Source organism: Somniosus microcephalus, unplaced genomic scaffold, assembly GCF_052327205.1.
Source record: "Somniosus microcephalus isolate GS21.2 unplaced genomic scaffold, FLI_Smic_1.0 unresolved_chr3, whole genome shotgun sequence".
Classification (NCBI taxonomy): Eukaryota; Metazoa; Chordata; class Chondrichthyes; order Squaliformes; family Somniosidae; genus Somniosus; species Somniosus microcephalus.
In genome coordinates this window covers 72,429,194-72,717,551 of record NW_028225181.1, presented here as the reverse complement: position 1 = coordinate 72,717,551, position 288,358 = coordinate 72,429,194, and the positions used below count along the sequence as shown (strand labels likewise).

Genomic DNA, 288,358 nt, shown 5'->3' with positions numbered 1-288,358 from the left:
CTTATATGTTTCAATAAGATCGCCTCTCATTCTTCTGAACTCCAATGAGTAGAGTCCCAATCTACTCAACCTCTCCTCATATGTCCATCCCGTCATCCCCGGGATTAACCGAGTGAACCTTCTTTGTACTGACTCGAGAGCAAGTATGTCCTTTCTTAAGTATGGACACCGAAACTGTACGCAGTGTTCCAGGTGCGGTCTCACCAATACATTGTACAACTGAAGCAATACCTCCCTATTTTTATATTCTATCCCCCTAGCAATGAAAGCCAACATTCCATTGGCCTTAGTCACTTGCTGCACCTGCATACTAACCTTTTGAGTTTCGTGCACCAGGACCCCCAGATCCCTTTGTGCTTCAGTACTTTCCAGTTTCTTGCCATTAAGATAATAACTTGCTCTACGATTTTTCCTGCCAAAGTGCATAACCTCACACTTTCCAGTATTGTATTCCATCTGCCAAATCTCTGCCCACTTACTTAGCCTGTCTATGTCCCCTTGCAGGTTTTTTATGTCCTCCTCACTCACTACTTTCCCTCCCATCTTGGTATCATCTGCAAACTTTGATATGTTACACTCGGTCCCCTCCTCCAAATCGTTAATATAGATTGTAAAGAGTTGGGGACCCAGCACTGACCCCTGCGGAACACCACTAGTTACTGATTGCCAGTCTGAGAATGAACCATTTATCCCAACTCTCTGCCTTCTGTTAGATAGCCAATCCTCTATCCATGCCAGAATATTACCCCAATCCCGTGGTTTTTTATCTTAAGCAATAATCTTTTGCGTGGCACCTTGTCAAATGCCTTTTGGAAGTCTGAATACACTACGTCCACTGGTTCCCCTTTATCCACCCTATACGTTACTTCCTCAAAGAACTCCAGCAAATTTGTCAAACATGACTTCCCCTTCATAAAACCATGCTGACTTTGTCCTATTAAATTATGATTATCCAAATGTCCTGTTACTGTCTCCTTAATAATGGACTCCAAAATTTTACCTACCACAGATGTTAGGCTAACCGGTCTATAGTTTCCAGCCTTCTGTCTACTGCACTTTTTAAATAAGGGTGTTACATTAGCAGTTTTCCAGTCTGCCGGTACCTTTGCCGAGTCCAGGGAGTTTTGGAAAATTATTACCAATGCATCCACAATCCCTACCGCCACTTCCCTCAAGACCCTAGGATGTAAGCCATCAGGTCCAGGTGATTTATCCGCCTTGAGTCCCATTATTTTACCGAGTACCACTTCCTTAGTGATTTTGATCGTGTTTAGCTCCTCCCCCCCCCTTTAGCCCCCTGTTTGTCCAGTGTTGGGATATTCTTAGTGTCTTCTACTGTAAAGACTGATATGGACTGGGGAGAAAGGTCAGAGAGAGTCCCATTGACTCAGATACACACTGGTCCTGGAGATGGACTGGGGAGAAAGTCCCATTGACTCCGATACACACTGGTCCTGGAGATGGATTTGAGTGAAAGGTCAGAGAGTCCCATTGACTCAGATACACACTGGTCCTGGAGATGGACTGGGGAGAAAGATCAGAGATTCCCATTGACTCAGATACACACTGGTCCTGGAGATGGACTGGGGAGAAAGGTCAGAGAGAGTCCCATTGACTCATACCCACTGGTCCTGGAGATGGACTGGGGAGAATGGTCAGAGAGAGGCCCATTGACTCAGATACACACCGGTGCTGGAGATGGACATACAAGAATGGATTAGGAAAAAAGGGTGGCTTTTGGCAGATACAAAGGACTAAAAGCAGTGGAAGCCCGAGAGGAGTACAGAAAGTGCAGGGGGATACTTAAAAAAAGAAATTAGGAGAGCGAAGAGGGGTCATGAAAAAACACTGGCGGGCAAAATAAAGGAAAATCCCAAGGTGTTTTGTTAGTATATTAAGGGCAAGAGGATAACCAGGGAAAGAGTCGAGCCCATTCGGGACCAAAGTGGCAATCTGTGTGCAGAGCCAGAAGATGTAGGTGAGGTTTTAAATAAATATTTTGCATCTGTGTTCACTATGGATAAGGACAATGCAGGCATAGAAATCAGGCAGGGGGGATTGTGATATACTTGAACAAATTAGTATTGAGAGGGAGGAGGTATTAGTGGTTTTAGCGGGCTTAAAAGTGGATAAACCCCCAGGCCCAGACGAGATGTATCCCAGCCTGCTGTGTGAGGCAAGGGAGGAGATTGCAGCGGCTCTGACACAAATTTTCAGAACCTCTCTGGCCACAGGGGAGGTGCCAGAGGACTGGAGAACAGCTAACGTAGTACCATTATTCAAGAAGGGTAGTAGTAGGGATAAATCAGGGAATTACAGGCCAGTGAGCCGAACATCAATGGTAGGGAAATTATTGGATAAAATTCTGAGGGACAGAATTAGTCTCCACTTGGAGAGGCAAGGATTAATAAAGGATAGTCAGCATGGCTTTGTCAGGGGGAGATCATGTCTAACCAATTTGATTAAATTTTTCGATGTGGGTGACTAGGTGTGTGGATGAGGGCAGTCCTGTTGATGTAGTCTACATGGACTTCAGTAAGGCTTTTGACAAAGTCCCACATGGGAGACTGGTCAAGAAGGTAAGACCCCATGGGATCCAGGGCAATTTGGCACATTGGATCCAAAATTGGCTTAGTGGCAGGAGGCAGAGGGTGATGGTCGAAGGTTGTTTTTGTGACTGGAAGCCTGTGTCCAGTGGTGTACCACAGGGTCTGGGTCCTTTGCTGTTTGTAGTGTACATTAAAGATTTAGATATGAATGTAGGAGGTATGATCAGTAAGTTCGCAGATGACACGAAAATTGGTGGAGTGGTAAATAGCGAGGAGGGAAGCCTCAGGCTACAGGAGAATATAGATGGTTTGTTGGGAAAGAGCAGGGGAAATATCCCCGGTGTCCTAGCCAATGTTTATCCCTCAATCAATGTAACAAAAGGATAATAGCAAAATACTGCGGATGCTGGAAATCTGAAATAACAACAGGAAATGCTGGAAACACTCAGCAGGCCAGGCAACATCCGTAGAGAGAGAAACAGAGTTAACAAAAAGATAGATTATCTGGTCATTATCACATTGCTGTTTGTGGGAGCTTGCTGTGCGCTATTTGCCGCATTTCCATTACAGCAGTGACTACACTTCAAAAGTACTTGATTGGCTGTAAAGCACTTTGGGGCATCCGGTGATGGTGAAAGGCGCTATAGAAATGCAAGTGTTTCTTTCTTCACTGGTCTCACCAGCGACCTCTTCTGGCTGATGGTTGATTGACAGACGATAGTCCGCGCATGCGCACAGGGAGCGACGGTTTGGACTGAGCCCGGCACAGCGACCCCTCCCGGTCACCAAGGGGGGGGAGGAAGGGAGGGGGGGGAGAAAGGGAGTGGGGAGCCAGCAGACCCTCTCCCCTCTGCCGGCGATGGCTCCGCTGAGCTCCGTGCCGCCCCACGCACTGACATGCTGAGCGCAGCGCCCCGGTGAGCCCGAGCCCCGCCCTTCCGAGGCCGGGCCTGAGACGGCCGATTGCGGCTGGCCAGGCCTGGTTGCCTTTGTAACTCTCCGCCTCCCGATCTCCGGGCCTGAGCGGCTTGAGATGGCTGATTGCGGCTGGCGAGCCCGGTTGCCGGAGTAACCCTCTCCGCTCCCCCTCCCGAGCCCCGCCCCCCCCCCTCCCGAGCCTGCTCGCTTCCCTCTGGCCGCGCTCTGTGTGGAAGTGCGCCGTGCAGCGCGAGGAGCTTGCAGTGAGCCCAGCCAGCCTTTACCAAGATGGCTGGCCGCTGGTTCGGAATCGGGCCCAGCGGGATGGCCGGTGCGTAGCTCGGGCGTGGCTGGGCAACAGACGCCCAGGCTTCGAGGCCTGCCTGGAAAAACGGTGAAAGGTAGGAAAATTATAGAGGTTAGAAAAAAGATTTACAAATGAATTAACTTTTTTAAACATTTTGTGTTTTAAAAGCGACTTTTTTTGGTGGAAATGTAGATTTGAAAAGAAACGAGCAGAAAGCGGGAAAAAGAAATGAAAAGTTTGGAATCACAATAGCGTCGACTCACCTCGGTTCAGAACGATAAGGCCCGCCCACACACGCACCGATTGGTCGACCGTCAGGTCACTGAAGCGTAGGATTGGTCAATCGTCCTGTCACTCGACTCTAGGGGGGCCCGCCCACACACGCCAGGAACCCGCCCCCGCCACGCCGCGATTGGTCGACCGTCAGGTCGCTGGACCATACGATTGGTCGACCTCGATGTAACTCAATGCTAATGAGCAGATAATGAGCGGAATTTTGAACGTTTTTTGGATACTGCGGGCGCAATTTTTGTCCGGCCAAAACGTAAATACGCTTACGACCGTTCCGGAATCGCAAGCTTTCTTTTGATGTAACGCACGTGTAGGTACGCTCTATAACTTTTAGAGTGTATAGCTCGACAGACAGACAGATAGACAGACAGATGTATCCTAGATAGATAGATAGTATAATATATACTAGCTGGGGGAGCCCGGCTTTGCCAGGGCTGTTTTGGGCCGGGCGGTTTAAATCGAGTGCGAGGCTTTGGGGCCTGTCTGTCCCTCTGTGAATCTGCTGCCGGACAACATTTTAAATCGAGTCCCAGGCTTTTGGGCCCTGTCTCTGTCCCTTTGTGAATCTGCTGCCGGGCAACATTTCTACCTTTTAATACCTTGAAAGATGAAAGTGAAAGTACTTATAAAACGTTTTTGGTAAATCTTATGTTATTTTTAAAAGAGATACTAACTTTTTCAAAGCTGGATGATCAAAGTAGTTTGAGCTGGAAGCTGAAGTAATGGTAGTGAAACAATGGCTGCCAGATCCCTGAGATGAAAATGATTAGTCCCGCCCACACACACACACACCCCGATTGGCCAACCATCAGGGGACCATACTGTAGGATTGGTCAATCGTGACGGCACAGGATTGGTCGAACCTTGACGTCAGTCAATCAATGCTAAGTAGCAGATAATTAGTTTAATTTTGAAGGTTTTTTGCATAAGGCGCGAACAATTTTCGTGCGACCGAAAAGTAAATACGCTTACGACCGTCCCGGAAGCGTAAGCTTTCTTCGGAGGTAACGCGCGCGTAGGTACGCTCTATAACTTTTGAGCGCATAGCCGGACAGACGCACACCCAAGGACAGACAGACAGATCGACTCGTGTGTATGTGTGTATGTATATATATCTCAAGAAAAGCAGTGGTCCTAGTACTGACCCCTGGGGAACACCACTGGATACCTTCCTCCAGTCTGAAAAACAACCGTTCACCACTACTCTGTTTCCTGTCACTTTGCCAATTCCGTATCCATGCTGCCACTGTCGCTTTTATTCCATGGGCTTCAAGTTTGCTGGCAAGCCTATTATGTGGCACTTGTCGAACGTCTTTTGGAAATCCATGTACAACATGTTAACCGCATTGCCCTCATTAACCCTCCCTGTTACCTCATCAAAAACCTCAATCAGAATCAGTGCGGCCGGGCCCGGCGGACGTGCGGCCAGGGCCCTGGCACCAGGAAACCCTGGGTGCAGCGCCTCCCCCATCCGAGCCGCCGCTTCCCGGTTTCTTCAGCCGGTTCCACCAAGTCCGACTCAGGCCAAAGGACAGGAGCCAGGCTCCCAGAATGGCCCGCAGCTCCAGGGAGCATGCGCACTCTCAGCGGGTAAATCAGCGAGTTGGATAGAGCAGTTTCTGGGGCGCGGTGAATTGTGGGTGCTGCGGCCGCCATTAGTCAGCAGCTGTCGGGAAGAGTTTTAATGCAGGCTGACGGAAGGTAGGTCCCTGGCCGCCTGTGTAGGTCTTTTTGTTGCTTCATTTTGAGCTGGAGTGGAGATGGAGGAGAAGCTGCTGGGTTTAACCCCCAGTACTTCTGAGCCCAGGAGGACCCAACAATTTCCAATGTGAGACTGTCAAGGAAGGTGGATTCTGGGGGAGATTAGGTTGTTACACAGACACTGTCCCTACAATGTAAAAGAGTATTGTTTTAGGAATAAGTATTTCTGTAGAGGCTTTTAATCCAGTTTACATCTGCAGATAACAACAGAAAATGCTGGAAAAACTCAGCAGGTCAGGCAACATCCATGGAGAGAAATTTGAGTTGACGTTTCGGGTTGGACCCTTCTTCAAAACTGGAAAGAAAAGAAACCAGATCGAAGGCAGGGCTGCGATCGGACAAAAGAATAAAAGAAACAAAAGAAGTAAGAGATTAGAAGCTAGACGAGATGGTAATAGGCTGGGATTAGGTGTAAAGTGTACTGGCAGGGCAAAAGATAGCTGCCAGGTGTGAGAGAGAAACAAAAGGAAAGGGGGGGGGGTGAAAGGAGTGGAACAATTACAAGAGAAAATGAAATGGGGGCCGAGTTTATGATCTGAAATTGTTGAACTCGATATTGAGTCCGGAAGGCTGCAGACTGCCTAATCGGAAGATGAGGTGCTGTTCCTCGAGTTTACGTTGAGCTTCCGTGGAACAATACAAGAGGCCAAGGACGGTGAGGTCCGAGTGGGAACGGAGCGGTGAATTAAAATGACAGTCGACCGGAAGCTCGGGGTCACCCTTGCGGACTGAACGGAGGTGTTCCGCAAAGCCCGACCTTGCCGTCCTTGGCCTCTTGTATTGTTCCACGGAAGCTCAACGTAAACTCGAGGAACAGCACCTCATCTTCCGATTAGGCAGTCTGCAGCCTTCCGGACTCAATATCGAGTTCAACAATTTCAGATCATAAGCTCGGCCCCCATTTCATTTTCTCTTGTAATTGTTCCACTCCTTTCCCCCCCCCCCACTTTCCTTTTGTTTCTCTCTCACACCTGGCAGCTATCTTTTGCCCTGCCAGTACACTTCACACCTAATCCCAGCCTATTACCATCTCGTCTAGCTTCTAATCTCTTTTACTTCTTTTGTTTCTTTTATTCTTTTGTCCGATCGCAGCCCTGCCTTCGATCTAGTTTCTTTTCTTTCCAGTTTTGAAGAAGGGTCCAACCCGAAACGTCAACTCAAATTTCTCTCCACGGATGTTGCCTGACCTGAGTTTTTCCAGCATTTTCTGTTGTTATTTCAGATTTCCAACATCTGCAGTATTTTGCTATCGTACATCTGCAGATTTGTTTTAATTCATTCTTGGGATGTGGGCGTCGCTCGCAAGACCAGAATATGTTGCCAATCCCCATTTTCCCGTTGAGAAGGTGATGGTGGGCCGCCGCCTTGAACCGCTGCAGTCTGTGTGATGAAGGTACTCCCACAATGCTGTTGTGTAAGGAGTTCCAGGATTTTCACCCAGTGATGATGTAGCAACAGCGATATATGTCCAAGTCAGGATGGTGTGTGACTGGGAGAACTTGGAGGTGATGGTGCTCCCATGCACCTTCTGCCTTTGTCCTTCTAGGTGCTGGAGGTTGCGGGTTTTGGAGGTTCTGTCAAAGTTCTGGTCAAGTTGCAGATGTATAAAGTCCATCACCTTCTCCCCCTCCCACTCCCACCTCTCTCTCTCTCTCTCTCTCTCCTCCCATAGAGGCCAGAGGCCCAGACCAGGTGGCAGATTCCCTTCACTGAGGGACATTAGTGAACCAGTCGGATTTTATGACAATCCAGCAGCTTTCATGGTCACTTTTTTCTAGTGCCGGCCCCACAAATAACCAGATTCATTGAGCTCAATTTCACAACCTGCCTCTTTAGTGGGTTCTCTCTCTCGCTCCCTGTTTTAAATTCATTTTACAGGGTATTAGAAGGGGAGGATTTGCAGACGGGAAACTCAAACCAAACATCACGTCAAGATCTGACAGTCACTCGATTCATCAGGGACTGAATATCATCGGCCTTTGAATATGGAAGCAAAAAGCACCGTTCACACCAGGGAGAGGCCGTTCACTTGCTCTGAGTGTGGGAAGGGATTCACTCAGTCATCCTACCTGCTGATACACCAGCGAGTTCACACTGGAGAGAGTCCTTTTAAATGCTCGGACTGTGGGAAGGGCTTCAAAAGTTCCGGGGAACTGATACGCCATCAACGTGTTCACACTGACGAGAGACCGTTCAGGTGCTCGCACTGCAGGACTGGGTTTAGGCACTCATCTGACCTCACTGTACACCAGCACACTCACACTGGGGAGAGGCCGTTCACCTGCTCCGTGTGTGGGAAGGGATTCACTCAGTCATCCCAGCTGCTGACACACCAGCGAGTTCACACTGGGGAGAGACCTTTTAAATGCTCGGACTGTGGGAAGTGCTTTAAAAGTTCCGGGCAACTGATATGCCATCAACGTGTTCACACTGGGGAGAAGCCGTTCAGCTGCTCCGTGTGTGGGAAGGGATTCGCTCAGTCATCCACCCTGCTGAGACACCAGCGCACTCACACTGGGGAGAGACCGTTCACCTGCTCCGTGTGTGGGAAGGGATTCACTCGTTCATCCAACCTGCTGACACACCAGCGAGGTCACAAGTGACTGCAGGGGTTGGATTCTGTTGTTGCTGCTGTTAATCACATCCAGGACTGAACCATGTTCATTTTGACAGGTGGGGATTGTTTCTGCTGATGTTAATAACCCCTGTAACTGGGCTGGAGTTTAATATTCTGGATAGATGTCCAATAAATCAACTTTGTTTTAAACACATTGTTGTAGATTTTTGTCTTTCCCACCTGAGTGTTTAGCATCACCTGGCTGCAGCTCAGAAAGGACAATCTGGGGGAGGATCGTACGGCGGGAACAAAACTCCAGCCTGGACACAGTCCTTCAGGGCCACACTGAGAGGGGCAAACGGCACTTTGGTCTTTCTTCTCTCTCTTCACTGACAGCAAAGTCCCCATGAGGGTTAATCTCGAGGCGTGTGAGAAACGTGTCCCAGCCGCTCTCTGCCATGGTTCAGAGCTCCTAGGCAAGGAACAGAAGGCTCCTTTAGGAATGTACCCCAGTGCTTTTTTTTAATGGCCTTATTAACCTGTGTTGCTACTTTTAGTGATTTGTGTATCTGTATCCCTGGATCCCTCTGCTCCTCCAGCCCATTTAGACTCTTAGGGGGAAATTCGGTGGTGCCCCCTTTGGGTCGCTAACATCACGGGCTAATTTTAACCCCCCAAAAAAGTTAGCGCCCCTGCGCATTAAATTCAGTGGTAGCGCCCCAAGCAGGAGGCGGGGTGCTACTGGAATCACTCCCCTCCCTCTTGGGGCGCTACCAGTGAATTTCCCAGTACTTCATGTAACAGTGCCACGCCCGTCGGCACACAGCACCGTGTCATAGCAGACCTCCCTCCCTGATTAACGGGGAGGAGCCTAGCACTGCGCACACCGGGGCCCTGCTGGACCACCGGGGAGTGGGGTGTCGGATCAAGAGGAGCGCCGGGCTGAGCGATCGCGGCTAACACCCCAAAGAAGAAAGGGGAAGGGGGCAAGTGCTGGCAGTCGGCCAAAATAAAAAGTTGCCGCCTGACACCTGCTCTTTAAGTGGTGCCGCCGCGGCTGCAGGAACAACCCCTGACCCTGTTGGACATATCGTCTGCCGATAGGTCAGGGGTCGCAACCCAAGGTTGCAGCCGGGGTGCTGCGCATGGCGATGACGTCACTGCCGGCGGTGCAGTGCCGCGGGGGCGCTACCGTCTACCGCCACTGCTAACCTCCCGCTGAATATCACAGAAGGCACAAAGCAACCCAATTTCACCCCCTTGTCCAAATAGTGAGTGGCCTCCTTATTCTTCCCACCAAAACACACCCTCTCACACTGATCTACAGTGAAATTCATTAACACACCACCTCACACTGATCTACAGTGAAATTCATTTGCCAATTACACGTCCATTCTGAAATTTATTAATATCTTGCATTTTGTCTTCCTCAGTATTAACTCTACCTCCCAATTTGGTGTCATCGACAAATTTTGAAATTGTTCTTCTGATTCCCAAGTCCAAATCGTTTATGAACAACAGTGATCCCAGCACCGATCCCTGTGGAACACCACTTCCCAACTTTTGCCAGTCTGAGTAGCTACTCCCAACCCCTACTCTCTGTTTTCTGTTTTGTGATCAGCTTGCTATCCATAAACCGTATGTAAGATCTACAAGATGACCCAGGTCAGGCTGTGTGCAGTGAAGGGCCCGGCAGCAGAATGGATGGAAAGATGGCTACAAAACAGAAATCAGAGGGTTGGAGTTAAGGGAAGTTTGTAGCGATCATTCCATCCATTCTGCTGCCTGGCCCTTGACTCCACACGGCCTGACCGTGGTCATCTTGTAGACCATACATACTGCAGACACAGTGTACCAGTGGTGGAGGGGGTGGATATTGAGTCCTGTGGCAGGGACGCTGATGAAGTGGATTTCTCTGTCCGCGAGTTTTGAGGCATCGCTAGTTGCATTTTTCACCTCTTTCCACCTTTAATAAAATCTTGCTGCCAGTTTATTAAAGCCATTAACAGCCGCTCGGGTGGGACACATCAATAAATGAGGCCTTGGAAGTTTCCCGTAGAATGACAGGCCTGAACCCAAGTTAGAAAACGTTTAGCAATTAAACCAGACTGGGCGGGGCCTGAGGTGCGAGTTAGTAACGGAAGATTGGTGGTCAGCGTACTTCACACCAGGGCTGAGGACCCGGGGACTCGGGTTTCTGTGTCATTTATTGATTAATTTAGTTTATTGCCCAATGTCAGTCAGGTAAGCTTGCTGTCTGGTGGAGGCAGGGGTCCCCAATGGAGAGCTCTCTATGCGGGGGTCCTTCCCGGCATCATTGGGGATCTGGGATGGAGACTGTTGCAGGGAGCTGTCGTGTGCAACAGTTTAAACTCCTTTCCAGACTCCAAGGCCAGATGTGGTTTCTGGGGCCTGGAGGAGTCCACGGGCCGTGTATATATTCAGTGTGAGAGGTTGCAGCCCCTGTGTAGTTACCTGAAGGGGCTGCTCCTCAACTCTTGGTTACACTTTAGCCTCACGCTACTAATCTTTGGCCGCCCGGTGCGGAGGGGGGTGGGAAAGTGGGAGGATCTTCTCCTGGACCTGCTCTTGGGCCTGGCGAAAACAGCAATTTGTAGTCCCAGGATGGGCGGGGCCCATGGGGGGTCACTCTGGCTGCCTGCCTCTCTCCCGTGGTCTTGTCCCTGCCCGGGTGGCCCTGGAGAGGGAGCAGGTGGTGTCCACCGGTTCACTTGATACCTTCCTCGACCGCTGGACACGGAAGGCATCAAGAGGCGATAATCGATTCTCACAATCACATTGTGATTTAATTATGAATTGTGTGTGTGTCACAAATACATTTCTTCTATTTTGATACAAAAGCTCTACTAGACATGTTAAACTACTAGTTATTTAATCAGGGCTGCAGCTGCTGAAAGGTTGACTGTACTGGGGTTTGTGGCCAGAGCTGGCAGACGTGTTGTTCTGAAGTCTGATGTCTCACACCTGAAGAGTCTATGTCGTGTTGTAATGACCTTTTTCTGTTGCCTGGTGTCAGAAATAGAAAGCAAAGGAAGATGATGCCCCACTCTGTTAATCAATTCTTTGACACATTTCCATTTCTTAATTTACAAAGATCACAACTCCATTAGTGAACAATGGATTGCCAGTCTGCCACTTTTTAGTGAGGCTTGAAAGGATTCGCTGTGAAGCTACACCTGCCCATCTGTCTGTGTGTCACTTGTGTTTGGATTGTGTTAGACAACAGTCCTAATATCTCACTTACATCCATTACAATCTTTGAAATGTTAGATTGTACTTGGAAGAAGTTGAGTTTGAATCTAACAATTTTGAAATTGGGAGCTTTTAATGATTTCTGTTTTTCACATAACTATAGTGATGTGATCAGTCAAAGCAAATTAAAAAATGGTGTTATTTACTGAACACAACTGAATAATTCTACAAGGATGCTATCGCAGTCTTCCTCAGTATTAACTACACCCCCCAATTTAGTGTCATCAGCAAATTTTGAAATTGTACTTCTGATTCCCAAGTGCAAATCATTCATATAAATGGTGAACAACAGTGGTCCCAGCTTCTGCCCGTCTGAGTAAATTCCTTTAACTCATCCCGTCACTATAACTGGACTTGTCTCCATTCCCGTGCTGAGGGGATTGCTGTACCAGACGGGAGGGGCAACATTTGGGGACTCTCGATTCTCCACCAATTCCTATTCCCCTTCTTTCTGGTGGATAATGGAGGTGCCACTTTGTGTAATGTGCAAGTCAGTAAGAATTGTCAGTGAGGATTAATCAGCACTTTCTAATTGGAGATGATAATCAATGGAATCTTTCAGACAATGAATTGTAGATTTTATAGCAAAGATTAATATACGATTGAAGTAAAAGTTCATAATTTTATTGTAAAATATTTCAGGAACACTCATCAGAAATTAAGGGGAAAGATCAGACAGCAGTACTTAAAGGGATACTGCAGCCCCGACAACTCAATCAACTATATATCCAGAATATTAAAAGCCAGCCCAGTTATAGGGGTTATTAACATCAGCAGAAACAAACCCCAACTGTCAGAATGAATATGGTTCAGTCCTGGATGTGATTAACAGCAGCAATAACAGCAGAATCGAACCTCTGCAGTCACTTGTGAACTTGCTGGTGTCTCAGCAGGTTCAAGGACTGATTGAATCCCTTCTCACACACTGAGCAGGTGAACGGCCTCTCCCCGGTGTCAACTCGCTGGTGTGTCAGCAGGTTGGATGACTGAGTGAATCTCTTCCGACACACGGAGCAGGTGAACGGCCTCACCCCAGTGTGAATGCGCTGGTGTCTCAGAAGGTCAGAGGAATTAGTGTATCCCTTCTCACACATGGGGCAGGTGAATGGCCTCGCTGCAGTGTGAATGTGCTGGTGTATCAGCAGGGTGGATGAATTAGTGAATCCCTTCTCACACACAGGGCAGGTGAATGGCCTCTCCCCAGTGTGAATGCGCTGGTGTCTCAGAAGGTCAGAGGAATTAGTGAATCCCTTCTCACACACGGAGCAGGTGAATGGCCTCTCCCCAGTGTGAATGCGCTGGTGTCTCAGCAGGGTGGATGAATTAGAGAATCCCTTCTCACACACAGGGCAGGTGAACGGTCTCTCCCCAGTGTGAATGCACTGGTGCTCAATGAGGTGAGATGACTGCCTGAACCTCTTCTCACAGTGAGAGCAACTGAATGGTCTCTCCTCAGTGTGAAGTCGCTGGTGTGTCAGAAGGTGGGATGACTGACTAAATCCCTTCCCACACTTGGAGTAGGTGAACGGCCTCTCCCCGGTGTGACTGCATCAATCAGTTTCCAGCCGGGATGGGGAGCTAAATCCCTTCCCACAGTCCCCACATTCCCACAGTTTCTCCGTGGTGTGGGTGTCCTTGTGTCTCTCCAGGTTGGACAATTGGTTGAAGCCTCATCCACACACACAACACATGTACGGTTTCTCCCCACTTTGAACGGTGTGATGTTTTTTCAGACTGTGTAACTGGTTAAAGCTCTTTCCACAGTCAGTGCACTGGAACACTCTCACTCGGGTGTGTATGTCTCGGTGCTTTTCCAGTCACACCGATCTTTGAAATCTTTTCCCACAGACAGAACAGGCAAACATTTCTCCTTCCACATTCAAAGGCCGATGATATTCCCTGTAAAAGCAGTTTACAAAAGACATCACTGTAAGTTCAGGATTAAAACCCGGAACAGATAATTCTAGTTTCTATGGAACATTCTCTCCTCTCTTAGTACATAGAATTACACAGATTGTACAGCACAGAAACAGGCCAATCAGCCCAACTGGTCCATGTGGTGTTTATGCTCCACACGAGCCTCCTCCCATCTCTCTTCATCTCACCCTATCAGCATCTCCTTCTATTCCTTTCTCCCATGTGTTTATCCAGCTTCCCCTTAAATACATCCATGCTCTTCGCCTCAACCACTCCCTGTGGCAGCAAGTTCCTCATTCTCAGCACCCTCTGGGTGAAGGAGTTTAATCTCAAAAGGACTTTCCTGGGCAGGCAATCAGCACTGCTGCCTCTTTTGTGCATTTCCTGGCGAGGCAAAACAGTTGATATTTTCTGATCAAAAAGAGCTGAGCTCGGCAGCATTAGTCCTGTTTTGCCTCCTTTGGAGACCAGGTGTACGAGCAGAGCGAGCGCAGCCTTCACAGCAACCGCAATAAAATTGTTACAGTTGTGAAGGAACTTTGTGTCAGTGCACTGGACCACAAACAAAGTATGTGTGTCGATTGTTGTCTTATTACCCTACTGTAAAGTGCCTTGAGATGTTTTAAAAGCTCTATATAAAGGTAAGTTGTTGTTGGTGTATAGAGAACCCTGTTGAAATTGAGTGAAATGATCAATAACCAAGGAAGATCATTTCTTTGTTTGGTTCTGTTAGTTTTCATAGAATCATTGAAAAGTACAGCACGAAGGAGGCCATTCGGCCCATCGTGCCTGTGCTGTCTCTTAGAAAGAGCACTCGTGCTTAGTCCCACATCCCTGCTTGTTGTCTGTAACCCTGTAAGATCCTCATCCTCAAGTACCCGCCCAACTCCCTTTTAAAATCATTGATGGAATCAGCTCATGACCTTTTCAGGTCGAGCGTTCCAGATCCCGACAACTCTCTGAGTTTTATTCAATTGTTACCACAGTTGTTTCTGTGGAGGTTTAATAATAAATGCATTTTGCTGTGAAAGCAATTAAAACACTCCTAGTATATAAATAGACAGATGCATCAACATATTAACATTGTGGGAGGGAGGGCAGTGCTCGCCAAGGCCCAATAAACAATGGAATTCTTCTTTCCTAACCCAATGCTCAGAAGATGAAGTCCCAGAGCTGCCTCTGGCTCGGTTCCACCTGCCCTATTCTGACAAGCTGAGGTGTTGGTCAGTGCACTGTGATTGCCCTGTGGGCAGAAAATGGCAAATCTAGAAATATGACCAAAATAACACATTTTAACCGCAAAGCTGTAAATCCCCGTCCCACACACTGTCCCTCCTCCCTGTGCTGAAATCCAAACCCATCGCACCATCTCCAACATTTCTTTTCTCCACTCCCAGTTTTCCCCCTCCCTCTACTCTGGTTGGGTTCAGTTCTACACCCGCTATGTGCAGAGTGAGAATAAAATCAATGAGTCAATGATTGTCTGTTCTGGTCACTGGTACTCTGAAATCTTCAGTTCTCCACCTGCTGTGTGCAGAGTGAGAATCAATGAGTCACTGGGACCCTGAAGCCCTGCCCACTCTCTGTTCGTGTACAAAGATGGCCACGCATGCGCCCTGCTGCAGGTAGAACCGGTCTGTCTTTCCTTCACCAAGATGGCGGCGCGTAACCCGGGCCTGTCACCGAGAAAAAGCCTCACCGCTGCCCTCCGGCGGAACACATTCGGCCTCTGGATCTCATTCGGGCCTGAGACCATTCTCCAACTTTATAAACCCTGAGGCGTGGCCTAACCGCAGTTTATTAACCTCCCGAACCCGCTCCCGCTGACCTGCAGCTCTGCACGGCGACCGCGCGGGGCTTTCTTTGTAAAGTCGGTGAGGGACACGTGACCCGAGCCCACTGCCTGAGTGATGTGAGCTTCCGACCAATAGGGAGCAAGCGGGGTGGGGCTGGAGGAGCGAGCCGGCGGCGGGTCCTCCAACCAATCGGGGAGCCCGAGGGGCAGGACTAGTGCCGGCTGATTGTCTGATCCGCAGGGCAGCGAGTTTCTCCAGTCCCTTGTTCAGGGCCCGGGGCCAGGGGAGGCTGTGGGCCTTTATTCCCCTCATTGGACACAAGGCTCTTTGGCTCACAACACACTGGCTCAGATTCTAATAGAGACCTTTTAATTTCATCCATAAAAGCAGATAAACCCCGTGCTTCTGTGGAACAAACTTTCTAATATTTGGGAGTAAAAGTACAAGTTTTTTTCCCTCTGGGGAATTTATTATTAGTTTCAGGAAACAGCAACCACTTGTCTTTATAAAGCACCTTTAATGTAGTAAAACATCCCAAGGCTCTTCACAGGAGCGTTATAAAACAAAATTTGACACCGAGCCACATAAGGAGATATTAGGGCAGATGACCAAAAGCTTGGTCAAAGAGCATCTTAAAGAAGGAGAGAGAGGTAGAGAGATGGAGAGGTTTAGGGAAGGAATTCCAGAGCTTAGGGCCCAGGCAGCTGAAGGCACGGCCACCAATGGTGGAGCGATTAAAATCGGGGATGCTCAAGAGGGCAGAATTAGAGAAGCGCAAATATCTCGGCGGGGGGGCAGGTTGTAGAGGCTGGAAGAGATTACAGAGATAGGGAGGGGTGAGGCCACGGAGGGATTTGAAAACAAGGCTGAGAATTTTAAGGATGAGACACTTGAGGAAAAGCAGGGAGTGGGGGAGGTTCAAGCCCTTATGGGACAGGGTCGTTAATTCTGTTCTGCGACAGTTACTGGGACAGACTGTATCTCCCCCTCTCCTCCACACAGGGATTTGTGGTAGTTAAAGGGACAGCGATTCTTCTTGTTCCGCGAGATTGTAATTAAAGTGACACTACTCTGAGATGGCTGTGAACTTTTAGTGCCGCCAGCCTTTCTAAAACATCTTCCTTTTTTTGAAGATCTGTGTGAACTTGCTGGTGACTCAGCAGGTTGGATGAACTCTGAAACCTCTTTGCACAGTCAGAACATTTAAAGGGTCTCTCATCAGTTCTGGGACAGGAGGGATCTGGTTAACAGTGATCACAATATCATTGGGTTTAAAGTAGTTATGGAAAGGGAAAAAGAAGAATCAATGGTGAAAATACCCAGCTGGAAGAGAGCCAATTTCAGTGATTTGAGAAGGGATCGAGCACAGGTGGACTGGAAACAAAGATTGTCCAGGAAAACAGTGAATGACCAATGGCAGGCCTTCAAGGCTGAGATAGTTCGGGTACAAACCAAGCATATTCCCATAAGGAGGAAAGATGGGCATCCAAAGCTAGAGCTCCCGATGACAAAGGATATCGAGTTTAGAATAAAACAGAGAAAGGAGGTTTACGACAAATGTCAGGTACAGAATACAGTCAAAAACCAGGAGAATACAGAGAGTGCGGGGGAAATTGAAACAGGATTTAAGGGCAAAGACAATATGAGAAAAGATTAGCGGGTAACATAAAAGAGAACACAAAAATCTTCTATAAACATATGAAAAGTAAAAGGATAGTTAAATGAATGGTGGGGCCGATTAGGGACCAAATAGAAGCACATCATACGGAGGCAGAGGGCATGGCTGAGGTATTGAATGAGCACTTAGCATCTGTCTCCACAAAAGAAGAGGATGAAGTTCATGTCGCAGTAGAGGAGGGGGGAGTAGAGAAATTGGATAAAAATGGATAGAAAGCAGGTGCTAAATAGGTTGTCATCACTCAAAGTTAACAAGTCACCCGGTCCGGATGGGATGCATCCTAGGTTGTTGAGGGAAGCTAGGGTGGAGATAGCAGAAGCTCCGACCACAATCTTTCAATCTCCCTCAGATATATGGGAGGGGTGCCAGAAGACTGGAGGATTGCAAATGTTATACCCTGTTTAAAAAAGGGGAGAGGGATAAACCTGGTAACTACAGGACAATCAGTCTAATGTCAGTGGTGGGTGAAAGACGAGAGACCATTGTCAAGGTCAAAATTAATTCTCACTTGGAGAAGCATGGGTTAATAAGGGGCAGCCAGTATGGATTTGTTAAAAGTAAATCGTGTCTGACTAACCTGATTGAGTTCTTTGATGAAGTAACTGAGGGCTGATGAAGGTAGTGCAGCAAATGTTGTATACATGGACTTTCTAAAGGCATTTGACAAAGTACCACATAAGAGACTTATTCGGATAATAGAAGCACAGGAAATTAAAGGGATGATGGTAATTTGGGTATATAATTGGCTGAGGGATAGGAGACAGTGAGCAGTGCTGAGGGATGTTTTTCTGACTGGAGGGAAATATGCAGGACCATTGCTTTTCTTGTTATATATAACTGACCTGGATTGGGTATAGGTGTACAATTTTGAAGTTTACAGATGATACAAAACTTGGCAACGTAGTAAATAGTGAGCATAGTAGTAGCAGACTTCAGGAGGACAGAGACAGACTGTGAAATGAGCAGACACAAGGCAGATGAAATTAAATGAGGATAAGTGTGAAGTGATGCACTTTGGGAGGAACAACAGGGAGAGGCCGTATAATCTAAATGGGACTATTTTGAGGGGGTGCAAGAGCAGAGGGACCTGGGGGTCCATATTCACAAATCTTTGAAAGTGCCACGGCAAGTTGGTGAGGCGATTCAGAAAGCGTATGGGGCACTTGGCTTTGTAAATAGGGCCATTGAATACAAAAACATGGAAGTTACACTAAACCTTTACAAATCACTAGTTAGGAACATAGGACAGGAGGAGGCCATTCAGTCCCTCGAGCCTGTTCTGCCATTCAATGTGATCATGGCTGATCTGCGATCTAACTCCATACACCCGCCTTTGGCCCATATCTCTTAATACCTTTGGGTAACAAAAACCTATCAATCTCAGATTGAAAATTAACAATTGATATCGCCTCAATTGTCGTTTGCAGAAGAGAGTTCCAAACTTACCACCCTTTGTGTGTAGAAGTGTTTCCTAATTTCACTCCTGCAAGGTCTGGCTCTAATTTTTAGATGATGCCCCCAGTCCGAGAATCCCCAACCAGCGGAAATAGTTTCTCTCTATCTACCCTCTGTTCCCCTTAATATCCTGAAAACTTCAATCAGATCACACATTAACCTTCTAAATTCCAGGGAATACAACCCTAATTTGTGTAATCCCTCCTCATAACTTAACCCTTGAAGTCCGGGCATCATTCTGGTAAACCTACGCTGCACTCCCTCCAAGGCCAATATATCCTTCCTAATGTGTGGTGCCCAGAACTGCTCACAGTGCTCCAGGTGTGGTCTAACCAGGGTATTGTACAGCTGCAGGGTTTTGGCCTCAGCTGGAGTATTGTGTACAGTTCTGGGCACCACACTTTAGGAAGGATGTCAAGGCCTTGGAGAGGATACAGAGGAGGTTGACCAGGATGGTACCAGGGATGAGGGACTTCAGTTATGTGGAGAGATTGGAGAAGCTGGGATTGTTCCCCTTAGAGCAGAGAAGGTTTAGAGGAGACCTAATAGAGGTGTTCAAAATGATGAGGGGTTTTGATCGAGCAAGTAGGGAGAAACTGTTCACTCTGGCAAGTGGGTCGGTAACCAAAGGTCACAGATTTAAAATAGTTGCTAAAAGAACTAGAGGGAAATGAGGAGAATTGTTTTCACACAGAGGGTTGTTAAGATCTGGAACGCACCATCTGAAAGGATGCTGGAATCAGGTTCCACAGGAACTTTCAAACAGTAATTGGACATGTCCTTGAAGAGGACTAGTTTGCAGAGTTTGGGGATAAAGCTGGGGTGTGGGACTAAATTGGACAGCTCTTTCAAAGAGCCGGCACAGACACGATGGGCCGAATCACCTCCTTCTGTGCTGTTAGATTCGATGATCAGTGTGAACACGCTGGTGTCTCTTAAGGCTCTTCGAGATTTTAAAGCTCTTCCCACAGTCAGAACATTTAAAGGGTCTCTCGTCAGTGTGAACTCGCTGGTGTATCAGCAGGTGGGATGACTGAGTGAATCCCTTCCCACACACGGAGCAGGTGAACGGCCTCTCACCAGTGTATAGGAGCCAATGTCTCTTCAGCTCCCTGGAGCTTTTAAAGCTTTTCCCACAGCCAGAACATTTAAAGGGGTTCTCTCCAGTGTGAACTCGCTGATGGGCCAGCAGGTTGGAGGACCGAGCGAATCCCTTCCCACACACGGATCAGGTGAACGGCCTCTCCCCAGCATGTAGGAGCCGGAGTCTCTTCAGCTCCCCAGGGCTTTTAGAGCTTTTCCCACAGTCAGAACATTTAAAGGGTCTCTCGTCAGTGTGAACTCGCTGGTGTATCAGCAGGTTGGAGGGCTGAGCGAATCCCTTCCCTCACACGGAGCAGGTGACTGGCATCTCCCTAGTGTGTAGGTGTTGGTGTCTCTTCAGCTCCAAGGAGCTTTTAAAGCTCTTCCCACAGTCAGAACATTTAAAGGGTCTCTCGTCAGTGTGAACAAGCTGGTGTGTCTGCAGGGTGGATGACTGAGTGAATCCCTTCCCACACATGAAGCAGGTGAACAGCCTCTCCCCAGTGTGAACTCACTGGTGTTGCTTGAGCTCCTCGGGGATTTTAAAGCTCTTCCCACAGTGAGAACATTTAAATGGCCTTTCATCAGGGTGAACAAGCTGGTGTGTCAGCAGGGTGGAGGACTGCAAGAATTCCTTCCCACACACGGAGCAGGTGAATGGCCTCTCCACAGTGTGGGGGCACTGGTGTCCCTTCAGATCCCGGGGCTTTTAAAGCTCTTCCCACAGTCAGAACCTGTAAATGGCCTCTCATCAGTGTGAACAAGCTGGTGTCGCTTCAGATGCCTGGGGCTTTTAAAGCTCTTCCCACAGTCAGGACATTGAAATGGTCTCTCCCCAGTGTGAACTCGCTGGTGTGTTTGCAGGTGGGAAGAATAAACAAATCCCTTTCCACACACGGAGCAGGTGAATGGACTGTCCCTGGTGTGACTGCGCCGTTGAACTTCCAATGCAGACGGGGAACTGACTTCCTTCCCACTGCCCCCGCCTTTACCCAGTTTCTCCCCAGTATGACGGTGCATGTGTCCCACCAGGTCAGGCGATTGGCTGAATCCGTGTCTACACGCTGAACACGTGCGGTTTGTCATCGCTGCTTTCTCCTTCCATGTGCAAAGGCCGATGATATTCAGGTCCTGATGAATCGAGTGACTCTGTCAGATTTTGACGTGATGTTTGGTCTGAGCTTCCCGCCTGTAACTGCTCCACTTCTATAACCCTGTAAATCGAGTTCAGAAAAGGATCAGAGGCAAACTGTTGTTTAATTTTCCCCTTTCCGAACCTAGGGGCAGTGAAGCTGATTTTCAGGCCCCAGCTGCTGCACAGGTTGGTTGAAAGGATCAGCAGTAATGGCGGCTGTAACACCCACAAGCCCCCGGCACTGCAGAAAGCGCTCTGTTGACTCTGTGTCCCGCGCATGTGCTCATGGCCCCCGTGCTCTCCCTCCTGCTCCACAATCGCCCGTCCCAATCGGTCCGCAATGCGCATGCTCAGCGCACAAAACCCCACGGTTGGAACATCAGGCACGCATGCGGAGCCGCAACATCTGGGATGCGTGCGCGGCTCAGGTGGGGGCGAGTCGGTGTTTCGCCTCAGCCGCCAGGGAGGTGCGCATGCGCAGGACAACCCAACATTCTTCCCATCAGCAATCACTCCCTCGTTTCTTTAATAAAAACAGAAAATGCTGGAAAAACTCAGCAGGTCAGGCAGCATCTGTGGAGAGAGAAACAGTTAACGTTTCAGGTCGATGACCTTTCGTCAGAACTACTTCTTCTTTAGTGTCAGCTGTGGCTCAGGTGGTAGCACTCTCGCCTCTGAGTCAGAAAGTTGTGGGTTCAAGTCGCACTCCAGAGATTTGAGCACAAAAATCTACGCTGGCACTGCAGTGCAGTACTGAGGGAGTGCTGCACTGTCAGAGGTGGCGTCTTTCAGATGAGACATTAAACTGAGGCCCTGTCTGCTCCCGCAGGTGGACGTCAACGATCCTATGGCACTATTTCAAGAAAGAAAGGCTTGCATTTATATAGTGCCTTTCATGACCACCAGACGCCTTGAAGTGCTTTACAACCAATGAAGTACTTTTGGAGTGTAGTCACTGTTGTAATGTGGGAAAGAGCAGGGAAATTATCCCCGGTGTCCCAGTCAATGATTATCCCTCAATCAATGTAACAAAATGGTAGATTATCTGGTCATTATCACATTGCTGTTTGTGGGAGCTTGTTGTGTGCTAATTGGCTGCCGCGTTTCCTACATTACAACAGTGACAGTACTTCATTGGCTGTAAAGCACTTTGGGACGTCCGGTGGTGGTGAAAGGCGCTATAGAAATGCAAGTGTTTCTTTCTTCACTGGTCTCACCAGCGACCTCTTCTGGCTGTTGGTTGATTGACAGCCGAGAGTCCACGCATGCGCACAGGGAGCGGCGGTTCGGGGCGAGTCCGGCATAGCGACCCCTCCCGGTCACCAAGGGCAACAACTGCGCATGCCCAGAGGACACCAACCCCCTCCCCCACTCGGAGCTGCGCCTGCGCACTCGGATCCTGCCGGACGGAGTTGGCGCGGGCCATTCCAGGGAAAGGCCTTGGTGTCAGTTCCAGAGTCGCGATCGGTGACGCAAAGTGAGTTTTCTCCGCTCCGATTGGGTGGAGAATCACGCGGGGTGGGGGGGTGGGGTGGATCGGGAGAGAATAAAGAGAAATAGAAAAACCTGAGAGTTCGCGAGGCCCCGGACCGAGCGCCGTCAGTTGGACGGAGCATGTGATCTCCTCGGGGACATGTGACCCGGGATTGACAGGAGCTTCTGACCAATAGGGAGCGAGCGGGGCTGGAGGAGCAAGCCGGTGGCGGGTCCTCCAACCAATCGGTGAGCCCGAGGGGCGGGACTAGCGCTGGCTGATTGTCTGATCCGCAGGGCAGCGAGTTTCTCCAGTCCCTTGTTCAGGGCCCGGGGCCAGGGGAGGCTGTGGGCCTTTATTCCCCTCATTGGACACAAGGCTCTTTGGCTCACAACACACTGGCTCAGGTTTTAATAGAGACTTTTTAAATTCATCAATAAAAGCAGATAAACCTCGTGCTTCTGTAGAACAAACTCTAATATTTTATAAAATCATAGAATGGTTACAGCACAGAAGGAGGCCATTCGGCCCGTCGAGCCCATGCCGGCTCTCTGCAAGATCACTTCAGCTAGTCCCACTCCCCGCCCTTTCCCCGTAAACCTGCAAATTTCTTTCCTTCAGGTACTCAAGGGGCCGAATGGCCAACTCATGCTCCTATCTTCTATGTATCTATTATCCGAGGCACAGGTAGGCCCCACAGCGGCGGTGGCGGCGGACCTGTGAGGAGCGGCGGTGCTGATATAAAGTGACGTGGTGGAGCAGGTAGGCCCCACAGCAGCGGACCTGTGAGGAGGGATGGTGCTGATATAAAGTGACGTGGTGGAGCAGGTAGGCCCCACAGCAGCGGACCTGTGAGGAGCGGTGGTGCTGATATAAAGTGAGGTGGTGGAGCAGGTAGGCCCCACAGCAGCGGACCTGTGAGGAGGGATGGTGCTGATATAAAGTGACGTGGTGGAGCAGGTAGGCCCCACAGCAGCGGACCTGTGAGGAGCGGCGGCGGTGATATAAAGAGCGAGGCGGCGGACTTTATAGGGTGTCTGTAATTCTTGTGACACTTCCTGTGTCCCTGATAACCATGTGTGCGGGAAGTGTATCCAGCTGCAGCTACTGACAGAACACATTGCAGTGCTGGAGCTGCGAGTGGATACATACTGGAGCACTCACAATGCTGAGGACATCGTGGATAGCACGTTTAGGGAGTTGGTCACACCGCAGGTAAAGGCTGCGCAGGCAGGAAGAGAATGGTTGACCACCAAGCAGAGTAGTAGTCGCAGGCAGGTAGTGCAGGGGTCCCCTGTGACCATCCCCCTCTCAAACAGATATACCACTTTGGATATTGTTGGGGAGGATGGCTTATCAGGGGAAGGCAGCAGCAGCCAACTTCCTGGCACCGTGGGTGGTTCTGCTGCACAGGACGGGAGGATAAAGAGTGGGAGAGCTTTAGTAATAAGGGATTCTATTGTAAGGGGAATAGATAGGCGTTTCTGCGGCTGCAAACGTGACTCCAGGATGGTATGTTGCCTTCCTGGTGCAAGGGTCAAGGATGTCTCAGAGCAGCTGCAGAACATTTTGGAAGGGGAGGGTGAACAGCCAATTGTCGTGGTGCATATAGGTACCAACGATATAGGTAAAAAAACAGGATGTGGTCCTAAAAGCTGAATATAGGGGGTTAGGAGGTAAATTAAAAAATAGGACCTCCAAGGTAGTAATCTCAGGATTGCTACCAGTGCCACGTGCTAGTCAGAGTAGAAATAGAAAGATATTTCAGATGACTACGTGGCTAGAGGAATGGTGCAAGGGGGAGGGATTCAAATTCCTGGGACATTGGAACCGGTTCTGGGGGAGGTGGGGCTAGTACAAACCGGACGGTTTGCACCTGGGCAGGACCGGGACCGATGTCCTAGGGGGAGTGTTTGCTAGTGCTCTGGGGGAGGGTTTAAACTAAAATGGCAGGGGGTTGGGAACCTGAGCAGGGAGACAGAGGAAAGGGAAACAAGGATAGAAGCAAAAGACAGGAAGGAGAAAAACAAAGGTGGCGGTCAGAGAAATCATGGGTTTAAATCAAACATAGCCACAGTAAATAATAATTCTAAAAGGTGTAAGAGTGTTAAAAAAATAAGCCTGAAGGCCTTGTGTCTTAATGCGAGGTGCATTCGTAATAAGGTGGATGAATTAGTTGCGCAAATAGAGGGAAACAGATATGATCTGATTGGGATTCCGGAAACATGGCTCCAGGGTGACCAAGGCTGGGAACTCAACATCCAGGGGTATTCAATATTCAGGAAAGATAGGCAAAAAGGAAAGGGAGGTGGGGTAGCATTGCTTTTTAAAGAGGAGATTAACACAATTGAAAGGAAGGATATTGGCTCTGATGATGTGGAATCTGTATGGGTAGAGCTGAGAAATACCAAGGGGCAGAAAACATTAGTGGGAGTGTTATACAGACCGCCAAACAATAATGCAAAGGTTGGGGATGGCATTAAATGGGAAATTAGAGATGCATGCAATAAGGGCACAGCAGTTATCATGGGTGACTTTAATCCACATATAGATTGGGCTAACCAAATTAGTAACCATATACTGTGGAGGAGGAATTCCTGGATGGTTTCCTGGACCAATATGTCGAGGAACCAACTAGAGATCAGGCCATCTTAGACTGGGTGTTATGTAATGAGAAAGGATTAATTAGCAATCTTGTTGTGCGAGGCCCCTTGAGTCAGAGCGATCATAATATGATAGAATTCTTTATTAAGATGGAGAGTGAAGTAGTTGACTCAGAGACTAGGGTCCTGAATTTAAATAAAGGAAACTACAATGGTATGAGGCGCGAGTTGGGTAGGATTGATTGGGGAATGTTACTCAAAGGCTTGATGGTGGATAGGCAATGGCAAATGTGGTAAACCACGTTCACTATCGTATCACTGTTAGTAGTTAGCACTGTTCACCACTGTTCGTTATAACTGTATCATTGACCACTATTGTATCACGGTACAAGGTCGCCTCTTGCCACACTGCTATACCTGGGATGACCACTGCCGACTCCGCCTTGGCTCCACCCACCAGGCCAGGTATAAAGGTGAGCGACTGGCTGGTATTCCTCCTGCTTGGATCGGATCACCCACGAGAGTGGGCTCTGTTATTTAGTCAATAAAAACCTTTAGTCACCTTCGTAACTCTTCGCCTTTTATTGGAGGAATTGATAGGTATATCAATTTTATTGACTAAATTTAATGATGTCCGACAACGAGTCACAACCGGCGGAGGAGCCACCAGCGCAGCTCCCAGGAGCACAGCCACACCAGCCAGCTTGGCTGCGAGCCCTCAGACCGCCGTACCTGGACCTGAACCCATGAGCAGCAAACTCAGCCGCAGACTTTAAACACTGGCTGGTCTGCTTCGAATCATACCTGAGAGAATCCAGCGTCCCTCAGGCATCCAAACTAAGTGTCCTGCAGGCACAACTGAGCCCGAGAGTATACACTCTCATCGAGGACATGACTACCTACGAGACCGCCATCAACCTGCTGAAACAGAAGTACCGGACCCCGGTAAACTACATGTACGCTAGGCACCTCCTAAGATCACGGCCGCAACAGCCAGGAGAATCAGTAGCCGAATTCTCACAGGCGCTATATGCACTCGCCAGGAACTGTGACTTTAAATCGGTGTCGGCAGCCGAAAATACTGAAGATAATATCCGCGACGCATTCCTGAAAGGCCTACGGTCCGAGTACTCACGGCAAAGACTGCTGGAAGCTAAAGACCTCAGCATGGAAAAAGCTGAAGCCCTCGCTATCTCCCTGGAAGTGGCCCACCAAGATCAGGAAGCATTCACCAGGTACTGCTCGCGACCCTGGGACTCGGGCCCGACCCCTACCACAGCACCCTTCCCAGCGCCGCCCCCGGGACCTACCTCTGCGTCGGCGTCCCGGACCCGACCGGCCCCGCCACCCCCGGCACTGGCCCCGACATCGGGCATCCGCGATCGGGCCGCCGGCTGTTTTTTTTGTGGCCAGGAGAAGCACCCGAGGTCGCGCTGCCCAGCCAAGAACTCCATATGCAAAACCTGCCTGAAGAAAGGCCACTTCTCCAAGGCCTGCAGGAGCGGATCCTCAGAGGCCAGCAGTGCCGCATGCGAACTATGGGGGCGGCCATCTTCGTTTAGGGCAACTGAGGCCAGCATCCCCACACATGAGTCATGGGGCGGCCATCTTTGTTTAGGGCAACTGAGGCCAGCATCCCCACACATGAGTCATGGGGGCGGCCATCTTTGATTAAGGCAACCGACCCCAATAGTGCCGCATGTGAGCTACGGGGGCAGCCATCTTCTCCGTCATTTTGCCCTACCTCGTGGGAGTCGCCATTTTACTCACCACGCCCGACCGCCTCGCCCGCAGATGACAACGACTCGCTCAGCTACACACTAGCTTCCGTCACCCTGGACCAAGCCCGCCCGCACCATCTGTCCAAGTCAATGATGGACATCAAAGTGAACGGCCACGCCACGACCTGCCTGTTCGACAGCGGAAGCACGGAGAGCTTCATCCACCCAGACACGGTGAGCCACTACTCCCTCTCTGTCCTACCAATGCGCAGCCGAATCTCGATGGCATCGAGGTCCCACGCCACGGACATCAGCAGCTACTGTGTCGTGACCCTGTCGGTTAAGGGCACGGAGTATAAGAACTTTAAACTCCTCGTCCTCCCCCATCTCTGCGCTGCCGTCCTACTAGGGCTGGACTTCCAATCCCACCTCCAAAGCGTAACCCTAGCATACGGTGGACCCCTCCCCCCACTCACAGTCAACAACCAGCAAACGTTAAACCGCCCACCGCGTAACACCTGCAGCCTCTCCACCCTCAAGGTCCTGCCACCCTCTCTGTTTGCTAACCTTACCCCTGACTGCAAACCCGTCGCTACCAAGAGCAGGCGGTATAGCGCCGGGGACAGAGCCTTCATTAGCTCTGAGGTGCGGCGCCTCCTGAAAGAGGGCATTATCGAGGGGAGCAGCAGCCCCTGGCGTGCCCAGGTCGTAGTCGTGAAGACCGGCGATAAAAACCGCCTGGTCATCGACTACAGCCAGACCATAAACAGATATACCCAGCTGGACGCATACCCCCTCCCCCGCATATCTGACATGGTCAATCAGATTGCACAGTATAATGTATTCTCGACCATCGACCTGAAGTCGGCCTACCACCAACTCCCTATCCACCCTGAGGACTGCCAGTATACCGCCTTCGAGGCGAATGGGCGCCTATACCACTTCCTTAGTGTCCCCTTCGGTGTCACTAATGGGGTCTCGGTCTTCCAAAGGGAGATGGACCAGATGGTTGACCAGAACAAACTGCAGGCTACATTCCCCTACCTAGATAACGTCACTATCTGCGGCCGCGACCGGCAGGAACATGACGCGAATCTGGAGAAATTCCTCCGTACGGCCCAACGGCTGAACCTCACCTACAATAAGGAAAAATGCGTGTTTAACACCACGCGCCTTGCCATCCTCGGCTGCGTAGTGGAGAACGGAATCATCGGCCCCGACCCACAAAGAATGCGCCCCCTCATGGAGCTACCCCTCCCCCACTGCCCTAAAGCACTTAGGAGAACCCTGGGGCTTTTCGCCTACTATGCCCAATGGGTACCCAATTACGCGGACAAAGCCAGACCCCTCCTGAAAGCCACTTCCTTCCCCCTCACGGAGGAGGCGTGCGCGGCCTTCTCCCTCATTAAGGGAGACATAGCCAAGGCCACGATGCATGCAGTGGACGAGTCCATCCCCTTCCAGGTGGAGAGCGACGCATCCGACTTCGCCTTAGCCACCACCCTAAACCAGGAGGGGAGGCCAGTGGCCTTCTTCTCAAGGACCCTACAGGGCCCCGAGATCCGACATTCGTCGGTCGAGAAAGAGGCCCAGGCGATCGTGGAGGCAGTACGGCGCTAGAGGCACTACCTGGCAGGCAAACGATTTACCCTCCTCACCGACCAGCGTTCGGTGGCTTTCATGTTTAATAACAAGCTGAAGGGCAAAATCAAGAATGACAAGATTTTGAGATGGAGAATCGAGCTCTCCACCTACGATTATGAGATCTTGTACCGGCCAGGCAAGCTGAACGAATCCCCTGATGCCCTTTCACGAATGACATGCACCAGCGCGCATATCGATAGGCTTCAGACCCTCCACGACCAGCTCTGCCACCCCGGGGTCACCAGACTCTACCATTTCATTAAGGCCCGCAACCTGACCTACTCCATCGAGGAGGTCAGGACCATGACCAGGAACTGCCAGACCTGTGCGGAGTGCAAACCGCACTTCTATACGCCGGACCGAGCAAGCCTGATCAAGGCCACCCGCCCCTTCGAGCGCCTGAGCATCGACTTTAAGGGGCCCCTCCCGTCCTCTGACCGTAATGTGTACTTCCTCAACATCGTTGATGAGTACTCCCGTTTCCCCTTTGCCTTCCCCTGCCCCGACATGACCAGTAGCACGGTCATTAAGTGCCTGAATGCCCTCTTCGCCTTGTTTGGGTTCCCGAACTATATACACAGCGACCGGGGCTCCTCCTTCATGAGCGAGGAACTCCGGCAATTCCTCCTAGAGAGAAGTATTGCAGCAAGCAGGACCACCAGCTACAACCCCAGAGGTAACGGTCAGGTGGAAAGAGAGAACGCGACGGTATGGAAGGCCGTCCTCTTAGCCTTAAAGTCTAAGGGCCTCCCAACCTCCCGCTGGCAAGAAGTCCGCCCGACAGCGCTGCACTCCATCCGGTCATTACTTTGCATGGCCACTAACACCACCCCCCATGAACGAATGTTCGTTTTCCCCAGGAAGTCGACTACGGGAACCACTCTACCAACCTGGCTGACCGCCCCGGGGCCGGTCTGGCTGCGGAAACACGTGAGGGCCCATAAAATGGACCCCCTGGTCGAGAGGGTGAACCTCCTGCACGCCAACCCCCAGTACGCCTACGTGGCGTACCCAGACGGGTGGGAGGACACTGTCTCCCTACGAGACCTCGCACCCTCAGCCGATCCGGAAACACCGCCACCACTCCCCCCAACCCCAGCCCAGGTAGACGGCATGCCGGAACCCCACGAGCTCTCGCCGACCACGCAAACACCAGCATCAACACCAGATAAGGCACCAGCACCGGATAAGGCAACACCACCGCTGCGTCGATCGGAGAGGCTTACGAAGCCTCCGGACAGACTGACCTACCAGAATTGGTGGTACACTTCACCCCGCCGGACTTAATTCTAAACAAGGGGTGAATGTGGTAAACCACGTTCACTATCGTATCACTGTTAGTAGTTAGCACTGTTCACCACTGTTCGTTATAACTGTATCACTGACCACTATTGTACCACACTGCTATACCTGGGATGACCACTGCCGACTCCGCCTTGGCTCCACCCACCAGGCCAGGTATAAAGGTGAGCGACTGGCTGGTATTCCTCCTGCTTGGATCGGATCACCCACGAGAGTGGGCTCTGTTATTTAGTCAATAAAAACCTTTAGCCATCTTCGTAACTCTTCGCCTTTTATTGGAGGAATTGATAGGTATATCAGCAAACATTCAAAGATCGCATGGATGAACTACAGAATTTGTTCATCCCTGTTTCGCATAAAAATAAAACAAAAAATGTGACTCAACCGTGGCTAACAATGGAAATTAGGGATAGCATAAGATCCAAGGAGAGGAGATATAAATTGGCCAGAAAAAGTATTAAAGCTGAGGATTGGGAGCAGTTTAAGATTCAGCAAAGGAGGACAAAGGGATTAATTAAGAGGGGGGAAATAGAGTATGTTAGTAAGCTTTCAGGGAACATAAAAACTAACTAGATATGTGAAGAGAAAAAGATTGGTGAAGTCAAGCATAGGTCCCTTGCAGTCAGAATCAGGGGAATTTATAATGGGGAACAAAGAAATGGATGGCCTATTGAATACACACTTTGGTTCTGTCTTCACAAAGGAGGACACAAATAACCTCCCAGAGATGTTGGAGTAACATAGGGTCTAATGAGAGGGAGGAATTGAAAGAAATCAGTATTTGTAGGGAAATGGTGTTAGGGAAATTGATGGGATTGAAGGCCGATAAATCCCCAGGGCCTGATAATTGACATCCTAGGGTACTTAAGGAAGTAGCCCTAGAAATAGTAGATGCATTGCTGGTCATCTTCCAAAATTCGATAGACTCTGGAACAGTTCCCATGGGTTGGAGGGGAGCTAATATTACCCCACTATTCAAAAAAGGTGGTAGAGAGAAAACGAGGAATTATATCGGTAGTGGGGAAAATGCTAGAGTCCATTATAAAAGATGTAATAGCAGAGCACTTGGAAAACAGTGACGGGATCGGACAAAGTCAACATGGATTTACAAAAGGTAAATCATGTTTAACTAATCTACTGGAATTTTTTGAGGATGTAACTTGTAGAATAGATAAGGGAGAACCAGTGAATGTGGTGAATTTGGACTTTCAGAAGGCTTTCGATAAGGTACCCTATAAGAGATTAGTGTGTAAAGTTAAGGCACATGGGATTGGGGGCAAGGTACTGACTTGGATAGAGAACTGGTTGGCAGACAGGAAGCAAAGAGTTGGAATAAACGGGTCTATTTCTGAGTGGCAGGCAGTGACTAGTGGGGTACCGCAGGGATCAGTCCTAGGACCCCAGCTATTCACAATATATATAAATGATCTAGATGAGGGAACTAGATGTAACATCTCCAAGTTTGCAGACGACACAAAGCAGGGTGTGCTGTGAGGAGGATGCCGAAAAACTCCAGTATGATTTGGACAGGTTGGGTGATTAGGCAGAAACATGGCAGATGCAGTATAATGTGGATAAATGCGAGGTTATCCACTTTGGTGGCAAAAACAGGAAGGCATATTATTATTTGAATAGCAATAGATTGAGAGAAGGGGAAGTGCAACGAGATCTGGGTGTCCTTGTGCACCACTCGCTGAAGGTAAGCATGCAGGTGCAGCAGGCGGTTAAGAAGGCAAATGGTATGTTGGCCTTCGTAGCGAGAGGGTTTGAGTACAGGAACAAGGATGTCTTGCTGCAGTTGTACAGGGCCTTGGTGAGACCACATCGTGAGTATTGTGTGCAGTTTTGTTCGCCTTATCTGAGGAAGGATGTTCTTGCCGTGGAAGGAGTTCAATGAAGATTCACCAGGCTGATACCTGGGATGGCAGGAATGACGTATGAGGAGAGATTGGGGTTGTACTCACTGGAGTTTAGAAGAATGAGAGGGGATCTCATTGAAACTTATAAAATTCTGACAGGACTGGACAAACTAGATGCAGGAAGGATGTCCCCGATGGTCGGGGAGTCCAGAACCTGGGGTCACAGTCTAAGGATACGGAGTAAGCCATTTAGGACAGAAATGAGGAGGAATTTCTTCACCCAGAGAGTGGTGAACCTGTGGAATTCTCTACCACAGAAGGCAGTAGAGGCCAATACATTAAATATATTCTAGAAGGAGTTGGATATATTTCTTACAGCTAAAGGGATCAAGGGGTATGGGGAGAAAGCAGGGACCGGGTACTGAATTTTGATGATCAGTCATGATCGCATTGAATGGCGGAGCAGGCTAGAGGGGCCGAATAGCCTACTCCTGCTCCTATCTTCTGTGTTTCTATGTTTGTATGTTTCTATGCTTCACTTTGAGCTGGAGTGGAGATGGAGGAGAAGCTGTTGGGTTTAACCCCCAGTACTTCTGAGCCCAGGAGGACCCAACAATTTCCAATGTGAGACTGTCAAGGGAGGTGGATTCTAGGGGAGATTAGATTGTTACACAGACACTGTCCGTACAATGTAAAGGAGTATTGTTTTAGGAACAAGTATTTCTGTATAGGCTTTTAATCCAGTTTACATCTACAGATTTGTTTTAATTCATTCTTGGGATGTGGGCGTAGCTCGCAAGAGCACCAAATATTGCCAATCCCCAGTTTCCTGTTGAGAAGGGGGTGGTGAGTCGCCTTCTTGAACTACTGCAGTCCGTGTGGTGAAGGTATTCCCACAATGCTGTTCGGTAAGGAGTTCCAGGATTATGACTCAGCAACGATGAATATATCTGAGTCAGGATGATGTGTGACTTGGAGGGGAACTTGGATGTGATGGTGCTCCCATACAACAGCTGCCCTTGTCCTTCTAGGTGGTGGACGTTGTGGGTTTTGGAGGTTTTATCAAAGTTCTGGTCGAGTTGCAGATGTATAAATTTCCTTTCCTTCGGCCCCTCCCCCTCCCCCTCCCACCTCTCTCTCTCTCTCCTCCCATAGAGGCCAGAGTCTTGTGTAGGCCCAGACCAGGTGGCAGATTCCCTTCCCTGAAGGACATTAGTGAACCAGTTGGGTTTTTATGGCAATCCGGCAGCTTTCATGGTCACTTTTTTCTTGTGCCGGCCCCACAAATGACCAGGTTCACTGAGCTCAATTTCACAACCTGCCTTTGTTTTCTTGTGGGTTGTCCCTCACGCTCCCTGTTTTAAATTAATTTTACAGGGCACTGGAAGGGGAGGATTTACAGATGGTAAGCTCAAACCAAACATCACTTCAAGATCTGACAGAGTCACTCGACTCATCGGATCTGAATATCACCGGCCTCTGAACATGGAAGGAAAAAGCACCGTTCACAGCGGGGAGAAACCGTACACGTGTTCTGTGTGTGGACGAAGCTTCAGCCAACCCTCTGACCTATCGAGACACAAGCGCATTCACACCGGGGAGAGGCCGTTCACCTGCTCTGAGTGTGGGAAGGGATTCACTGATTCATCCAACCTACAGAGACACAAGCGCATTCACACTGGGGAGAGGCCATTCACCTGCTCTGAGTGTGGGAAGGGATTCACTCAGTCATCTGACCTTCAGACACACCAGCGTGTTCACACCGGGGAGAGACCATTCACCTGCTCTGAGTGTGGGAAGGGATTCACTCGGTTATCCACCCTGCTGACACACCAGCGAGTTCACACTGGGGAGAGACCGTTCACCTGCTCTGAGTGTGGGAAGGGATTCACTGATTCATCCAACCTGCTGAGACACCAGCGAGTTCACACTGATGAGAGACCTTTTAACTGCTCGGACTGTGGGCAGTGCTTTAAAAGTTCCGGGGAACTGATACGCCATCAACGTGTTCACACTGACGAGAGACCGTTCAGGTGCTCTCACTGTGGGACTGGGTTCAGGCAGTCATCTGAGCTCACTGTACACCAGCGCACTCACACTGGGGAGAGACCGTTCACCTGCTCTGAGTGTGGGAAGGGATTCACTAATTCATCCCACCTGCTGACACACCAGCGAGTTCACACTGATGAGAGACCTTTTAACTGCTCGGACTGTGGGCAGTGCTTTAAAAGTTCCGGGGAACTGATACGCCATCAACGTGTTCACACTGACGAGAGACCATTCAGGTGCCCTCACTGTGGGACTGGGTTCAGGCGATCATCTGACCTCACTGTACACCTGCGCACTCACACTGGGGAGAGGCCGTTCACCTGCTCCGTGTGTGGGAAGGGATTCACTCAGTTATCCCACCTCCTGACACACCAGCGTGTTCACACCGGGGGGGGGGGGCCGTTCACCTGCCCTGAGTGTGGGAAGGGATTCACTAATTCATCCCAGCTGCTGACACACCAGCGAGTTCACACTAGGGAGAGGGCGTTCACCTGCTCTGAGTGTGGGAAGGGATTCACTTGGTTATCCACCCTGCTGACACACCAGCGAGTTCACACTGGGGAGAGGCCATTCACCTGCTCTGAGTGTGGGAAGGGATTCACTGAGTCATCCACCCTGCTGAGACACCAGCGAGTTCACAACTGACTGCAGGGGTTGGATTCTGTTGTTGTTGCTGCTGTTAATCACATCCACGACTGAACCATGTTCATTCTGACAGTTAGGGTTTGTTTCTGCTGATGTTAATAACACCTATAACTGGGCTGGAGTTTAATATTTTGGATAGATGTCAAATAAATCAACTTTGTTTTAAACACATTATTATAGATTTTCTTCTTTCCCACCTGAGTGTTTCGCATCACCTGGCTGGAGCTCAGAAAGGACAATCTTGGGGGGGATCGTACGGCGGGAACAGAACTCCAGCCTGGACACAGTCCTTCAGGGCCACACTGAGAGGGGCAAATGGCAGTTTGGTCTTTCTCGTCTCTCTTCACTGACAGCAAAGTCCCCATGAGGGTTAATCTCGAGACGTGTGAGAAATGTGTCCCAGCCACTCTCTGCCATGGTTCAGAGCTCCTACGCATGGAACTGAAGGCTCCTTTAGGAATGTACCCCAGTGCTTTTTTTTTAATGGCCTTTTTAACCTGTGTTGCTACTTTTAATGATTTGTGTATCTGTATCCCTGGATCCCTCTGCTCCTCCAGCCCATTTAGCACTGCGCACACCGGGGCCCTGCTGGACCACCGGGGAGTGGGGTGTCAGATCAAGAGGAGCGCCGGGCTGAGCGATCGCGGCCGACACCCCGAAGAAGAAAGGGGATTGCAGCCGGGGTGCTGCGCATGGCGATGACATCATTGCCGGCGGTGCAGTGCTGCGGGGTGCTACCGGCTACCGCCACCACTAACCTCCCACTGAATATCGCGGGAGGCACAAAGCAACCCAATTTCACCCCCTTGTTGTCCAAGTAGTGTGTGGCCTCCTTATTCTTCCCACCAAAACACACCACCTCACACTGATCTATAGTGAAATTCATTAACACACCACCTCACACTGATCTATAGTGAAATTAATTTGCCAATTACATGCCCATTCTGAAATTTATTAATGTCTTCTTGCATTTTGTCTTCCTCAGGATTAACTCTACCTCCCAATTTGGTGTCATCGACAAATTTTGAAATTGTACCTCTGATTCCTGAGTCCAAATCATTTCTGTAAATGGTGAACAAAACTGGTCCCAGCGCCGATCCCTGTGGAACACCACTTCCCACCTTTTGCCAGTCTGAGTAGCTACTCCCAACCCCTACTGTCTGTTTTCTGTTTTGTAACCAGCTTGCTATCCATAAACAGTCTGTAAGATCTACAAGATGACCCAGGTCAGGCCATGTGGAGTGAAGGGCCAGGCAGCAGAATGGATGGAAAGCTGGCTACAAAACAGAAATCAGAGGGTTGGAGTTAAGGGAAGTTTGTTGCGATCTTTCCATCCATTCTGCTGCCTGGCCCTTGACTCCACACGGCCTGGACGTGGTCATCTTGTAGACCGTACATACTGCAGACACAGTGCACCAGTGGTGGAGGGGGTGGATATTTAGCCCTGTGGCAGGAGCGCTGATGAAGTGGATTTCCCTGTCCATGAGTTTTGAGGCATCGCTAGTGGCATTTTTCACCTCTTTCCACCTTTAAAAAACAACCTTGCTGCCAGTTTATTAAAGCCATTAACAGCCGCTCGGGTGGGACACAACAATAAATGAGGCCTTGTTTCCCTCAGAATGACAGGCCTGAACCCGAGTTAGAAAACATTTAGTGATTAAACCAGACTGGGCGGGGCCTGAGGTGCGAGTTAGTAACGGAAAATTGGTGGCCAGCGTACTTCACACCAGGGCTGAGGACCCGGGGACTTGGGTTTCTGTATAATTTATTGATTAATTTTGTTTATTGCCCAATCTCAATCAGACGGGCGGGTCATCTTGCTGTCCAGCGGAGGCGAGGTTCCCCAGTGGAGGGCTCTCTACGCGGGAGTCCTTCACTGCACCATTGCAAGGCCAGATGTGTTTTTTGCAGCCTAGAGGAGTCCACGGGCCGTGTATATATTCAGTGTGAGAGGTTGCAGCCCCTGTGTAGTTACCTGAAGGGGCTGCTCCTCAACTCTTGGTTACACTTTAGCCCCACGCTCCTAATCTTTGGCCGCCCGGTGCGGAGGGGCGTGGGTAAGTCGCAGGATCTTCTCCTGGACCTGCTCTTGGGCCTGGTGAAAACAGCAATTTGTAGGTCCAGGATGGGCGGGGCCCATGGGGGGTCGCTCTGGCTGCCTGCCTCTCTCCCATGGTCTTGTCCCTGCCTGGGTGGCCCTGGAGAGGGAGCAGGCGGTGTTTTGACCGGTATGCTTGATGCCTTCCGTGACCGGTGGGTGCCTCAGGTTAAAGAGGGTATGATTAAGAAGTTTGCAGATGATACTAAACTCGGCTGTGTGGTTGATACTGAAGGAGGAAGCTGTAGACTGCAGGAAGATATCAATACATTGGTCAGGTGGGCAAAACAGTGGCAAATGGAATTCAATCCGGGGAAGTGTGAGGTAATGCATTTGGGGAGGACTAACAATGAAAGGGAATACACATTAAATGGTAGGACACTGAGTAGTGTAGAGGAACAAAGGGACCTTGGAGTGCATGTCCACAAATCCCTGAAGGTAGCAGGCCAGGTAGATAAGGTGGTTAAGAAGGCATACGGAATGCTTGCCTTTATTAGCCGTGGCATAGAATACAAGAGCAGGGAGGTTTATGCTTCAACTGTATAAAACACTAGTTAGGCCTCAGCTAGAGTACTGCGTGCAGTTCTGGTCACCACATTACAGGAAAGATGTGATTGCACTAGAGAATGTACAGGGGAGATTTACAAGGATTTTGCCAGGAGTAGAGAATCTTAGCTATGAGGAAAGACTGGATAGGCTGGGTCTGTTTTCCTTGGAACAGAGGAGGCTGAGGGGAGACCTTATGGAGGTGTATAAAATTATGAGGGACATAGATAAAGTGGATAGAAAGGACCTATTTCCATTAGCAGAGGGGTCAAAAACCAGGGGCCACAGATTTAAAGTAATTGGGGGAAGGTTTAGAGGGGCTTTGAGGGGAAATTTCTTCACCCAGAGGGTGGTGGGGGTCTGGAACTCACTGCCTGAAAGGGTGGTAGAGGCAGGAACCCTAACCACATTTAAAAAGTACTTGGATGTGCACTTGGGATGCTTTACCCTGCAGGGCTACGGACCAAGAGCTGGGAAGTGAGATTAGGCTGGATCGCTCTTTGTTGGCTGGCGCGGACACGATGGGCTGAAATGGCCTCCTTCCGTGCTGTAACTTTCTATGATTCTAAGTGGCAATAATCGATCCTCACAGTCACATTATGATTGAATTATTATTTGTGAGTGTCGCCTAAATGGCTTACCCCTTTTCCTTAGACTGTGACCCCTGGTTCTGGACTCCCCTGCCATCGGGAACATTCTTCCTGCATCTTGTCTGTCTAGACCTGTTAGAATTTTATAAGTTTCAATGAGATCCCCTCTCATTCTTCTAAACTCCAGCGAGTATAAGCCCAATTGACCCAATCTCTCCTCATACATCATTCCTGCTGTAAGAACATAAGAAGTAGGAGCAGGAGTCGGCCATACGGCCCCTCGGGCCTGCTCTGCCATTCAACAGGATCATGGCTGATCCGAATCTAGACTCACGTCCACTTCCCTGCCCGCTCCCCGTAACCCCTAATTCCCTTATCAGCTAGGAAACTGTCTATCTCCGTTTTAAATTTATTTAATGTCGCAGCTTCCACAGCTCTCTGAGGTAGTAAATTCCATAGATTTACTACCCTCTGAGTGAAGAAGTTTCTCCTCATCTCAGTTTTGAAAGGGCAGCCCCTTATTCTAAGATTATGCCCCCTAGTTCTAATCTCACCCATCAATGGAAACATCCTCCCCGCATCCACCTGATCAAGCCCCCTCACAATACTGTATGTTTCAATAAGATCGCCTCTCATTCTTCTGAACTGCAATGAGTAGAGGCCCAACCTACTCAACCTTTCCTCATAAGTCAACCCCCTCATCTTCGGAATCAACCGAGTGAACCTTCTCTGAACTGCCTCGAGAGCAAATATATATTTTCTTAAATATGGAAACCAAAACTGTACGCAGTATTCCAGGTGTGGCCTCACCAGTCTGTCAATATGCTTCTATTATGACCTCTTGATCTGTGGCCATAAAAACCTTCAGTCTCAGCCCTTATTATAGAATAATAGATGGAGTATATTCTTTGTGGCTTACACAGTACTGCTTGAGTAATTTGGACTTCTGCTTAAAGCCCAAATCATAAGGCAGTAGAATGTACCAGGACAGATGTGCGGGTTAGGTTGATTGGCTATGATAAATTGACCCTTAGTGTTAGGGGGATTAAATACGTAGGGTTACGGGGATAGGGTGGGATATGTGTTGGTGTAGGGGTTACGGGGATCGGGTGGGATATTTGTCGGTGCAGGCTCGATGGGCCGAAATGGCCTCTATCTGCACTGTGGGGTTTCTGTGATTCTGTGAACCCTACCGGATTATTAATTTCAATTAATTTTATTACTTTTCCTCAAGTGTGGGGCCCAGACTTGTCCACAACACTCCAGCTGAGGTGTAACCTGTGATTTATGAAGTTCCAGCATCATCTCTTTGCTTTTATATTCTATTCCTCTGTTTATAAACCCAAGTAACCGGTTATTGGTTGTTTAATATCTGTGGGGCACTGGGGCACTTGCCTTCATGGGTTTTGCTCCAGTTTGGTGTCACTGGGGCAACTCAGAGTCACCCCTACAGGTGGTGAACAATGGCCCAATCTCAATCGGATGACAAACATGAGGAGAAATGTTTTCACTCAGAGAGTTGTTGGGATCTGGAACGCTCAGGGAGTCGGTTAATGAACCCCGGGATCCCTGATAGCCAGCCAGGATCTTGTGCTGCTGCTGTGCCAGAAGAGAGAAGAGAGGAGAGGAGAGGTCTCTCTCTCTCTCTGTGTCCAGGAGGAGAGACCACATCTGTTGCTGCTGCAGCTACTATTGGGGTGCCAGAGGAGAGGAGAGACCAGGAGACCAGACCAGAGCTAACAACAAAGGGAAGCCATCCCATCACTGCTTCCCCAACTGGTCTCCATTACAGAAGAGGGAGAGAGGGGAGAAAAACGAACATCCTACATCTGTTCAGAAGGAGGGAGAGCCGTTGGAAAACTTCTACAGGTGGGTGTCTCATGGTGCACTCTCATAAAGACTTTGTATTTAAGTGGGGGGGAGGAAAGAAGAAGGAGAAGAAAACATCTAGGGGTGTGTGTGAGTGTGTGTGGCTCTTGTAAAAACTAGGCCACACACACCACTGGCAAACACCCCTCCCTATTGCTTGACCTGGGACAGCTGGAGCTGCCCAGGCGAAGTCATCATTTAATTATCACATCGTTAAGACCTGGTGGTGGACTGAGCCTGGGCATCTCCAGCTTTATTTTCCCAGGTGAAGACATCTTCTCCCCCCACAAGAAGACCATCAATAGAGACTTATTTTTCAGAGAGTGCACCCCTGCGAGCACCCACCCACCATCTTGAGTGGAGACCCAGCCCCTGCGGCCCCTGCGTCATCTGTATTCGGCAGGAGTTGCCTGTCCCTCGGGAGGGTACGACAAATGAGTCTGTCCCGCCTGCACCTCCTGGGGATGGGGAAGAGACCCTCCGCATGGGGGGACCGCGGATCTACCCGCGGAGGAAATAACAAAAGAACCGTTACATCTCGCCATGTCGGGCACGCTGGAGACTGGGGTGGGCGAGGCCAGTGAGGCTGGGCTCGTGCAGTACAGTCCAGACCACTCCCAGCCGCTGCTCGACGTGGCCAATGAATGTATTCAAGCTCCCCAGTCCGCTGGGTTGGTGGCTGATGGCGGTGAGGGGGAAGAACCCCTGACTCCGTCTCCGATGCTGTCGTCGGGGTTGTTGGTGGAAATGGGGATAGTGTTCTCCCTGGTTTCCCCGTGCACCGCAGTGCCTGTGGCAGAGGGGGGCACCGAACCACTGCTGCCTCCTGACCCGGCACCTCCGGAGGAGCCCAGGGAGGAATCCTCTGCTGCCGATCCTGGGGGTGGGATCGGGACAGAGGCAGGGCTGGCTGATGACGACCTCCCGGCGGAGAGCACCGGGGATGAGTCAGACTCCGTCACCAGTGAGGTGGCAGATACCCTCGTACCCCCCTCCGGGTACCCCCTCATCCCCGTTGTGGAACTCCAGGACTTTCTGGCTGCATGCCAGGGTCGCCCTGGCAAAATCCGGCTGGCCCTAGACAGATGGTCAGATCTGGCACTGCTAGTCGGCTCCGTCCGTGCCGCTGTCAAATCCATGGGCACGGACGAGAGAGCAGGGCCATGCGAGCAGCATCGCATCAACAAGTTCCTCGCTGGGCTGCTGAGGGAGTGGCAGTCGAATAGTGGCCACTCTCCCTCCTCCCATTAGGTTAAGTAGAGGTTGCACTATGCTCTTGTCATGAAGATAACCATCGCCAGCCTCAACATCAAAGGCAGCAGAGATGCACGCCGTAGATTTAATAACTTCTCGGTCCTCCGGGATGGGAGGTATGCAGTGTGCTTCCTGCAAGAAACCCACACCATTCCGGAGGACGAGGCCACATGGCTCCTGGAGTGGCAAGGAGGGGTCAGCATGAGTCACCTCTCCAACTATTCCAGTGGGGTAGCTATCTTGCTGGCCCCGCATTTTCAGCCAGAGATCTTGGGGGTCAAGGAATACGTGCCGGGCCGCTTGCTCCAGGTCACTGTTCACCTGGGGGGCATGCCGCTCCATCTAGTGAACATGTACGCCCCCGCGGACGGTGCGAAGCAAGTGCGATTCTTTGAAGAAGTGTCCGTTCTTCTGGGCTCCATCGACGTCAGCGAGTGCGTCATCCTTGGGGGGGGATTTTAATTGTACCCTCGAGGCGAGGAACCGTTCAGGTCCCCCATACAGCCTGGCGGTGATGGAGAAGTTGAGGGACCTGGTCGGGTCCTTCGACTTGGTGGACGTCTGGCGAAATCTCCATCCCGACTCCAGCACCTTCACTTATGTGAGGTCTGGAGGAGGAAGGTCCAGAATCGACCGCCTTTACATTTCCCGCGCGTACGTCTCCTGCATTCCGGCGGTTTCCATGCGGCCGGTGCCAGGCACGGACCACCACCTGGTGTGGGCGGAGCTCGTTCTGTTACACACACGGGGGGTGGCCCGCGTACTGGCATTTTAACAACCTGCTGCTGGAGGACGAGCGGTTCCGGGATTCGTTTCGTCAGTTCTGGGCCGACTGGAGAAGGAAGCGGGGGGGCTTCCCCTCCTTGAGGCTATGGTGAGACGTGGGCAAGGCTTACGTCCGTCTCTTCTGTCAGGAGTATGGGAGAGAGTCGACCAAGAGGCGGGAGGCCCAGGTCGGGCGGTTGGAGAGGGTGGTGCTCGACCTGGAGTCCCGTCTCGGTCAAGTCGTCGAGGACTCAGCCCTGCGGAAGGTGTACGAAGAGAAGAAGGGCACGCTGAAGGACCTGCAGCCCGTTGGGTCCCGAGGCGCGTATGTGAGGTCGTGGATCCAGATCCTCCGGGACCTGGACCGCGGCTCCCCCTTCTTCTACTCGCTGGAAAAAAGACGGGGGGTCCGTAAGCAGCTCTTGGGGCTGCTGGCCAATGACGGATCTCTTGTCCCGGATCCGGAGGGGATCAGCGTGGAGACCCGGGCCTATTACGGTACTCTGTTCTCTCCGGATCCATCCAGCGAGGATGCGCGCAGAGTTTTGTGGGAGGACCCACTGAAGGTTGGCCCGGAGGGCGCCGAAAAACTGGACGCTCCGCTAAGCTTGGCGGAGCTGACCGGTGCCCTCGGCCAGCTCTCGAGTGGAAAGTCCCCAGGGCTGGACGGGCTGACCGTGTAGTTCCACAGGGCATTCTGGGACATCCTGGGGGGCGACAATGCGTGGGTCCTGGGGGAAAGTCTGGCGACCGGGGAGATGCCCCTCTTGTGGTGCAGGGCCTGCTGCATAAGAGGGGCGATCTCCGCTTTTTAAAAACTGGCCCCCGGTCTCCCTCCTTAGAATGGATTATAAAATTTTTGCCAGGGCCATGTCCGCCTGCCTTGGCACCGTGCTGGCCCACATGATCCACCCCGACCAGTCCTACATGGTCCCGGGCCGGACTATCCACGATAACATCCATCTGGTTCGGGAACTGGTCCACCATTACCAGAGGGCTGGTCTGTCGGTTGCCTTCCTTTCCCTGGATCAGGAGAAGGCATTCAACAGGGTGGATCACGAGTATCTCTTCGGGACTCTGCGCGCATTCTGGTTTGGGATGCATTTTGTCACCTGGATCTGACTTCTGTACGCCGCCACGGAGTGTCTGATAAAAGTTAACGGGTCTTTGACGGCGACCCTTCGCTTCGGGAAGGGGGTGCGTTAGGGATGCCCCATGTCCGGTCAGTTATATGCCGTCTGCGTGGAGCCTTTCCGGCGTCTCTTGCCGAAGAGGTTGACGGGACTGGCTCTGCAAGGGCCGGGCGTGGAAGTCGTCCTCTCGGCGTACGCCGATGATGTGCTCCTCATGGTCACAGATCCTGCTGAGTTGCGGAGGATGCGAGAATGCCAGCAGATTTACTCGGATGCATTCTCCGCCAGGATCAACTGGGAGAAATGTTCTGGACTCCTGGTGGGCCAGTGGCGGGTGGACTCTCTGCCGGAGGAGTTCAGGCCCTTCGCCTGGAGCACCACGCACCTCCTCTACTTGGAAGTCTACCTCAGCCCCGCTGAGGATGCCTGGCCGGTGAACTGGCAGGAGCTGGTGGCCAAAGTCACTGCTCGCCTAGGACGCTGGACAGGACAGCTCCGAGTGTTGTCCTACAGGGGTCGAGCGCTGGTCATAAACCAGCTGGTGGCCACCATGTTGTGGTACCGGTTGGTCACTTTGATCCCGCCCCCTGCGTTTGTCGCCAAGATGCAGAAGAAGCTCATCGACTTCTTCTGGGACAAAGGGAAGCACTGGGTCTCTGCCGCGGTTCTGAGTCTCCCGCTTAGGGAGGGCGGTCAGGCGCTGGTGTGCCTTCGCACCCGGGTGGTGACTTTCCGTCTTCAGACCCTGCAGAGATACCTGTATGTCGAGAATCCTCCTCAATGGTGTGCGCTGGCGACGTATTTCTTCCGCCAGCTGCACGGCCTCAACTATGACATGCAGCTCCTGTTTGTGGAATTGGGCCGTACGCGTGCCCACCTGTGGGAGTTGCCTGTCTTCTACCAGGAACTGCTATGGGTCTGGAACAGCATCGCCTCCAGGCGGAGTTCTCCCCCGTCAGGAGTGGCGGCTCTCCTTCAGGAGCCGCTGCTCAGGAATCCGCACCTCCGTGACAGCTGGATCAGGCGGCTGGCAGAGGGCAGGGCTGTGCCTGGTAAGGTGACCAGGGTCGGGGACCTGCTCGATGGCGGAGGAGCGGGTTGGATGGTGCCGGAGGAGCTGGCGCAGCGCCTGTCCTGGGCCAATGTCCGGCTCGTGGCCAAAGCCATTGAGACACTGAAAGTGGCGCTGGGCCCCGATTCCAATCGGTGTATTGAGGAGGCTCAGGCACGTGGGGCGATCCTGTCCGAACTGACCCCCGTTCGGACGGAATTCCTAATCGGCGCGTGGCCCTGAAACCCCTCTCGGGAACCGGTGCCTCACAACTTGAGCCATCTCGAGGAAATGCCCTCCGTGCCGTTTAGTTCTGCGCGGAGGGGTTTCCTGTACGGGCTGCTCCTGCACACTCTCCACTTTGTCATCTTCGCCTGCCGTCCGGACACGCTTTAGCGTGCCATTTTGCCATCCGGCGGAGGTCCCAAATGGGGGGCTCTCTACGCGGGAGCCCTCCCTTTATCTGTTGGGGACTTGGCCTGGAGGGTGTTGCATGGAGCAGTCCCGTGCAATAAGATTTTAAGTAAGTTCACGGACTCCCAGGCCTCTTGCTATTTTTGCGGCCTAGAGGAGTCTGTGTTCCATGTTTATGTGGAATGTGAGAGGTTGCAGCCCCTGTTCCAATACTTGAAGGGGCTGCTCCTCGATTTTTGGCTGCATTTCAGTCCCACGCTCCTGATCTACGGCCACCCGGTGCGGAGGAGAGAGGGCAAGTCAGAGGACCTCCTTGTGGGACTGCTCCTGGGCCTGGCCAAAGTGGCCATAAACAGGTCCAGGCAGCGGGCAGTCGGGGGGGTCGTTCGGCCCAATTGCCTGCCTCTCTTCCACGGCTATGTTCGTGCCCGGGTGGCCCTGGAGATGGAGCACGCGGTGTCTGCCGGCATGCTTGAGACCTTCCGAGAGCGGTGGGCGCCGCGGGGACTGGAGTGCATCATCACCCTGGCCAATGTGATTTTAATTTAATTTGATTAGTTTTTTTAATTAATCCAGTGTTTTTAAGCTGCTTTACAGTCCATTTGTTCGGCTGGGAGAGGGGGTGGCTCCGCTCAGCGATGCAGAGAGCCCTGCAGATGGAGAAGAATGTCGACCAGATTCTGCTGGATCTGCACAAACTCTCCATTGGGAGCGCTGATCCTCAACTGTGTGAATTCCTGGAGACCCACTATCTGGATGAACAAGTGAAGATGATCAAGAAGCTTGGAGATCACATCATTAACTTGAAGAGACTGGGACCCCTGCCTTGTAGGCATGAGGCCTTGTGACTTTGTACAAAGAGCCGACACTTGAGCTCTGTGAATGTCATTAAAAAAAAACACAAAAAAAATGAACCAAAAAATAATAAGTAAAAACAAAAACTGCTGGTAGGCTGTGCCGCAAGGTTTATAAAGCTGGAGAATGGTCTCAGGCCCGAATGAGATCCAGCAGCCCGGTCTGTGTTCCACCGAACAGCAGCTGTGAGGCTTTTTCTCGGTGACAGGCCTGGGTTACGCGCCGCCATCTTGGTGGAGGAAGGACAGACCGGTTCCATCTGCAGCACGGCAAAAAAAGAAATAAATAAACTGTGGGTAGGCCGCGCCGCAGGGTTTATAAAGTTGGGGGAAAAAAAACTGCGGGTAGGCCGCGCCGCAGGGTTTATAAAGTTGGAGAACAGCCTCAGGCCCAAATGAGATCCAGCGGCCGAATGTGTTCCGTGGACGGCAGCGGTGAGGCTTTTTCTCGGTGACAGGCCCGGGTTACGCGCCACCATCTTGGTGACGGAAGGACAGACCGTTTCTACCTGCAGCAGGGCGCATGCGTGGCCATCTTTGTACAGGAGCAGAGAGTGGGCAGGGCTTCAGGGTCCCAGTGACCAGGAGAGACAATCATTGACTCATGATTTTATTCTCACTCTGCACACAGCAGGTGTAGAACTGAATCAACCAGAGTAGAGGGAGAGGGAAAACTGGGAGTGGAGGAAAGAAATGTTGGAGCTGGTGCGATGGGTTTAGATTTCAGCACAGGGAGGAGGGAGAGTGTGTGGGACGGGGATTTACAGCTTTGGGGTTAAAATGTGTTATTTTGGTCATATTTCTAGATTTGCCATTTTCTGTCCACAGGGCAATCGCAGTGCACTGACCAACACCTCAGCTTGTCAGAATAGGGCAGGTGGAACCGAGCCAGAGGCAGCTCTGGGACTTCATCTTCTGAGCATTGGGTTGGGAAAGAAGAATTCCATTGTTTATTGGGCCCTGGGCGAGCACTGCCCTCCCTCCCACAATTTTAATATTTTGATGCATCTGTCTATTTATATACTAGGAATGTTTTAATTACTTTCACAGCAAAATGCATTTATTATTAAACCTCCACAGAAACAACTGTGGTAACAATTGAATAAAACTCAGAGAGTTGTGGGGATCTGGAACGCTCGACCTGAAAAGGTCATGAGCTGATTCCATCAATGATTTTAAAAGGGAGTTGGGCGGGTACTTGAGGATGAGGATCTTACAGGGTTACGGACAACAAGCAGGGATGTGGGACTAAGCACGAGTGCTCTTTCTAAGAGCCAGCACAGGCACAATGGGCCGAATGGCCTCCTTCGTGCTGTACTTTTCAATGATTCTATGAAAACTAACAGAACCAAACAAAGAAATGATCTTTGATGAAGTTCTGATGAAGGGTCCCAGACCTGAAACGTTAACTCTGTTTCTCTCTCCACGGATGCTGCCTGGCCTGCTGAGTATTTCCAGCATTTTCTGTTGTTATTTCAGATTTCCAGCAACTGCAGTATTTTGCAATTATAAAGAAATGATCTTCCTTGGTTATTGATCATTTCACTAAGAGTTCTCTATACACCAACAACAACTTTTTAAAAATTCATTTATAGAATGTGGGTGTCGCTGGCTGGCTAGGCCTGCATTTAGTGCCCATCCCTAATTGCCCTTGAGAAGATGGTGGTGAGCCGCCTTCTTGAACCGCTGCAGTCCATATGGTGTAGGCACACCCACAATGCTGTTAGGAAGGGAGTTCCAGGATTTTGGCCCAGCGACAGTGAAGGAACGGCGATACAGGTCCAAGTCAGGATGGTGTGTGGCTTGGAGGGGAACTTGTAGGTGGTGATGTTCCCATGTGTCTGCTGCCCTTGTCCTTCTAAGTGGTAGAGGTCATGGGTTTGGAAGGTGCTGTTGAAGCAGCTTTGGCGAGTTGCTGCAGTGCATCTTGTAGATGGTACACACTGCAGCCACAGTGCGCCGGTGGTGGAGGGAGTGAATGTTGAAGGTGGTGGATGGAGTGCCAATCAAGCGGGCTGCTTTATCCTGAACAGTGTCGAGCTTCTTGAGTGTTGTTGGAGCTGCACTCATCCAGGCAAGTGGAGAGTATTCCGTCACACTCCTGACTTGTGCCTTGTAGATGGTGGAAAGGCTTTGGGGAGTCAGGAGGTGAGACACTCGCCACAGAATTCCCAGCCTCTGGCCTGCTCTTGTAGCCACAGTATTTATATGGCTGGTCCAGTTCAGTTTCTGATCAATGGTAACCCCCAGGATGTTGATAGTGGGGGATTCAGCGATGGTAATGCCATTGAATGTCAAGGGGAGATGGTTAGCGTCTCGCTTGTTGGAGATGGTCATTGCCTGGCACTTGTGTGGTGCGAATGTTACTTGCCACTTGTCAGCCCAAGTCTGAATGTTGTCCAGGTCTTGCTGCATATGGACACGGACTGCGTCAGTATCTGACGAGTCTCGAGTGGTGCTGAACAGTGTGCAATCATCAGCGAACATCCCCACTTCTGACCTTATGATGGAGGGAAGGTCATTGATGAAACAGCTGAAGATGGTTGGGCCTAGGACACTGCCCTGAGGAACTCCTGCAGTGATGTCATGTGATTGAGGTGAATGACCTCCAACAACCACAGCCAACTTCCTTTGTGCTAGGTATGATTCCAACCAATGGAGAGTTTTCCCCTTGATTCCCATTGACTTCAGTTTTGCTAGGGCTCCTTGATGCCACACTCGATCAAATGCTGCCTTGATGTCAAGGGCAGTCACTCTCACCTCACCTCTTGAGTTCAGCTCTTTTGCCCATGTTTGGACCAAGGCTGTAATGAGGACAGGAGCTGAGTGGCCCTGGCGGAACCCAAACTGGGCGTCAGTTAGCAGGTTATTGCTGAGTAAGTGCCGCTTGATGGCACTGTCGACGACACCTTTATATAGAGCTTTTAAAACATCTCAAGGCACTTTGCAGTAGGGTAATAAGACAACAATCGACACACATATTTTGTTTGTGGTCCAGTGCACTGACACAAAGTTCCTTCACAACTGTAACAATTTTATTGCTGTTGCTGTGAATGCTGTGCTCGCTCTGCTCGTACACCTGGTCTCCAAAGGAGGCAAAACAGGACTAATGCTGCCGAGCTCAGCTCTTTTTGATCAGAAAATGTCAACTGTTTCGCCTCGTCAGGAAATGCACAAAAGAGGCAGCAGTGCTCATTGGCTGCCCAGGAAAGTCCTATTTAGATTAAACTCCTTCACCCAGAGGGTGCTGAGAATGTGGAACTTGTTGCCACAGGGAGTAGTTGAGGCGAAGAGCATGGATGTATTTCAGGGGAAGCTGGATAAACACATGGGAGAAAGGAATAGAAGGAGATGCTGATAGGGTGAGATGAAGAGAGATGGGAGGAGGCTCGTGTGGAGCATAAACACCACATGGACCAGTTGGGCCGATTGGCCTGTTTCTGTGCTGTACAATCTGTGTAATTCTATGTAATAAGAGAGGAGAGAATGTTCCATAGAAACTAGAATTATCTGTTCCGAATTTTAATCCTGAACTTACAGTGATGTCTCTTGTAAACTGCTTTTACAGGGAATATCATCGGCCTTTGAATGTGGAAGGAGAAATGTTTGCCTGTTCTGTCTTTGGGAAAAGGTTTCAACGATCGGTGTGACTGGAAAAGCACCGAGACACACACACCCAAGTAAGAGTGTTCCAGTGCACTGACTGTGGAAAGAGCTTTAACCAGTTACACAGTCTGAAAAAACATCGCACCGTTCACAGCGGGGAGAAACCATACACATGTGTGTGTGGATGAGGCTTCAACCGATTGTCCAACCTGGAGAGACACAAGGACACCCACACCACGGAGAAACTGTGGGAATGTGGGGACTGTGGGAAGGGATTTAGCTCCCCATCCCGGCTGGAAACTCATCGATACAGTCACACCGGGGAGAGGCCGTTCACCTGCTCCAAGTGTGGGAAGGGATTCAATCAGTCATCCAACCTGCTGACACACCAGCGAGCTCACACTGGGGTGAGGCCGTTCACCTGCTCTGTGTGTGGGAAGAGATTCAATCAGTCATCCAACCTGCTGAGACACCAGCAAGTTCACAAGTGACTGCAGGGATTCGATTCTGCTGTTATTGCTGCTGTTAATCACATCCAGGACTGAACCATGTTCATTCTGACAGTTGGGGTTTGTTTCTGCTGATGTTAATAACCCCTATAACTGGGCTGGATTTTAATATTCTGGATATATAGCTGATTGAGTTGTCGGGGCTGCAGTGTCCATTTAAGTACTGCTGTCTGATCTTTCCCCTTAATTTCTGATGAGTGTTCCTGAAATATTTTACAATAAAATTATGAACTTTTACTTCAATCGTATATTAATCTTTGCTATAAAATCTACAATTCATTGTCTGAAAGATTCCATTGATTATCATCTCCAATTAGAAAGTGCTGATTAATCCTCGCTGATAACTTACTGACTTGCACATTACACACAGTGGCACCTCCATTATCCACCAGAAAGAAGGGGAATGGGAATTGGTGGAGAATCGAGAGTCCCCAAATGTTGCCCCTCCCGTCTGGTACAGCAATCCCCTCGGCACGGGAATAGAGACAAGTCCAGTTATAGTGACGGGATGACTTAAAGTTATTTACTCAGACAGGCGGAAGGTGGGAAGTGGTGTTCCATGGGGATTGGTGCTGGGACCACTGTTGTTCACCATTTACATAAATGATTTGGACTTGGGAATCAGAAGTACAATTTCAAAATTTGCTGATGACACTAAATTGGGGGGTGTAGTTAATACTGAGGAAGACTGCGATAGCATCCTTGTAGAATTATTCAGTTGTGTTCAGTAAATAGCACCATCTTTTAATTTGCTTTTACTGATCACATCACTATATAGTTATGTGAAAAACAGAAATCATTAAAAGCTCCCAATTTCAGAATTGTTAGATTCAAACTCAACTTCTTCCAAGTACAATCTAAAATTTCAAAAATTGTAATGGATGTAGGCGAGATATTAGGACTGTTGTCTAACACAATCCAAACACAGTGAGACACAGACAGATGGGCAGGTGTAGCTACACAGCGAATCCTTTCAAGCCTCACTAAAAAGTGGCAGACTGGCAATCCATTGTTCACTAATGGAGTTGTGATCTTTGTAAATTAAGAAATGGAAATGTGTCAGAGAGTTGATTAACAGAGTGAGACATCATCTTCCTTTGATTTCTAATTCTGACACCAGGCAACAGAAAAAGGTCATTACAACACGACAGAAACAGACTCTTCAGGTGTGAGACATCAGACTTCAGAACAACATGTCTGCCAGCTCTGGCCACAAACCCCAGTACAATTAACCTTTCAGCAGCTGCAGCCCGGATTAAATAACTAATAGTTTAACATGTCTAGTAGAGCTTTTGTATCAAAATAGAAGAAATGTATTTGTCACACACACACAATTAATAATTAAATCACAATGTGATTGTGAGGATCGATTATCGCCTCTTCATACCTTCCTCGACCGGTGGACACGGAAGGTATCAAGTGAACCGGTGGACACCGCCTGCTCCCTCTCCAGGGCCACCCGGGCAGTGACAAGACCATGGGAGAGAGGCAGGCAGCCAGAGTGACACCCCCCATGGGCCCCGCCCATCCTGAGTCTACAAATTGCTGTTTTCGCCAGGCCCAAGAGCAGGTCCAGGAGAAGATCCTCCCACTTACCCACCCCCTCTCCGCACCGGGCGGCCAAAGATTAGGGGTGTGGGGCTAAAGTGTAACCAAGAGTTGAGGAGCAGCCCCTTCAGGGAACTACACAGGGGCTGTAGCCTCTCACACTGAATATATACACGGCCCATGGACTCCTCTAGGCCACAGAAACCACATCTGGCCTTGGAGTCCAGAAAGGAGCTTAAAAACTGTTGCACACGACAGCTCCCTGCAACAGTCTCCACCCCAGATCCCCAATGGTGCTGGGAAGGACTCCCGCATAGAGAGCCCTCCACTGGGGAACCTCGCCTCAGTCAGAAAGCAAGATGACCCGCCAGTCTGATTGAGATTGGGCAATAAACAAAATTAATCAATAAATGACACAGAAACCCAAGTCCCCAGGTCCTCAGCCCTGGTGTGAAGTATGCTGGCCACCAATTTTCCGTTACTAGCTCGCACCTCAGGCCCCACCCAGTCTGGTTTAATTGCTAAATGTTTTCTAACTCGGGTTCAGGCCTGTCATTCTGAGGGAAACAAGGCCTCATTTATTGGTGTGTCCCACCTGAGCGGCTGTTAATGGCTTTAATAAACTGGCAGCAAGGTTGTTTTAAAGGTGGAAAGAGGTGAAAAACGCAACTAGCGATGCCTCAAAACTCACGGACAGAGAAATCCACTTCATCAGCGCCCCTGCCACAGGACTCAATATCCACCCCCTCCACCACTGGTGCACTGTGTCTGCAGTATGTACGGTCTACAAGATGACCACGGTCAGGCCGTGTGGAGTCAAGGGCCAGGCAGCAGAATGGATGGAAAGATCACTACAAACTTCCCTTATCTCCAACCCTCTGATTTCTGTTTTGTAGCCAGCTTTCCATCCATTCTGCTGCCTGGCCCTTCACTCCACACAGCCTGACCTTGGTCATCTTGTCGCTCTTACATACTGTTATGGATAGCAAGCTGGTCACAAAACAGAAAAGAGAGAGTAGGGGTTAAGAATAGCTACTCAGACGGGCAAAAGGTGGGAAGTGGTGTTCCACAGGGATCGGCGCTGGGATCACTACTGTTCACCATTTACATAAACGATTTGGACGCGTGAATCAGAAGAACAATTTCAAAGTTTGTCGATAACACCAAATTGGGAGGTAGAGTTAATAATGAGGAAGATAAAATGCAAGAAGACATTAATAAATTTCAGAATGGGTGTGTAATTGGCAAATGAATTTCACTGTAGATCAGTGTGAGGTGCTGTGTTAATGAATTTCACTGTAGATCAGTGTGAGGTGGTGTGTTAATGAATTTCACTATAGATCAGTGTGAGGTGGTGTGTTAATGAATTTCACTATAGGTCAGTGTGAGGTGGTGTGTTTTGGTGGGAAGAATAAGGAGGCCACTCACTACTTGGACAAGGGGGTGAAATTGGGTTGCTTTGTGCCTCCCGCGATATTCAGCAGGAGGTTAGCGGCGTAGGTAGTCGGTAGCTCCCCACGGCACTGCACCGCCGGCAATGACATCATCGCCAAGCACAGCACCCCGGCTGCAACCTTGGGTTACGACCCCTGACCTATCACCGGACTATATGTCCGACAGGGTCAGGGGTTGTTTCTGCAGCCGCGGCAATGCCACTTAAAGGGCAGGTGTCGGGCGGCAACTTTTTATTTTGGCCGACTGCCAGCACCTGCCCCCTTCCCCTTTCTTCTTCGGGGTGTCGGCCGCAATCGCACAGCCCGGCGCTCCTCTTGATCCGACACCCCACTCCCCAGTGGTCCAGCAGGGCCCCGGTGTGCGCAGTGCTGCGCCCCTCCCCTTTAATCAGGGCGGGAGGTCTGCTATGGCATGGTGCTACGTGCTGACGGGCATGGCGCTGTGACACGAAGCGCCCTGATATTCACCGGTAGCGCCTCAAGAGGGAGGGGAGCGCTTCCAGTAGCACCCTGCCTCCTGCCTGGGGCGCTACCACTGAATTTAATGCACAGGGACGCTTACTTTTTCAGGGCGCTAAAATTAGCCCCAGTGACGTTAGCGACCCAAAGGGGGCATCACCGAATTTCCCCCTAAGAGTCTAAATGGGCTGGAGGAGCAGAGGGATCCAGGGATATAGATACACAAATCACTAAAAGTAGCAACACAGGTTAATAAGGCCATTAAAATAAAAGCACTGGGGTACATTCCTAAAGGAGCATTCTGTTCCGTGCCTAGGAGCTCTGAACCATGGCTGAGAGTAGCTGGGACACGTTTCTCACATGCCTCGAGATTAACCCGCACGGCAACTTTGCTGTCAGTGAAGAGAGACAAGAAAAACCAAAGTGCCGTTTGCCCCTCTCAGTGTAGCCCTGAAGGACTGTGTCCAGGCTGGAGTTCTGTTCCTGCCATACGATCCTTCCCCACATTGTCCTTTGAGCTCCAGCCAGGTGATGCTAAACACTCAGGTGGGAAAGAAGAAAATCTACAACAATGTGTTTAAAACAAAGCTGGTTTATTTGAAATCTATCCAGAATATTAAACTGCAGCCCAGTTATAGGGGTTATTAACATCAGCAGAAACAAACCCCAACTGTCGGAATGAACATGGTCCAGTCCTGGATGTGATTAACAGCAGCAATAACAGCAGAATCCAACCACTGCAGTCACTTGTGAACTCGCTGGTGTTTCAGCAGGTTGGATGACTGAGTGAATCCATTCCCACACTCAAAGCAGGTGAACGTCCTCTCCCCAGTGTGAACTCGCTGGTGTTTCAGCAGGTTGGATGACTCAGTGAATCCCTTCCCGCACTCAAAGCAGGTGAACGGCCTCTCTCCAGTGTGAACACGCTGGTGTCTCAGTAGGTGAGATGAATTAGTGAATCCCTTCCCACACTCAGGACAGGTGAACGCCCTCTCCCCAGTGTGACTGCGCTGGTGTACAGTGAGCGCAGATGATCGCCTGAACCCAGTCCCGCAGTGAGAGCACCTGAACGGTCTCTCGTCAGTGTGAACACGTTGATGGTATGTCACTTCCCTGGAACTTTTAAAGCACTTCCCACAGTCTGGGCAATTAAAAGGTCTCTCATCAGTGTGAACTCGCTGGTGATTCAGCAGGTTGGATGAATTAGTGAATCCCTTCCCACACTCAGAGCAGGTGAATGGCCTCTCCCCAGTGTGAACATGCTGATGATTCAGCAGGCTGGATGAATCAGTGAATCCCTTCCCACATTCAAAGCAGGTGAACGGCCTCTCTCCAGTGTGAAGACGCTGGTGTCTCAGTAGGTGAGATGAATTAGCGAATCCCTTCCCACACTCCAAGCAGGTGAACGGTCTCTCTCCAGTGTGAACACGCTGGTGTCTCAGCAGGCTGGATGAATTAGTGAATCCCTTCCCACACTCAAAGCAGGTGACTGGTCTCTCCCCAGTGTGAACCCGCTGGTGTGTCAGCAGGCTGGATGACTGACTGAATCCCTTCCCACACTCAAAGCAGGTGAACGGTCTCTCCCCAGTGTGAACCCGCTGGTGTCTCAGTAGGGTGACTGACTGAGTGAATCCCTTCCCACACTCAGAGCAGGTGAATGGCCTCTCCCCGGTGTGAATGCGCTTGTGTCTCGATAAGCCAGAGGGTTGGCTGAAGCCTCGTCCACACACAGAACACGTGTACGGTTTCTCCCCGCTGTGAATGGTGCTTTTTGCTTCCATGTTCAGAGGCCGGTGAGATTCAGATCCGATGAGTCGACTGACTCTGTCAGATCTTGAAGTGATGTTTGGTTTGAGCTTACCGTCTGTAAATCCTCCCCTTCCAGTGCCCTGTAAAATTAACATAAAACAGGGAGCGTGAGAGACAACCCACAGGAAAACAAAGGCAGGTTGTGAAATTGAGCTCAATGAATCTGGTCAATTGTGGGGACGGCATTAGAAAAAAGTGACGATGAAAGCTGCCGGATTGTCATAAAAACCCAACTGGTTCACTAATGTCCTTCAGGAAGGGAATCCGCCACCTGGTCTGGGCCTACACAAGACTCTGGCCTCTATGGGAGGAGAGAGAGAGCGAGAGATGGAAGGGGGCGAAGGAAAGGAACTTTATACATCTGCAACTCGACCAGAACTTTGATAGAACCTCCAAAACCCGCAACCTCCACCACCTAGAAGGACAAGGGCAGCTGTTGTATGGGAGCACCATCACATCCAAGTTCCCCTCCAAGTCACGCATCATCCTGACTCAGATATATTCATCGTTGCTGGGTCATAATCCTGGAACTCCTTACCGAACAACATTGTGGGAATACCTTCACCACACGGACTGCAGTAGTTCAAGAAGGCGACTCACCACCCCCTTCTCAATGGGAAACTGGGGATTGGTAATATTTGCTGCTCTTGCGAGCTACGCCCACATCCCAAGAATGAATTAAAACAAATCTGAATATGTAAACTGGATTAAAAGCCTGTACAGAAATACTTGTTCCTAAAACAATACTCTTTTACATTGTACGGACAGTGTCTGTGTAACAACCTAATCTCCCCTAGAATCCACCTCCCTTGACAGTCTCACATAGGAAATTGTTGGGTCCTCCTGGGCTCAGAAGTACTGGGGGTTAAACCCAGCAGCTTCTCCTCCATCTCCACTCCAGCTCAAACTGAAACATAGAAACATACAAACATAGAAACACAGAAGATAGGAGCAGGAGTAGGCTATTCGGCCCCTCAAGCCTGCTCCGCCATTCAATGCGATCATGGCTGATCATCCAAATTCAGTACCCGGTCCCTGCTTTCTCCCCATATCCCTTGATCCCTTTAGCTTTAAGAAATATATCCAATTCCTTCTTGAATATATTTAATGTATTGGCCTCTACTGCCTTCTGTGGTAGAGAATTCCACAGGTTCACCACTCTCTGGGTGAAGAAATTCCTCCTAATTTCTGTCCTAAATGGCTTACACCGTATCCTTAGACTGTGACCCCTGGTTCTGGACTCCCCGACCATCAGAAACATCCTTCCTGCATCTAGTCTGTCCAGTCCTGTCAGAATTTTATAAGTTTCAATGAGATCCCCTCTCATTCTTGTAAACTCCAGCGAGTACAAGCCCAATCGTCCCAATCTCTCCTCATACATCATTCCTGCCATCCCAGGTATCAGCCTGGTGAATCTTCGTTGAACTCTTTCCACGGCAAGAACATCCTTCCTCAGATAAGGCGACCAAAACTGCACAATGCTCAAGATGTGGTCTCACCAAGGCCCTGTACAACTGCAGCAAGCCATCCTTGTTCCTGTACTCAAACCCTCTCGCTACGAAGGCCAACATACCATTTGCCTTCTTAACCGCCTGCTGCACCTGCATGCTTACCTTCAGCGACTGGTGCACAAGGACACCCAGGTCTCATTGCACTTCCCCCTTCTCCCAATCTATTGCCATTCAAATAATAATCTACCTTCCTGTTTTTGCCACCAAAGTGGATAACCTCACATTTATCCACGTTATATTGCATCTGCTATGCTTCTGCCCAATCACCCAACCTGTCCAAATCATCCTGTAGTTTCTCGGCATCCTCCTCACAGCACACACGCCCACCCAGCTTTGTGTCGTCTGCAAATTTGGAGATAGTACATCTAGTTCCCTTGTCTAGATCATTAATATATATTGTGAATAGCTGGGGTCCAAGGACCAATCTCTGCGGTACCCCACTAGTCACTGCCTGCCACTCGGCAAAAGACCCGTTTATTCCAACTCTTTGCTTTCTGTCTGCCAACCAGTTCTCTATCCAAGTCAATACCTTGCCCCCAATCCCAGGTGCCTTAACTTTACACACTAATCTCTTATGCGGGACCTTATCGAAAGCCTTCTGAAAGTCCAAATACACAACATCTACTGGTTCTCCCTTATCTATTTTACTAGTTACATCCTCAACAATGAAGCAACAAAAAGACCTACACAGGCGGCCAGGGACCTACCTTCCATCAGCCTGTAATAAAACTCTTCCCCACAGCCGCTGACTAATGGCGGCCGCAGCACCCACAATTCCCCGCGCCCCAGAAACCGCTCTATGCAACGCGCCGATTTCCCCGCTGAGAGTGCGCATGCTCCCCAGGGCCGTGGGTCATTCTGGGAGCCTGGCTCCGGTCCTTTGTCCCGAATCTGACTCAGTGGTACCAGCTGAAGAAACCGGGAAGCGGCGGCTCGGATGGGGGAGGCGCTGCACCCTGGGTTTCCTGGTGCCGGGGCCCTGGCCGCACGTCCGCCAGGCCCAGCCGCTCTGATTCTGATTGAGTTTTTGATGAGGTAACAGAGAGGGTTGATGAGGGCAATGTGGTTAACGTGGTGTACATGGATTTCCAAAAGGCGTTCGACAAGTGCCACATTATAGACTTGCCAGCAAAGTTGAAGTCCATGGAATAAAAGGGACAGTGGCAGCATGGATACAAAATTGGCAAAGTGACAGAAAACAGAGAGCAGTGGTGAACGGTTGTTTTTCGGACTGGAGGAAGGTATACAGTGGTATTCCCCAGGGGTCGGCACTAGGACCACTGCTTTACTTGATATATATTAATGACTTAGACTTGGGTGTACAGCGCACAATTTCAAAATTTGCAGATGACACAAAACTTGGAAGTAAAGTGACCAGTGAGGAGGATAGTGATAGACTTCAAGAAGACATAGACAGGCTGGTGGAATGGGCGGACACGTGGCAGATGAAATTTAACGCAGAAAAGTGCGAAGTGATACATTTTGGTAGGAAGAACCAAGTGAGTCAATATAAACTAAAGGGTACAATTCTAAAATGTGTGCATGAACAGAGAGACCTGGGGGTATGTGTGCACAAATCGTTTAAGGTGGCAGGGCAGGTTGAGAAAGTGGCAAAAAAAGCGTGCGGGATCCTGGGCTTAATAAATAGAGGCAGAGAGTCCAAAAGCAAGGACGTTATGATGAACCTTTATAAAACACTGGTTCGGCCTCAACTGGAGTATTGTGTCCAATTCTGGGCACTGCACTTTATGAAGGATGTGAAGGCCTCAGAGAGGGTGCAGAAAAGATTTACAAGAATGGTTCCAGGTATGAGGGACTTCAGTTAAGTGGATAGAGTGGAGAAGCTGGGGTGGTTCTCCTTAGAGCAGAGAGGTTGAGAGGAGATTTGATAGAGGTGTTCAAAATCACGAGGGGTCAGGAGAGTAGAGAGAGAGAGAAACTGTTCCCATTGGCGGAAGGGTCGAGAACCAGAGGACACAGATTTAAGGTGATTGGCAGAAGAACCAAACGCGACATGAGGAAAAGCTTTTTTACTCAGCGAGTGGTTAGGATCTGGAATGTACTGCCTGAGAGGAAGGTGGAGGCAGATTCAATCACCGCTTTCAAAAGGGAATTGGATTAAGTGCCTGAAGTAAAGAAATTTGCAGGGTTACGGGGAAAGGGCGGGGGAGTGGGACTAGCTGAAGTGGTCTTGCAGAGAGCCGGCACGGGCTCGACGGGCCGAATGGCCTCCTTCTGTGCTGTAACCATTCTCTGATTCTATAAAATATTAGAAAATTTGTTCCACAGAAGCACGAGGTTCATTTGCTTTTATTGATGAATTTAAAAAGTCTCTATTAAAACCTGAGCCAGTGTGTTGTGAGCCAAAGAGCCTTGTGTCCAATGAGGGGAATAAAGGCCCACAGCCTCCCCTGGCCCCGGGCCCTGAACAAGGGACTGGAGAAAGTCGCTGCCCTGTGGATCAGACAATCAGCCGGCGCTAGTCCTGCCCCTCGGGCTCCCCGATTGGTTGGAGGATCCGCCCCGCTCGCTCCCTAATGGTCGGAAGCTCCCGTCAATCAGGCCCTGGGCCCAGGTCACGTGTCCCCGAGGAGCGCACGTGCTCCGTCCAACTGACGCTGCTCGGTCCGGGGCCTCGCGGACTCAGGTTTTTCTGTTTCTCTTTATTCTCTCCCGATCCACCCCTCCCCCACCACCCCGCGCGATTCTCCACCCAATCGGAGCGGAGAAAACTCACTTTGCGCCACCGATCGCGACTCTGGACCCGACACCAAGGCCTTTCCCCGGAATGGCCCGCGCCGACTCCGTCCGGCAGGATCAGAGTGCGCAGGCGCAGCTCCGAGTGTGGGAGGGTGTTTGGTGTCCTCTGGGCATGCGCGGTTGTTGCCCTTGGTGACAGGGAGGGGTCGCTGTGCCGGACTCGGTCCAAACCGCCGCTCCATGTGCGCATGCGCGACTATCGTCTGTCAATCAACCATCAGCCAGAAGAGGTCGCTGGCGAGACCAGTGAAAGAAACACTTGCATTTCTATAGCACCTTTCACCACAACCGGACGTCCCAAAGTGCTTTACAGCCAATGAAGTACTTTTGAAGTGTAGTCACTGTTGTCATGTAGGAATGTGGCAGTCAAATAGCGCACAGCAAGCTCCCACAAACAGCAATGTGATAATGACCAGATAATCTATCTTTTTGTTAACTCTGTTTCTCTCTCTACGGATGTTGCCTGGCCTGCTGAGTGTTTCCAGCATTTCCTGTTGTTATTTCAGATTTCCAGCATCCGCAGTATTTTGCTATTATCCTTTTGTTACATTGATTGAGGGATAAACATTGACTAGGACACCGGGGATATTTCCCCTGCTCTTTCCCACATTACAACAGTGACTACACCTCAAAAGTACTTCATTGGCTGTAAAGCACTTCAAGACGTCTGCTGGTCATGAAAGCACGATATAAATGCAAGTCTTTCTTTCTCAAAATAGTGTCATGGGATCTTTTACATCCAGCTGAGAGCGCAGACCAGGCCTCAGTTTAATGTCTCATCCGAAAGACGCCACCTCTGACAGTGCCTCAGTACTGCACTGGAGTGTCAGCCTGAATTTTTGTGCTCAAGTCTCTGGAGTGGGACTTGAACCCACAACCTTGTGCCTCAGAGGCAAGAGTGCTACCATAGTCATAGATTAACACAGCACAGAAAGGGGCCCTTCGGCCCATCGTGTCCGCGCCGGCCATCAAGCCCTGTCTATTCTAATCCCATTTTCCAGCACTTGGTCCGTAGCCTTGTATGCTATGGCGTTTCAAGTGCTCATCTAAATGCTTCTTGAATGTTGTGAGGGTTCCTGCCTCTACCACCCTTTCAGGCAGTGAGTTCCAGGTTCCAACCACCCTCTGGGTGAAAAAGCTTTTCCTCAAATACCCTCTAAACCTCCTGCCCCTTAACTTGAAACTATGACCCCTGGTTATTGACCCCTCTACTAAGGGGAAAAGTTCCTTTCTATCTACCCTATCTATGCCCCTTATAATTTTGTACACCTCAACCTGGTCCCCCCTCAGCCTTCTCTGCTCTAAGGAAAACAACCCCAGCCTGTCCAGTCTCTCTTCATAGCTGAAGCGCTCCATCCCAGGTAACACCCTGGTGAATCTCCTCTGCACCCTCTCCAATGCAATCACATCCTTCCTATAGTGTGGCAACCAGAACTGCACACAGTATTCCAGCTGTGGCCTAACTAGCATTTTGTACAGCTCCATCATAACCTCCCTGCTCTGATATTCTATGCCTCAGCTAATGAAGGCAAGTACCCCATATGCCTTTTTAACCACCTTATCTAGCTGTCCTGCTGCCCTCAGGGATCTATGTACATGCACACCAAGGTCCCTCTGATCCTCTGTCCTTCCTAGGGTTCTACCATTCATTGTGTATTCCCTTGTTAGTCCTCCCAAAATGCATCACCTCACACATTTCAGGGTTAAATTCCATTTGCCACTGTTGTGCCCATCTAACCAACCCGGCTATATTCTCCTGTAGCCTGAGGCTTCCCTCCTTGCCACTCCACCAATTTTCATGTCATCTGCGAACTTACTGATCATACCTTCTACATTCATATCTAAATCATTGATGTACACTACAAACAGCAAAGGACCCAGACCCTGTGGTACACCACTGGACACAGGCTTCCAGTCACAAAAACAACCTTCGACCATCACCCTCTGCCTCCTGCCACTAAGCCAATTTTGGATCCAATGTGCCAAATTGCCCTGGATCCCATGGGCTCTTACCTTCTTGACCAGTCTCCCATGTGGGACTTTGTCAAAAGCCTTACTGAAGTCCATGTAGACTACATCAACTGGACTGCCCTCATCCACACACCTAGTCATCCCCATCGAAAAATTCAATCAAATTGGTTAGACATGATCTCCCCCTGACAAAACCATGCTGACTATCCTTGATTAATCCTTGCCTCTCCAAGTGGAGACTAATTCTGTCCCTCAGAAGTTTTTCCAATAATTTCCTTACCACTGATGTTCGTCTCACTGGCCTGTAATTCCCTGGTTTATCCCTACTACTACCCTTCTTGAATAATTGTACTACGTTAGCTGTTCTCCAGTCCTCTGGCACCTCCCCTGTGGCCAGAGAGGTTCTGAAAATTTGTGTCAGAGCCCCTGCAATCTCCTCCCTTGCCTCACACAGCAGCCTGGGATACATCTCGTCTGGGCCTGGGGGTTTATCCACTTTTAAGCCCGCTAAAACCACTAGTACCTCCTCCCTCTCAATACTAATTTGTTCAAGTATATCACAATCTCCCTGCCTGATTTCTATGCCTGCATCGTCCTTCTCCATAGTGAACACAGATGCAAAATATTAATTTAAAACCTCACCTACATCTTCTGGCTCTACACACAGATTGCCACTTTGGTCCCTAATGGGCTCTACTCTTTCCCTGGTTATCCTCTTGCCCTTAATATACTAATAAAACACCATGGGATTTTCCTTTATTTTGCCTGCCAGTGTTTTTTCATGACCCCTCTTCGTTCTCCTAATTTCTTTTTTAAGCACCCCCCTGCACTTTCTATACTCCTCTAGGGCTTCCTCTGTTTATAGTCCTTTGTATCTGCCAAAAGCCTCCCTTTGTTTCCTAAACCATTCTTGTATGTCCCTTGACATCCAGGGTTCCCTGGGCTTGTTGGTCCCACCCTTGACCTTTACGGGAACATGTTGGCGTTGTACTCTCTCTATTTCCTTTCTGAAAGACTCCCACTGCTCTGATGTGGATTTTCCTACAAGTAACTGATCCCAGTCCACTTGGGCCAGATCCTGCCTTATCATATTAAAATCGACCTTCCCCCAATTTAGAACCTTTATTTCTGGTCCATCTTTGTCCTTTTCCATAACTACTTTAAATCTCACCGAATTATGGTCACTGTCACCAAAATGCTTTCCTACTAATGCTTCTACCACATGCCCTGCTACATTCTCTCTAATTAAGTCCAGTACCGCCCCCTCTCTTGTAGGACTTTCTACATGTTGGCTGAAAAAGCTCTCCTGGATGCACTGTGAGAATTCCACACCCCCTAAGCCTTTCACACTCTGACTATCCCAGTTAATATTGGAGAAGTTGAAATCCCCAACAATTATGACCCTATTATTTCTACACTTCTCTGAGATTTGCCTACATATCTGTTCCTCTATCTCCCCCTTACTGTTTGGGGGCCTATAGTACACTCCCAGCAAAGTGCTTGCCCCCGTTTTGTCTTTAAGTTCTACCCATATGACCTCATTAGAGGAACCTGCTAAGGTATCATCCCTCCTTACAGCAGAAATTGACTCCTTGATTAATATTGCTAACCTGATTTTTGGTCAACTCTTGGAGAATTCACCTTTAATAAATCTCCGGGAGAAGGAGTCACTTCACTTGTACTGGTTCTTGGGGCCTGATCAACTTCCCCAGGAGCAGGGCCTTGACCCTGACTTTATTCATTTGTACTGGTTCCTGGGGCCTGATCACCTTCCCCAGGAGCAGGGCCTTGATTCTGCGGGTGTTTTATTGCACCGCTTGGTTTACTTGAGAAGAGCCCCATCAGGACGAGGGCGGGAGGGTCCGGGGGCGAGGGCGGGAGGGTCCGGGGGCGAGGGCGGGAGGGTCCGGGGGCGAGGGCCCGGGGGCGAGCGCGGGAGGGTCCGGGGGCGAGCGCGGGAGGGTCCGGGGGCGAGCGCGGGAGGGTCCGGGGGCGAGCGCGGGAGGGTCCGGGGGCGAGCGCGGGAGGGTCCGGGGGCGAGCGCGGGAGGGTCCGGGGGCGAGCGCGGGAGGGTCCGGGGGCGAGCGCGGGAGGGTCGGGGGGGTGAGTGCGGGAGGGTCGGGGGGGTGAGTGCGGGAGGGTCGGGGGGGTGAGTACCTGAGTCAATGGGACTCTCTGACCTTTCTCCCCAATCCATCTCCAGGACCAGTGTGTATCTGAGTCAATGGGACTCTCTCTGACCTTTCTCCCCAGTCCATCTCCAGGACCAGTGTGTATCTGAGTCAATGGGACTCTCTGACCTTTCTCCCCAGTCCATCTCCAGGACCAGTGTGTATCTGAGTCAATGAGACACTCTCTGAACTTTTTCCCCAGTCCATCTCCAGGAAAATTGGTGGGGTGGTAAATAGCGAGGAGAGTAGACTCAGTCTGCAGGATGATATAGATGGGTTGGTCAGATGGGCGGAACAGTGGGAAATGGAATTTAACCCTGAAATGTGTGAGGTGATGCATTTTGGAGGGAGAAACAAGGCAAGGGAATACACAATGAATGGTAAGACCCTAGGAAAGACAGAGGATCAGAGGGACCTTGGTGTGCATGTACATAGATCCCTGAAGGCAGCAGAACAGGTGGTTAAAAAGGCGTATGGGATACTTGCCTTCATTAGCCGAGGCATAGAATATAAGAGCAGGGAGGTTATGACGGAGCTGTACAAAACACTGGTTAAGCCACAGCTGGAATACGGTGTACAGTTCTGATCGCCACACTATAGGAAGGGTGTGATTGCTTTGGAGAGGGTGCAGAGGAGATTCACCAGGATGTTACCTGGGCTGGAATGCTTCAGCTATGAAGAAAGACTGGACAGGCTGGGGTTGTTTTCCTTGGAGCAGAGAAGGCTGAGAGGGGACCTGATTGAGGTGCACAAAATTATAAGGGGCATAGATAGGGTAGATAGAAAGGAACTTTTTCCCTTAGTAGAGGGGTCAATAACAAGGGGGAATAGATTCAAGGTAAGGGGCAGGAGGTTTATAGGGGATTTGAGGAAGAACTTTTCACCCAGAGGGTGGTTGGAATCTGGAACTCACTGCCTGAAAGGGTGGTAGAGGCAGGAACTCTCACAACATTCAAGAAGCATTTGGATGAGCACTTGAAATGCCATAGCATACAAGGCTACGGACCAAATGCTGGAAAATGGGATTAGATTAGACAGGGCATGATGGCCGGCGCGGACGCGATGGGCCGAAGGGCCTCTTTCTGTGCTGTATAACTCTATGACCAGTGTGTATCGGAGTCAATGAGACTCTCTCTGACCTTTCTCCCCAGTCCATCTCCAGGACCAGTGTGTATCGGAGTCAATGAGACTCTCGCTGACCTTTCTCCCCAGTCCATCTCCAGGACCAGTGTGTATCTGAGTCAATGGGACTCTCTCTGACCTTTCTCCCCAGTCCATCCCCAGGACCAGTGTGTACCTGAGTCAATGAGACCCTCTCTTACCTTTTTCCCCCAGTCGATCTCTGGAAGCTCTTTGAATCGGAAGGGTTCTCTCTGGTTGGTGCTCACAATCCTGTGCTGGTTCACCTGCTGGTGTTCCTCAGTCTACAATCCCTGTTTACTTCGAGCTGAGCACCTTCCTCAATCACACCATCATTCACCGGGAGATCTAATTGTGGCAAAGCAGAAAATAAGAACAATATTGAAAGCGTGAAATAATGTAATGTAGACTTTTAATCTGCTTACTAATAATTCAATTTCAAGGCCGAGTATTTGTTTGATTTTGTCCCTTTCCTCAGATCCCCAGTTCGAGGGCTGTGTGCTTAGTTTGGAGATTTTCCTCACTGTAAATTTCCGGCCTCCTGAGACTCCCCCATTTTCACTGCTCTGGGCGGAAATGCGCCATTTTCTGTGCGGAGTTACTAACCGGAGCGGTGACCCTGTGACCTTCCCTCGCTGTGATCTAAACTCGGGGCTGAGCAGCCGCTGTCGGGCCGGGTGCTGAATGGAGCCGAATTCCCACAGGCACAGAGCGGACCCTGTAACCCGGGCAACCAGCCTGTTACTGACCGCCCGGCCCAGCACACAGCAAACCCATGATCAGCAGGGGAGCGGCACTGCGCCTGCGCGGGAGGGCAGGGGAGCGGCACTGCGCCTGCGCGGGAGAGAGAAAGTGAGCGGCACTGCGCCTGCGCCGGAGTGAGAGAAAGGAAGCGGCACTGCGCCTGCGCGGGGGGCGAGGGAGCGGCACTGCGCCTGTGCGGGAGAGAGAACGGGAGCGGCACTGCGCCTGCGCGGGAGGGAGAACGGGAGCGGCACTGCGCCTGCGCCGTAGTGCAAGGAGCGGCACTGCGCATGCGCGGGAGAGCGATGTCACACGAACGCATCACTATCGCTCCCAGTGGTGGGAGGACTACATCGGAGCATATTGTCAGGAGGCGGCTATTCAGCCCCTCCAGCCTGTTCCACCAGCCAATTCCATTCACTCCACCTGATTTCAAGAAAGGGTTGAGCATACTCGATACAGCAAACACCTGACAACACCCCGAACTAGCCGCGCCTCTAGCCAAGCTGTTCCAGTACAGCTACAACACTGGCATCTATCCGACAATGTGGAAAACTGCCCAGGTATGTCCTGTCCACAAAAAGCAGGACAAATCCGACCCGGCCAATTACCGTCCCATCAGTCTACTCTCAATCATCAGCAAAGTGATCGAAGGTGTCGTCGACAGTGCTATCAAGCGGCACTTACTCAGCAATAACCTGCTAACTGATGCCCAGTTTGGGTTCCGCCAGGGCCACTCAGCTCCTGACCTCATTACAGCCTTGGTCCAAACATGGACAAAAGAGTTGAACTCAAGAGGTGAGGTGAGAGTGACTGCCCTTGACATCAAGGCAGCATTTGACCAAGTGTGGCATCAAGGAGCCCTAGCAAAACTGAAGTCAATGGGAATCAAGGGGAAAACTCTCCATTGGTTGGCATCATACCTAGCACAAAGGAAGTTGGCTGTGGTTGTTGGACGTAATTCATCTCAATCACATGACATCACTGCAGGAGTTCCTCAGGGCAGTGTCCTAGGCCCAACCATCTTCAGCTGTTTCATCAATGACCTTCCCTCCATCATAAGGTCAGAAATGGGGATGTTTGCTGATGATTGCACACTGTTCAGCACCATTCGAGACTCGTCAGATACTGATGCAGTCCATGTCCATATGCAGCAAGACTTGGACAACATTCAGACTTCGGCTGACAAGTGGCAAGTAACATTTGCACCACACAAGTGCCAGGCAATGACCATCTCCAACAAGCGAGACTCTAACCATCTCCCCTTGACATTCAATGGCATTACCATCACTGAATCCCCCACTATCAACATCCTGGGGGTTACCATTGATCAGAAACTGAACTGGACCAGCCATATAAAGACTGTGGCTACAAGAGCAGGCCAGAGGCTGGGAATTCTGCAGCGAGTGTCTCACCTCCTGACTCCCCAAAGCCTTTCCACCATCTACAAGGCACAAGTCAGGAGTGTGATGGAATACTCTCCACTTGCCTGGATGAGTGCAGCTCCAACAACACTGAAGAAGCTCAACACCATTCAGGATAAAGCAGCCCGCTTGATTGGCACTCCATCCAGCACCTTCAACATTCACTCCTTCCACCACCGGCGCACCGTGGCTGCAGTGTGTACCATCTACAAGATGCACTGCAGCAACGCGCCAAAGCTCCTTCAACAGCACCTTCCAAACCCGCGACCTCCACCACTTAGAAGGACAAGGGCAGCAGACGCATGGGAATATCACCACCTACAAGTTCCCCTCCAAGCCACACACCATCCTGACTTGGACCTGCATCGCCGGTCCTTCACTGTCGCTGGGCCAAAATCCTGGAACTCCCTTCCTAACAGCATTGTGGGTGTACCTACACCATATGGACTGCAGCGGTTCAAGAAGGCGGCTCACCACCATCTTCTCAAGGGCAATTAGGGATGGGCACTAAATGCAGGCCTAGCCAGCCAGCGACGCCCACATCCCATCAATGAATAAACATTTTTTTTTAATTAGCAGGGAAAAATATGTCTGGATCAATGTGTTTAATTCTCCCTATGGAATTATTGCCCCGATAAGAAATGGTGATCCCATCAAACGCTCATTCTCGGTTTTTAACATTCGTTTATTTTCGGCTCTCCCAACAGCGTGTTCAAAGATGGCTGCTCTCAGGTTACGATTCTGTTAGTTTTGCTTTTCTCTGAAGCCAGTCTCTCTCTATATTGAATAACTGATCTGATTTTCTGCTTATTGCAATCTCCCTGCAGTGTTTGTGGATCTAGATCTCTACATGATCGACAAAGTGTCTTGTTTATAACCAAAAATGGCTGAGGATCATTTCTGATCAGGAAACTCCCTGCTTAATTGCAGAGATTTAACATATTAAATTAATTCTGGGCTATCTGTGCTCCATAGGACAGAACAGGAACCAGCCCTTTCCTAGAAAGTGTGGGTGGCTCTGAAAAGCGCCTTTGGGTTATTAGATTGAATCTTCTTTTCCTCAACCATTTTCAAACTCGATTTCAAACACAAAGTGATGCAAAGCCGCTCCGCGCTCGGAATATATAGGCAACCCCAAAGCCCTATGCTAATGACGGATTGGTGAAGGCAATGATTGTGAATGGCTGGTTAGGAATTATGTCAATTTTCATTATTCTGCATCTTTCTGATTGGCTTTTTCATCTATCCAATCAGATTGTGTGTTTGCCACCAGCACGTCCTCTGCAGTCAGTAAGGTCATCCCAAGAGCAGAGGGAGAATCATCTGCCCATTCATCGATTCCCAGACCATTATATGCAATGCCCCAAGCACACCTTCTCAGACGGGACAACAACTTAGATGTACTCCACTGCTGCGGCAGTGAAGCTAGAACTGGGAGTCCATCTGTGAAAAGAGAGAGAGAGAGTGTTCAAACTGACCCCGTTCTGGTCTCTATAAGAACTCCCATTCTGGGTTGTTACACTGCAGAAAATCTCAATTAATAAACGGATTGACTCCCAAATGGAATTTAAAAAATTGGAAAGGCCTTGACAAGAGTACAAGATGATTGAAATCAGTGTCTCGTCCCTTAAACAAGCTTTTAATTCGTCGGCAGGCGCTGTAGACGAACGGGACTGAGAGCAAAGGGAAAGAGCGACCACGACCGTGTTTGTAGTTCTTATCAGTCGAGCCCAGAGGAAACGGCATCCGCTGGGGGAGCGGTGCTCGCATGGGCCCTTCCCATGGGTTTAAAAAGTGTGGGGGAGGCCGAGGCGAGGGTTGTATTTTAGCGCAAGATCAGTCTTCTTTTTAGCACACTTAAATCAGCCAAAATGTGATCGTTTCACAAATCACTTTTATCATTCATTCAATGGGCCTCATGGAGATGATGTTAATTATCATCCGAATTACTGATAAACCGAGTGTGTGACCCGCAGGCTGGAGTGGGAGTTCCTGAACAGGTTCACACATCGTCAGTTGAGATTTTATTTTCACCCAGAGGGTGGTGGGGGTCAGGAACTATTTGCCTGAATGGGTTGTAGAGGCAGAAACCCTCATCGCTTTTTAAAAAGTTCATGGTCATATCCAAGCAGTGCCGTAAACTGCAAGGCTGCGGACTAAGAGCTGTAAAGTGGGATTTGGCTTTATAGATTGTTTATGGCCGACACAGACACGATGGGCCGAATGGCCTCCTGCTATACTATACATCGCAGAGACAGAGAGCTAGAAAGACACACTCACATACTAGACCCTAACAAATACACAGTAACTCTCAGTCAGGTCCCAGAAAGTGACAGATATAGAGTAAAATCAACAACCACATAAATCCCAGAGCAGAAACTGACAGGTACTGAAATGCCGCTACCGACAAGGCTATGGCCGGCAGAGACGAAGGGTCGAATAGCCTCCTTCACTGCCGTAAATGTCTACGATTCAACAACTGAAGGCCATTCGACCCATCGTGCGTATGCTGATTTAAAACACCTCCACACCTAAATTTGATCTTGGAATTAAATATAGATCTTCACCGATCACAATGTAAATCATCAATCTATCCCCGCTCCCAGGTCACTGCTCCCTCTGTGAGGTGTTGGTTGGCTCTTAAAAGAGCCTTTGTGTTGTATTTGGTTGAAAGGGTCGAGTTGTTCAGCCGCCGAATCCATAGAGAGTGCGGCCCTGCCGTTTCAGAGCGTACACCACATCCATGGCAGTGACCGTCTTGCGCTTGGCGTACTCAGTGTAGGTGACCGCATCCCTGATCACATTCTCCAGGAAAACCTTCAGCACCCCGCGGGTCTCCTCGTAGATCAGCCCCAAGATCCGCTTGACACCGCCATGGCGAGCCAGGCGGCGGATGGCTGGTTTGGTGATGCCCTGGATGTTGTCACGGAGCACTTTACGGTGCCGCTTGGCTCCGCCTTTGCCCAGTCCTTTGCCTCATTTACCTCGTCCAGTCATGATGATTCTTCACTGAAATCATCGCTGAATGAGATTCCCTCGCCTTACAACATTACTTATGCAGCTTGAGCGGACCTGGCTGAGAAAGGCAGACTGTACGTGAGGCGGAAGTGAGGGGATTGAAAGAGAGGGAGCAGAGAGAGCAGGAAGGTAGAAGACAGATTCAGAGTGAGAGAGAAAGGGCTCTGAGCTACCAGCAACCTCTCCACATTGACGTTACAATCCTCTGTAAAAATCTTCACAAACGCTAAATACACATTCAGAGAAATCCTGATAATCAAGGATTTCTATAAAAACAATAAACGCTGTATATAATTAAAATTCAACAAATGGGGCATGCTGCCCTTCAAATCGATTGCAGAATCGTTACAGCACAGTAGGAGGCAATTCGGCCCATCGAGCCCATGTCGGCTCTCTGTAAGAACACTTCAGCTAATCCCACACACCTGCCCTTTCTCCGTAGCCCTGCATTTTTCCCCTACAGGTACTTATCCAATTCTCTGTTGAACGCTACGATTGAGTCCGCCTCCACCTCCCTCTCAGTCAGTTCATTCCAGACCCTGACCACTCGCTTCCCAGAAAAGCAACAGGCGGACAATATAATTAAAATTCTTTAAAAGAGGCACTCTGCACTTCAAATCTATTACAGATTCATTACAGCACATTGGCGGCCATTCGGCCCGTCTCATATCCGAGTCTCATCCCGGAAACAAGCTTTTAATTCCTCGGCAGGTGCTGGAAATAGACGCAGAGTCTGAGTGCAAAGGGAAATAAAGACCACAGACCGTGTTTGTAGTTTACTGGACAGGAAATTCAACAGCGGCGCTAAGGTCGATCGGGTCAGTGAACCTGCTTATCTGAGAATTCAAACCTAAATCTACAGCTGGAACTTCAAAAGTTCTCAAACACACTTGTTCAGTAAATAATTACAGTAAATTGAGTCTAAAGGGAGATGTGATTGTGCAGCTCTTTCAGAGAGATTGTGGGTAGCTCTTCAAAGAGCCGTTGTGTTTTGGGTTTGTTCTTTCAGGACAGCGTGGAGTTTTACTTGGAGCTGGTGTATTTGGTCACCGCCTTTGTCCCTTCCGACACGGCGTGCTTGGCCAGCTCCCCGGGCAGCAGCAGGCGCACGGCGGTCTGGAGCTCCCGGGAGCTGATGGTGAGCCGCTTGTTGGAATGGGCCAGGCGGGAAGCCTCACCCGTGATGCGCTCGAAAATATCGTTCACAAACGAGTTCATGATGCTCATGGCCTTGGAGGAGATGTCGGTGTCGGGGTGAACCTGCTTCATCACTTTGTAGATGTAGATGGAGTAACTCTCCTTCCTCGACCTTCTGCGCTTCTCGCCGCCCTTCACTGCCGGTTTAGTGACGGTTTTCTCGGCGCCCTTCTTGACCACTGTTTTCTTTTCCTCAACCATTCTCAAACTCGATTTCAACACAAAATGACGCAAATCCCGCTCCACGCTCAGAATAAATAGACTGCCCCACAGCCCTATGCTAATGAGGGATGGGTGAAGGCAATGATTGTGATTGGCTGGTTCACCAATAGGAATCCTTCACTCTCTGATTCCTCATTTGCATACGGCTAGCTATTAAATAGCGCGTCCGGGAGACTTTCTCCATCACAAACCCTCGCGTCCATTCACCAGGCCTGAAGCGGCGTCCAGGGGCATCGCCCCGAAAAAGGGGCCGAAGAAAGCGGCCACCAAGAAGCGGGCCAAAGGCGACAAGAAGCCCAGGAAGACCAGGAAGCAGAGTTACAGCATCTACATCTACAAGGTGCTGAAGCAGGTCCACCCCGACCCGACACCGGCATCTCCTCCAAGGCCATGAGTGTCATGAACTCGTTCGTCACCGACCTCTTCGAGTGCATCGCCTGCGAGGCCTCCCGCCTGATCCGTTACACCAAACGCCAGACCATCTCCTCCCGGGAGATCCAGACCGCCGTCCGCCTCCTGCTGCCCGGGGAACTGGCCAAGCACGCCGTCTCGGAGGGGACGAAAGCTGTCACCAAATACATCAGCTGCAAATAAAGCCTCTCGTTCCTCCCACCTTAAAAACTCAACCCAAAGGCTCTTTTCAGAGCCACTCACCAGATCCAGAAGGGACTATTTATTTTCATTTGACTAATGTCATTTGAAATATGGACAGCATAAAGAATGAAACTCTTTTAAAAAATGTTTTATCATCCTTTCTTTATTTAACCCTCACTTTCATTTTTTTGTCGTATGTTCAGATTTTGCTGGTGTGTTTTTGTAATACAGTATATCGTTAATTTAAAATAGATTGAAATTTAACAAATATATAACAAAATGATGCATTGTCACTGCCCTGTTTTGTACAAAGCACTCATTTATAAGCGGGTCGCTGAAAAGCTAAAGTGAAATTAAATCTGTCAATTCAGGAACCAGTAATTTTAAAGGATCAATTTGCCATAATTCACAATTTAATAATGAATTATTCAGTCTCACAGATGCCATTTTAATGATTATTCAGTCCCACAGACTCTCTCAAATGCCATAGTTTTAATTATTATTCAGTCCCAGATACCATAATTTTAACGATTATTATTCAACCCCACAGATGCAATAATTTAAAACAATAATGATTATTATTCAATCCCACAGATGCAATAATTTTAACAATAATGATTGTTATTCAATCCCACAGATGCAATAATTTAAACAATAATGATTATTATTCAAATCCACAGATGCAATAATTTAAACAATAACGATTATTATTCAATCCCACAGATGCAATGATTTTAACAATAATGATTATTATTCAGTCCCACAGATGCAATGATTTTAATAACTGGTTAATATTCAGTCCCACAGAGGGCCATCAGTTTAACAATAACGAGTCTGATTCACAGACGAGCTCTTATTCTATAAGCCGCCTTTTTCGTTGGTGTCCGAGGTTGGAGCGGATTGAAAAACGCGCCAATCAGAGGCGGAGATTTGCCGGGTTTTCAGCCATTCAGAAGGCGCGGCTGGGCTGGGCGGGGCCGGCGGCTGCTATAAAAGCCGCGGCCCGGAGCGGGGGGGAGCAGTTGGAGAACAGAGTTAGAGGGGAGTCCGCCCCTTGCCCCCCCCCTCCGGGGGAAGGACAGCCGCCGCCCGCCCGGGGAGAAGGGACAGCAGTCGGCCGGCACCTTGGGCAACAAGGGCTCGCCGGTGGGCGGGGCTATGACCTCACCCGCGCGCTGAGGAGGTTGAACAGCCGATCAGGAGCCACGTGACCCCGGCGCTGGCGGCGGCCTTTTAACACAGTGGGCGGGGCCCCGAGGCGTTGCGGGCTGCGATTGAGGAGCGCAGCTGTCAATCTACGAGTCGCAGCCAATAGACTAAACGGACTCAGTGAGGGACTTTAAGCGCGGGCTGCGTGGCCACAGTGCGCATGCTCGGTGCTGCTCGCAGTTCCCGGATGAGGCTCCGGTTTGAGGAAGGAGATAAAATGGCGGCGGGACTGAGGAGCGGCGGATGGTGCGGTGAGTGTGGATCAGAGAATCTCCGACATTTACAGCAAAGGGGGGCGGGGGAAGGGAGCGGGGGGGGCCGATTGCGCGCGCAGCAGGAGCTGAGACGCGGCGTCTATCTCTGGCTCGGCCGGCGGGCCTGGTTGCCAGGGTAACCGTGACGCTGACCAAGCCCCGCCCCCCGGCCGAGCCAGAGAGACGCAGCGTCTCAGCTGCTCCTGCTGCGCGTGCCCCCCCACGAGGGTCGCGGCCCCCCCCCCCCAGGTGAAAACCGCCGATTGCGGCTGTGCGAGAGGGCCGGGGGGGGGGGGGGGGGGGGCCGGTTGCCAGGGTGACGCTTGACGCTCAGCAAGCCCCGCCCCCCGGCCGAGCCAGAGAGAGACGCCGCGTCTCAGCTCCTGCTGCACGCGCACCCTAGCGGCGCTGGGCTGAGGCTCAGCCCTCCAGCCTTCGAGTGGGGCCGGGAGGTGCCTAGCTCGGGCGTGGGTGCGGAGGAGACGCCGAGGCTTCTAGGCCTACCTGGAAAAACGGGGAAAGGTAGGAAAATTTATGAGATTAGATAAGTTAATTACTTTCTAAATCATTTTTTTTTAAAACAATATGTGTTTCAAAAGCAACGTTTTTTTTTAAGACGCAGAAAGCGGGAAAAAGAAAGGAAAAGTTTGGAATCAAGATGGCGGCGACTCACCTCGGTTCAGAACGATAAGGCCCGCCCACACATGCACCGATTGACCCGGCCGCACGCGGCAGCAAGCCGCCGTACGATTGGTCGACCTCAAGGTCACTCTGTCGCTAATGAGCGGATAATGAGATGCTAATGAGCGGAACGTTGAAGGTTTTTGGGATACCGCGGGCGCGATTTTAGCCCAGCCGAAACGTAAATACGCTTAAAACCGTCTCGGAAGCGTAAGCTTTCTTTGGAGGTAACGCGCGCGTAGGTACGCCCTGTAACTTTCGAGCGCATAGCCCGACAGACGCACAGGCGATGACAGACAGAGTGACAGAATGACAGACAGACAGATGTACCGATTTATATATATAGATATAGAACGATAGATATATATATATATAATATATATATTAATCAAGAAAAGCAGTGGTCCTAGTACCGACCCCTGGGGAACACCACTGTATACCTTCGTCCAGTCTGAAAAACAACCGTTCACCACTACTCTCTGTTTCCTGTCACTTTGCCAATTTCGTATCCATGCTGCCACTGTCCCTATTATTCCATGGGCATCAACTTTGCTGGTAAGCCTAGTATGTGGCTCTTTGTCGAACGCCTTTTGGAAATCCATGTACACCACGTTAACCGCATTGCCCTCATCAACCCCCTCTGTTACCTCCTCAAAAAACTCAATCAGAATCAGAGCGGCCTGGCGGACGTGCGGCCAGGGCTCCGGCACCAGGAAACCCATGGTGCAGCGCCTCCCCCATCCGAGCCGCCGCTTCCCAGTTTCTTCAGCCGGTTCCACCAAGTCCGACTCGGGACAAATGACAGGAGCCAGGCTCCCAGAATGGCCCGGGGAGCATACGCACTCTCAGCGGGGAAATCAGCGCGTTGGATAGAGCGGTTTCTGGGGGACGGGGGATTGTGGGTGCTGCAGCCGCCATTAGTCAGTAGCTGTGGGGAAGAGTTTTATTGCAGGCTGACGGAAGGTAGGCCCCTGGCCGCCTGTGTCGGTCTTTTTGTTGCTTCAGTTTGAGCTGGAGTGGAGATGGAGGAGAAGCTGCTGGGTTTAACCCCCAGTACTTCTGAGCCCAGGAGGACCCAACAATTTCCAATGTGAGACTGTCAAGGGAGGTGGATTCTGGTGGAGATTAGGTTGTTAAACAGACACTGTCCCTACAATGTAAAAGAGTATTGTTTTAGGAACAAGTATTTCTGTAGAGGCTTTTAATCCAGTTTACATATACAGATTTGTTTTAATTCATTCTTGGGATGTGGGCGTCGCTCGCAAGACCAGAATATGTTGCCAATCCCCATCTTCCCATTGAGAAGGTGATGGTGGGCCGCCGCCTTGAACCGCTGTAGTCCGTGAGGTGAAGGTACTCCCACAATGCTGTTGTGTAAGGAGTTCCAGGATTTTCACCCAGTGATGATGTAGCAATGGCAATATATGTCCAAGTCAGGATGGTGTGTGACTTGGAGAACTTGGAGGTGATGGTGCTCCCATGCACCTTCTGCCTTTGTCCTTCTAGGTGCTGGAGGTTGCGGGTTTTGGAGGTTCTGTCAATGTTCTGGTCGAGTTGCAGATGTATAAAGTCCGTCTCCTTCGCCCCCTCCCACTCTCACCTCTCTCTCTCTCTCCTCCCATAGAGGCCAGAGGCCCAGACCAGGTGGCAGATTCCCTTCACTGAGGGACATTAGTGAACCAGTGGGATTTTATGGCAATCCGGCAGCTTTCATGGTCACTTTTTTCTAGTGCCGGCCCCGCAAATGACCAGATTCATTGAGCTGAATTTCACAACCTGCCTCTTTAATGGGTTCTCTCTCACGCTCCCTGTTTTAAATTCATTTTACAGGGTATTAGAAGGGGAGGATTTGCAGACGGGAAACTCAAACCACACATCACGTCAAGAGCTGACAGAGTCACTCGATTCATCAGGAACTGAATATCATCGGCCTTTGAATATGGAAGGAAGAAGCACTGTTCACAGCGGGGAGAAACCGTACACGTGTTCTGTGTGTGGACGAGGCTTCAGCCAATCATCTGGCCTATCGAGGCACAAGCACAGTCACACTGGGGAGAGGCCGTTCACCTGCTCTGAGTGTGGGAAGGGATTCACTAATTCACCCAACCCGCTGACAGACCAGCAAGTTCACACTGGAGAGAGGACGTTCACCTGCTCTGACTGTGGGAAGGGATTCACTCAGTCATCTGACCTTCAGACACATCAGCGAGTTCACACTAGGGAGAGGCCGTTCACCTGCTCCGAGTGTGGGAAGGGATTCACTCAGTCATCCCACCTGCTGACACACCAGCGAGTTCACACTGGGGAGAGGCCGTTCACATGCTCCGAGTGTGGGAAGGGATTCACTAATTCATCCAACCTGGTGACACACCAGCGAGTTCACACTGGGGAGAGACCTTTTAAATGCCTGGATTGTGGGAAGTGCTTTAAAGGTTCCGGGGAACTGAAACGCCATCAACGTGTTCACACTGGGGAGAGACCGTTCAGGTGCTCGCACTGCGGGACTGGGTTTAAGCAGTCATCTCAGCTCACTATACACCAGCGCACTCACACTGGGGAGAGACCGTTCAGGTGCTCTCAATGTGGGACTGGGTTCAGGCGATCATCTGAGCTCATTATACACCAGCGCACTCACACTGGGGAGAGACCATTCAGGTGCTCTCACTGTGGGACTGGGTTTAGTCGATCATTTGAGCTCACTGTGCACCAGCGCACTCACACTGGGGAGAGACCGTTCAGGTGCTCTCACTGTGGGACTGGGTTCAGTCGATCAACTGAGCTCACTGTGCACCAGCGCACTCACACTGGGGAGAGGCCGTTCACCTGCTCCGTGTGTGGGAAGGGATTCACTCGTTCATCCACCCTGCTGAGACACCGGCGAGTTCACACTGGGGAGAGGCCATTCACCTGTTCTGAGTGTGGGAAGGGATTCACTGAGTCATCCCACCTGCTGAGACACCAGCGAGTTCACACTGGGGAGAGACCGTTCACCTGCTCCGTGTGTGGGAAGGGATTCACTCAGTCATCTACCCTGCTGACACACCAGCGAGTTCACAAGTGACTGCAGGGGGTGGATTCTGTTGCTGCTGTTAATCACATCCAGGACTGAACCATGTTCATTCTGACAGGTGGAGATTGTTTCTGCTGATAAACTCCAGCCCAGTTCCTGGAGTTATTAATATTCTGGATAGATGTCAAATAAACCAGCTTTGTTGTTAATACATTATTGTAGATTTTCTTTCCCACCTGAGTGTTTAGCATCACCTAGCTGGAGCTCAGAAAGGACTATCTGGGGGAGGAGCGTATAGTGGGAACAGAACTCCAGCCTGGACACAGTCCTTCAGGGCCACACTTTCTTGCCTCTCTTCACTGACGACAAAGTTGCCGTGCGGGTTAATCTCGAGGCATGTGAGAAACGTGTCCCAGCCGCTCTCTGCCATGGTTCAGAGCTCCTAGACATGGAACAGAAGGCTCCTTTAGGAATGTACCCCAGTGCTTTTTTTTTTTTAATGGCCTTATTAACCTGTGTTGCTACTTTTTAGTGATTTGTGTATCTGTATCCCTGGATCCCTCTGCTCCTCCAGCCCATTTAGACTCGGGGAAATTCAGTGGCGCCCCCTTTGGGTCGCTAACGTCACCGGGGCTAATTTTAGCCCCCTGAAAAAGTTAGCGCCCATGCGCATTAAATTCAGTGGTAGCGCCCCAAGCAGGAGGCGGGGTGCTATTGGAAGCGCTCCCCTCCCTTTTGGGGAGCTACCAGTGAATTTCCTGGAACTTCGTGTAACAGCGCCATGCCCGTCGGCACATAGCACCGTGTCATAGCAGACCTCCCTCCCTGATTAACGGGGAGGAGCCTAGGACTGCGCACACCGTGGCCCTGCTGTACCACCGGGGAGCAGGGTGTCGGATCAAGAGGAACGCCGGGCTGAGCGATCGCGGCTGGCACCCCAAAGAAGAGAGGGGAAGGGGGCAGGTGCTGGCAGTCGGCCAAAATAAAAAGTTGCCGCCCAACACCTGCCCTTTAAGTGGCGCCGCCACGGCTGCAGGAATGACCCCTGACCCTGTCAGACATATCGTCCGGCTATAGGTCAGGGATCGCAACCCAAGGTTGCAGCCGGGGTGCTGAGCATGGCGATGACGTCATTGCCAGCGGTGCAGTGCCACGGGGCGCTACCATCTACTGCCACCGCTAACCTCCCGCTGAATATCACAGGAGGCACAAAGCAACCAAATTTCACCCCCTTGTCCAAGTAGTGTGTGGCCTCCTTATTCTTCCCACCAAAACACACCACCTCACACTGATCTACAGTGAAATTCATTAACACACCACCTCACGCTGATATATAGTGAAATTCATTAACACACGACCTCACACTGATCTATAGTGAAATTCATTTGCCAATTACACGCCCATTCTGAAATTTAATAATATCTTCTTGCATTTTGTCTTCCTCAGGATTAACTCTACCTCCCAATTTGCTGTCATCGACAAATTTTGAAATTGTTCTGATTCCCGAGTCCAAATCGTTTATGTAAATGGTGAACAAAACTGGTCCCAGCACCGATCCCTGTGGAACACCACTTCCCACCTTTTGCCAGTCTGAGTAGCTACTTTTAACCCCTACTCTCTGTTTTCTGTTTTGTGACCAGCTTGCTATCCATAAACGGTGTGTAAGATTGACACGATGACCCAGGTCAGGCTGTGTGGAGTGAAGGGCCAGGCAGCAGAATGGATGGAAAGCTGGCTACAAAACAGGAATCAGTGGGTTGGAGTTAAGGGAAGTTTGTTGTGATCTTTCCATCCATTCTGCCTGGCCCTTGACTCCACACGGCCTGACCGTGGTCATCTTGTAGACCGTACATACTGCAGACACAGTGCACCAGTGGTGGAGGGGGTGGATATTGAGTCCTGTGGCAGGGGCACTGATGAAGTGGATTTCTCTGTCCGTGAGTTTTGAGGCATCGCTAGTGGAGTTTTTCACCTCTTTCCACCTTTTAAAAAAAACCTTGCTGCCAGTTTATTAAAGCCATTAACAGCCGCTCAGGTGGGACACATCAATAAATGAGGCCTTGTAAGTTTCCCGTAGAATGACAGGCCTGAACCGAGTTAGAAAACATTTAGCAATTAAACCAGACTGGCTGGGGCCTGAAGTGCGCATTAGTAACGGACAATTGGTGGCCAGCGTACTTCACACCAGGGCTGAGGACCCGGGGACTCGGGTTTCTGTGTCATTTATTGATTAATTTAGTTTATTGCCCAATCTCAATCAGACTGGTGGGTCATCTTGCTGTCTGACGGAGGCGAGGGTCCCCAGTGGAGGGCTCTCTCTGCGGGAGTCCTTCCCAGCACCATTGGGGATCTGGGGTGGAGACTGTTGCAGGGAGCTGTCGTGTGCAACAGTTTTTAAGCTCCTTTCTGGACTCCAAGGCCAGATGTGGTTTCTGTGGCCTAGAGGAGTCCACGGGCCGTGTATATATTCAGTGTGAGAGGTTGCAGCCCCTGTGTAGTTACCTGAAGGGGCTGCTCCTCAACTCTTGGTTACACTTTAGTCCCACGCTCCTAATCTTTGGCCGCCCGGTGCGGAGGGGGGTGGGTAAGTGGGAGGATCTTCTCCTGACCTGCTCTTGGGCCTGGCGAAAACAGCAATTTGTCGGCCCAGGATGGGCGGGACCCATGGGGGGCGGGGTCACTCTGACTGCCTGCCTCTCTCCCATGGTCTTGTCCCTGCCCGGGTGGCCCTGGAGAGGGAGCAGGCGGTGTCCACCGGTTCACTTGATACCTTCCTCGACCGGTGGACACGGAAGGCATCAAGAGTCGATAATCGATTCTCACAATCACATTGTGATTTAATTATTAATTGTGTGTGTGTCAAATACATTTCTTCTATTTTGATACAAAAGTTCTACTAGACATGTTAAACTACTAGTTATTTAATCAGGGCTGCAGCTGCTGAAAGGTTGACTGTACTGGGGTTTGTGGCTGAGCTGGCAGACGTGTTGTTCTGAAGTCTGATGTCTCGCACCTGAAGAGTCTGTTTATGTCGTGTTGTAATGACCATTTTCTGTTGCCTGGTGTCAGAAATAGAAATCAAAGGAAGATGATGCCCCACTCTGTTAATCAACTCTTTGACACATTTCCATTTCTTAATTTACAAAGATCACAACTCCATTCGTGAACAATGGATTGCCAGTCTGCCACTTTTTAGTGAGGCTTGAAAGGATTCGCTGTGAAGCTACACCTGCCCATCTGTCTGTGTGTCACTGTGTTTGGATTGTGTTAGACAACAGTCCTAATATCTCACCTACATCCATTACAATGTTTGAAATGTTAGATTGTACTTGGAAGAAGTTGAGTTTGAATCTAACAATTCTGAAATTAGGAGCTTTTAATGATTTCTGTTTTTCACATAACTATATAGTGATGTGATCAGTAAAAGCAATTTAAAAGATGCTGCTATTTACTGAACACAACTGAATAATTCTACAAGGATGCTATCGCAGTCTTCCTCAGTATTAACTACATCCCCAATTTAGGGTCATCAGCAAATTTTGAAATTGTACTTCTGATTACCAAGTCCAAATCATTCATGTAAATGGTGAACAACAGTGGTCCCAGCACCAATCCCCGTGGAACACCACTTCCCACCTTCCGCCCGTCTGAGTATATACCTTTAACTCATCCCGTCACTATGATGTGCTATCAATTACTCATAAAAGACGGAGAGTTAGGAGAGTAACTAAAAGGCTTTTATTAACAAAGAACAGAGCATGTATTAACAAAGAACAGAGCATGCCTCTCGTGGTTGACTGGTTTCCAAGAAGGCAGGGGGCTGCAGAGCAGTCACCTTTATACCTGGGCATGTGGGTGGAGCCAGGGGCGGAGCCAGCTGAGGCATGCATAGATACTACAGTGTGCAACAACAACAACAACGGTGAACAACAATAACAGTGGTTTACCACATTCACCCCTTGTTTAAAATTGAGTCCGGCGGGGTGAAGTGTACTAAAGGTTCGTGTAAGTACGTCTATCAGGTGGCCTTGTATGCCGTCCTGATCATCGTGGTGGCGGCGGTGATGGTGCAGCATCCAACGTTGAATCTGGCGTCTCATTGAGTGGTTGGGTGGTCAATGACGGGTCCTGGGGCTGCGGCATGCCGTCTACAGGGGTTGGGTTGTGGGTCGTGGTGGATGGCAATGGTAGTGTTTCAGGGGCACCCGAAGGTGCGAGGTCTCGTTTGGAGACTGTGTCCTCCCGCCCGTCCAGGTATGCCACGTAAGCATACTGGGGGTTGGCGTGGAGGAGGCTCACCCTCTCGACCAGGGGGTCCGTTTTATGGGACCTCACGTGCTTCCGCAGTAGGACGGGTCCTGGAGACATCAGCCATGTCGGTAGCGAGGTCCCCGATGTGGACTTCCTGGGGAAAGTGAACATTTTTTCATGGGGGGTGGCATTGGTGGCCGTACAAAGCAGTGACCGAATGGAGTGGAGCGCCGCAGGGAGGACCTCCTTCCAGTGAGAGGTCGGAATGCCCTTAGATTTTAAGTTTAAGAGGACGGCCTTCCAAACCGTCGCGTTCTCTCTTTCCACCTGGCCGTTCCCCCCGGGGGTTGTAGCTGGTGGTTCTGCTTGTAGCAATACCTCTCGTGAGCAGGTACTGATGGAGTTCATCGCTCATAAAGGATGAGCCCCGGTCGCTATGGATATAGCTAGGTGATATACCTATCAATTCGTCCAATAAAAAGCGACGAGTTAGGAACGTAACTAAAGGTTTTTATTGACTAAATAACAGAGCCCACCCTCGTGGGTGATCGGGTCCAACAAGGAGGAATACCAGCCAGTCGACTACCTTTATACCTGGGCAGGTAGGTGGAGCCATGGGCGGAGTCGGAGGTGGTCAGCCCAGGTATAACAGCGCGACAAGAGGCGACCTCGTATCGTGATACAACAGTGATAACGGTGATAACAATACAACAGTGATAACTATAGTGTAACGATAAAAGTGGTTTACCACATTCACCCCTTGTTTAGATTTGAGTCCGGCGGGGTGAAGTGTACTACCAGTTCTGGTATGTCAGTCTGTCCGGAGGCCTCGTAAGCCTCTCCGATCGTCGCAGCGGCGGTGCTGCATTATCCGGTGTTAGTGCTGGTGTCTGCGTGGTCGGCGAAGGCTCGTGGGGTTCCGGCATGCCGTCTACCTGGGCTGGAATTGGGGGGGTGGTGGGGGGGGGTAAAGGTGGTGTCTCCGGAGTGCCCGAGGGTGCGAGGTCTCGTAAGGAGACAGTGTCCTCCCGCCCGTCTGGGTAAGCCACGTAGGCGTACTGGGGGTTGGCGTGCAGGAGGTTCACCCTTTCGACCAGGGGGTCTGTTTTATGGGCCCTCACGTGCTTTCGCAGCAAGACGGGCCCCGGAGAGGTCAGCCAGGTTGGTAGAGTGGTTCCCGTAGTCGACATCCTGGGGAAAACAAACATTCGTTCATGGGGGGTGGCGTTAACGGCAGTGCAAAGTAGTGACCGGATGGGGTGCAGCGCTGTCGGGAGGACTTCCTGCCAGCGGGAGGTTGGGAGGCCCTTAGACTTTAAGGCTAAGAGGACGGCCTTCCATACCGTCGCGTTCTCTCTTTCCACCTGGCCGTTCCCTTGGGGGTTGTAGCTGGTGGTCCTACTTGCTGCAATACCTCTCGCTAGTAGGAACTGACGGAGTTCCTCGCTCATGAAAGAGGAGCCCCGGTCACTATGTATATAGTTTGGGAACCCGAACAAGGCGAAGAGGTCGTTCAGGCATTTAATGACCGTGGTACTGGTCATGTCTGGGCAGGGGAAGGCAAAGGGGAAACGGGAGTACTCATCAACAATGTTGAGGAAGTACACATTACGGTCAGAGGACGGGAGGGGCCCCTTAAAGTCGATGCTCAGGCGCTCGAAGGGGCGGGTGGCCTTGATCAGGCTTGCTCTGTCCGGCCTAAAGAAGTGCGGTTTGCACTCGGCGCAGGTCTGGCAGTTCCTGGTTATGGTCCTGACCTCCTCGATGGAGTAGGGCAGGTTGCGGGCCTTAATGAAGTGGTAAAGTCTGGTGACCCCGGGGTGGCAGAGGTCGTTGTGGAGGGTCTGAAGTCTATCACTTTGCGCGCTGGCGCATGTAATTCGTGACAGAGCATCGGGGGGTTCGTTCAGCTTACCTGGCCGGTACAAGATATCATAATCGTAGGTGGAGAGCTCGATTCTCCACCTCAAGATCTTGTCATTCTTGATTTTGCCCCTCAGCTTGTTATTAAGCATAAAAGCGACCGAACGTTGGTCGGTAAGGAGGGTAAATCGTTTGCCTGCCAGGTAGTGCCTCCAGCGTCGTACCGCCTCCACAATCGCCTGGGCCTCCTTCTCGACCGACGAGTGTCGGATCTCAGGGCCCTGTAGGGTCCTTGAGAAGAAGGCCACCGGTCTCCCCTCCTGGTTAAGGGTGGCGGCTAGGGCGAAGTCGGATGCATCGCTCTCGACTTGGAAGGGGATGGACTCATCCACTGCGTGCATAGTGGCCTTGGCAATGTCTCCCTTAATGAGGGAGAAGGCTGCGCACGCTTCCTCCGTAAGGGGGAAGGATGTGGACTTCATGAGGGGTCTGGCTTTGTCCGCATAATTGGGCACCCATTGGGCATAGTAGGCGAAGAGCCCCAGGGTTTTCTTAAGTGCCTTAGGGCAGTGGGGGAGGGGTAGCTCCATGAGGGGGCGCATTCTTTCGGGGTCGGGGCCGATGAGTCCGTTCTCTACTACACAGCCAAGGATGGCAAGGCGCGAGGTGTTAAACACACATTTCTCCTTATTGTAGGTGAGGTTCAGCCGTTGGGCTGTACGGAGGAATTTCTCCAGATTCACGTCGTGGTCCTGCCGGTCGCGGCCGCAGATGGTGACGTTATCTAGGTAGGGGAATGTGGCCTGCAGTCCGTTCTGGTCAACCATCCGGTCCATCTCCCTTTGGAAGACCGAGACCCCGTTGGTGACACCGAAGGGGACCCTAAGGAAGTGGTATAGGCGCCCATTCGCCTCGAAGGCGGTGTACTGGCGGTCCTCGGGGTGGATAGGGAGTTGGTGGTAGGCCGACTTAAGGTCGATGGTCGAGAATACGCGGTATTGTGCAATCTGATTGACCATGTCAGATATGCGGGGAAGGGGGTATGCGTCCAGCTGGGTGTATCTGTTTATGGTCTGGCTGTAGTCGATGACCAGGCGATTTTTATCGCCGGTCTTAACGACCACGACCTGGGCACGCCAGGGGCTGTTGCTCCCCTCGATGATGCCCTCCTTCAGGAGACGCTGCACCTCAGAGCAAATGAAAGCTCTGTCCCCAGCGCTGTACTGCCTGCTCTTGGTAGCGACGGGTTTGCAGTCGGGGGTGAGGTTAGCGAACAGGGAAGGTGGCGGCACCTTGAGGGTGGATAGGCTGCAGGTGTTACGCGGTGGGCGGTTTAACCTTCGCTGGTTGTCGACTGTGAGTGGGGGGAGGGGTCCACCGTATGCTAGGGTTACACTTTGGAGGTGGGATTGGAAGTCCAGCCCTAGTAGGACGGCAGCGCAGAGCTGGGGGAGGACGAGGAGTTTAAAGTTTTTATACTCTGTACCCTTAACCGACAAGGTCACAGCACAGTAGCCGCTAATGTCCGTGGCGTGGGACATCGATGCCATCGAGATTCGGTTGCGCGTTGGCAGGACAGGGAGGGAGTAGTGGCTCACCGTGTCTGGGTGGATGAAGCTCTCCGTGCTTCCGCTGTCGAACAGGCAGGTCGTGGCGTGGCCATTTACTTTGATGTCCATCATCGACTTGGACAGGTGGTGTGGGCGGGCTTGATCCAGAGTGACGGAGGCTAGCGTGTAGGTAAGCGAGTCGTTGTCGTCTGCGGGTGAGGCGGTCGTCGGGTCCGGGGGCCCGGTGGCAGTCGGGCGTGGTGGGTAAAATGGCGTCTCCCACGAGGTAGGACAAAATGGCGGAGAAGATGGCTGCCCCCATAACTCACATGAGGCACTATTGGGGTCGGTTGCCTTGATCAAAGATGGCCGCCCCCATGACTCACGTGTGGGGATACTGGCCTCAGTTGCCGTGAAAGAAGATGGCCGCCCCCACAGTTCGCATGAGGCACTGCTGGCCTCTGAAGATCCGCTCCTGCAGGCCTTAGAGAAATGGCCTTTCTTCCTGCAGGTTGTGCAGGTAGAGTTCCTGGCTGGGCAGCGCGACCTCGGGTGCTTCTCCTGGCCGCAAAAGAAGCAGCCGGCGGCCCGATCGCGGGTGCCCGATGTCGGAGCCGGTACCGGGGGTGGCGGGCCCGGTCGGGTCCGGGACGCCGACGCTGAGGTAGGTCCCGGGGGCGGCGCTGCGGAGGGTATTGCGGTAGGGGTCGGGCCCGAGTCCCAGGGTCGCGAGCAGTACCTGGAAAACGCCTCCTGGTCCTGATGGGCCACCTCCAGGGAGAGAGCGAGGGCTTCAGCTTTGTCCAGGTCGAGGTCTTTAGCTTCAAGCAGTCTTTGCCGTGAGTAGTCGGACCGTAGGCCTTTCACAAAGGCATCGCGGATATTATCTTCCGTATTTTCAACAGCCGTCACCGCTTTAAAGTCACAGTTCCTGCCGAGTGCTCTTAGCGCCCGTAAAAATTCAGCTACAGACTCTCCTGGCTGTTGCGGGCGGGATCTTAGGAGGTGCCTGGTGTACATGTAATTTACCGGGCTGCGGTACTGCTGTTTCAGTAGGTTGATAGCGGCCTCGTACGTAGTCGTGTCCTGTATGAGTGCGTATACTCTCGGGCTCGCTTGGGCGTTCAGACGTCTTAGTTTGGATCTCTGCGGGGCGCCGGATTCTTCCAGGTAGGATTCGAAGCAGTCCAGCCAGTGTTTGAAGTTGAGGGCTGCGTTTGCTGCCTGTGGGTTTAGATCCAGGTACGGTGGTTTGAGGGCTTGCAGCCAAGCCGGCTGGTGTGGCTGTGCTTCTGGGAGGGCTTCTGGCTGGCCAGTAGTAGACATCTTTAAAATTTAGTCAATAAAATTGGTATACCTATCAATTCGTCCAATAAAAAGCGACGAGTTAGGAACGTAACTAAAGGTTTTTATTGACTAAATAACAGAGCCCACCCTCGTGGGTGATCGGGTCCAACAAGGAGGAATACCAGCCAGTCGACTACCTTTATACCTGGGCAGGTAGGTGGAGCCATGGGCGGAGTCGGAGGTGGTCAGCCCAGGTATAACAGCGCGACAAGAGGCGACCTCGTATCGTGATACAACAGTGATAACGGTGATAACAATACAACAGTGATAACTATAGTGTAACGATAAAAGTGGTTTACCACACTAGGGAAGCCGAACAAGGCGAAAAGGTCATTCAGACATTTAATGACCATGGTACTGGTCATGTCTGGGCAAGGGATGGGAAACGGGAGTACTCATCAATTATGTTGAGGAAGTACACGTTTCGGTCAGAGGAGGGGAGGGGCCCTTTAAAATCGACGCTAAGGGGCGAGTGGCCTTGATCAGGCTTGCTCTGTCTGGCCTATAAAAATGCGGTTTGCACTCGGCACAGATTTGGCAGTTCCTGGTCATGGTCCTGACCTCCTCGATGGAGTAGGGCAGGTTACGGGATTTGATGAAATGGAAGAAGCTGGTGACCCCCGGGTGGCAGAGGTCATTGTGGAGGGTCTGCAGTCTATCAACCTGCGCGTTGGCGCATGTACCACGTGATAGGGCATCTGGGGGCTCATTGAGTTTCCCGGGCCGGTACAAGATATCGTAATTGTAGGTGGAGAGTTCAATTCTCCACCTCAAGATCTTGTCGTTCTTGATTTTGCCCCTCTGCTTATTATTAAACATAAAAGCTACTGAACGCTGGTCAGTGAGCAGGGTAAATCGTTTTCCGGCCAGGTAATGCCTCCAATGTCGCACCGCTTCCACAATGGCCTGGGCCTCCTTTTCGACAGAGGAGTGTCGAATCTCGGGGCCCTGGAGGGTCCTTGAGAAAAAGGCCACGGGTCTCCCCGCCTGGTTAAGAGTTGCAGCTAGGGCGAAGTCGGATGCGTCGCTCTCCACTTGGAAAGGGATGGACTCATCCACTGCGTGCATTGTGGCCTTCGCAATATCTCTTTTTATGAGAGTGAAGGCTGCACATGCCTCTGCTGTCAGGGGGAAGGAGGTGGACTTGATGAGGGGTCTGGCTTTGTCCGCATAGTAGGGCACCCACTGAGCATAGTAAGAGAAAAACCCTAGGCATCTCTTCAGTGCTTTTTGGCAGTGGGGGAGGGGGAGCTCCTTAAGGGGGCGCATTCTGTCGGGGCCGATGACTCCGTTCTCCACGACGCAGCCAAGAATGGCGAGGCGCGTGGTGCGAAACATACATTTGTCCTTGTATGTTAGATTCAGCCGCTGGGCCGTACGGAGGAATTTCTCTAGGTTAACTTCATGGTCCTGCTGGTCGTGGCCGCAGATGGTGACGTTGTCTAGATAGGGGAAGGTGGCCTGCAGCGCGTTCTAGTCAACCATTCGGTCCATCTCCCTTTGGAAGACCGAAACCCCGTTGGTGACACCGAAGGGGACTCGGAGGAAGTGGTAGAGATGACCGTCAGCTTCAAAAGCTGTGTACTGGCGGTCCTCAGCCCTGATGGGGAGCTGGTGGTATGCCGACTTCAGATCAATCGTCAAGAACACCCGGTATTGTGCTATCTGATTGACCATGTCAGATATGCAGGGGAGTGGGTATGCATCTAACTGGGTGTAGTGATTGATTGTCTGGCTGTAGTCAATAACTAGGCGCTGTTTTTCGCCAGTCTTTACTACCACCACTTGTGCTCGCCATGGGCTAGTGCTACCCTCAATAATCCCTTCCTTCAGGAGTCTTGCTACTTCGGATTTAATGAAGCTCCTATCCCCGGCACTGTACCGCCTGCTTTTGGTAGCGATGGGTTTACAGTCGCGGGTGAGGTTAGCGAACAAGGGGGGGGGAGACTTTAAGTGTGGAGAGGCTGCAAATGGTGCGCGGCGGGCGATTTAAAAGCTGCTGGCTGCAGACTGAGAGTGGGGGGAGGGGTCCACCGTACGCTAATGTGACACTTTTAAGGTGGCACTGAAAATCCAACCCCAGTAGAACGGCAGCGCAGAGATGGGGCAGGACAAGAAGTTTAAAATTTTTGTATTCTGTGCCCCTTACTGAAAGGGTCACTACACAGTAGCCACCGACGTCTGCTGAATGGGATTTGGAAGCCATGGAGATCCGATGGCGCGTTGGCAGGACCGGGAGAGAGTAACTGTGCACCGTGTCGGGATGGATAAAGCTCTCCGTGCTCCCACTGTCGAAAAGGCAGGTAGTGGCGCGGCTGTTTACCATAATGTCCATCATGGACCTGGACAGTTGGTGAGGGAGAGATTGGTCCAGCGTCACGGAGGCCAGCGTATGGTCGAGCGAGTCGCTGTGGTTGTCAGACAAGGCGGTGGTTGAGTCCGGGTCACCCGCGATTGGAGTTGGAGGCATCCAAGATGGCGGACAAGATGGCTGCCCCCACGGTTCACACGCGGCGCTGCTGGCGTTAGCGGTTTTACCTTTGCAGGCGCTGACGTAGTGTCCTTTCTTCCCGTAGCCAGAGCAGGTAGCGTTTTTCGCCGGGCAGCGTGCTCTGGGGTGTTTTGCCTGGCCACAAAAGTAACATTTCAGGCCCTTGGACATCGCTGCAGCAGTTGGTGCCGGGGGTGGCGGTCCCATGACCCAAGGCTGCGGCGTCCACGGTGTGGAGCGGTTAGGGAAGAATGCGTCCATATTCCGGTGGGCCGCGTCTAGCGAGAGCGCGAGGGACACTGCCTTCTTCAGGTCGAATTCGCCCTTCTCCAACAGTCTCTGCCGGGAGTAGTCGGACTTGAGGCCCGCAACGAAAGCATCTCGGATAAGTCCCTCCGTGTGTGTCGCGGCCGATACCTCTTTACAATCGCAGGCTCGGCCGAGTATCTGTAGTGCCCGTAGGGATGCCTCCACCGATTCCCCGGACTGCTGTTTGCGGGATCTCAGGAGGTGTCTGGCATAAACCGTATTTACCGGGCGTGTGTATTGTCCTTTTAGCAGATCGATAGCCGCCGTGTAGGTAGTCGCGTCCTGGATGAGCGTGTAGACTTGGTGGCCCACCTTGGAGGCCAGGAGTTTTAGTTTGTTTCCATCTAGTGTCACGGCTGAGGCTTCCAGGTAAGCTTTGAAGCAACGCAGCCATTGTGCGAACTTGGTAGACGAACCCGCCTCTTGAGGGTCTAGGTCCAGGCATGTTGGTCTGAGGGCATGCAGCAGCGCCTGCTGCTCAGCGTTTGGTGCCGACATTTTGTCTTTGTTAATAAAATTGATGCGCTATCAATTACTGATAAACGACGGAGAGTAACTAAAAGGCTTTTATTAACAAAGAACAGAGCATGTATTAACAAAGAACAGAGCATGTATTAACAAAGAACAGAGCATGCCTCTCGTGGTTGACTGGTTTCCAAGAAGGCAGGGGGCTGCAGAGCAGTCACCTTTATACCTGGGCATGTGGGTGGAGCCAGGGGCGGAGCCAGCTGAGGCATGCATAGATACAACGGTGTGCAACAACAACAACAACGGTGAAAACAATAACAGTGGTTTACCACACACTATAACTGGACTTGCCTCCATTCCCGTGCCGAGGGGATTGCTGTACCAGATGGGAGGGGCAACATTTGGGGACTCTCGATTCTCCACCAATTCCCATTCCCCTTCTTTCTGGTGGATATTGGAGGTGCCACTTTGTGTAATGTGCAAGTGAGTAAGAGTTGTCAGCGAGGATTAATCAGCACTTTCTAATTGGAGATGATAATGGAATCTTTCAGACAATGAATTGTCGATTTTATAGCAAAGATTAATATACGATTGAATAAAAGTTCATAATTTTATTGTAAAATATTTCAGGAACACTCATCAGAAATTAAGGGGAAAGATCAGACAGCAGTACTTAAAGCAACACTGCAGCCCCGACAACTCAATCAGCTATATATCCAGAATATTAAAATCCAGCCCAGTTATAGGGGTTATTAACATCAGCAGAAACAAACCCCAACTGTCAGAATGAACATGGTTCCGTCCTGGATGTGATTAACAGCAGCAATAACAGCAGAATCGAACCTCTGCAGTCACTTGTGAACTTGCTGGTGTCTCAGCAGGTTGGATGACTGATTGAATCCCTTCTCACACACTGAGCAGGTGAACGGTCTCTCCCCGGTGTGAACTCGCTGGTGTGTCAGCAGGTTGGATTGTTAGTGAATCTCTTCCCACACACGGAGCAGGTGAATGGCCTCGCCCCACTGTGAGCTTGTTGATGTGTCAGCAGTTTGGATGACTGATTGAATCCCTTCCCACACACGGAGCAGGTGAATGGCCTCTCCCCAGTGTGAATGCGCTGGTGTCTCAGAAGGTCAGAGGAATTAGTGAATCCCTTCTCACACATGGGGCAGGTGAATGGCCTCTCTGCAGTGTGAATGTGCTGGTGTATCAGCAGGGTGGATGAGTTAGTGAATCCCTTCTCACACACAGGGCAGGTGAACGGTCTCTCCCCAGTGTGAATGCACTGGTGCTCAATGAGGTGAGATGACTGCCTGAACCCCTTCCCACAGTGAGAGCAACTGAATGGTCTCTCCTCAGTGTGAAGTCGCTGGTGTGTCAGAAGGTGGGATGACTGACTAAATCCCTTCCCACACTTGGAGCAGGTGAACAGCCTCTCCCCGGTGTGACTGCATTGATGAGTTTCCAGCCGGGACGGGGAGCTAAATCCCTTCCCACAGTTTCTCCGTGGTGTGGGTGTCCTTGTGTCTCTCAAGGTTGGACAATCGGTTGAAGCCTCATCCACACACACAACACATGTACGGTTTCTCCCCGCTGTGAACGGTGCGATGTTTTTTCAGACTGTGTAACTGGTTAAAGCTCTTTCCACAGTCAGTGCACAGGAACACTCTCACTCGGGTGTGTGTGTCTCGGTGCTTTTCCAGTCACACCGATCTTTGAAATCTTTTCCCACAGACAGAACAGGCAAACATTTCTCCTTCCACATTCAAAGGCCGATGATATTCCCTGTAAAAGTAGTTTACAAAAGACATCACTGTAAGTTCAGGATTAAAGTGCAGAACAGATAATTCTAGTTTCTATGGAACATTCTCTCCTCTTATTACATAGAATTACACAGATTGTACAGCACAGAAACAGGCCAATCTGCCCAACTGGTCCATGTGGTGTTTATGCTCCACACGAGCCTCCTCCCATCTCTCTTCATCTCACCCTATCAGCATCTCCTTCTATTCCTTTCTCCCATGTGTTTATCCAGCTTCCCCTTAAATACATCCATGCTCTTCACCTCAACCACTCCCTGTGGCAGCAAGTTCCACATTCGCAGCACCCTCTGGGTGAAGGAGTTTAATCTAAATAGGACTTTCCTGGGCAGCCAATGAGCACTGCTGCCTCTTGTGTGCATTTCCTGGCAAGGCGAAACAGTTGATATTTTCTGATCAAAAAGAGCTGAGCTCGGCAGCATTAGTCCTGTTTTGCCTCCTTTGGAGACCAGGTGTACGAGCAGAGCGAGCACAGCCTTCACAGCAACAGCAATAAAATTGTTACAGTTGTGAAGGAACTTTGTGTCAGTGCACTGGACCACAAACAAAATATTACCCTACTGTAAAGTGCCTTGAGATGTTTTAAAAGCTCTATATAAAGGTGTCGTCGACAGTGCCATCAAGCGGCACTTACTCAGCAATAACCTGCTAACTGATGCCCAGTTTGGGTTCCGCCAGGGCCACTCAGCTCCGGACCTCATTACAGCCTTGGTCCAAACATGGAGAAAAGAGCTGAACTCAAGAGGTGAGGTGAGAGTGACTGCCCTTGACATCAAGGCAGCATTTGATCGAGTGTGGCATCAAGGAGCCCTAGCAAAACTGAAGTCAATGGGAATCAAGGGGAAAACTCTCCATTGGTTGGAATCATACCTAGCACAAAGGAAGTTGGCTGTGGTTGTTGGAGATCATTCATCTCAATCACATGACATCATTGCAGGAGTTCCTCAGGGCAGTGTCCTAGGCCCAACCATCTTCAGCTGTTTCATAAATGACCTTCCCTCCATCATAAGGTTAGAAGTGGGGATGTTCGCTGATGATTGCACACTGTTCAGCACCATTCGAGATTCATCAGATACTGACGCAGTCCGTGTCCATATGCAGCAAGACCTGGACAACATTCAGACTTGGGCTGACAAGTGGCAAGTAACATTCGCACCACACAAGTACCAGGCAATGACCATCTCCAACAAGCGAGACTCTAACCATCTCCCCATGACATTCAATGGCATTACCATCGCTGAATCCCCCACTATCAACATCCTGGGGGTTACCATTGATCAGAAACTGAACTGGACCAGCCATATAAATACTGTGGCTACAAGAGCAGGCCAGAGGCTGGGAATTCTGCGGCAAGTGTCTCACCTCCTGACTCCCCAAAGCCTTTCCACCATCTACAAGGCACAAGTCAGGAGTGTGATGGAATACTCTCCACTTGCCTGGATGAGTGCAGCTCCAACAACACTCAAGAAGCTCGACACTGTTCAGGATAAAGCAGCCCGCTTGATTGGCACTCCATCCACCACCTTAAACATTCACTCCCTCCACCACCGGCGCACCGTGGCTGCAGTGTGTACCATCTACAAGATGCACTGCAGCAACTCGCCAAAGCTCCTTCAACAGCACCTTCCAAACCCGCAACCTCTACCACTTAGAAGGACAAGGGCAGCAGACACATGGGAACATCACCACCTACAAGTTCCCCTCCAAGCCACACACCATCCTGACTTGGACCAGTATCGCCGTTCCTTCACTGTCGCTGGGCCAAAATCCTGGCACTCCCTTCCTAACAGCATTGTGGGTGTACCTACACTATATGGACTGCAGTGGTTCAAGAAGGCGGCTCACCACCATCTTCTCAAGGGCAATTAGGGATGGGCACTAAAGGCAGGCCTAGCCAGCCAGCGACGCCCACATCCCATCAATGAATTTTTTAAAAAGTTGTTGTTGGTGTATAGAGAACTCTGTTGAAATTTAGTGAAATGATCAATAACCAAGGAAGATCATTTCTTTGGTTCTGTTAGCTTTCATAGAATCATTGAAAAGTACAGCATGAAGGAGGCCATTCGGCCCATCATGCCTGTGCTGGCTCTTAGAAAGAGCACTCGTGCTTAGTCCCACATCCCTGCTTGTCCGTAACCCTGTAAGATCCTCATCCTCAAGTACCCGCCCAACTCCCTTTTAAACTCATTGATGGAATCAGCTCATGACCTTTTCAGGTCGAGCGTTCCAGATCCCGACAACTCTGAGTTTTATTCAATTGTTACCACAGTTGCTTCTGTGAATGTTTAATAATAAATGCATTTTGCTGTGAAAGTAATTAAAACATTCCTAATATATAAATAGACAGATGCATCAAAATATTAACATTGTGGGAGGGAGGTCAGTGCTCGCCAGGGCCCAATAAACAATGGAATTCTTCTTTCCCAACCCAATGCTCAGAAGATGAAGTCCCAGAGCTGCCTCTGGCTTGGTTCCACCTGCCCTATTCTGACAAGCTGAGGTGTTGGTCAGTGCACTGTGATTGCCCTGTGGGCAGAAAATGGCAAATCTAGAAATATGACTAAAATAACAGATTTTAACTCCAAAGCTGTAAATCCCCGTCCCACACACTCTCCCTCCTCCCTGTGCTGACATCCAAACCCATCGCACCATCTCCAACATTTATTATCTCCACTCCCAATTTTCCCCCTCTCTCTACTCTGGTTGGGTTCAGTTCTCCACCCGCTGTGTGCAGAGTGAGAATAAAATCAATGAGTCAATGATTGTCTCTCCTGGTCACTGGGACCCTGAAACCTTCAGTTCTCCATCTGCTGTGTGCAGAGTGCGAATAAAATCAATGAGTCAATGATTGTCTCTCCTGGTCACTGGGACCCTGAAGCCCCGCCCACTCTTTGTACCTGTAGAAAGATGGCTGCGCATGCACCTTGTTGCAGCAGGAACCGGTCTGTCTTACCTCCACCAAGATGGCAGCGCCTAAGCCAGGCCTATCACCGAGAAAAAGCCTCACCGCTGCCGTCCGGTGGAACACATTCAGCCGCTGGATCTCATTCGGGCCTGAGACCATTTTCCAACTTTATAAACCCTGCAGTGCGGCCTACCCGCAGATTATTAATCTCCCGACCCCGCTCCCACCGACCTGCAACTCCGCCCAGCGACCGCGCAGAGCTTTCTCTGTAAAGCCGGTGAGGGACACGTGACCCGGGCCAGCGGCCTGATTGACGGGAGCTTCCAACCAATAGGGAGCGAGTGGGGTGGGGCTGGGGGAGCGAGCCAGCGGCAGGTCCGCCAACCAATCAGGGAGCCCGAGGGGCAGGACTAGCGCCGGCTGATCCACAGGACAGCGAGTTTCTCCAGTCCCTTGTTCAGGGCCCGGGGCCAGGGGAGGCTGTGGGCCTTTATTCCCCTCATTGGACACAAGGCTCTTTGGCTCACAACACACTGGCTCAGATTTTAAAAAACAGGTTTACAGGAAATGAGTGGAATCGACCCACCACAGTCACAATGTGGACACTCTGGTGTGTCAGCGGGTGGGATACACCAGGGAATCCCTTTCCACACACTGAGGTTGACTCTAATGATCAGGAGTCCCAGGGTTTCAGATACGAGACAGTCAAGGTCACAGGAACACAAATTGTCTCTCCAGGCTTTATTAAGAGCGCTGCATAACACAGATCAAGTGAAAATTCCCTCAATCTGGAGAATAGAAGTGCAGTGGATTCACGCGCGATCTTCTCGAGTCTGTTCCAACTGACAACGGCTTAACTGGCCTGTTCTTATACACAAGCTTGGTTACTGCTCAGGAAATGGGATTGTTTGGACCCGTCTGTTGACCGCCTCCTGAACTCCTGCTAATTCAGGGAATTTAGTCCATCTGTGACCAGACTATAACCACAAGCCCGTCTGGTTATCACACCTATACGGTCCGTGAGGTTATTATTAGATTCACACCCAGACATTGTGTCTTTACTTGTCTGGCACTACATCCCATAACATGGGTACAGGGGCTCAGTAATGTTTCATTCATCAGAAAAAAACAAAGTAGAACAACATACTAGTCAGCTTAACAGAATCTCATCATATTTAAGGGGCCAGAAATATAATAGTCACTAATAAATTCAGTAATCAATTCAGGAGACTTAAGCTGTTGTCAGTCGGAACAGACTCGATCATTAGAGTCAACCTAAGTGTGTGGAAAGGGATTCCATGGTGTATCCCACCCGCTGACACACCAGAGTGTCCACATTGTGTCTCAATTTCTCTGGTCCCCTCACTCACTCCAACCTACCTCCCTCTGAGCTTGCAGGATCCCGTTTGCTCTGATCCAACCCTAACATTGTCATTAAACCTGCTGACAAGGGTGGTGCTGTTGTTGTTTGGCGAACCAACCTCTACTGTGCGGAGGCTGATCACCAACTCTCTGACACCTCCTCCAGCTCCCCCTGGACCATGACCCCACTACCACATCAAGCCATTGTTTCCAGGACTGTCACTGACCTCGTCTCCTCTGGAGATCTTCCCTCCATGGCTGTCAACCTCATAGACCCCCAACCCTGCACAGCCCGCTTCTACTTCCTTCCCAAGATCCACAAACAGGGCTGCCCTAGTAGACCCATCGATTCAGCCTGTTTTTGCCCTGCGGAACTTATCTCTTCCTATCTCAACTCTATTTTTTCTCCCCTTGTCCAGTCTCTTCCTAACTACATTCATGGGAACTAGATGTAATATCTCCAAGTTTGCAGACGACACAAAGCTGGGTGGGCGAGTGTGCTGTGAGGAGGATGCTGAGAAACTCCAGTAAGGTCCCGCATAAGAGATTAGTGTGCAAAATTAAGGCACATGGGATTGGGGCAGGGTATTGACTTGGATAGAGAACTAGTTGGCAGACAGGAAGCAAAGAGTTGGAATAAACGGGTCGTTTTCTGAGTGGCAGGCAGTGACTAGTGGGGTACCGCAAGGATCGGTCCAAGGACCCCAGCTGTTCACAATATATATTAATGATCTGGACGAGGGAATTGGATGTAATATCTCCAAATTTGCAGATGACACAAAGCTGGGTGGGAGGGTATGCTGTGAGGAGGATGTCGTGAAACTCCAGTACGATTTGGACAGGTTGGGTGATTGGGCAGAAACATGGCAAATGCACTATGATGTGGATAAATGTGAGGTCATCCACTTTGGTGGAAAAAACAGGAAGGCAGACTATTATTTCAAAGGCAATAGATTGGGAGAAGGGGAAGTGCAAAGAGACCTGGGTGTTATTGTGCACCAATCGCTGAAGGTAAGCATGCAGGTGCAGCAGGCGGTTAAGAAGGCAAATGGTATGTTGGCCTTCATAGCGAGAGGGTTCGAGTACAGGAACAAGGATGTCTTGCTGCAGTTGTACAGGGCCTTGGTGAGCCCGCACCTTGAGTATTGTGTGCAGTTTTGGTCACCTTATCTGAGGAAGGACGTTCTTGCCATGCAGGGAGTGCAGCGAAGATTCACCAGGCTGATACCTGGGATGACAGGAATGACATATGAGGAGAGATTGTGTCGATTGGGCTTATACACACTGGAGTTTAGAAGATTGAGAGGGGATCTCATCGAAAGCTATAAAATTCTGTCAGGCCTGGACAGACTAGATGCAGGAAGGATGTTTCCGATGGCTGGGGAGTCCAGAACCAGGGGTCATAGTCTAAGGATAAGGGGTAAGCCATTTAGGACTGAAATGAGGAGGAATTTCTTCACCCAGAGAGTGGTGAACCTGTGGAATTCTCTGCCACAGAGGGCGGTGGAGGACAGTTCGTTAAATATATTCAAGAAGGAGTTGGATATATTTCTTAAGGCTAAAGGGATCAAGGGGCATGGGGAGAAGGCAGGGACAGGGTACTGAATTTGTTTGATCAGTCATGATCTCACTGAATGGCGGAGCAGGCTCGAGGGGCCGAATGGCCTACTCCTGCTCCTATCTTCTATTTTTCTATGTTTCTATGAGTTGGACAGGTTGGATGATTGGGCAGAAGCATGGCAGATGCAGTATAATGTGGATAAATGCGAGGTTATCCACTAAGGTGGCAAAAACAGGAAGGCAGATTATTATCTGAACGGCAATAGATTGGGAGAAGGGGAAGTGCAACAATCCAAATTCAGTATCCTGTCCCTGCCTTCTCCCCATATCCGTTGATCCCTTTAGCCTTAAGAAATATATCTAACTCCTTCTTGAATATATTTAATGAATTGGCCTCCACTGCCTTCTGTGGTAGAGAATTCCACAGGTTCACCACGCTCTGGGTGAAGAAATTCCTCCTCATCTCTGTCCTAAATAGCTTACCACTTATCCTTAGACTGTGATCCCTGGTTCTGGACTCCCCCGACATCGGGAACATCCTCCCTGCATCTAGTCTGTCTAGTCCTGTTAGAATTTTATAAGTTTCAATGAGATCCCCTCTCATTCTTCTAAACTCCAGCGAGTATAAGCCCAGTCGACCCAATCTCTCCTCATACGTCATTTCTGCCATCCCAGGTATCAGTCTGGTAAATCTTCACTGCACTCCCTCCATGGCAAGAACATCCTTCCTCAGATAAGGTGACCAAAACGGCACACAATACTCAAGGTGTGGTCTCACCAAGGCCATGTACAACTGCAGCAAGACATCCTTGTTCTCGAAACCTCTCGCTACGAAGGCCAACGTACTATTTGCCTTCTAAACTGCCTGCTGCACCTGCATGCTTACCTTCAGCAACTGGTGCACAAGGGCACCCAGGTCTCGTTGCACTTCCCCATCTCCCAATGTATTGCCATTCAGATAATCTGCCTTCCTGTTTTTGCCACCAAAGTGGATAACCTCACATTTATGCACATTATACTGCATTTGCCATGCATCTGCCCAATCACCCAACCTGTCCACATCGTACTGGAGTTTCTCTGCATCCTCCTCACAGCACACATGCCCACCCAGCTTTGTGTCATCTGCAAACTTGGAGATATTACATCTAGTCCCCTTGTCTAGATCATTAATATATATTGTGAATAGCTTGATTCCTGCGGTACCCCACGAGTCACTGCCTGCCACTCAGAAAAAGACCCATTTATTCCAACTCTTTGCTTCCTGTCTGCCAACCAGTTCTCTATCCAAGTCAGTACCTTGCCCCCAATCCCATGTGTTTTAACTTTACACGCTAACCTCTTATGTGGGACCTTATCGAAAGCCTTCTGAAAGTCCAAATACACCACATCCACTGGTTCTCCCTTATCTATTCTACCAGTTACATCCTCAAAAAATTCCAGTTGATTAGTCAAGCACGATTTACCTTATGTAAATCCATGTTGACTTTGTCTGATCCTGTCACTGTTTTCCAAGTGCTCTGCTATTACATCTTTTATAATGGACTCTAGCATTTTCCCCACTACTGATGTCAGGCTATAATTCCCTGTTTTCTCTCTAACACCTTTTTTGAATAGTAGGTGAAAGGTTATCGGGGATAGGCCAGGAAAGTGGAGTAATCAGATCAGCCATGATCTTATTGAATGGTGGAGCAGGCTCGAGGAGTCAAGAGGCCGACTCCTGCTCCTAATTCGTATGTAACCTGTGCAGCAGCTGGGGCCTGAAAATCAGCTTCACTGCCCCTGGGCTGGGAAAGGGGGACATGAGGCAACATTCTCCTTCTTACCCCTTTCTAAACTCCTTTTACAGGGTTTTAGAAGTGGAGCATTTACAGACAGGAAGCTCAGACCAAACATCACGTCAAGATCAAACAGAGTTGCTCGATTTATCAGGATCTGATTCAATTGCTCCTCCAATCTGCTGATACACCAGAGAGTTCACACTGATGAGAGACCTTTTAAATGTTCTGGGTGTGGGAAGAGCTTCAAAATCTACAAGTACCTGAAGTGACACCAGTGTCTACACACTGGGGAGAGAACATTCACTGGCCCCATGTGTGGGAAGGGATTTACTCAGTCATCTGCTCCGATGGTATTATGTCCGTGTGTAATTGAGACACGGACTGCAGGAGCTGGTTACAACAGGTGTTTACTGAGTGGAGACAAAACTGGAACTACTATGCAAAGTTACTTCACAGGCTTATATACAGGGATGGTCACTACTGGTACTGCAGTATACAGGGGCTGCAGAATATAGTTCCTTCTGCAAAGTACATACACTACAATTCCTCCCCTTTTAGCTAAACAGTACATAACATTCGATTAATAATTAAACAACATATTTACAATTACAGTTGCTAGATACATTAGCTGAAGTTAAGCAATTATAAGTTCAGTCTTTGAGGAGGCTTCCTGATTCTGTCCGGATAACGCCTTTTTGGGGTATCAGGTTCTTCTGGCAAAGTTGATTCGGAATCAACGTCGTTGTTTGGTTCGTCTGCTTCCAATATAACCGATTCTGAGGTAGTTGCAATTGGTACTTCGGTTTCATCACCAGGTGTATCGGATCGTGGTGTGGATTTGACGTTTTCCAGTGACTCTAGAATCTGGTCAGCATGGCGTCTTACAATGCTCTCTCCAACGTCCACGGTATACATTAGAGGTCCTTGCCGTGTGCAGATCGTTCCTGGCTGCCATTTCTCTGTGCGGTAGTCCCGGGCCAAAACTGGTTGACCTATCTTAAAACTCCTGGTCGGCCTTTCATTCATATTCTGAAACTGCCTGTTCTCCACATCTCTTCTGATGTTTGGCTTAACCAAATCCAAGCGGCATCATAGTCTTCGATTGAAGAACATCATGGCTGGAGTTTGATTGGTAACCGCATGTGTCGCATTCCGGTAGGCAAACAAGAAGTTATCCACCTTGTGTTGTAGGGGTATGTCTTCATTACACATTGCCTTGATAGCCTTCTTGAATGTTTGAACGAACCTCTCAGCCAATCCATTGGTGGCTGGATGATATGGGGCGGATGTGTAATGCTTAACACCATTGTTCTATAAGAACCTCTGGAACTCTTCAGACACAAACTGTGGTCCATTGTCGGAGCAAATCTGTTCAGGCAGCCCATTTCTGGCGAATATGGTTCGTAAGATTGTGATAGTTTTTTCTGTGGCGGTTGAGGACATTTTTATTACCTCTGGCCACTTTGAATGTGCATCCACCGCAATTAAAAACATAGAGTCCATAAGTGGACCAGCAAAATCAACGTGCACCCTTTGCCATGGAGATGAGGGCCACTCCCATGGATGTAGAGGGGCTTGTGGTGGGGCGTTTTGGACCTTCTGGCATCCTGTACAGCTCTTGGTCATCTCTTCGATTTCTCTATCGATTCCCGGCCACCACACAAATGCTCTGGCTAAGTTCTTCATTTTCACCCCTCCCAGATGACCCTCATGAAGCTCATTGAGCACTCTATCCTTCAATTTGGTTGGAATTACTACTCTGGATCCATACATCAAGGTTCCTCTGCACACTGACAGCTGTTCTCTTCTCAGCGAGAATGCTGGCAACAGTGGTTCGCCATGTGCTGGCCATCCCTTCACCGTTAAATCATAGACCCTGGAGAGTGTCGGGTCATTTCGTGTTTCCTTTTCTATGTTTGCATTCATCACAGGTAGACATTCGACTATGGTCGAGTGGAATATCTCCACAGGATTCACTGCAGGTGCTTCTTCCACCATCGGCAACGGTAGGTGCGACAATCCATCAGCATTCCCATGCTGTTTAGTTCCTTTGTACTCGATGTCATATTGGTGTGCCCCTAGGAAAAGGGACCACCTCTGTAGCCGTTGTGCTGTCATTATTGGGACGCCCTTCTGAGGGTTGAAAATGGAGACAAGAGGTTGATGATCAGTTAGTAGAGTAAATTTCTGACCGTGCAGGTAGTGATTGAACTTCTTCACCCCCCACACCAGGCTGAGGGCCTCTCTGTCAATCTGGGCATAGTTACGCTCAGCTGAAGTTAACGAGCGTGACGCAAAAGCTATCGGCCTCTCTGAACCATCAAGGAGTTTATGTGACAGTACCGCTCCAATGCCGTAGGGAGACACATCACACGCCAGTCTTATCGGTAGTGATGGGTTGTAGTGAGCCAATACTTCTCTTGAAGTGATTAGGTCTTTACTCTTCTGAAAGGCCCGCTTACATTCATTGCTCCATTTCCAAGCTACTCCAGTTTGTAGTAGGGCATTCAGTGGGTGCAGAATTGTGGACAAATTCGGCAAAAACTTATGGTAGTAATTCACCAATCCTAGGAATGACCTCAGTTGCAACACATTTTCAGGCGCTGGAGCCTTATCTACCGCTTCAATTTTGTCAGGGGACTTATGTAACCCCTCTTCGTCAATCACGTGGCCACAATACGATATCTGTTTCTTAAAAAACTCGCACTTAGGGCGATTGGCTCATAGCCCGTGTTCTCTTAGTCCAGTGAGCACCTGCTCTAGGTTGGCAAGGTGTTCACTGTCATTTTCACCTGTCACTAGGATGTCGTCCAAGTAACACTGGGTCCCCGGAATCCCTTGCAGGACTTGTTCCATCGCTCTTTGCCATATCGCCAGAGCTGATGCTACTCCGAATACCAGTCGATTATACTGGTAAAGACCTTTGTGAGTGTTTATCGTGAGATACTTCCTAGAGGATTCTTCAACCTCCATCTGCAAATATGCTTGTGCTAGGTCAATTTTTGTAAAACGCTTCCCTCCAGATAGTGAGGTGAAAATATCTTCTATCCTCGGAAGAGGATACTGTGTGAAGGACTGGGTTCACCATCACCTTGAAGTCCCCACAGATGCGAACCTTCCTTGGCTCCTCAGACTTATTGTTTAACGTTTTTTTCATGACAGGAATGATGGGTGTCACCCACTCGCTCCAGTCTACCTTAGATAACACGCCTGCATTCTCCAGATTCTCCAGCTCTGCCTCGACAGCTGGGCGAATTGCATATGGTGCCGGTCTTGCTTTGAAAAACTTGGGGATTGCATTCTCTTCTATTTTTATCGAGGCGGTTACACCTTTAAGAGTTCCCAGTTCTTGATGAAATACCTCTTTAGCGTTAGCTAAGATTTTTGACAATCGTCCAGGTGTGACGTCGTCATCCTTTTTACCAGCCACAGTCAGTGCCTGAATGGAGTGCCAGTCTAAACTTATCTTTCTGATCCATTCACGTCCCAATAACAGTGGTCCACCATCTTGCAGTATGTACAGATACAATTTCTGTATTTCTTTGCTGTTGTATTCGACAGGCACCCTTATTTTCCCTCTGGGGTATACTTTCTGCCCCGTATACGTCTTCAAGACAATGGATGTCTCTTTCAAGGGTATGTGTGAGAATAGCCGCTCGTAGTCTCGTCAATTCATGGCGGTCAGGGCTGATCCTGTATCCAATTCCATTTTGACTTGGGACCCTGCTATCGTGAGGGTGACCCAAATGGTTCGGTGATCCTCTTTCGCGATTACGTTGTGAAGTTTGAGACAGCTTAGTCTCTTGTTCCCGGATTCACTATCGCTCTTCTGGTCTTCGGAACTACTGTCCGTCATCTTTTGTACTTTCCTGTACTGTTCCTTAGTAGCCTTTTTGTTGTCGTTAGTCTTCTTTCCAGAGCTGCAAACTCATGCAATGTGTCCCATCTTCCCACATTGCCTGCATATTTTGTCCTTGGACCAGCAGTCCTTCTGGTCATGGGTTGTTCTGCCGCAGTGATAACATTTTTCAAATCCCCATGTCATTTCATGGGTGCCGTATTCCTGTGGCTTTTGCTGTATTTCCGCAGCTCCCCTTGCTGCTGCTTCGTACGATACTGCCAAGCTGAAAGCCTTATCCAGCATCAGCTCTTTCTCTGAGAGTAACCTCTTCTGGGTTCCTTCACTCAGGAGTCCACAGACAAATTTGTTCCGTAGAGTGTCTGTCAGTCCTGCTCCGAACTGGCAGTGCTTTGATAGCTTGCGTAGTTCCGTAAGGTAATCAGCATTGCTCTCATCTTTATGCTGATTTCGCCTGTGGAATTTAAATCTTTCTGCTATCAGCAGCAGTGTAGGATTTAGGTGTTCCTGTAGGATATCAACAATTTAGTTAAAACTCTTCGCCATCGGCTTGGCTGGAGTGATCAGGTTCCGCAATAGGCCGTACGTTCTTGCACCCATTAAGTTTAGGAGTACCGATGCCTTTTTCTCATCGGCTACTTTGTTTGCCTTGCAATATACTTCGACTCTTTCCACATACGTGGTCCAGTCTTCTATTGCATTATCGAAGGCAGTGATATTGCCAGTCTTTGGCATCTTGGAAATCTAAGATGGCGCCTCCCACACTTTGCCTTCTTCCCCGATTTAACAAAATGGCGCCTCCCGCGCTTTGCCTTCTTCCCCGCTGGATTAAGATGGCGCCTCCCGCGCTTTCTGTCTTCTCCGCTGCTGCTAGCGCTGTTGCTGGCATTTTTATGCCTTGATGGCGATGCCCTATGGTCTTCGCGCACTTCCCCCTGCGCTGCTGCTAACACCGCTCTCCACGGTCCCCGTGGCAAACTGCAGCTCCTCGCGGCTTTCTGCGCTTCTAATTTCTTTTATTTTCCCGTCGTCATAGCAAACCCTACAGGACACTTTCCTCCCTCTTCTCGGGTCTGTACGCTGCCCGGCTTCATAGCACCGGCCGCGCCCTGTGTGCTCCACCCTCTCGCTCTCTTTCCTCTTCCCGACAACGCTGCTCAGCCCCGTTGAAAAGCCAGCCGATTGAGCTCTAGTCTGCCACAGCCCAGGAAGGATCAGTGTACTACCTGCCACCAGCCCGATTAGCTGGAACACCATAGACAGGATAACCAAGCCCCGCTCTCGACAGCCTCTCCTGCAATCTTCAAATCCAATGAATCAGAGGCGGTTGCCCACGGTCGATGCTCGTTTCTTCTGTTTGTTTGTTTTTTTTCTTTCATTCCTTCTTCCTTCTGGCCTCGACCTCTGACAACTTCGCTTCAGGGATGGATCCCCATGAGGTGGTGCAGACTGTAGGTAAGTTCGGATCTGCTCGTCACCAGTATTATGTCCGTGTGTAATTGAGACACGGACTGCAGGAGCTGGTTACAACAGGTGTTTACTGAGTGGAGACAAAACTGGAACTACTATGCAAAGTTACTACACAGGCTTATATACAGGGGTGGTCACTACTGGTACTGCAGTATACAGAGGCTGCAGAATATAGTTCATTCTGCAAAGTACATATACTACAGATGGCATGCCAGCAAGATCACACTAGAGAGAGACCTTTATCCCGCTCCGTGTGTGGGCAGGGATTAATTGCACCCTCCGTGCTGCTGAGACACCAGCTTATCCACGCCAATGAGAGACCATTGACCTGCTCCGTGTTTTTGAAGCGATTTTCTCATTCTGCCACCCTCCTGAGACACCAGCTTGTTCACATTAAATGTTCTGACTGTGGGAAGAGCTTTAAAAGGTCCCAGGATCTGAAGAGACACCAGCTGGAGAGAGCAGGAGAGATTCTGTTCACCTGCTCAGTGTGTGGGACGGGATTCACTCGGCCCTCGAATCTGCTGGCACACCAGCGAGTTCACACTGGGGAGAGGCCGGTGAAACATTCCGACTGTGGGGAAAGCTTTAAAAGGTCCCAGGAGCTGAAGGGACACCAGCTGGAGAGAGCAGAAAAGAGGCCATTCACCTGCTCTGTGCGTGGGAAGGGATTCACTCAGTCATCCCACTTACTGACACACCAGCGAGTTCATACTGGGGAGAGACCATTCACCTGCACTGTGTGGGAAGCGATTCACTCAGTCATCAAGCCTGGTGAGACACCAGCGATATCACACTGGGGAGAGACCATTTAAATGTTCTGATTGTGGGAAGAGCTTTAAAAGCTCTGGGATCTGAAGGGACACCAGCGAGTTCACACTGATGAGAGACCGTTTACATGTTCTGTCTGTGGGAAGAGCTTTAAAAGCTCCAGGAATCTGAACAGACACCAGCGAGTTCACACCGGGGAGAGCCCGTTCACCTGCTCCGTGTGTGGGAAGGGATTCACTCGGTCATCCCACCTGCTGACACACCAGTGAGCTCACACTGATGAGAGACCATGTAAATGTTCTGACTGTGGTAAGAGCTTTAAATGGCGAAGGACCTGAAGAGACACCAGCGAGTTCACATTGTTCTATAGCGTCAGGGCTCTGTAGACAGCTGGGGTGACATGAACGTGGAATGGATGAATGTTTTATAAATTCTTGTACTGCTGTTTAATCTTTAAGACTGTTGTGCTGATGATTCCCTTCGATTGACTGTTCATAGTGTTACATAGAATGTACAGCACAGAAACAGGCCATTCGGCCCAACTGGTCCATGCCAGTGTTTATGCTCCACACCCACTCTACTTCAATTAACCCGATCAACATCTCCTCCCACTCCTTTCTCCCTCATGTGGTTTCCCCATAAATCCATCTATGCTGTTCACCTCAACTATTCCCTGTGGTAGCAAGTTCCACATTCTCACCATTCTCTGGGTAAAACAGTTTCTCCTGAATTCCCTCCTGGATTTATCAGTGACTATTACATTTATAGCTCTTTCAAAGAGCTGACACAGGCACGATGGGCTGACTGGCCTCCTTCTGTGCTGTATGATTCTAGGAGCCACTCCTAGAGTGGTGTGGTGCCCGCAGGGATCGCTTGGCAAGAAATTGGGAGGAGGTGGTGCACACGCAGACAGCACCCGATTTCGAGACGCTGTCCTTTTAAAATTGGTCCTCCACAGGCAAGGAGAGTCCCGGTCCCTTTAATGAAAATCACATTGAAAAGTAGAGTCCCTGTCCCTTTAAGAGCCCTCTGCCCACCGCTCCCACCTTTTTCTTAAAGTCTTTGAAATTAATAATAAAAGTTCATGCAGAAAAAATGTGTGTGTTGTCTGTATTTTAGTGAGTATCTGTGTCTGTGTGTCTGTCTGACTGTATGTGTGTGTGTGTCTGTGTAGAATAGCATCATAGAATGATACAGTACGGTATCTCCTCTTAATCTTCTCTGCTCCAAGAAGAACAACCCCAGCTTCTCCCGTCTCTCCATGTAACTCAAGTCCCTCATCCCTGGTCCCATTCTCGAAAATTTCTTCTGCACCCTCTCTAAGGCCTTGACATCCTTCCTAAAGTGTGGTGCCCAGCGGAAGCCTAGCCAGTGTTTTATAAAGGCTTAGCATAACTTCCTTGCTTTTGTACTCTATTCCTCTATTAATAAAGTCAAGGATCCTGTTTGCTTTTTAACAGCCTTCTCAACTTGTCCTGCCACCTTCTAAGATTTGTGTACATACCCCCCGAGGCCTCTCTGTTCCTGCACCCTCTTTAAAACTGGACCATTTAGTTTATATTGCCTCTCCTCATTCTTCCTACCAAAATGAATCACTTCACACTTCTCTACATTAAATTTAATCTGCCACGTTTCTGCCCATTTCACCAGTCTGGCTACATTCTCCTGAAGTCTGTTACTATCCTCATATAATTGCACAACTCTGTTTCTCGCTTCACGGATGCTGCCTGGCCTGCTGCGTATTTCCAGCATTTTCTGTTGTTATTTCTGTTACTATCCTCATTGTTTGCTACATTTAAGAGTTTTGTGTCCTCTGCAAACTTTGAAATTATGCCCAGTATTAAGTCCAGGTCACTGCTATATATCAAAAAAAGCAGTGGTCCGAATCAATGTTCACGTTAAGTTGCGCGGCCATGCAGCGGTCTGGAGGTCCCGCGCAGCCGGCTCACCGCCCTATAAATGGAAAAAACGCGCATGCACGGAAATTTGAATGGGCTGTGCAGCCCGTTAAAGGGGCCACGCACCTCAAAAAAAATAAAGGGAACATTGGTCCTAATACCGATCCCTGGGGAACATCACTGTTTACCTCCCTCCAGTCTGAAAAGAAACCGTTCACCACTACTCTCTGCTTTCTGTCCCTTGGCAGAAAATTGGGAGTGAGCGAGTGCGAACAGCACCTGATTTCTCGCCAAGCACGCACGGAAGCAGGGGATATGCCCTACTTTAAATGTCAGTCTCTTACATATACACATTATATAGAAAGGGAGACGCTGTCCCTTTAAAATCAGTCATCCACGGGGATGCAGTCCCTTTAATGAAAATCACATAGAAAAAGAGTGCCTGTCCCTTTAAGAGAACCCCCCACACCATATTTCTCTTAAAGTGCTTGAAATTAATAATTACAAATGCTGGAAATTAATATTTTAAAAATTAATTCAGGGAGAAAAAGTATTTTTACTCACAAGTGTTTGCTCCAGAGGGTTTTTGTTTCTGCTTCATCAATTTAAAAACGAACTGCTTTTTTAAAAGCTTATGCAAAACAAAATTAGTTTGAGCTGTAAAATGTGAAAGGAACATTAAAAATAAACTTTCCCAGGCTCACAGATCCTGACCAGGCCCCTTTACAAAATGGCTGCGGGCCAATCCGTCCAATGAGCCGGTTCCAGGTCCTGCCTCCTCCTTCACCGTGATTGGTTGGAGGACCAAAGCCCCTCAGTCGGTCCTCCAGCCTCAGCCTCCCCTCACTCATTGGTGGAGAGCTCAGTGTCAGTCAGTGCACGCTGGCAACGTCGTGACGTTGCAGGGTGGGCGGTTGGAGCAGGCGGGAAATTAAATTAATTTAAATGAAATCTCCTGTCAGCCTCCTCTGCCCCAATCAGCCGGCGCAAGTCCCGCCCCTCAGGCTCCCCGATTGGTTGGAGGACCCGCCGCCGGCTCGCTCCTCCAGCCCCGCCCCGCCCCGCTCGCCTCCTATTGGCCGGAAGCTCCCGTCAATCAGGCCCTGGGCCCGGGTCACGTGTCCCTGGAGCGCGCTCTGCTCGGGGCCCGGATCAGCAGACTCTCAGGTTTGGATTCCCCTTTATTCTCTACCCTCCTCTGATCTCAATCGGATCTGGGGGAAAACTCACTTTCCCTCACTGATTGCGGCTTTTCACCAACACCGACTTTACAAAGAAAGCCCCGCACCGCAGCCTGGAGCTCAGGGGCCCAGCGCGCAGGCGCGGGGGAGGATGATTGACAGGGGCACAGGGTGTGTGCTGAGCACGCGCGGTGCGGGCCGGGCGCCTGTGGAGCAGGAGGGGGCGGGGCCATGGGGCGCATGCGCAGTGTCAACCACAACGCAGCACGGCAGCCAGACTGCTTTCTGGAGCGTGGGGGCTTGTGGGTATTGCAGCCACCATTACTGTTGATTCTTTCAACCAACCTGTGCAGCAACTGGGACCTGAAAATCAGCTTCTCCGTCTCCGCCACGTCTGTTCTGACGATGCCACCTTCCATACCAGTGCTTATGACATGTCTTCCTTTTTCCTCAACCGAGGATTCCCCTCCACTGTGGTTGACTCGGCCATTGACAGTGTCCGTTCTATTTCCCGCACTTCTGCTCTCACCCCTTCCCCTCCCTCCCAGAAACACGATAGGGTTCCCCTTGTCCTCACCTTTCACCCCACCAGCCACCACATTCAACGGATCATCCTCCGCCATTTCCGCCACCTCCAACGTGATCCCGCCACCAAACACATCTTCCCCTCACCTCCCCTTTCAGCATTCCGAAGGGACCGCTCCCTCCGCGACATACTGGTCAACTCCTCAATCACCCCCAACAGCCCTTCTTCATCTGGCACCTTCCCATGCAAGCGCAGGAGATGCAACACATGCCCTTTTACCTCCTCCATTCCCACTGTCCAGTGCCCCAAACACCCCTTCCAGGTGAAACAGCGATTTACTTGTACTTCTTGCAATTTAATATACTGTATTCGCTGCTCACGATGCGGTCTCCTCTACATTGCGGAGACCAAACGCAGATTGGGCGACCGCTTTGCGGAACACCTCCGTTTAGTCTGTAAGGGTGACCCTGAGCTTCCGGTCGCCTGTCACTTTAATTCACCGCTTCACTCCCGCTCTGATCTCTCTGTCCTCGGCCTATTACATTGTTCCAATGAAGCTCAACGTAAGCTCGAGGAACAGCACCTCATCTTTCGATTGGGCACTTTACAGCCTGCCGGACTCAACATCGAGTTTAACAATTTCAGGTAATTATCCCTGCCCCCATTTTTCATGCAGTATGATTTTTGCCACTCCCATTTGCAACATTTTATCTTTCCTGCCTCTTACAAAAGTACAGGATGTTCTTTCAATTCCTTCCTCCCCTCCTAACCCCCCCCCACCCGTCTCTGCACCTGCTTAATATCTGTTACATCTCCAGCTTTTTCCAGTTCTGATGAAGGGTCTCAGACCTGAAACGTTAACTCTGTTTCTCTCTCCACGGATGCTGCCTGGCCTGCTGAGTATTTCCAGCATTTTCTGTTGCCCTCCTGTTCCGTTCTGGGCCCCACACCTCAGGAAGGATATACTGGCCTTGGAGGGACGCAGCACAGATTCACCAGAATGATACCGGAGCTGAAAGGGTTAAGTTATGAGGACAGGTTGCACAGACTGGGCTGGTATTCCCTCGAGTATAGGAGATTAAGGGGTGATCTAATGAGGTGTTTAAGATGACTAAAGGAGTTGATAGGGTCGAGAGAAACTAATTCCTCTGGTGGAGCTGTGGGGAGTCCAGAACAAGGGGGCACAACCTTCAAATTAGAGCTAAGCCCTTCAGGGGTGATGTCAAGAAGCACTTCTTCACACACAGGGTAGTGGAAATCTGGATCACACTCCCACAAAAAGCTGTTGAGGCTGGGGGTCAACTGAAAATATCAAATGGAGAATGATAAAATTTGTTGGTTATGGGTGGTGAGGCTTATGGAACCAAGGCGGGTAGATGGAGTGAGATACGGATTAGCCGTGATCTGATTGAATGGCGGAATAGGCTCGAGGGGCTGAATGGCCTCGTCCGGTTCCGAGGTTCCTTCCCCACCCTGTGCAGATTGTGAATCTCCATCACCTGTTGTAGAGGTGAGTAAAGGGGATTTAGTCCATCTGTGACCAGACCATAACCACAAGCCCGTCTGGGTATCACACCTATACGGTCCGTGAGGTTATTATTAGATTCACACCCAGACGTTGTGCCTTTACTTGTCGACCTATTCTATGTGATAACATGAACAGTCCACTGGCGCGCTCGAGGCCTTCCACAACCGGTGGGTACCGGAGGGACTGGCGTGCATCATCACCACCAAAAATAGAATTTTAATTTCATTTGTTAAGTTCCCTTTAAACTTTTTTTTGTTATGTTACAGGTTTTATTGGTTGTGCCCCTTTAAAAAGGGGGCACATGGTTGACTTTTAATAGGCAATTGCCTGTGATAAGGGAAAAAATAACATGAACAGTCAAATCAAGGGAATCATCAGCACAACAGCTTGAAAGATTAAACAATAGTACAGGAATTTATAAAACATTCATCCATTCCATGTTCATGTCACCCAGCTGTCTGCAGGGCCCTGCGCTACAGAACAGTGTGAACTCGCTGGTGTCTCAGCAGATCCCCAGAGCTTTTAAAGCTCTTGCCACAGTCAGAACATGTAAACGCTCTCTCATCAGTGTGAACTCGCTGGTGTTGCTTCAGATGCCCAGAGCATTTAAAGCTCTTCCCACAGTCAGAACATTGAAATGCTCTCTCATCAGTGTGAACAAGCTGGTGTCTCAGCAGTTTGGATGGATCAGTGAATCCGTTTCCACACACGGAGCAGGTGAACGGTCTCTTCCCAGTGTGAACTCGCTGGTGTGTGGTCAGAACCCCAGGGCTTTTAAAGCTCTTCCCACAGTCAGAACATTTAAAGGGTCTCTCATCAGTGTGAACTCGCTGGTGTCTGGTCAGAGACCCGGAGCATTTAAAACTCTTCCCACAGTTGGAACATTTAAACGCTCTCTCATCAGTGTGAACTCGTTGGTGTCTGGTCAGATTCCCTGAGCTTTTAAAGCTCTCCCCACAGTCGGAACATTTAAACGGCCTCTCATCAGTGTGAGCAAGCTGGTGTTGCTTCAGGTCCCCGGGGTATTTAAAGCTCTTCCCACAGTCAGAACATTTAAACGGCCTCGCCCAAGTGTGAACTCGGTGCTGTGTCTGCAGGATGGATGACTGAGTGGAATGTTTCCCACACTCACAGCAGGAGAAAGGCCTCTCTCCAGTGTGAACTTGCTCACATTGCAGCAGGTTGGATGACACAGTGAAACCCTTCCCACACACAGAGCAGATGAACAGTCTCTCTCCAGTGTGGGACCGCTGGTGTGTCATCAGATTCATGGAGCTTTTAAACCTCTTCCCACAGTCAGAACATTGAAACAGTCTCTCATCAGTGTGGACAAGCTGGTGTCTCAGCAGGTGGGATGTGCGAGTGTATTCCTTCCCAAACACGGAGCAGGTGAACGGACTGTCCCCAGGGTGACTGTGCGGATGAACTTCTGACGTTGACGGGGAACTGAATCCATTCCCACCATCCCCACCTTTACCCGGTTTCTCCCCGGTGTGACGGTGCACGTGTCTCGCCAGGTCAGGCGATTGGCTGAATCAGAGTCTACACACGGAACATGTGTGTGGTTTGTCTGCACTGCGATCGCTGCTCTCTCCTTCCATGTGCAATGGCCGATGATACTCAGGTCCTGATGAATCGAGCGACTCTGTCAGACCCTGACGTGATGTTTGGTCTGAGCTTCCTGTCTGTAAATGCTCCACTTCTAAAACCCTGCAAAAGGAGTGTAGAAAGGGGTAAGAGGGAGAATGTTGCCTCATGTCCCCCTTTTCCAGCCCAGGGGCAGTGAAGCTGATTTTCAGGCCCCAGCTGCTGCACAAGTTGGTTAGCCTACCATCAGTAGTAGGGAAAATGCTAAAGAGTATTATAAAGAATGTGATAACAGGACACTTAGAAAATATCAACGGGATCAGACAAAGTCAGCACGGATTTATGAAAGGGAAATCGTGTTTGACAAACCTACTGGAGCCTTTTGAGGATGTAACTGGTAGACTAGATAATGGAGAACCGGTGGATGTGGTGTATTTGGATTTTCAAAAGGCCTTTGATAAAGTCCCACGTAAAAAGAGGTTAGTGTGCAAAATTAAGGCAATGAGATTGCGGGTACTATACTGGCATGGATTGAAAATTGGTTGACAGACAGGAAACAGAGAGTAGGAATAAATGGGTCTTTTTCAGGGTGGCAGGCGGTGACTAGTGGGGTACCGCAGGGATCAGTGCTTGGGCCCCAGCTATTCACAATATATATCAATGATTTGGATGAGGGAACCAAATGTAATATTTCCAAGTTCGCTGATGACACGAAACTAGGTGGGTTTGTGAGTTGTGAGGAGGATGCAAAGAGGCTTCCAGGCGATTTAGACAAGTTGAGTGAGTGGGCAAATACATAGCAGATGCAGTAGAACGTGGATAAATGTGAAGTTATCCACTTCAGTAGGAAAAACAGAAAGGCAGAGTATTATTTAAATGGTGATAGATTGGGAAATGTTGATGTACAGAGGGACCTGGGTGTCCTTGTACACCAGTCACTGAAAGCAAACATGCAGGTACAGCAAGCAGTTAGGAAGGCAAATGGTATGTTGGCCTTCATTGCAAGAGGATTTGAGTACAGGAGCAAGGATGTCTTACTACAGTTATACAGGGCCGACTCCTGCTCCTATCTTCTATGTTTCTATGTATTCAATCTTTCCTTGCAGCTGAAATTCTCTAGTCCTGGCAACATCCTCCTAAATCTCCCGTCTCGAGCAGTCACATCTTTCCTGCAATGGGGACGACCAGAACTGAACGCGGTGGCCTAACTGGTGATTTTGTACAGTTCAAGCAGTCCCTGCTCTTACATGATACAGAGAGAGGCACTGCCCCTTTAAATACCTGGGGACACATGGAAACATAGAAGATAGGAGCAGGAGTAGGCCATTCGGCCCCTCGAGCCTGCTCCGCCATTCAACGAGATCATGGCTGATCATCCAAACTCAGCACCCTGTCCCTGCCTTCTCCCCATATCCCTTGATCCCTTTAGCCTTAAGAAATATATCCAACTCCTTCTTGAATATATTTAATGAATTGGCCTCTACTGCCTTCTGTGGTAGAGAATTCCACAGTTTCACCACTCTCTGGGTGAAGAAATTCCTCCTCATCTCTGTCCTAAATGGCTTACCCCTTATCCTTAGACTATGACCCCTGGTTCTGGACTCCCCGACCATCGGGAACATCCTTCCTGCATGTAGTCTGTGTAGTCCTGTTAGAATTTTATAAGTTTCAATGAGATCCCCTCTCATTCTTCTAAACTCCAGCAAGTACAAGCCCAATCGACCCAATCTCTCCTCATACGTGATTCCTGCCATCCCAGGTATCAGCCTGGTGAATCTTCGCTGCACTCCTTCCATGGCAAGAACATCCTTCCTCAGATAAGGCGACCAAAACTGCACACAATACTCAAGGTGACGTCTCACCAAGGCCCTGTACAACTGCAGCAAGACATCCTTGTTCCTGTACTCAAACCCTCTCACTACGAAAGCCAACATACCATTTGCCTTCTTAACCGCCTGCTGCACCTGCATGCTTACCTTCAGCGATTGGTGCACAAGGACACCCTGGTCTCATTGCACTTCCCCTTCTCCCAATCTATTGCCATTCAGATAATAATCTGCCTTCCTGTTTTTGACCCCAAAGTGGATAACCTCGCATTTATCCACGTTATATTGCATCTGCCATGCTTCTGCCCAATCACCCAACCTGTCCAAATCATACTGGAGTTTCTCGGCATCCTCCTCACAGCACACACGCCCACCCAGCTTTGTGTCATCTGCAAACTTGGAGATATTACATCTAGTTTCCTCGTCCAGATCATTAATATATATTGTGAATAGCTGGGGTCCAAGGACCGATCCCTGTGGTACCCCACTCATCACTGCCTGCCACTCGGAAAAAGAGCCGTTTATTCCAACTCTTTGCTTTCTGTCTGCCAACCAGTTCTCTATCCAAGTCAATACCTTTCCCCCAATCCCATGTGCCTTAATTTTACATGCTAATCTCTTATGTGGGACCTTATCGAAAGCCTTCTGAAAGTCCAAATACACCACATCCACTGGTTCTCCCTTATCTATTTCACCAGTTACATCCTCAAAAAATTCCAGTAGATTAGTCAAGCACGATTTACCTTTTGTAAATCCATGTTGACTTTGTCCGATCCGGTCACTGTTTTCCAAGTGCTCTGCTATTACATCTTATATAATGGACTCTAGCATTTTCCCCACGACCGATGTCAGGTTTACCGGTCTGTAATTCCCCGTTTTCTCTCTACCACCTTTTTTGAACAGTGGGGTAACATTAGCTACCCTCCAATCCATGGGTACTGTTCCAGAGTCTATCGAATTTTGGAAGATGACCAGCCATGCCTCTACTATTTCTAGGGCCACTTCCTTAAGTACCCTCAGATGTAGGTTATCTTCTGTGTTTTTATGTATTCAATCTTTCCTTGTAGCTGAAATTCTCTAGTCCTGGCAACATCCTCGTAAATCTCCCGTCTCGAGCAGTCACATCTTTCCTGCAATGGGGACGACCAGAACTGCACGCGGTGGCCTAACTGGTGTTTTTGTAAAGTTCAAGCAGTACCTCCCTGCTCTTACATGATGCAGAAAGAGAGAGGCACTGCCCCTTTAAATATCTGGGGGGGCACCCATTCCCCTTTAAATGGCCAAGCAATTTTTTTTTGTTGAAAAGGGGCCGCAGTCCCCTTTGACTCACCCCCCACCCTCTACAAATACTCACAAGAGAGAGAGGAGGAAGAAGAAGAATGCTGGTCTTTGTCACTTTAAAAGTGGCTGCCCACCAAAATGTTCACAGCACCAGGGCTCTTTGTTCTGGATAAAAGTCGAAAAGAGAAAAGGTTCACTTATTTTTAAATCAATGCAATTGATGAACAGCCTTGCAATAAAGGAATAAACACTCACAAGATTGTTTTTTTTTCTCCTCCTCCTCCCCTTTCGCAGCTCCTGCAGACAATGAAAGCAGGAAGCGGCCTGCAGCTCACCGAGCTCCCGCGCCGCCATTGGCTGGAGGACCGTCGCCCGCCCGGTCCTCCCAGCGTTGTCCGCGCTCCTGATTGGCGGGCACCTCGCGTCAATCACACCACCCCTCCGCTTACGAGCTGACGCCAGCACGCAACGCCCAAGGGTCGGTTGGATCGGCGCACGCAGCCCACCGAGGTCCCGCCCCCCTCCCGCGCCGCCATTGGTTGGAGGACCGTCAGCCCGCCCGGTCCTCCCAGCGCTTTCCGCGCTCCTGATTGGTGGGCGCCTCACGTCAATCAATCCCCTCCGATTACGCGCTGACGCCAGCACGCAACGCCAAGGGGTCGGTTGGATCGGCGCCGCCACCGCAAGGTAAAAAAAAGGCACCCCACACAACTGAGGAAAAACAAAAATAATAATAATCGCACTTTCGAGGGGAGGAGGGTTCGGGGAATTAATGAGTGTTTTCAATTTGTTTCGGAAATTTTTTTTTTGAAAATCTTCCCAACGGTGCGAGGCGGGCTGCGCATGCGCTCCAGCCAGCCTTTGACTCCCCCACGTGGGCCGGACACGCCCACTTGCCTTCCCCTGCACCAATCACAGCGCGGGCAGGCGCTTCTCTCAATCGTCCCCTGTCAATCACCCTCCCTTCCCCCTCGTGGTGTCGATTGACAGCGGTGTCAGCCAATGAGGTGCACGAAGGGGCGGGACCAGGGCTGACAGCAAGCCTGAACTAATTCAATTAAATACCTGCATGCAGCCAAAAAAAAACTTTTATTTAGTCAGCCAAAACAGCAAAGCAAATGAGGTTTGCCGAGTCAGCAAAGCAAGCAAAGTCTATTTAAGAAACATAGAAGATAGGAGCAGGAGTCGGCCATTCGGCCCCTCGAGCCTGCTCCACCATTCAATGAGGTCATGGCTGATCATCCAAATTCAGTACCCGGTCCCTGCCTTCTCCCCATATCCCTTGATCCCTTTAGCCTTAAGAAATATATCTAACTCCTTTTTGAATATATTTAATGAAATGGCCTGCACTGCCTTCTGTGGTAGAGAATTCCACAGGTTCACCACTCTCTGGGTGAAGAAATTCAGTCCCTCGAGCCTGCTCTGCCATTCAATGAGATCATGGCTGGTCTGCAGCCTCACTCCATATACCCGCCTTTGGCCCATATCCCTTAACACCTTTGGTTAACAAAAATCTATCAGTCTCCGATTTAAAATGAACGATTGATCTAGCATCAATTGCCGTTTGCGGAAGAGAGTTCGAAACCTCTACCACCCTTTGTGTGTAGAAGTGTTTCCTAATTTCACTCCTGAAAGGTCTGGCTCTAATTTTTAGACTATACCCCCTAGTCCTAGAATCCCCAACCAGCAGAAATAGTTTCTCTCTATCGCCCCTCTCTATTTCCCCTCAATATCTTGAAAACTTCCATCAGATCGCCCCTTAACCTTCTAAATTCTAGGGAATACAACCCTAGTTTGTGTAATCTCTCCTCATAACTTAACCCTTGGAGTCTTTGAAAGAGCTCTCCAATTATTCTCACTCCCCTCATATCCCTGCAAATTTTTCCCCTTAAAGTATCGATCCAATTCTCTTTTGAAAGTTACTATTGAATCTGCTTCCACCGCCCTTTCAGGCAGCGCATTCCAGATCACAACAACTCGCTGCGTAAAAAACGTTCTCCTCATCACCCCTCTGGTTCTTTTACCGATTATCTTAAATCTGTGTCCTCTGGTTACCGACCCTCCTGCCGCTGGAAACAGTTTCTCTTTATTTACTCTATCAAAACCCTTCATGATTTTGAACGCCTCTATTAAATCTCCCCTTAACCTTCTCTGCTCTAAGGATAACAATCCCAGCTTCCCCAGTCTTTCCACATAACTGAAGTCCCTCATTCCTGGAACTATTCTGGTAAATCTCCTCTGCACCCTCTCCAAGGCCTTGACATCCTTCATAAAGTGCGGGGCCCAGAATTGAACACAATACTCCAGCTGGGGACGAACCCAGTGATTTATAAAGGTTTAAGAACATAAGAAATAGGAGCAGGAGTCGGCCATTCGAACCTGCTCCGCCATTCAGTGAGATCATGGTTGATCTGCCTCAATTCTATTCACCGGCCCTATCGCCATATCCCTTGATGCCCTTACTAGTCAGAAATCTATCGACTTCTGTTTTGAATATACCCAATTTCTTCTAATCTCAGTCCTGAATGGCCTACCCTTTATCCTGAGGCTGTGGCCCCTGGTTCTACACTCCCCAGCCAAGGGAAACATTCTCCCAGCATCCACCCTATCAAGCCCTGTAATAATTTTGTATGTTTCAATGAGATCCCCTCTCATTCTTCTGAATTCAAGAGAATACAGGCCTAGTTTACTCAATCTCTTCTCATACGACAGTCCCGCCATCCCAGGAATCAATCTCGTGAACATTCGTTGCACTCCCTCTATGGCAAGTATATCCTTCCTTAGGTAAGGAGACCAAAATTGTACACAGTACTCCAGGTGTGGTCTCACCAAGGTCCTATATAATTGGACAAATGTAAGAAGTCACACAACACCAGGTTATAGTCCAACAGCTTTATTTGAAATCACAAGCTTTCGGAGTGCTGCTCCTTCTTCAGGTGAAGTGGAGAAATGCATAAAGACACAGCTTATATAGTCAGAGAATCATGTCAGATGTTTACAGGTAACCTTTCCAACTGCCATTTATCGCACCTCGGCAGAGAGATAATCACAGCAGTCAAAGGTGTGAATGGTGTCCAAACAGGTAGTCAGGTAGTTCTTTGATGTAATGTTTCCCTGACTACCTGATTTTAAAGCTCTTCCCACAGTGAGAACATTTAAATGGAATTTCATCAGTGTGAACAAGCTGATGTGTCAGCAGGGTGGAGGACTGCAAGAATCCCTTCCCACACACGGAGCAGGTGAATGGCCTCTCCACAGTGTGGAGGCACTGGTGTCCCTTCAGATCCCCGGGGCTTTTAAAGCTCTTCCCACAGTCAGAACATGTAAACGGCCTCTCATCGGTGTGAACAAGCTGGTGTCGCTTCAGTTCCCCGGGGCTTTTAAAGCTCTTCCCACAGTCAGGACATTGAAATGGTCTCTCCCCAGTGTGAACTCGCTGGTGTGATGAACAAACAAATCCCTTTCCACACACTGAGCAGGTGAATGGACTGTCCCTGGTGTGACTGCGCCGTTGAACTTCCAATGCAGACAGGGAACTGACTCCCTTCCCACCGTCCCCACCTTTACCCGGTTTCTCCCCGGTGTGACGGTGCACGTGTCTCACCAGGTCAGGCGATTGGCTGAATCCGTGTCTACACACTGAACACGTGCGGTTTGTCATCGCTGCTTTCTCCTTCCATGTGCAAAGGCCGATGATATTCAGGTCCTGATGAATCGAGCGACTCTGTCAGATTTTGACGTGATGTTTCGTCTGAGCTTCCCATCTGTAACTGCTCCACTTCTATAACCCTGTAAATCGAGTTCAGAAAAGGATCAGAGGCAAACCGTTGTTTAATTTTCCCCTTTCCGAACCTAGGGGCAGTGAAGCTGATTTTCAGGCCCCAGCTGCTGCACAGGTTGGTTGAAAGGATCAGCAGTAATGGCGGCTGTAATACCCACAAGCCCCCCGGCGCTGCAGAAAGCGCTCTGTTGACTCTGAGTCCTGCGCATGTGCTCATGGCCCACACGCTCTCCCTCCTGCTCTACAATCACCCGTCCCGATCGGTCCACGATGCGCATGCTCAGCGCACAAACCCCCGTGGTTGGAACATCGGGCGCGCTTACGAAGCCACAACATCTGGTACATGTGAGCGGCTCAGGTGGGGGCGAGTCGGTGTTTCACCTCAGCCATCAGGGAGGTGCGCATGCGCAGGACGACCCAACATTCTTCCTGTCAGCAATCACTCCCTCGTTTCTTTAACAAAAACAGAAAATGCTGGAAATACTCAGCAGGTCAGGCAGCGTCTGTGGAGAGAGAAACAGAGTTAACGTTTCAGGTCGATGACCTTTCGTCAGAACTGCTTGTTCTTTAGTGTTAGCCAGTGGTTCAGTGGGTAGCACTCCCGCCTCTGAGTCAGAAAGTTGTGGGTTCAAGTCCCACTCCAGATACTTGAGCACAAAAATCTAGGCTGACACTCCAATACAGTACTGAGGGAGTGCGGCACTGTTGGAGGTGCTGTTTTTTGGAGGAGACGTTAAACCGAGGCCCCATCTGCGCTCTCAGGTGGACGTCAACGATCCTATGGCACTATTTGAATAAGAGCAGGGGAGTTATCCCTGGTGTCCTAGCCAACGTGTTTATCCCTCAATCAACATAACAAAAAACACATTATCTGGTCATTATCAGATTGCTGTTTGTGGGAGCTTGCTGTGCGCTAATTGGCTGTTGCGTTTCCTACATTACAACAGTGATTCTACCTCATTGGCTGTAAAGCGCTTTGGGACGTCCAGTGGTGGTGAAAGGCGCTATAGAAATGCAAGTCTTTCTTACGTCATTGGTCTCACCAGCGCCCTCTTCTGGCTGATTGACAGCCGAGCATCCATGCATGCGCACACGGGGCGGCGGTTTGGGCCGAGTCCGGCACAGCGACCCCTCCCGGTCATGAAGGGCAACAACCACGCATGCCCAGAGGACACCAACCCCCCTCACCCACACGGGGCTGCGCCTGCGCACTCGGATCCTGCCGGACGGAGTCGGCGCGGGCCATTCCGGGGAAAGGCCTTGGTGTCGGTTCCAGAGTCGCGATCGGTGACGCAAAGTGAGTTTTCTCCGCTCCGATTGGGTGGAGAATTGCGCGGGGTGGGGTGGGGGGGTGGATCGGGAGAGAATAAAGAGAAATAGAAAAACCTGAGTCGGCAAGGCCCCGGACCGAGCGGCGGCAGTTGGACGGAGCACGTGATCTCCTCGGGGACACATGACCTGGGCTCGCGGCCTGATTGAAGGGAGCTTCCGGCCAATCGGGAGCGAGCGGGGCGGGGCTGGAGGAGCGAGCCGGCGGCGGGTCCTCCAACCAATCGGGGAGCTCGAGGGGCGGGACTAGCGCCGGCTGATTGTCTGATCCGCAGGGCAGCGAGTTTCTCCAGTCCCTTGTTCAGGGCCTGGGGCATGGGGAGGCTGTGGGCCTTTATTTCTCTCATTGGACACAAGGCTCTTTGGCCCACAACACACTGGCTCAGGTTTTAATGGAGACTTTTTAAATTCATCAATAAAAGCAGATAAACCCTGTGCTTCTGTGGAACAAACTTTCTAATATTTTATAGAATCATAGAATGGTTACAGCACAGAAGGAGGCCATTCAGCCTGTCGAGTCCGTGCCAGCTCTCTGCAAGACCACTTCAGCTAGTCCCACTCCCCGCCCTTTCCCCGTAACCCTGCAAATTTCTTTACTTCAGGCACTTATCCAATTCCCTTTTGAAAGCTGTGATTGAATCTGCCTCCACCACCCTTTCAGGCAGTGCATTCCAGATCCTAACCACTCGCTGCGTAAAAAAGTTTTTCCTCATGTCGCCTTTGGTTCTTCTGCCAATCACCTTAAATCTGTGTCCTCTGGTTCTCAACCCTTCCGCCAATGGGAACAGTTTCTCTCTCTCTACTCTCTCCTGACCCCTCGTGATTTTGAACACCTCCATCAAATCTCCTCTCAACCTCTCTGCTCTAAGGAGAACCACCCCAGCTTCTCCAGTCTATCCACCTAACTGAAGTCCCTCATACCTGGAACCATTCTTGTAAATCTTTTCTGCACCCTCTCTGAGGCCTTCACATCCTTCATAAAGTGCGGGGCCCAGAATTGGACACAATACTCCAGTTGAGGCCGAACCAGTGTTTTATAAAGGTTCATCATAACCTCCTTGCTTTTGGACTCTATGCCTCTATTTATTAAGCCCAGGATCCCGTATGCTTTTTTAACCACTTTCTCAACCTGCCCTGCCACCTTCAACGATTTGTGCACACATACCCCCAGGTCTCTCTGTTCATGCACACATTTTAGAATTGTACCCTTTAGTTTATATTGCCTCACTTGGTTCTTCCTACCAAAATGTATCACTTCGCACTTTTCTGCGTTAAATTTCATCTGCCATGTGTCCGCCCATTCCACCAGCCTGTCTATGTCTTCTTGAAGTCTATCACTATCCTCCTCACTGGTCACTATACTTCCAAGTTTTGTGTCATCTGCAAATTTTGAAATTGTGCCCTGTACACCCAAGTCTAAGTCATTAATATATATCAAGAAAAGCAGTGGTCCCAGTACCGACCCCTGGGGAACACCACTGTATACCTTCCTCCAGTCCGAAAAACAACCGTTCACCACTACTCTCTGTTTCCTGTCACTTTGCCAATTTCGTATCCATGCTGCCACTGTCCCTTTTATTCTATGGGCTTCAACTTTGCTGGCAAGTCTATAATGTGGCACTTGTCGAACGCCTTTTGGAAATCCATGTACACCACGTTAACCACATTGCCCTCATCAACCCTCTCTGTTACCTCATCAAAAACTCAATCAGAATCAGAGCGGCTGGGCCCGGCGGATGGGCGGCCAGGGCCCCGGCACCAGGAAACCCAGGGTGCAGCGCCTCTCCCATCCGAGCCGCCGCTTCCCGGTTTCTTCAGCTGTTTCCACCGAGCCCGACTCTGGACAAAGGACAGGAGCCAGGCTCCCAGAATGGCCCGCGGCCCTGGGGAGCATGCGCACTCTCAGCGGGGAAATCGGCGCGTTGCATAGAGCGGTTTCTGGGGCGCGGGGAATTGTGGGTGCTGCGGCCGCCATTAGTCAGCGGCTGTGGGGAAGAGTTTTATTACAGGCTGAAGGTAGGTCCCTGGCTGCCTGTGTAGGTCTTTTTGTTGCTTCATTGTTGAGGATGTAACTAGTATATAAAATAGATAAGGGAGAACCAGTGGATGTTGTGTATTTGGACTTTCAGAAGGCTTTCGATAAGGTCCCGCATAAGAGATTAGTGTGTAAAGTTAAGGCACCTGGGATTGGGGGCAAGGTATTGACTTGGATAGAGAACTGGTTGGCAGACAGAAAGCAAAGAGTTGGAATAAATGGGTCTTTTTCCGAGTGGCAGGCAGTGACTAGTGGGGTACCGCAGGGATTGGTCCTTGGACCCCAGCTATTCACAATATATACAGGTAGACTATCCTTTATCCAAAAACCTCGGGACCAGCCGTGTTTCGGTTTTTGGAAAATTTGGGATTTCAGAAGGTATTTTATAAGACTGGGAAATTTGTCGGGGGTGGGGGTCGGCGCGGGGGTCGGGGTCGGCGGGGGGGTCGGGGGTGGGGGTCGGCGGCGGGGGTCGGGGTCGTGCGCACGACTTACGCTGAACGAAAAACTTTCGGTTTTTAGAGGTTTTAGGTTTTCGGAAGTTCGGATAAAGGATAGTCTACCTGTATTAATGATCTAGACAAGGGAACTAGATGTAATATCTCCAAATTTGCAGACGACACAAAGCTGGGTGGGCGTGTGTGCTGTGAGGAGGATGCCGAGAAACTACAGGATGATTTGGACAGGTTGGGTGATTGGGCAGAAGCATGGCAGATGCAGTATAACGTGGATAAATGTGAGGTTATCCACATTGGTGGCAAAAACAGGAACGCAGATTATTATCTGAATGGCAATAGATTGGGAGAAGGGGAAGTGCAATGAGACCTGGGTGTCCTTGTGCACCAGTCGCTGAAGGTAAGCATGCAGGTGCAGCAGGCGGTTAAGAAGGCAAATGGTATGTTGGCCTTCGTAGCGAGAGGGTTTGAGTACAGGAACAAGGATGTCTTGCTGCAGTTGTACAGGGCCTTGGTGAGACCACAGCTTGAGTATTGTGTGCAGTTTTGGTCGCCTTATCTGAGGAAGGATGTTCTTGCCGTGGAAAGAGTTCAACGAAGATTCACCAGGCTGATACCTGGGATGGCAGGAATGACGTATGAGGAGAGATTGGGACGATTGGGCTTGTACTCGCTGGAGTTTACAAGAATGAGAGTGGATCTCATTGAAACTGATAAAATTCTGACAGGACTGGACAGACTAGATGCAGGAAGGATGTTCCCAATGGTCGGGGAGTCCAGAACCAGGGGTCGCAGTCTAAGGATATGGGGTAAGCCATTTAGGACAGAAATTAGGAGGAATTTCTTCACCCAGAGAGTGGTGAACCTGTGGAATTCTCTACCACAGAAGGCAGCAGAGGCCAATACATTAAATATATATTCAAGAAGGAATCGGATATATTTCTTAAATCTAAAGGGATCAAGGGATATGGGGAGAAAGCAGGGACCGGGTACTGAATTTGGATGATCAGCCATAATCGCATTGAATGGCGGAGCAGGCTTGAGGGGCCGAATAGCCTACTCCTGCTCCTATCTTCTGTGTTTCTATGTTTATATGTTTCTGTTTCAGTTTGAGCTGGAGTGGAGATGGAGGAGAAGCTGCTGGGTTTAACCCCCAGTACTTCTGACCCCAGGAGGACCCAACAATTTCCAATGTGAGACTGTCCAGGGAGGTGGATTCTAGGGGAGATTAGGTTGTTACACAGACACTGTCCGTACAATGTAAAAGCGTATTCTTTTAGGAACAAGTATTTCTGTACAGGCTTTTAATCCAGTTTACATCTACAGATTTGTTTTAATTCATTCTTTGGATGTGGGCGTCGTTTGCAAGAGCAGCAAATATTGCCAATCCCCAGTTTCCCGTTGAGAAGGGGGTGGTGAGTCGCCTTCTTGAACTACTGCAGTCCGTGTGGTGAAGGTATTCCCACAATGTTGTTCGGTAAGGAGTTCCAGGATTATGACCCAGCAACGATGAATATATCTGAGTCAGGATGATGTGTGACTTGGAGGGGAACTTGGATGTGATGGTGCTCCCATACAACAGCTGCCCTTGTCCTTCTAGGTGGTGGAGGTTGCGGGTTTTGGAGGTTCTATCAAAGTTCTGGTCGAGTTGCAGATGTATAAAGTTCCTTTCCTTCGCCCCCTCCCCTTCCCACTCCCACCTCTCCCTCTCTCTCTCTCTCTCTCTCTCTCTCTCTCCTCCCATAGAGGCCAGAGTTGTGTGTAGGCCCAGACCAGGTGGCGGATTCCCTTCCCGAAGGACATCAGTGAACCAGTTGGGTTTTTATGACAATCCGGCAGCTTTCATGGTCACTTTTTTCTAGTGCCGGCCCCACAATTGACCAGATTCATTGAGCTGAATTTCACAACCTCCCTTTGTTTTCCTGTGGGTTGTCTCTCACGCTCCCTGTTTTATGTTAATTTTACAGGGCAATGGAAGGGGAGGATTTACAGATGGTAAGCTCAAACCAAACATCACTTCAAGATCTGACAGTCACTCGACTCGCCGGATCTGAATCTCACCGGCCTCTGAACATGGAAGCAAAAAGCACCATTCACAGCGGGGAGAAACCGTACACGTGTTCTGTGTGTGGACGAGGCTTCAGCCAACCCTTTGGCCTAGCGAGACACAAGCGTATTCACACCGGGGAGAGGCCATTCACCTGCTCTGAGTGTGGGAAGGGATTCACTCAGTCATTCAGCCTGCTGAGACACCAGCGAGTTCACACTGGGGAGAGGCCATTCACCTGCTCTGAGTGTGGGAAGGGATTCACTCAGTCATCCAGCCTGCTGACACACCAGCGAGTTCACACTGGGGAGAGGCCATTCACCTGCTCTGAGTGTGGGAAGGGATTCACTCAGTCATCTGACCTTCTGACACACCAGCGTGTTCACACACGGGAGAGACCGTTCACCTGCTTTGAGTGTGGGAAGGGATTCACTAATTCATCCAGCCTGCTGAATCACCAGCGAGTTCACACTGGAGAGAGGCCGTTCACCTGCTCCGAGTGTGGGAAGGGATTCACTCAGTCATCCCACCTACTGAGACACCAGCGTATTCACACCGGGGAGAGGCCGTTCACCTGCTTTGAGTGTGGGAATGGATTCACTCAGTCATCCAACCTGCTGACACACCAGCGAGTTCACAAGTGACTGCAGGGGTTGGATTCTGCTGTTACTGCTGCTGTTAATCACATCCAGGACTGAACCATGTTCATTCTGACAGTTGGGGTTTGTTTCTGCTGATGTTAGTAACCCCTATAACTGGGCTGGAGTTTAATATTCTGGATAGATGTCAAATAAACCAGTTTTGTTTTAAACACATTATTGTAGATTTTCTTCTTTCCCACCTGAGTGTTTAGCATCACCTGGCTGGAGCTCAGAAAGGACAATCTGGGGGAGGATGGTACGGCGGGAACAGAACTCCAGCCTGGACACAGTCCTTCAGGGCCACACTGAGGGGCAAACGGTATTTTGGTTTTTCTTGTCTCTTCACTGACAGCAAAGTTGCCGTGCGGGTTAATCTCGAGGTGTGTGAGAAACGCGTCCCAGCTACTCTCAGCCATGGTTCCGAGCTCCTAGGCAAGGAACAGAAGGCTCCTTTAGGAATGTACCCCAGTGCTTTTATTTTAATGGCCTTATTAACCTGTGTTGCTACTTTTAGTGATTTGTGTATCTGTATCCCTGGATCCCTCTGTTCCTCCAGCCCATTTAGACTCTTGGGGGGAAATTCGGTGATGCCCTCTTTGGGTCGCTAACGTCACTGGGGCTAATTTTAGCGCCCTGAAAAAGTTAGCGCCCCTGTGCATTAAATTCAGTGGCAGCGCCCCAGGCAGGAGGCAAGGTGCTACTGGAAGCGCTCCCCTCCCTCTTGAGGCGCTAACAGTGAATTTCACGGCGCTTCATGCCACAGTGCCATGCCCGTCAGCACATAGCATCATGCCATAGCAGACCTCCCTCCCTGATTAAAGGGGAGGGGCGCAGCACTGCGCACACCTGGGCCCTGCTGGACCACCGGGGAGTGGGGTGTCGGATCAAGAGGAGCGCCGGGCTGTGCGATTGTGGCCGACACCCCGAAGAAGAAAGGGGAAGGGGGCAGGTGCTGGCAGTCGGCCAAAATAAAAAGTTGCCGCACGACACCTGCCCTTTAAGTGGCATCGCCGCGGCTGCAGAAACAACCCCTGACCCTGTCGGACATATCGCCCGGTGATAGGTCAGGGGTCGTAACCCAAGGTTGCAGCCGGGGTGCTGCGCTTGGCGATGATGTCATTGCCGGCGGTGCAGTGCCGCGGGGAGCTACCGACTACCTACGCCGCTAACCTCCTGCTGAATATCGCGGGAGGCACAAAGCAACCCAATTTCACCCCCTTGTGCAAGTAGTGAGTGGCCTCCTTATTCTTCCCACCAAAACACACAACCTCACACTGACCTACAGTGAAATTCATTAACACACCACCTCAAACTGATCTACAGTGACATTCATTAACACACCACCTCACACTGATCTATTGTGACATTCATTAACACACCACCTCACACTGACCTATAGTGAAATTCATTAACACACCACCTCACACTGATCTATAGTGAAATTCATTAAAACAGCCCCTCACACTGATCTACAGTGAAATTCATTTGCCAATTACACGCCCATTCTGAAATTTATTAATGTCTTCTTGCATTTTGCCTTCCTCAGTATTAACTCTACCTCCCAATTTGGTGTTATCGACAAACTTTGAAATTGTTCTTCTGATTCACACGTCCAAATCGTTTATGTAAATGGTGAACAATAGTGATCCCAGCGCCGATCACCACTTCCCACCTTTTGCCAGTCTGAGTAGCTATTCTTAACCCCTACTCTCTCTTTTCTGTTTTGTGACCAGCTTGCTCCATAACAGTATGTAAGATCGACAAGATGACCAAGGTCAGGCTGTGTGGAGGGAAGGGCCAGGCAGCAGAATGGATGGAAAGCTGGCTACGAAGCAGAAATCAGAGGGTTGGAGTTAAGGGAAGTTTGTAGCGATCTTTCCATCCATTCTGCTGCCTGGCCCTTGACTCCACACGGCCTGACCGTGGTCCTCTTGTAGACCGTACATACTGCAGACACAGTGCACCAGTGGTGGAGGGGATGAATATTGAGCCCTGTGGCAGGGGCGCTGATGAAGTGAATTTCTCAGTCCGTGAGTTTTGAGGCATCACTAGTGACGTTTTTCACCTCTTTCCACCTTTAAAAAAAACCTTGCTGCCAGTTTATTAAAGCCATTAACAGCCGCTCGGGTGGGACACACCAATAAATGAGGCCTTGTTTCCCTCAGAATGACAGGCCTGAACCCGAGTTAGAAAACATTTAGTAATTAAACCAGACTGGGTGGGGCCTGAGGTGCGAGCTCGTAACCGAAAATTGGTGGCCAGCGTACCTCACACCAGGGCTGAGGATCCGGGGACTCGGGTTTCTGTGTCATTTATTGATTAATTTTGTTTATTGCCCAATCTCAATCAGACTGGCAGGCCATCTTGCAGTCTGACGGAGCCGAGGGTCCCTAATGGAGGGCTCTCTATGCGGGAGTCCTTCCCAGCACCATTGGGGATCTGGGTTGGAGACTGTTGCAGGGAGCTGTCGTGTGCAACAGATTTTAAGTTCCTTTCCAGACTCCAAGGCCAGATGTGTTTTTTGCAGCCTAGAGGAGTCCATGGGCCGTGTATATATTCAGTGTGAGAGGTTGCAGCCCCTGTGTAGTTACCTGAAGGGGCTGCTCCTCAACTCTTGGTTACACTTTAGCCCCACGCTCCTAATCTTTGGCCGCCCGGTGCGGAGGGGGGTGGGTAAGTCAGAGGATCTTCTCCTGGACCTGCTCTTGGGCCTGGTGAAAACAGCAATTTGTAGACTCAGGATGGGCGGGTCCCATGGGGGGTCACTCTGGCTGCCTGCCTCTCTCCCATGGTCTTGTCCCTGCCCGGGTGGCCCTGGAGAGGGGGCAGGCGGTGTCCACCGGTTCACTTGATACCTTCCTCGACCGCTGGACACGGAAGGTATGAAGAGGCGATAATCGATCCTCACAATCACATTGTGATTTAATTATTAATTGTGTGTGTGTCACAAATACATTTCTTCTATTTTGATACAAAAGCTCTACTAGACATGTTAAACTACTAGTTATTTAATCCGGGCTGCAGCTGCTGAAAGGTTGACTGTACTGGGGTTTGTGGCCGAGCTGGCAGACATGTTGTTCTGAAGTCTGATGTCTCACACCTGAAGAGCCTGTTTCTGTCGTGTTGTAATGACCTTTTTCTGTTGCCTGGTGTCAGAAATAGAAATCAAAGGAAGATGATGCCCCACTCTGTTAATCAACTCTTTGACACATTTCCATTTCTTAATTTACAAAGATCACAACTTCATTAGTGAACAATGGATTGCCAGTCTGCCACTTTTTAGTGAGGCTTGAAAGGATTCGCTGTGAAGCTACACCTGCCCATTTGTCTGTGTGTCACTGTGTTTGGATTGTGTTAGACAACAGTCCTAATATCTCGCCTACATCCATTACAATGTTTGAAATGTTAGATTGTACTTGGAAGAAGTTGAGTTTGAATCTAACAATTCTGAAATTGGGAGCTTTTAATGATTTCTGTTTTTCACATAACTATATAGTGATGTGATCAGTCAAAGCAAATTAAAAAATGGTGTTATTTACTGAACACAACTGAATAATTCTACAAGGATGCTATCGCAGTCTTCCTCAGTATTAACTACACCCCCCAATTTAGTGTCATCAGCAAATTTTGAAATTGTACTTCTGATTCCCAAGTCCAAATCATTTAGGTAAATGGTGAACAACAGTGGTCCCAGCACCAATCCCCGTGGAACACCACTTCCCACCTTCCGCCCATCTGAGTAAATACCTTTAACTCATCCCGTCACTATAACTGGACTTGTCTCCATTCCCGTGCCGAGGGGATTGCTGTACCAGACGGGAGGGGCAACATTTGGGGACTCTCGATTCTCCACCAATTCCCATTCCCCTTCTTTCTGGTGGATAATGGAGGTGCCACTGTGTGTAATGTGCAAGTCAGTAAGAGTTGTCAGCGAGGATTAATCAGCACTTTCTAATTGGAGATGATAATCAATGGAATCTTTCAGACAATGAATTGTAGATTTTATAGCAAAGATTAATATACGATTGAAGTAAAAGTTCATAATTTTATTGTAAAATATTTCAGGAACACTCATCAGAAATTAAGGGGAAAGATCAGACAGCAGTACTTAAAGGGACACTGCAGCCCCGACAACTCAATCAGCTATATATCCAGAATATTAAAATCTACCCAGTTATAGGGGTTATTATCATCAGCAGAAACAAACCCCAACTGTCAGAATGAACATGGTTCAGTCCTGGATGTGATTAACAGCAGCAATAACAGCAGAATCCAACCTCTGCAGTCACTTGTGAACTTGCTGGTGTCTCAGCAGGTTGGATGACTGATTGAATCCCTTCTCACACACTGAGCAGGTGAACGGCCTCTCCCCGGTGTGAACTCGCTGGTGTGTCAGCAGGTTGGATGACTGAGTGAATCTCTTCCCACACACGGAGCAGGTGAACGGCCTCACCCCAGTGTGAATGCGCTGGTGTCTCAGAAGGTCAGAGGAATTAGTGAATCTCTTCTCACACACGGGTCAGGTGAACAGCCTCTCTGCAGTGTGAATGTGCTGGTGTATCAGCAGGGTGGATGAATTAGTGAATCCTTTCTCACACACAGGGCAGGGGAACGGTCTCTCCCCAGTGTGAATGCACTGGTGCTCAATAAGGTGAGATGACTGCCTGAACCTCTTCCCACAGTGAGAGCAACTGAATGGTCTCTCCTCAGTGTGAAGTCGCTGATGTGTCAGAAGGTGGGATGACTGACTAAATCCCTTCCCACACTTGGAGCAGGTGAACGGCCTCTCCCCGGTGTGACTGCATCGATGAGTTTCCAGCCGGGACGGGGAGCTAAATCCCTTCCCACAGTCCCCACATTCCCACAGTTTCTCCGTGGTGTGGGTGTCCTTGTGTCTCTCCAGGCTGGGCAATCGGTGGAAGCCTCATCCACACACACAACACATGTACGGTTTCTCCCTGCTGTGAACGGTGCGATGTTTTTTCAGACTGTGTAACTGGTTAAAGCTCTTTCCACAGTCAGTGCACAGGAACACTCTCACTCGGGTGTGTGTGTCTCGGTGCTTTTCCAGTCACACCGATCTTTGAAATCTTTTCCCACAGACAGAACAGCAAACATTTCTCCTTCCACATTCAAAGGCTGATGATATTCCCTGTAAAAGCAGTTTACAAAAGACATCACTGTAAGTTCAGGATTAAAATTCGGAACAGATAATTCTGGTTTCTATGGAACATTCTCTCCTCTCTTATTACATAGAATTACACAGATTGTACAGCACAGAAACAGGCCAATCGGCCCAACTGGTCCATGTGGTGTTTATGCTCCACACGAGCCTCCTCCCATCTCTCTTCATCTCACCCTATCAGCATCTCCTTCGATTCCTTTCTCCCATGTGTTTATCCAGCTTCCCCTTAAATACATCCATGCTCTTCGCCTCAACCACTCCCTGTGGCAGCAAGTCCCTCATTCTCAGCACCCTCTGGGTGAAGGAGTTTAATCTAAATAGGACTTCCCTGGGCAGCCAATGAGCACTGCTGTCTCTTTTGTGCATTTCCTGGCGAGGCGAAACAGTTGATTTTTTCTGATCAAAAAGAGCTGAGCTCGGAAGCATTAGTCCTGTTTTGCCTCCTTTGGAGACCAGGTGTACGAGCAGAGTGAGCACAGCCTTCACAGCAACTGCAATAAAATTGTTACAGTTGTGAAGGAACTTTGTGTCAGTGCACTGGACCACAAACAAAGTATGTGTGTCGATTATTGTCTTATTACCCTACTGTAAAGTGCCTTGAGATTGATTTAAAAGCTCTATATAAAGGTAAGTTGTTGTTGGTGTATAGAGAACGCTGTTGAAATTTAGTGAAATGATCAATAACCAAGGAAGATCATTTCTTTGTTTGGTTCTGTTAGTTTTCATAGAATCATTGAAAAGTACAGCACGAAGGAGGCCATTCGGCCCACCGTGCCTGTGCTGGCTCTTAGAAAGAGCACTCGTGCTTAGTCCCACATCCCTGCTTGTTGTCCGTAACCCTGTAAGATCCTCATCCTCAAGTACCCGCCCAACTCCCTTTTAAAATCATTGATGGAATCAGCTCATGACCTTTTCAGGTCGAGCGTTCCAGATCCCGACAACTCTCTGAGTTTTATTCAATTGTTACCACAATTGTTTCTGTGAATGTTTAATAATAAATGCATTTTGCTGTGAAAGTAATTAAAACATTCCTAGTATATAAATAGACAGATGCATCAAAATATTAAAATTGTGGGAGGGAGGGCAGTGCTCGCCAGGGCCCAATAAACAATGGAATTCTTCTTTCCCAACCCAATGCTCAGAAGATGAAGTCCCAGAGCTGCCTCTGGCTCGGTTCCACCTGCCCTATTCTGACAAGCTGAGGTGTTGGTCAGTGCACTGTGATTGCCCTGTGGGCAGAAAATGGCAAATCTAGAAATATGACCGAAATAACACATTTTAACCCCAAAGCTGTAAATCCCCGTCCCACACACTCTCCCTCCTCCCTGTGCTGAAATCCAAACCCATCGCATCATCTCCAACATTTCTTTCCTCCACTCCCAGTTTTCCCCCTCCCTCTGCTCTGGTTGGGTTCAGTTCTCCACCCGCTGTGTGCAGAGTGAGAATAAAATCAATGAGTCAATGATTGTCTCTCCTGTTCACTGGGACCCTGAAACCTTCAGTTCTCCACCCGCTGTGTGCAGAGTGAGAATAAAATCAATGAGTCAATGATTGTCTCTCCTGGTCACTGGGACCCTGAAGCCCCGCCCACTCTCTGTTCCTGTACAAAGATGGCCACGCACGTGCCCTGCTGCAGGTAGAACCGGCCTGTCTTTCCTTCACCAAGATGGCGGCGGGTAACCCGGGCCTGTCACCGAGAAAAAGCCTCACCGCTGCCGTCTGGCGGAACTCATTCGGCCGCTGGATCTCATTCGGGCCTGAGACCGTTCTCCAACTTTATAAACCCTGAGGTGCAGCCTACCCGCAGTTTATTAACCTCCCGAACCCGCTCCCGCTGACCTGCAGCTCTGCCAGGCGACCGCGCGGGGCTTTCTTTGTAAAGTTGGTGAGGGACACATGACCCGGGCCCACTGCCTGATTGATGTGAGCTTCCGACCAATAGGGAGCGAGCGGGGCGCGGCTGGAGGTGCGAGCCGGTGGCGGGTCCTCCAACCAATCGGGGAGCCCGAGGGGCAGGACTAGCGCCGGCTGATTGTCTGATCCACAGGACAGCGAGTTTCTCCAGTCCCTTGTTCAGGGCCCGGGGCCAGGGGAGGCTGTGGGCCTTTATTCCCCTCATTGGACACAAGGCTCTTTGGCTCACAACACACTGGCTCAGGTTTTAATAGAGACTTTTTAATTTCATCCATAAAAGCAGATAAACCCCGTGCTTCTGTGGAACAAACTTTCTAATATTTGGGAGTAAAAGTACAAGTTTTTTTCCCTCTGGAGAATTTATTATTAGTTTCAGGAAACAGCAACCACTTGTATTTATAAAGCGCCTTTAATGTAGTAAAACATCCCAAGGCTCTTCACAGGATCGTTATAAAACAAAATTTGACACCGAGCCACATAAGGAGATATTAGGGCAGATGACCAAAAGCTTGGTCAAAGAGCATCTTAAAGAAGGAGAGAGAGGTAGAGAGATGGAGAGGTTTAGGGAAGGAATTCCAGAGCTTAGGGCCCAGGCAGCTGAAGGCACGGCCATCAATGGTGGAGCGATTAAATTCGGGGATGCTCAAGAGGGCAGAATTAGAGAAGCGCAAATATCTCGGGGTGGGGGCGGTTTGTAGAGGCTGGAAGAGATTACAGAGATAGGGAGGGACGAGGCCACGGAGGGATTTGAAAGGGCTGAGAATTTAAGGATGAGACACTTGAGGAAAAGCAGGGAGTGGGGGTGGGTCAAGCCCTTATGGGACAGGGTCGCTATTTCTGTTCTGCGACAGTTACTGGGACAGACTGTATCTCCCCCTCTCCTCCACACAGGGATTTGTGGTAGTTAAAGGGACAGCGATTCTTCTTGTTCCGCGAGATTGTAATTAAAGGGACACTACTCTGAGATGGCTGTGAACTTTTAGTGCCACCAGCCTTTCTAAAACATCTTCCTTTTTTTGAAGATCTGTGTGAACTCGCTGGTGACTCAGCAGGTTGGATGAACTCTGAAACCTCTTTGCACAGTCAGAGCATTTAAAGGGTCTCTCATCGGTTCTGGGACAGGAGGGATCTGGTTAACAGTGATCACAATATCATTGGGTTTAAAGTAGTTATGGAAAGGGACAAAGAAGAATCAATGGTGAAAATACCCAGCTGGAAGAGAGCCAATTTCAGTGATTTGAGAAGGGATCGAGCACAGGTGGACTGGAAACAAAGATTGTCCAGGAAAACAGTGAATGACCAATGGCAGGCCTTCAAGGCTGAGATAGTTCGGGTACAAACCAAGCATATTCCCATAAGGAGGAAAGATGGGCATCCAAAGCTAGAGCTCCCGATGACAAAGTATATCGAGGTTAGAATAAAACAGAGAAAGGAGGTTTACGACAAATGTCAGGTACAGAATACAGTCAAAAACCAGGACAATACAGAGAGTGCGGGGGAAATTGAAACAGGATATAAGGGCAAAGAGAATATGAGAAAAGATTGGCGGGTAACATAAAAGAGAACCCAAAAATCTTCTATAAACATATGCAAAGTGAAAGGATAGTTAAATGAATGGTGGGGCCGATTAGGGACCAAATAGGAGCACATCATACGGAAGCAGAGGGCATGGCTGAGGTACTGAATGAGCACTTAGCATCTGTCTCCACAAAAGAAGAGGATGAAGTTCATGTCGCAGTAGAGGAGGGGGGAGTAGAGAAATTGGATAAAAATGGATAGAAAGGTGGTGCTAAATAGGTTGTCATCACTCAAAGTTAACAAGTCACCCGGTCCGGATGGGATGCATCCTAGGTTGTTGAGGGAAGCTAGGGTGGAGATAGCAGAAGCTCCGACCACAATCTTTCAATCTCCCTCAGATATATGGGAGGGGTGCCAGAGGACTGGAGGATTGCAAATGTTACACCCTGTTTAAAAAAGGGGAGAGGGATAAACCTGGTAACTACAGGCCAATCAGTCTAATGTCAGTGGTGGGTGAACGACTAGAGACCATTGTCAAGGTCAAAATTAATTCTCACTTGGAGAAGCATGGGTTAATAAGGGGCAGCCAGTATGGATTTGTTGAAGGTAAATCGTGTCTGACTAACCTGATTGAGTTCTTTGATGAAGTATCAGAGGGTTGATGAAGGTAGTGCAGCAGATGTTGTATACATGGACTTTCTAAAGGCATTTGACAAAGTACCACATAAGAGACTTATTCGGAAAATAGAAGCACAGGAAATTAAAGGGATGATGGTAATTTGGGTATATAATTGGCTGAGGGATAGGAGACAGTGAGCAGTGCTGAGGGATGTTTTTCTGACTGGAGGGAAATATGCAGTGGGTTCCCCCAGAGGTCGGGATTAGGACCATTGCTTTTCTTGTTATATATAAATGACCTGGATTGGGTTTAGGTGTACAATTTTGAAGTTTACGGATGACAAAACTTGGCAACGTAGTAAATAGTGAGCATAGTAGTAGCAGACTTCAGAAGGACAGAGACAGACTGTGAAATGAGCAGACACAAGGCAGGTGAAATTAAATGAGGATAAGTGTGAAGTGACGCACTTTGGGAGAAACAACAGGGAGAGGCCGTATAATCTAAATGGGACTATGTTGAGGGGGTGCAAGAGCAGAGGGACCTGGGGGTCTATATTCACAAATCTTTGAAAGTGCCACGGCAAGTTGGTGAGGCGGTTCAGAAAGTGTATGGGATACTTGGCTTTGTAAATAGGGCCATTGAATACAAAAACAAGGAAGTTACACTAAACCTTTACAAGTCACCAGTTAGGAACATAGGACAGGAGGAGGCCATTCAGTCCCTCGAGCCTGTTCTGCCATTCAATGTGATCATGGCTGATCTGCGATCTAACTCCATACACCCGCCTTTGGCCCATATCTCTTAATACCTTTGGGTAACAAAAACCTATCAATCTCAGATTGAAAATTAACAATTGATCTCGCATCAATTGCCGTTTGCAGAAGAGAGTTCCAAACTTCTACCACCCTTTGTGTGTAGAAGTGTTTCCTAATTTCACTCCTGAAAGGTCTGGTTCTAATTTTTAGACGATGCCCCCAGTCCGAGAATCCCCAACCAGCGGAAATAGTTTCTCTCTATCTACCCTCTGTTCCCCTTAATATCCTGAAAACTTCAATCAGATCACACCTTAACCTTCTAAATTCCAGGGAATACAACCCTAATTTGTGTAATCCCTCCTCGTAACTTAACCCTTGAAGTCTGGGTATCATTCTGGTAAACCTACGCTGCACTCCCTCCAAGGCCAATATATCCTTCCTAAGGTGTGGTGCCCGGAACTGCTCACAGTGCTCCAGGTGTGGTCTAACCAGGGTTTTGTACAGCTGCAGGGTTTTGGCCTCAGCTGGAGTATTGTGTTCAGTTCTGGGCACCACACTTTAGGAAGGATGTCAAGGCCTTGGAGAGGATACAGAGGAGGTTGACCAGGATGGTACCAGGGATGAGGGACTTCAGTTATGTGGCGAGATTGGAGAAGCTGGGATTGTTCCCCTTAGAGCAAAGAAGGTTAAGAGGAGACCTAATAGAGGGGTTCAAAATGATGAGGGGTTTTGATCGAGCAAGTAGTGAGAAACTGTTCACTCTGGCAAGTGGGTCGGTAACCAAAGGTCACAGATTTAAAATAGTTGCTAAAAGAACTAGAGGGAAATGAGGAGAATTGTTTTCACACAGAGGGTTGTTAAGATCTGGAATGCACCATCTGAAAGGATGCTGGAATCAGGTTCCACAGGAACTTTCAAACAATAATTGGACATGTCCTTGAAGAGGACTAGTTTGCAGAGTTCTGGGGATAAAGCTGGGGTGTGGGACTAAATTGGACAGCTCTTTCAAAGAGCCGGCACAGACACGATGGGCCGAATCACCTCCTTCTGTGCTGTTAGATTCTATGATCAGTGTGAACACGCTGGTGTCCCTTAAGGCTCTTCGAGATTTTAAAGCTCTTCCCACAGTCAGAACATTTAAAGGGTCTCTCGTCAGTGTGAACTCGCTGGTGTATCAGTAGGTGAGATGACTGAGTGAATCACTTCCCCCACACGGAGCAGGTGAACGGCCTCTCACCAGTGTATAGGAGCCGGTGTCTCTTCAGCTCCCTGGAGCTTTTAAATCTTTTCCCACAGCCAGAACATTTAAAGGGGTTCTCTCCAGTGTGAACTTGCTGATGGGCCAGCAGGTTGGAGGACCGAGCGAATCCCTTCCCACACATGGATCAGGTGAACGGCCTCTCCCCAGCGTGTAGGAGCCGGTGTCTCTTCAGCTCCCCAGGGCTTTTAAAGCTTTTCCCACAGTCAGAACATTTAAAGGGTCTCTCGTCAGTGTGAACTCGCTGGTGTATCAGCAGGTTGGAGGGCTGAGCGAATCCCTTCCCACACACGGAGCAGGTGAATGGCCTCTCCCCAGTGTTTAGGTGTTGTGTCTCTTCAGCTCCCAGGACCTTTTAAAACTCTTCCCACAGTCAGAACATTTAAAGGGTCTCACGTCATTGTGAACAAGCTGGTGTGTCTGCAGGGTGGATGACTGATGCGCTATCAATAACTCAAAAGACTGAGATTAAGCGAGTAATTAACAGGCTTTTATTAACAAGAGAATGAAGGTGTACCTCGAGTGGTCGACCGGTCCAGAATGTAGAGGGACTGTGGAGCAGTCACCTTTATACCTGGACTCGTGGGAGGAGCCAGCCGAGACATGTACAGGCATGTACACAGTGGAATACAAACAGTGGTTTACCACAATGACTGAGTGAATCCCTTCCCACACACGAAGCAGGTGAACGGCCTCTCCCCAGTGTGAACTTGCTGGTGTTGCTTGAGCTCCCGGGGGATTTTAAAGTTCTTCCCACAGTGAGAACATTTAAATGGCCTTTCATCAGTGAGAACAAGCTGATGTGTCAGCAGTGTGGAGGACTGCAAGAATCCCTTCCCACGCATGGAGCAGGTGAATGGCCTCTCCACAGTGTGGAGGCACTGGTGTCCCTTCAGATCCCGGGGCTTTTAAAGCTCTTCCCACAGTCAGAACCTGTAAACGGCCTCTCATCAGTGTGAACAAGCTGGTGTCGCTTCAGATGCCCGGGGCTTTTAAAGCTCTTCCCACAGTCAGGACATTGAAATGGTCTCTCCCCAGTGTGAACTCGCTGGTGTGTTTGCAGGTGGGATGAACAAACAAATCCCTTTCCACACACGGAGCAGGTGAATGGACTGTCCCTGGTGTGACTGCGCCGTTGAACTTCCAATGCAGATGGGGAACTGACTCCCTTCCCACTGTCCCCACCTTTACCCGGTTTCTCCCTGGTGTGACGTTGCACATGTCCCACCAGGTCAGGCGATCGGCTGAATCCGTGTCTACACACTGAACACGTGTGTGGTTTGTCATCGCTGCTTTCTCCTTCCATGTGCAAAGGCCGATGATATTCAGGTCCTGATGAATCGAGCGACCCTCAGATTTTGACGTGATGTTTGGTCTGAGCTTCCCGCCTGTAACTGCTCCACTTCTATAACCCTATAAATCGAGTTCAGAAAAGGATCAGAGGCAAACTGTTGTTTAATTTTCCCCTTTCCGAATCTAGGGGCAGTGAAGCTGATTTTCAGGCCCCCGGCACTGCAGAAAGCGCTCTGTTGACTGAGTCCTGTGCATGTGCTCATGGCCCCCGCGCTCTCCTGCTCTACAATCGCCCGTCCCGATCGGTCCACAACGCGCATGCTCAGGGCACAAAACCCCGCGGTTGGAACATCGGGCGCGCATGCGGAGCCGCAACAACTGGTATGCATGCGCGGCTCAGGTGGGAGCGAGTCAGTGTTTCGCCTCAGCCACCAGGGAGGTGCGCATGCGCAGGACAACCCAACATTCTTCCTGTCAGCAATCACTCCCTCGTTTCTTTAATAAAAACAGAAAATGCTGGAAATACTCAGCAGGTCAGGCAGCATCTGTGGAGAGAGAAACAGTGTTAACGTTTCAGGTCGATGACCTTTCATCAGAACTACTTCTTCTTTAGTGTCAGCTGTGGCTCAGGTGGTAGCACTCTCGCCTCTGAGTCAGAAAGTTGTGGGTTCAAGTCCCACTCCAGAGACTTGAGCACAAAAATCTACGCTGGCACTGCAGTGCAGTACTGAGGGAGTGCGGCACTGTCAGAGGTGGCGTCTTTCGGATGAGACGTTAAACTGAGGCCCCGTCTGCTCTCTGAGGTGGACGTCAACGATCCTATGGCACTATTTCAAGAAAGAAAGGCTTGCATTTATATCGTGCCTTTCATGACCACCAGACGTCTTGAAGTGCTTTACAACCAATGAAGTACTTTTGGAGTGTAGTCACTATTGTAATGTGGTAAAGAGCAGGGAAATTATCCCCGGCGTCCTAGTCAATGTTTATCCCTCAATCAATGAAACAAAATGATAGATTATCTGGTCATTATCACATTGCTGTTTGTGGGAGCTTGCTGCGCGCTAAGTGACTGCCGCGTTTCCTACATTACAACAGTGACTACACTTCAAAAATACTTCACTGGCTGTAAAGCACGTTGGGGCGTCCGGTGGTGGTGAAAGGTGCTATAGAAATGCAAGTCTTTCTTTCTTCACTGTTCTCACCAGCGACCTCTTCTGGCAGTTAGTTGGTTGATTGACAGCCGAGAGTCCGCGCATGCGCACACGGAGCGGCGGTTTGGGCCGAGTCTGGCACAGCAACCCCTCCCGGTCACCAAGGGTAATAACTGCGCATGCCCAGAGGACACCAACACCCCTCCCCCACTCGGAGCTGCACCTGCGCACTTGGATCCTGCCGGACGGAGTTGGCGCGGGGCATTCCGGGGAAAGGCCTTGGTGTCGGTTCCAGAGTCGCGATCGGTGACGCAAAGTGAGTTTTCTCCGCTCCGATTGGGTGGAGAATCGCGCGGGGTGGTGGGGAGCGGGGGATCGGGAGAGAGTAAAGAGAAATAGAAAAACCTGAGAGTCCGCGAGGCCCCAGACCGAGCGGCGTCAGTTGGACGGACCACGTGATCTCCTCGGGGACACGTCACCCGGGCCCGCGGCCTGATTGACGGGAGCTTCCGACCAATAGGGAGCGGGCGGGGCGGGGCTGGAGGGGCGAGCTGGCGGCGGGTCCTCCAACCAATCGGAGAGCCCGAGGGGCGGGACTAGCGCCGGCTGATTGTCTGATCCGCAGGGCAGCGAGTTTCTCCAGTCCCTTGTTCAGGGCCCGGGGCCAGAGGAGGCTGTGGGCCTTTATTCCCCTCATTGGACACAAGGCTCTTTGGCTCACAACACACTGGCTCAGCTTTTAATAGAGACTTTTTAAATTCAGCAATAAAAGCAGATAAACCTCGTGCTTCTGTGGAACAAACTTTCTAACATTTTATAGAATCATAGAATGGTTACAGCACAGAAGGAGGCCATTCGGCCTATTGAGCCCATGCCGGCTATCTGCAAGACCACTTCAGGGAGTCCCACTCCCCGCCCTTTCCCTGTAACCCTGCAAATTTCTTTCCTTCAGGTACTCGAGGGGCCGAATGGCCAACTCCTGCTCCTATCTTCTATGTATCTATAATCCGAGGCACAGGTAGGCCCCACAGCGGCGGTGGCGGCAGACCTGTGAGGAGCAGCGGTGGTGATATAAAGCGAGGTGGTGGAGCAGGTAGGCCCCACAGCAGTGGACCTGTGAGGAGCGGCGGCGGTGATATAAAGAGCGAGGCAGCGGAGTTTATTGGGTGTCTGTAGTTCTTGTGACACTTCCTGTGTCCCTGATAACTATGTGTGCGGGAAGTGTATCCAGCTGCAGCTACTGGCAGACCACATTGCGGCGCTGGAGCTGCGAGTGGATACATACTGGAGTATTCACGATGCTGAGGACATCATGGATAGCACGTTTAGGGAGTTGGTCACAGCGCAGGTAAAGGCTGCACAGGCAGGAAGAGAATGGGTGACCACCAGGCAGAGTAGCAGGTGCAGGCAGGTAGTGCAGGGGTCCCCTGTGGGCATCCCCCTCTCAAACAGATATACCACTTTGGATATTGTTGCGGAGGATGGCTTATCAGGGGAAGGCAGCAGCAGCCAATTTCCTGGCACCGTGGGTGGTTCTGCTGCACAGGACGGGAGGAAAATGAGTGGGAGAGCGATAGTAATAAGGGATTCTATTGTAAGGGGAATAGATAGTCGTTTCTGCGGCCGCAAACGTGACTCCAGGATGGTATGTTGCCTTCCTGGTGCAATGGTCAAGGATGTCTCAGAGTGGCTGCAAAACATTTTGGAAGGGGAGGGTGAACAGCCAATTGTCGTGGTGCATATAGGTACCAACGGTATAGGTAAAAAAATGGGATGAGGTCCTAAAAGCTGAATATAGGGGGTTAGGAGGTAAATTAATAAATAGGACCTCCAAGGTAGCAATCTCAGGATTGCTACCAGTGCCACGTGCTAGTCAGAGTAGAAATAGAAGGATATTTCAGATGACTACATGGCTAGAGGAATGGTGCAAGGGGGCGGGATTCAAATTCCTGGGACATTGGAACCGGTTCTGGGGTAGGTGGGGCTAGTACAAACCGGACGGTTTGCACCTGGGCAGGACTGGGACCGATGTCCTCGGGGGAGTGTTTGCTAGTGCTCTGGGGGAGGGTTTAAACTAAAATGGCAGGGGGTTGGGAACCTGAGCAGGGAGACAGAGGAAAGGGAAACAAGGATAGAAGCAAAAGACAGGAAGGAGAAAAACAAAAGTGGCAGTCAGAGAAATCATGGGTTTAAATCAAACATAGCCACAGTAAATAATAATTCTAAAAGGTGTAACAGTGTTAAAAAAACAAGCCTGAAGGCCTTGTGTCTTAATGCGAAGAGCATTCGTAATAAGGTGGATGAATTAGTTGCGCAAATAGAGGTAAACGGGTATGATATGATTGGGATTGCGGAAACATGGCTCCAGGGTGGCCAAGGCTGGGAACTCAACATCCAGGGGTATTCAATATTCAGGAAAGATAGGCAAAAAGGAAAAGGAGGTGGGGTAGCATTGCTTTTTAAAGAGGAAATTAACACAATTGAAAGGAAAGATATTAGCTCTGATGATGTGGAATCTGTATGGGTAGAGCTGAGAAATACCAAGGGGCAGAAAACGTTAGTGGGAGTGTTATACAGACCTCCAAACAGTAATGCGGAGGTTGGGGATGGCATTAAATGGGAAATTAGAGACGCGTGCAATAAGGGCACAGCAGTTATCATGGGTGACTTTAATCTACATATAGATTGGGCTAAACAAATTAGTAACCATACTCTGGAGGAGGAATTCCTGGAGTGTTTACGGGATGGTTTCCTGGACCAATATGTCGAGGAACCAACTAGAGATCAGGCCATCTTAGACTAGGTATTATGTAATGAGAAAGGATTAATTAGCAATCTTGTTGTGCGAGGCCCCTTGGGTCAGAGCGATCATAATATGATGGAATTATTCATTAAGATGGAGAGTGAAGTAGTTGACTCAGAGACTAGGGTCCTGAATTTAAATAAAGGAAACTACGATGGTATGAGGCGCGAGTTGGGTAGGATTGATTGGGGAATGTTACTCAAAGGCTTGATGGTAGATAGGCAATGGCAAACATTCAAAGATTGCATGGATGAACTACAGAATTTGATCATCGCTGTTTGGCATAAAAATAAAACAAAAAAGGTGACTCAACCGTGGCTAACAAGGGAAATTAGGGATAGCATAAGATCCAAGGAGAGGACATATAAATTGGCCAGAAAAAGTAGTAAACCTGAGGATTGGGAGCAGTTTAGGATTCAGCAAAGGAGGACAAAGGGATTAATTAAGAGGGGGGAAATAAAGTATGAGAGTAAGCATTCAGGGAACATAAAAACTAACTGTAGATATGTGAAGAGAAAAAGATTGGTGAAGTCAAGCATAGGTCCCTTGCAGTCAGAATCAGGGGAATTTATAATGGGGAACAAAGAAATGGCAGGCCAATTAAATACATTCTTTGGTTCTGTCTTCACAAAGGAGGACACAAATAACCTCCCAGAGATGTCGGGGAACATAGGGTCTAATGAGAGGGAGGAACTGAAAGAAATCAGTATTTGTAGGGAAATGGTGTGAGGGAAATTGACGGGATTGAAGGCTGATAAATCCCCAGGGCCTGATAATCGACATCCTAGGGTACTTAAGGAAGTAGCCCTAGAAATAGTAGATGCATTGCTGGTCATCTTCCAAAATTCGATAGACTCTGGAACAGTTCTCATGGGTTGGAAGGTTGCTAATATTACCCCACTATTCAAAAAAGGTGGTAGAGAGAAAACGGGGAATTATATCGGGAGTGGGGAAAATGCTAGAGTCCATTTTAAAAGATGTAATAGCAGAGCACTTGGAAAACAGTGACAGGATCGGACAAAGTCAACATAGATTCACAAAAGGTAAATCATGCTTGACTAATCGACTGCAATTTTTTGAGATTGTAACTGGTAGAATAGATAAGGGAGAACCAGTGGATGTGGTGTATTTGGACTTTCAGAAGGCTTTCGATCAGGTACCGTAGAAGAGATTAACGTGTAAAGTTAAGGCACATGGGATTGGGGGCAAGGTACTGACTTGGATAGAGAACTGGTTGACAGACAGGAAGCAAAGAGTTGGAATAAACGGGTCTTTTTCCGAGTGGCAGGCAGTGACTTGTGGGGTACCGCAGGGATCGGTCCTAGGACCCCAGCTATTAACAATATTATATATACATAAATAAATGATCTAGACGAGGGAACGAGATGTAACATCTCCAAGTTTGCAGACAACACAAAGCAGGGTGGGCGTGTGTGAGGACAGGTTGGGTGATTAGGCAGAAGCAAGGCAGATGCAGTATAATGTGGATAAATGTGAGGTTATCCACTTTGGTGGCAAAAACAGGAAGGCAGATTATTATCTGAATGGCAATAGATTGGGAGAAGGGGAAGTGCAACGAGACCTGGGTGTCTTTGTGCACGAGTCGCTGAAGGTAGGCATGCAGGTGCAGCAGGCGGTTAAGAAGGCAAATGGTATGTTGGCCTTCGTAGCGAGGGGGTTTGAGTACAGGAACAAGGATGTCTTGCTGCAGTTGTACAGGGCCTTGGTGAGACCACATCGTGAGTATTGTGTGCAGTTTTGTTCGCCTTATCTGAGGATGTTCTTGCTGGGGAAGGAGTTCAATGAAGATTCACCAGGCTGATACCTGGGATGGCAGGAATGACGTATGAGGAGAGATTGAAATGATTGGACTTGTACTCACTGGAGTTCAGAAGAATGAGAGGGGATCTCATTGAACTTATAAAATTCTGACAGGACTGGACAGACTAGATGCAGGAAGGATGCTCCCGATGGTCGGGGAGTCCAGAACCAGGGGTCACAGTCTAAGGATACGGGGTAAGCCATTTAGGACAGAAATGAGGAATTTCTTCACCCAGAGAGTGTTGAACCTGTGGAATTCTCTACCACAGAAGGCAGTAGAGGCCAATACATTAAGTATATTCAAGAAGGAGTTGGATATATTTCTTAAGGCTAAAGAGATCAAGGGGTATGGGGAGAACACAGGGACCGGGTACTGAATTTTGATGATCAGCCATGATCGCATTGAATGGCGGAGCAGGCTAGAGGGGCCGAATGGCCTACTCCTGCTCCTATCTTCTATGTTTCTATGTTTGTATGTTTCTATGCTTCAGTTTGAGCTGGAGTGGAGATGGAGGAGAAGCTGCTGGGTTTAACCCCCAGGAGTACCCAACAATTTCCAATGTGAGACTGTCAAGGGAGGTGGATTCTAGGGGAGATTAGGTTGTTAAACAGACACTGTCCGTACAATGTAAAAGAGTATTGTTTTAGGAACAAGTATTTCTGTACAGGCTTTTAATCCAGTTTACATCTGCAGATTTGTTTTAATTCATTCTTGGGATGTGGGCGTAGCTCGCAAGAGCAGCAAATATTGCCAATCCCCAGTTGCCCGTTGAGAAGGGGGTGGTGAGTCGCCTTCTTGAACTACTGCAGTCCGTGTGGTGAAGGTATTCCCACAATGTTGTTCGGTAAGGAGTTCCAGGATTTTGACCCAGTAACTATGAATATATCTGAGTCAGGATGATGTGTGACTTGGAGGGGAACTTGGATATGATGGTGCTCCCATGCAACAGCTGCCCTTGTCCTTCTAGGTGGTGGAGGTTGCGGGTTTTGGAGGTTCTATCAAAATTCTGGTCGAGTTGCAGATGTATAAAGTTCCTTTCCTTCGGCCCCTCCCCCTCCCCCCTCCCACTCCCACCTCTCTCTCTCTCCTCCCATAGAGGCCAGAGTCTTGTGTAGGCCCAGACCAGGTGGTGGATTCCTTTCCCTGAAGGACATTAGTGAATCAGTTGGGTTTTTATGACAATCCGGCAGCTTTCATGGTCACTTTTTTCTAGTGCCGGCCCACCAAATGACCAGATTCACTGAGCTCAATTTCACAACCTGCCTTTGTGGGTTGTCTCTCACGCTCCCTGTTTTAAATTAATTTTACAGGGCACTGGAAGGGGAGGACTTACAGACAGGAAGCTCAAACCAAACCTCACTTCAAGATCTGACAGAGTCACTCGACTCATCGGATCTGAGTATCACCGGCCTCTGAACATGGAAGCAAAAAGCACCGTTCACAGCGGGGAGAAACCGTACACGTGTTCTGTGTGTGGACGAGGCTTCAGCCAACCATCTGACCTATCGAGACACAAGCGCATTCACACTGGGGAGAGGCCGTTCACCTGCTCTGAGTGTGGGAAGGGATTCACTAATTCATCCAACCTGCTGACACACCAGCGTGTTCACACCGGGGAGAGGCCGTTCACCTGCTTCGAGTGTGGGAAGGGATTCACTGATTCATCCAACCTGCTGACACACCAGCGTGTTCACACCGGGGAGAGGCCGTTCACCTGCTCTGAGTGTGGGAAGGGATTCACTAATTCATCCAACCTGCTGACACACCAGCGTGTTCACACCGGGGAGAGGCCGTTCACCTGCTTCGAGTGTGGGAAGGGATTCACTGATTCATCAACCCTGCTGAATCACCAGCGAGTTCACACTGAGGAGAGACCTTTTAACTGCTCGGACTGTGGGAAGTGCTATAAAGGTTCCGGGGAACTGATACGCCATCAACGTGTTCACACTGGGGAGAAACCGTTCACCTGCTCTCACTGCGGGACTGGTTTCAGGCGATCATCTGAGCTCATGGTACACCAGCGCACTCACACTGCGGAGATGCCGTTCAGGTGCTCTCACTGCGGGACTGGGTTCAGGCAGTCATCTGCACTCACTGTCCACCAGCGCACTCACACTGGGGAGAGGCCATTCACCTGCTCCATGTGTGGGAAGGGATTCACTCAGTCATCCCACCTGCTGAGACACCAGCGAGTTCACACTGGGGAGAGGCCGTTCACCTGCTCTGAGTGTGGGAAGGGATTCACTCAGTCATCCACCCTGCTGAGACACCAGCGAGTTCACAAGTGACTGCAGGGGTTGGATTCTGTTGTTGCTGCTGTTAATCACATCCAGGACTGAACCATGTTCATTCTGACAGTTGGGGATTGTTTCTGCTGATGTTAAACTCCAGCCCAGTTCCCGGAGTTATTAATATTCTGGATAGATGTCAAATAAATCAACTTTGTTTTAAACACATCGTTGTAGATTTTTGTCTTTCCCACCTGAGTGTTTAGCATCACCTGGCTGGAGCTCAGAAAGGACAATCTGGGGGAGGATCGTACGGTGGGAGCAGAACTCCAGCCTGGACACAGTCCTTCAGGGCCACACTGAGAGGGGCAAACGGCACTTGGTCTTTCTTGTCTCTCTTCACTGACAGCAAAGTTGCCGTGCGGGTTAATCTCGAGGTGTGTGAGAAACGTATCCCAGCCGCTCTCTGCCATGGTTCAGAGCTCCTAGGCACGGAACAGAAGGTTCCTTTAGGAATGTACCCCAGTGCTTTTTTTTTAATGGCCTTATTAACCTGTGTTGCTACTTTTAGTGATTTGTGTATCTGTGTCCCTGGATCCCTCTGCTCCTCCAGCCCATTTAGACTCTTAGGGGGCAATTCGGTGGCGCCCCCTTTGGGTCGCTAACGTCACCGGAGCTAATTTTTGCCCCCTGAAAAAGTTAGCGCCCCTGCGCATTAAATTCAGTGGTAGCGCCCCAGGCAGGAGGCGGGGTGCTACTGGAGGCGCTCCTCTCCCTCTTGAGGCGCTACCAGTGAATTTCACGGTGCTTTGTGTAACAGCGCCACGCCCGTCAGCACATAGCACCGCGTCATAGCAGACCTCTCTCCCTGATTAAAGCAGAGGGGCCTAGCACTGCGCACACCGGGGCCCTGCTGGTCCACCAGGGAGCGGGGTGTCAGATCAAGAGGAATGCCGGGCTGAGGGATCATGGCCAACACCCCGAAGAAGAAAGGGGAAGGGGCAGGTGCTGGCAGTCGGCCAAAATTAAAATTTGCCGCCCGACACCTGCCCTTTAACTGGTGTCGCCGCGGCTACAGGAACGAACCCTGACCCTGTCTGACATATCGTCCGGCGATAGGTCAGGGGTCGCAAACCAAGGTTGCAGCCGGTGTGCTGCGCATGGCGATGATATCATTGCCGGCGGTGCAGTGCCGCGGGGAGCTACGGACTACCTCCGCCACTAACCTCCCGCTGAATATCGCGGGAGGCACAAAGCAACACAATTTCACCCCCTTGTCCAAGTAGTGTGTGGCCTCCTTATTCTTCCCACCAAAATACACCACCTCACACTGATCTATAGTGAAATTCATTAACACACCACCTCACACTGATCTATAGTGAAATTCATTAACACACCACCTCACACTGATTTATAGTGAAATTCATTAACACACCACCTCACACTGATCTATAGTGAAATTCATTAACACACCACCTCACACTGATCTATAGTGAAATTCATTAACACACCACCTCACACTGATCTATAGTGACATTCATTAACACACCACCTCACACTGATCTATAGTGAAATTCATTTGCCAATTACACGCCCATTCTGAAATTTATTAATGTCTTCTTGCATTTTGTCTTCCTCAGTATTAACTCTACCTTCCAATTTGGTGTCATCGACAAATTTTGAAATTGTACCTCTGATTCCCAAGTCCAAATCGTTTATGTAAATGGTGAACAATAGTGATCCCAGCGCCGATCCCTGTGGAACACCACTTCCCACCTTTTGCCAGTCTGAGTAGCTACTCCCAACCCCTACTCTCTGTTTTCTGTTTTGTAACCAGCTTGCTATCCATAAACAGTATGTAAGATCGACAAGATGACCAAGGTCAGGCCGTGTGGAGTGAAGGGCCAGGCAGCAGAATGGATGGAAAGATGGCTACAAAACAGAAATCAGAGGGTTGGAGTTAAGGGAAGTTTGTTGCGATCTTTCCATCCATTCTGCTGCCTGGCCCTTGACTCCACACGGCCTGACCGTGGTCATCTTGTAGACCGTACATACTGCAGACACAGTGCACCAGTGGTGGAGGGGGGTGGATATCGAGTCCTGTGGCAGGGGCGCTGATGAAGTGGATTTCTCTGTCTGTGAGTTTTGAGGCATCGCTAGTGGCGCTTTTCACCACTTTCCACCTTTAAAAAAAACCTTGCTGCTAGTTTATTAAAGCCATTAACAGGTGCTCAGGTGGGACACACCAATAAATGAGACCTTGTTTCCCTCAGAATGACAGGCCTGAACCCGAGTTAGAAAACATTTAGTAATTAAACCAGACTGGGCGGGGCCTGAGGTGCGAGTTAGTGACAGAAAATTGGTGGCCAGCGTACTTCACACCAGGGCTGAGGATCCGGGGACTCGGGTTTTTGTGTCATTTATTGATTAATTTTGTTTATTGCCCAATCTCAATCAGACTGGCGGGTCATCTTGCTGTCTGACGGAGGCGAGGGTCCCCAGTGGAGGGCTCTCTATGCGGGTGTCCTGCCCTGCATCATTGGGGATCTGGGGTGGAGACTGTTGCAGGGAGCTGTCGTGTGCAACAGTTTCTAAGCTCCTTTCCGGACTCCAAGGTCAGATGTATTTTTTGCAGTCTAGAGGAGCTCACGGGCCGTGTATATATTCAGTGTGACAGGTTGCAGCCCCTGTGTAGTTACCTGAAGGGGCTGCTCCTCAACTCTTGGTTACACTTTAGCCCCACGCTCCTAATCTGTGGCCGCCCAGTGCGGAGGGGGGTGGGTAAGTCGGAGGATCTTCTCCTGGACCTGCTCTTGGGCCTGGTGAAAACAGCAATTTGTAGGTCCAGGATGGGCGGGGCCCATGGGGTGGGGTCACTCTGGCTGCCTGCCCCTCTCCCATGGTCTTGTCCGTTCCTGGGTGGCCCTGGAGAGGGTGCAGGCGGTGTTTTGACCGGTACGCTTGATGCCTTCTGTGACCGGTGGGCACCTCAGGTTAAAGAGGGTATGATTAAGAAGTTTGCAGATGATACTAAAATCGGCTGTGTGGTTGATACTGAAGGAGGAAGCTGCAGACTGCACGAAGATATCAATACATTGGTCAGGTGGGCAGAACAGTGGCAAATGGAATTCAATCCGGGGAAGTGTGAGGTAATGCATTTGGGGAGGACTAACAAGGAAAGGGAATACACATTAAATGGTAGGACACTGAGTAGTGTAGAGGAACAAAGGGACCTTGGAGTGCATGTCCACAGATCCCTGAAGGTAGCAGGCCAGGTAGATAAGATGGTTAAGAAGGCATACGGAATGCTTGCCTTTATTAGCCGTGGCATAGAATACAAGCGCAGGGAGGTTTATGCTTCAACTGTATAAAACACTAGTTAGGCCTCAGCTAGAGTACTGCGTGCAGTTCTGGTCACCACATTACAGGAAAGATGTGATTGTACTAGAGGGTACAGAGGAGATTTACAAGGATGTTGCCAGGAGTAGAGAATCTTAGCTATGAGGAAAGACTGGATAGGCTGGGTCTGTTTTCCTTGGAACAGAGGAGGCTGAGGGGAGACCTTATTGAGGTGTATAAAATTATGAGGGACATAGATAAAGTGGATAGAAAGGACCAATTTCCCTTAGCAGAGGGGTCAAAAACCAGGGGGCACAGATTTAAAGGAATTGGGGGAAGGCTTAGAGGGGATTTGAGGGGAAATGTCTTCACCCAGAGGGTGGTGGGGGTCTGGCACTCAATGCCTGAAAGGGTGATAGAGGCAGGAACCCTAACCACATTTAAAAAGTACTTGGATGTGCACTTGGGATGCTTTACCCTGCGGGGCTACGGACCAAGAGCTGGGAAGTGAGATTAGGCTGGATCGCTCTTTGTTGGCTGGCGCGGACACAATGGGCTGAAATGGCCTCCTTCCGTGCTGTAACTTTCTATGATTCTAAGTGGCAATAATCGATCCTCACAGTCACATTATGATTGAATTATTATTTGTGAGTGTCGCTGTATTGTACAGTTATTATTCATAGAATAGATTCACAGAGACTTACAGCACAGAAGGAGGCCATTCGGCCCATCGTGCCTGTGCCGGCTCTTTGAAAGAGTCGTGGTGTTTAGTCCCACATCCTCACTTTTTGTCCGTAACCCTGTCAGTTGCTCAAGTTCCCGTCCAACTCTGCTTTACAATTATTAACGGAATCAGCTTCCACCATCTTTTCAGGTCGAGTGTTCCAGATCCCCACAACTCTGAGTGGAAACATTTCTCCTCATCTCTCCTCTAGATCTTTTGTCAATATTGTTGACTCTTTGACCTCTAGTTATTGACCCACTCACCAGAGCGAATGTTTCTTTCCCAATTTATTCTATCAAAATCGCTCACCATCTTGAAAACCTCTATTAAATCACCTCTGAACCTTCTCTGTTCCAAGGAGGACAGTCCGAACTTAGAACATAAGAAGTAGGAGCAGGAGTCGGCCATACGGCCCCTCGGGCCTGCTCCGCCATTCAATAGGATCATGGCTGATCCGAACCTAGACTCACATCCACTTCCCTGCCCACTCCCCGTAACCCCTTATTCCCTTATCAGCTAGGAAACTGTCTATCTCCGTTTTAAATTTATTTAATGTCGCAGCTTCCACAACTCTCTGAGGCAGCAAATTCCATAGATTTACTACCCTCTGAGTGAAGAAGTTTATCCTCATCTCAGTTTTGAAAGGGCAGCCCCTTATTCTAAGATTATACCCCCTAGTTCTAGTCTCACCCATCAGTGGAAACATCCTCCCCGCATCCACCCGATCAAGCCCCCTCACAATCTTATATGTTTCGATAAGATCGCCTCTCATTCTTCTGAATTACAATGAGTAGAGTCCCAACCTACTGAACCTTTCCTCATAAGTCAACCCCCTCATCTTCGGAATCAACCGAGTGAACCTTCTCTGAACTGCCTCGGGAGCAAGTATATAAGTGTGGGGCCCAGACTTGTCCACAACACTCCAGCTGAGGCCTAACCTGTGATTTATTAAGTTCCAGCATCATCTCTTTGCTTTTATATTCTATTCCTCTGTTTATAAAGCCAAGTAACCGGTTATTGGTTGTTTAATATCTGTGGGGCACTGGGGCACTTGCCTTCATGGGTTTTGCTCCCATCTGGTGTCACTGGGGCAACTCAGAGTCACCCCTACAGGTGGTGAAAAATGGCCCAATCTCAATCGGATGACAAAGATGAGGAGAAATGTTTTCACTCAGAGAGTTGTTGGGATCTGGAATGCTCAGGGAGTGGGTTAATGAACCCCGGGATCCCTGATAGCCAGCCAGGATCTTCTGCTGCTGCTGTGCCAGAAGAGAACAGAGGAGAGGAGAGGAGAGGTGAGGTCTCTCTCTCTCTCTCTGTGTCCAGGAGGAGAGACCACATCTGTTGCTGCTGCAGCTACTATTGGGGTGCCAGAGGAGAGGAGAGGAGAGACCAGGAGACCAGACCAGAGCTAACAACAAAGGGAAGCCATCCGATCACTGCTTCCCCAACTGGTCTCCATTACAGGAGAGGGGAGAGAAACGAACATCCTACATCTGTTCAGAAGGAGGGAGAGTCGTTGGAAAACTTCTACAGGTGGGTGTCTCATGGTGCACTCTCATAAAGACTTTGTATTTAAGTGGAAGGGAGGAAAGAAAAAGGAAAAGAAAACATCTAGGGGTGTGTGTGAGTGTGTGTGGCTCTTGTAAAAACAGGGCAACACACACCACTAGCAAACACCCCTCCCTATTGCTTGACCTGGGACAGCTGGAGCTGCCCAGGCGAAGGCATCATTTAATTATCACATTGTTAAGACCTGGTGGTGGACTGAGCCTGGGCACCTCCAGCTTTATTTTCCCAGGTGAAGACATCTTCTCCCCCCACAAGAAGACCATCAATAGAGATTATTTTTCAGAGAATGCACCCCTGCGAGCACCCACCCACCATCTTGAGTGGAGACCCTGCCTCTGCGGACTCTCTCCTTCCCACCCCCCCTTTCCCTCTCTCTTTGCCTCTCTCTTTGTCTCTCTCTAAAGAGACACCTCATATCCATTAATTGCCCGTTGAGCAGAGGAGGGAAGGCCCCTCTCCCACTTTAATCAACAAGGGGAGAGGTGCGCCTTCACTTTTAAAGCTCCCTCTGCTCAGGGAAAACAACCATTGAGGCCATTAACATCACCAAGCCTGTGACTTGGGGTGGGTGTAGCCCTTTATAATAAGCGCCCCACGGTGTTGACCACATCATCGCCGGTGACGGGGCCAGCAAGGTCATACGCAAGTGTGGCAGCCACGGCCAAGGCTGCTCCCGCTGCTTCTGCTGCCCCGTCACCTTTCCGCCTTCTCACTAAAAAACACAGGGCGAAGAGCTACACTCACCCCAACATGACTATCGAAGCATGCGTGAAGGCCATGGCTGAGGTTGTCGGCCCTTCAGCCATCGTCGTCACCTCGAAAATGTATGGCAAGGCTGTGTTCTTCCTGGCATCGGAGCGGGCGGTGTCCCTGGCCGTAACCAAGGGGCTCACCATGGGCAGGACCTTCCTGCTGGTGGATCCTCTCAAGGCCACCGTGCAGAGGATCCTTTTATCAAACATCTCACCCTTTGTTTCGGCTGAGCTCCTCCTCCCCCACCTACGTCAACTGGGGGAGGTGAGGTCGGGGATCACACCAACCCCGCTCGGATGCAGGGAGGCCAGCCTCCGGCACGTCTTCTCCTTCCGGCGCCAGCTTTTTGTTCAGCTGGCGCAGGAGGACACCGAGGGCACTTTTATTGTATGCCACGAGGGGGCTGCCTACCGCGTCTTTTGGACGTCAGACGGTGTGCGGTGCCATGCCTGTAAGGAGGTGGGGCATGTACGAAAGAGCTGCCCCACCTCCAAGGCTGCCAGAACATCTGAGGTGGCCAAGGCTGGCGCCGCCACCGCTCGCCCCCCGATTCTGTCCGCGTGTCCTCAACACCTGATGCATGATCGACGTCGGAGGCCAACGCCATCACAGCCTTCAGCGGGGGGGAGGGAGAGTGTCTGAGCGAAGGGAAGGTGCAGAAGAAGATAAAGCACCTTAGGGCGGGTCCCCTCGGTGAGCACGTGGATACGGACGATCTGCTGGAACTTACACCCGCACACCTTGCGCTGGTGGCGGCAGAGTCTCGGAGTTTGGGGGGCCTCGTGCCCGGGCCCGTGATCGCAACCGCTGAGGCGGAAGAAGTAAGACCTGCGACCGGGCTCGGGCTCGAGGGACCCGAGCAACCCGCGCGATGGGAGGGAGCGGAGGAGGAGGCTCTGGTAGGTATGGAGGTCTCCCAGCCTTCGTGTCCCTCCATAACAAAAAGGAGGCACGAGTCCCTGGGAGAGGAGGAGGACCACGAGAGACAATGACCCTCCTCGCGGAGGGAATCGTCGCCCGCCATGGGTGCTGTGCGCACCCTCCCCCACCGTTACTGACATCTGTATTCGGCAGGAGTTGCCTGTCCCTCAGGAGGGTATGACAGATGAGTCTGTCCTGCCTGCACCTCCCGGGGACGGGGAAGAGACCCTGCGCATTGGGGGAGACCGCGAATCTACCCGCGGAGGAAATAACAAAAGAACCATTACATCTTGCCATGTCGGGCGCCCTGGAGACTGGGGTGGGCGAGGCCATTGAGGCTGGGATCGCCCAGGACAGTCCGGACCATTCCCAGGCGCTGCTCGACATGGCCGAGGAATGCATTCAAGCTCCCCAGTCCGCTGGGTTGGTGGCTGATGGCGGTGAGGGGGAAGAACCCCTGACTCCACCTCCGATGCTGTCGCCGGGGGTGTTGGGGGAAATGGGGATAGTGTTCTCCCCAGTTTCCCCATGCACCCCGGTGCCTGGAGCAGAGGGGGGCCATGAACCGCTGCCGCCTCCTGACCCGGCACCTCCGGAGGAGCCCAGGGAGGAATCCTCTGCCACCGATCCTGGGGATGGGATCAAGACAGAGGCGGGGCTGGCTGATAACGACCTCCCGGAGGAGGAAGGGGACCCGGTGGAGAGCACCGAGGACGAGTCAGACTCCGTCACCAGTGAGGCAGAAAATACCCTCATGTCCCCAGCTCCGAGTCCCCCCTCATCCCCATTGTGGAACTCCAGGACTTTCTGGCTGCGTGCTGGGGTCACCCTGGCAAAATCCGGCTGGCCCTAGACAGATGGTCAGATCTGGTACTGCTCGTTGGCTCCGTCCGTGCCGCTGTCAAATCAATGGGCGTGGACGGGGGGTGCGGGGCTGCGCGAGCAGCGTCGGATTAACAAGTTCCTCGCTGGGCTGCTGAGGGAGTGGTGGTCGACAAGCAGCCGCTCTCCCTCCTCCCATTAGGTTAAGTAAAGGTTGCGCTATGCTCTTGTCATGAAGATAACCATAGCCAGCCTCAACATCAATGGCAGCAGAGATGCACGCCGTAGATTTAATAACTTCTCGGTCCTCCGGGACGGGAGGTATGTGGTGTGCTTCCTGCAAGAAACCCACACCGTTCTGGAGGATGAGGCCACGTGGCTCCTGGAGTGGCAAGGAGGGGTCAGCATGAGTCACCTCTCCAACTATTCCAGTGGAGTGACTATCTTGCTGGCCCTGTATTTTCAGCCGGAGATCTTGGTGGTCAAGGAGCACGTGCCGGGCCGCTTGCTCCAGGTCACTGTTCGCCTGGGGGGCGTGCCACTCCATCTAGTGAACGTGTACGCCCCCGCGGCCAGTGCGCAGCAAGTGCACTTCTTTGAAGAAGTGTCCACTCTTCTGGGCTCCATCGACGTCAGCGAGTGCGTCACCCTCGGGGGGCATTTTAATTGCAACCTCGAGGCGAGGGACCGTTCGGGTCCCCTGTATGGCCTGGTGGCGATGGAGAAGTTGAGGGACCTGGTCGGGTCCTTCGACTTGGTGGACGTCTGGTGAAATCTCCATCCCGACTCCAGCGCCTTCACTTACGTGAGGTCTGGAGGAGGAAGGTCCAGAATTGACCGCCTTTACATTTTCCAGGCGTACATCTCCTGCGTTCCGGCGGCTTCCATGCGACTGGTGCCATGCACGGACCACCACCTGGTGTGGCGGAGCTCGTTCCGTTATGCGCACGGGGGGGTCTGCGTACTGGCATTTTAACAACCTGCTGCTGCAGGATGAGCGGTTCCAGGATTCGTTTCGTCGGTTCTGGGCCAACTGGAGAAGGAAGCGGAGGGGCTTCCCCTCCTTGAGGCTATGGTGGGACGTGGGCAAGGCTCACGTCTTTCTCTTCTGTCAGGAGTACGCGAAGGGGTCGACCAAGAGGCGGGAGGCCCACGTCGGGTGGTTGGAGAGGGAGGTGCTCGACCTGGAGTCCCGTCTCGGTCAAGTCGTCAATGACCTGGCCCTACGGAAGGTGTACGAAGAGAAGAAGGGCGTGCTGAAGGACCTACAGCTCGTTGGGTCCCGAGGCACGTATGTGAGGTCGCGGATCCAGATCCTCTGGGACCTGGACCGCGGCTCCCCCTTCTTCTACTCGTTGGAAAAAAGACGGGGGTCTGTAAGCAGCTCTTGGGGCTGCTGGCCGATGACGGATCTCTGGTCTTGGATCCGGAGGGGATCAACGTGGAGACCCGGGCCTATTACGGGGCTCTGTTCTCTCTGGATCTGTCCAGCGACGATGTGCACAGAGTTTTGTGGGAGGTCCTGTTGATGGTCGGCCCGGAGGGCGCCGAAAAATAGGACGCTCCGCTAAGCTTGGCAGAGCTGACTGGTGCCCTCAGCCAGCTCTCGAGTGGAAAGTCCCCGGGGCTGGACGGGCTGACCGTGGAGTTCCACAGGGCATTCTGGGACGTCCTGGTGTTGACTACGCACGGGTCCTGGGGGAAAGTCTGACGACTGGGGAGATGCCCCTCTTGTGGCGCAGGGCGGTCATTGTCCTGCTGCCTCAGAGGGGCGATCTCTGCCTTTTAAAGAACTGATGCCCGGTCTCCCTCCTTACCACGGATTATAACATTTTTGCCAAGGCCATGTCTGCCCGTCTTGGCACCGTGCTGGCCCACATAATCCACCCCGACCAGTCCTACACGGTCCCGGGCCAGACTATCCACGATAACATCCATCTGGTCCGGGACCTGGTCCACCATTCCCAGAGGGCTGGTCTGTCGGTCACCTTCCTTTCCCTGGATCAGGAGAAGGTGTTCGACAGGGTGGATCATGAGTATCTCTTCAGGACTCTGCGCGCATTCGGGTTCGGGACACATTTCGTCACCCAGATCCGACTTGTGTATGCCGCCGCGGAGTGTCTGATAAAAGTTAACGGGTCTTTGACGGCGCCCCTTTGCTTCGGCAGGGTGGTGCGTCAGGGATGCCCCATGCCCCAGTTATATGCCGTCTGCATGGAGCCTTTCCTGCGCCTCTTGCAGAAGAGTTTGACGGGACTGGCTCTGCAAGGGCAGGCGTGGAAGTTGTCCTCTCAGCTTACGCCGATGACGTGCTCCTCATGGTCACAGGTCCCGCTGACTTGCGGAGGATGTGAGAAAGCCAGCAGATTTACTCGGACGCACCCTCCGCCAGGATCAACTGGGAGAAATGTTCTGGACTCCTGGTGGGCCAGTGGCGGGTGGATTCCCTGCTGGAGGAGTTCAGGCCCTTCGCCTGGAGCACCACGCACCTCCTCTACTTGGGAGTCTACCTCAACCCCACCGAGGACGCCTGGCCGGCGAACTGGCAAGAGCTGGAGGCCAAAGTCACTGCTCGCCTAGGACGCTGGACAGGACTGCTCCGAGTGTTGTCCTACAGGGGTCGAGCGCTGGTCATAAACCAGCTGGTGGCCGCCATGTTGTGGTACCGGTTGGTCACTTTGATCCCGCCCCCTGCGTTTGTCGCCAAGATGCAGAAGAAGCTCATCGACTTCTTCTGGGACAAAGGGAAGCACTGGGTCTCTGCCACGGTTCTGAGTCTCCCGCTTAGGGAGGGCGGTCAGGCGCTGGTGTGCCTTCGCACCCGGGCGGCTACTTTCCATCTTCAGACCCTGCAGAGATACCTGTACATTGAGAATCCTCCTTGATGGTGTGCGCTGGCGACGTATTTCTTCCACCAGCTGCACGGCCTCAACTATGACACGCAGCTCCTGTTTGTGGAATTGGGCCATACGCGTGCCTACCTGCGGGAGTTGCCTGTCTTCTACCAGGAACTGCTATGGGTCGGGAGCAGCATCGCCTCCAAGTGGAGTTCTCCCCATCAGGAGTGGCAGCTCTCCTTCAGGAGCCACTGCTCAGGAATCCGCACCTCCATGACCGCTGGATCGGGCGGCTGGCGGAGGGCAGGGCTGTGCCTGGTAAGGTGACCAGGTTCGGAGACCTGCTCGATGGTGGAGGAGCGGGCAGGATGGTGCCGGAGGAGCTGGCGCAGCGCCTGTCCTGGGCCAATGTCCAGCTCGCGGCCAAATCCATCGAGACGCTAAAAGCGGTACTGGGCCCCGACTCCAATAGGTATATCGAGGAGGCTCAGGCACGTGGGGCGATCCCGTCTGAACTGACCCCTGTTCGGACGGAATTCCTCATCGGCACATGGCCCTGAAACCCCTCTCGGGAACCAGCGCCTCACAACTTGAGCCGTCTCGCGGAAATGCCCTCCGTGCCATTTAGTTCTGTGCGGAGGGGTTTCCTGTACTGGCTGCTCCTGCACACTCTCCACTTTGCCATCTTTGCCTGCTGTCCAGATACGCCTTGGCGTGCCATCTTGCCGTCCGGCAGAGGCGGAGGTCCCCAATGGGGGGTGCTCTACGCGGGAGTCCTCCCTTTATCTGTTGGGGACTTGGCCTGGAGGGTGTTGCATGGAGCAGTCCCGTGCAATAAAATTTTAGATAAGTTCACGGACTCCCAGGCCTCTTGCTATTTTTGTGGCCTAGAGGAGTCCGTGTTCCATGTTTATGTGGAATGTGAGAGGTTGCAGCCCCTGTTCCATTATTTGAAGGGGCTGCTCCTCGATTTTTGGCTGCACTTCAGTCCCACGCTCCTGATCTGCTCCTGGGCCTGGCAAAGATGGCCATAAACAGGTCCAGGCAGCGGGTGGTCGAGGGGGTTGTTCGGCCCAATTGCCTGCCTCTCTTCCACGGCTATGTTCATGCCTGGGTGGCCCTGGAGATGGAGCATGCGGTGTCTGCCGGCATGCTTGAGGCCTTCCGAGACTGGTGGGCACCACGGGAACTGGAGTGCATCATCACCCTGGCCAATGTGATTGTAATTTAATTTGATAAGTTTTTTAAATTAATCCAGTGTTTTTAAGCTTCTTTCAGTCCACTTGTTCGGTTGGGAGAGTGAGAGACTCCACTCAGCGATGCAGAGAGCCCTGCAGATGGAGAAGAATGTCGACCAGTGTCTGCTGGATCTGCACAAATTCTCCACTGGCAGCACCGACCCTCAACTGTGTCAATTCCTGGAGACCCACTATCTGGATGAACAAGTGAAGATGATTAAGAAGCTTGGAGATCACATCATTAACTTGAAGAGACTGGGACCCCTGCCTTGTAGGCATGAGGCCTTGTGACTTTGTACAAAGAGCCGAGACTTGAGCTCTGTGAATGTCATTAAAAAAAATAATTATATAAATGCCATAGCATACAAGGCTACGGGCCAAATGCTGGAATATGGGATTAGATTAGACAGGGCTTGATGGCCGGCGCGGACACGATGGGCCGAAGGGCCTCTATCCGTGCTGTATTACTCTATGACTCTATGACTCTATAAATAAATAAACTGCGGGTAGGCCGCGCTGCAGGGTTTATAAAGTTGGAGAACGGTCTCAGGCCCAAATGAGATCCAGCGGCCGAATGTGTTCCGCCGGACGGCAGCGGTGAGAATTATTTTTCTCGGTGACAGGCCCGGGTTACACGCCGCCATCTTGGTGAAGGAAAGACAGGCCGGTTCTACCTGCAGCAGGGCGCGTGCTCGGACATCTTGGTGCAGGAAGAAAAAGTGGGCGGGGCTTCAGGGTCCCAGTGACCAAGAGGGACAATCATTGACTCATTGATTTTATTCTCACTCTGCACACAGCGGGTGGAGAACTGAAGGTTTCAGGGTCCCAGTGACCAGGACAGACAATCATTGTCACATTGATTTTATTCTCACTCTGCACACAGCGTGTGGAGAACTGAACCCAACCAGAGTAGAGGGAGGGGGAAAACTGGGAGTGGAGGAAAGAAATGTTGGAGATGGTGCGATGGGTTTGGATTTCAGCACAGGGAGGAGGGAGAGTGTGTGGGACGGGGATTTACAGCTTTGGGGTTAAAATGTGTTATTTTGGTCATATTTCTAGATTTGCCATTTTCTGCCCACAGGGCAATCACAGTGCACTGACCAACACCTCAGCTTGTCAGAATAGGGCAGGTGGAACCGAGCCAGAGGCAGCTCTGGGACTTCATCTTCTGAGCATTGGGTTGGGAAAGAAGAATTCCATTGTTTATTGGGCCCTGGCGAGCACTGACCCCCTTCCCACAATTTTAATATTTTGATGCATCTGTCTATTTATATACTAGGAATGTTTTAATTGCTTTCATAGCAAAAATGCATTTATTATTAAACCTCCACAGAAGCAACTGTGGTAACAATTGAATAAAACTCAGTGAGCTGTCGGGAGCTGGAACGCTCGACCTGAAAAGGTCATGAGCTGATTCCATCAATGATTTGAAAAGGGAGTTGGGCGGGTACTTGAGGATGAGAATCTTACATGGTTACGGACAACAAGCAGGGATGTGGGACTAAGCACGAGTGCTCTTTCTAAGAGACAGCACAGGCACGATGGGCCGAATGGCCTCCTTCGTGCTGTACTTTTCAATGATTCTATGAAAACTAACAGAACCAAACAAAGAAATGATCTTCCTTGGTTATTGATCATTTCACTAAATTTCAACAGCGTTCTCTATACACCAACAACAACTTACCTTTATATAGAGCTTTTAAAACATCTTGCTGCAGTTGTACAGGGCCTTGGTGAGACCGCACCTTGAGTATTGTGTGCAGTTTTGGTCGCCTTATCTGAGGAAGGATGTTCTTGCCATGGAAGGAGTGCAGCGAAGATTCACCAGGCTGATACCTGGGATGGCAGGAATGACGTATGAGGAGAGATTGTGTTGATTGGGTTTATACTCACTGGAGTTTAGAAGATTGAGAGGGGATCTCATCGAAACCTATAAAATTCTGTCAGGCCTGGACAGACTAGATGCAGGAAGGATGTTTCTGATGGCTGGGGAGTCCAGAACCAGGGGTCATAGTCTAAGGGTAAGGGGTAGGACATTTAGGACTGAAATGAGGAGGAATTTCTTCACCCAGAGAGTGGTGAACCTGTGGAATTCTCTGCCACAGAGGGCAGTGGAGGCCAGTTCATCAAATATATTCAAGAAAGAGTTGGATATATTTCTTAAGGCTAAAGGGATCAAGGGGTATGGGGAGAAGGCAGGGACAGGGTACTGAATTTGGATGATCAGCCATGATTTCATTGAATGGCAGAGCAGGCTCCAAGGGTCGAATGGCCTACTCCTGCTCCTATCATCTATGTTTCAAGGCACTTTACAGTAGGGTAATAAGACAACAATCGACACACATATTTTGTTTGTGGTCCAGTGCACTGACACAAAGTTCCTTCACAACTGTAACAATTTTATTGCGGTTGCTGTGAAGGCTGCGCTCACTCTGCTCGTACCCCTGGTCTCCAAAGGAGGCAAAACAGGACTAATGCTGCCGAGCTCAGCTCTTTTTGATCAGAAAATATCAACTGCTTCGCCTCGCCAGGAAATGCACAAAAGAGGCAGCAGTGCTCATTGGCTGCCCAGGGAAGTCCTATTTAGATTGAACGCCTTCACCCAGAGGGTGCTGAGAATGTGGAACTTGCTGCCACAGGGAGTAGTTGAGGCGAAGAGCATGGATGTATTTAAGGGGAAGCTGGATAAACACATGGGAGAAAGGAATAGAAGGAGATGCTGATAGGGTGAGATGAAGAGAGATGGGAGGAGGCTCGTGTGGAGCATAAACACCACATGGACCAGTTGGGCCGATTGGCCTGTTTCTGTGCTGTACAATCTGTGTAATTCTATGTACTAAGAGAGGAGAGAATGTTCCATGGAAACTAGAATTATCTGTTCCGAATTTTAATCCTGAACTTACAGTGATGTCTTTTGTAAACTGCTTTTACAGGGAATATAATCGGCCTTTGAATGTGGAAGGAGAAACGTTTGCCTGTTCTGTCTGTGGGAAAAGATTTCAAAGATCGGTGTGACTGGAAAAGCACCGAGACACACACACCCGAGTGAGAGTGTTCCAGTGCACTGACTGTGGAAAGAGCTTTAACCAGTTACACAGTCTGAAAAAACATCGCACCGTTCACAGCGGGGAGAAACCGTACACGTGTTGTGTGTGTGGATGAGGCTTCAACCGATTGTCCAACCTGGAGAGACACAAGGACACCCACACCACGGAGAAACTGTGGGAATGTGGGGACTGTGGGAAGGGATTTAGCTCCCCGTCCTGGCTGGAAACTCATCGATGCAGTCACACCGGGGAGAGGCCGTTCACCTGCTCCAAGTGTGGGAAGGGATTTAGTCAGTCATCCCACCTTCTGACACACCAGAGACTTCACACTGAAGAGAGGCCATTCAGTTTCTCTCACTGTGGGAAGAGGTTCAGGCAGTCATCTCACCTCATTGAGCACCAGTGCATTCACACTGGGGAGAGGCCATTCACATGCTCCGTGTGTGGGAAGGGATTCAATCAGTCATCCAACCTGCTGACACACCAGCGAGCTCACACTGGGGTGAGGCCGTTCACCTGCTCAGTGTGTGAGAAGGGATTCAATCAGTCATGCAACCTGCTGAGACACCAGCAAGTTCACAAGTGACTGCAGAGGTTCGATTCTGCTGTTATTGCTGCTGTTAATCACATCCAGGACTGAACCATGTTCATTCTGACAGTTGGGGTTTGTTTCTGCTGATGTTAATAACCACTATAACTGGGCTGGATTTTAATATTCTGGATATATAGCTGATTGAGTTGTCGGGGCTGCAGTGTCCCTTTAAGTACTGCTGTCTGAACTTTCCCCTTAATTTCTGATGAGTGTTCCTGAAATATTTTACAATAAAATTATGAACTTTTACTTCAATCGTATATTAATCTTTGCTATAAAATCTACAATTCATTGTCTGAAAGATTCCATTGATTATCATCTCCAATTAGAAAGTGCTGATTAATCCTCGCTGACAACTCTTACTGACTTGCACATTACACACAGTGGCACCTCCATTATCCACCAGAAAGAAGGGGAATGGGAATTGGTGGAGAATCGAGACTCCCCAAATGTTGCCCCTCCCGTCTGCTACAGCAATCCCCTCGGCACGGGAATAGAGACAAGTCCAGTTATAGTGATGGGATGAGTTAAAGGTATTTACTCAGACGGGCGGAAGGTGGGAAGTGATTTTCCATGGGGATTGGTGCTGGGACCACTGTTGTTCACCATTTACATGAATGATTTGGACTTGGGAATCAGAAGTACAATTTCAAAATTTGCTGATGACACTAAATTGGGGGGTGTAGTTAATACTGAGGAAGACTGTGATAGCATCCTTGTAGAATTATTCAGTTGTGTTCAGTAAATAGCACCATCTTTTAATTTGCTTTGACTGATCACATCACTATATAGTTATGTGAAAAACAGAAATCATTAAAAGCTCCCAATTTCAGAATTGTCAGATTCAAACTCAACTTCTTCCAAGTATAATCTAAAATTTCAAAAATTGTAATGGATGTAGGCGAGATATTAGGACTGTTGTCTAACACAATCCAAACACAGTGACACACAGACAGATGGGCAGGTGTAGCTTCACAGCAAATCCTTTCAAGCCTCAGTAAAAAGTGGCAGACTGGCAATCCATTGTTCACTAATGGAGTTGTGATCTTTGTAAATTAAGAAATGGAAATGTGTCAAAGAGTTGATTAACAGAGTGGGGCATCATCTTCCTTTGATTTCTATTTCTGACACCAGGCAACAGGAAAAGGTCATTACAACACGACATAAACAGACTCTTCAGGTGTGAGACATCAGACTTCAGAACAACACGTCTGCCAGCTCTGGCTACAAACCCCAGTACAGTCAACCTTTCAGAAGCTGCAGCCCTGATTAAATGACTGGTAGTTTGACATGTCTAGTAGAGCTTTTGTATCAAAATAGAATAAATGTATTTGTGACACACACACAATTAATAATTCAATCACAATGTGATTGTGAGGATCGATTATCGCCTCTTGATACCTTCCGTGTCCAGCGGTCGAGGAAGATATCAAGTGAACCGGTGGACACCGCCTGCTCCCTCTCCAGGGCCACCCGGGCAGGGACAAGACCATGGGAGAGAGGCAGGCAGCCAGAGTGCCCCCCCCCATGGGCCCCACCCATCCTGGGCCTACAAATTGCTGTTTTTGCCAGGCCCAAGAGCAGGTCCAGGAGAAGATCCTTCGACTTACCCACCCCCTGCGCACCGGGCGGGCAAAGATTAGGAGCGTGGGGCTAAAGCGTACCCAAGAGTTGAGGAGCAGCCCCTTCCGGGAACTACATAGGGGCTGCAACCTCTCACACTGAATATATACACGGCCCGTGGACTCCTCTAGGCTGCAAAAAACACATCTGGCCTTGGAGTCCGGAAAGGAGCTTAAAATCTGTTGCACACGACATCTCCCTGCAACAGTCTCCACCCCAGATCCCCAATGGTGCTGGGAAGGTCTCCTGCATAGAGAGCCCTCCACTGGGGTACCTCGCCTCCGTCAGACAGCAAGGTGGCCCGCCCGTCTGATTGAGATTGGGCAATAAACAAAATTAATCTATAAATGACACAGAAACCCAAGTCCCCGGGTTCTCAGCCCTGGTGTGAAGTACGCTGGCCACCAACTTTCCATTACTAACTCGCACCTCAGGCCCCGCCCAGTCTGGTTGATTTACTAAATGTTTTCTAACTTGGGTTCAGGCCTGTCATTCTGAGGGAAACAAGGCCTCATTTATTGGTGTGTCCCACCCGAGCGGCTGTTAATGGCTTTAATAAACTGGCAGCAAGGCTTTTTTTAAAGGTGGAAAGAGGTGAAAAACGCCACTAGCGATGCCACAAAACTCACGGACAGAGAAATCCACTTCATCAGCGCCCCCGCCACAGGACTCAATATTCACCCCCTCCACCACTGGTGCACTGTGTCTGCAGTATGTACGGTCTACAAGATGACCACAGTCAGGCCGTGTGGAGTCAAGGGCCAGGCAGCAGAATGGATGGAAAGATTGCAACAAACTTCCCTTAACTCCAACCCTCTGATTTCTGTTTTGTAGCCAGCTTTCCATCCATTCTGCTGCCGGGCCCTTCACTCCACACGGCCTGACCTGGGTCATCTTGTCGATCTTACATACCGTTTATGGATAGCAAGCTGGTCACAAAACAGAAAACAGAGAGTAGGGGTTGGGAGCAGCTACTCAGACTGGCAAAAGGTGGGAAGTGGTGTTCCACAGGGAACGGTGCTGGGACCAGTTTTGTTCACCATTTACATAAACGATTTGGACTCGGGAATCAGAGGTACAATTTCAAAGTTTGTCAATGATACCAAATTGGGAGGTAGAGTTAATCCTGAGGAAGACAAAATGCAAGAAGACATTAATAAATTTCAGAATGGGTGTGTAATTGGCAAATGAATTTCACTGTAGATCAGTGTGAGGTGGTGTGTTAATGAATTTCACTGTAGATCAGTGTGAGGTGGTGTGTTTTGGTGGGAAGAATAAGGAGGCCACACACCATTTGGACAAGGGGGTGAAATTGGGTTGCTTTGTGCCTCCCGTGATATTCAGCGGTGGAGGTAGTCGGTAGCTCCCCGCGGCACTGCACCGCCGGCAATGATGTCATCGCCATGCACAGCACCCCGGCTGCAACCTTGGGTTGCAACCCCTGACCTATCGCCGGATGATGTGTCCGACAGGATCAGGGGTCATTCTTGCAGCCGCAGCAGCGCCACTTAAAGGGCAGGTGTCAGGCGGCAACTTTTTATTTTGGCCGACTGCCAGCACTTGCCCCCTTCCCCTTTCTTCTTTGGGGTGTCAGCCGTGATCGCTCAGCCTGGCGCTCCTCTTGATCCGACACCCCACTCCCCGGTGGTCCAGCAGGGCCCCGGTGTGCAGTGCTAGGCTCCTCCCGGTTAGTCAGGGAGGGAGGTCTGCTATGACGCGGTGCTATGTGCCGACGGGCATAGCGCTGTTACATGAAGTGCCGGGAAATTCACTGGTAGCGCCCCAAGAGGGAGGGGAGCGCTTCCAGTAGCACCCCGCCTCCTGCTTGGGGCGCTACCACTGAATTTAATGCACAGGGACGCTAACTTTTTTGGGGGCTAAAATTAGCCCCGGTGACATTAGCGACCCAAAGGGGGTGCCACCGAATTTCCCACTAAAAGTCTAAATGGGCCGGAGGAGCAGAGGGTTCCAGGGATACAGATACACAAATCACTAAAAGTAGCAACACAGGTTAATAAGGCCATTAAAAAAAAGCACTGGGTACATTCCTAAAGGAGCCTTCTGTTCCATGCCTAGGAGCTCTGAACCATGGCAGAGAGTGGCTGGGACACGTTTCTCACACGCCTCGAGATTAACCCGCACGGCAACTTTGCTGTCAGTGAAGAGAGAGAAGAAAGACCAGAGTGCCGTTTGCCCCTCAGGGTGGCCCTGAAGGACTGTGTCCAGGCTGGAGTTTTGTTCCCGCTGTATGTGATGCGCTATCAATAACTCAAAAGACTGAGATTAAGCGAGTAACTAACAGGCTTTTATTAACAAGAGAATGAAGGTGTGCCTCGAGTGGTCGACCGGTCCAGAATGCAGAGGGACTGTGGAGCAGTCACCTTTATACCTGGACTCATGGGAGGAGCCAGCCGAGACATGTATAGGCATGTACACAGTGGAATACAAACAGTGGTTTACCACATTCACCCCTTGTTTAAAATTGAGTCCGGCGGCGTGAAGTGTATTAAAAGTTAGTGTATTGGAGTCTCTCTGGAGGTCTTGTCTGCCGCTGTGATCGACGTGGCGACGGCAGCGGTAGTGAATCTTCCAGCGTCGAGTCCCGCGTAGGCTGGGGCACTGGTGTGTAGTCCTCGTAGGCGTCGAGCGGGTCGCAGGGCCCAGGCCTGCCGTCTGCTGGGGCTGGATATCGGATCATGGGGGGGGGTGGTAGTGGGTAGTGGGTTACTGCGGCCCCTGAAGGTGCGAGGTCTCGTATGGAGACTGCGTCCTCCCGCCCGTCCAGGTACGCAATGTAAGCATACTGGGGGTTGGCGTGGAGGAGGTCGACCCTCTCGACCAGGGGGTCCATTTCATGGGTCCTCACGTGTCTTCTCAGTAGGACAGGCCCTGGGGACGTCAGCCATGGCGGTAGCGATGTCCCCGATGTGGACTTCCTTGGGAAGACAAACATTTTCTCATGAGGGGTGGCGTTAGTGGCAGTGCAGAGCAGTGACCGAATAGAGTGGAGCGCATCGGGGAGCACATCCTGCCAGCGGGAGGTCGGAAGGCCCCTAGACTTTAAGGCTAGCAGGGCGGCCTTCCAAATTGTCGCATTCTCTCTTTCCACCTGTCCGTTCCCCCGGGGGTTGTAACTGGTGGTCCTGCTTGTGGCAATACCCCTAGCTAGCAGGTACTGACAGAGTTCGTCGCTCATAAACGATGAGCCCCGGTCGCTATGGATATAGCTGGGGAAGCCGAACAGGGTGAAGAGGTCGTTCAGACATTTAATGACCGTGGCACTGGTCATGTCCGGGCAGGGGATGGCAAACGGGAAATGGGAGTACTCATCAATAACGTTGAGGAAGTACACATTGCGGTCGGAGGAGGGGAGAGGCCCTTTAAAATCAATGCTCAGGCGCTCAAAGGGGCGAGTGGCTTTTATCAGGTGAGCCCTGTCTGGTCTATAAAAGTGCGGTTTGCACTCAGCGCAGACTTGGCAGTTCCTGGTCATGGTCCTGACCTCCTCAATAGAGTAAGGCAGGTTGCGGGCCTTGATGAAGTGGAAGAACCTGGTGACCCCCGGGTGGCAGAGGTCATTGTGGAGGGCCCACAGTCTATCGATCTGCGCGCTGGCACAGGTGCCACGCGATGGAGCATCCGGGGGTTCATTGAGCTTCCCGGGCCGGTACAAGATCTCGTAATTGTAGGTGGAAAGTTCGATTCTCCACCTCAAGATCGTGTCGGTTTTGATTTTGCCCCTCTGCTTGTTGTTAAACATAAAAGCAACTGAACGCTGGTCAGTGAGCAGGGTAAATCGTTTTCAAGCCAGGTAGTGCCTCCAATGACGCACGGCCTCCACAATAGCCTGGGCCTCCTTGTCAACAGCGGAGTGTCTGGTCTCCGGGCCCTGGAGGGTTCGTGACAAGAAGGCCACGGGTCTCCCCGCCTGATTAAGGGTAGCGGCCAGGGCAAAGTCGGACGCGTCGCTTTCCACCTGGAAGGGGATGGATTCGTCCACTGCGAGCATGGTGGCTTTGGCAATGTCTTCTTTGATACGGTGGAAGGCTAAGCGGGCCTCTGCCGTCAAGGGAAAAGAGGTGGACTTGATCAGTGGACGGGCCTTGTCCGCATAGTAGGGGACCCACTGGGCGTAATAGGAGAAAAACCCTAGGCACCTCTTCAGGGCCTTGAGGCAGTGGGGCAGTGGGAGTTCCATAAGGGGACGCATCCGGTCGGGGTCGGGACCGATGGCTCCGTGTTCCACAACACAGCCAAGGATGGCGAGGCGGGTTGTGCGGAATATGCACTTCTCCTTGTTATACGTCAGGTTCAGGAGTTGGGCGGTGCGGAGGAATTTTCGAGGTTTGCGTCATGGTCCTGCATGTCATGGCCGCAGATGGTCACATTGTCCAGATATGGGAAAGTGGCCTGCAACGCATTTTGATCGACCATCCGGTCCATCTCCCTTTGGAAGAAGGAGACCCCATTGGTGACGCCAAAGGGAACCCTAAGGAAGTGATAGAGGCGGCCGTTTGCCTCAAAAGGCAGTATACTGGCAGTCCTCAGGGCGGATAGGGAGCTGGTGGTACGCTGATTTCAGGTCAATGGTCGAGAAGACGCGGTACTGCGCAATCTGGTTGACCATATCAGCTATGGGGGGGGAGTGGGTAAGCATCCAGCAGGGTGTAGCGATTTATTGTCTGGCTGTATTCGATGACCAGGCGCTGCTTCTCGCCGGTCTTAACGACCACAACCTGGGCTCGCCAGGGGCTGGTGCTGCCCTCAATAATCCCCTCCTTCAGGAGCCGCTCCACTTCGGTTTTAATGAAAACCCTGTCCCCGGCACTGTATCGCCTGCTCTTTGTGGCGATGGGCTTACAGTCGGGGGTGAGGTTAGCAAACAGTGGGGGGGGGGTGACTCTGAGTGTGGAGAGGTTGCACCTGGTGCGCGGCGGGCAATTTTGAAGCTGCTGGCTGCGGACTGTGAGTGGGGGGAGTGGTCCACCGTACGCCATCGCAACACTTTTAAGGTGGCACTGAAAATCTAACCCCAGTAGAATGGAAGCGCAGAGGTCGGGCAGGACCAGAAGTTTAAAATTATCGTACACAATCCCATCTACTACGAGTGTCACCACGCAGTAGCCGCCAATGTCCGCCGACTGGGACTCGGAGGCATAGAAATCCGCTGGTGCGCAGGCAGGACTGGGAGAGAGCAACGCCGCACCGTGTCGGGGTGGATGAAGCTCTCCGTGCTCCCAGAGTCAAAAAGGCAGATTGTTTCGTGACCATTTACCTTAACCGGGCCAGTTGGTGCGGTCTCGCTTGGTCCAGCGTAACGGAGGCCAGCGTAGGGGTCGGTGTGTCGCTGCGGGTATCAGATGAGGCGGTGTTGGGGGCCTGTTGTGTCCCGGCTGTCGTCCAAGATGGCGGCGTCCATGATCCCCATGTGGCTGGAGGCGTCCAAAATGGCTGCTGTTCCGGTGGTTCGCACATTGCTGGGGAGGCCCAAGTTGGCGGCCCGCACAGCCCACACGCGGCGCTGCTGGGGATCGGGGTGGCTTTGGCTCTGCAGACGCTGGCGTAGTGTCCCTTCTTCCCGCAGCCCGAGCAGATCGCATTTTTCGCCGGGCAGCGCGCTCTGGGTTGTTTGGCCTGGCCACAGAAGTAGCATTTCTGGCCTTGGGGCACTGCTGTCTGGCCTTGGGACACTGCTGCGGTAGTTGGGCCGTTGCTAGGCTGTGGCTGGGGTGGCACGGCGCTATGAGACGGTCCTACCGTGTCCCAGGCTGTCGTTCCCCGCGGCGTCCACGGTGCAGAGGAGTAGGCATCCATACCCCGGTAGGCTGCGTCCAATGACAGTGCGAGTTCAGAGGCCTTGTTGAGATCGAGGTCACTCTGCTCCAACAGTCGCTGTCGGGTGTAATTGGACCTGTGGCCCGCTACAAAAGCGTCCCGGATAAGTTCCTCTGTGTACACGGCGGCCTTTACATCCTTACAACCACAGGCCCGGCCAAGCACAGACAGTGCCTGAAGGTATTCCTCAGTTGACTCCCCAGGAGGTGCCTAGCGTACACCTCGTTCACTGGGCGCGTGTACTGGTCCTTGAGGAGTTTGATAGCCTCCGCGTACGAGGTCGCGTCCTGGATGACCGAGTACACTCGGTGGTTCACTTTGGAGGTCAGGACATCCAGTTTGTCCTCGTCCGATTTGACCGTTGCAGCGGAGGCGATCAGGAATTTTTCAAAACACCTAAGCCAGTGAGTAAACTTGGTGGATGAGTCCTCCTCCCGATGATCTAAGTCCAGGCATGCTGGTGTGAGGATCTTCTCCATTATAAAAACCTTGTTAATAAAATTGATGCGCTATCAATAACTCAAAAGACTGAGATTAAGCGAGTAACTAACAGGCTTTTATTAACAAGAGAATGAAGTTGTGCCTCAAGTGGTCGACCGGTCCAGAATGCTGAGGGACTGTGGAGCAGTCACCTTTATACCTGGACTCGTGGGAGGAGCCAGCCGAGACATGTACAGGCATGTACACAGTGGAATACAAACAGTGGTTTACCACAACGATCCTCCCCCAGATTGTCCTTTCTGAGCTCTAGCCAGGTGATGCTAAACACTCAGCTGGAAAAGAAGAAAATCTAAACAATGTGTTTAAAACAAAGTTGATTTATTGGACATATATCCAGAATATTAATAACCCCTGTAACTGGGCTGGAGTTTAACATCAGCAGAAACAATCCCCACCTGTCAGAGTGAACATGGTTCAGTCCTGGATCTGATTAACAGCAGCAACAACAGAATCCAACCCCTGCAGTTACTTGTGAACTCGCTGGTGTGTCAGCAGGTTGGATGAACGAGTGAATCCCTTCCCACACACGGAGCAGGTGAACGGCCTCTCCCCAATGTGAGTGCGCTGGTGTGTCAGCAGGGTGGATGACACAATGAATCCCTTCCCACACACGGAGCAGGTGAACGGTCTCTCCCCAGTGTGAGCGCGCTGGTGTCTCAGCAGGGTGGATGACTGAGCGAATCCCTTCCCACACACGGAGCAGCTGAACGGCTTCTCCCCAGTGTGAACACGTTGATGGCATATCAGTTGCCCGGAACTTTTAAAGCACTTCCCACAGTCCGAACATTTAAAAGGTCTCTCCCCAGTGTGAACTCGCTGGTGTGTCAGCAGGTGGGACGATAGAGTGAATCCCTTCCCACACACGGAGCAGGTGAACGGCCTCTCCCCAGTGTGAGTGTGCTGGTGTACAGTGAGGTCAGATGAGTGCCTAAACCCAGTCCCGCAGTGCGAGCACCTGAACGGTCTCTCGTCAGTGTGAACACGTTGATGGCGTATCAGTTCCCCGGAACTTTTAAAGCACTTCCCACAGTCCGAGCATTTAAAAGGACGCTCCCCAGTGTGAACTCGCTGGTGTGTCAGCAGGTGGGATGACTGAGTGAATCCCTTCCCACACACGGAGCAGGTGAACGGCCTCTCCGCAGTGTGAGTGTGCTGGTGTACAGTGAGGTGAGATGACTGCCTAAACCCAGTCCCGCAGTGCGAGCACCTGAACGGTCTCTCATCAGTGTGAACACGTTGATGGCGTATCAGTTCCCCGGAACTTTTAAAGCACTTCCCACAGTCCGAGCATTTAAAAGGACTCTCCCCAGTGTGAACTCGCTGGTGTATCAGCAGGTGGGATGACTGAGTGAATCCCTTCCCACACTCAGAGCAGGTGAACGGCCTCTCCCTGGTGTGAACGGTGCTTTTTGCTTCCATCTTCAAAGGCCGATGATATTCAGTTCCTGATGAATCGAGTGACTGTCAGATCTTAACGTGATGTTTGGTTTGAGTTTCCCGTCTGCAAATCCTCCCCTTCTAATACCCTGTAAAATGAATTTATAACAGGGAGCGTGAGAGAGAACCCACTAAAGAGGCAGGTTGTGAAATTGAGCTCAATGAATCTGCTCATTTGTGGGGCCGGCACGAGAAAAAAGTGACCATGAAAGCTGCTGGATTGTCATAAAATCCGACTGGTTCACTAATGTCCCTCAGTGAAGGGAATCTGCCACCTGGTCTGGGCCTCTGGCCTCTATGGGAGGAGAGAGATAGAGAGAGGTGGGAGTGGGCGAAGGAGATGGACTTTATACATCTGCAACTCGACCAGAACTTTGACAGAACCTCCAAAACCCACAACCTCCAGCACCTAGAAGGACAAAGGCAGAAGGTGCATGGGAGCACCACCACCTCCAAGTTCTCCAAGTCACACACCATCCTGACTTGGACATATATCGCCGTTGCTACATCATCACTGGGTGAAAATCCTGGAACTCCTTACACAACAGCAATGTGGGAGTACCTTCACCACACGGACTGCAGCGGTTCAAGAAGGCGGCCCACCATCACCTTCTCAACGGGAAAATGGGGATTGGCAACATATTCTGGTCTTGCGAGCGACACCCACATCCCAAGAATGAATTAAAACAAATCTGCAGATGTAAACTGGATTAAAAGCCTCTACAGAAATACTTATTCCTAAAACAATACTCTTTTACATTGTAGGGACAGTGTCTGTGTAACAACCTAATCTCCCCCAGAATCCACCTCCCTTGAGTCTCACATTGGAAATTGTTGGGTCCTCCTGGGCTCAGAAGTACTGGGGGTTAAACCCAGCAGCTTCTCCTCCATCTCCACTCCAGCTCAAACAGAAGCAACAAAAAGACCTAAACAGGCGGCCAGGGACCTACCTTCCATCAGCCTGCAATAAAACTCTTCCCGACAGCTACTGACTAATGGCAGCCGCAGCGCCCACAATTCACCGCGCCCCAGAAACCACTCTATCCAACTCGCTGATTTACCCGCTGAGAATGCACATGCTCCCCGGGGCCGCGGGCCATTCTGGGAGCCTGGCTCCTGTCCTTTGTCCAGAGTCGGACTTGGTGGAACCAGCTGATGAAACCGGGAAGCGGCGGCTCGGATGGGGGAGGCGCTGCACCCAGGGTTTCCTGGTGCCAGGGCCCTGGCCACACGTCCGCCGGGCCCGGCCGCTCTGATTCTGATTGAGGTTCTTGATGAGGCAACAGAGAGGGTTAATGAGGGCAATGCGGTTAACATGTTGTACATGGATTTCCGAAAGGCGTTCGACAAGTGCCACATAATAGGCTTGCCAGCAAAGTTGAAGCCCATGGAATAAAAGGGACAGTGGCAGCATGGATACGGAATTGGCAAAGTGACAGGAAACAGAGAGTAGTGGTGAACGGTTGTTTTTCAGACTGGAGGAAGGTATCCAGTGGTGTTCCCCAGGGGTCGGTACTAGGACCACTGCTTTTCTTGAGATAGAGATATCTATCTTCTATCTATCTATCTATCTATCTTCTATCTATCTATCTATCTATCTATCTTCTATCTATAAAAGGATACATCTGTCTGTCTGTCTATCCGGCTATACACTCTAAAGTTATAGAGCGTACCTACACGTGCGTTACATCAAAAGAAAGCTTGCGATTCCGGAACGGTCGTAAGCGTATTTACGTTTTGGCCGGACAAAAATTGCGCCCGCGGTATCCAAAAACCGTTCAAAATTCCGCTCATTAGCATTGAGTTACATCGAGGTCGACCAATCGTACGGTCCAGCGACCCGACGGTCGACCAATCGCGGCATGGCAGCGGCGGGTTCCTGGCGCGTGTGGGCGGGCCCTCCTAGAGTCGAGTGACAGGACGATTGACCAATCCTACGCTTCAGTGACCTGACGGTCGACCAATCGGTGCGTGTGTGGGCGGGCCATATCGTTCTGAACCGAGGTGAGTCGACGCTATCTTGATTCCAAACTTTTCATTTCTTTTTCCCGCTTTCTGCGTGCTTCTTTTCAAATCTACATTTCCACCAAAAAAAAAGTAGCTTTTAAAACACAAATTGTTTAAAAAAGTTAATTCATTTGTAAATCTTTTTTCTAACCTCTATAATTTTCCTACCTTTCACCGTTTTTCCAGGCAGGCCTCGAAGCCTGGGCGTCTGTTGCCCAGCCACGCCCGAGCTACGCACCGGCCATCCCGCTGGGCCCGATTCCGAACCAGCGGCCAGCCATCTTGGTAAAGGCTGGCTGGGCTCACTGCAAGCTCCTCACGCTGCACGGCGCACCTCCACACAGAGCGCAGCCAGAGGGAAGCGAGCAGGCTCGGGGGCGGGGGGGGGGGGGCGGGGCTCGGGAGGGGGAGCGGAGAGGGTTACTCCGGCAACCGGGCTCGCCAGCCGCAATCAGCCGTCTCAAGCCGCTCAGGCCCGGAGATCGGGAGGCGGAGAGTTACCAAGGCAACCAGGCCCGGCCAGCCGCAATCGGCCGTCTCAGGCCCGGCCTCGGAAGGGCAGGGCTCGGGCTCACCAGGGCACTGCGCTCGACATGTCAGTGCGTGGGGCGGCACGGAGCTCAGCGGAGCCATCGCCGGCAGAGGGGAGAGGGTCTGCTGGCTCCCCCCTCCCTTTCTCCCCCCCCTCCCTTCCTCCCCCCCCTTGGTGACCGGGAGGGGTCGCTGTGCCGGACTCAGTCCAAACCGTCGCTCCCTGTGCGCATGCGCGGACTATCGTCTGTCAATCAACCATCAGCCAGAAGAGGTCGCTGGCGAGACCAGTGAAGAAAGAAACACTTGCATTTCTATAGCGCCTTTCACCACCACCAGACGGCCCAAAGTGCTTTACAGCCAATCAAGTACTTTTGAAGTGTAGTCACTGTTGTAATGTAGGAAATGCGGCACACAGCAAGCTCCCACAAACAGCAATGTGATAATGACCAGATAATCTATCTTTTTGTTAAATCTGTTTCTCTCTCTACGGATGTTGCCTGGCCTGCTGAGTGTGTCCAGCATTTCCTGTTGTTATTTCAGATTTCCAGCATCCGCAGTATTTTGCTATTATCCTTTTGTTACATTGATTGAGGGATAAACATTTGCTAGGACACCGGGGATATTTCCCCTGCTCTTTCCCAACAAACCGTCCATATTCTCCTGTAGCCTGAGGCTTCCCTCCTCGCTATTTACCACTCCACCAATTTTCGTGTCATCTGCGAACTTACTGATCATACCTCCTACATTCATATCTAAATCATTAATGTACACTACAAACAGCAAAGGACCCAGACCCTGTAGTACACCACTGGACACAGGCTTCCAGTCACAAAAACAACCTTCGACCATCACCCTCTGCCTCCTGCCACTAAGCCAATTTTAGATCCAATGTGCCAAATTGCCCTGGATCCCATCGGCTCTTACCTTCTTGACCAGTCTCCCATGTGGGACTTTGTCAAAAGCCTTACTGAAGTCCATGTAGACTACATCAACTGGACTGCCCTCATCCACACAACTGGTCACCCCCATCAAAAAATTCAATCAAATTGGTTAGACATGATCTCCTCCCTGACAAAGCTATGCTGACTATCCTTGATTAATCCTTGCCTCTCCAAGTGGAGACTAATTCTGTCCCTCAGAACTTTATCCAATAATTTCCCTACCATTTATGTTCGGCTCACTGGCCTGTAATTCCCTGATTTATCCCTACTACTACCCTTCTTGAATAATGGTACTACGTTAGCTGTTCTCCAATCCTCTGGCACCTCCCCTGTGGCCAGAGAGGTTCTGAAAATTTGTGTCAGAGCCGCTGCAATCTCCTTCCTTGCCTCACACAGCAGGCTGGGATACATCTCATCTGGGCCTGGGGGTTTATCCACTTTTAAGCCTGCTAAAACCACTAGTACCTCCTCCCTCTCAATACTAATTTGTTCAAGTATATCACAATCCCCCTGCCTGATTTCTATGCCTGCATTGTCCTTATCCATAGTGAACACAGATGCAAAATATTTATTTAAAACCTCACCTATATCTTCTGGCTCTGCACACAGATTGCCACTTTGGTCCCGAATGGGCTCTACTCTTTCCCTGGTTATCCTCTTGCCCTTAATATACTAACAAAACACCTTGGGATTTTCCTTTATTTTGCCCGCCAGTGTTTTTTCATGACCCCTCTTCGCTCTCCTAATTTCTTTTTATAAGTACCCCCCTGCACTTTCTGTACTCCTCTAGGGCTTCCACTGCTTTTAGTCCTTTGTATCTGCCAAAAGCCACCCTTTTTTTCCTAATCCCTTCTTGTATGTCCATCTCCAGCACCGGTGTGTATCTGAGTCAATGGGCCTCTCTCTGACCATTCTCCCCAGTCCATCTCCAGGACCAGTGTGTATCTGAGTCAATGGGAATCTCTGACCTTTCTCCCCAGTCCATCTCCAGGACCAGTGTGTATCTGAGTCAATGAGACTCTCTCTGACCTTTCTCCCCAGTCCATCTCCAGGACCAGTGTGTATCTGAGTCAATGGGCCTCTCTCTGACCTTTCTCCCACGCCCCTCCCACTTTGCCCCAGGTTCCCAGAGATTGCCTGAGAGAGGCCGGCGCTGCTGTAAATGTCGGAGATTCTCTGATCCACACTCACCGCACCATCCGCCGCTCCTCAGTCCCGCCGCCATTTTATCTCCGTCCTCAAACCGGAGCCGCATCCGGGGACTGCGAGCAGCACCGCGCATGCGCACTGCGGCCACGCAGCGCGGGCTTAAAGTCCCTCACGGAGTCCGTCTCTTCTATTGGCTGCGACTCGTAGAATGACAGCTGCGCTCACCAATCGCAGCCCGCAACGCCTCGGGGCCCCGCCCACTGTGTTAAGGCCGCCGCCAGCTCCGGGGTCACGTGGCTCCTGATCGGCCGTTCAACCGCCTCAGCGCGCGGGTGAGGTCATAGCCCCGCCCACCCGCGAGCCCTTGTTGCCCAAGGTGCCGGCCGACTGCTGTCCCTTCTCCCCGGGCGGGCGGCTGTCCTTCCCCCGGGGGCAGACTCCTCTCTAACTCTGTTCTCCAACTGCTCCTCCCCGCTCCGGGCTGCGGCTTTTATAGCAGCCGCCGGCCCCGCCCAGCCCAGCCGCGCCTTCTGATTGGCTGAAAACCCGGCAAGTCTCCGCCTCTGATTGGCGCGTTTTTCAATCCGCTCCAACCTCGGACACCAACGAAAAAGGCGGCTTATAGAATAAGAGCTCGTCTGTGAATCAGACTCGTTATTGTTAAAGTGATGGCCCTCTGTGGGACTGAATATTAACCAGTTATTAAAATCATTGCATCTGTGGGACTGAATATTAACCAGTTATTAAAATCATTGCATCTGTGGGACTGAATAATAATCATTATTGTTAAAATCATTGCATCTGTGGGATTGAATAATAATCATTATTTTTTAAATTATTGCATCTGTGGGATTGAATAACAATCATTATTGTTAAAATCATTGCATCTGTGGGATTGAATAATAATCATTATTTTTTAAATTATTGCATCTGTGGGATTGAATAACAATCATTATTGTTAAAATCATTGCATCTGTGGGATTGAATAATAATCATTATTTTTTAAATTATTGCATCTGTGGGATTGAATAATAATCATTATTGTTTAAATCATTGCATCTGTGGGATTGAATAATAATCATTATTGTTTAAATTATTGCATCTGTGGGATTGAATAATAATCATTATTGTTTAAATTATTGCATCTGTGGGATTGAGTAATAATCATTATTGTTTAAATTATTGCATCTGTGGGATTGAATAATAATCGTTAAAATTATGGTATCTGGGACTGAATAATAATTAAAACTATGGCATTTGTGAGACTAAATAATAATCATTACTGCTAAAGATTGTCATCTGTGGGACTGAATAATCATTTTAATTAAAATTATAGCATCTGTGGGACTGAATAATCATTAAAATGGCATCTGTGAGACTGAATAATTCATTATTAAATTCTGAATTATGGCAAATTGATCCTTTACACACATACACATACACATACACATAATCCCCACAGTGCAGATAGAGGCCATTTCGGCCCATCGAGCCTGCACCGACACATATCCCACCCTATCCCTGTAACCCCACGTATTTAATCCCCCTAACATTAAGGGTCAATTTATCATAGCCAACTCAACCTTTAAAATTACTGGTTCCTGAATTGACAGATTTATTTTCATTTTAGCTTTTCAGCGACCCGCTTATAAATGAGTGCTTTGTACAAAACAGGGCAGTGACAATGCATCATTTTGTTATATATTTGTTAAATTTCAATCTATTTTAAATTAACGATATACTGTATTACAAAAACACACCAGCAAAATCTGACCATATGACAAAAAAATGAAAGTGAGGGTTAAATAAAGAAAGGATGATAAAACATTTTTTTAAAGAGTTTCATTCTTTATGCTGTCCATATTTCAAATGTCATTAGTCAAATGAAAATAAATAGTCCCTTCTGGATCTGGTGAGTGTCTCTGAAAATAGCCTTTGGGTTGAGTTTTTAAGGTGGGAGGAACGAGAGGCTTTATTTGCAGCTGGTGTATTTGGTGACAGTTTTTGTCCCCTCCGAGACGGCGTGCTTGGCCAGTTCCCCGGGCAGCAGGAGGCGGACGGCGGTCTGGATCTCCCGGCCGGGAGGAGATGGTCCGGCGTGCTTGGCCAGTTCCCCGGGCAGCAGGAGGCGGACGGCGGTCTGGATCTCCCGGGAGGGAGGAGATGGTCCGGCGTGCTTGGCCAGTTCCCCGGGCAGCAGGAGGCGGACGGCGGTCTGGATCTCCCGGCCGGGAGGAGATGGTCCGGCGTGCTTGGCCAGTTCCCCCCGGGCAGCAGGAGGCGGACGGCGGTCTGGATCTCCCGGGAGGGAGGAGATGGTCCGGCGTGCTTGGCCAGTACCCCGGGCAGCAGGAGGCGGACGGCGGTCTGGATCTCCCGGCCGGGAGGAGATGGTCCGGCGTGCTTGGCCAGTTCCCCGGGCAGCAGGAGGCGGACGGCGGTCTGGATCTCCCGGCCGGGAGGAGATGGTCCGGCGTGCTTGGCCAGTTCACCCCGGGCAGCAGGAGGCGGACGGCGGTCTGGATCTCCCGGGAGGGAGGAGATGGTCCGGCGTGCTTGGCCAGTACCCCGGGCAGCAGGAGGCGGACGGCGGTCTGGATCTCCCGGCCGGGAGGAGATGGTCCGGCGTGCTTGGCCAGTTCCCCGGGCAGCAGGAGGCGGACGGCGGTCTGGATCTCCCGGCCGGGAGGAGATGGTCCGGCGTGCTTGGCCAGTTCCCCGGGCAGCAGGAGGCGGACGGCGGTCTGGATCTCCCGAGAGGGAGGAGATGGACTGGCGTGCTTGGCCAGTTCCCCGGGCAGCAGGAGGCGGACGGCGGTCTGGATCTCCCGGCCAGGAGGAGATGGTCTGGCGTTTGGTGCACTCTTTTGGTTGGTGCTTAAACAAATTGACTGTAAATTAACAAAAGTTCAAATAAAACTTAAACAAATCAAATTAAAATTTGGTGGTCCGGGTTGATGATGCACTCCAGTCCCCGCGGCGCCCACCGGTCGTGGAAGTACTCAAGCCTGCCGGCGGGCACCGCATGCTCCATCTCCAGGGCCACCCGGGCGCGAGCATGGCCGCGGAAGAGAGGCAGGCAATCTGGCTGGACGACCCCTTCGACCGCCCGCTGCCTGGACCAATTGATGGCTTTTTTAGCCGGGCCCAGGAGCAGGCCTACAAGGAGGTCCTCCAACCTGCCCGCTCCCCTCCGCACCGGGTGACCGTAGATCAAGAGCGTGGGACTGAAGTGCAACCAAAAATCGAGGAGCAGCCCCTTCAGGTAATGAAAGAGGGGCTGCAACCTCTCACACTCCATATATACGTGGAACACTGACTCCTCCAGGCATGGCGTTTGGTGTAATGGATCAGGCGGGAGGCCTCGCAGGACTCTGAGTGATTGATAGGGAATAAGGCGGACGTCGACCCTTTATACCAGAGGGGAGAAGAAGCTCTCCCGGTTTACCCTTACACAGTCATTCAGGTGAAATCTTCAGTTCGGGTGGATATAAGTCCCGTAGCAGTAATTGAAGAAGAAAAAGGTGTCTCCGTGTCCCAACCACCTTTGTAAGGATATGAAGGGATACGGAGCTAAGGTGGGTACATGGAGTTGAGGTACAGATCAGCCATGATCTAATTGAATGGCAGAGCAGACTGGAAGGGCTGAATGGCCAACTCCTGTTCCTATGTCACCAACATTTCACAACTCAGCCAACACCACCTAAAACAGATTGTCTGGCTGTTCCTTCATTGAAGAGTAATCTTAGGTTGTCAGGTGTTTTGGGATGTCCAGAGGATTTGAAAGGCACTATATAAATTGAAGTCGTGGCATGGGAGAGCTTGTAAACACCCGAGGGGTTTTGAATTCACAGGAGAGCGGATGTTTGAGAAGACCACATCCTATCAATAGCGATAATCAGAGGGCTGCCTACCGCAAGTTTGGGCAGAGATCATGCACATTAGATCTGCGGCCGCCGTGCCCAAGAAGACCCAGCAGGCAATAAGCAGCATTTTCATTTCAATGCGTTGATGCAGCAGGTCATGTCATTTAGATGTCGATGCTATTTTGTGGCCTTTGCCCCGTAGGTTCTATTAATTTCGGCCATGGTCGCGGAGCTGTACTTTTCAAAATAAACATTTGAAAGGATCACCTGCAACTTCCATTCTCAAGCGTTGTGTTCAATGTTGCTGATAGGTTGTGGGGCTACTCATCGATCTGGGTCTGCACAATCACACACTGGTTCTTGATGACCAAATTCTATTACCTGGGATGTTGGGAAGTCCCAACATTTCACCAGTACGTTGGAGACCACATTCTAAAATTCCATGTGTTTATCAGTGGGGCCACCTGGTTTATGGTGCCTAAATTTTAGTACCACGTTTTGTAGGAATTACGCCAGCGTTTTGGAGGTTGTATTCTGCGATACCATCCATTTTTTTACATTATAAAAATGTAAATTGGTGGTCTTGACAAAGACAATCTCAGCTCGGCTATTAAAAGTGTATCGGAAGCACACAATGGAAGCGAAAATAGCTCATTATTGTTGTTTCAACGTTGATTCTTACACATTCACGTGGCGAAGACGACTGACCTACCGAAATCGTGTCACTAACTAACAGAATTTAAATGCTATCTACAAGGCATCGCCACAACGGCAGGAGTTCATAAAGACGTTTGTAGTTTCACGATATGCCCATTGCAATAAATACTTGCAGTAACAATCATCAGCTGCACGGCAGGATTTGATTTCAACCATTTATAATTTTCAGATAGTCTCATTGCTGAAGCAAGAAATATAACAAAATGAACAATTTGAGGCAAAAGCTGCGGTTGCGGAGCTGGCTGAGGACTGTTGAAAGTGGTGCCCAGGCTGAGGACTCCTGGTCTTCCGATTCTCCCGCCCTACAATCTATCACAGCTCTGCTGCTCTCAATTTAACCCTTTAAAATAGGAGTTAAAAACCAATATTGGTTCATATATTGTATTATTCCTGGAAGGTATACTTCAGGAATTAAAACTCAATCGAATTTTTAATAATTTCCAGTATTGTAATGGGGAAATAATTGGTTTTCTATTTTTCAATAACATAGTAACATAGAGATAGGAACAGGAGTAGGCCATTCGGCCCTTCGAGCCTGCTCCGCCATTCAATGAGATCATGGCTGATCCTCGTCTGAGATCATAGCTGATCTTACCAGTTCAGTACCCCGTCCCCGCCTTTTCTCCGTAACCCTTAATCCCCTTAGCCTTCAGAAATATATCCCATTCTCTCTTGAAAATATTTATTGAATTAGCCTTCACAGCCCTCTGTGGCAGGGAATTCCATAGGCTCACCACTCTTTGAGTGAAGAAATTCTTCCTCATCTCTGTTTTAAATGATTTGCCTGCTATTTTTAGACTGTGGCCCCTGGTTCTGTGCTCCCTGGCCATTGGAAACATTCTCTCTGAATTCAGCCTGTCCAGGCCTGCCATAATTTTATATGTTTCGATGAGATCCCCTCTCAATCTTCTAAACTCCAGTGAGTACAAGCCCAAACTATTTAATCTCTCTTCGTAGGTCATTCCCGCCATTCCAGGTATCAGCCTGGTGAATCGCCGTTGCACTCTTTCCATGGCAAGAACATCCTTCCACAGATGGGGCGACCAAAACTGTACACAATACTCCAGATGCGGTCTCACCAGCACCTTGTACAGCTGTAGTAAGGTATCCCTATTCCTATACTCGAACCCCCTTGATATGAAGGCCAACATACCATTTGCCTTCTTAATCGCCTGTTGCACCTGCATGCTCTCCTTCAGTGACTGGTGCACAAGAACACCCAGGTCCCTCTGCACTTCCCCATCTCCCAATCTATTGCCATTTAGATAATAATCTACCCTCCTGTTTTTACCCCCAAAGTGGATAACCTCGCATTTATCCACATTATAGTGCATCTGCCACGTATCCGCCCATTCCCCCAACCTGTCCAAATCGCACTGTAGCCTCCTGACATCCTCATCAGAGCCCACCCCTCCTCCTAGTTTAGTGTCGTCAGCGAATTTGGAAATATTGCATCCAATTCCCTGATCCAGATCATTTATATATATTGTGAACAGCTGGGGTCCCAGGACAGATCCTTGCGGCACCCCGCTGGTCACTGCCTGCCACTCTGAAAACGAGCCGTTTATTCCAACTCTCTGTTTTCTATCCGCCAGCCAGTTCTCTATCCACGTTAATACTTTGCCCCCAATCCCATGAGCCTTAATTTTGCATGACAATCTTTTGTGTGGAACCTTATCGAAGGCTTTCTGGAAGTCAAGGTACACCACATCCACTGGCTCTCCCCCATCTATTTTACCAGTTACTTCCTCAAAAAATTCCAGCAGATTAGTCAAACACGATTTACCCTTTGTAAATCCATGTTGACTCTGTCCGATCCTTTCCCCATTTGTCAAGTGCTCTGCTATTTTATCCTTAATAATGGACTCTAGCATTTTGCCCACAACCGATGTAAGGCTTACTGGTCTATAATTCCCTGCTTTCTCTCTACCCCCCTTTTTAAATATTGGGGTAACATTAGCTACCCTCCAATCCACGGGTACTGTTCCCGAGTCAATGGAGTTCCGGAAGATGATCCTTAGAGCATCTGCTATCTCCAGGGCCACCTCCTTAAGTACCCTAGGATGTAGTTTATCAGGCCCCGGGGATTTGTCGGCCTTCAGTCCCCTCAACTTACCCAACACCATATCCCTAGAGATACTAATTTCTGTCAGCTCCTCCCTCTCATTAGTCCCTATGTTTGCCGATATTCCTGGGAGGTTATTTGTGTCCTCCTTTGTGAATACAGAACCAAAGTATGAGTTTAATTGGTCTGCCATTTCCTTATTCTCCATTATATATTCTCCCGAATCGGACTGCAGGGGACCGACTTGGGATTTTACCAGTCTTTTCCTCCTGATATACCGATAAAAGCTTTTGCAGTCTGTCTTTATTTTTGCTGCAAGTTTACTTTCGTATTCTATTTTCCCCTTCCTGATTAATCCCTTTGTCCTCTTCTGCTGTATCCTGTACTGCCCCCAATCTTCCGGTCTGGTGCTTTTTTTTGCCAGTTGATATGCCCTTTTTTTTGATTTTATGCTGTCCCTAATTTCCCTCGTTATCCACGGTTGAGTCACCTTTTTAGGTTTATTTTTATGCCAAACCGGTATAAACATGTTCTGGAATTCTTCCATTCTATCTTTGAATGCTTGCCATTGTCTATCCACTGTCAATCCCCCCAGAAACACCACCCAATCAATCTTACCCAATTCCCGTCTCATACCCTCGTAATTTCCTTTATTTAAGTTCTGGACCTTAGGATGATTTTGGTCTTATACCATCGGGCCAATTGCAATGTTCCTTTTTTCACACACCCAACCCTCCGGTCCGGCTCTTTGTGAATGTTTTTTGTGGCTCTGATAAGTGCTGTTTGATATTGAAGGTATTCATCCTCTGATTGGTCTCCCCTTCAGGAGCTGTCCTCTTGCTCTGAGCAAACTTGGCTTTCTTTCTCCGAAAGGGAGGTCTCCTCCTGAGCGGAGGTTTGGTCCGCTTCCTGCTCCGGTTGTTTGGCCAGCTTTCTCGGCTTTGCACGCTGGCGTTTGCCTTTCCCTTCGGCCCTGGCCGCCTTCCTGCCCTTGGGTTTGCGGGCGGTGGCCCTCCTCGCCCCCTTCCTGGTGGCGCCCTGTTTCTTGGCCTTCCTGGGTGAGCCTCTGCTCCTGGGCGCCGCTTTCCTGACCACACCTTGCTTCATAAGAACATAAGAACATAAGAAATAGCAGGAGTAGGCCAATCGGCCCCTCGAGCCTGCTCCGCCATTCAATAAGATCATGGCTGATCTGATCCTAACTGCCAATCCACTATCACAGAACCATCTCCTGCATCTAACAGAATTAGACACACGAAATAGGAGCAGGATCAGGCTACACGGCCCCTGAGCCCGCTCCACTAACCACAGGGCGATGACCGATCCGAACCTAGACTCATGTCCAAATCCTCCTCCTCCTCCTCCTCCTTTCCCTGGCGGCGGCGACGGGCTCCCTCTTGGGTTTCTCCTCCTCCTCCCGGTCGCCCCACCTCTTGCTGAGCCTGAAGGAGCCCGAGGCACCGGTGCCGGTGGGCTGCAGCAGTGAGTCTTTGGTCACCAGGCTCCGGGCCGCCTGGTGGACCCACCAGTTGTTTCTGGCCACGTCAGAGCCGCGGCCCGAGAGGATCTTCTTGAGAGCCGAGAGCCCCCGGCACTCCTTGGTGTCCACCACCGGCTCCAGGAACTGCTGGGACACGGTGGCGCCGGGTCTCCTGGCCGGGGGTGCAGTCCTGGTCTTCCTCCTGGTGTTCCTGGCAGGGAGAGTGTCGGCCATGGCTTGGGCTGGGACCTGTTCTCTCTCTCTCTATCTCAGTATGTGTTGGGGGATGAAGAGTTTCCAGCAGCCAGCGCTATTTAACCAGGCGAACCAGACGCTGCAGAGCCAAAGGTCTCATCTCCTGAAAAATGCCCTCCAACAAAACACAAAACAAAGTCGCCTTCTTTCCAAAGCGTGTATCACCTCAGAGCGATGATATATCCCCAGAGACATTCTCTCTCGCTCTTTACGGAGGTCACTGACCATCATCAAAGACCCTACCCACCCCAGCCACAGTCTGTTCGCCCCCCTGCCATCTGGGAGACGCTACAGATGCATTCGCACCCGAACGACCAGATTTAGGAACAGCTTCTTTCCCAGGGCTGTCATCCTACTAAACTCTACTAATAAACTCTAAAGCCTGCACATCTGCCAATGCACTTTATTATGTTTATGTTTATGTATTACAAGCCAAATGAATGTTGAATGTTAAATGTCTTAATCTAAATGTACACTCTCAGGAGCCACAAGCCTACATTTCGTTGTACTGCACTTGTGCCCTAACAATGACAATAAAGTTGATTATTATTATTATTAAGTTCTTCTGAATCTTATGTTTTTTCATGTATCTTTAGCTCAACTCTCTGTAAAGACTTGAGCGTCTCTTCATCTCTTTCCCCCGTGAAACGTCTTGGGACGTGTTTGGACCTTAAATGTCATTTGTAAATGCGAGTTGTGCAGATTTCTTGATCTGGGGAAATGTGTCCGTCTTATCTCCTACTCCAAGTCGCGGTCTCAATGATTTCTTGTCTCCAAGTTCTCCCCTTCCCTGTACAAAACAAAGGTCTTCCTGAACCGAAATGTGGCGTCACTGAACATTAATGCTTGAGCTACCTCCCATTTTACCCGCTTTTTTCCACAATATTGGCGGTCCGGCAACATTGATCTTCGCTGTACTCCTGGGTTTCAATATCAAGAGTAAATTCTTCAACTGGCAGGGAAGAGCCTTGGTTTCAACCGAAATCCTTGTTCTCGGAGTTATTGAGCACCGATTGCCCCCTTCCCCATGAATTCCCCAATCTCTTCAGGGACTTATACTCAAAAGTAAGAAATGCGAATTAAAACAGCTTTCATAAATAGAACGCACCACATGTAGATGGATGAACCGGACGATTAATTTGGCAATTCATTGCATTAACATACAGCCTAACAGAAGTATTTGTTCAGGGGTCTCGGTTTTGTTTTATAGCTCCATTGTAAGGCTTTGTGAAGTGGCTCTTAAAAGAGCCGTTTGGTGATTTAATTGCAGGTTTTATTTTGGGAGGGGGACTCTACTTGGAGCTGGTGTATTTGGTGACCGCCTTGGTCCCCTCCGAGACGGCGTGCTTGGCCAGTTCCCCGGGCAGCAGGAGACGGACAGCGGGCTGGATCTCCCGGGAGGAGATGGTCTGGTGTTTGGTGTAATGGATCAGGCGGGAGGCCTCGCAGGCGATGCGCTCGAAGATGTCGGTGACGAACGAGTTGATGACACTCATGACCTTGGAGGAGATGCCGGTGTCCGGTCGGGGTGGACCTGCTTCAGCACCTTGTAGATGTAGATGCTGTAACTCTGCTTCCTGCTCCTCCTGTGCTTCCTGTACCCTCTCCTGGTCATTTTCATGGCGGTTTTCTTTGAGCCCTTCTTGGAGACGGCGCCCTTGGCAGCGGCTGTGGTGGAACTGGTGGAAACAGCAGCAGCAGTCGGCATGGCAAGCCCTTCAATTCCTTCTCCACCTCGACTGGTTAATAAAAACACAAAGCAACATAGAAATGGAGCCCGCAACCCCTCCTTTATATACAGCTTTATGCTAATCAAGGATGCCAAATTATCTATTCCAATTGGCTGAACCTTGACACACCACATGTTGTCTGCACAAATCACAGTCACCTATCAAGTTTTTTTTGCCAGAAGCCGCTGCCACGCAAGGAATGGGGAAACCTTAATTTGCTGGAGCAAAATCCCGAAGCTATCTATATATATATATAAAATCTCATACTCTCATGTGACACATCCACGGTAAATGTCTTATGCGAAATAAATTCATTCGAGCCACAACAATTCTGGAACTCCCCATAATATACAAGTTAGACGGGTCCCAGAAACTACAAAAGAGATTGTCTAAGAAAAAAATATATACGCTTAATCGCTTCTGTTTAAGAAAGGCCACTGCAATATTAGCTATTTACTAAAACCCTTATGGCATAGTACACAAATGCTGAACCTGAGGCAATTTATTTGGTATTTAAAAAGATTCTCGGGATGTAGGCATTGCTGGCAAGGCCAGCTTGTATTGCCCATCCTTAATCGCCCTTGAGAAGGAGGTGGTGAGCCGCCTCCTTGAACCGCTGCAGTCCGTGTGGTGAAGGTACTCCCACAGTGCTGTTAGGGAGGGCGTTCCAGGATTTTGACCCAGTGACGATGCAGGATCGGCGATATATTTCTAAGTCAGGATGGTGTGTGACTTGGAGGGGAACTTGGAGGTGGTGGTGTTCCCATGTGCCTGCCGCCCTTGTCCTTCTAGGTGGAAGAGGTCGCGGGTCTGGGAGATGCTGCCGAAGAAGCCTTGGCGAGTTGCTGCAGTGCATCTTGTCGATGGTCCACACTGGAGAGTATTCCATCACACTCCTGACTTGTGCCTTGTAGATGGTGGAAAGGCTTGGAGTCAGGAAGTGAGACACTCGCTGCAGAATACGCTGGAAACATGAGGTAAAGTAGGGCGACATGGATGATCGTATGGAGCAGAAACACCAACACAATTCCAACTCTTAATCCAATGACTACCAATCATTTCTGTGACTATTTTTTCTCCAACTCATTCTAGTCTGCAAGATGCTTCACGACGGCTGCAGCTGGTTGCAAAGGCTCCCGAGAGCTGGAGGACAACCGCCAGGATCATTCGAAGATTCTCGGGTTTATCGGCCGCAGCAATGATTTAAAAATAAAGATATTTATTGTATAATTCTGGAACAACCTCTTTCATCTGAAGGGTGTGGTGGCTCTGAAAAGAGCCTGTTGTTTTGGTTCACACGGGTAGTATTTCTGTTTTGGGTTTTCAGTCTTGGCCGCCGCCCGTGGGGCTGCTGCCGCCTTCTGGTCTCGGCAGCTCCCGGGCTTCCTGCCCCTGGAGGGGACCTGGGCCCCCGACGGCTCCCGGGTCGCCCGACCGGCTTCGCCCCCTGGCGGACCCCGCCCGCCCTCTTCTCGGCCTTTCTCCGGCGGCCGGCAGCGGCAGCAGGATCACCGGCCCCGGCCTCCTTCCTCCTCCGCCCCCTGGGCTTGTTCTTGGCCGGCCGGCCGCACCAGCGAGGCCTCGGTCACCAGGCTCCGCACCGCCTGCTTCACCCGCCAGTTGATGCGCGGCAGGTCGCAGCCGGCGGCCGACAGCGCCTGCTTGACGGCGGCCAGCGACAGGCCGCGCCGCTCCCTGGAAGCCGCCACCGCCTGCAGGATGTGGCCCGACACCGTGGGCCCGCCCGCCGGCCGCGCCTTGGGCTGGGCTCCTCCTCGTCCTGGCCTTGCAGCCTCGGGCCGGGCCTTTGGTCTGGTCGCCCGAAGCCATTTTATTTTTTCGCTCGCTCAGCGCCTCCCCCCCTCCTCCGGCTGCTCCGCGTTCCTCACCGCGCCGAGTCCAGCTGCTCCGCTCAGCGCCTCCCCCCCTCCTCCGGCTGCTCCGCGCTCCTCACCGCGCCGAGTCCCGCTGCTCCGTTCAGCGCCTCCCCCCCTCCTCCGGCTGCTCCGCGCTCCTCACCGCGCCGAGTCCTGCTGCTCCGCTCAGCGCCTCCCCCCCTCCTCCGGCTGCTCCGCGCTCCTCACCGCGCCGAGTCCTGCTGCTCCGCTCAGCGCCTCCCCCCCTCCTCCGGCTGCTCCGCGCTCCTCACCGCGCCGAGTCCCGCTGCTCCGCTCAGCGCCTCCCCCCCTCCTCCGGCTGCTCCGCGCTCCTCACCGCGCCGAGTCCAGCTGCCGAGCGGCGGCCGCGCCTTTTGTAAGCTCAAGGCGGACGGTCCAGAGGCAACTCCTCCACCGGGACCCGGCGCGTGGCCGAGCGCCGCCTGCGACTCTTTCTGTGTGAGTGCGAGCGTGAAAAGATTTGGTTTCATTCTTCAAACCTTCAACCCCTCCCTCTCCCTAGGCGGCTGCATCCCATTTTGTTGCATTCTTCAAACCTTCAACCCCTCGCTCTCCCGAGGTGGCTGGATCCCATTTTGTTGCATTCTTCAAACCTTCAACCCCTCCCTCTCCCGAGGTGGGTGCATCCCTTTTGGTTGCATTCTTCAAACCTACAACCCCTCCCTCTCCCGAGGTGGGTGCATCCCTTTTGGTTGCATTCTTCAAACCTTCAACCCCTCGCTCTCTCGAGGCGGCTACATCCCATTTTGTTGCATTCTTCAAACCTTCAACCTCCCAAGGCGGGTGCATCCATGACATTAACCATGCGAACTAAACTTTGAATTCGGGCTTGCCTTACACCGATGACTCCCCCTGGAGATGGAGCACGCGGTGTCCGCCGGCACGCTTGAGTATTTCCGCGACCGGTGGGCGCTGCGGGGACTGGAGTGCATCATCAACCCGGCCAACACAATTTTAATTTGATTTTAAGTTTCATTTGAAGTTTGTTTAATTTACAGTTAAATTTGTTTACATACCCAATAAAAGAGTACACCAATTACTCCCCCTGGAGATGGAGCACGCGGTGTCCGCCGGCACGCTTGAGGCATTCCGCGACTGGTGGGCGCTGCGGGGACTGGAGTGATTTATCAGCCCAGACAATCAAATTTTAATTTAATTTGTTAAGTTTTATTTAAAGTTTTATTAATTTACAGGCATTTTGTTTAAGTACCCAATCAAAAGAGTACACCGATTACTCCCCAGATAACGAAGCAGTCCCTGCCCGCCTGCAGCAAGACCTGGACAACATTCAGGATTGGGCTGATAATTGACAAGTGCCAGACAATGACCAGCTCCAACAAGAGAGAGAGCCTAGCCACCTCCCCTTGACATGCAATGGGACTGCATTCTTCAAACCTACAACCCAACACCCACCTCCCCTCAATGGGCAGGTGCATCAAATTTGGCTGCATTCTTCAAACTTTCAATACCCCCCTCCCCCTCCCTGGGCAGGTGCATCCGATCTGGTTGCGCTCTTCAAACTTTGAATTTGGGCTTGTCTTACACCAATTACTCCTCAGGCAATGAAGCAGTCCTTGCCCGCATGCAGGGAAACCTGGACAGCATTCAGGCTTCGGCTGGTAAGTGGCTCGTAACATTCGCAACTCACAAGTTTCAGGCAATGACCATTTCCAACAAGAGAGAGTCTAGCCACCTCCCCTTGACATTCAATGGGATTATCATCATGTCACAGCTCAAGGGCAATTAGGGATGGGCAATAAATGCCGGCCTTATCAGTGATGCCCACATCCCATGAATGAATAATAAAAAAAGGCTGAACCATATTTTAAAACACGTCACAACAGAATTAAACAGCCTATTACTCAGCATACAGCAAACAAAGTCTATTTAACAAAGTACAGGAAACATAACTCATGACCGAAACTACAGCAAAGTCTCCCGATAATAGTGAGTTTATTTCTCCAATGAAATGCCGTGAGTGGAGGATAGTTCCATAATAGAAATGATATGCTTAAAATTAATCCCAGTCATTTACAGCTGTGTGCTCTCCAGGCATGATTGATGCAGGTATTTCCAAATCATCTCCATTCTGCCTGGTGCTTGAAATATCACTATATGCAGTCATGTGAAAATCGTGTTTCCTACATTACAACAGCGACTGCACTTCAAAATACTTCATTGGCTGTACAGCGCTTTGAGACATCCTGAGGTGGTGAAAGGTGCTGAGGACGGTGTCAGGGATGCTTAAGTCCACTCCAACTGAACTTGCTCCCGGTGCAGTCCCACATTGCCTCGCCTGCCATTCACCACGATGCCACCGTGCTCCATGAGATGGAAGAAATCATGAGCAACGTTGACCTTCCCATTCACAAAGACTGGATAAACCCACCACGAAGGCGCTGAAAGTTGCACCGGCCATTCTGGGAAACAGCAGCCACTTTTGATGCAGCTGGTATCGACCCACTATCCAGATGGACAGATTCGTGGATGCATGCAACATAAAGAACCGACACCTCATCGCTGACTCAACAGCAGAGGCCCCTGGCTTTGACCTCGCTCAAAGACAGCGGACAGCGCTCAACCCAATCCGCACAGGACATGGACGCTGCGGCCAGCCGCTCCACAAGTGGAAGATGAGGGACGACCCGATGTGCGACTGTGGCCATGAGTCCCAGACCATGGAACACATCACACATGCCCACTAAAGATCTGTTGTGGGAGGCACCTCATTTCTCCGCTCGGCATCTCAGGAGGCCATCGGATGGATGGCCAAACTAGACATCCCATCATAAGCTTTACCCATCAGACCAAAGCAGTAGTAATGCAAGTCTTTCTTTGTTTCTTTTTCCAGCAACAAATTATTTTGTTATTAATGCAAAAGGACTTTTATATCGGTGGACAACTGAGGCCATACTAAGACCAGAGGCGGAGACCGAGATCTGGTTCAATGGTCAATATAGAATCTACAGCACAGAAACAGACCATTTGGCCCAACTGTTCGATGCCGATGTTTATACTGCACATAAACCTCCTACCACTTGAATTGCCCCTTCCCACCCTAGCCCTCTATTCTGCACTGTACTACAGTGTCAGCTGTGGCTCAGTGGGCAGCACACTCGCCTCTGAGTCAGAAGGCTGTGGGTTCAAGTCCCACTCCAGAGACTTGAGCACATAAAACTAGGCTTGCAGTGCAGTGCAGTGCTGAGGGAGTGCGGCACTGTCGGAGGTGCCGTCTTTCAGATGAGACGTTAAAACCAAGGTCCTGTCTGCCCTCTTAGGTGGATGTAAAAGATCCCATGGCACTATTTCGAAGCAGAGCAGGAGAAGTTCTCTCTGGTGTCCTGGCCAATACTTATCCCTCAGCCATCATAACAAAAACAGATTATCTGGTTATTATCACGTTGCTGTTTGTGGGAGCTTGCTGTAGGCAAATTGGCTGCCACATTACAACAGTGACAACACTCCAAAAGTACTTCATTGGCTGTAAAGCGCTTTGAGATGTCCGGTGGTCATGAAAGGCGCTATATAAATGCAAGTCTTTCCTTCTTTAGTCCCTTCTCCCTCATGTATGCATCAAGCCTCACCTTAAATGCACCGGTGCTCTCTGCTTCAACCGTTCCATGTGGCAGCCAGTTCCACATTCTCACCACTCTCTGTGTCAAAATAATCCTCCTGAATTCCTTATTTGATCTGTTAGTGGCTCTCTAATGTTTAAGCCCACTTGTTCTGGACCCACAAGTGGAAACAATTTCTCCACATCCACCCCATAGAACCCCTTCCTAATTTGAAAGACCTTGATCGGGTCTCCTTGTAGTCATCACTTCTCCGGAGAAAAGAACCCCAGCCTGCTGATAGTTCCCGTGCTCTCGATTCTGGAAACATTCTTGTAAGTCTTTCCTGCAGTTTTTCCAATGCTTCAGTATCCTTTTTGTAATATGGATACAAGAACAGTACACAGTACTCCAGTGGTGGTCTAACCAAGGTTCTATATAAATTGGCATCTCTGCTTTTTTATTCAATTTCTCCAGCAATGAACCTCAGTAATTTATTTGTACTCTTTATGACCTTATCAAGGTGTGTTGCTTCAGTTAGCAATTTACGTACTGTATCTGTATTCCCAGGTATAAGTGGCCTCCTTATTCCACTTACCAAAATGAACCACCTCACACTTAGCTATAGTGAATTTCATTTGCCATTTATCTGCCCATTCTGCAAGCCTGTTTATATCGTCCTGTGTTTTGGTGTAGCTCCCCACATTATTAGCTCTACCACACCCCCCCCCAACCTCACCCCAATTTGGTATCAAATTGATCGATTTTTGTTAGGCAAAGTTATTAAGGGTCACGGGAACAAGGTTGGTAGAGGGGGTTGAGATACAGATCAGCCATGATCTCATTGAATGGCGGAACAGGCTCGAGGGGCTGAATGGCCTCCTCCTGTTCCTATATGCCAATCAACAAATTTCGACTCTAGATCTCCGATTTCTGAGTCTAAATCATTTATATATATATATCTATAAGGTGAACAACGGTGGTCCCTGTAGGACACCACTTCCCATTTTCTGCCAGTCCATGAAACGTCCCTTAACTTCTATCCTGTTTTATAGCCATCTTTGCTAAAATCACCAATGTTTAGAACGTAAAGGAGACTGGGGAAATTGTCCAATTTTGCATTTTTAGATTCATTATAGATTTTCATGACTACATAAGACCAGGTTAAAATTTGGTCGCAAACCAGTACAATGGAAGGATATGCTTTTAGTTCCAATTCTGCAATTGGAGCTTTTGCCCTGCCAAGCAATACACCTGGGCACTGAAGAAAGAAACCTGGCCTGTTTGTCCAGTTCTCCCCAGGCTGAAGATGCACGGCAGCCTTGATCTCCCTGGACGGAATGGTTGAGCGCTCGGTATAACAGGCCTAACGAAAAGCCTTGTTTGTGACAAGTTAAAAAAAACATGTGATTAAGTAAAGAAAGACTTGCATTTATATAGCGCCTTTCATGACCTCAGGATGTCCCAAAGCTCTTTGCAGCCAATGAAATACTTTTGAAGTGTAGTTACTGTTGCAGTGTTGGAAATGCAGCAGCCAATTTGCGCACAGCAAGCTCCCACAAACAGGCAATGTGATAAAGACCAGATAACCTGTTTTTGTTATGTTGATTGAGGGTTTAATATTGGCCAGGACACCGGGGATAACTCTCCTGCTCTTGTTCAAAACCGTCCCCCTTGGGATCTATTTACATCCACCTGAGAGAGCAGACGGGGCCTCGGTTTAACGTCTCATCTGAAAGACGGCCCCTCCGACAGTGCAGCGCTCCCTCAGCACTGCACTGGAGTGTCAGCCTAGATTGTGTGCTGATGTTTCTGGAGTGGGGACTCTGAACCCACAACCTTCTGATTCAAGAGGCAAGGGTGCTACCCACAGAGCCACAGCTGAAAGCAGGTCCCTCTCACAAATCACCCCTGCCCTTGCTGACCTACTTTGGCTCCTGGCTCCCTAACACCTCCAATTTAAAAGGAAAGGAATGCTGTATATTAATGCAAGAGGCTTTCAAAACAATAAAAAAAACAATTCAAGATTCCCATGGATTTGGAAGAAATTTCTAACTTAGGAGTGAACCTGCTTTGTTAGTTCATAAATGTCATAAGGCTCAGTCTGGGGGTTGAATCTGGCGAGGCTTCCTGTTATAGAAGTCATCCAATTTTCACTACATTAAATTCAACGGAATGAAAATCGGGCGGTTTATTTAACGGGCGGCCGATCCGCAACACCCGTTTTACGCCTGAGTGCTAAGGTGAAAATCTACCCCCTGGGTTTCTCCCCTTACTCTCCATCATGAATATCACCTACTTCCACCCCTGTGGCATCGCCTGCCTCCGCCCCTGCCTCAGACCATTTGCTGCTGAAAGTCGCATCCGTGCCTTTGTCGCCCCCCAGGCACGGCTATTCCAATGCTCTCCTGGGCAGCCTCCCTTCCTTCATCCTCGGCAAACTTCAGCTTATCCAAGACTCTGCTGCCCGTATCCTATCCCGCACCAGGTCCCGCTCACAAATCACCCCTGCTCTTCAAATCAAATCAAATCAACTTTTATTGTCATTGTTAGTGCACAAGTGCAGTACAACGAAATGTAGGCTTGCGGCTCCCGTGAGTATACATTTGGATTAAGACATTCAACATTCAACATACATTTGGCTTGTAGTATATTAACATAACATAACCATAATAAAGTGCATTGGCAGATGTGCAGGCATTAGAGTTTGTTAGTGGAGTTCAGTAGGATGACAGCCCTGGGAAAGAAGCTGTTCCTAAATCTGGTCATATGGGTGCGATTGCATCTGTAGCATCTCCCAGATGGCAGGAGGGTGAACAGACTGTGGCTGGGGTGGGTAGGGTCTTTGATGATGGACTGTGACCTCCGTAGAGAGCGTTTCTGGTATATGTGCTCTATGGTCGGTAGCCGGGTGCCGGTAATGCATTGGGCAGTTTTGACTACCCGCTGCAGGGCTTTCCAGTCATAGTAGCTACAGCTGCCATACCATACTGTGATACAGTTTGTCAGGATGCTCTCTATAGTGCAGCGGTAAAAGTTAGAGAGGATCAGGAGTGACAGGTTACATCCCTTCAGCCTCCTTAGGAAATATAGGCGCTGCTGGGCCTTCTTCACCAGAGAGGAGGTATTGAGGGACCAGGAGAGGTCTTCCGTGATGTAGACTCCGAGGAACTTAAAGCTGTCCACCACAGCCCCATTGATGTGGATGGGGGTGTGACTGTCGGCCGACATTGGCTCCTGGTTCTCTACCACTTCCAATTCCACAGGAAAGAAAGGAATATGCTGCATATTAACTTAAGAGGTGCACAAAACAACAACAATGTAGTAAAACGTCCCAAGGCGCTTCACAGGAGCGATTATCAAGCAAAATTTGACACCGAGCCACATAAGGAGAGATTAGGGTGGTTGGTCAAAGAGGGAGGTCTTTAGGAGTGTCTTAAAGGAGGAAAGAGAGGTCGCGAGATGGAGAGGTTTAGGGAAACAATGGAAAACAATTACTGAGAAATAGACCAGGAAATATTAATGTTGCATCCATAGACCTTCCTATCTAGCAAAGATTGATTAGTATTGTAAACCATAGTAATCACATGCAATTGGAAATATGGGGAGCTGGAGTAACATTTCTATTAGGAATGATTCCTAGTAGTCTTGTTTGTATATTGGCAAGTGGCTGTTTATTCTGTCATTTGCTCTTCTGATTAATTTTTGTGCTGGTAAAGCTGCTGATGGACAACGCACATACAGTGGCCCTTGCATTCTGAAACCCCTGGAGCTACTTTCTAAAGCAAAGGTTTCACCTCAGATCACAATTGGGATTTCACTGATTGCTGGTAGGTGCTCAAGTCTGAGGGTCAGGAGGACTCGGAGAGTAGCCATCTCCCAGTCATTATTATATTAAACCTTTGTGCTTATCAGCGATTACAACACTCTGTGAAAGAGGTGTCTAGGCTGCCTTCATCCAGGTTGCATCTAACTGAAGGCATCTCCCCACCCCCACCCTCCACCCCTGTTAACTTGTGAAAACCCGGGTGAACTGGAAACACCCCACAAAGGCGGAGGGGGGGGGGGGGAAGCAGTGGTACAATGGAAAAGTCATCTGCTGGAAGGACCGAAACATGTAATGGGAGATAAAAACTGGGAAGGACTTCAATAAAGCACAGCTGAAGGAGACAAAACTGTGTCCAAAACAAGGTCTGGCACAAGGAAGATCGATTCTATTTCTCTCTCTCTCTCTCCACAGGTGCTGCCCAACCTGCTGCGTATATTCCGTGCAGTTTCTGTTTTTATTTCAGGTTTGACAGCATTCGCAGTATTTTGCTTATCTCCCCCACGGGTGCAGTTCAATATCGGCTACTTGAGAAGGAACCAGGAGTCCTCATTTTCATCCTGACTCCGCCCATTTATGGGTTTCCAACCAGGTCCGCCAGCATTGTTTAAAAGGAGTGGGCGGCGCCGAAAACTCTTATTCCCAATTCAATTACTGGGGTTGTTTCTTTTGCAATAGCTTAAGTTTCAGTTATGACCGGCAGAGGGAAAGGGGGTAAGGGGCTGGGGAAAGGCGGAGTCAAGCGGCACAGCAAAGTCCTTCGTGACAACATCCAGGGCATCACCAAGCCCGCCATCCGCCGCCTGGCTCGGCGAGGCGGCGTCAAGCGCATCTCCGGTCTCATCTACGAAGAGACCCGGGGTGTGCTGAAGGTCTCCCTGGAGAACATCATCAGAGACTCGGTCACCTACACAGAACACGCGAAGCGCAGGACAGTCACTGCCCTGGACGTGGTGTACGCGCTGAAACACCAGGGGCGGACACTCTATGGATTCGGCGGTTGAAAAGATTAAAATAAAATTATGGATCTGAACCAAAGAAAAAAGGCTCTTTTAATAGCCACCCATTCAATCGACAAGAGGACTCTGAAATGTAAAAATTCTGGTAAACCTCACTGCGAGATTTGACAATGAGGGGCGTGGCAGGAGTAGGCACAGATAAGAACATAAGAAACAGGAACAGGAGTCGGCCATTTGGCCCTTCGAGCCTGCTCCGCCACCTCATCTCCACTTTCCTGAACTATCTCCTGATGCCCTTAATATTAAACAATCTATTTCTCTGTCTTGAATATACTCAACGACTGAGCCTCCTTAGCCCTCTGGGGTACAGAATTCCAAAGTTTCACAACCCTCTAGAGAAGACATTTCTCACCTCCGTCCTAAATGGCCGACCCCTTATTTTGAGACTAACCCCTGGTTCTAGAATCCCCAGCCAGGGGAAACATCCTCCCTGCATCTACCCTGTCAAGCCCTGTAAGACTTGTGTATGTTTCAATGAGATCACCTCTCAATCTTCTAAACTCTAGAGAATATAGGCCTAGTCTACTCAATCTCTCCTCAAAGGACAATCTCCCCATCCCAGGAATCAGTCTGGTGAACCTTTGTTGCACTCCCTCTATGGCAAGTATATCATTCCTTAGGTAAGGAGACCAAAACTGTACACAATATTCCAGGTGTGGTCTCACCAGGGCCCTATATAATTGCAGTAAGGCGTCTTTACTCTTATACTCAAATCCTCTTGTAATAAAGGCCAACATACCATTTGCTTTTCTAATTGTACCTGCATGTTAACTTGGAGTGATTCGTGTACAAGGACACCCAGGTCCCTCTGAACACCAGCATTTCCCAATCTCTCACCAATTAAAAAATACACTGCTTTTCTATTTTTCCTACCAAAGTGGATAACTTCACATTTCTCCGCATTATATTCCAGTTGCCATGTTCTTGCCCACTCACTTAGCCTGTCTATATCCCCTTGACACCTCTTTGCATCCTCCTCACAACTTACATTCCCACCCAGCTTTGTATCATCAGCAAACTTGGATATATTGGAGAAGGGAGTTGTTGCTCGGGGTCCTGCTGTATCCTTGCCATCCTACTGAGCCAGAGAGTGCAATCTCAGGCAGCCGCTGCAGTTTAGATGTGGCATTAACAGGGCAATCTTATGGCCCAGCAGAAGGAGGTAAAGAGTCATCTGTATCCAAGTAAACATTCAGTCACGTCCGTCAGGTCGCTTACGTTAAGTAGTTGGAGACGCGCTGGACACAGAGAAGCAGTGGGATAAGGATCATTAATTCATAATGAATCCTGTACTGTTTATTGGAATCACGTTTTCACTCTTACTGGGGCACATTTCTGTAGCAGGAAATGAATGGGATTGATATGTTTGATGGCCGGGGTTGGGTAGAGCATAATGGTGTGGATGGGTTTGGTGCATCAGTTTCGTTGGGAACATGAGTTCAGCAATGCTGGTGCTGAAATGACCTTTGAATGTCTAATTGAAATGGTTGTCCATTAGAAGTTGCTGGGCTTGTCTTCCTTGCCGCCAGTCTGGTGGAGCAGCCAGCCGTGAGCTCAGCCTCTGTCGATCCTGACTGTCCTTCCTGTCCCAACTACTGCATGGTGACGTGTCTTCTGAGAGCATAATTATGCACTGTGCAGCATACCACTATAATGGATACCTTTCTAGCGCTGTGCAATAGGACAGCCCCCACCCTCCACCCTCCCAGACCTGTTCAAGCAGCAGAATCTTTGCTTCAGCGTGACTATTGTATGTTTTATGTGTATCTTTGTCAAAGAATGTGCCTCTTTATATTTGATTTCAGGCGTGGTTTATGGATGAAATATCGAGTCATGCTGCTAACGATAATCCCAGGTCTCCATGATCCATCTGCCTAGTCTAGGTATTCCAACAACAACTTGCATTCATATAGTGCCTTTAATGTAGTAAAACGTCCTAAGACGTTTCACAGGAGAGTAATCAGACAAACATTGACACCGAGCCACATAGGGAGATATTAGGACAGAAAGACGGAGGTTTTAAGGAGCGTTTTAAAGGCGGAGAGAGAGAGGTAGAGAGGATTTAATTCCATTAAATAACGGTAGAAACATAGAAAAAACATAGAAACATAGAAGATAGGAGCAGGAGTAGGCCATTCGGCCCCTCGAGCCTGCTCCGCCATTCAATGAGATCATGGCAGATCATCCAAGCTCAGTACCCTGTCCCTGCCTTCTCCCCATATCCCTTGATCCCTTTAGTCTTAAGAAATATATCTAACTCTCGCTTGAATATATTTAATGAATTGGCCTCTACTGCCTTCTGTGGTAGAGAATTCCACAGGTTCACCACTCTCTGGGTGAAGAAATTCCTCCTCATCTCGGTCCTAAATGGCTTACCCCTTATCCATAGGCGGCGACCCCTGGTTCTGGACTCCCCGCCATCGGGAACAGCCTTCCTGCATCTAGTCTGTCTAGTCCTGTTAGAATTTTATACATTTCAATGAGATCTCCGCTCATTCTTCTAAACTCCAGCGAGGATAAGCCCAATTGACCCAATCTCTCCTCATATGTCATTCCTGCCATCCCAGGTATCAGTCTGGTGAATCTTCGCTGCACTCCCTCCATGGGAAGAACATCCTTCCTCAGATAAGGTGACCAAAACTGCACACAATACTCATGGTGTGGTTTCACCAAGGCCCTGTACAACTGCAGCATGACATTGTTGCTCCTGTATTCGAATCCTCTCGCTATGAAGGCCAACATACCATTTGCCTTCTTAACCCTCTGCTGCACCTGCATGCTTACCTTCAACGACTGGTGCACAAGGACACCCAGGTCTCATTGCACTTCCCCTTTTCCCAATCTATTGCCGTTCAGATAATAATCTGCCTTCCTGTTTTTTCCACCAAAGTGGATAACCTCACATTTATCCACATTATACTGCATCTGCCATGCATCTGCCCAATCGCCCAACCTGTCCAAATCACCCTGGAGTTTCTCGGCATCCTCCTCACAGCACACACGCCCACCTAGCTTTGTGTGTGTGTGGGGGAGGAGGTGGGGGGGGGGGGTGCGAATCCATGGAGGAATTTGAAAACAAGGATAAGATTTTTTAAATCGAAGCGTTGCTTAACTGGGAGCCTCTGTCGGTCAGCGGGCACAAGGGGTAATGGTTGAATGGGACTTGGTGCAAGTGCGGACACGGGCAGCAGAGTTTTGGATGACCTCAAGTTTACGTAGGGTGGAATGTGGGAGGCCGGCCAGGAGTGCGTTGGAATAGTCAAGTCTGGAGGTAACAAAGGCATGGATGAGGGTTTCAGCAGCAGATGAGCTCAGGCAGAGGCGGGGTCGGGTGATGTACCGGTGGCGGAAATAGGCGGGCTTAGTGCTGGCGTGGATATGTCGTCGGAAGCTCATCTGAGGGGGGTGGGGGTTCAAATATGACACCACAGTTGCGAACAGTCTGGCTCAGCCAGCTGCCCAGGGAGAGGGAGGGAGTCGGTGACGTGGGGATGCAGTTAGTGGCGGGGACCGGTCGTCCCAACATTCAGCTGGATCAATGTCGGGCAAGCAGTCTGCAATTTAACAGGGCAACTTATGGTACCAAAAATATATTTTTCAGCAGAAAATGCTGGAAATACTCAGCTGGCCAGGCAGCATCCGTGGAGAGAGAATCAGAGTTAACGTTTCAGGTCTGGGACCCTTCATCAAGTATTTCCAGCATTTTCTGTTGTTATTTCAGATTCCGCAGTATTTTCCTGTTGTAATATATTTTTCAAGCCGCAGCCATGTGGAGACTCTCCCCCACGTGCCTGAAACCAGCTGCAACACCATGAGCGTTTCTGATTGGCCAGTTGGCAGCCCTTGTTCCTAACTCACAATAGATACTTATGCGCTGGGTCACCAATAGGAATCCTTCACTTTCTGATTCCTTATTTGCATACGGCTAGCTATTAAATAGCGCGTCCGGGAGACTTTCTCCATCACAAACCCTCGCGTCCATTCACCAGGCCTGAAGCGGCGTCCAGGGGCCGAAGAAAGCGGCCCAAAGGCGACAAGAAGCGCAGGAAGACCAGGAAACAGAGTTACAGCATCTACATCTACAAGGTGCTGAAGCAGGTCCACCCCGACCCGACACCGGCATCTCATTTACAAGCGGGTCGCTGAAAAGCTAAAATGAAATTAAATCTGTCAATTCAGGAACCAGTAATTTTAAAGGATCAATTTGCCATAATTCACAATTTAATAATGAATTATTCAGTCTCACAGATGCCATTTTAATGATTATTCAGTACCACAGACGCTATAATTTTAATTAAAATGATTATTCAGTCCCACAGATGACAATCTTTAGCAGTAATGATTATTATTTAGTCTCACAAATGCCATAGTTTTAATTATTATTCAGTCCCAGATACCATAATTTTAATTATTATTCAATCCCACAGATGCAATTATTTGAACAATAATGATTATTATTCAATCCCACAGATGCAATAATTTAAACAATAATGATTATTATTCAATCCCACAGATGCAATAATTTAAACAATAATGATCATTATTCAATCCCACAGATGCAATATTTTAACAATAATGATTATTATTCAATCCACAGATGCAATAATTTAAACAATAATGATTATTATTCAATCCACAGATGCAATAATTTGAACAATAATGATTATTATTCAATCCCACAGGTGCAATAATTTAAACAATAATGATGATTATTCAATCCCACAGATGCAATGATTTTAACAATAATGATTATTATTCAGTCCCACAGATGCAATGATTTTAATAACTGGTTAATATTCAGTCCCACAGAGGGCCATCACTTTAACAATAACGAGTCTGATTCACAGACGAACTCTTATTCTATAAGCCGCCTTTTTCGTTGGTGTGGAGATGCCGGAGTTGGACTGGGGTGGACAAATGTAAGAAGTCACACAACACCAGGTTATAGTCCAACAGCTTTATTTGAAATCACAAGCTTTCGGAGCGCTGCTCCTTCTTCAGCAGCGCTCCGAAAGCTTGTGATTTCAAATAAAGCTGTTGGACTATAACCTGGTGTTGTGTGACTTCTTACATTTTTCGTTGGTGTCCGAGGTTGGAGCGGATTGAAAAACGCGCCAATCAGAGGCTGAGCTTTGCCGGGTTTTCAGCCAATCAGAAGGCTGGGCTGGGCTGGGCTGGCCGGGCCGGCGGCTGCTGTAAAAGCCGCAGCCCGGAGCGGGGAGGAGCAGTTGCAGAACAGAGTTCGAGAGGAGTCCACCCCCGGGGGAAGGACAGCCGCCGCCCGCCCGGGGAGAAGGGACAGCAGTCGGCCGGCACCTTGGGCAACAAGGGCTCGCCGGGGGGCGGGGCTATGACCTCACCCGCGCGCTGAGGCGGTTGAACGGCCGATCAGGAGCCACGTGACCCAGAGTGGGCGGGGCCCCCAGGCGTTGCGGGCTGCGATTGGTGAGCGTAGCTGTCAATCTACGAATCGCAGCCAATAGAAGAGACGGACTCCGTGAGGGACTTTAAGCGCGCGCTGTGTGGCCGCAGTGCGCATGCTCGGTGCTGCTCGCAGTCCCCGGATGAGGCTCCGGTTTGAGGAAGGAGATAAAATGGCGGCGGGACTGAGGAGCGGCGGATGGTGCGGTGAGTGTGGATCAGAGAATCTCCGACATTTACAGCAGCGCCGGCCTCTCTCAGGCAATCTCTGGGAACCTTGGGTCGAAGCGGGTGCCCAGGGGGAGGGGGGCGATTCTTGGGGCGAAGTGGACGCTTGGGTTGACGTGCGCTGCCTGCTTGTCTTCCGATTGCTCCCGGCAAAGAGACTCGGTGTTCGGCACCTTCCCGGATTCTTCTCCTCCACTTTGTGTGGTTTTGTGCCAGGGATTCCCAGGTGTCGGTGGGAATGTTGCACTTTTTCAAGGAGGCTTTGAGGGTGTCCTTGAAGTGTTTCCTCTGCCCACCTGGGGCTCTCTTGCCGTGCCGGAGCTCCGAGTAGAGCGCTTGTTCTGGGAGTCTCATATCGGGCATGCGGACAATGTGACCCGTCCATTGGCGCTGATCGAGCGTGGTCAAAGCTTTGATGCTGGGGATGTTGGCCGGAGCGAGAACACCGACATTGGTGCGCCTATCCTGCCAATGGATTTGCAGGATCTTGCGGAGGCAGCGTTGGTGGTACCTCTCCAGTGCTTTGAGGTGCCTGCTGTACATGGTCCATGTCTCTGAGGCATACAGCAGGGCGGGTATCACTGCTGCTCTGCAGACCATGAGCTTAGTGCGGGGTTTGAGGTCCTGGTCTTCAAACACTCTCTTCCTCAGGCGACCGAAGGCTGCACTGGCACACTAAAGGCGGTGTTGGACTTCGTCATCGACGTCTGTCCTTGTTGACAGTAGGCTCCCGAGGTATGGAAAGTGGTCCACGTTGTGAGACTATGCCCTGAGACTATGCCCCCTAGTTCTAGACACTCCAGCCCAGGGAAACAACCTCTCGGCATCTACCCTGTCAATACCCTTCAGAAACTTGCATGTTTCAATGAGATCACCTCTCATTCTTCTAAACTCCAGAGAGTATAGGCCGATTCTACACAATCTCTCCTCATAGGACAGCCCCCTCATCCCAGGAATCAATCTAGTGAACCTTCGATGCACCGCCTCCAAGGCAAGTATATCCTTCCTTAGATAAGAAGACCAAAACTGTGCACAGTACTCCAGGTGTGGTCTCGCCAAGGCCCTGTACAATTGTAGTAAGACTTCCTTACTCTTATACTCCAACCCCCTTGCAATAAAGGCCAACATGCCACTTGCCTTCCTTATTGCTTGCTGTACCTGAACGCTAGCTTTCTGTGTTCCTTGCACGAGGACACCCAAATCTCTCTGAACACCAACATTTGAAAGTTTCTCACTGTTTAAAAAAGATTCTGTTTTTCTATTCTTCCTACCAAAGTGAATAACCTCACATTTCCCTACATTACACTCCATCTGCCACCTTACTGCCCACTCACTTAGTCTATCTATATCCCTGTGCAGAGTCTTTGTGTTCTCCTCACAGCTTACTGTCCCACCTAGCTTTGTATCATCAGCAAACTTGGATACATTACACTCGGTCCCTTCATCTGGGTCATTAATATAGATTGTAAATAGCTGAGGCCCCAACACTGATCTTTGCGGCACCCCACTAGTTACAGCCTGCCAACCTCAAAAAGATCCATTTATCCCTACTCTCTTTTCTGTCTGTTAACCAATCCTTGATCTATGCTACTATATTACCCCAACCCCATGAGCCCTAATCTTGTGCAATAACCTTTTATGTGACACCTTATCGAATGCCTTTTGGAAATCCAAATATACTACATCCACTGGTTCCCCTTTATCTACCCTGCTAGTAACATCATCAAAAAACTCTAATAAATTTGCCAAACATGATTTCCCTTTCATAAAACCATGTTGACTCTGCCTAATCATGTTATGATTTTTCTAAGTGCCCTGATACCACTTCCTTAACAATGGATTCCAGTGTTTTCCGAATGACTGATGTCGGGCTAACTGGCCTGTAGTTCCCTGTTTTCTCTCTTCCCTCCTTTCTTGAATAGCGGTGTTACATTTGCGACCTTCCAATCTGCTGGGACCATTCCAGAATCTAGAATTTTGGAAGATCAAAACCAATGTATCCACTGTCTCTTCAGCCACCTCTTTTACAACCCTAGGATGTAGGCCGTCGGGTCCAGGGGATTTGTCGGTTTTCAGTCCTATTAGATTCTCTAGTACTTTTTCTCTACTTACAGGAAACTTTGTGCTATCCGGCACCCACGGGACCGAGCTGCTGCCGTTGCCTCAAAACTGCCGTACTCTCCAGAGTTAATGTTGAGAGATATGGAGATTCTTATCTCTGTATTTGACGGCAAACACTGTTGCTTAGCAACAGCTTCTAAACACTCGGGTGTGGCCTGCAAGCTCTGTATATGAAGCTGTTGCTATAGCTACAGACGTTGCACAGCTTGACTGTTCAAACAAAGCAACAACAAAAAAACAAACAAAAAGAATAAAAAACAGCGGCTGATTTTTGCCGGTGGCTCCAGATTGCTGGATAGCTCACCTCCGGATAGCACAAAGTTTCCTGTATATGAATTATGTTAAGTTCCTCACCCTCATTAGACCCTTGGTTCCCCACCATTTTTGGTATGCTTTTTGTGTCTTCTACTGTGAAGACAGATACAAAATACTTGTTTCACGTTTCTGCCATTTCCTTATTCCCCATAATAATTTCTCCTGTCTCAGCCTCTAAGGGACCAATGTTTACTTTTGCTACTCCCTTCCTACATACTTGTAGAAAATCTTACAATCTGCTTTTAGATTTCTTGCTAGTTTTCTGTCATTGCATTTTTTCCCTTTTTTTTAATCAATTTTTGGTCAATCTTTGCTGGTTTCTGAAACTCTCAATCCTCAGGCTTACTATTATTCTTTGCAACATTATAAGCTTCTTTCAATCTAATGCTATCCTTACCTTCTTTAGTTAGCCATGGTTGGATCACTTCCCGTGGAGTTTGTTTCTCAATGGAATGTATTTTAGTTGAGAATTATGAAATATTTCTTTAAATGCTAGCCACTGCTTATCTACCGCCATACCTTTTTTAATCTATTTTTCCAATCTACCTCAGCCAACTTGCCCCTCATACCTAATGTAATTGGCTTTATTTAAGTTTAAGACACTAGTTTCGGACTTAGGCAAGTCACTCTCAAAATTAATGTGAAGTTCTAACATATTATGATCACTCTGCCCCAGAGGATGCTTTACTATGAGATTGCTAATTAACCCTGTCTTATTACACAATACAAGTTCTAACATTGTTGGTTCCATGACATTTTGTTCCAGGAAACTGTCCCGAATGGATTCCATGAACCCGTCCTGCAGACTCTTGCTCCACAGCCCTGTAGGTTACGGCTCTTCAAGTGTACACCCAAGCACTTTTTAAATGTGCTGAGGGTCTCTGCCTCTACCATCCTTTATGACAGTGTGTTCCAGACCCCCACCACCCTTTGGGTGAAAAAAATTACATCTGCTCTGCACCCTCCAGTGGATGGACTGGGTAGAAAGGTCTTTACTAGCCGAGGCGCAGAATATAAGAGCTGGGAGGTAATGCGTGAACTGTATAGCTAGGCCGCAGCTAGAATACTGCGTGCAGTTCTGGTCAACACATTACAGGAAGGCTGTGATTGCATTACAGAGGGTGCAGAGGAGATTTACAGGGATTTTGCCTGGGCCGGGGAATTTTTGCTATGTGGAAAGATTGGATAGGCTGGGGATGTTTTCTTTGGAACAGAGAAGGCCAAGGGGAGACTCGATTGAGGTGTATCAAATTATTAGGGGCCGAGATAGAGTGGATAGGAAAGACCTATTTCCCTTAGCAGAAGGGTCAATAATCAGGGGGGCATAGATTTAAAGCAGATGGTCAAAGGGTTAGAGGGGTTTTGAGGTGAGTTTTTTACACCCAGAGGGTGGTGGAGGTCTGGAACTCACTGCCTGAAAGGGCGGTAGAGGCAGAGAACCTCATCCTGTTTAAAAACTGCTTGGATATGCACTTGAAGTGCCGTAAGCTACCAGGCTACGGACCAACTGCTGGAAAGTGGGATTAGAGTGGATAGATCTTTGTCAGCCGGCTCGGACAAGATGGGCCGAATGGCGGCCTTCTGTGTAGTAAATTTCTATGATTGTGTTACCCGGGGAGGATGGGCCCAGTGTGATCAGACAGTGTGTAACCCGGGGAGGATGGGTCCAGTGAGATCAGACTATGTTACCCGGGGAGGATGGGCCCAGTGTGATCAGACTGTGTGTTACCTGGGAAAGATGGCCCCAGCTTCGGTTTGCCTAAAGCACAGGGAAATTGTACATTTCTATCCAGAACTTTGGTGATTTGCTGGAAGCCCAGGCAGGTGTGGCGGGGATCTGAGACAAGGGACAACATCAGGCAGAAGCACTCGGACCCAAACTTTTATTTTTATTAAGCTGAAGAAAAGTCTACATTACATTACTTCACACTATTCATGTTGTTATTTTCAGTCCTGCCATAATTAGATCTCCCGGTGAGAGACTGAGTGATTGAGAAAGGTCCACAGCTGAGAGTAAACAGGGATTGCAGACTGAGGAACGACAGCAGGTGAACCAACACAGGATTGTGAGAGCACCAACTGGAGAGAACTCTTCCGATTCAAAGAGCTTCCAGAGATCGACTGGGGGAAAAGGTCAGAGAGAGTCCCATTGACTCAGATACACACTGGTCCTGGAGATGGACTGGGGAGAAAGGTCAGAGAGAGTCCCATTGACTCAGACACACACTGGTTCCTCCCTCCCTTCCATTTCCTGATTTACAGCTATTTCTGGGATGTTACTTGTATCCTCTATGGTGAAGACCGATACAAAATACCTGTACAATTCAACTGCCATCTCCTTATTTTCCATTTAAAATTCCCTGACACTTTTTTATCGGACCAACACTCACTTTGTTAAATCTTTTCTTTATTAAATATCAATAGAAGCTCTTGCTATCTGTTTTTATATTTCTAGCTAGCTTTCTCTCGTACTCTAATTTTTCTCCTTATTAATCTTTTAGTCACACTTTGTTTTTTATATTCTGTCCTATCTTCTGACCTGCCAGCCATCTTTGCACAATTATATGCTTTTTCTTTAAATTGGATGCTATTAATTTTTTTAGTTAACCATGGATGGTGGGTCCTCCCCTTGGAATTTTTCTTTCTCGTTGGAATGTGTATATTCTGTGTATTCTGAAATATCCCCTTAAATGTCTGCCACTGCATCTCTATTGACCTAGCCCTTAACCTAATTTGCCAGTTCACTTTAACTAGCTCTGCTTTCATGTCCTTGTAATTGCCCTTATTTAATTTTAAAATACTAGTCTTGGACCCACTCTTCTCTCCCTCAAACTGAAGGTAAAATTCAATCATATTATGATTGCTGCTACCTAGGGGCTCCTTCAGTATGAGGTCTTTAATCCTATCTCATTGCACAATACCAGGTCTAGTATAGTCTGCTCTCTGGTTGGCTCCAGAACGTGCTGTTGTAAGAAACTATCCTGAAAACATTCTATGAACTCCTCATTTAGGCTACCTTTGCCCATCTGATTTTTCCGGTCTCTATGTAGATTAAATCCCCCATGATTATTGCCATACCTTTCTGACAAGCTCCCATTATTTCTTCCTTTATACTCCATCCTACCGTGTGGTTACTGTTAGGGGGCCTGTACACCACTCTCACAAGTGACTTCTTGCCTTTATCATTTCTTATCTCTACCCAAACCGCTTCTACATCCTGGTTTCCTGAACTTAGGTCATCCCTCTATTGTGCTAATACCATCATTAATTAACAGAGCCACCCCTCCACGTTATCCTAGCTTTCTGTCCTTCCTAAATGTCACGTACTTTTCAATATTCAGGTCCCAATCTATGTCATCCTGCAGCCATGTTTCTGTAATGGCTATCGGATCATACTTATTTATTCCTATTTGTGCCATCAGTTCATCTGTTTTGTTTTGAATGCTACGTGCATTCAGATGCAGAGCCTTTAGTTTTGTCCTTTTATTTTTGTAACCTCTAGCCTTAACTGTTGATTTACTCTTAGATTTGTCCTCTCTATCCCTTCCTGTCACGGTCTGTTTATCATTTCCCATATTAATACCTTTCTCTATTGCCTTGTCTCTACTCTTTGATTTACCACATCTTCCCAAATTTGATCCCTTGCCCCCACTATTTAGTTTAAAACCCTCTCTACCGCCCTAGTTATATGACTCGCCAGAACACTGGTCCCAGCACGGTTCAAGTGAAGACCGTCCCAACGATACAGATCCCACTTTCCCCAGTGTGTGTGCCAGTGCCCCAGGAATCGAAACCCATTTCTCCCACACCAGTCTTTGATCCACGCATTCATCTCTCTAATTTGATTTACCCTATGCCAATTTGCTCGTGGCTTGGGTAATAATGCAGACATTATTACCCTTGAGGTTCTGCTTTTTAATTTAGCCCCTAGCTGCTCAGTCTCTCAGCAGAACCGCTTTCCTAGTTCTAACTGTGTCGTTGGTACCTACATGGACCACGACCATTGGCTCCTCCTCCTCCCACTGCAAGTTCCTCTCCAGCCCAGAGCAGATATCCTGAACCCTGGCACCAGGCAGGCAACACAGCCATCAGGACTCTCGCTCTTGGCCGCAGAGAACTGTATCTATCGTCCTGACTATGCTAGCCCTTATTACCACTATATTCCTATTAACTCCCCCCGCTTGAATCGCTTCCTGTACCTCGGTGCCACGGTCAGTTTGCTCATGCACCCTGCAGCCACCGCTTTCATCCATACAGGTCGCAAGAACCTCAAACCTGTTGGACAATTGCAAAGGCTGAGGCTCCCCCACCTCCTGGGTCCCCATACCTGCATCACTTTTAATTTAATTTGAATGAATTAAAGGGTAAGGCATGGCAGGAGAGCTCTGTGCCGTGGTATGCTACTCCTGCACTATGTGGGAAATCGGGGACACTTCCTGTGTCCCTGACGACCAGGTGTGCGGGAAGTGTATCCAGCTGCAGCTACTGACAGACCGCATTGCGGCGCTGGAGCTGCGAGTGGATATATACTGGAGCATTCGCGATGCTGAGGATGTCGTGGATAACACGTTTAGGGAGTTAGTCACACCGCAGGTAAAGGCTGCACAGGCAGGAAGAGAATGGGTGACCACCAGGCAGAGTAGTAGGCGCAGGCAGGTAGTGCAGGGGTCCCCTGTGACCATCCCCCTCTCACAGATATGCCGCTTTGGATATTGTTGGGGAGGATGGCTTATCAGGGGAAGGCAGCCGCAGCCACCTTCCTGGCACCGTGGGTGGTTCTGCTGCACAGGACGGGAGGAAAAAGAATGGGAGAGCTATAGTAATAGGGGATTCTATTGTAAGGGGAATAGATAGGCGTTTCTGCGGCCGCAAACGTGACTACAGGATGGTATGTTGCCTCCTGGTGCAAGGGTCAAGGATGTCTCAGAGCGGCTGCAGAACATTTTGGAAGGGGAGGGTGAACAGTCAATTGTTGTGGTGCATATAGGTACCAACGATATAGGTAAGAAAACGGGATGAGGTCCTAAAAGCTGAATATCGGGAGTTAGGAGGTAAATTTAAAAAATAGGACCTCCAAGGTAGTAATCTCAGGATTGCTACCAGTGCCACATGCTAGTCAGTGTAGAAATAGAAGGATATTTCAGATGAATACGTGGCTAGAGGAATGGTGCAAGGGGGAGGGATTCAAATTCCTGGGACATTGGAGCCGGTTCAGAGGGAGGTGGGACCAGTACGAACCGGACGGTTTGCACCTGGGCAGGACCGGGACCGATGTCCTGGGGGAGTGTTTGCTAGTGCTCTGGGGGAGGGTTTAAACTAAAATGGCAGGGGGTTGGGAACCTGAGCAGGGAGACCGAGGAAAGGGAAACCAGGATAGAAGCAAAAGACAGGAAGGAGAAAAACAAAGGTGGCGGTCAGAGAAATCATGGGTTTAAATCAAACAGCCACAGTAAATAATAATTCTAAAAGGTGTAAAAGTGTTAAAAAAACAAGCCTGAAGGCCTTGTGTCTTAATGCGAAGAGCATTCATAGAAACATAGAAACATAGAGATAGGAACAGGAGTAGGCCATTCGGCCCTTCGAGCCTGCTCCGCCATTCAATGAGATCATGGCTGATCTTCGTCTGAGATCTTAGCTGATCTTAACAGTTCAGTACCCCGTCCCCGCCTTTTCTCCGTAACCCTTAATCCCCTTAGCCTTCAGAAATATATCCAATTCTCTCTTGAAAATATTTATTGAATTAGCCTTCACAGCCCTCTGTGGCAGGGAATTCCACAGGCTCACCACTCTTTGAGTGAAGAAATTCTTCCTCATCTCTGTTTTAAATGATTTGCCCGCTATTTTTAGACTGTGGCCCCTGGTTCTGTGCTCCCCGGCCATTGGAAACATTCTCTCTGAATTCAGCCTGTCCAGGCCTGCCATAATTTTATATGTTTCGATGAGATCCCCTCTCAATCTTCTAAACTCCAGTGAGTACAAGCCCAAACTATTTAATCTCTCTTCGTAGGTCATTCCCGCCATTCCAGGTATCAGCCTGGTGAATCGCCGTTGCACTCTTTCCATGGCAAGAACATCCTTCCGCAGATGGGGCGACCAAAACTGTACACAATACTCCAGATGCGGTCTCACCAGCACCTTGTACAGCTGTAGTAAGGTATCCCTATTCCTATACTCGAACCCCCTTGATATGAAGGCCAACATACCATTTGCCTTCTTGATCGCCTGTTGCACCTGCATGCTCTCCTTCAGTGACTGGTGCACAAGAACACCCAGGTCCCTCTGCACTTCCCCATCTCCCAATCTATTGCCATTTAGATAATAATCTACCCTCCTGTTTTTACCCCCAAAGTGGATAACCTCGCATTTATCCACATTATAGTGCATCTGCCACGTATCTGCCCATTCCCCCAACCTGTCCAAATCGCACTGTAGCCTCCTGACATCCTCATCAGAGCCCACCCCTCCTCCTAGTTTAGTGTCGTCAGCGAACTTGGAAATATTGCATCCAATTCCCTGATCCAGATCATTTATATATATTGTGAACAGCTGGGGTCCCAGGACAGATCCCTGCGGCACCCCGCTGGTCACTGCCTGCCACTCCGAAAACGAGCCGTTTATTCCAACTCTCTGTTTTCTATCCGCCAGCCAGCTCTCCATCCACGCCAATACCTTGCCCCCAATCCCATGAGCCCTAATTTTGCATGATAATCTTTTGTGTGGAACCTTATCGAAGGCTTTCTGGAAGTCAAGGTACACCACATCCACTGGCTCTCCCCCATCTATTTTACCAGTTACTTCCTCAAAAAATTCCAGCAGATTAGTCAAACACGATTTACCCTTTGTAAATCCATGTTGACTCTGTCCGATCCTTTCCCCATTTGTCAAGTGCTCCGCTATTTTATCCTTAATAATGGACTCTAGCATTTTGCCCACAACCGATGTAAGGCTTACTGGTCTATAATTCCCTGCTTTCTCTCTACCCCCCTTTTTAAATATTGGGGTAACATTAGCTACCCTCCAATCCACGGGTACTGTTCCCGAGTCAATGGAGTTCCGGAAGATGATCCTTAGAGCATCTGCTATCTCCAGGGCCACCTCCTTAAGTACCCTAGGATGTAGTTTATCAGGCCCCGGGGATTTGTCGGCCTTCAGTCCCCTCAACTTACCCAACACCATATCCCTAGAGATACTAATTTCTGTCAGCTCCTCCCTCTCATTAGTCCCTATGTTTGCCGATATTCCTGGGAGGTTATTTGTGTCCTCCTTTGTGAATACAGAACCAAAGTATGAGTTTAATTGGTCTGCCATTTCCTTATTCTCCATTATATATTCTCCCGAATCGGACTGCAAGGGACCGACTTGGGATTTTACCAGTCTTTTCCTCCTGATATACCGATAAAAGCTTTTGCAGTCTGTCTTTATGTTTGCTGCAAGTTTACTTTCGTATTCTATTTTCCCCTTCCTGATTAATCCCTTTGTCCTCTTTTGCTGTATCTTGTACTGCCCCCAATCTTCCGGTCTGGTGCTTTTTTTTGCCAGTTGATATGCCCTTTTTTTTTATTTTATGCTGTCCCTAATTTCCCTCGTTATCCACGGTTGAGTCACCTTTTTAGGTTTATTTTTATGCCAAACCGGTATAAACATGTTCTGGAATTCTTCCATTCTATCTTTGAATGCTTGCCATTGTCTCTCCACTGTCAATCCCCCCAGAAACACCACCCAATCAATCTTACCCAATTCCCGTCTCATACCCTCGTAATTCCCTTTATTTAAGTTCTGGACCTTAGTCTCTGATTCAATTTCCTCACTCTCCATCTCGACTGAGAGCTCGATCATATTATGATCGCTCTGACCCAAGGGGCCTCGTACAAGAAGATTGCTGATAAGTCCCTTCTCATTGCACATTCGTAATAAGGTGGATGAATTAGCTGCGCAAATAGAGGTAAACGTATATGAGATGATTGGGATTATGGAACCATGGCTCCAGGGTGGCCAAGGCTGGGAACTCAACGTCCAGGGGTATTCAATATTCAGGAAAGATGGGCAAAAAGGAAAAGGAGGTGGGGTAGCATTGCTTTTTAAAGAGATTAACACAATTGAAAGAAAGGATATTCGCTCTGATGATGTGGAATCTGTATGGGCAGAGCTGAGAAATACCAAGGGGCAGAAAACGTTAGTGGGAGTGTTATACAGACCTTCAAACAGTAATGCGGAGGTTGGGGATGGCATTAAATGGGAAATTAGAGACGCGTGCAATAATGGCACAGCAGTTATCATGGGTGACTTTAATCTACATATAGATTGGGCTAACCAAATTAGTAACCATACTATGGAGGAGCAATTCCTGGAGTGTATACGGGATGGTTTCCTGGACCAATATGTCGAGGAACCAACAAGAGATCAGGCCATCTTAGACTGGGTATTACGTAATGAGAAAGGATTAATTAGCAATCTTGTTGTACGAGGCCCCTTGGGTCAGAGCGATCATAATATGATCGAATTCTTCTTTAAGATGGAGAGTGAGGTAGTTGACTCAGACTAGGGTCCTGAATTTAAATAAAGGAAACTATGATGGTATGAGGCGCGAGTTGGGTAGGATTGATTGGGGAATGTTACTCCAAGGGTTGACGGTGGCTAGGCAATGGCAAACATTCAAAGATGGCATGGATGAACTACAGAATTTGTTCATCCCTGTTCGGCATAAAAATAAAACAAAAAAGGTGACTCAACTGTGGCTAACAAGGGAAATTAGGGATAGTATAAGATCCAACGAGAGGACATATAAATTGGCCAGTAAAAGTAATAAACCTGAGGATTGGGAGCAGTTTAGGCTTCAGCAAAGGATGACAAAGGGATTAATTAAGAAGGGGGAAAATAGAGTATGAGAGTAAGCTTTCAGGGAACATAAAAACTAACTAGATATGTGTAGAGAAAAGGATTGGTGAAGTCAAGCGTAGGTCCCTTGCAGTCAGAATCAGGGGAATTTATAATGGGGAACAAAGAAAAGGCAGCCCAATTAAATACATACTTTGGTTCTGTCTTCACAAAGGAGGACACAAATAACCTCCCAGAGATGTCGGGGAACATAGGGTCTAATGAGGTGGAGGAACTGAAAGAAATCAGTATTTGTAGGGAAATGGTGTTAGGGGAAATTGACGGGATTGAAGGCCGATAAATGCCCAGGGCCTGATAATCTACATCCTAGGGTACTTAAGGAAGTGGCCCTAGAAATAGTAGATGCATTGCTGGTCATCTTCCAACATTTGATAGACTCTGGAACCGTACCCATGGATTGGAGGGTAGCTAATGTTAGCCCACTATTCAAAAAAGGTGGTAGAGAGGAAATGGGGACTTACAGACCGGTAAGCCTGACATCGGTAGTGGGGAAAATGCTAGAGTCCATTGCAAAAGATGTAATAGCAGAGCACTTGGAAAACAGTGACAGGATCGGACAAAGTCAACATGGATTTACAAAAGGTAAATCATGCTTGACTAATCTACTGGAATTTTTTGAGGATGTAACTGGTAGAATAGATAAGGGAGAACCAGTGGATGTGGTGTATTTGGACTTTCAGAAGGCTTTCGATGAGGTACCGTATAAGAGATTAGCGTGTAAAGTTAAGGCACATGGGATTTGGGGGTAAGGTACTGACTTGGATAGAGAACTGGTTGGCAGACAGGAAGCAAAGAGTTGGAATAAACAGGTCTTTTTCGGAGTGGCAGGCAGTGACGAGTGGGGTACCGCAGGGATCGGTCCTAGGACCCCAGCTATTCACAATATATATAAATGATCTAGACGAGGGAACTAGATGTAACATCTCCAAGTTTGCAGATGACACAAAGCAGGGTGGGCGTGTGTGAGGAGGATGCCGAGAAACTCCAGTATGATTTGGACAGGTTGGGTGATTGGGCAGAAGCATGGCAGATGCAGTATAATGTGGATAAATGTGAGGTTATCCACTTTGGTGGCAAAAACGGGAAGGCATATTATTATCTGAATAGCAATAGATTGGGAGAAGGGGAAGTGCAACGAGACCTGGGTGTCCTTGTGCACCAGTCGCTGAAGGTAAGCATGCAGGTGCAGCAGGCGGTTAAGAAGGCAAATGGTATGTTGGCCTTCGTAGCGAGAGGGTTCGAGTACAGAAACAAGGGTGTCTTGCTGCAGTTGTACAGGGCCTTGGTGAGACCACATCTTGAGTATTGTGTGCAGTTTTGGTCGCCTTATCTGAGGAAGGATGTTCTTGCCATGGAGGGAGTACAGCGAAGATTCACCAGACTGATACCTGGGATGGCAGGAATTACGTATGAGGAGAGATGGGTCGATTGGGCTTATACTCGCTGGAGTTTAAAAGAATAAGAGGGGATCTCATTGAAACTTATAAAATTGCAACAGGACTAGATGCAGGAAGGATGTTCCTGATGGCCGGGGAGTCCAGAACCAGGGCTCACAGTGTAAGGATAAGGGGTAAGCCATTTAGGCCAGATGAGGAGGAATTTCTTCACCCAGAGAGTGGTGAACCTGTGGAATTCTCTACCACAGAAAGCAGTGGAGGCCAATTCATTAAATATATTCAAGAAGGAGTTAGTTGTATTTCCTAAGGCTAAAGGGATCAAGGGATATGGTGAGAAGGCAGGGACAGGGTACTTAATTTGAATGATCAGCCATGATCTCATTGAATGGCGGAGCAGGCTTGAGGGGCCGAATGGCCTACTCCTGCTCCTATCTTCTATGTTTCTATGTAATTCCCTTTTGAAAGCCGTGTTCTTGTAAATCTTTTCTGCAATTTCTCTAAGGCCTTCACATCCTTCCTAAAGTGCGGTGCCCAGAATTGGACACAATACTCCAGTTGAGGCCGAACCAGTGTTTTATAAAGGTTCATCATAACTTCCTTGCTTTTGGACTCTATGCCTCTATTTATTAAGCCCAGGATCCCGTATGCTTTTTTAACTGCTTTTATAACCTGCCCTGCCACCTTCAACGATTTGTGCACATATACCCCCAGGTCTCTCTCTGTTCATGCACACACTTTAGAATTGTACCCTTTAGTTTATATTGCCTCACTTGGTTTTTCCTACCAAAATGTATGACTTCGCACTTTTCTGCGTTAAATTTCATCTGCCGCATGTCTGCCCATTCCACCAGCCTGTCTGTCATCTTGAAGTCTATCACTATCCTCCTCACTGTTCACTTTACTTCCAAGTTTTGTGTCATCTGCATATTTTGAAATTGTGCCCTGTACACCCAAGTCTAAGTCATTAATATATATCAAGGAAAGCAGTGGTCCTAGTACCGACCCCTGGGGAACACCACTGTATACCTTCCTCCAGTCCGAAAAACAACCGTTCGCCACTACTCTCTGTTTTCTGTCACTTTGCCAATTTCGTATCCATGCTGCCACTGCCCCTTTTATTCCATGGGCTTCAACTTTGCTGGCAAGCCTATTATGTGGCACTTGTCGAACGCCTTTTGGAAATCCATGTACACCACGTCAACCGCATTGCCCTCATCAACCCTCGCTCTGTTACTTCATCAAAAACTCAATCAGAATCAGAGCGGCTGGGCCTGGCAGACGTGCGGCCAGGGCCCCGGCACCAGGAAACCCAGGGTGCAGCGCCTCTCCCATCATAGCCACCGCTTCCCGGTTTCTTCAGCTGGTTCCACTGAGTCCGACTAAGGACAGGAGCCAGGCTCCCAGAATGGCCCGCAGCCCCAGGGAGCATGCGCACTCAGCGGGGAAATCAGCGCGTTGCATAGAGCGGTTTCCGGGGCGCGGGGAATTGTGGGTGCTGCGGCCGCCATTAGTCAGCAGCTGTGGGGAAGAGTTTTATTGCAGGCTGACGGAAGGTAGGTCCCTGGCCGCCTGTGTAGGTCTTTTTGTTGCTTCATTGTTGAGGATGTAACAAGTAAAATAGATAAGGGAGAACCAGTGGATGTTGTGTATTTGGACTTTCAGAAGGCTTTCGATAAGGTCCCGCATAAGAGATTAGTGTGTAAAGTTAAGGCACCTGGGATTGGGGGCAAGGTATTGGCTTGGATAGAGAACTGGTTGGCAGACAGAAAGCAAAGAGTTGGAATAAACGGGTCTTTTTCCGAGTGGCAGGCAGTGACTAGTGGGGTACCGCAGGGATCGGTCCTTGGAACCCAGCTATTCACAATATATATTAATGATCTAGACAAGGGAACTAGATGTAATATCTCCAAATTTGCAGACGACACAAAGCTGGGTGGGCATGTGTGCTGTGAGGAGGATGCCGAGAAACTACAGGATGATTTGGACAGGTTGGGTGATTGGGCAGAAGCATGGCAGATGCAATATAACGTGGATAAATGTGAGGTTATCCACTTTTGTGGCAAAAACAAGAAGGCAGATTATTATCTGAATGGCAATAGATTGGGAGAAGGGGAAGTGCAACGAGACCTGGGTGTCCTTGTGCACCAGTTGCTGAAGGTAAGCATGCAGGTGCAGCAGGCAGTTAAGAAGGCAAATGGTATGTTGGCCTTCGGAGCGAGAGGGTTTGAGTACAGGAACAAGGATGTCTTGCTGCAGTTGTACAAGGCCTTGGTGAGACCACATCTTGAGTATTGCGTGCAGTTTTGGTCACCTTATCTAAGAAAGGATGTTCTTGCCGTGGAAGGAGTTCAGCAAAGATTAACCAGGCTGATACCTGGGATGGCAGGAATGACGTATGAGGAGAGATTGGGACGATTGGGCTTGTACTCGCTGGAGTTTAGCAGAATGAGAGGGGATCACATTGAAACTTATAAAATTCTGACAGGACTGGACAGACTAGATGCAGGAAGGATGTTCCTGATGGCTGGGGAATCCAGAACCAGGGGACACAGTCTAAAGATAAGGGGTAACCCATTTAGGACAGAAATGAGGAGGAATTTCTTCACCCAGAGAGTGGTGAACCTGTGGAATTCTCTACCACAGAAGGCAGTAGAGGCCAATACATGAAATATATTCAAGAAGGAGTTGGATATATTTCTTGAAGCTAAAGGGGTCAAGGGGTATGGGGAGAAAGCAGGGACCGAGCACTGAATTTGGATGATCAGCCATGATCGCATTGAATGGCGGAGCAGGCTTGAGGGGCTGACTGGCCTACTCCTATCTTCTATGTTTCAGTTTGAGCTGGAGTGGAGATGGAGGAGAATCTGCTGGGTTTAACCCCCAGTACTTCTGAGCCCAGGAGGACCCAACAATTTCCAATGTGGGACTGTCAAGGGAGGTGGATTCTGGGGGAGATTAGGTTGTTGCACAGACACTGTCTGTACAATGTAAAAGAGTATTGTTTTAGGAACAAGTATTTCTGTACAGGCTTTTAATCCAGTTTACATCTACAGATTTGTTTTAATTCATTCTTGGGATGTGGGCGTAGCTCGCAAGAGCACCAAATATTGCCAATCCCCAGTTTTCCGTTGAGAAGGGGGTGGTGAGTCGCCTTCTTGAACTACTGCAGTCCGTGTGGTGAAGGTATTCCCACAATGTTGTTCGGTAAGGAGTTCCAGGATTATGACCCAGCAACGATGAATATATCTGAGTCAGGATGATGTGTGACTTGGAGGGGAACTTGGATGTGATGGTGCTCCCATACAACAGCTGCCCTTGTTGTTCTAGGTGGTGGAGGTTGCAGTTTTTGGAGGTTGTGTCAAAGTTCTGGTCGAGTTGCAGATGTATAAAGTTCCTTTCCTTCGCCCCCTCCCCCTCCCCCCTCTCTCTCTCTCTCTCTCTCTCTCTCTCTCTCTCTCTGTGTCCTCCCATAGAGGCCAGAGTCTTGTGTAGGCCCAGACCAGGTGGTGGATTCCCTTCCCTGAAGGACATCAGTGAACCAGTTGGGTTTTTATGACAATCCGGCAGCTTTCATGGTCACTTTTTTCTAGTGCCGGCCCCACAAATGACCAGATTCACTGAGCTCAATTTCACAACCTGCCTTTGTTTTCTTGTGGGTTGTCTCACGCTCCCTGTTTTAAATTAATTTTACAGTGCACTGGAAGGGGAGGACTTAGAGACAGGAAGCTCAAACCAAACATCACTTCAAGATCTGACAGTCAGTCGGCTCATCGGATCTGAATATCACCGGCCTCTGAACATGGAAGCAAAAAGCACCGTTCACAGCAGGGAGAAACCGTACACATGTTCTGTGTGTGGACGAGGCTTCAGCCAACCCTCTGGCCTATCGAGACACAAGTGCACTCACACCGGGGAGAGGCCATTCACCTGCTCTGAGTGTGGGAAGGGATTCACTAATTCATCCAACCTGGTGATACACCAGCGAATTCACACTGGGGAGAGGCCGTTCACCTGCTCCGTGTGTGGGAAGGGATTCACTAATTCATCCAACCTGCTGATACACCAGCGAATTCACACTGGGGAGAGGCCGTTCACCTGCTCCGTGTGTGGGAAGGGATTCACTAATTCATCCACCCTGCTGAGACACCAGCGAGTTCACACTGGGGAGAGGCCGTTCACCTGCTCCGTGTGTGGGAAGGGATTCACTGAGTCATCCAACCGGCTGATACACCAGCGATTTCACAAGTGACTGCAGGGGTTGGACTCTGCTGTTGCTGCTGTTAATCCCATCCAGGACTGAACCATGTTCATTCTGACAGGTGGGGATTGTTTCTGCTGATGTTAATAACCCCTATAACTGGGCTGGAGTTTAATATTCTGGATAGATGTCAAATAAACCAGCTTTGTTTAAACACATTATTGTCGATTTTCTTTTTTATCACCTGAGTGTTTAGCACCTGAGTGTTTAGCATCACCTGGCTGGAGCTCAAAGGACAATCTGGGGGAGGATCGTATGGTGGGAACAGAACTCCAGCCTGGTCACAGTCCTTCACGGTCACACTGAGAGGGGCAAACGGCACTTTGGTCTTTCTCGTCTCTCTTCACTGACAGCCAAGTTGCCGTGCGGGTTAATCTCGAGGCGTGAGAAACGTGTCCCAGCCGCTCTCTGCCATGGTTCAGAGCTCCTAGGCATGGAACAGAAGGCTCCTTTAGGAATGTACCCCTGAAAAAGTTAGCGCCCCTGTGCATTAAATTCAGTGGTAGCGCCCCACGCAGGAGGTGGGGTGCTACTGGAAGCGCTCCCTCCCTCTTGGGGTGCTACCAGTGAATTTCACCGTGCTTCGTGTAACAGCGCCATGCCCGTCAGCACATAGCACCGCGTCATAGCAGACCTCCCTCCCTGATTAACGGGGGGGAGCCTAGCACTGCGCACACCAGGGCCCTGCTGGACCACCGGGGAGCGGGGTGTTGGATCAAGAGGAGCGCCGGGCTGAGCGATCGCGGCCGACACCCCGAAGAAGCAAGGGGGCAGGTGCTGGCAGTCGGCCAAAATAAAACGTTGCCACCCGACACCTGCCCTTTAAGTGGCGCTGCTGCGGGTGCACGAACGACCCCTGACCCTGTCGGACATATCGTCCGGCGATAGGTCAGGGCTCGCAACTCAAGGTGGCAGCTGGGGTGCTGCGCACGGTGATGACGTCATTGCCGGCTGTGCAGTGCCGCGGGGCGCTACCGGCTACATCCGCCGCTAACCTCCCGCTGAATATCGCGGGAGGCACAAAGCAACCCAATTTCACCCCCTTGTCCAAGTAGTGTGTGGCCTCCTTATTCTTCCCACCAAAACACACCACCTCACACTGATCTATAGTGACATTCATTAACACACCACCTGTCTCATCTATAGTGACATTCATTTGCCAATTACATGCCCATTCTGAAATTTATTGATGTCTTCCTCAGGATTAACTCTACCTCCCAATTTGGTGTCCTCAACAAACTTTGAAATTGTACCTCTGATTCCCGAGTCCAAATCGTTTCTGTAAATGATGAACAACAGTGGTCCCAGCACCGATCCCTGTGGAACACCACTTCCCACCTTTTGCCAGTCTGAGTAGCTGCTCCCAACCCCTATTCTGTTTTGTGACCAGCTTGCTATCCATAACAGTATGTAAGATCTACAAGATGACCCAGGTCAGGCCGTGTGGAGGGAAGGGCCAGGCAGCAGAATGGATGGAAAGCTGGCTACAAAACAGGAATCAGAGGGTTGGAGTTAAGGGAAGTTTGTTGCGATCTTTCCATTCATTCTTTTGCCTGGCCCTTGACTCCACATGGCCTGACCGTGGTCATCTTGTAGACCGTACATACTGCAGACACAGTGCACCAGTGGTGGAGGGGGTGGATATCGAGTCCTGTGGCAGGAGCGCTGATGAAGTGGATTTCTCTGTCTGTGAGTTTTGAGGCATCGCTAGTGGCGTTTTTCACCTCTTTCCACCTTAAACTGGCAGCAAGGTTTTATTTTTTTATTTTTTATTAAAGCCATTAACAGCCGCTCGGGTGGGACACACCAATAAATGAGGCCTTGTTTCCCTCAGAATGACAGGTCTGAACCCGAGTTAGAAAACATTTAGTAATTAAACCAGACTGGGTGGGGCCTGAGGTGCGAGTTAGTAACGGAAAATTGGTGGCCAGCGTACTTCACACCAGGGCTGAGGATCCGGGGACTCTGGTTTCTGAGTCATTTATTGATTAATTTTGTTTATTGCCCAATCTCAATCAGACTGGCGGGTCATCTTGCTGTCTGATGGAGGCGAGGGTCCCCAATGGAGGGCTCTCTATGCGGGAGTCCTCCCCAGCACCATTGGGGATCTGGGGTGGAGACTGTTGCAGGGAGCTGTCGTGTGCAACAGTTTAAGCTCCTTTCCGGACTCCAAGGCCAGATGTGTTTTTTGCGGCCTAGAGGAGTCCACGGGCCGTGTATATATTCAGTGTGAGAGGTTACAGCCCCTGTGTAGTTCCCTGAAGGGGCTGCTCCTCAACTCTTGGTTACGCTTTAGCCCCACGCTCCTAATCTTTGGCCGCTCGGTGCGGAGGGGGGTGGGTAAGTGGGAGGATCTTCTCCTGGACCTGCTCTTGGGCCTGGCGAAAACAGCAATTTGTAGACTCTGGATGGGCGGGGCCCATGGGGGGTCACTCTGGCTGCCTGCCTCTCTCGCGCGGTCTTGTCCCTGCCCAGGTGGCCCTGGAGAGGGAGCAGGCGGTGTCCACCGGTTCACTTGATACCTTCCTCGACCAGTGGACACGGAAGGTATCGAGGCGATAATCGATCCTCACGATCACATTGTGATTTAATTATTAATTGTGTGTGTGTCACAAATACATTTCTTCTATTTTGATACAAACGCTCTACTAGACATGTTAAACGACTAGTTATTTAATCAGGGCTGCAGCTGCTGAAAGGTTGACTGTACTGAGGTTTGTGGCCAGAGCTGGCAGACTTGTTGTTCTGAAGTCTGATGTCTCACACCTGAAGGGTCTGTTTATGTCGTGTTGTAATGACCTTTTTCTGTTGCCTGGTGTCAGAAATAGAAATCAAAGGGAGATGATGCCTCACTCTGTTAATCAACTCTTTGACACATTTCCATGCATTTCCTTTCTTAATTTACAAAGATCACAACTCCATTAGTGAACAATGAATTGCCAGTCTGCCACTTTTTAGTGAGGCTTGAAAGGATTCGCTGTGAAGCTATACCTGCCCATCTGTCTGTGTGTCACTGTGTTTGGATTGTTAGACAACAGTCCTAATATCTCGCCTACATCCATTACAATTTTTGAATGTTAGATTGTACTTGGAAGAAGTTGAGTGAATCTGACAATTCTGAAATTGAGAGCTTTTAATGATTTCTGTTTTTCACATAACTTTATAGTGATGTGATCATTCAAGGCAAATTAAAAGATGGTGCTATTTACTGAACACAACTGAATAATTCTACAAGGATGCTATCACAGTCTTCCTCAGTATTAACTACACCCCCCAATTTAGTGTCATCAGCAAATTTTGAAATTGTACTTCTGATTCCCAAGTCCAAATCATTCATATAAATGGTGAACAACAGTGATCCCAGCACCGATCCCCGTGGAACACCACTTCCCACCTTCTGCCCGTCTGTAATTCTGAGGGAAACTTACGAGGCCTCGTTGTTTGCGTGTCTCGCTCGTGAGGGTGTAAAAGGGTTTAATAATTCAGCAACAATTCTTATAAAGGTGGAAGGAGATGAAAAACGACACCAGCATTGCCCAAAACACAAAGACAGTGACGTTCACTTCATCAGCGCCTTGGCACAGGACTCAATAGCTACCCCCTCCACCATTGATGTACTGTGTCCACAGTAAGTATGACCTACAGGCTGACCAAGGTCAGGCCATGTGGAGTCAAGGTCTAGGTAGCAGAATGGGTGGAAAGATGGCTCCAAAACAGAAATCAGAGGGTGGAAGTTAAGGGGAGTTTCTCGGACTGGCAGAAAGTGAGAACTGGTGTCCCATACGGATCCGTGCTGGGACCACTGGTGTTCACTATCATTTGGACTCAGAAACTGGAGGCATGTTGTTGGAATTTACAGATTATACCAAGTGTCTTCACACTGTGAAAACGATCCATTGTACTAAGTGCGATAGAATTTGAACAGACCTCGCAGCTCAAAACTGGGTACCCATAAGGCACTGTGGGCCATCAGCAGCATTCATCCATCCATAGGGGAGGGCCCCATAGGCACAAGCATTAATCCTCCTCTGGGGAGGGCCCATCGGCCCAAGCATTCTATTCAAGAAAGGAGGGAGAGCAAAAACGGAACTACAGTCCAGTTAGCCTGACATCGGTCGTGGGGAAAATGCTGGAATCCATTACTGAGGAAGTGGTAACAGGGCACTTAGGCAGAGTGAACATAGTTTTATGAATGGGAAATCATGTTTAACAAATGTATTAGGTTTGTTAAGGATGTAACTGGCACGGTAGATAAAGGCGAACCAGTGGATGTAGTATATTTGGATTTGCAAAAGGCATTCGATAAGGTGCCACATAAAAGGTTGCTAAGCAAGATAAGGGCTTGTGGGATTGAGGGTAATGTTTTAGCTTGGAGAGAGGATTGGTTAACTGACAGAAACCACAGAGTAGGAATAAACAGGTCAATTTCCGATTGGCAGGCTGTAACTCGTGGGGTGCCGCAAGGATGCTTGGGCCTCAGCTATTTACAATCTACATCAATGATTAGATGAAGGGACCGAGTGCAATGTATTCAGGTTTGCTGACAATACAAAGCTAGGTGGGAAAGTAAGCTGAGAGGAGGACACAAGCAGCCTGCAAAGGGATGTAGACAGGTTAGGTGAGGGGGCAATAAGACGGCAGATGGAGTATAATGTGGAGAATTGTGAGGTTATTCACTTTGATAGGAAAAATAGGAAAACAGAATTTTTTTAAATGTTGGTGTTCAGAGAGATTTTGGTGTCCTTGTACAGGAAACACAGAATGTTAGCATGCAGGTACAGCAGACAATTAGGAAGGCAAATGGCATGTTGGCGTTTACTGCAAGGGGGATGGAGTACAAGAGTAAGGACATCTTACTACAATTGTACAGGGCCTTGGTGAGACCACACCTGGAGTACTGGGCACAGTTTTGGTCTTATCTGAGGAAGGACATACTTGCCTTAGAGGCGGTGCAACAAAGGTTCACTAGATTGAGCCCTGAGATGAGAGATTGAGTAGATTGTGCCGATACTCTCTGGCATTTAGAAGAATGAGAAGTGATCTCATTGAAACATGTAAGATTCTGAGGGGGATTGACAGGGTAGATGCTGAGAGGTTGTTTCCCCTGGCTGGAGTGTCTAGAACTAGAGGGCATAGTCTCAGGATAAGGCGTCGGCTATTTAAGGATGAGGAGAAATTTCTTCACTCAGAGGGTTCTGAATCTTTGGAATTCTCTGCCCCAAATGGCTGTGAATGCTGAGTCGTTGAGTATATTCAAGGCTAAAATAGATAGATTTTTGGACTCTAGGGGAATCAAGGAATTTAGGGATCGGGTGGGAAAGTGGAGTTGAGGTCGAAGATCATCCATGATCTTATTGAATGGCAGAGCAGGCTCGAAGGGCTGAATGGCCCACTCCTGCTCCCAATTCTTATGTATGTTCTCAACGCAGCCCATGGGCAAGGGCCACATCGCTCTGAGCATTAATCCACCCCACGGCCCCGAGGGCCCGAATATTAATCCACCCCTGCTGTACGTACATAGAATTGACAGCCTAGAAACAGGCCATTTGGCCCAACTGGTCTGTGCCAGTGTTTATACTCTACACGAGCCTCCGCCCACTCTAATGACCTCTTCCTGCCCTGCCCTCATATTCCTTTATTCCCTTCTCTCATAGATACATCAACCCTGCTCTTAAATGTACCATTGCTATCTGCTTCAGTCACTCAGTGTGGCGGCGAGTTCCACATTCTCACCACACTGTGTGTGAAGAACTTCCTCCGAACTTCTTTATTTGATCTGTTAGTGACGATCTTATATTTCTGCCTCCTTGTCTGACTCATCCATAAGTGGAAACAGTTTCTCCACATCTACCCTATAAACCCCTTCATATCAATCAGGACTTCTCTTCCAGAGAAAAGAGCCCAAACCTGCTCAATCGTGCCCGAGAGTCGCAGCCTCTCAATTCTGGTAACGTTCTCGTCAATCTTTTCAGCATTTTCTCCAGTGCTTCAATATCCTTTTGTAGAGTGGAGACCAGAACCGCTCCCAGTGCTCCAACTGTGGTCTCCCCAAGGTTCAATATTAATTCAACATTACCTCCCTGCTTTTGTATTCTATTCTAGGAATGGGCCCCAGTCCTTTCTTTGCACTCTTTATGGCCTGTTCAACTTGTGTTGCGACTTTTATGTGTCTGTAATCACAGATCTCTTTGCACCTTTATTCCATTGAATTCATTCCCATCTAACAACAACAACAACAACTTGTATTTATATAGCGCATTTAACGTAGTAAAACGTCCCAAGGCGCTGCACAGGAGTATTTTAAGACAAAAAAATTGACGGCGAACCACATAAGAATAAATTAGGGCAGGTGAGCAAAAGCTTGGTCAAAGAGGTAGGTTTTAAGGAGCATCTTAAAGGAGGAAAGGGAGGCAGCGAAGCGGAGAGGTTTAGGCAGGGAATTCCAGAGCTTAGAGCCTAGGCAACAGAAGGCATGGCCACCAAATGTTGAGCGATTTATAATGAGGGATGCCCAAGAGGGCAGAAGGGTACCGCAGGGATCAGTGCTAGGACCCCAGCTATTCACAATATATATAAATGATCTAGACAAGGGAACTAGATGTAATATCCCCAAGTTTGCAGACGACACAAAGCTGGGTGGGTGTGTGTGCTGTGAGGAGGATGCAGGGAAACTCCAGTATGATTTGGACAGGTTGGGTGATTATACTGCATTTGCCATGCATCTGCCCAATGTGGGTAAATGCGAGGTTATCCACTTCAGTGGCAAAAACAGGCAGACAGATTATTATCTGAATGGCAATAGATTGGGAAAAGGGGAAGTGCAACGTGATCTGGGTGTCCTTGTGCACCAGTCGCTGAAGGTAAGCATGCAGGAGCAGCAGGCAGTTAAGAAGGCAAATGGTATGTTGGCCTTCATAGCAAGAGGATTCGAGTACAGGAGCAAGGATGGCTTGCTGCAATTGTACAGGGTCTTGGTGAGACCACACCTTGAGTATTGTGTGCAGTTTTGGTCACCTTACCTGAGGAAGGATGTTCTTTCCATGGAGAGAATGCAGCGAAGATTCACCAGACTGATACCTGGGATGACAGGAATGATGTATGAGGAGAGATTGGGTCGATTAGGCTTATATTCGCTAGAGTTTAGAAGAATGAGAGGGGATCTCATTGAAATTTATAAAATTCTAACAGGACTAGACAGACCAGATGCAGGAAGGATGTTGCTGATGGCTGGGGAGTCCAGAACCAGGGGTCACAGTCTAAGGATAAGGGGTAAGCCATTTAGGACTGAGATGAGGAGAAATTTCTTTACCCAGAGAGTGATGAACCTGTGGAATTCTCTACCACACAAGGCAGTTGAGGCCAATTCATTAAATATATTCAAGAAGGAGTTGGATATATTTCTTAAGGCATCAAGGGATATGGGGAGAAAGCAGGGACAGGGTACTGAATTTGGATGATCAGCCATGATCTCATTGAATGGCGGAGCAGGCTTGAAGGGCCGAATGGCCTACTCCGGCTCCTACTATGTTTCTATACCACCCAATGTTGTGTCATCTGCAAACTCTGACACCATACTCGAAGTTCTGAGTCCAAACCATGGTAAACATTCAATATATGCCCACTGACTCCCATAGCTACCTGGACTACACTTCCTCCCATCCCGCTTCCTGTAAGGACTCTATTCCATTCTGAAGATTCAAGATAATTTTATTGCCATATGTAACTAGTACAATGGAATGCTTACTCCCCACTCACTCCCACAATACAAGCATATAATATAAAAGCAAAAAAATAAAAACAAGTGTAAATAAAAACAATAAGCAAATAAGCAAAAAGTATAGCAATAACAGTCCAAGTTGCAGGATATGATGAATAGTGCAAAAAAGCCTCAATTTCCACTGGAAATAATAGTAATGTAACATGATAAATATATGGTAATATAAGCATAATATATATATTTACATAAACATATAACTATAATATATGGGGCAGTGCGATTAGCAGTTCAGTAGGCGCACTGCCTGTGGATAGAAACTGTTCTTAAACCTGCTGGTCCTGGTTCGGATGCTGCGGTACTGACGTCCGGACCGCAGGGGGGAGAACAGTTTGTGCCCAGGGTGATTGGGGTCCTGGATGATGGAGCGGGCCTTGTTCCGGCACCTGGTCTGGAAGATCTCCTCGATGGACGGAAGTGCACACCCGATGATCTTTTCTGCCGTATTCACAACTCTCTGGATGGCTTTCTTGTTCTGTGCAGTGGTGTTACCATACCACACATTGACACCACTTGTCAGGACACTCTCTATGGTGCCGCGGTAAAAGTTCACAAGCCACTGTGTGCTTATGCTGCATTTCCTCAGGCACCGTAGAGGGTAGAGGCGCTGGTGTGCCTTCTTCAGCATAGCCTCAGTATTATGGTTCCAGGCCAGGTCATTGGAGATCTGCAGTCCCAGGAATCGAAAGCAACTGACGACTTCCACTGGTGTCCCGTCTATGCTGATGGGGTGATGGTTCCCTCGGTGGCTTCTGAAGTCCACGATGAGCTCCTTAGTCTTGCCAATGTTCAGGGCAAGGTTGTTGTCATTGCACCATCTCATCAGCTGGACTATCTCATCTCTGTACTCCGTCTCGTCATCGTTGCTTATCAGGCCAATTACTGTGGTGTCATCGGCAAACTTGATAATCCGGTTGTTGCTGTGTATGGCTGTACAGTCATGTGTAAACAGACAGTACAGCCCAGGACTGAGGCAGCAGCCTTGTGGCGCTCCGGTGTTGAGGACCAGAGTGGATGAGGTGTTGTTCCCTATTTTCACCACTTGAGGCCTACCAGTCAGGAAATCCAGAATCCAATTGCAGATGGGGGTGCCCAGGCCTAGGTCCCTCAGTTTCAGGACCAGCTTGGAGGGAATAATAGTATTAAATGCAGAGCTGTAGTCAATGAACAACAATCTGACGTAAGTATCCCTCCTGTCTAGGTGTTCCAGGGCAGTGTGTAGTGTTAGGGAGATGGCATCGTCTACAGACCTGTTTGCCCTATATGCGAACTGGAACAGGTCCAAGGAATCGGATATGATGCTGCTGATGTGTGTCATGACCAGCTTTTCCAGGCACTTCATGGCTATAGATGTTAGAGCCATGGGACGATACTCATTGAGGCCTGTTACCTTGGTCTTCTTAGGTAACGGCACAATGGTTGTCTCCTTGAAGCACACTGGTACAACAGACTGCTGCAATGAGATGTTAAAAATGTCCATGAACTCAGGAGCCAGCTGGTCTGCGCAGGTCTTGAAGACACGGGGTGAAACCCCATCTGGGCCAGCTGCCTTCCGTGCTTTCACCCTCCTGAAGGTTCTCCGGACCTCGGATTCAGTCAGCTGTAATGTGTAATCCTCTGGGTGGCTGGGGGTTTTGATGGCCAGCTCAGTGTTCTCCCTCTCAAAGCGAGCATAAAAGGTATTCCATTCGCCTGGTAGGGAGGGATCAGTGTTGGTGACTCCCGCTGAGCTCCCCTTGTAGTTGGTGATGGCCCTTAGTTTTAGCCCACTCAAAAAGTTAGCGCCCCTGCGCATTAAATTCAGTGGTAGCGCCCCAAGCAGGAGGCAGGGTGCTACTGGAAGCGCTCACCTCCCTCTTGAGGCACTACCAGTGAATCACATGGTGCTTCGTGTAGCAGCGCCATGCCCGTCGGCACATAGCACTGTGTCATAGCAGACCTCCCTCCTTGATTAAAGCGGAGGGGCCTAGCACTGCGCACACCGGGGCCCTGCTGGACCACCGGGGAGTGGGGTGTCGGATCAAGAGGAGCGCCGGGCTGAGCAATCGCGGCCGACACCCCGAAGAAGAAAGGGGAAGGGGGCAGGTGCTGGCAGTCGGACAAAATTAAAAGTTGCCGCCCGACACCTGCACTTTAGGTGGTGCCGCCACGGCTGCAGGAATGACCCCTGACCCTATCGGATATGTCGTCTGGCGATACGTCAGGGGTCACAACCCAAGGTTGCAGCCGGGGTGCTGCGCATGCCAATGACGTCATTGCTGGCGGTGTAGTGCCACGGGGCACTACTGGCTACCACCAACGCTAACCTCCCGCTGAATATCACAGGAGGTGCAAAGCAACCCAATTTCACCCCCTTGTCCCAGTAATGTGTGGCCTCCTTATTTTTCCCACCAAAACACACCATCTCACACTGATCTACAGTGAAATTCATTAACACACCACCTCACACTGATCTACAGTGAAATTCATTAACACACCACCTCACACTGACCTATGGTGAAATTCATTAAAACACCACCTCACACTGATCTCCAGTGACATTCATTAACACACCACCTCACACTGATCTATAGTGAAATTCATTAACGCACCGCCTCACACTGATCTACAGTCAAATTCATTAACACACCACCTCACACTGATCTACAGTGAAATTCATTAACACAACCCCTCACACTGATCTACAGTGAAATTCATTAACACACCACCTCATACTGATCTATCATGAAATTCATTAACACACCACATCACACTGATCTGCAGTGACATTCATTAACACACCACCTCACACTGATCTATAATGAAATTCATTAAAAAACCACCTCACACTGATCTACAGTGAAATTCTTTAACACACCACCTCACAGTGATCTATAGTGAAATTCATTAACACACCACCTCGCACTGATCTACAGTCAAATTCATTAACACACCTCCTCACACTGATCTATAGTGAAATTCAATAACAAACCACCTCGCACTGATCTACAGTCAAATTCATTAACACACCTCACACTGATCTATAGTGAAATTCATTAACACACCACCTCATACTGATCTATCATGAAATTCATTAACACACATCACACTGATCTGCAGTGACATTCATTAACACACCACCTCACACTGATCTATAATGAAATTCATTAAAAAACCACCTCACACTGATCTACAGTGAAATTCTTTAACACACCACCTCACACTGATCAATAATGAAATTCTTTAACAAACCACCTCGCACTGATCTACAGTCAAATTCATTAACACCTCCTCACACTGATCTATAGTGAAATTCAATAACAAACCACCTCGCACTGATCTACAGTCAAATTCATTAACACACCTCACACTGATCTATAGTGAAATTCAATAACACACCACCTCACACTGATCTATAGTGAAATTCATTTGCCAATTACACCCCCTCAGACTGATCTATAGTGAAATTCATTAACACACCACCTCACACTGATCTACAGTGAAATTCATTAACACAGCACCTCACACTGATCTATAGAGAAATTCATTAACACACCACCTCACACTGATCTACAATGAAATTCATTAACACACCACCGCATACTGATCTACAGTGAAATTCATTAACACACCACCTCACACTGATCTACAGTGACATTCATTAACACACCACCTCACACTGATCTACAGTGAAATTCATTAATGCACCACCTCACACTGATCTACAGTGAAATTCATTAACACACCACCTCACACTGGTCTATAGTGAAATTCATTAACACATCACCTCACACTGATCTACAGTGAAATTCATTAACACACCACCTCACACTGATCTATAGTGAAATTCATTAACACACCACCTCACACTGATCTACAGTGAAATTCATTAACACAGCACCTCACACTGATCTATAGTGAAATTCATTAACACACCACCTCACACTAATCTATAGTGAAATTCATTAACACACCACCTCACACTGATCTACAGTGAAATTCATTTGTCAATTACACCCCGATGCTGAAATTTATTAATGGCTTCTTGCATTTTGTCTTCCTCAGTATTAACTCTACCTTTTTTGGTGTTATCGACAAACTTTGAAATTGTTCTTCTGATTCCCGAGTCCAAATCATTTATGAACAACAGTGATCCCAGCACTGATCCCTGTGGAACACCGCTGTACCTGCACTCTTAAATCACTCTGCCCCTCTACTCCTTTTAAAGTTTTACATAAGAACATAAGAATTAGCAGCAGGAGTGGGTCACATGGCCCCTCGAGCCAGCTCCACCATTCAATAAGTTCATGACTGATCATCGATCTCAACTCCACTTTCCCACCCGATCCCTATATCCCTTGATTCCCCTAGAGTCCAAATATCTATCTATCTCAGCCTTGAATATACTCAAAGACTCAGCATTCACAGCCTTCTGGGGCAGAGAATTCCAAAGATTCACAACCCTCTGAGTGAAGAAATTCCTCCTTATCTCAGTCTTAAATGGCCGACCCCTTTTCCTGAGATTATGCCCATTAGTTCTAGTCACTCCAGCCAGGGGAAACAACCTCTCAGCATCTACCCTGTCAATACCCCTCAAAATCTTGTATGTTTCAACTTAAAATGTACATTTCCCCTCATTTTTCCTCCCAAAATGTATCACTTCACATATCTCTACACTAAATTTCATCTGACCTCTACCTGTTCAATCTACTAACCCATGTATATCACCTTGAAATCACTCTTCACAGTTCCCCACACTCCCTATTGTAGTCTCATCTAGATATTTTGATCTTGTGCTCCATAAACCCAAGCCCAGATCATTTGTCTGTATTGAGAAGAGCAATGGTCCCAACACTGACCCTGGGGGACACCACTGTTTACATCCCTCCAGTCTGAACATCCATTAACCACTACTCTCTGTCCTTTACAAAACTTCCTATCCATGCTGCCCCACTGCCTTTAATACCGTGAGCCTTAACTTGTCCTCCCACTTTTAAAGGTTTGTGTATCTGAGCCGCTTGTTTCCTACAATACAACACTGTCAGTGACTACACTTCCAAAGTACTTCATTGGCTGTGAAGCACATTGCGACATCCTGGGGTGGTGAAAGGTGCTATATAAATGCAAGTCTTTCTTTCTTGTAGGTTTTAGAGATATTAACATAACAAGGCTAAAATTCATTGACCTCAAATGTCTTATGTAATATGCATTATGGGAAAGAGAAGTTTAGTCTGAGTTAGAAACTCAAACAGGTGTTTCACTGCAGCCAGGTCGCTATGGCAACACTGATAAGACATTCCATTCACTGAATCGACTGGTTGGAATCTGTAATCAGATCAGGGGAAAGAACAGGGTGTGTCTGTTATTAAACACAATTTAAGCTTAAAGCAGAGTGAGTAGTAGAATAGATTAAATTATAATGTGTGCTGTTCATATGTATAATTGTGAAACTATAAGAAATAACATAATTAACAGCAGGCATGGTAGTTTAGGGATGATGAGAACATTACTGAAGAAAAGTAACTGTTGGGAACCAGGGAATGTGTCCTTGTAAATCACAAATTATCAAACTTCCAGCTGTCTTTTCCTTGCTTCCTGCCAAAATCCAGCAGAGAAGACAAAGAAGAGTCAGGTGCCAGAGATGGATCACTGCAGGGTATAATAGTGAGGAGATACTGATGTAAGGGGGCAGTCGAGACTGGAGATCAAGCTCAGGGCACCTGAGGTTCAATGAAGCGGGCTGACCTTGTGTAATGGTAGTGGGAGTGGTATACAGACCTCCGAACAGTAATGCGGAGGTTGGGGATGGCATTAAATGGGAAATTAGAGACGCGTGCAATAAGGGCACGGCAGTTATCATGGGTGACTTTACCTGACCCTCCACTGGCCCCACCCGACCTTCTCCCAACCCCGGCCACACCCGACACCCCCACCGACCCCAACCCAACTTGGCCCTCCACCGACCCTGGCCCACCCGACCCTCCACTGACCCTGACCCCACCCGGCCCTTCACCGACCCCGGCCCACCTGAGCCTCCACTGACTCCGGCCCACCCGACCCTCCACCGACCCCACCCGACCCTCCACTGACCCCACCCGACCCTCCAGCGACCCCGGCCCACCCGACCCTCCACCGACCCCGACCCCAACAGACCCCACCTGACCCCGACCCTCCCCCGGCCCCAACTGACGCTCCACCGACCCCGACCCCACCCGACCCTCCACCGGCACTGGCCCCACCCGGCCCTCCACTGACCCCGGCCCACCTGACCCTCCACCGACCCCGGCCCACCCGACCCTCCAGCGACCCCACTGGACATTCCAGCGACCCCGGCCCACCCGACCCACACCGACCCTCCCCCGGCCCCAACTGACCCTCCACAGACCCCATCCCTACCTGACCCAACCCCACCCGACCCTCCACCGACCCTGGCCCCACCCGACCCCGACCCCACCCGACCCCGACCCTCCACCGACCCCGATCCCACCCGACCTCACCTGAACCCGACCCAACCCACCCCCGACCCTCCCACGGCCCCACCCGACCCTCCATCAACCCTGGCCCCACCTGACCCCGACTGCACCCAACCCTCCACTGACCCCGGCCGACCCGACCCTCTACCGACACCGGCCCCACACGATGCTCCACCGGCCCTCCAGTGACTGCGGCCCTACAGGACACTGGCCCCATCCAACCCTCCACCGACACACCTGACCCTCCACCGACCCCACCCGACCCCGACCCCACCTGAACCTCCACCGACCCTGGCCCCACCCGACCCTCCACCATCCCCGGCCCCACCCGATCTGCCACTGAACCCTGCCCCACCCGACCCTCCACCGACCACGACCACACCCGAACCCACCCCCGACCCCGACCCTCCACCGATACTGAACCCACCGACCCTCCACCGACCCCGGCCCCACCCGACCGACCACCAGACCCTCCACCGGACCTGACCCCACCCGACCCTCCACCTACCCCGCCCAACCCTCCACCAACCCTGGCCCCACCCGACCCTCCACTGACACCGGCCCCATCTGACCCTCCATTGAACCCGACCCCACCTGACTCTCCACCGACCCCGGCCCCACCCGAACCTCCACTGACCCTGGCCCCACCCGACCCTCCACCGACCCCGGTCCCACAGGACCCTCCACCGACCCCGGCCCCACCCGACCCTCCACCGACCCCACGCGACACTCCACCAACCCTGGCCCCACCCGACCTTCCACCCTCCCCACCCGACCCTTCACAGACCCCGGCCCCACCCAAACCTCCACCGAACCCGGCCCCACCCGACCAGACCCCACCCGACCCTCCACTGACTCCGGCCCCCACCCGACCCTCCCCCGACCCCACTTGACTCCCCACCGACCCCGGCCGACCCTCCGCCGAGCCCGACCCCACCCGACCCTCCACCGATCCCAACACCACCCGACCCTCCACCGACCCGGCCCCACCCGACCCTCCACTGACCCCTACCCCGGTCCCACCCGACCCTCCACTGACCCCGACCCTCCACCGACCCCGGCCCCACCCAACACTCCACCGACCCCGGCCCCTCCCGACCCGACCCCACCCGACCATGCACCGACTCCGGCCCCCACCCGACCGTTCCCCGACCCCGACCCCGCTCGTCTCCCCACAGACCCCGGCTGACCCTCCACCGACCCCGACCTGACAACCGACCCCGACCCTCCACCGACCTCGGCCCCACCCGACCCTCCACTGACTCCGGCCCCACCCGACCCTCCACCAACCCCGACCCAACTCAACCCCCTCTGACCCCGGCCGACCCTGCACCAACCCCGGCCACACAGACCCTCCACCGACCCCGACCCCACCCGACCCTCCACCGACCCCACCCGACCCTCCGCCGACCCCACCCAACCCTCCACTGACCTCGGCCCCACCCGACCCTCCACCGACCCCGTCCCGACCCGACCCTACCCTGGCCCCACCCGACCCACCACCTACCCCGGCCCCAGCCGACACTCCACCAACCCCGGCCCCACCCGAGCCTCCACCTACCCTGACCCCACCCGACCCCGTCCCCACCCGACCCGAACTCCACTGACCCTGACCCCACCCAACCCTCCACCGATCCCACCCAACCCTCCACTTAACCCGACCCCACCCAACCCTCCACCGGCACCACCAGACCCGGCCCCACCCAACCCTCCACCTACCCTGACCCCAGCCGACTCTCCACCGACCCCAGCCATCCCTCCACCGACCCCACCCAACCCTCCACCGACCCTGACCCCACCCGACCCTCCACCGATCCCACCCAACCCTTCACTTAACCCGACCCCACCCAACCCTCCACCGGCACCACCCGACCCGGCCCCACCCAACCCTCCACCTACCCTTACCCCAGCCGACCCTCCACCAACCCCAGCCGTCCCTCCACCAACCCCAGCCGTCCCTCCACCGACCCCACCCAACCCTCCACCGATCCCGGCCCCACCCGACCCTCCACTGACCCCACCCGATTCTCCACCTACCCTGACCCCACCCGACCCTCCACCAACCCCGGCCCCAACCACACCAGCAGCTCTGGACCCACACTGTGGTCTCGAATAGGCATTCAAGTGCTGGGGACACAGGATGATGTGTGCTCCACGGCTCTGGCACCCCGAGAGGTCAGTACCTGTCATTGCATCCTCCCATTGAATGACGTAAGGTGGGACCGCTGTGTAGCGAATGTGTGCACCCCCCTGAATGACTCCAATGTTCTCCACCCTGTATGCCGGGGTGGGTTTAGCTATCTTTCCCATAACCGGCATTCTTACCACTATCCCCATAATGGTATGATTAGACCGTCCACTGGGACTGGGCAGGCCTCTGAAGCTAGTCTGAGCTGGCACGGACTTAATGAGTTCTCAAAAGGGTGGAGGGCTGCGAGGTGCTTGTTGCTGATCCAGGAGGGGACCAAACCTTGTTTTAAATCCTCCAGATTACTGCGGCCCTCGCCCAGTAACCACACCCCGTACAGCACGCACACTTCGTTCTGCGCAGCGTGATCTGACGCATTCCGATCCTCCCTGATGAGAGCATTTACCATTTTGTCGTGTTTCTCCAGCTCAGCTATAATCTCTTTTAAGTGTAGTGTCCTGGCCTGGTCCTCATGTAACTCAGAACCCACTACCTTATTCTCGTCCATCAGTATCTTTCTTAACTGTGTTTTCAAACCATTGATCTGGGTTTGCAGCTCCACGTCATCCAGAGTGTTGATGATGGAAGTCCCTGTGTTAAAAGCGGTAAAAATATAATTGACTGTACCCCTTCTTTGTCTCCCTATCCTGTCCAAGACCTCATGTGGTGTGGTGTATAGTCCGGCTCTGTCTACATCAGCAAAGTCGAATTCGTAAAATTGTCTAAACGTGTTAGTTAATAGGACCTGGTACAATTGCTCCATTTCCTTGGGGCACCACTCTGGCAATCGCACCTCGGTGAGGTTTAAAATCACCAAAGCTACCACATAGTGCACCCCTTGGTACAGCACCTGACCTGTGGGTACCAATACCAGTCCATTCCCGGGTCTTTTGGTGGTTGTGGGGCACCCTTCCTTGAGGGCTTTGACTACCGGAATCATGGGCAGGGGCTTGCGGGGTCGGGTGATGAGCTCAGTGGTGTTTACCGGGATCTGAGAGTATGGGACTCCGCACACCCGCGTGCTGACATCCCACCTCATCCCTTTGCCAGCATCCTGCCACTGCCTTTGGAAAAAGATGGAGACGCCTGTGGGGCAAGCGCATTCTGAACCCCACATGCAGATGTAAATCCCTTCATCTGGTTCCCACCATTTGTTTCAACAGACACTCAACCCCCCTTGAGTCCCCGTAATAGTCCGATGGGTATTGTTACCCAGTCGCTCCCACTCGACTGTAGAGTTCTTCATGGTTTTACTCAGCTTCCTGAGTCACCACCATCGGTCCAAAGGTACATGTCCCACACAGTTCAAGCAAATCTTCTTCCCGACGGTAACGCTGACTCTGGGCACGATGATCCTCACCCTGGGACACATTAGAGAAGTCTCTCTGTATGCAAATCCGGTCTGGCTGGAGTATTCTGTAGAGTTCGACCCCAGCCATCCTGGCCACCTCCCTTCGTGGAAGTAGGTGGCTGTCTCTGCAACGTTCCGCCTTTCTGTCCTATCGGTCATGATGGGGGCGGTGTCTCCGGAGCATCCGTAGATGGTGGTGTCCTTAGTGTAGCCCCGATAGGCCACGCTACACCCGATCACCGTGAACACGACGAGAATTCTTTCCATAGTATCCTTGGCTCCTGTAACAAATTAAATGATACAGCCAGGCTCCCGAGAGATTCTGGCCTAAGTGAAGGCATGATCAGGTCTTTCGACCTCGACCCAAAACAAAACACACATGCTGGGCAGATTCCAAACTACGTCTTATGAACTTATCACTACATCAAAATTACACAATTTAAACTTAACTTTAAACTTAACCTATGTACAACGCCGCCCGTCCGCGGGCGGCCTGCCTAATCCCTTTGCGGGTTGCAGCTCACCGCTCACTGTGGAGGGGCCGCACTGACCTGTCGCTTGAGTTCCCAGCAACCTTTTGCTGTCAATTGGGGACTGCGTCTCTCTAGGGATTTCCCAAGTCAGTGTCTGCTGAGGTAAGGGGAATCGGGCCAGAGCTTCCTTGGCTGAGGCATCCGAGATGACCTGCGAGGGGATACCTTTGGTGAGGCTCCTTAGCGAGTGGACCTTTGGGTGGGACTTTAGCTCTCACAGCCCATGGCTCCTCCACGAGTGCCAGCTTCGGCTCCCTTCCCTCAGGCTCCACCCCTTTGGGATTTGGGCCTGTGGCAGACGGCTCCTCCCTACCTGTCCCTACAGGTGGAGAATCTCCACCCCCAAGTTCTACCTCTCCTACGCTGGAGTCGAGGGCGGAACCTTCGTCCTCTGACTCCACCTCCTCCGGAATCATGTCAGGGGCGGGGCCTAGCTGTTCGGGCTCCTCCCTAACCGTGTTCGGGTCGGTGGGAGGGCCTTGGTCTTCGGGCTCCTCCTCATCTGAGTCCCAGGCCAATGGGAAAACTCCCAGGTGAACGGGGTGGCTCCTCCCCTCAAGCAGGTTGCGGTTCCAGCCTGTGTGGCCTGTGACTTATTGCACGCCTCAGGCTGAGGAATTTTACCCTCAGACCTGGCCTCAGTTGTTGGCTCTTTTGCACCCGGCTTAAATAGTTTGCACTGATTGATGTGAAACCATTTAGTGCGCCGGGGCAACTTCACTGCGTAAACCATGGGGCTGGCTTTGTCCACAATGCTGTAGGGCCCCATGTACAGTGGTTCTAAACTCCCCACTTGGGCATAGTTTCTCACCATGACCTGATCTCCAATTTCCCACTCCTGTGTCTTACGGGGTTCTAGCAGCAGTCGGTTGCCCTGATGCTCGAACCCCGTTCCCAGCCACTTGCCCATAAACCTGTTTCAGGCGCTCAAAAAGGGTCCGGGCAAACTTGTCCTGATTTACCTCTCGGAGCTGACCCTCGGTGAGCACCGGGGCTAGTACATGGGTGGGGTTTCGCATGGCCAGTCATTAATTCATGCGGGGAGTACCCCGTACTTTTAGACTGGCTAGCCCGGATCCCCATGAGGACTAAAGGCAGGACCTCCGCCCATTTCTGGGGTGAGTCCATCGTCTCCTCAACTTTTCTTTGAGAGTGCGGTTCATGCGTTCCTCAATCCCAAATGACTGCGGATTGTGGGCCACGTGCCACTTCCCTTCAATGACTAAGAGCATGAGGGTGTTCTGCATCACTTGGCCGGTGAAATGACTCCCTTGGTCAGACTCCACGAATCGTGGTAGTCCCCACTGCGAGAACACTTCCTGGACCAAGATCCTGGCAGTACTAAGTGCCGTGGCTGTTCGGCATGGGAAGGCTTCTACCCATTTAGTGAACACATCCACCAGGACAAGGCAGTACTTATAGCCTCCCTGGGTGGTAGGCAGGGGCCCAATGTAATCGACCTGTATCGACTGCCATGGTCCCTCTACTCTCCTAATGTGTCCCAAGGGCACCTTCCTTTTCTGGGGGTCTGGGTTGTTTGCAGCGCACACGAGACAATTGGTACAGAACTCGTGGACATCGTCCCGAAGTCCTGGCCACCATCCCGCCTGTTCCACCCATTGCCAGGTGACCTCAGGCCCGGGGTGTCCCGCTCCTAGACCCTCATGGGCCAGTTGAAGGAATTCCCTCCAGTGCTGCTGTGGCACAACCCACTGTTCTGCTCGGAACAGCATGCCTTCCTTGATGGAGAGGGCTGCTGTACCGTACGGACCCTCTACTTCCTTACCCTCAGTGACGGCATTGAGGACTGTTTTTAGGACGGGATCTAGGGTTTGGACGGTCTTGAGGTCTGGGGGCAGTGTCACCCTGTGGTTCCCTGAGTCCCATCCCTGCCTCGGATTACTGCCACGGGTTTGGACCCATAGGGATCCCAGAAAATGTCGGTGCGGGCACCCTCCCTGGCTAACGTATCCGCTTGCTGGTTACCCTGGTTGCGGGGTTCCGTGGCGGAATGGGTCTTTACCTTGTGGATAAAAACTTCCCCTTCCTCCCCCACTGCAGCCAGGATCTTTTCTAAAAGGGCTTTATGGTCAAGGGTCACCCGTCCGCAGAGGTATATCCGCGGTGGGACCAGATGGCTAGGTACTCCATACATGAGTTGCATGTGAACATGCTGTCCGAGCAAATCGTGTATGGGGTGGGGAAGATCTCGGGGTGGGTCACCACGTACACCACCGCGGACATTTCAGCCTGCTGGGCACTCATACTGCTGAGGAGCTTAATCACCAGGGCAATGTCTGCCATGGGGTCATAAACTCCACACCCTGTGAGCCGTTCGCCAGCGGATACCGTGCTGGAACCGTCTATGTAGATCTCGCGGCCCGTGGGATGTATCCCGGCCCGTAAAGCTATGTTCACTTCCTATACCCCTTCTACGGAACACCGATGGGCTGTTCCAGGATATACCATGTTGGCCGCGAGCTTGGGCTCATAGAGACCATTCACCTTCAGCTCCATCTGTGAAAGGAGGAGGGTCCAGCGCGCAATGCGTGCACTGCTTACTGTCCCATCCTTAATCCTTCCATCTAGAAGCATTCGGGTGGGTGTGTGATGGGTGAGGAGAGTGATGGGAGAGGTTCCTGTGAAGATCAAGGACCTTTTCACAGCCCAATGCGTGGCCAAAAGATGCCGCTCGCAATTGGAAAAACTCCTTTCCACATCTGTGAGCACCCTGGAGGAGTAAACCACTGGGCTTAGCATGCCGTGTCGCTCCTGGAGCAGTACAGCGCTCAAGCTATCCCCGCTATCTGCTACCTCCAGGAAAAACTCCTCCCCCCCATCTAGGGCCCCCAGAGCTGGCGCGGTCTGCAAGTCCCTCTTGAGTTTTTCAAATGCCACCTGGCAACCCTCATCCCAGGACCACTCCACTCCCTTGTGTAGGAGTCAGAGCAGCGGGGCGGCTGTGGCTGCATAGTCCTCAATGAAGTCTTTGCAGTACCCGGTCAGTCCCAGAAAGGACCTCACACCCGATACGGTGGTGGGGATCGGTAGATCTTGCACCGATTCCCATCTGGCTTTGTCTATGGCTCTTTCTCCAGCGCGGATGGTCAGACCCAGGAATTTTACTTCCTGCTGACCGATCCGTGCCTTCTTTGGGTTTACTTTGAAACCCTTTCTGCCTAACAGCTCCAATAGCTCAGCCAATAGTGGGCCATGCTCCTCTCTGTAATCTGTGAACAGGAGCAGGTCATCCACATACTGCACTAGCTGATTGGGCTGGCTGAACTCCTTTAAGCTCCCTGCCATGCATTGGTGGAAAATGCTGGGGCTGTTATGGAAACCCTGAGGCAAGCAGTTCCCGGTGTACTGTTGCCCTTTAAAGGTAAAGGCAAACTTGTACTGATCCTCCCTCCTTAAAGGGATGGACCAGAACCCATTAGAAATATCCAGCACCGCGAACGTGGTCGCGGATGCTGGAATACTTCCTATCAGGTCGGCAACTGCTGCTACCGTCGGCGCGCAGGCTGGGATGTTGCTATTGAGAACTCGGTAGTCCACCGTGGCTCTCCACGAATTGTCCGGCTTCTTTACCGGCCACAAAGGAGAGTTTACATGGGTGACTATCGGTCTCAACACGCCCTGCTGCACCAATGAAGACATTGCTGTCTCCATGTCGGGCTCCGCTTCCCGGGGGAAGTTGCACTGTTTTTGGGGTCGGGCCATGGGGTCTCCGTCTACTCTGGCCTCAAACCCGGTGACCCTCCCGCAATCGTGCTTGTGAGTGGCAAATGTCGCCAGATGGTCTGACACGAATGCCTGCAGATCTTGGGGGACGCTGGCGACCATGAGCTCGAGGTCATAACCTTCTTTTGGCTTCATGGTGCACAGGGTCCCTCTTCCTCCCTTCCCTGGGATGATGACTACCTCGCCCTTCTTACCCATACCCGCTCCCCAGAGACAATGATTTCTTAGGTCCATGAGAATCCCGTGTTCCACCAAGAAATCGGATCCAAGGATCCCCTTTCCACCTCCCACCTCCCACTTCATCAGTATACACTTCCACTTGGTGCAGAGTGGTCCCAAATGAATGGAGAGGGGAATGGAAAATGTGCCAGCCTGTTCTTTGCCTGTGAAGCCCGACAGGATATATGGAACCTCGGAGGACAGAGGTGAGGTGTTACGGTTATCTGTATGGATTACGGTGCATGATGCCCCCGTATCCAACAAATAGGTCCCCTTCTCCTGCTCTACCTCCATCTCCACAAGGGGTCGTCTCCACACATCATATTGCAGCGCGCATAGGTAGACGGGCTGCGCTGGCTCTAGTAATTGGGGTTCAGCGATCGGGGCTGCGGGAGCAGGACCGATGGTGGCCGCTATCTTCCCCTGCGAGATCATAAGAGACCGCATTGTCTTTAAATTTGATTCTATCGCAGCGGGATCCATAGCTGCACCGGTTCCTCTTTCTAGGGCAGGGGCTGTGGTTTGAACTTGGACTCATGCTGGGGCGGCGGTCTGAGCTTGGGCAGGGGCTGCAGGAGATTTTCCCTTATTATCCTTCCACAGATTTCTACAGTCCTTGCGCCAATGTCCATCCTTCCCACACCCGTAGCAATTGATCTTGGCTTGGGGAGGGCGATTCCTCTCCTGACGCCACTCCTTCTTACTTGGGGCTGCGGGTTTTGCCTCATGCACTTATCCCTTAGAGGGAGGTGCTTCCTGACTTCGGCAATTCTTATAAACAATGGCGAGCTGTCGGAGCACTGTCTCCTCAGTGGTACTGGGACCTTGGGGATCAAACCAAGATTTGGCTTGGGCCCATATCTCTGGCAAACTGTTAGCAACCAGGCAACGGAGCCAATGAACCCGCTGGGCATCATCCATTGTGAACCATTCCAGCATGCCCGGACAGCTGCGCCGATACACTGGCCACAGCCTTTCTGCGAAAACCCGCGGGGGTTCTCCAGTTAGCTGCACAGTCCCTCCCACGCTGAGGAACGGATTTCCTTTGTCTACTCCCAGAACTTCCAGGACCTCATCCCTGAGTTCCCCATACCCTTTCTGTCCCCTCTTGCTCCCTGCTGAGAGGCACTGAAGGATTGTGCTATCCAGGGAGAAGAGAAGCATCTTTGCCTGTTCAAGATCATCACAATCATTGATGGCGGCTGTCTCCTCTACCTCCCTGAAATGCACTGAGGGATCTCCCTTCTGGTTGAGTTTTGGGAGGTGGCTTATCACTGCTCTCAGTTGTTGGGCACCATGGGGCATCACGAGATGGTTCACAAGGGGTCCGTCCACGCCATCTGCGGCATTGGGACCGAACCTCTGGTGTTGAGTAGGACACATTGGTGCCGGCTCCGGCTTCACTACCAGGGGTTGTTCCTCCTCCTGTACCACCTCTGCTTCCTTTCCTTCCACCACCCCCTGTTCGGGCCAAGCCTCGCTATAGCTCGGTGGTGCTGAGGGCTCAGTGGCTGGTGCCACAACTACATCACATGGAATCGGTCTTTTGGATTCCTTCAGGAAGTCGATGTTGCTTGCCTTTGGGCTTACAAGGCACACCATGCCTTTTGCCTTAACCAGGGCCGTTTTTAGGTCCTCTATGGACTTTTGGCAGGGGCCATGGTCTGCACTCTCAAACCCTTGTTCGGTGGCCAGCTTGTAAGCTGCCTTAACTTCCACTACTCTCTCCTCCTGTGCTCTTAGCTGTTGTGTGAGGCGGGCACTTTTCTCCCATATTCTCGCTTCATGAATCTTTGCTTCAGTAACCTGGCATTCCAGGTACACTATTCTAGCCTGATGTTGGCTGGCTACCACTTGGCATTCTTGATTCAGCGTGTGAAGTGCTGCGATGAGTTTTTCCCCACCCATGACCTTTTCCTCTATTTCTGCTTCCTGGGTTTTGACCTTGACTGCCTGCGCTGCAATGACTCTGTCCAAAATCTGGACTTGTCTTTTGTAGCACATCAGCCACACTGCCTTCTCTATCGAATTTTTATGTTCTTTGCTCTCTGTCCACCTGATGGCTGCGTCTACCGGACGCCCATCCAGTAAGAGATCGGAAATCCACTGTTTAGTGAGATTTACCTTACTAAAAACATAATCCGCTATCCTCTCATCCATTTTATTTCGTCCATTCAAACCTGGATCTAATACATTGCAATCCTGCTGCCAGCGCCCTGCCGCAGTCGCCATTTTCTGTAAGGGGTTTTAGATCGCAGAGGTTTCTCTCCCTAGAGGCCTCTCTCTCTTGCACAGTAAAACCTTGAGTGGTTCGACCCACTCGCCCCTTAGGTTCTATACCCTGGACTTTGAGGCAGGAACTACAATGCAGAGAATACTCTTATAGACCAGGTTTAATGAAAACGAAATGAAATTTTATTGTAATAAAGGAAAATACTGAGTACAAGTCAATAAAATGCTACATGGGAGGGAAAAACAAATCATAACAATACAGTACTAACTAAAATATATACAGGCATATTATACTTTCCAAGAGTCATTACGAAATGTGGAAACACAGGGAACATCGAGGGACAACAACTTATAATTAATTACCCCTGAAATGCCCACCCCCTAAGCCTATCTAGATCAGATTATGAGGGGCCAGAAACATGCTCACCAATCCAGTTAGAAATTGCAAGGTTTTGAAAAGGTTTGCGTTTTGATCCTCTCAGGCGTCCTGTCTCCTCGTGGTCAGTGGAGCGCAGCGAGCTACGGGCTGCGACATATCTTCTCTCCCTTGAGGTGATGGACTCGGACAGGCTGGATATCAGCAGGCCTGGACGTCGCTGTGAGGGAAGACCAACTGCTTGACCATTTTCATATAGGTCTCTTCTCGTCAGCGTCCCGGGGTTGGCCGATGATCTCCCGATAGTTACCCCGGGGCTAGATGCTGACTTGATGGCTGGCGATGTTCTTCCTTCAACCCTTCCTAGCTGGCGATCGACCCCCTCGTCTGCCTGTATGTCTTCATTTTGGGGATGTGTGTTCCTCGTGGCTGTCGCTGTCAGTCGCTCTGGCTGCGCCTGCATTCGTCTTTGCATCGATAGCTACTCCGGGTCCCCAAATATACTTCTCAAAAGAGGTCTTATCTCCCGCCTAGATCTCGGTGAGTCTTTGTTTAAATTTTGGCGGGCTTGTATCACAGCGGGGAGTTATTATATTTAAAGTACTTTCGGGATGGCCGGTGATGGCCATCCCTGGTCTGGAATGACCTGGTAATGTTTTAATGTCTTCTTGATGTCTTAAATGGGTCCTTGATGTTCGCCTTATGAATATGAAACTGTTTCCCTTTGTCTGGGTAAACATTTAGATGGCCTTTATCTGCAGGCCGATCTGACTGGATCTGCATCCAATCCATATGTATGGGGTTCTGTTTGGTTTCGTTTTCTCCAAAACGGCCTTCCAGAACTTACTGTGAGCTGAATCCACACAGGCTGTCTGGGGACTGCAGGAACCATTTTAAAGTGTTCAAAAAGCTAGTCACGGGGTCTGGCTGCCATTTTATGTGTCCCTTTTTCTGGGCTTCTTTTAAAACAGTCTTTTAAAAGTGAAGGCCTCTTCTGCCATAGACCCTTATCTGACAATATTAATTTTGCGGATCTTACAGCTTTCAGTACAAACCGCTCACTAATGGATCTGAACCTGGGTAATAATAAACTGGGAGATTCAGGAGTGAAACTACTGTCTGTGGCTCTGAGGAACCCGGACAGCTGGCTCCTGTGTTCACGGACATTTTTAACATCTCACTGCAGCAGTCTGTTGTACCAGTGTGCTTCAAGGAGACAACCATTGTGCCATTACCTAAGAAGACCAAGGTAACAGGCCTCAATGACTATCGACCCGTGGCTCTAACACCTAGAGCCATGAAGTGCCTGGAAAAGCTGGTCATGACACATAAACAGCATCATCCCTGACTCCTCGGACCCGTTGCAGTTCGCATACAGGGCAAACAGGTCTGTAGACAATGCCATCTCCCTAACACTACACACTGCCCTGGAACACCTAGACAGGAGGGACACTTACGTCAGACTGTTGTTCATTGACTACAGTTCTGCATTTAATACTATTTAATACTATTATTCCCTCCAAGCTGGTCCTGAAACTGAGGGACCTAGGCCTGGGCACCCCCATCTGCAATTGGATTCTGGATTTCCTGACTGGCAGGCCTCAAGTGGTGAAAATAGGGAACAACACCCCATCCACTCTGGTTCTCAACACCAGAGCGCCACAAGGCTGCTGCCTCAGTCCTTGGCTGTACTCTCTGTTTACACATGACTGTACAGCCATACACAGCAACAACCGGATTATCAAGTTTGCTGACGACATCACAGTAATTGGCCTGATAAGCAACGATGACGAGACGGAGTACAGAGATGAGATAGTCCAGCTGATGAGATGGTGCAATGACAACAACCTTGCCCTGAATATTGGCAAGACTAAGGAGATCATCGTGGACTTCAGAAGCCACCAAGGGAACCATCGCCCCATCAGCATAGACGGGACACCAGTGGAAGTTATCAGTTGCTTCCGATTACTGGGACTGCAGATCTCCAATGACCTGGCCTGGAACCACAATACTGAGGCCATGTTGAAGAAGGCACACCTGAGGAAATGCGGCATAAGCACACAGTGGCTTGTGAACTTTTACCGCGGCACCATAGAGTGTGTCCTGACGGGTGGTGTCAATGTGTGGTATGGTAACACCACTGCACAGAACAAGAAAGCCATCCAGAGAGTTGTGAATACGGCAGAAAAGATCATCAGGTGTGCACTTCCGTCCATCGAGGAGATCTTCCAGACCAGGTGCCGGAACAAGGCCCGCTCCATCATCCAGGACCCCAATCACCCTGGGCACAAACTGTTCTCCCTCCTGCGGTCCGGACGTCGGTACCGCAGCATCCGAACCAGGACCAGCAGGTTTAAGAACAGTTTCTATCCACAGGCAGTGCGCCTACTGAACGGCTAACCACACTGCCCCATATATTACAGTTATATGTTTATGTAAATATATATATTACACTTATATTACCATATATTTATCATGTTACATTACTATTATTTCCAGTGGAAATTGAGGCTTTTTTGCACCATTCATCATATCCTGCAACTTGGACTGTTATTGCTATACTTTTTGCTTATTGTTTTTATTTACACTTGTTTTTATTTTTTTGCTTTTATATTATATGCTTGTATTGTGGGAGTGAGTGGGGAGTAAGCATTCCATTGTACTAGTTACATATGGCAATAAAATTATCTTGAATCTTGAGAATGGAATAGAGTCCTTACAGGAAGCGGGATGGGAGGAAGTGTAGTCCAGGTAGCTATGGGAGTCAGTGGGCATATATTGAATGTTTACCATGGCTTGGACTCAGAACTTCGAGTATGGTGTCAGAGTTTGCAGATGACACCACATTGGGTGGTATAGAAACATAGAAGATAGGAGCCGGAGTAGGCCATTCGGCCCCTCAAGCCTGCTCCGCCATTCAATGAGATCATGGCTGATCATCCAAATTCAGTACCCTGTCCCTGCTTTCTCCCCATATCCCTTGATGCCTTAATATATCTAACTCCTTCTTGAATATATTTAATGAATTGGCCTCAACTGCCTTCTGTGGTAGAGAATTCCACAGGTTCACCACTCTCTGGGTGAAGAAATTTCTCCTCATCGCAGTCCTAAATGGCTTACCCCTTATCCTTAGACTGTGACCCCTGGTTCTGGACTCCCCGGCCATCAGCAACATCCTTCCTGCATCTGGTCTGTCTAGTCCTGTTAGAATTTTATAAGTTTCAATGAGATCCCCTCTCATTCTTCTAAACTCTAGCGAATATAAGCCTAATCGACTCAATCTCTCCTCATACATCATTCCTGTCATCCCAGGTATCAGTCTGGTGAATCTTCGCTGCACTCTCTCCATGGCAAGAACATCCTTCCTCAGGTAAGGTGACCAAAACTGCACACAATACTCAAGGTGTGGTCTCACCAAGACCCTGTACAACTGCAGCAAGACATCCTTGCTCCTGTACTAGAATCATCGTGCTATGAAGGCCAACATACCATTTGCCTTCTTAACTGCCTGCTGCACCTGCATCCTTACCTTCAGCAACTGGTGCACAAGGACACCCAGATCTCATTGCACTTCCCCTTTCCCCAATCTATTGCCATTCAGATAATAATCTGTCTGCCTGTTTTTGCCACTGAAGTGGATAACCTCACATTTACCCACATTATACTGCATTTGCCACGCATCTGCCCAATCACCCAACCTGTCCAAATCATACTGGAGTTTCTCTGCATCCGCCTCACAGCACACACGCCCACCCAGCTTTCTGTCATCTGCAAACTTGGGGATATTACATCTAGTTCCCTTGTCTAGATCATCATTTATATATATTGTGAATAGCTGGGGTCCTAGCACAGATCCCTGCGGTACCCTTCTGCCCTCTTGGGCATCCCTCATTATAATTGCTCAACATTTGGTGGCCGTGCCTTCTGTTGCCTAGGCCCTAAGCTCTGGAATTCCCTGCCTAAACCTCTCTGCTTCGCTGCCTCTCTTTCCTCCTTTAAGATGCTCCTTAAAACCTACCTCTTTGACCAAGCTTTTGCTCACCTGCCCTAATTTATTCTTATGTGGTTCGCTGTCTATTTAATTGTCTTAAAATACTCCTGTGCAGCACCTTGGGACATTTTACTACGTTAAATGCGCTATATAAATACAAGTTGTTGCTGTTGTTGTTAGCAGGGAATGAATTCAATGGAATAAAGGTGCAAAGAGATCTGTGATTACAGACACATAAAAGTAGCAACACAAGTTGTACAGGCCATAAAGAGTGCAAAGAAAGGACTGGGGCCCATTTCTAGAATAGAATACAAAAGCAGGGAGGTAATGTTCAATTTATATTGAACCTTGGTGAGACCACAGTTGGAGCACTGTGAGCGGTTCTGGTCTCCACTCTACAAAAGGATATTGAAGCACTGGAGAAAATGCTGAAAAGATTGACAAGAACGTTACCAGAATTGAGAGGATGCGACTCTCGGGCACGATTGAGCAGGTTTGGGCTCTTTTCTCTGGAAGAGAAGACTAAGAGGAGTCCTGATTGATATGAAGGGGTTTATAGGGTAGATGTGGAGAAACTGTTTCCACTTATGGATGAGTCAGACAAGGAGGCAGAAATATAAGATCGTCACTAACAGATCAAATAAAGAAGTTAGGAGGAAGTTCTTCACACACAGTGTGGTGAGAATGTGGAACCCGCCGCCACACTGAGTGGCTGAAGCAGATAGCAATGGTACATTTAAGAGCAGGGTTGATGTATCTATGAGAGAAGGGAATAAAGGAATATGAGGGCAGGGCAGGAAGAGGTCATTAGAGTGGGCGGAGGCTCATGTAGAGTATAAACACTGGCACAGACCAGTTGGGCCAAATGGCCTGTTACTAGGCTGTCAATTCTATGTACGTACAGCAGGGGTGGATTAATACTCGGGCACTCGAGGCCCTGGGGTGGAGTAATGCTCAGAGCTATGTGGCCCTTGCCCATGGGGTGCATTAAGAGCATACATAAGAACATAAGAATTGGGAGCAGGAGTGGGCCATTCGGCCCTTCGAGCCTGCTCTGCCATTCAATAAGATCATGGATGATCTTCGATCTCAACTCCACTTTCCCACCTGATCCCTATATTCCGTGATTCCTCTAGAGTCCAAAAATCTATCTATTTTATCATTGAATATACTCAACGACTCAGCATCCACAGCCATTTGGGGCAGAGAATCCCAAAGATTCAGAACCCTCTGAGTGAAGAAATTTCTCCTCATCCTTAAATGGCCGATTCCTTATCCTGAGACTATGCCCTCTAGTTCTAGACACTCCAGCCAGGGGAAACAACCTCACAGCATCTACCCTGTCAATCCCCCTCAGAATCTTACATGTTTCAATGAGATCACCTCTCATTCTTCTAAATGCCAGAGACTATCGGCACAATCTACTCAATCTCTCATCCCAGGGATCAATCTAGTGAGTCTTGGTTGCACCGCCTCTAAGGCAAGTATGTCCTTCCTCAGATAAGACCAGAACTGTGCCCAGTACTCCAGGTGTGGTCTCACCAAGGCCCTGTACAATTGGAGCAAGACTTCCTTATTCTTGTACTCCAACCCCCTTGCAGTAAAAGCCAACATGCCATTTGCCTTCCTAATTGTTTGCTGTACCTGCATGCTAACATTCTGTGTTTCCTGTACGAGGACACCGAAATCTCTCTAAACACCAACATTTAATAGTTCCTCAATATTAAAAAAACTGTTTTCCTATTTTTCCTATCAAAGTGAATAACCTCACAATTCTCCACATTATACTCCATCTGCTGTCTTATTGCCCCCTCACCTAACCTGTCTACATCACTTTGCAGGTTGCTTGTGTCCTCCTCTCAGCTTACTTTCCCACCAAGCTTTGTATTGTCAGCAAACCTGAATACATTGCACTCGGTCCCTTCATCTAATCATTGATATAGTTTGTAAATAGCTGAGGCCCAAGCATCCTTGCGGCACCCCACGAGTTACAGCCTGCCAATCAGAAATTGACCTGTTTATTCCTACTCTGTGTTATCTGTCAGTCAACCAATCCTCTCTCCAAGCTAATACATTGCCCTCAATCCCACGAGCCCTTATCTTGCTTAGCAACCTTTTATGTGGCACCTTATCGAATGCCTTTTGCAAATCCAAATATACTACATCCACTGGTTCGCCTTTATCTACCCTGCCAGTTGCATCCTTAAAAAATCTAATACATTTGTTAAACACGATTTCCCATTCATAAAACTATGTTCACTCTGCCTAAGTGCCCTGTTACCACTTCCTCAGTAATGGATTCCAGCGTTTTCCCCACGACTGATGTCAGGCTAACTGGACTGTAGTTCCCTGTTTTTGCTCTCCCTCCTTTCTTGACGAGAATGCTTGGGCCGATGGGCCCTCCCCAGAGGAGGATTAATGCTCGTGCCTATGGGGCCCTCCCCTATGGATGGATGAATGCTGCTGATGGCCCACAGCGCCTTATTGGTACCCAGTTTTGAGCTGCTAGGTCTGTTCAAATTCTATCGCACTTAGCACAATGGATCGTTTGCACAGTGTGAAGACACTTGGTGTAATCTGTAAATTCCAACAACATGCCTCCAGTTTCTGAGTCCAAATGATAGTGAACACCAGTGGTCCCAGCACGGATCCGTGTGGGACACCAGTTCTCACTTTCTGCCAGTCCAAGAAACTCCACTTAACTTCCACCCTCTGATTTCTGTTTTGGAGCCATCTTTCCACCCATTCTGCTACCTGGTCCTTGAATCCACACAGCCTGACCTTGGTCATCCTGTAGATTGTACTTACTGTGGACACAGTACATCAATGGTGGAGGGGGTGGATATTGAGTTCTGTGCCAAGGCGCTGATGAAGTGAACTTCACTGTCGTGTTTTAGGCAACGCTGGTGTCGTTTTTCACCTCCTTCCACCTTTATAAGAATTGTTGCCGAATTATTAAATCCATTTACAGCCTCACGAGCAGGACAGGCAAACAACGAGGCCTCATAAGTTTCCCTCAGAATTACAGACGGGTGGAAGGTGGGAAGTGGTGTTCCACGGGGATCGGTGCTGGGACCACTGTTGTTCACCATTTACATGAATGATTTGGACTTGGGAATCAGAAGTACAATTTCAAAATTTGCAGATGACACTAATTTGGGGGATGTAGTTAATACTGAGGAAGACTGCGATAGCATCCTTGTAGAATTATTCAGTTGTGTTCAGTAAATAGCACCATCTTTTAATTTGCCTTGACTGATCACATCACTATATAGTTATGTGAAAAACAGAAATCATTAACAGCTCCCAATTTCAGAATTGTCAGATTCAAACTCAACTTCTTCCAAGTACAATCTAACATTCAAAAATTGTAATGGATGTAGGCGAGATATTAGGACTGTTGTCTAACACAATCCAAACACAGTGACACACAGACAGATGGGCAGGTGTAGCTTCACAGCGAATCCTTTCAAGCCTCACTAAAAAGTGGCAGACTGGCAATCCATTGTTCACTAATGGAGTTGTGATCTTTGTAAATTAAGAAAGGAAATGCATGGAAATGTGTCAAAGAGTTGATTAACAGAGTGAGGCATCATCTCCCTTTGATTTCTATTTCTGACACCAGGCAACAGAACATAGGTCATTACAACACAACATAAACAGACTCTTCAGGTGTGAGACATCAGACTTCAGAACAATACATCTGCCAGCTCTGGCCACAAACCTCAGTACAGTCAACCTTTCAGCAGCTGCAGCCCTGATTAAATAACTAATAGTTTAACATGTCTAGTAGAGCTTTTGTATCAAAATAGAAGAAATGTATTTGTGACACACACACAATTAATAATTCAATCACAATGTGATTGTGAGGATCGATTATCACCTCTTGATACCTTCCGTGCCCACCGGTCGAGGAAGGAATCAAGTGAACTGGTGGACACTGCCTGCTCCCTCTCCAGGGCCACCCAGGCACGGACAAGACCACGGGAGAGAGGCAGACAACCAGAGCGACCCCCCCATGGGCCCCACCCATCCTGGACCTACAAATTGCTGTTTTCGCCAGGCCCAAGAGCAGGTCCAGGAGAAGATCCTCCCACTTACCCACCCCCCTCCGCACCGGGTGGCCAAAGATTGGGAGTGTGGGGCTAAAGCATAACCAAGAGTTGAGGAGCAGCCCCTTCAGGTAACTGCACAGGGGCTGCAACCTCTCACACTGAATATATACATGGCCCATGGACTCCTCTAGGCCACAGAAACCGCATCTGGGCTTGGAGTCCAGAAAGGAGCTTAAAAACTGTTGCACACGACAGCTCTTCATAACAGTCTCCACCCCAGATCCCCAATGGTATTGGGAAGGACCCCCCCGTAGAGAGCTCTCCATTGGGGACCCCTGCCTCCACCAGACAGCAAGCTTACCTGCCAGTCTGATTGACATTGGGCAATAAGCTAAATTAATCAATAAATGATACAGAAACCCAAGTCCCCGGGTCCTCAGCCCTGGTGTGAAGTACGCTGGCCACCAATTTTCCGTTACTAACACGCACCTCAGGCCGCACCCAGTCTGGTTTAATTGCTAAATGTTTTCTAACTCGGGTTCAGGCCTGTCATTCTACGGGAAACTTACAAGGCCTCATTTATTGATGTGTCCCACCCGAGCGGCTGTTAATGGCTTTAATAAACTGGCAGCAAGGTTTTTTTTTAAAAAGGTGGAAAGAGGTGAAAAACGCCACTAGCGATGCCTCAAAACTCACGGACAAAGAAATCCACTTCATCAGCGCCCCTACCACAGGACTCAATATCCACCCCCTCCACCACTGGTGCAATGTGTCTGCAGTATGTACGGTCTACAAGATGACCACGGTCAGGCCGTGTGGAGTCAAGGGCCAGGCAGAATGGATGGAAAGATCACAACAATCTTCTCTTAACTCCAACCCTCTGATTTCCATTTTGTAGCCATCTTTCATAGAAACATAGAAACATAGAGATAGGAACAGGAGTAGGCCATTCGGCCCTTCGAGCCTGCTCCGCCATTCAATGAGATCATGGCTGATCCTCGTCTGAGATCATAGCTGATCTTACCAGTTCAGTACCCCGTCCCCGCCTTTTCTCCGTAACCCTTAATCCCCTTAGCCTTCAGAAATATATCCAATTCTCTCTTGAAAATATTTATTGAATTAGCCTTCGCAGCCCTCTGTGGCATGGAATTCCACAGGCTCACCACTCTTTGAGTGAAGAAATTCTTCCTCATCTCTGTTTCAAATGATTTGCCCGCTATTTTTAGACTGTGGCCCCTGGTTCTGTGCTCCCCGGCCATTGGAAACATTCTCTCTGAATTCAGCCTGTCCAGGCCTGCCATAATTTTATATGTTTCGATGAGATCCCCTCTCAATCTTCTAAACTCCAGTGAGTACAAGCCCAAACTATTTAATCTCTCTTCGTAGGTCATTCCCGCCATTCCAGGTATCAGCCTGGTGAATCGCCGTTGCACTCTTTCCATGGCAAGAACATCCTTCCGCAGATGGGGCGACCAAAACTGTACACAATACTCCAGATGCGGTCTCACCAGCACCTTGTACAGCTGTAGTAAGGTATCCCTATTCCTATACTCGAACCCCCTTGATATGAAGGCCAACATACCATTTGCCTTCTTAATCGCCTGTTGCACCTGCATGCTCTCCTTCAGTGACTGGTGCACAAGAACACCCAGGTCCCTCTGCACTTCCCCATCTCCCAATCTATTGCCGTTTAGATAATAATCTACCCTCCTGTTTTTACCCCCAAAGTGGATAACCTCGCATTTATCCACATTATAGTGCATCTGCCACGTATCCGCCCATTCCCCCAACCTGTCCAAATCGCACTGTAGCCTCCTGACATCCATTCTGCAGCCTGACCTTGGGTCATCTTGTAGATCTTACATACTGTTTATGGATAGCAAGTTGGTCACAAAACATAAAACAGAGTAGGGGTTGGGAGTAGCTACTCAGACTGGCAAAAGGTGGGAAGTGGTGTTCCACAGGAATCGGTGCTGGGATCACGTTCAAAAACGATCTGGACTCGAGAATCAGAAGAACAATTTCAAAGTTTGTCAATAACACTAAATTGGAAGGTAGAGTTAATACTGAGGAAGACAAAATGGAAGAAGATAATAATACATTTCAGAATGTGCATGTAATTGGCAAATGAATTTCATTATAGATCAGTGTGAGGTGGTGTGTTAATGAATGCCACTGTAGATGAGTGTGAGGTGGTGTGTTAATGAATTTCACTATAGATCCATGCGAGGTGGTGTGTTTTGGTGGGAAGAATAAGGAGGGCACTCACTATTTGAACAAGGGGGTGAAATTGGGTTGCTTTGCGCCTCCCGCGATATTCAGCAGGTTAGCAGCGACAGTAGCCGGTAGCGCCCCGCAGCACTGCACTGCCGGGAATGGCTTCATCACCATGCGCAGAGCCCCGGCTGCAACCTTGGGTTGTGAACCCTGACCTATCGCCGGACAATATGTCCGACAGGGTCAGGGGTCCTTCCTGCAGCCGTGGCAGCACCACTTAAAGGGCAGGTGTCGGGTGGTAACTTTTTATTTTGGCCAACTGCGAGCACCTGCCCCCTTCCCTCTTCGGGCTGATGGCCGCGATCGCTCAGCCCGGCGCTCCTCTTGATTCGACACCCCGCTCCCCGGTGGTCCAGCAGGGCCCCGGTGTGCGCAGTGCTAGGCCAATCCCCTTTAATCGGGGCGGGGTGGTCTGCTAGGACGCAGTGCTATGTGCCGACGGGCGTGGCGCTGTTACATGAAGCACCGCGAAATTCACTGGTAGCGCCTCAAGATGGGCCGATGGGCCGAAATGGCCTCTATCTGCACTGTGGGGTTTCTGTGAAGAGGGGAGCGCTTCCAGTAGCACCCTGCCTGGGGCGCTACCACGGAATTTAATGCACAGGGGCGCTAACTTTTTTCGGCGCTAAAGTTAGCCCCAATGACATTAGCGACCCAAAGGGGGCATCACCGAAATTTCCCCCTAAGAGTCTAAATGGGCTGGAGGAGCAGAGGGATCCAGGGACACAGATACACAAATCACTAAAAGTAGCGACACAGGTTAATAAGGCCATTAAAAAAAAAAGCACTGGGGTACATTCCTAAAGGAGCCTTCGCTTCCGTTCCTAGGAGCTCTGAACCATGGCAGAGCACGGCTGGGACACGTTTCTCACACGCCTCGAGATTAACCCGCACGGGGACTTTGCTGTCAGTGAAGAGAGACAAGAAAGACCAAAGTGCCGTTTGCCCCTCTCAGTGTGGCCCTGAAGGACTGTGTCCAGGCTGGAGTTCTGTTCCCACCATACGATCCTCCCCCCGATTGTCCTTTGAGCTCCAGCCAGGTGATGCTAAACACTCAGGTGGGAAAGACAAAAATCTACAACAATGTATTTAAAACAAAGCTGGTTTATTTGACATCTCGCCAGAATATTAAACTGCAGCCCAGTTATAGGGGTTATTAACATCAGCAGAAACAAACCCCAACTGTCAGAATGAACATGGTTCAGTCCTGGATGTGATTAACAGCAGCAACAGAATCCAACCCCTGCAGTCACTTGTGAGCTCGCTGGTGTTTCAGCAAGTTGGATGACTGAGTGAATCTCTTCCCACACTCAGAGCAGGTGAACGGCCTCTCCCCAGTGTGAACTCGCTGGTGTATAGTGAGCTCAGATGATCGCCTGAACCCAGTCCCGCAGTGAGAGCACCTGAACGGTCTCTCATCAGTGTGAACACTTTGATGGGCCGTCAGTGCCCCAGAACTTTTAAAGCACTTCCCACAGTTCGAGCATTTAAAAGGTCTCTCATCAGTGTGAACTCGCTGGTGTGTCAGCAGGTGGGATGAATTAGTGAATCCCTTCCCTCAGACGGAGCAGGTGAACAGCCTCTCCCCAGTGTGAGTGTGCTGGTGTGTCAGCAGGGTGGATGAACGAGTGAATCCCTTCCCACACACGGAGCAGGTGAACGGTCTCTCCCCAGTGTGAGCTCGCTGGTGTATCAGCAGGTTGGATGAATTAATGAATCCCTTCCCACACTCAGAGCAGGTGAACGGCCTCTCCCCGGTGTGAGTGTGCTGGTGTGTCAGCAGGGTGGATGAACGAGTGAATCCCTTCCCACACACGGAGCAGGTGAACGGCCTCTCCCCAGTGTGAACTCGCTGGTGTATCAACAGGTTGGATGAATTAGTGAATCCCTTCCCACACTCAGAGCAGGTGAACGGCCTCTCCCCGGTATGAATGCGCTGGTGTGTCTGAAGGTTAGCTGAATGACTGAATCCCTTCCCACATTCAGAGCAGGTGAACGGCCTCTCCCCGGTGTGAATGCGCTTGTGTCTCGATAGGCCAAAGGGTTGGCTGAAGCCTCGTCCACACACAGAACACGTGTATGGTTTTTCCCCGCTGTGAACGGTGCTTTTTGCTTCCATGTTCAGAGGCCGATGATATTCAGATCCGATGAGTCGAGTGACTGTCAGATCTTGACGTGATGTTTGTTTGAGTTTCCTGTCTGTAAATCCTCCCCTTCTAATACTCTGTAAAAATATAAAACAGGGAGCGTGAGAGAGAACCCACAAGAAAACAAAGGCAGGTTGTGAAATTTTGCTCAATGAATCTGGTCAATTGTGGAGCCGGCGCTGGAAAAAAGTGACCATGAAAGCTGCCGGATTGTCATAAAAACCCAACTGGTTCACTGATGTCCTTCAGGGAAGGGAATCCGCCACCTGGTCTGGGCCTACACAAGACTCTGGCCTCTATTGGAGGAGAGAGAGAGAGAGAGAGCTGGGAGGGGGAGGGGGCGAAGGAAAGCAACTTTATACACCTGCAACTCGACCAGAACTTTGATAGAACCTCCAAAACCCGCAACCTCCACCACCTAGAAGGACAAGGGCAGCTGTTGTACGGGAGCACCATCACATCCAAGTTCCCCTCCAAGTCACACATCATCCTGACTCAGATATATTCATAGTTACTGGGTCATAATCCTGGAACTCCTTACCGAACAACATTGTGGGAATACCTTCACCACACGGACTGCAGTAGTTCAAGAAGGCGACTCACCACCCCCTTCTCAACGGGAAACTGGGGATTGGCAATATTTGCTGCTCTTGCGAGCTACGCCCACATCCCAAGAATGAATTAAAACAAATCTGTAGATATAAACTGGATTAAAAGCCTGTACAGAAATACTTGTTCCTAAAACAATACTCTTTTACATTGTACGGACAGTGTCTGTGTAACAACCTAATCTCCCCCAGAATCCACCTCCCTTGACAGTCTCACATTGGAAATTGTTGGGTCCTCCTGGGCTCAGAAGTACTGGAGGTTAAATCCAGCAGCTTCTCCTCCATCTCCACCTGAAACATACAAGCATAGAAGATAGGAGCAGGAGTAGGCCATTCGGCTTCTCGAGCCTGCTCCGCCATTCAATGCGATCATGGCTGATCATCCAAATTCAGTACCCGGTCCCTGCTTTCTCCCCATACCCCTTGATCCCTTTAGCTTCAAGAAATATATCGAACTCCTTCTTCAATATATTTCATGTATTGGCCTCTACTGCCTTCTGTGGTAGAGAATTCCACAGGTTCACCACTCTCTGGGTGAAGAAATTCCTCCTCATTTCTGTCCTAAATGGCTTGCCCCTTATCCTTAGACTGTTACCCCTGGTTCTGGATTCCCCGACCATCGGGAACATCCTTCCTCCATCTAGTCTGTCCAGTCCTGTCAGAATTTTATAAGTTTCAATGAGATCCCCTCTCATTCTTCTAAACTCCAGCAAGTACAAGCCCAATCGTCCCAATCTCTCCTCATACCTGGGATGGCAGGAATGATATATCAGCCTGGTGAATCTTCGTTGAACTCCTTCCACGGCAAGAACATCCTTCCTCAGATAAGGTGACCAAAACTGCACACAATACTCAAGGTGTGGTCTCACCAAGGCCATGTACAACTGCAGCAAGACATCCTTGTTCCTGTACTCAAACCCTCTCGCTCCGAAGGCCAACATACCATTTGCCTTCTTAACTGCCTGCTGCACCTGCATGCTTAGCTTCAGCGACTGGTGCACAAGGACACCCAGGTCTCGTTGCACTTCCCCTTCTCCCAATCTATTGCCATTCAGATAATAATCTGCCTTCTTGTTTTTGCCACAAAAGTGGATAACCTCACATTTATCCACGTTATATTGCATCTGCTATGCTTCTGCCCAATCACCCAACCTGTCCAAATCATCCTGTAGTTTCTCGGCATCCTCCTCACAGCACACACGCCCACCCAGCTGTGTGTCGTCTGCAAATTTGGAGATATTACATCTAGTTCCCTTGTCTAGATCATTTAATATATATTGTGAATAGCTGGGTTCCAAGGACCGATCCCTGCGGTACCCCACTAGTCACTGCCTGCCACTCGGAAAAAGACCCGTTTATTCCAACTCTTTGCTTTCTGTCTGCCAACCAGTTCTCTATCCAAGCCAATACCTTTCCCCCAATCCCAGGTGCCTTAACTTTACACACTAATCTCTTATGCGGGACCTTATCGAAAGCCTTCTGAAAGTCCAAATACACAACATCCACTGGTTCTCCCTTATCTATTTTACTAGTTACATCCTCAACAATGAAGCAACAAAATGACCTACACAGGCGGCCAGGGACCAACCTTCCATCAGCCTGCAATAAAACTCTTCCCCACAGCCGCTGACTAATGGCAGCCGCAGCACCCACAATTCCCCGCGCCCCAGAAACCGCTCTATGCAACGCGCTGATTTCCCCGCTGAGAGTGCGCATGCTCCCCGGGGCTGCGGGCCATTCTGGGAGCCTGGCTCCTGTCCTTTGTTCTGAGTCGGACTCAGTGGAACCAGCTGAAGAAACCGGGACGCGGCGGCTCGGATGGGAGAGGCGCTGCACCCTGGGTTTCCTGGTGCTGGGGCCCTGGCCACACGTCCGCCAGGCCCAGCCGCTCTGATTCTGATTGAGTTTTTGATGAAGTAACAGAGAGGGTTGATGAGGGCAATGCGGTTGACGTGGTGTACATGGATTTCCAAAAGGCATTCGACAAGTGCCACAAAATAGGCTTGCCAGCAAAGTTGAAGGCCATGGAATAAAAGGGACAGTGGCAGCCTGGATACGAAATTGGCAAAGTGACAGAAAACAGAGAGCAGTGGTGAACGGTTGTTTTTCGGAGTGGAGGAAGGTACACAGTGGTGTTCCCCAGGGGTCGGTACTAGGACCACTGCTTTCCTTGATATATATTAATGACTTAGACTTGGGTGTACAGGGCACAATTTCAAAATTTGCAGATGACACAAAACTTGGAAGTAAAGTGAACAGTGAGGAGGATAGTGATAGACTTCAAGAAGACAGACAGGCTGGTGGAATGGGCGGACATGTGGCAGATGAAATTTAACACAGAAAAGTGCGAAGTGATACATTTTGGTAGGAAGTACCAAGTGAGGCAATAAAAACTAAAGGGTACAATTCTAAAGTGTGTGCATGAACAGAGAGACCTGGGGGTATGTGTGCACAAATCGTTGAAGGTGGCAGGGCAGGTTATGAAAGCGGTTAAAAAAGCATACGGGATCCTGGGCTTAATAAATAGAGGCATAGAGTCCAAAAGCAAGGAGGTTATGATGAACCTTTATAAAACACTGGTTCGGCCTCAACTGGAGTATTGTGTCCAATTCTGGGCCCCGCACTTTAGGAAGGATGTGAAGGCCTTAGAGAAATTGCAGATAAGATTTACAAGAACACGGCTTTCAAAAGGGAATTACATAGAAACATAGAAGATAGGAGCAGGAGTAGGCCATTCGGCCCCTCAAGCCTGCTCCGCCATTCAATGAGATCATGGCTGATCATCCAAATTAAAGTACCCTGTCCCTGCCTTCTCACCATATCCCTTGATCCCTTTAGCCTTAGGAAATATAACTAACTCCTTCTTCAACATATTTAATGAATTGGCCTCCACTGCTTTCTGTGGTAGGGAATTCCACAGGTTCACCACTCTCTGGGTGAAGAAATTCCTCCTCATCTCTGGCCTAAATGGCTTACCCCTTATCCTTACACTGAGCCCTGGTTCTGGACTCCCCGGCCATCAGGAACATCCTTCCTGCATCTAGTCCTGTTGCAATTTTATAAGTTTCAATGAGATCCCCTCATTCTTCTAAACTCCAGCGAGTATAAGCCCAATCGACCCAATCTCTCCTCATACGTAATTCCTGCCATCCCAGGTATCAGTCTGGTGAACCTTCGCTGTACTCCCTCCATGGCAAGAACATCCTTCCTCAGATAAGGCGACCAAAACTGCACACAATACTCAAGATGTGGTCTCACCAAGGCCCTGTAGAACTGCAGCAAGGCATCCTTCTTCCTGTACTCAAACCCTCTCGCTCTGAAGGCCAACATACCATTTGCCTTCTTAACCGCCTGCTGCACCTGCATGCTTACCTTCAGCGACTGGTGCACAAGGACACCCAGGTCTCATTGCACTTCCCCTTCCCCCAATCTATTGCCATTCAGATAATAATCCGCCTTCCTGTTTTTGCCACCAAAGTGGATAACCTCACATTTATCCACATTATACTGCATCTGCCATGCTTCTGCCCAATCACCCAACCTGTCCAAATCATACTGGAGTTTTTCGGCATCCTCCTCACACACGCCCACCCTGCTTTGTGCCATCTGCAAACTTGGAGATGTTACATCTAGTTCCCTCGTCCAGATCATTTATATATATTGTGAATAGCTGGGGTCCTCGGACCGATCCCTGCGGTACCCCACTAGTCACTGCCTGCCACTCAGAAAAAGACCTGTTTATTCCAACTCTTTGCTTCCTGTCTGCCAACCAGTTCTTTATCCAAGTCAGTACCTTGCCCCCAATCCCATGTGCCTTAACTTTACATGCTAATCTCTTATACGGTACCTCATCGAAAGCCTTCTGAAAGTCCAAATACACCACATCCACTGGTTCTCCCTTATCTATTCTACCAGTTACATCCTCAAAAAATTCCAGTAGATTAGTCAAGCATGATTTACCTTTTGTAAATCCATGTAGACTTTGTCCGATCCTGTCACTGTTTTCCAAGTGCTCTGCTATTACATCTTTTGTAATGGACTCTTAGCATTTTTCCCCACTACCGATGTCAGGCTTACCGGTCTGTAATTCCCCATTTTCTCTCTACCACCTTTTTTGAATAGTGGGCTAACATGAGCTACCCTCCAATCCATGGGTATGGTTCCAGAGTCTATCAAATGTTGGAAGATGACCAGCAATGCATTTACTATTTCTAGGGCCACTTCCTTAAGTACCCCAGGATGTAGATTATCAGGCCCTGGGGATTTATCGGCCTTCAATCCCATCAATTTCCCCTAACACCATTTCCCTACAAATACTGATTTCTTTCAGTTCCTCCATCTCATTAGACCCTATGTTCCCCGACATCTCTGGGAGGTTATTTGTGTCCTCCTTTGTGAAGACAGAGCCAAAGTATGTATTTAATTGGTCTGCCTTTTCTTTGTTCCCCATTATAAATTCCCCTGATTCTGACTGCAAGGGACCTATGCTGACTTCACCAATCCTTTTCTCTTCACATATCTCCAGTTAGTTTTTATGTTCCCTGAAAGCTTACTCTCAAACTCTATTTTCCCCCCCTCTTAATTAATCCCTTTGTCCTCCTTTGCTGAATCCTAAATTGCTCCCAATCCTCAGGTTTATTACTTTTACTAGCCAATTTATATGTCCTCTCGTTGGATCTTATACTATCCCTAATTTCCCTTGTTAGCCACAGTTGAGTCACCTTTTTTGTTTTATTTTTATGCCAAACAGGGATGAACAAATTCTGTAGTTCATCCATGCCATCTTTGAATGTTTGCCATTGCCTAGCCACCGTCAACCCTTTGAGTAACATTCCCCAATCAATCCTACCCAACTCGCGCCTCATACCATCATAGTTTCCTTTATTTAAATTCAGGACCCTAGTCTCTGAGTCAACTACTTCACTCCCCACCTTAATGAAGAATTCTATCATATTATGATCGCTCGGACCCAAGGGGCCTCGTACAACAAGATTGCTAATTAACCCTCTCATTACCTAATACCCAGTCAAAGATGGCCTGATCTCTTGTTGGTTCCTCGACATATTGGTCCAGGAAACCATCCCGTATACACTCCAGGAATTCCTCCTCCATAATATGGTTACTAATTTGGTTAGCCCAATCTATATGTAGATTAAAGTCACCCATGATAACTGCTGTGCCCTTATTGCACGCGTCTAATTTCCCGTTTAATGCCATCCCCAACCTCCACATTACTGTTTGGAGGTCTGTATAACACTCCCACTAACGTTTTCTGTCCCATGGTATTTCTCAGCTCTACCGAAACAGATTCCACATCATCAGAGCTAATATCCTTTCTTTCAATTGTTAATCTCTTTAAAAAGCAATGCTACCCCACCTCCTTTTCCTTTTTGCCTATCTTTCCTGAATATTGATGTTGAGTTCCCAGCCTTGGCCACCCTGGAGCCATGGTTCCGTTATCCCAATCATCTCATACGTTTACCTCTATTTGCGCAACTAATTCATCCACCTTATTACGAATGCTCTTCGCATTAAGACACAAGGCCATCAGGCTTGTTTTTTTAACACTCTTACACCTTTTAGAATTATTATTTACTGTGGCTGTTTGATTTAAACCCATGATTTCTCTGACCGCCACCTTTGTTTTTCTCCTTCCTGTCTTTTGCTTCTATCCTGGTTTCCCTTTCCTCTGTCTCCTGCTCAGGTTCCCAACCCCCTGCCATTTTAGTTTAAACCCTCCCCCAGAGCACTAGCAAACACTCCCCAGGACATCAGTCCCAGTCCTGCCCAGGTGCAAACCGCCCGGTTCGTACTGGTCCCACCTCCCCCAGAACCGGCTCCAATGTCCCAGGATTTTGAATCCCTCCCCCTTGCACCATTCCTCTAGCCACGTATTCATCTGAAATATCCTTCTATTTCTACTCTGACTAGTACGTGGCACTGGTAGCAATCCTGAGATTACTACCTTGGAGGTCCTATTTTATTAATTTACCTAACTCCCTACATTCAGCTTTTAGGACCTCATCCTGTTTTTTTTACCTATATCGTTGGTACCTATATGCACCACGACAATTGGCTGTTCACCCTCCCCTTCCAAAATGTTCTGCAGCCACTCTGAGACATCCTTGACCCTTGCACCAGGAAGGCAACATACCATCCTGGAGTCACGTTTGCGGCCGCAGAAACGCCTATCTATTCCCCTTACAATAGAATACCTTATTACTATAGCTCTCCCACTCTTCTTCCTCCCGTCCTGTGCAGCAGAACCACCCACGGTGCCAGGAAGTTGGCTGCTGCTGCCTTCCCCGGATAAGCCATCCTCCCCAACAATATCCAAAGTGGTTTATCTGTTTGAGAGGGGGATGGTCACAGGGGACCCCTGCACTACCTGCCTGCGCCTACTACTCTGGCTGGTGGTCACCCATTCTCTTCCTGCCTGTGCAGCCTTTACCTGCGGTGTGACCAACTCCCTAAACGTGCAATCCACGACGTCTTCAGCATCGCGAATGCTCCAGTATGTATCCACTCGCAGCTCCAGTGCCGCAATGCGGTCTGTCAGTAGCTGCAGCTGGATACACTTCCCGCACACCTGGTCGTCAGGGACACAGGAAGTGTCCCTGATTTCCCACATAGTGCAGGAGTAGCATATCACAGCACAGAGCTCTCCTGCCATGCCTTACCCTTTAATTCATTCAAATTAAAGTAAAAGTGAGGCAGGTATGGGGACCCAGGAGGTGGGGGAGCCTCAGCCTTTGCAATTGTCCAACAGGTTTGAGGTTCTTGCGGCCTGTATGAATGAAAGCGGTGGCTGCAGGGTGGATGAGCAAACTGACCATGGCACCGAGGTACAGGAAGCGATTCAAGCGGGGGGAGTTAATAGGAATATAGTGGTAATAAGGGATAGCATAGTCAGGGCGATAGATACAGTTCTCTGCGGCCAAGAGCTAGAGTCCAGATGGCTGTGTTGCCTGCCCGGTGCCAGGGTTCAGGATATCTGCTCTGGGCTAGAGAGGAACTTGCAGTGGGAGGGGGAGGAGCCAATGGTCGTGGTCCATGTAGGTACCAATGACAGTTAGAACTAGGAAAGCGGTTCTGCTGAGAGACTGAGCAGCTAGGGGCTAAATTAAAAAGCAGAACCTCAAGGGTAATAATGTCTGCATTATTACCTGAGCCACGAGCAAATTGGCATAGGGTAAATCAAATTAGCGAGATGAATGCGTGGCTCAAAGACTGGTGTGGGAGAAATGGGTTTCGATTCCTGGGGCACTGGCACCACACTGGGGAAAGTGGGATCTGTATCGTTGGGACGGTCTTCACTTGAACCGTGCTGGGACCAGTGTTCTGGCGAGTCATATAACTAGGGCGGTAGAGAGGGTTTTAAACTAAATAGTGGGGCAAGGGATCAAATTTGGGAAGATGTGGTAAATCAAAGAGTAGAGACAAGGCAATAGAGAAAGGTATTAATATGGGAAATGATAAACAGACCGTGACAGGAAGGGATAGAGAGGACAAATCTAAGAGTAAATCAACAGTTAAGGCTAGAGGTTACAAAAATAATAAAAGGACAAAACTAAAGGCTCTGCATCTGAATGCACGTAGCATTCAAAACAAAACAGATGAACTGATAGCGCAAATAGGAATAAATAAGTATGATCTGATAGCCATTACAGAAACATGGCTGCAGGATGACATAGATTGGGACCTGAATATTGAAGAGTACGTGACATTTAGGAAGGACAGAAAGCTAGGAAAAGGTGGAGGGGTGGCTCTGTTAATTAATGATGGTATTAGCACAATAGAGACGGATGACCTAAGATCAGGAAACCAGGATGTAGAAGCGGTTTGGGTAGAGATGAGAAATGATAAAAGCAAGAAGTCACTTGTGGGAGTGGTGTACAGGCCCCCTAACAGTAACCACACAGTAGGATGGAGTATGAAGGAAGAAATAATGGGAGCTTGTCAGAAAGGTATGGCTATAATCATGGGGGATTTAATCTACATAGAGACCGGAAAAATCAGATCGGCAAAGGTAGCCTAAATGAGGAGTTCATAGAATGTTTTCAGGATAGTTTCTTACAACAGCACATTCTGGAGCCAACCAGAGAGCAGGCTACACTAGACCTGGTATTGTGCAACGAGATAGGATTAATTAAAGACCTCAGTGAAGGAGCCCCTAGGTAGCAGCGATCATAATATGATTGAATTTTACCTTCAGTTTGAGGGAGAGAAGAGTGGGTCCAAGACTAGTATTTTAAAATTAAATAAGGGCAATTACGAGGGCATGAAAGCAGAGCTAGTTAAAGTGAACTGGCAAATTAGGTTAAGGGATAGGTCAATAGAGATGCAGTGGCAGACATTTAAGGGGATATTTCAGAATACACAGAATATATACATTCCAACGAGAAAGAAAAATTCCAAGGGGAGGACCCACCATCCATGGTTAACTAAAAAAATTAACGATAGTATCCAACTTAAAGAAAAAGCATATAATTGCGCAAAGATGGCTGGCAGGTCAGAAGATAGGGCAGAATATAAAAAACAGCAAAGAGTGACTAAAAGATTAATAAGGAGAAAAATTAGAGTACGAGAGAAAGCTAGCTAGAAATATAAAAACAGATAGTAAGTTTCTATAGATATTTAATAAAGAAAAGATTTAACAAAGTGAGTGTTGGTTCGATAAAAAGTCAGGGAATTTATAATGGAAAATAAGGAGATGGCAGTTGAATTGTACAGGTATTTTGTATTGGTCTTCACCATAGAGGATACAAGTAACATCCCAGAAATAGCTGTAAATCAGGAAATGGAAGGGAGGGAGGAACCAGTGTGTATCTGAGTCAATGGGAGTCTCTCTGACCTTTCTCCCCAGTCCATCTCCAGGACCAGTGTGTATCTGAGTCAATGGGACTCTCTCTGACCTTTCTCCCCCAGTCGATCTCTGGAAGCTCTTTGAATCGGAAGAGTTCTCTCCAGTTGGTGCTCTCACAATCCTGTGTTGGTTCACCTGCTGTCGTTCCTCAGTCTACAATCCCTGTTTACTCTCAGCTGTGGACCTTTCTCAATCACTCAGTCTTTCACCGGGAGATCTAATTATGGCAGGACTGAAAATAACAACATGAATAGTTTGAAGTAATGTAATGTAGACTTTCTTCAGCTTAATAAAAATAAGTTTGCGTCCGAGTGCTTTTGTCTGATGTTGTCCCTTTTCTCAGATCCACGCCATGCCTGCCTGGGCTTCCAGCAAATCACCAAAGTTCTGGATAGAAATGTACAATTTCCCTGTGCTCTAGGCAAACCGAAGCTGGGGCCATCTTTCCCAGGTAACATAGTCTGATCTCACTGGACCCATGCTCCCCGGGATACACACTGTCTGATCTCACTGGGCCCATCCTCCCCGGGTTACACACTGTCTGATCACACTGGGCCCATCCTCCCCGGGTTACGCAATCATAGAAATTTACTGCACAGAACGCCGCCATTCGGCCCATCTTGTCTGAGCCGGCTGACAAAGATCTATCCACTCTAATCCCACTTTCCAGCACTTGGTCCGTAGCCTGGTAACTTACGGCACTTCAAGTGCATATCCAAGCAGTTTTTAAATGTGATGAGGTTCTCTGCCTCCACCACCCTTTCAGGCAGTGAGTTCCAGACCTCCACCACCCTCTGGGTGTAAAAAACTCACCTCAAAACCCCTCTAATCCTTTGACCATCTGCTTTAAATCTATGCCCCCCTGATTATTGACCCTTCTGCTAAGGGAAATAGGTCTTTCCTATCCACTCTATCTAGGCCCCTAATAATTGGATACACCTCAATCGAGTCTCCCCTTGGCCTTCTCTGTTCCAAAGAAAACAACCCAGCCTATCCAATCTTTCCACATAGCAAAAATTCCCTAGCCCAGGCAAAATCCCCGTAAGTCTCCTCTGCACCCTCTGTAATGCAATCACAGCCTTCCTGTAATGTGTTGACCAGAACTGCACGCAGTATTCTAGCTGCGGCCTAGCTATACAGTTCACGCATTACCTCCCAGCTCTTATATTCTATGCCTCGGCTAGTAAAGACCTTTCTCCCCAGTCCATCCACTAGAGGGTGCAGAGCAGATGTAATTTTTTTCACCCAGAGGGTGGTGGGTGTCTGGAACTCACTGTCTGAAAGGACGGTAGAGGCAGAGACCCTCAGCACATTTAAAAAGTACTTGGGTGTACACTTGAAGAGCCGTAACCTACAGGGCTGTGGAGCAAGAGTCTGCAGGACGGGTTCATGGAATCCATTCGGGACAGTTTCCTGGAACAAAATGTCATGGAACCAACAATGTTAGAACTTGTATTGTGTAATAAGACAGGGTTAATTAGCAACCTCATAGTAAAGCATCCTCTGGGGCAGAGTGATCATAATATGTTAGAACTTCACATTAATTTTGAGGATGACTTGCCTAAGTCCGAAACTAGTGTCTTAAACTTAAATAAAGCCAATTACATTAGGTATGAGGGGAGAGTTGACGGAGGTAGATTGGAAAAATAGATTAAAAGGTATGGCGGTAGATAAGCAGTGGCTAGCATTTAAAGAAATATTTCATAATTCTCAACTAAAATACATTCCATTGAGAAACAAACTCCACGGGAAGTGATCCAACCATGGCTAACTAAAGAAGGTAAGGATAGCATTAGATTGACAGAAGCTTATAATGTTGCAAAGAATAGTAAGCCTGAGGATTGAGAGTTTCAGAAACCAGCAAAGATTGACCAAAAATTGCTAAAAGGGAAAAAATGCAATGACAGAAAACGAGCAAGAAATCTAAAAGCAGATTGTAAGATTTTCTACAAGTATGTTGGAAGGAAGAGAGTAGCAAAAGTAAACATTGGTCCCTTAGAGGCTGAGACAGGAGAAATTATTATGGGGAATAAGGAAATGGCAGAAACGTTAAACAAATATTTTGTATCTGTTCACAGTAGAAGACACAAAAAGCAGACCAAAAATGGTGGGGAACCAAGGGTCTAATGAGGGTGAAGAACTGAACGTAATTCATATACAGGAAACTTTGTGCTTTCCGGAGGTGAGCTACCCGGAGAGGGAAATCATGTTTGACAACTTTTAGTTTTTTGATGATGTTACTAACAGGGTGGATAACGTGGAATCACCACCACTACTACTACTACTACTACTTCCCAAAGATTGCCTAAGAGAAGCCGGCGCTGCTGTAAATGCCGGAGATTCTCTGATCCACTCACCGCACCATCCGCCGCTCCTCAGTCCCACCGCCATTTTATCTCCTTCCTCAAACCGGAGCCTCATCCGGGGACTGCGAGCAGCACCGAGCATGCGCACTGCGGCCACACAGCCCGCGCTTAAAGTCCCTCACTGAGTCCGTCTCTTCTATTGGCTGCGACTCGTAGATTGACAGCCGCGCTCACCAATCGCAGCCCGCAACGCCTCGGGGCCCCGCCCACTGTTAAAAGGCCGCCGCCACCTCCGCGCGCGGGTGACGTCATAGCCCCGCCCACCGGCGAGCCCTTGTTGCCCAAGGTGCCGGCCGACTGCTGTCCTTCTCCCCGGGCGGGCGGCGGCTGTCCTTCCCCCGGGCGGGCGGCGGCTGTCCTTCCCCCGGGGGGGAGGAGCGGACTCCTCTCTAACTCTGTTCTCCAACTGCTCCTCCCCGCTCCGGCTTTTATAGCAGCCGCAGGCCCCGCCCAGCCCAGCCCAACCGCGCCTTCTGATTGGCTGAAACCCGGCAAATCTCTGCCTCTGATTGGCGCGTTTTTCAATCCGCTCCAACCTCGGACACCAACGAAGAAGGCGGCTTATAGAATAAGAGCTCGTCTGTGAATCAGACTCGTTATTGTTAAAGTGATGGCCCTCTGTGGGACTGAATATTAACCAGTTATTAAAATCATTGCATCTGTGGAACTGAACAATAATCGTTAAAATTATGGTATCTAGGACTGAATAATAATTAAAACTATGGCATTTGTGAGACTAAATAATAATCATTACTGCTAAAGATTGTCGTCTGTGGGACTGAATAATCATTTTAATTAAAATTATAGCGTCTGTGGGACTGAATAATCATTAAAATGGCATCTGTGAGACTGAATAATTCATTATTAAATTGTGAATTATGGCAAATTGATCCTTTAAAATTACTGGTTCCTGAATTGACAGATTTAAGTTCATTTTAGCTTTTCAGCGACCCGCTTGTAAATGAGATGCCGGTGTCGGGTCGGGGTGGACCTGCTTCAGCACCTTGTACATGTAGATGCTGTCACTCTGCTTCCTGGTCTTCCTGCGCTTCTTCTCGCCTTTGGCCCGCTTCTTGGTGGCCGCTTTCTTCGGCCCCTTTTTCGGGACGATGCCCCTGGACGCCGCTTCAGGCCTGGTGAATGGACGTGAGGGTTTGTGATGGAGAAAGTCTCCCGGATGCGCTATTTAATAGCTAGCCGTATGCAAATGACGAATCAGAAAGTGAAGGATTCCTATTGGTGAACCAGCGCATAAGTATCTATTGTGAGTTAGGAACAAGGGGTGCCACCTGGCCAATCAGAAACGCTCATGGTGTTGCAGCTGGTTTCAGGCACGTGGGGGAGAGTCTCCACATGGCTGCAGCTTGAAAAATATATTACAATAGGAAAATACTGCGGAATCTGAAATAACAACAGAAAATCTTGGAAATACTTGATGAAGGGTCCCAGACCTGAAATGTTAACTCTGTTTCTCTCTCCACGGATCCTGCCTGGCCAGCTGAGTATTTCCAGCATTTTCTGTTGAAAAATGTATTTTTGGTACCATAAGTTGCCCTGTTAAATTGCAGACTGCTTGCCCGACATTGATCCTGCTGAATGTTGGGAAGACCGGTCCCCGCCACTAACTGCGTCCCCACGTCACCGACTCCCTCCCTCTCCCTGGGCAGCTGGCTGAGCCAGACTGTTCGCAACCGTGGTGTCATATTTGGACCCCCACCCCCCTCAGATGAGCTTCCGACCACATATCCACGCCAGCACTAAGACCGCCTATTTCCGCCGCCAGTACATCACCCAACCCCGCCTCTGCCTCAGCTCATCTGCTGCTGAAACCCTCATCCATGCCTTTGTTACCTCTAGACTTGACTATTCCAACGCACTCCTGGCCAGCCTCCCACATTCCACCCTACGTAAACTTGAGGTCATCCAAAACTCTGCTGCCCGTGTCCGCACGTGCACCAAGTCCCGTTCAAACATTACCCCTTGTGCTCGCTGACCTACAGAGGCTCCCGGTTAAGCAACGCCTCGATTTTAAAAATCTCATCCTTGTTTTCAAATTCCTCCATGGACTCGCACCCACCCCCCTCCTCCCCCACACACACACAAAGCTAGGTGGGCATGTGTGCTGTGAGGAGGATGCCGAGAAACTCCAGGATGATTTGGACAGGTTGGGCGATTGGGCAGATGCATGGCAGATACAGTATAATGTGGATAAATGCGAGGTTATCCACTTTGGTGGCAAAAACAGGAAGGCAGATTATTATCTGAATGGCAATAGATTGGGAAAAGGGGAAGTGCAACGAGACCTGGGTGTCCTTGTGCACCAGTCGTTGAAGGTAAGCATGCAGGTGCAGCAGACGGTTAAGAAAGCAAATGGTATGTTGGCCTTCATAGCGAGAGGATTCGAGTACAGGAGCAATGATGTCGTGCTGCAGTTGTACAGGGCCTTGGTGAAACCACACTTTGAGTATTGTGTGCAGTTTTGTTCGCCTTATCTGAGGAAGGATGTTCTTGCCATGGAGGGAGTGCAGTGAAGATTCACCAGACTGATACCTGGGATGGCAGGAATGACGTATGAAGAGAGATTGGGTCGATCAGGCTCATATTCACTAGAGTTTAGAAGAATGAGAGGGGATCTCATTGAAACTTATAAAATTCTAACAGGACTAGACAGACTAGATGCAGGAAGGATGTTCCCGATGGTCGGGGGAGTCCAGGACCAGGGGTCACAGTCTAAAGATAAGGGGTAAGCCATTTAGGACTGAGATGAGGAGGAATTTCTTCACCCAGAGAGTGGTGAACCTATGGAATTCTCTACCACAGAAGACAGTTGAGACCAATTCATTAAATATATTCAAGAAGGAGTTGGATATATTTCTTAAGGCTAAAGGGATCAAGGGATATGGGGAGAAAGCAGGGACCGGGTACTGAATTTGGATGATCAGCCATGATCGCATTGAATGGCAGAGCAGGCTCGAGGGGCCGAATGGCCTACTCCTGCTCCTATCTTCTATGTTTCTATGTTTCCAGATTTGTCGTGGTTTGCTGTGCACTTCACAACACGGCACAGCATCGTGGCTTTCAGATGCCTGAGGAACAAGTGGCTCATCACATAGCCTCCTCAGATGAGGAGGAGGTGGAGAGTGACAACGACCAGCTTGCAGAGGCGCATCAACCAGCGGCAGCAGCATGCGACCACATTGCTGGCCGGGATGCAAGGCACGCACTCATCTTGGCCAGATTTGCTTAACCTAGCCAATCAAGCACTTTTGCCTCGCAGCTTCTTACCAGAGCATCGACAATGGCCAAGAAACTGCAGTTCCTACCACTCTGACCACCATACTGACAAATGCAAGTCATCCTAAGCCCTCAATGTGGAAGTCCCATTAGCAATATTACACACGCCACAACTGCAACAGTTGACATCAGAAATTTTAATGACAATAACCAACTGATGGCTTTTTAACATTAAACATAACGGCCCAGAAATTCGGGTCGGGGGCTTCCCGCGGGTGCAAGCCCCCGACCTACACTTACCTAGCACGCCGGCAGTTGAGCTCTGGGCCTACGTGGATTTCCTCTCCGAATCCTGGCCCAGAGGCCGGCGCACTGTGCTTGCGTGTTCCAGGGGCGTAGTTAGTGCGATGCGTCCCCTGGGATCACGTGAGCCATGGGCAGCCAATCGGAGGAGGGAGAAGCCCATTCATAAGATTGACAGAAAGACCTGTCAAAACGCATGAATGCTGAGGGCCCAAAACAGTACTTAACCTTCAAATAATTTTTTTTTTAAATCACACTTTTTAAATAAACTACAAATTACATTAAATAACTATTTTAAACAATAATTAAAATTTTTGAAAATAATAATTTTATAAAAAAACATGGCTAAAAATAAACTTACCTTACTTTAAAGTATTTAAAAATAATAAACCTGTGGAAAAAATGTTTTAATTTTAATTAATTGACCACTTACCTTGTAAAAAGCAGGCCTTACGCCTGCTTTTTAAATGTGTAAATCCTACAGGCTTACCCTCGCATGAAAACCTGTAAAAAAAATCTAAGTTCAAAGCGCACGCGCAGCCTCCCCTGCGCGCGCGTTCCGCCTCTGAACCCCTTCGTTCAGAGGATCAGAAGTGCCGGTTTCCCGCGCATGCGCTGTGCATGCAAGAAACCGGCACTTCCATCGGGTCCACGTGTGAGTACTCCGTGCGTACTCACGCGCTGGGCCCCGAATTTCTGGGCCAATATTTCACCTAAGTGACTACCCTTGTGACTACTTGTGCATTATCTTCCTTTTACGCGTGCTCCTACGTGTTGCTTCCCCTGTGGCTTCAGCGGATGTGGAGGCCCCTTGCTCACTTTTTTGCTGCTCCTGTCTCGACACCTTTGATGGGCGTCCTCTGGGGTTGCGAACCTGTGAGGGCTCGGCAACAGTCTGCTGCTCCTGCGACTGTGCAGGTGTTGAGATGCCAATTTCAGTTGGGTGGGGACTCTGGTGGGGCTCTGACCGAGGTCTCTGCAGTGGCATGGTCGTGTGAGCCCTTGGAGTGGAGCCCCCACTTCCTTGTTGTATGCCACCAACATCCCTCTCATGGGTCAGCCCCACTTCAGAGCTAGCAAGTAGCTTGACAGCACCTTAGAGCTGACCATCGCTCCTCAAGAGATGTCAGTCTATTCTGAACAAATACCATGTTTTCCATACCCTGGCGACTAAGCTCCTCCATGGACGTAGCCATCCTCTCCTCTACCATTGCCATCCTCTCCTCTACCGTAGCCAGCCTTACCATGGAGGTAGCCATCCTTTCCACGGAGGTTGCCATCCTTTTTGTGGTGATGCATTCATGCGCCAACACCTCCACAAAGGCTCTGCTCATGTTAGCGAAGGACTCCTCCATTCACTCCACACTCGCAGCGATCCTGGAGACAAAACCTGCCAGGGACTCTGCACCTGTTCCTGGAGTTCCAGCACCGCTCTTCTTCTGGATGGACCCGGAGGCAGAGGGGCGAAATGCTGCTGAGCTGAGCTGGCAGAGTCCTGCGCCCTCCAACTAGGACTCTCCACAGCTGTCCCTGTCTCCACCATCTGCTGATGCTCACTTGTGCGTGGTGATACACCAGGTGATAACACTGCATTATCTCACGAAGGTACCACTGAAGTGTGAGTGTCTGCGCTGGTGCTGGGTGCACTGAATTCTGTTGATGCTGCGCCCTCAGAGGTTCCAGCTTCCTCTGAGGAGTTTGGAGGCTCAGGCTGTTCCTCCTGGATAGTGGGGACGGGGGCTTTCGATGGTCCTGTGGGGGAGTAAAGGAAAGAGTCAGAGATGTGAGGCCAAGGTTACATACACATTGAATATTGCAGATGATCAAAAGTCAATCTGTTAGAGCATCAGAATCATTATCAGTGACTCATGCAATGTCAATGAGAGAGATGATAAACTATTCTGTCACCAGCTTGCTCTGATGCACCCGTCTGTCCGTCCCCCACTTGCACATCCTCCTCCACTCCCACGATCTCCAGGGCCGGCTCCTCCGAGGGGGTGAGCTGGGCTACTGAGGGTGGCCTTCCTCCTGTCCTCACTCTTTCCCTCTTATTGTGAGTGCTCTTTTCCTGCAATGAGGGAGACAAGTGGAGTTTGAGTGAGAATGAAGGAGTGAGTGTAGAGAATCCATATCATTGGTGGTTAGAAGGAGACAAAGATGGAGTGAGATGGCAAGACCAAGGGCCCTCCCTGTGTGTTGTAAGTTGTTTTCATAGCATCACAGCGATAGGGAGTGTGAGGGCTGCATAGTCGAATAGTTAGGTGAATGTGACCATAGAGAGAGAGGGAATGGGTAAGGGTTCAGGGATGTCAGTGTCAAGTGGGATGTGGAGGAAGAGGTTGTCAAAGCTGAGTGCTGACAAGGAGAGGCAATGGGGATCAGATTGAGGGTGATGGCAAAGGCATACTCACTTTTCCAGTGCGCAGAAAGTCATGAAATCTCTTCCTGCACTGAAGCCAGGTTCTGCGGATGAGGGACAACGAGTTGACCTCCTGGGCCACCTGGATCTGCACAGCCTTCGTCTGCTGGGGAGGCTTCTTCCTCCCTGAAGAAGGGAAGAGCACCTCCTTACTAGCTCTTGCTCCCTCCACCAAAGCTTGCAGGGCGAAGTCATCAACCCTGGGAGCAGACTTGGGTCTCCCGCTGCTCATTCTGCCTCCAGGTCCGTCTCACTACAAAGGCCAAAAGGTTGGCAGTCTGCAGAAGAAGCAAGGCTTCTTGCAGACCTTAAATGCAGAAGCAATGATGACGTCATCGGAGGTGAGTTTCAGACTGAAAAAACTAATTGGGCCATGGGTTCCCACACGCTGGAACTCAATTGCCCAATTATGTGAAAATCGCATCAATCTCCCACATCGATTTGGAATGGGGTGGATAACACGAAAAGTGGATGACACGACCCCAGCCCGCCTCAAAGACAAAATCCAGCCTTTGGACTCCAGGGGAATCAAGGGATATGGGGATTGGGTGGGAAAGTGGAGTTGAGGTTGATGATCAGTCATGATCTTATTGAATGGCAGAGTAGGCTCGAGGGGCCGTGTGACCCACTCCTGCTCCTAATTCTTATGTTCTTATGTAAAACTTTAAAAGGAGTAGAGGAGCAGAGTGATTCAGGAATTCAGGTACAGAAATCTTTAACAGTGAGCGGACAAGTTGATGAAGCTGTTTTAGAAATTGTATAGTGGGCTTTAATAAATAGGGGTGTAGAGTACAAAAGGGCAGAGCTCATGTAAACCTGTACAAAATCATTGGTGAGGCTGCAGTTAGAATATTGTGTCAGGTTCTGGGGCATCTTCCTCAAAGAAGGATGTCAAGGCCGTGGAGAGGTTGCAGAGAGATTCATTGAGAGGATACCAGGGAAGAGAGCCTTCAGTTATCAGGAGAGATTAGAGAAACTGGGCTCTTTTCATTAGAACAAAGAAGGGTGAGAAGAAATCTGAGGGAGGTGTTTAAAATCTGTTCAGGAAGATCAGGAAAAAGTATTTCACTGGTCGGTGAGTCAGTAACTAGAGGGTCTTAATTTCAGATTATCACCGGAAGAATGAAGGGGGTTTGGAGGATTTGTTTCAGCAGAGGATTCGGACGCAGAAGGCCCAGGGTGGAAGACCCAGAGGAGAGAGTCCTAGGCGGGAGGCCCAGCATGGGGGACCCCAGGCGGGAGGCCCAGCATGGAGGACCCTAGGTGGGAGGCCCAGCACGGAGGACCCTAGGCAGGGGGCCCAGGGCGGAGGACACAGAGGAGAGTGTCCTAGGCGGGAGGCCCAGCATGGAGGACCCCAGGCGGGGGGCCCAGGGCGGAAGACCCAGAGGAGAGTGTCCCAGGTGGGAGGCCCAGCACGGAGGACCCCAGGCGGGGGGCCCAGGGCAGAAGACCCAGAGGAGAGTGTCCCAGGTGGGAGGCCCAGCACGGAAGACCCCAGGCGGGAGGCCCAGCACGGAGGACGCTAGGCGGGGGGCCCAGGGTGGAAGACCCAGAGGAGAGTGTCCCAGGCGGAAGGCCCAGCATGGAGGACACCAGGCGGGAGGCCCAGGGCGGAGGACCCAGAGGAGAGTGTCCCAGGCGGGAGGCCCAGCACGGAGGACCCCAGGCGGGGGGCCCAGCACGGAGGCCCAGGGTGGAAGGCCCAGAGGAGAGTGTCCTAGGCGGGAGGCCCAGCACGGAGGACACCAGGCAGGAGGCCCAGCACGGAGGACCCCAGGCGGGGGACACAGCACGGAGGACCCCAGGCAGGGGGCGCAGCACGGAGGACCCCAGGCGGGGGGCACAGCACGGAGGACTCCAGGCGGGGGGCCCAGCACGGAGGACCCACGGCGGGGGGCCCAGCACAGAGGACCCCAGGCGGGGGGCCCAGCACGGAAGACCCCAGGCGGGGGGCCCAGCACGGAGGACCCCAGGCGGGGGGCCCAGCATGGAGGACCCCAGGCGGGGGGCCCAGCACGGAGGACCCCAGGCGGGGGGCCCAGGGTGGAAGACCCAGAGGAGAGTGTCCTAGGCGGGAGGCCCAGCACGGAGGACCCCAGGTGGGGGGCCCAGCACGGAGGACCCCAGGCGGGGGGCCCAGCACGGAGGACCCCAGGCGGGGGGCCCAGGGTGGAAGACCCAGAGGAGAGTGTCCTAGGCGGGAGGCCCAGCACGGAGGACCCCAGGCGGGGGGCCCAGGGCGGAAGACCCAGAGGAGAGTGTCCCAGGTGGGAGGCCCAGCACGGAGGACCCCAGGCGGGGGGCCCAGGGCAGAAGACCCAGAGGAGAGTGTCCCAGGTGGGAGGCCCAGCACGGAAGACCCCAGGCGGGAGGCCCAGCACGGAGGACGCTAGGCGGGGGGCCCAGGGTGGAAGACCCAGAGGAGAGTGTCCTAGGCGGGAGGCCCAGCACGGAGGACCCCAGGTGGGGGGCCCAGGGCAGAAGACCCAGAGGAGAGAGTCCTAGGTGGGAGCCCCAGCACGGAGGACCCCAGGCGGGGGCCCAGGGCGGAGGACCCAGAGGAGAGTGTCCCAGGCGGGAGGCCCAGCATGGAGGACACCAGGCGGGAGGCCCAGGGCGGAGGACCCAGAGGAGAGTGTCCCAGGCGGGAGGCCCAGCACGGAGGACCCCAGGCGGGGGGCCCAGCACGGAGGCCCAGGGTGGAAGGCCCAGAGGAGAGTGTCCTAGGCGGGAGGCCCAGCACGGAGGACACCAGGCAGGAGGCCCAGCACGGAGGACCCCAGGCGGGGGACCCTGCACGGAGGACCCCAGGCAGGGGGCGCAGCACGGAGGACCCCAGGCGGGGGGCACAGCACGGAGGACTCCAGGCGGGGGGCCCAGCACGGAGGACCCACGGCGGGGGGCCCAGCACAGAGGACCCCAGGTGGGGGGCCCAGCACGGAGGACCCCAGGCGGGGGGCCCAGCACGGAGGACCCCAGGCGGGGGGCCCAGCATGGAGGACCCCAGGCGGGGGGCCCAGCACGGAGGACCCCAGGCGGGGGGCCCAGGGTGGAAGACCCAGAGGAGAGTGTCCTAGGCGGGAGGCCCAGCACGGAGGACCCCAGGTGGGGGGCCCAGCACAGAGGACCCCAGTCAAGAGGCCCAGCACGGAGGACCCCAGGCGGGGGGCCCAGGGCGGAGCGGCTGGTCGACAGAAGCGGAGTCGGGAGATGCTGTGGGTGAGCATGCTGCATGGTTTCTAAAGTTGAAGAACGGTCTCCGGCCCGAATGAGTTCCAGCGGCCCCGCCTGTGCTCCATTTGGTGGCAGCTGTGATGCTTTTTCTTGGTAACAGGTGCCGGTTTGTGTGCTGCCATTCTGGTGGAGGAAAGACAGACTGTTTCCATCTAGAGTATGGAGCTTGAGCGGCCATAAGATGGGAAAAGAGAACTCAATAAAAGTGAAAAAGGAAAATAAAAGGAAGATAAAAGGCAAAATAAAGTAATATCGGCAAGGAATAATGAATGTCTTGATGGCTGGGTCCTGTGAGTGATAACAGCAAGAAGAAGGAAATTTGAGTAGTCGTTTTCCTCTTTTACGTATTTGAGAAAGTGGTCGGCTTCTTTTCTGTGGGAAAGTTGAAGACTGTGGACAAGGATCATGACATTATATGGTTAGATAACATCAAGTGAAAACGAGGAGTTATTAGAGTGCCAATAGGACTGGCGTAGAACTGGTATTTACTTGTTTTGTTGAAGAAGTTTCGGGTTCTGGTTAAAAGTAGTTTACTTGAAGTTTTAATTGATTTCTGATATGGTTATGGGACTTTGTATATTGTGGTGTTATTTAGTGTTAAAGCCTTCCTTAATCGAACGAACGAAGGCTCAAGTGAACGCATGCATGCGGACACAAATAATACGCACGCATACACAATGGAACTTACATTCGACCAAATGAAGGGCCCTCGCTCCCCAGGATGAAGGCCCGCTTGGTGAGCGTGAGGCCTGCCGGACGGATGAACAAACGCACGCATGCACACAGGTAGACAAATGACACGTACGCACGCATACACAATGGAACTTACGTTCGACCGAAATGAGGGGTTCTCGCTCCCTAGGATGAAAGTTGGCATCCTATTGGGTGAGCGTGAGGCCTGTCTGGACGGATGAATGAACGCACGCATGCGCACATGTAGACAAATGAAATGCAGACCTGCACAATGGAAGTGACGCTTGAGCGAACGAATGAATGGAGGAATGAATGACCGAATGATTGAGCGATGCCAGTTGGACTTTCTTTTCTTGGTTTATTAAATAGTGGCAGTTTGTACTGTAAACATTATTGATTTACCTGTAAAAATGTATTATTGTATTTATATTGTTGACCATAAAGCTGTTTTTTGAGGCTTTATCCTTTTTATTGTGGTCAATGAATGTAACGGATTTACTATGTAATTGATGAGTTATATAAGTACTGTTGTACTTGAATGTTAAAAAAGGACAACAGGTAATACCAAGCAAAAACAAAGAGTTACTAGATTGCCAATGGGACTGGCATAAAATTGTTTTTCACTATGGGTACCTGTACTGTTAATATTATTGGTTTATCTGTAAAATTTACCACTGCATTTATACTGTTAACCCTAAAGCTGTTTTTAAGGCTTTGTTTTATTGCGGCTAATGAATGTAATGGATTTATTATGTCATTGATGAGTAGTAACAAGTACCACCATATTTAAATAAATATGTTTGATTTTTTTTTAAATGAACCCTGGGGGGGCACGGGCTGCTCACACCCCGAGTGCGGCCCCAGGCCCCATTATTAAAACACTCGACATTATCCGCTTCACACACACCCCGAGTGTGGCCCCAGGCCCCATTATTAAAACACTCAACATTATCCACTTCACACACACCCTGAGTGCGGCCCCAGGCCCCATTATTAAAACACTCAACATTGTCCGATTCACACACACCCGGGGTGGGCCTCAGGCCCCGAACAAGAGCCTCCGGGCCGGGCGTTTGCCCCGAGCGGGGCGGCAGCTGCGGGGCTTTCTCCCGGCGACAGGCCCGGGGTAATGGCCGCCATCTTGAGAGGCTCAGGGGGCAGCAGGGCGCATGCGCAGCCTCCTTGGCCAGGAACCAGGAGGAGAGAATCTTGTCAATTTCTATCCTGGACTCACAGTGATGGCTTTTGTAAACTCCTTTTACAGGCTGTGAGAAGGGCAGCATTTACACACCACAAACTCAGACCAACAACTACTTTCCTTTATATAGCACCTTTAGAAAGTCACAGTAACGCAGTCAGACAATAATCGATACACATACTTTGTTTGTGGTCCAGTGCACTAACACAAAGTTCCTTCACAACTGTAACAATTTTATTGCGGTTGCTGTGAAGGCTGCGCTAACTCTGCTTGTACACCTGGTCTCCAAAGGAGACAAAACCGGACTAATGCTGCCGAGCTCAGCTCTCTCCATGTTTTTCCAGTGGCTGAAGGGTCTGTAACCCTGTCAGGGGCGCCCCTGCCACAGGACTCAATATCCACCCCCTCCACAACTGGTGCACTGTGTCTGCAGTATGTACGGTCTACAAGATGACCATGGTCAGGCCGTGTGGAGTCAATGGCCAGGCAGGAGAATGGATGGAAAGATCGCAACAAACTTCCCTCAACTCTAACCCTCTGATTTCCATTTTGTAGCCATCTTTCCATCCATTCTGCTGCCGGGCCCTTCACTCCACACGGCCTGACCTGGGTCATCTTGTCGATCTTACAAACTGTTAATGGATCGCAAGCTGGTTACAAAACAGAAAACAGAGAGTAGGGGTTGGGAGTAGCTACTCAGACTGGCAAAAGGTGGGAAGTGGTGTTCCACAGGGATCGATGCTGGGATCACTGTTGTCCATAAACGATTTCGACTCGGGAATCAGAAGAACAATTTCAAAGTTTGTCGATAACACCGAAAAAGGTAGAGTTAATACTGAGGAAGACAAAATGCAAGAAGCTATTAATACATTTCAGCATGGGGGTGTAATTGGCAAATTAATTTCACTGTAGATCAGTGTGAGGTGGTGTGTTAATGAATTTCACTATAGATCAGTGTGAGGTGGTGTGTTTTGTGGGAAGAATAAGGAGGCCACACATTACTTGGAAAAGGGGGTGAAATTGGGTTGCTTTGTGACTCCTGTGATATTCAGCAGGAGGTTAGCGGCGGCGGTAGCCGGTAGCGCCCCGCGGCACTGCACGGCCGGCAATGACGTCCTCGCCGTGCGCAGCACCCCGGCTGCAACCTTGGGTTGCGCCCCCTGACCTATCGCCGGACGATATGTCCAACAGGGTCAGGGGTCGTTCTTGCAGCCGTGGCAGCGCCAGTTAAAGGGAAGCTGTCGGGCGGCAACATTTCATTTTGGCCGACTGCCAGCACCTGCATCCCTTCCCCTTCTTTGGGGTGTCAGCCGCGATCGCTCAGCCCGGCGTTCCTCTTGATCCGACACCCGCTCCCCTGTGGTCCAGCAGGGCCCCAGTGTGCGCAGTGCTAGGCCCCTCCCCTTTAGTCACGGAGGGAGGTCTGCTATGACACGGTGCTATGTGCCGACGGGCGTGGCGCTGTTACATGAAGCACCGCAAAATTCACTGGTAGTGCCTCAAGAGGGAGGGGAGCGCTTCCAGTGGCACCCCGCCTCCTGCTTGGGGCGCTAGCACTGAAATTAATGCGCAGGGGTGCATACTTTGTCAGGGGGCTAAAATTAGCCCCGGTGACGTTAGCAACCCAAAGGGGGTGCCACCGAATTTCCCCCTAAGAGTCTAAATGGGCTGGAGGAGCAGAGGGATCCAGGGATCCAGATACACAAATCACTAAAAGTAGCAACACAGGTTAATAAGGCCATTAAAAAACGCACTGGGGTACATTCCTAAAGGAGCCTTCTGTTCCGTGCCTAGGAGCTCTGAACCATGGCAGTGAGCGGCTGGGACATGTTTCTCACATGCCTCGAGATTAACCCTCATGGGGACTTTGCTGTCAGTGAAGAGAGAGAAGAAAGGCCAAAGTGCCGTTTGCCCCTCTCAGTGTGGCCCTGAAGGACTGTGTCCAGGCTGGAGTTCTGTTCCTGTCGTACGATCCTCCCCCAGATTGTCCTTTCTGAGCTCCAGCCAGGTGATGCTAAACACTCAGGTGGGAAAGACAAAAATCTACAACAATGTGTTTTTAAAAAAGTTGATTTATTTGACATATATCCAGAATATTAAACTCCAGCCAAGTTCCCGGAGTTATTAACATCAGCAGAAACAATCCCCACCTGTCAGAATGAACATGGTTCAGTCCTGGATGTGATTAACAGCAGCAACAACAGCAGCAGAATCCAACCCCTGCAGTCACTTGTGCACTCGCTGGTGTGTCAGGAGGTGGGATGACTGAGTGAATCCCTTCCCACACTCAGGGCAGGTGAACGGCCTCTCCCCAGTGTGAACTCGCTGGTGTGTCAGCAGGTGGGATGAGCAAGTGAATCCCTTCCCACACACGGAGCAGGTGAACGGCCTCTCCCCAGTGTGAACTCGCTGGTGATTCAGCAGGTTGGATGACTGAGTGAATCTCTTCCCACACTCAGAGCAGGTGAACGGCCTCTCCCCAGTGTGAACTCGCTGGTGATTCAGCAGGGTGGATGACTGAGTGAATCCCTTCCCACACACGGAGCAGGTGAACGGCCTCTCCCCAGTGTGAACTCGCTGGTGATTCAGCAGGTTGGATAACTCAGTGAATCCCTTCCCACACTCAGAGCAGGTGAACGGCCTCTCCCCAGTGTGAACTCGCTGGTGATTCATCAGGTTGGATGACTGAGTGAATCTCTTCCCACACTCAGGGCAGGTGAACGGCCTCTCCCCAGTGTGAGTGCGCTGGTGTACAGTGAGCCCAGATGATCGCCTGAACCCAGTCCCGCAGTGAGAGCACCTGAACGGTCTCTCGTCAGTGTGAACACGTTGATGGCACATCAGTTCCCCGGAACTTTTAAAGCACTTCCCACAGTCCGAGCAATTAAAAGGTCTCTCGTCAGTGTGAACTCGCCGGTGTGACAGCAGTTTGTATGAATTAGTGAATCCCTTCCCACAATCAGAGCAGGGGAATGGCCTCTCCCCGGTGTGAACGGTGCTTTTTGCTTCCATATTCAAAGGCCGATGATATTCAGTTCCTGATGAATCGAGTGACTGTCAGATCTTGACGTGATGTTTGGTTTGAGTTTCCCGTCTGCAAATCCTCCCCTTCCAATACCCTGTAAAATGAATTTAAAACAGGGAGCGTGAGAGAACCCACTAAAGAGGCAGGTTGTGAAATTGAGCTCAATGAATCTGGTCATTTGTGGGGCTGGCACTAGAAAAAAGTGACCATGAAAGCTGCTGGATTGTCATAAAATCCGACTGGTTCACTAATGTCCCTCAGCGAAGGGAATCTGTCACCTGGTCTGGGCCTCTGGCCTCTATGGGAGGAGAGAGAGAGAGAGAGAGAGGTGGGAGGGGGCAAAGGAGATGGACTTTATACATCTGCAACTCGACCAGAACTTTGACAGAACCTCCAAAACCCACAACCTCCAGCACCTAGAAGGACAAAGGCAGAAGGTGCATGGGAGCACCATCACCTCCAAGTTCTCCAAGTCACACACCATCCTGACTTGGACATATATCGCCGTTGCTACATCATCACTGGGTGAAAATCCTGGAACTCCTTACACAACAGCATTGTGGGAGTACCTTCACCACACGGACTGCAGCGGTTCAAGAAGGCGGCCCACCATCACCTTCTCAACGGGAAAATGGGGATTGGCAACATATTCTGGTCTTGCGAGCGACGCCCACATCCCAAGGATGAATTAAAACAAATCTGCAGATGTAAACTGGATTAAAAGCCTCTACAGAAATACTTATTCCTAAAACAATACTCTTTTACATTGTAGGGACAGTGTCTGTGTAACAACCTAATCTCCCCCAGAATCCACCTCCCTTGACAGTCTCACATTGGAAATTGTTGGGTCCTCCTGGGCTCAGAAGTACTGGGGGTTAAACCCAGCTGCTTCTGCTCCATCTCCACTCCAGCTCAAACAGAAGCAACAAAAAGACCTACACAGGCGGCCAGGTACCTACCTTCCGTCAGCCTGCAATAAAACTCTTCCCGACAGCTGCTGACTAATGGCGGCCGCAGCACCCACAATTCACCGCGCCCCAGAAACCACTCTATCCAACTCGCTGATTTACCCGCTGAGAGTGCGCATGCTCCCCGGGGCTGCGGGCCATTCTGGGAGCCTGGCTCCTGTCCTTTGGCCCGAGTCGGACTTGGTGGAACCGGCTGAAGAAACCGGAAAGCGGCGGCTCGGATGGGGTAGGCGCTGCACCCAGGGTTTCCTGGTGCCAGGGCCCTGGCTGCATGTCCGCCGGGCCCGGCCGCTCTGATTCTGATTGAGGTTCTTGATGAGGCAACAGAGAGGGTTAATGAGGGCAATGCGGTTAACATGTTGTACATGGATTTCCAAAAGGCGTTCGACAAGTGCCACATAATAGGCTTGCCAGCAAAGTTGAAGCCCATGGAATAAAAGCGACAGTGGCAACATGGATACGGAATTGGCAAAGTGACAGGAAATAGAGTAGTGGTGAACGGTTGTTTTTCAGACTGGAGGAAGGTATCCAGTGGTGTTCCCCAGGGGTCAGTACTAGGACCACTGCTTTTCTTGAGATATATATATATATATATATACATACATATATATATATATCTATATATATAAAGCGGCTCTTCTGTCTGTCCCGATGTCTGTCTGTCTGTCCGCCTGGTCTCTATACGTTTGGAAGTTACAGAGCGTACCGACGCGCGCGTCGCCTCAAAAGAAAGCTTGCGATTCCGGACCGGTCATAGGCGTATTTACGTTTCGGCCGGACAAAAATCCCGCCCGCGGTATCCCAAAAACGTTCAGCGTTCCGCTCATTAGCATCTCATTAGCGACCGTGTGACGTCGAGGTCTTCCTACAGTTGAGTGTCGAGTGACTCGACGATTGACCAATCCTACGCTTCGGTGACCTGACCGGTCGACCAATCGGTGCGTGTGTGGGCGGGCCTTATCCTTCTGAACCGAGGTGAGTGGCCGCCATCTTGATTTTCCACGATTTTTTCCCCCACACTTTCTGTGTGTTAGGGAACTAAGGTAAATATTTCAATTATGTGTTAGGCAATTAATTAACAATTTATTTGAGTTTTATATTGTGTTTAGCAACCCCCCCCCCCGCCTCCTCCTCACCCTCGCGCAGGGGGGACTCGGGGCCTGAAGCTGAAAAAATTTATCTCTCTCTCTCTCCCTCTCTGCCTTCTCTCCTTCTCCTCTTCCCTCTCTCTCCTTCTCCTCTTCCCTCTCTCCTCTTCCTGCTCTCTCCTTCTCCTCTTCCCTCTCTGTCTCTCTCTACTTCCCCCTCTCAGGTGTCGCGGACGGAGCGCGGGCGCGCCGCCCAAAGTTTCCCGCTCGCTAACGGCCTTGCCGGCTCCCGCGGGCCGCTCGCACTGACCGCTCATGCGCCGCCCGCACTCACCGCGCATGCGCCGCCCGCCTGCCCGCAGCGGCCGTCCATCAGCCGCGCGATACGCGGGGGACCTCAGCAACGGCACCGGACCTCAGGCGCTAGGCAGGGGGAGGGGCCGGAGAGAGGGACAGAGGGGAGTGGGGGAGCGGGGGAGTGAGAGGGAGACAGGGGAGGGGAGGGAGAGAGGGGAGAGGAGGGGAGGGAGAGAGGGGAGGGAGGGATAGGACAGGGAGAGGACATGACAGGGAGAGGGGGGACACACAGGGGCAGGGAGACCAAACGCCCCAAAATTGCCCTCGCGCCCCAAAATTGCCCTCGCAACGCAGGGCTCCCCAGCTAGTGCATGTATGTATGAGTCGATCTCTCTGTCTGTCCTTCTGTCCTCGGGTGTGCGTCTGTCCGGCTATGCGCTCGAAAGTTATAGAGCGTACCTACGCGCGCGTTACCTCCGAAGAAAGCTTACGCTTCCGGGACGGTCGTAAGCGTATTTACTTTTCGGTCGCACGAAAATTGTTCGCGCCTTATGCAAAAAACCTTCAAAATTAAACTCATTATCTGCTACTTAGCATTGATTGACTGACGTCAAGGTTCGACCAATCCTGTGCCGTCACGATTGACCAATCCGACAGTATGGTCCCCTGATGGTTGGCCAATCGGTGTGTGTGTGTGTGGGCGGGACTAATCGTTTTCATCTCAGGGATCTGGCAGCCATTGTTTCACTAACATTACTTCAGCTTCCAGCTCAAACTACTTTGATCATCCAGCTTTGAAAAAGTTAGTATCTCTTTTAAAAATAACATAAGATTTACCAAAAACGTTTTATAAGTACTTTCACTTTCATCTTTCAAGGTATTAAAAGGTAGAAATGTTGCCCGGCAGCAGATTCACAAAGGGACAGAGTCAGGGCCCAAAAGCCTGGGACTCGATTTAAAATGTTGCTCGGCAGCAGATTCACAGAGGGACAGACAGGCCCCAAAGCCTCGCACTCGATTTAAACCGCCCGGCCCAAAACAGCCCTGGCAAAGCCGGGCTCCCCCAGCTAGTATATAGTATATCTATCTATCTAGGATACATCTGTCTGTCTATCTGTCTGTCTGTCGAGCTATACACTCTAAAGTTATAGAGCGTACCTACACGTGCGTTACATCAAAAGAAAGCTTGCGATTCCGGAACGGTCGTAAGCATATTTACGTTTCGGCCGGACAAAAATTGCGCCCGCAGTATCCAAAAAACGTTCAAAATTCCGCTCATTATCTGCTCATTAGCATTGAGTTACATCGAGGTCGACCAATCGTATGGTCCAGCGACCCGACGGTCGACTAATCGTGGCGTGGCGGGGGCGGGTTCCTGGCGTGTGTGGGCGGGCCCCCCTAGAGTCGAGTGACAGGACGATTGACCAATCCTACGCTTCAGTGACCTAACGGTCGACCAATCGGTGCGTGTGTGGGCGGGCCTTATCGTTCTGAACCGAGCTGAGTCGACGCTATCGTGATTCCAAACTTTTCATTTCTTTTTCCCGCTTTCTGCGTGTTTCTTTTCAAATCTACATTTCCACCAAAAAAAGTCGCTTTTAAAACACAAAATGTTTAAAAAAGTTAATTCATTTGTAAATCTTTTTTCTAACCTCTATAATTTTCCTACCTTTCACCGTTTTTCCAGGCAGGCCTCGAAGCCTGGGCGTCTGTTGCCCAGCCACGCCCGAGCTACGCACCGGCCATCCCGCTGGGCCCGATTCCGAACCAGCGGCCAGCCATCTTGGTAAAGGCTGGCTGGGCTCACTGCAAGCTCCTCGCGCTGCACGGCGCACCTCCACACAGAGCGCGGCCAGAGGGAAGCGAGCAGGCTCGGGGGGGGGCGGGGCTCGGGAGGGGGAGCGGAGAGGGTTACTCCGGCAACCGGGCTCGCCAGCCGCAATCGGCCGTCTCAAGCCGCTCAGGCCCGGAGATCGGGAGGCGGAGAGTTACCAAGGCAACCAGGCCCGGCCAGCCGCAATCGGCCGTCTCAGGCCCGGCCTCAGAAGGGCGGGGCTCGGGCTCACCGGGGCGCTGCGCTCGGCATGTCAGTGCGTGGGGCGGCACGGAGCTCAGCGGAGCCATCGCCGGCAGAGGGGAGAGGGTCTGCTGGCTCCCCCCTCCCTTTCTCCCCCCCCTCCCTTCCTCCCCCCCTTGGTGACCGGGAGGGGTCGCTGTGCCGGACTCAGTCCAAACCGTCGCTCCCTGTGCGCATGCGCGGACTATCGTCTGTCAATCAACCATCAGCCAGAAGAGGTCGCTGGTGAGACCAGTGAAGAAAGAAACACTTGCATTTCTATAGCGCCTTTCACCATCACCGGATGCCCCAAAGTGCTTTACAGCCAATCAAGTACTTTTGAAGTGTAGTCACTGCTGTAATGTAGGAAATGCGGCAGTCAAATAGCGCACAGCAAGCTCCCACAAACAGCAATGTGATAATGACCAGATAATCTATCTTTTTGTTAAATCTGTTTCTCTCTCTACGGATGTTGCCTGGCCTGCTGAGTGTTTCCAGCATTTCCTGTTGTTATTTCAGATTTCCAGCATCCGCAGTATTTTGCTATTATCCTTTTGTTACATTGATTGAGGGATAAACATTGGCTCGGACACCGGGGATATTTCCCCTGCTCTTTCCCAACAAACCGTCTATATTCTCCTGTAGCCTGAGGCTTCCCTCCTCGCTATTTACCACTCCACCAATTTTCGTGTCATCTGCGAACTTACTGATCATACCTCCTACATTCATATCTAAATCATTAATGTACACTACAAACAACAAAGGACCCAGACCCTGTGGTACACCACTGGACACAGGCTTCCAGTCACAAAAACAACCTTCGACCATCACCCTCTGCCTCCTGCCACTAAGCCAATTTTGGATCCAATGTGCCAAATTGCCCTGGATCCCATGGGGTCTTACCTTCTTGACCAGTCTCCCATGTGGGACTTTGTCAAAAGCCTTACTGAAGTCCATGTAGACTACATCAACTGGACTGCCCTCATCCACACACCTAGTCACCCACATCAAAAAATTTAATCAAATTGGTTAGACATGATCTCCCCCTGACAAAGCTATGCTGACTATCCTTGGTTAATCCTTGCCTCTCCAAGTGGAGACTAATTCTGCCCCTCAGAATTTTATCCAATAATTTCCCTACCATTGATGTTCGGCTCACTGGCCTGTAATTCCCTGATATATCCCTACTACTACCCTTCTTGAATAATGGTACTACGTTAGCTGTTCTCCAGTCCTCTGGCACCTCCCCTGTGGCTAGAGAGGTTCTGAAAATTTGTGTCAGAGCCGCTGCAATCTCCTCCCTTGCCTCACACAGCAGGCTGGGATACATCTCGTCTGGGCCTGGGGGTTTATCCACTTTTAAGCCCGCTAAAACCACTAATACCTCCTCCCTCTCAATACTAATTTGTTCAAGTATATCACAATCCCCCTGCCTGATTTCTATGCCTGCATTGTCCTTATCCATAGTGAACACAGATGCAAAATATTTATTTAAAACCTCACCTACATCTTCTGGCTCTGCACACAGATTGCCACTTTGGTCCCAAATGGGCTCTACTCTTTCCCTGGTTATCCTCTTGCCCTTAATATACCAACAAAACACCTTGGGATTTTCCTTTATTTTGCCCGCCAGTGTTTTTTCATGACCCCTCTTCGCTCTCCTAATTTCTTTTTTTAAGTACCCCCCTGCACTATCTGTACTCCTCTCGGGCTTCCACTGCTTTTAGTCCTTTGTATCTGCCAAAAGCCACCCTTTTTTTCCTAATCCATTCTTGTATGTCCATCTCCAGCACCGGTGTGTATCTGAGTCAATGGGCCTCTCTCTGACCATTCTCCCCAGTCCATCTCCAGGACCAGTGTGTATCTGAGTCAATGGAACTTTCTCCCCAGTCCAACTCCAGGACCAGTGTGTATGAGTCACAGGGACGCTCTCTGACCTTTCTCCCCAGTCCATCTCAAGGACCAGTGTGTATCTGAGTCAATGGGACTCTCTCTGAACTTTCTCCCCAGTCCATCTCCAGGACCAGTGTGTATCTGAGTCAATGGGACTCTGACCTCTCTCCCCAGTCCATGTCCAGGACTAGTGTGTATCTAAGTCAATGGGACACTCTCTGACCTTTCTCCCCAGTCCATCTCCAGGACCAATGTGTACCTGAGTCAATGGGGCTCTCTCTGACCTTTCTCCCCAGTCTATCTCCAGGACCAGCGTGTATCTGAGTCAATGGGACTCTCTCTGACCTTTCTCCCCAGTCCATCTCCAGGACCAGTGTGTATCTGAGTCAATGGGACTCTCTCTGACCTTTCTCCCCAGTCCATCTCCAGGACCAGTGTGTATCTGAGTCAATGGGACTCCCTCTGACCTTTCTCCCCAGTCCATCTCCAGGACCAGTGTGTATCTGAGTCAATGGGACTCTCTCTGTCCTTTCTCCCCAGTCCATCTCCAGGACCAGTGTGTATCTGAGTCAATGGGACTCTCTCTGACCTTTCTCCCCAGTCCATATCAGTCTTTACAGTAGAAGACACTAAAAATATCCCAACACTGGACAAACAGGGGGCTAAAGGGGGGGAGGAGCTAAACATGATCAAAATCACTAAGGAAGTGGTACTCGGTAAAATAATGGGACTCAAGGCAGATAAATCACCTGGACCTGATGGCTTACATCCTAGGGTCTTGAGGGAAGTGGCGGTAGGGATTGTGGATGCATTGGTAATAATTTTCCAAAACTCCCTGGACTCGGCAAAGGTCCCGGCAGACTGGAAAACTGCTAATGTAACACCCTTATTTAAAAAGGGCAGTAGACAGAAGGCTGGAAACTATAGACCGGTTAGCCTAACATCTGTGGTAGGTAAAATTTTGGAGTCCATTATTAAGGAGACAGTAACAGGACATTTGGATAATCATAATTTAATAGGACAAAGTCAGCATGGTTTTATGAAGGGGAAGTCATGTTTGACAAATTTGCTGGAGTTCTTTGAGGAAGTAACATATAGGGTGGATAAAGGGGAACCAGTGGACGTAGTGTATTTAGACTTCCAAAAGGCATTTGACAAGGTGCCATGCAAAAGATTATTGCTTAAGATAAAAAACCACGGGATTGGGGTAATATTCTGGCATGGATAGACGATTGGCTATCTAACAGAAGGCAGAGAGTTGGGATAAATGGTTCATTCTCAGACTGGCAATCAGTAACTAGTGGTGTTCCGCAGGGGTCAGTGCTGGGTCCCCAACTCTTTACAATCTATATTAACGATTTGGAGGAGGGGACCGAGTGTAACATATCAAAGTTTGCAGATGATACTAAGATGGGAGGGAAAGTAGTGAGTGAGGAGGACATAAAAAACCTGCAAGGGGACATAGACAGGCTAAGTAAGTGGGCAGAGATTTGGCAGATGGAATACA

General features: G+C 49.8%; 10 protein-coding genes and 5 pseudogenes across 13 annotated transcripts in view; 6 read left to right on the top strand and 9 right to left on the bottom strand.

The window, feature by feature from the left end:
- The first annotated feature begins 6,834 nt into the window (after positions 1–6,834).
- LOC147091995 (uncharacterized) lies at positions 6,835–34,182 on the top strand. Its single transcript, XM_085976979.1, has 2 exons — positions 6,835–8,425; positions 32,835–34,182. The coding sequence occupies exons 1-2, from the start codon at positions 7,812–7,814 to the stop codon at positions 34,015–34,017; spliced, it is 1,797 nt and encodes a 598-aa protein (XP_085833105.1). The 5' UTR covers positions 6,835–7,811; the 3' UTR covers positions 34,018–34,182.
- Positions 34,183–52,743: 18,561 nt separating this feature from the next.
- LOC147091994 (uncharacterized) lies at positions 52,744–64,312 on the bottom strand. The gene is made up of 3 exons (XM_085976961.1): positions 64,136–64,312; positions 63,712–63,877; positions 52,744–54,056 (listed from the first exon to the last, which is right to left on the bottom strand). Exon 3 carries the CDS (start codon positions 53,946–53,948, stop codon positions 52,911–52,913), a length of 1,038 nt encoding a protein of 345 aa, XP_085833087.1. The 5' UTR covers positions 53,949–54,056; positions 63,712–63,877; positions 64,136–64,312; the 3' UTR covers positions 52,744–52,910.
- Positions 64,313–67,698: 3,386 nt separating this feature from the next.
- LOC147091993 (histone H4-like) lies at positions 67,699–68,814 on the bottom strand (annotated as a pseudogene).
- Positions 68,815–69,287: 473 nt separating this feature from the next.
- LOC147091992 (histone H2B-like) lies at positions 69,288–70,218 on the bottom strand. Its single transcript, XM_085976976.1, has one exon. It carries the CDS (start codon positions 70,111–70,113, stop codon positions 69,739–69,741), a length of 375 nt encoding a protein of 124 aa, XP_085833102.1. The 5' UTR covers positions 70,114–70,218; the 3' UTR covers positions 69,288–69,738.
- LOC147091991 (histone H2B 8-like) lies at positions 70,203–71,565 on the top strand (annotated as a pseudogene).
- A 126-nt stretch (positions 71,566–71,691) lies between these two features.
- On the top strand, positions 71,692–144,562 carry LOC147091988 (uncharacterized). Its single transcript, XM_085976981.1, has 4 exons — positions 71,692–72,188; positions 74,703–75,893; positions 123,258–123,800; positions 143,564–144,562. The coding sequence occupies exons 1-4, from the start codon at positions 72,181–72,183 to the stop codon at positions 144,405–144,407; spliced, it is 2,586 nt and encodes an 861-aa protein (XP_085833107.1). The 5' UTR covers positions 71,692–72,180; the 3' UTR covers positions 144,408–144,562.
- LOC147091990 (uncharacterized) lies at positions 88,241–89,773 on the bottom strand (the record flags this gene model as incomplete). The annotated part of the gene is made up of 1 exon (XM_085976466.1): positions 88,241–89,773. A coding segment is annotated over one exon (654 nt), but the record flags the coding sequence as incomplete, so codon positions are not given.
- On the bottom strand, positions 107,379–123,188 carry LOC147091989 (uncharacterized). Its single transcript, XM_085976465.1, has 2 exons — positions 123,175–123,188; positions 107,379–110,349 (listed from the first exon to the last, which is right to left on the bottom strand). Exons 1-2 carry the CDS (start codon positions 123,186–123,188, stop codon positions 109,293–109,295), a joined length of 1,071 nt encoding a protein of 356 aa, XP_085832591.1. The 3' UTR covers positions 107,379–109,292.
- Positions 135,519–174,697, bottom strand: LOC147091986 (uncharacterized). The gene is made up of 2 exons (XM_085976974.1): positions 174,262–174,697; positions 135,519–136,463 (listed from the first exon to the last, which is right to left on the bottom strand). The coding sequence occupies exon 2, from the start codon at positions 136,354–136,356 to the stop codon at positions 135,943–135,945; it is 414 nt and encodes a 137-aa protein (XP_085833100.1). The 5' UTR covers positions 136,357–136,463; positions 174,262–174,697; the 3' UTR covers positions 135,519–135,942.
- LOC147091987 (uncharacterized) lies at positions 151,952–160,200 on the top strand (annotated as a pseudogene).
- Positions 168,453–273,269, bottom strand: LOC147091982 (uncharacterized; annotated as a pseudogene). The gene is made up of 4 exons (XR_015075169.1): positions 273,190–273,269; positions 267,444–267,573; positions 253,695–254,677; positions 168,453–169,541 (listed from the first exon to the last, which is right to left on the bottom strand). The product of XR_015075169.1 is annotated as an uncharacterized LOC147091982 (transcript).
- On the bottom strand, positions 183,876–184,339 carry LOC147091985 (histone H2B type 1-A-like; annotated as a pseudogene).
- Positions 194,300–194,611, top strand: LOC147091984 (histone H4-like). Its single transcript, XM_085976579.1, has one exon. The coding sequence runs from the start codon at positions 194,300–194,302 to the stop codon at positions 194,609–194,611; it is 312 nt and encodes a 103-aa protein (XP_085832705.1).
- Positions 199,886–217,419, top strand: LOC147091983 (uncharacterized). 3 transcript variants are annotated; one of them, XM_085976973.1, is made up of 3 exons: positions 199,886–200,254; positions 204,663–204,844; positions 216,697–217,419. In XM_085976973.1, exon 3 carries the CDS (start codon positions 216,803–216,805, stop codon positions 217,250–217,252), a length of 450 nt encoding a protein of 149 aa, XP_085833099.1. In that variant the 5' UTR covers positions 199,886–200,254; positions 204,663–204,844; positions 216,697–216,802; the 3' UTR covers positions 217,253–217,419. The 3 variants fall into 3 exon arrangements, with proteins under 3 accessions (XP_085833099.1, XP_085833097.1, XP_085833098.1); XM_085976971.1 differs by having other exon boundaries at positions 199,887–200,254; positions 204,663–204,905; XM_085976972.1 differs by lacking the exon at positions 204,663–204,844 and having other exon boundaries at positions 199,888–200,254.
- Positions 273,270–279,584: 6,315 nt separating the features above from the next.
- Positions 279,585–288,358, bottom strand: part of LOC147091981 (uncharacterized) — an 11,907-nt gene continuing 3,133 nt past the window's right edge. The window contains exon 2 of the mRNA XM_085976980.1: positions 279,585–280,269. Within this exon, the coding sequence (XP_085833106.1) occupies positions 279,751–280,269 (519 nt within the window). The 3' untranslated portion in view covers positions 279,585–279,750. The remainder of the gene's footprint in view (positions 280,270–288,358) is intronic.

What these genes read in the sequence shown, in the direction of transcription:
- LOC147091994 (XM_085976961.1), bottom strand. Translation starts at nt 53,948, where the DNA reads ATGGAAGCAAAAAGCACCATTCACAGCGGGGAGAAACCGTACACGTGT.
- LOC147091984 (XM_085976579.1), top strand. Translation starts at nt 194,300, where the DNA reads ATGACCGGCAGAGGGAAAGGGGGTAAGGGGCTGGGGAAAGGCGGAGTC.
- LOC147091992 (XM_085976976.1), bottom strand. Translation starts at nt 70,113, where the DNA reads ATGGTTGAGGAAAAGAAAACAGTGGTCAAGAAGGGCGCCGAGAAAACC.
- LOC147091995 (XM_085976979.1), top strand. Translation starts at nt 7,812, where the DNA reads ATGGAAGCAAAAAGCACCGTTCACACCAGGGAGAGGCCGTTCACTTGC. An exon ending in ACACACCAGCGAGGTCACAA is followed by an intron (nt 8,426 to 32,834) that starts GTGACTGCAGGG and finishes CACCGTTCACAG; the next exon opens with CGGGGAGAAACCGTACACGT.
- LOC147091988 (XM_085976981.1), top strand. An exon ending in TGTGGGAAGGGATTCACTCA is followed by an intron (nt 75,894 to 123,257) that starts GTCATCTACCCT and finishes ACGAGGCTTCAG; the next exon opens with CCAACCCTTTGGCCTAGCGA. An exon ending in ACACACCAGCGAGTTCACAA is followed by an intron (nt 123,801 to 143,563) that starts GTGACTGCAGGG and finishes CACCGTTCACAG; the next exon opens with CGGGGAGAAACCGTACACGT.
- LOC147091986 (XM_085976974.1), bottom strand. Translation starts at nt 136,356, where the DNA reads ATGGAAGGAGAAAGCAGCGATGACAAACCACACACGTGTTCAGTGTGT.